This window comes from Copadichromis virginalis, linkage group LG22 (assembly GCF_057382275.1).
Source record: "Copadichromis virginalis isolate Kocher_CV1m ecotype Utaka linkage group LG22, C_Virginalis_male_GT1.1, whole genome shotgun sequence".
Lineage (NCBI taxonomy): Eukaryota > Metazoa > Chordata > Actinopteri > Cichliformes > Cichlidae > Copadichromis > Copadichromis virginalis.
In genome coordinates this window covers 14,775,072-15,063,429 of record NC_140638.1, presented here as the reverse complement: position 1 = coordinate 15,063,429, position 288,358 = coordinate 14,775,072, and the positions used below count along the sequence as shown (strand labels likewise).

The 288,358-nt window shown below is 39.8% G+C and overlaps 6 protein-coding genes, 3 long non-coding RNA genes and 28 other non-coding genes across 46 annotated transcripts; 33 read left to right on the top strand and 4 right to left on the bottom strand.

Annotated features, from left to right (window-relative positions):
* The first annotated feature begins 35,941 nt into the window (after positions 1-35,941).
* trnah-gug (transfer RNA histidin (anticodon GUG)) lies at positions 35,942-36,013 on the top strand. Its single transcript has one exon. It is a non-coding gene; the product is annotated as a tRNA-His (tRNA).
* An 827-nt stretch (positions 36,014-36,840) lies between these two features.
* On the top strand, positions 36,841-36,912 carry trnah-gug (transfer RNA histidin (anticodon GUG)). The gene has a single exon. It is a non-coding gene; the product is annotated as a tRNA-His (tRNA).
* Positions 36,913-39,343: 2,431 nt separating this feature from the next.
* clptm1l (CLPTM1 like) lies at positions 39,344-50,183 on the top strand. Its single transcript, XM_085446253.1, has 18 exons — positions 39,344-39,610; positions 40,572-40,792; positions 40,887-40,981; positions 41,193-41,382; positions 41,544-41,734; positions 42,153-42,231; positions 42,471-42,588; positions 42,837-42,931; positions 43,124-43,208; positions 43,783-43,886; positions 44,024-44,089; positions 45,661-45,711; positions 45,797-45,879; positions 45,978-46,012; positions 46,104-46,159; positions 46,341-46,385; positions 47,276-47,391; positions 47,478-50,183. The coding sequence occupies exons 2-18, from the start codon at positions 40,628-40,630 to the stop codon at positions 47,554-47,556; spliced, it is 1,653 nt and encodes a 550-aa protein (XP_085302379.1). The 5' UTR covers positions 39,344-39,610; positions 40,572-40,627; the 3' UTR covers positions 47,557-50,183.
* A 6,121-nt stretch (positions 50,184-56,304) lies between these two features.
* Positions 56,305-58,403, top strand: rplp1 (ribosomal protein lateral stalk subunit P1). Its single transcript, XM_085446593.1, has 4 exons — positions 56,305-56,524; positions 57,349-57,423; positions 57,945-58,059; positions 58,266-58,403. The coding sequence occupies exons 1-4, from the start codon at positions 56,453-56,455 to the stop codon at positions 58,346-58,348; spliced, it is 345 nt and encodes a 114-aa protein (XP_085302719.1). The 5' UTR covers positions 56,305-56,452; the 3' UTR covers positions 58,349-58,403.
* A 1,083-nt stretch (positions 58,404-59,486) lies between these two features.
* On the top strand, positions 59,487-59,559 carry trnav-cac (transfer RNA valine (anticodon CAC)). The gene has a single exon. It is a non-coding gene; the product is annotated as a tRNA-Val (tRNA).
* Positions 59,560-60,445: 886 nt separating this feature from the next.
* ptk2aa (protein tyrosine kinase 2aa) lies at positions 60,446-114,057 on the bottom strand. Of its 8 annotated transcripts, none has more exons than XM_085446813.1 (36): positions 113,810-114,057; positions 105,741-105,767; positions 98,325-98,569; positions 97,283-97,452; positions 95,671-95,758; positions 95,349-95,428; positions 94,947-95,009; positions 92,120-92,174; positions 87,916-88,056; positions 87,513-87,590; positions 87,273-87,380; positions 86,660-86,777; positions 86,358-86,388; positions 84,879-84,943; positions 84,452-84,538; positions 77,653-77,709; positions 76,691-76,711; positions 75,083-75,180; positions 74,857-74,941; positions 74,664-74,764; positions 74,392-74,507; positions 73,787-73,887; positions 73,363-73,452; positions 73,064-73,268; positions 72,587-72,689; positions 72,380-72,442; positions 70,779-70,889; positions 69,507-69,611; positions 65,873-65,935; positions 65,204-65,243; positions 64,792-64,895; positions 64,291-64,299; positions 63,087-63,242; positions 62,850-62,930; positions 62,204-62,289; positions 60,446-62,117 (listed from the first exon to the last, which is right to left on the bottom strand). In XM_085446813.1, the coding sequence occupies exons 1-36, from the start codon at positions 113,826-113,828 to the stop codon at positions 61,991-61,993; spliced, it is 3,297 nt and encodes a 1,098-aa protein (XP_085302939.1). In that variant the 5' UTR covers positions 113,829-114,057; the 3' UTR covers positions 60,446-61,990. The 8 variants fall into 8 exon arrangements, with proteins under 8 accessions (XP_085302939.1, XP_085302943.1, XP_085302937.1 ...); XM_085446817.1 differs by lacking the exon at positions 84,452-84,538 and adding an exon at positions 80,704-80,721; XM_085446811.1 differs by lacking the exons at positions 84,452-84,538; positions 105,741-105,767; positions 113,810-114,057 and adding exons at positions 80,704-80,721; positions 100,826-101,569.
* Positions 114,058-128,267: 14,210 nt separating this feature from the next.
* Positions 128,268-128,339, bottom strand: trnah-gug (transfer RNA histidin (anticodon GUG)). Its single transcript has one exon. It is a non-coding gene; the product is annotated as a tRNA-His (tRNA).
* A 7,245-nt stretch (positions 128,340-135,584) lies between these two features.
* trnah-gug (transfer RNA histidin (anticodon GUG)) lies at positions 135,585-135,656 on the top strand. Its single transcript has one exon. It is a non-coding gene; the product is annotated as a tRNA-His (tRNA).
* Positions 135,657-136,398: 742 nt separating this feature from the next.
* LOC146683051 (uncharacterized) lies at positions 136,399-143,859 on the top strand. The gene is made up of 2 exons (XR_014917422.1): positions 136,399-137,015; positions 143,281-143,859. It is a non-coding gene; the product is annotated as an uncharacterized LOC146683051 (long non-coding RNA).
* Positions 143,860-144,339: 480 nt separating this feature from the next.
* Positions 144,340-144,411, top strand: trnah-gug (transfer RNA histidin (anticodon GUG)). The gene has a single exon. It is a non-coding gene; the product is annotated as a tRNA-His (tRNA).
* A 782-nt stretch (positions 144,412-145,193) lies between these two features.
* Positions 145,194-145,265, top strand: trnah-gug (transfer RNA histidin (anticodon GUG)). Its single transcript has one exon. It is a non-coding gene; the product is annotated as a tRNA-His (tRNA).
* A 584-nt stretch (positions 145,266-145,849) lies between these two features.
* trnah-gug (transfer RNA histidin (anticodon GUG)) lies at positions 145,850-145,921 on the top strand. The gene has a single exon. It is a non-coding gene; the product is annotated as a tRNA-His (tRNA).
* A 2,934-nt stretch (positions 145,922-148,855) lies between these two features.
* Positions 148,856-148,927, top strand: trnah-gug (transfer RNA histidin (anticodon GUG)). The gene has a single exon. It is a non-coding gene; the product is annotated as a tRNA-His (tRNA).
* A 981-nt stretch (positions 148,928-149,908) lies between these two features.
* On the top strand, positions 149,909-149,980 carry trnah-gug (transfer RNA histidin (anticodon GUG)). Its single transcript has one exon. It is a non-coding gene; the product is annotated as a tRNA-His (tRNA).
* A 1,949-nt stretch (positions 149,981-151,929) lies between these two features.
* Positions 151,930-152,001, top strand: trnah-gug (transfer RNA histidin (anticodon GUG)). The gene has a single exon. It is a non-coding gene; the product is annotated as a tRNA-His (tRNA).
* A 2,940-nt stretch (positions 152,002-154,941) lies between these two features.
* On the top strand, positions 154,942-155,013 carry trnah-gug (transfer RNA histidin (anticodon GUG)). The gene has a single exon. It is a non-coding gene; the product is annotated as a tRNA-His (tRNA).
* Positions 155,014-155,994: 981 nt separating this feature from the next.
* trnah-gug (transfer RNA histidin (anticodon GUG)) lies at positions 155,995-156,066 on the top strand. Its single transcript has one exon. It is a non-coding gene; the product is annotated as a tRNA-His (tRNA).
* Positions 156,067-158,015: 1,949 nt separating this feature from the next.
* trnah-gug (transfer RNA histidin (anticodon GUG)) lies at positions 158,016-158,087 on the top strand. The gene has a single exon. It is a non-coding gene; the product is annotated as a tRNA-His (tRNA).
* A 2,734-nt stretch (positions 158,088-160,821) lies between these two features.
* On the top strand, positions 160,822-161,543 carry LOC146683041 (uncharacterized). Its single transcript, XR_014917561.1, has 2 exons — positions 160,822-161,027; positions 161,108-161,543. It is a non-coding gene; the product is annotated as an uncharacterized LOC146683041 (long non-coding RNA).
* A 2,145-nt stretch (positions 161,544-163,688) lies between these two features.
* Positions 163,689-163,760, top strand: trnah-gug (transfer RNA histidin (anticodon GUG)). The gene has a single exon. It is a non-coding gene; the product is annotated as a tRNA-His (tRNA).
* Positions 163,761-164,563: 803 nt separating this feature from the next.
* Positions 164,564-164,635, top strand: trnah-gug (transfer RNA histidin (anticodon GUG)). The gene has a single exon. It is a non-coding gene; the product is annotated as a tRNA-His (tRNA).
* Positions 164,636-165,696: 1,061 nt separating this feature from the next.
* Positions 165,697-165,768, top strand: trnah-gug (transfer RNA histidin (anticodon GUG)). Its single transcript has one exon. It is a non-coding gene; the product is annotated as a tRNA-His (tRNA).
* A 1,808-nt stretch (positions 165,769-167,576) lies between these two features.
* trnah-gug (transfer RNA histidin (anticodon GUG)) lies at positions 167,577-167,648 on the top strand. The gene has a single exon. It is a non-coding gene; the product is annotated as a tRNA-His (tRNA).
* Positions 167,649-168,430: 782 nt separating this feature from the next.
* On the top strand, positions 168,431-168,502 carry trnah-gug (transfer RNA histidin (anticodon GUG)). Its single transcript has one exon. It is a non-coding gene; the product is annotated as a tRNA-His (tRNA).
* A 584-nt stretch (positions 168,503-169,086) lies between these two features.
* Positions 169,087-169,158, top strand: trnah-gug (transfer RNA histidin (anticodon GUG)). The gene has a single exon. It is a non-coding gene; the product is annotated as a tRNA-His (tRNA).
* A 2,934-nt stretch (positions 169,159-172,092) lies between these two features.
* On the top strand, positions 172,093-172,164 carry trnah-gug (transfer RNA histidin (anticodon GUG)). The gene has a single exon. It is a non-coding gene; the product is annotated as a tRNA-His (tRNA).
* Positions 172,165-173,145: 981 nt separating this feature from the next.
* Positions 173,146-173,217, top strand: trnah-gug (transfer RNA histidin (anticodon GUG)). Its single transcript has one exon. It is a non-coding gene; the product is annotated as a tRNA-His (tRNA).
* Positions 173,218-174,003: 786 nt separating this feature from the next.
* On the top strand, positions 174,004-174,075 carry trnah-gug (transfer RNA histidin (anticodon GUG)). Its single transcript has one exon. It is a non-coding gene; the product is annotated as a tRNA-His (tRNA).
* Positions 174,076-174,977: 902 nt separating this feature from the next.
* Positions 174,978-175,049, top strand: trnah-gug (transfer RNA histidin (anticodon GUG)). Its single transcript has one exon. It is a non-coding gene; the product is annotated as a tRNA-His (tRNA).
* Positions 175,050-175,881: 832 nt separating this feature from the next.
* On the top strand, positions 175,882-175,953 carry trnah-gug (transfer RNA histidin (anticodon GUG)). Its single transcript has one exon. It is a non-coding gene; the product is annotated as a tRNA-His (tRNA).
* A 564-nt stretch (positions 175,954-176,517) lies between these two features.
* Positions 176,518-176,589, top strand: trnah-gug (transfer RNA histidin (anticodon GUG)). The gene has a single exon. It is a non-coding gene; the product is annotated as a tRNA-His (tRNA).
* A 1,591-nt stretch (positions 176,590-178,180) lies between these two features.
* trnah-gug (transfer RNA histidin (anticodon GUG)) lies at positions 178,181-178,252 on the top strand. The gene has a single exon. It is a non-coding gene; the product is annotated as a tRNA-His (tRNA).
* Positions 178,253-179,189: 937 nt separating this feature from the next.
* On the top strand, positions 179,190-179,261 carry trnah-gug (transfer RNA histidin (anticodon GUG)). The gene has a single exon. It is a non-coding gene; the product is annotated as a tRNA-His (tRNA).
* A 4,534-nt stretch (positions 179,262-183,795) lies between these two features.
* Positions 183,796-187,331, bottom strand: LOC146683026 (uncharacterized). Its single transcript, XR_014917644.1, has 4 exons — positions 187,096-187,331; positions 185,954-186,204; positions 185,619-185,786; positions 183,796-185,504 (listed from the first exon to the last, which is right to left on the bottom strand). It is a non-coding gene; the product is annotated as an uncharacterized LOC146683026 (long non-coding RNA).
* Positions 187,332-189,054: 1,723 nt separating this feature from the next.
* On the top strand, positions 189,055-217,571 carry dennd3a (DENN/MADD domain containing 3a). Of its 2 annotated transcripts, XM_085445746.1 has the most exons (31): positions 189,055-189,287; positions 194,310-194,408; positions 194,918-195,073; positions 196,697-196,832; positions 197,330-197,445; positions 197,539-197,669; positions 197,778-197,889; positions 197,992-198,111; positions 198,197-198,295; positions 198,380-198,499; positions 198,970-199,085; positions 200,063-200,218; positions 200,344-200,440; positions 200,534-200,637; positions 202,083-202,282; positions 202,361-202,520; positions 202,720-202,876; positions 203,389-203,611; positions 205,274-205,353; positions 205,735-205,914; positions 206,033-206,203; positions 207,226-207,355; positions 207,520-207,627; positions 210,124-210,221; positions 211,927-212,081; positions 212,703-212,769; positions 212,847-212,919; positions 213,026-213,144; positions 213,243-213,380; positions 215,394-215,579; positions 215,678-217,571. In XM_085445746.1, exons 2-31 carry the CDS (start codon positions 194,328-194,330, stop codon positions 215,774-215,776), a joined length of 3,888 nt encoding a protein of 1,295 aa, XP_085301872.1. In that variant the 5' UTR covers positions 189,055-189,287; positions 194,310-194,327; the 3' UTR covers positions 215,777-217,571. The 2 variants fall into 2 exon arrangements, with proteins under 2 accessions (XP_085301872.1, XP_085301873.1); XM_085445747.1 differs by having other exon boundaries at positions 215,394-215,742.
* A 7,385-nt stretch (positions 217,572-224,956) lies between these two features.
* slc45a4a (solute carrier family 45 member 4a) lies at positions 224,957-276,084 on the top strand. 2 transcript variants are annotated; one of them, XM_085445273.1, is made up of 16 exons: positions 224,957-225,108; positions 226,281-226,362; positions 244,262-245,595; positions 268,239-268,427; positions 269,630-269,809; positions 269,912-270,102; positions 270,189-270,369; positions 270,765-271,226; positions 271,480-271,751; positions 271,845-272,006; positions 272,296-272,395; positions 272,503-272,583; positions 272,680-272,810; positions 272,974-273,042; positions 273,128-273,282; positions 274,068-276,084. In XM_085445273.1, the coding sequence occupies exons 3-16, from the start codon at positions 245,277-245,279 to the stop codon at positions 274,246-274,248; spliced, it is 2,673 nt and encodes an 890-aa protein (XP_085301399.1). In that variant the 5' UTR covers positions 224,957-225,108; positions 226,281-226,362; positions 244,262-245,276; the 3' UTR covers positions 274,249-276,084. The 2 variants fall into 2 exon arrangements, with proteins under 2 accessions (XP_085301399.1, XP_085301400.1); XM_085445274.1 differs by lacking the exons at positions 224,957-225,108; positions 226,281-226,362 and adding an exon at positions 239,607-239,733.
* A 4,803-nt stretch (positions 276,085-280,887) lies between these two features.
* Positions 280,888-283,812, bottom strand: LOC146683023 (G protein-coupled receptor 20). The gene is made up of 3 exons (XM_085446028.1): positions 283,562-283,812; positions 283,017-283,149; positions 280,888-282,642 (listed from the first exon to the last, which is right to left on the bottom strand). The coding sequence occupies exons 1-3, from the start codon at positions 283,801-283,803 to the stop codon at positions 281,992-281,994; spliced, it is 1,026 nt and encodes a 341-aa protein (XP_085302154.1). The 5' UTR covers positions 283,804-283,812; the 3' UTR covers positions 280,888-281,991.
* Between the last annotated feature and the right edge of the window lie 4,546 nt (positions 283,813-288,358).

Genomic DNA, 288,358 nt, shown 5'->3' with positions numbered 1-288,358 from the left:
CAAGTAGGGTAAAGTGTCTTTGCCCAAGGACACAACGACCAGGACAGAGAGCCCAGGGATCGAACCGGTGACCTTCCGGTTACAGATGCGCTTCCCAACCCCCTGAGCCATGGTCGCCCCAAAGAGTACAGAGTACAGCAAGCTTGTCATGTTTGAGATGATTTGAGCGTTGTGATTGGAGGATGATACGGAGATGAGTACACGTAAAAGTATGGGCAGTCAGCAACAACACTCAGGCATTTAAATGATGCTCAGTTGGTATTAAGGGGGCCACAGTGTGCCAGAAAAATATCTCCCACACCATTACACCACCAGCAGTAGCTTGAATTGTTAATATAAGGCAGGATGGATCCATGCTTTCACGTTATTAATGCCAAATTCTCATCCTACCATCCAAATGTTGCAGCAGATTCGTCAGATCACATTTTTCAATTCTTCTTTTGTCCAGTTTTGGTCTGTGTGAACTATAGCCTCGGTTTCCTACTGCTGACAGTAGCAGCATCCAGTGTAGCATTCTGCTGCTGTAGCGCATCTGCTTCGAGGGTCGATGTGTTGTGCTTTCAGAGACACTCTTCTGCAGTCCTTGGTTGGAAGGAGCGGTTATTAGAGTTACTGTTGTCTCTCTATCACTTCAAAGCACTCTGGACATCCTCAAAGAGGTATTTTCACCTAGAGACCTGCTATTCAATGGATAACTTCTCTTTTTCAGACCATTCTCTCTAAACTCTAGATAAAGTTGTGTGGGGAAATCCCAGTACATCAGCAGTTTCTGAAATACTCGGTCCAGCGTTTCTGGCACCTATAACAATGCCACTTTCAAAGTCACTTAAATCAGCTTTCTTCCCCAATTCTTATGCTCAGTTTGAACTTCAGCAGGTTGTCTTGACCATGTCTACATGCCAAAATGCAGTTGAGCAGCCTTATCAAATGATGTGAACAGTGTGAATATTGTAGTACACAGAAAGCACTTGATGTTTTTGTAACCACAGTTCATTTTCTAACAGACACACCTGCCCATAGATTCCCTTTTTATGCTTAAATTTTGTAAAGACAGTCATCTGGAGCAAGAAACAAAATCCCACCTAAGAGCCTTTGCTGATGATGTCATCCTCGCTCACCCTTTCCATCTCTCTCTCTTTGACTGCTCCTACGTTATTCTGTCAGCATTTTTGGCAGGGCCTTCTTGATATTACATTTAGAGTACCATCAATCAAGGGGAAAAAAGAAGTCAAACTTCATAATTTAGAAGATGAAACCAGTGATTTACTGGCAGACTTTTTTCTTGTATGTGTTATTATGTAAGCCTAATTGTTGTTACATCACATGAATGATGTACTGTGTTTGTGGCAAGCCCCCCCCCCCCCAAACAATATCACACATTCAGTTGGTCATCACTGACTTCCAAAACACGATTGCTTCTAGATGCTGACATCCACCCACCAACCATATAGGTTTTGACACCACAACAACATATTTGCCTCTCAGAAGGGGGGTGAAGTCATTTGTGGTACCACCACAAGAGGCCATTTGACAGTGAAGTGTAAACACAGCTCATTTAAAGCATGTGAACAAACAGCCAGTGCTGTCATTTTTCTGGCGAGGGCAGATTTTAGCTGGTGCAGTATTTGTATATTCCCTTTGTGTGAGACCGATTTGGTAACCAAGTACAGAGATGATCATTATTTCTTGGTGTTAACTAAGTTTGAGTCATGGTTCAAGCTCTCATCACTCTTATCTCCCTCTCTGACACACACTTCACTGAGCCTGGGTGAAGTGCATTCTGTGACACAGTGAGGGCGACAGCAAATTCACACAAACTGTGCATATCTGATTGGGCGTCCTTCGACAGCAGCCTCTTCAAAGGCGGAGAAGTGATTTGGTCACCAGACAGGCAACACTTTAAATCCCCACAGGCAGAATACACTGTGTGAGTAGCGACGGAGAGGTAATTCACTTTCCTGAAGTGCTCTTCAGCAAAGCACTTCATAAAAAAAAATTAATAAATAAATAATAATAATCCAGAGAAGCTGACAGTAGACTGCAGTTGCATGCATGTTATCTGAAAGTGTGAGCAAGTGTACCTGATACATGGATGACTCTGAAGCAGGGCTTTGAAGGATGCCAGATGACGTGATGACACGCTACACCATGTCACAATTTCATGGACTGCACAAGAGTGCAGGCCTACTGTAGGCTACAGTAACAGTGGCTTTATGTCTTATGGGGTATCTGTTTTTGTAATAACGGCACATTACACTGGATGAATAGACAGAGGTAATGAGTGTGTGAAAGAAGGAGGGAGAAAACAGCCAAAGGAAAAAGAAAATGTATGTATGTGTGTCAAACAGAGAGAGAGAGAGAGCAGCAGAAAACGTCTTTCCTTCTCTTGAGCCTTCGGTTGCATTATGTTTGCCAATCTCTGTCTATTTGTGCGTGTGTCCCTGTGTGTGTTTTTGTGTGTAAAGTAAGATATGGCAACAGTGCCATCTAGTGCGTGCGCCGATGTTGCTTATTAATGCAAAGTAGCATGCGCTGTGTTCAGTGGTGGAGAAACACAGACAGAATCGCATGTGATAAACATCACGAGCTGCATTCAGACCCCGTGTGGGTGTTATTCTTTCAGACGTTGTGCCTGTAACTAAGAAAAGAAAGCATTCATTTCAATGCGCTATGCAGATCAATCTGCAAATACTTGAAACCTGCTTAAGACGGGTGATCCATCACAACGACATTTAATCAGCCCCATTTTTTCCTTTCCTTTTTTTAACCAAAGTTACATTGTCGTTGCATGGTACTGCAGCAGTGAGCAGAGCCTAGACTGTATAAAAAAGTCGACATCACCCACATGTTTGGTGAACTCATGTTTTAAATCCTCGAGCTGCGACTTTTTGAAACTTGTCAGTTACAACGTAGCCACATCCTGAAAGAAGCCTTGCTTTATCTTCAATTTTAATCCGATGGGACAATAATTTACAACATTAACATTATGGTGCATTCAATAAGACCTCTAAAGAAGTGACTGAGATCATATACTGAGCATAGACTGTTTATGTTGTCTTTATTTGTGCATTCAACACTTTTTATTTGCAGTTAAATATCCTTTTTGTGTGATTTTCCTACATCACAGATTTGCTAAATACATTAGTCAGCTGCCCATGGTGAATCACTGATTTTGCCTACGGATCATTCATCCATCTGTTTTCCTTCTTATCCAATTCTGGGACAATCCAAACCTAGGGCAAGAGGTGGGGACAGGACACCAGTCTGTCGAAGGGCAAACAAATAGACACAGCCAACCCTTTCCTCTAGAGATCATGAAGGGCAAATGCTTTTTTACCTTTTACCTTTGGCCTCATTGGACATCCATTAGATTGAAATATTTCCTGTGCAGCTGTGTGCCCAGATTTGAGAGCGGTCATTTAGAGTGAGATTGAGTTGTTTGTCAATATAGTAAGTAAAGAGGTGGCTACGCCAGTGGAAAAACATAAGGTCAAAAAATAAATAGCATAAATACATTAGAGAGATATGAAAGGCAGATGGGTTGTCAAAATCAGTAGTTGAGTTCATTCCAAGAAAGCATCCGTGTGCTGGCAAATGCGCTGGCTCCTGTGGCTGAGCGGAAAATCGTTTGCATGGTGAAGAAAAGCCGTTTAAGTCAGGAACGTTCTCCGGGATGTAAGCGTACATATTTCCAGACTTCACAGCCGTAACTTCAGAGGATCACCACAACACCCAAAAAGACTGAAAAACACAAACCAGTTTGCAGTCCGCAAAAACACCCAAAACAAACCAGCAGAGTTTTGGAAGAAAGTTCAGTGGACTTGTAAATAAAAGTCAGCCTTGAGGAATAAAGAGAAAAAAAACAGAAAATGTTCATGACCCAAAATACAACCTCATCTGTCAAGTGCGGTGGTGTTGTTATGACTCGAGCGTTTATGGTCACCAATGGTGAAAATATGGGCTCAGATTCAGGAAAAAAGGCATCAAACTCAGCGGACTTGGGGGAAGAGGTGGAATATTCAAAACTTGCATATTGCGCTCCATTTGTTAACAACAGACTAAAGGGAGAAGGAGGTGTGTGGAGTGAAGGCCTAGGAGAGCATCACCAGGGACTAAAAAAGCACTCGAAGCACTGACTCCATGATATGCACTTCATAATAAATAGTTATGGTAATTTTGATAGCTGTGAAAATTTCTCATTAAAATGCCCATGATCTGCGCTTGTTTTATCTCACTAGCAGTCCCGATATTCCCTTTGCCATTAGGCATTCATATGATGATCAGTCTTGATGCCTCAGCTTAGGCTATGTCGTGATACTAAGTATTAATGTGATACTCCTCTTCTATCATTCCTAAGCTTCATATCAGTGATTTATTGTTTTTATAACACGAGGTCTTTGGAGTGACACTAAAAAAGACAAAAATGGTCAATGAAACACTGGATTTCATAATTACACTGATGAGGAAACAGTATATCATGTAGACCATACTCAGATCCATTTTGACTCCAGTGGAGCAGAGCATATCTATTTATTATTATTAAAAACCACAAACACAAAATCCTGCCTTTTGAGAAGCTGGAGCCAGAGGAAAACATCACTTTTAGGTTTCAAATTACCTGAATCACTGACCACTTGTTGGTGATTCATTTTTCTTTGACAATAAAAAAGCTGTGTAAAGAATGAAGAGGTAAGATGAATGAGTAAGAAAATAATGTTTTAAAATAACCAAAGATAGGCGAACAGGCTTTGCAAGGCAGAATGCTGAGATTTTTAACAACAATAATATAGCAGCAAGTACCTACTTCCTATATAAAAGCCAAGTGGACATCAGTGTCTTTAAGAAAGCATGTTAGTCCCTATGATTAAAACACAGGCATTTAGCCAAGGTAGACAAAAATAAGAATATCCTTTTTAAAAACATAACGCTTTTAAAATTATTTTATTTACTTATCTTAATGGTGTTCAAGTATCTTGGGATCTTGATCATGGAGATGGGCAGGTGCGGCAACATCAGCACTAAATGTGCTTTAGCTGATCATTTTGGTGAGGAAGCTGGAGGCTTTCAATTTACCAGTCAATACACTCTACCTGAGGAAATCAGTTTCCTCAGGTAGAGCGTATTCCTCAGGTTTGCTCGGCTCAGCCTGAAAGATCGGAGTTCTGAAATCCAGAGGGAGCTTGGAGCAGAACTGCATTTAGTGCCTCCTAGATAACTTCCTTTGGACATTTTCCGGGCGTGTAGCACTAGAAGGAGATCTGAGGCTAGACCCAGAACTCACTGGAGGGAATGTACTTTGTACCTCAGACAGCTTGGGAACTTAAATTCCCATAAGACGAAATGGAAAGCATCGCTGGGGAGAATAACGTGCAGAATACAACCGCAACGGAGTCCATGCATGGATGGACGGATGCATGAACGGATGGATGGATTATGTACTCTTGTTGTACTTCATAATTTACTCCCCGTTTCTTTCCTGTTCTTTGTTTCTGGAGGGGGGGAAACAAGCATGATGAAACAGAGAACAGAGGAGAGACGCAAAAGACCTGCCTGCAGTTCAGCGAACGCATTTTAAAATGCAAGCGCAACCTAATGTTTGTGGGTGGTGATTTATTTATCTATTTAATTATATTGCATTATTTTTATTCTTATTTTTTATTTTTTGCGTAGCATTCAGGTTTAAAGCATTCAACACTCCCCCTTGTTTTAAAAAAAAACCTGCCTGCTCATTGCTGATGCATTTTAGTGTTTAAAATTTCATCTTCTGATTATTCCTCCCAGTGTCCGGTGCTGCTTAGAGACAGTGTTTAATTAGGCTGCTTAAAGCATACATTCCCTAAAAAAAAAAACAACTGCTGACCCCAAGCCTCGTTTTTCCCAGTGATTGAGCATTTTCGAAGGTTTACTGTGACTTTGGGAACTGCCCAGTCTAGTCATGCTCTTTTAGCCGCTGAGCAACTGGAGCGCTTGAAGGTCGAGTGCTTGGCCCAGAGGCACTTTAGCAGCAGCTGTGAGGGCAAAGAGTGTTGCTCGCTTACTTTCTCCGCACATTTTACAAACAAGTCCAAATGTTTAAACCACTGTGGATTTCACTTTCCTGCTCATCAGGCTTCCACAAGCCTAACAAACAAATATTAGACACCTGAAGGTCTTAAATCTGCATTTAATTACTACTATGGGCAATAACTCTGTCTTTCCCTCATGTAAATTAAGAGAATTTAAATATCTAATGTAGTGAAATCGTCTTGAAAATAAACTTAAAAAGTGGAAACAATATACTGACATGATTTTTAAAGCAGACATAAGATAAGAAGTGCTTGTAAAGCAAGATGGTTTCTTAATTTCACTGCATCGTGCTGACATTATTCTGTTATTTGCTCATACTTATTGGGTCAGTACAGCTTAAATAAGTGAGTGTGAAAATGAACACGTTTCACAAATGATGTAGGATGCACATGATGTGTTGGAAGGCCTGTCATCATCAGTCTTTTCCAGATTATTAAACTTCAGATTGTCTGGTTTATTTATCATTATCTCAGCATTTATCTGCCTATTGTTTTCAGTGATTGTTTCGGGACATTTGGCATCATTTTTCAACTATGACACCAGGAAATGTCACAAGCTTCGGTCTGCATTTTCAATAAATCCAAATGCCCACTTTAGAATTTCTAATAGGATCCCTATTCTAGAAGTTAATACCAGAAATTTTATTAACTTCAAATGCCAGGGTAATACTTTATTTAACAGTCAAATTAACAATTTGAGTTCATTTTACAGTAAAGTAAGTTTGCACTAAGGAAATATTCCACTGATACCTTATTTTAATAGCTGCTTGCACAGTCCTGTGACAACACACTAAATATCAACAACAATATGATTTTACTTCTTAGCTTTTAAGATTTTGTAACACGTTTCAAGAACACTCGAACACATATTCACACCGTTTTGTGCAGCAGCCATGAACTTTTTTAAATATTACATGATGGAGGTGCATTTGAGAATGCAAATGTGCTCCAGGGTCAAACACTCCACGATCTTTAGGGCATTGGCTCTTTAGAGTCAGCTCCCTATTAAAAGAGTCTGTGTGATGTCCAACAGCACACATGTGAGAATAAAGATAAGTTCATTAACAGTGAGTGAGTGTGCGTCTTTTGTGCTGCCTCCTGCACATTCTGGACAGGCAGTTTTCTCTCCTGAGCTCCCAGTCACATAGTCAAATAGCAACGCAACATTATTCAACACTGGTTGTTGTTTACTTTATAATAGTTCTGACAACTTGAGGTTTATTGTTTACCAAAATGGAATACTCTTCTGAGGTTAAAAGTGAAAATTCAACAGCATTTATTTAAACAAAAAGTAAACAAAAAGCTTTTATCTTTACAACTATCAGCCTCTCTCGTATTTCCCACCACAGACCGATCGGCATATTTTTGTTTGGCACAGTTTTTTACAACAGATGCAACTCTCCGATTTGTCCGAGAGTCGTTGCAGACAAGTCTGTGTCTTTCATGCAAACTATGGACCTCCCACAATCTGCTCTTGACCAAAGTAATTACTAGAATTTGGTGAAGCCCCACATACTTCTTTTTAACTAACTTCATCTAGAAACTGCAAGCAACTGCCCAGCAAACAGTCAGGAAATACTCACCAGGAGGTTGCTGACTGAGGATTAACCAAACTGTCATGTCTGAAGCAAACTCAGTTTTTGAGGGCTGCATGTGAGAAAGCGCAGTCCTGACCTCATTACGGACATTTTGAAAACATCTCTACTTCATTGTTTTTTTAAAACCTGTAAACTCGTAGTACCAATGTTGTATTCTCACATCTAGTACTTCTAACTGAGTCTTAGCAGAATCTTGACATCTTAGGGTAGTTTGATTTCTACTGTCAAAAGCCTAAGAAAATGAAAATGTATTCTCATCAGCTTATTTCTAAGCTATGTGTTTACTTGCTAACACAGAATACATGAAATCTGATGCTGCCAAAGTGGTTATAAAGCACCAGACCGTGCCATGGACTATAGCATTATCGATTGCATCAATTATCTTCCTTCAAATATTAGTGAAAGGCCAAAATGTATCTTAGCACATTCATCATGTTGTTGTTAAAAATATCTTCTCAAGACAGTGTAAGAAAATAAAATATACATCTAAAAAGATGTGCTAACAGTAGACGCAGGATTATGGCTGCCAGTCTCATTGGAGTGTTTGCTTAGCGGGATTGTGGGGGGGTTTTCAGTTTAGAGAATCCAAATTACAAAAAGATATCCTGGTTATTTTGCACTTTCTTCTTAGTACAGACTCCAGCTCAGACTCTTTCAATGAGATCTATTTCAATGCCTTCACTTACAAAAAATGGTGTTTTGGATGCTGCAGTTATTGGTGTTTTTGAAATATCAACTTATAAATATGCTGATAGCTTTTCTCTTCAAAATGGATTTAAATCTTCTGCTGTGCGTGTGTGTGTGTGTGTGTGTGTGTGTGTGTGTGTGTGTGTGTGTGTGTGTGTGTGTGTGTGTGTGCGCTTTATGAGATGAGAAAGGGGTCATCAGCAGTGCTTATGTTTGCCATCCACCTCCCCACTGGCACACAAACACACACATGCTGAGTCTCACATGCACAAACCCATTTTGTCTGCATGGCCTTTTCCCTTCACAACACTGGTTCCCACCAGCAACGTGCCCTAGGCTGATAAACTTTATCAACCGACACACACCTGAGCTTGTAGACAAACACACATCCACACAGATCCACACAGGCATGTTTCTTGCTTTGCTCTCTTGACAAGGCAGACACCTGCTACAACTGTGTGTGGGCATATGCTCAAGTGTGTGTGTGTGTGTGTGTGTGTGTGTGTGTGTGTGTGTGTGTGTGTGTGTGTGTGTGTGTGTGTCAGCGTGAAAACCGTATAAATGATATTAGTGGGCCCGAGGTGACAACAATACACTCCTGGCTTGAGTACACGACACACATCATTGCACATTCACAAACACAAAATCGCAAACACTTAAGAAACACACAAAAGCATGAACACACAAATATGGGGAGCACACCTAAAAATAAGAACCCACATGGAGCGAACTCGAATAACATTTACACGCCTCTTTAGAGCTTGTCATTATCACTGCTTTTCCAGAGTGCAAATATGAATTTGTGCAAATGAAAAACTGCATAAAATAAATCATGTAATTAAGGTACTTGCACAAAAATCCCTGGGCCAAGTTATACATATGAGGCAAAACCAACATAAAAACCAACTAGCAAGTCAAGCTGAACAGCTAATGCTCCATCTTCCACTACTTTGCATGAATGACTGCTCTGCTAACACACGGGAACTTACGTGGCAGATATTTCCAAATGAAGCAGGAAAAAACTCCTCACACTCTCATCAGACAGTACATTAACTCATAATCTCAATAAATTCATTATCTACATAGTTTGACTGGACAATCACCATTTTACAAAGTATAATACCTACTTTAAAAAACATGCAGCGGTGGTGCTCACCTTGCAAAGTAATCACAGTAAACACTAAGCCAGAGCTTCCCAAAGTGTGGGGCCCGCCGGTGGTGTGAAAAGGGAAAGAAAAAAAAAACGCTTTGACACTGCTAGCACGGGGCGCCCACACAAACACAAAACATGAGATGAAGCATCGCTGAATATTTTTCCATACCGACTTCATTCTAAGCCAAAGACTAGAAAATATGGTGAAGCATATCTTCCCTTTGGTTTCACCTACACAAGTGCCAAGGTAGGTCTCCCCTGCAGAATTGGTTTTCCCTGCATCAGGAGCAGCGCTGGGCTGTTTAAATCACGGACAAACAGTATCCCGTATTCTTGATTTTTAGTTCACAAAAACTTCTCGTAAAGACTAACTAGTCCTGACATGTTGGAGATGTTAGCTCTTTATACAGTAAAGTTACACCGGGATACAAATAATATCAGGCTGATCCTGCCACGATTTGTTCCCGTGGTTCAAATCACGGACAAACAGTATCCCACAGCTGTTTATGTTTTTAAACCCATTTTGCACAGAGGCATTTTTGAAAAATGTATTGACAGCAATGTTGAATATTATTACACAGGAAAAAAACAACTACATGTAAAATAATCACACCGGGACGCCTCTGCCTTTCTAAATGGAGGGACAGTAACTGCGTGTGTGTATGTAAGTGTGTAAAAACTGAAGATAGTCAGATTAACAGTATTTTGTCTCTATCTGCCGTTCTGCAATTCATCTCATGTAAACAATAATGTGGCGCACAGCGTGACGTGAAAAAAGGCGTGACGAACTCTGTATTCCTCGTCCACACATAAACGCAAAAAAAGGAGTTTTTAAAAAATCTCAGTTTCGGTGATTCGAAACGCCGTTCACGTGTGAACGAAACAGCTGCGTTTTCAACGTAGCATAAAAGATTTAGTAGTTTACTTTCTTACTACCTGTAATTTATTGCAGATCACTTGTATTTGGTTAGTTGTTTACTAAATGTTTGAGGTGTGAAATAAACTGCAATGGAGCAAAATATGGGTGTGTGTGGTTGGAGGATGTTTGTGCGTGCGCCCAGGGGGGGGCGCGAACATTTTTCTTGTAAATCAAAGGGGGGGCCTAGCAAGAAAAGTTTGGGAATCGCTGCACTAAGCCAAGATGGCGCCCGCGCAAACAAGAAACTGCTCCTTTTTGCCATGAATATATTAACAATGAAAGACTGAAACATCCAATTTGCGTACCTATTCAGACCCCTCACTAACCTTTGGCAGAAATGAGAGCCTTGTGTTTTCTTGGGAATGATCCTACAAGCTTGGCACACCTTTCTTTTGGAAGTTTCCCCGTTCTTTTTGGCAGAATCATTCAAGCTCGACCTGGTTGTGTGTGGATTATTGGCGCAGAGCCTTTTTTGGGTATTTCCAGAGATATTGTTTGGGGTTCAGTTCGGACTGGGCTCCTCCAGAACCTTTCCTAAAGCCACTGTGTTTTCTCAACTCTTTGCTTCATACAGCGCACGGTGACCTTTGGCTTGCATAAATCCCCTCTACCATAAAGGCCTCATTGGTGGAGTGCTCCACTAATAATTGTCCTTCTGTTATGGTCTCCCCCTGTCCTCCAGCTGCAGACCTGCCATCTTTTTTTCCTGCCCATCGTACTCTATCTTTCTCTACCTGTCGTGAATGTTTGTGTGCATGGGTGTGCATGGATGTTAACTCTGCTTTCCTTCTCCCAGATTAGGTGTGGCTTCCTCAGGCTCCAGCCATAGTCAGCGCAGTAAATTTGCTCAGGAAACTTTGAAACCACTTACTTTTAAACTTCTTCTCAACCTTTACTTACCTTGCCTGTCCTCCTCTGTCATAAGAATCTCACCTTTCTTTGAAAATCCTTGCCCACATTCTGCAGAAAAAAAGACAAACTAGCCTGTATCAGCAACAGAGGGGTTCTGGGAAACTTTCCTGCCTGCGGGCCTGTGAAAAACCTGAATAAACTTAAGATATTAACGTAATTCTTTGGAAGTCTTGTCCTGTTGTACTCACCTGAAGTTGCTGAAGTTCAGTGCATCCTGCCAATGAGTCACTTTGGCATTACCATCTCTAATCTCCACAAAGAAACTCATCTCATACACAATAACCATTGGGTTCTTGACCAATGCCCTCAGCACCCAATTTGGCCTGGCAACCAGATCCATCATGGATGGATGATGGATGGATACCTGCGCACTTTCCATGATGTATCCTTCCCCAGATCTGTCCCTTGAGACAATAACGTCTCAAAGTTCAACAATCATTTTCCTCAACCTCCAGGCTTGGTTTCCTGGTGCTTTTGTGATCTTAAATAGGCAGATGGGTTCATTTCTTAATAATATCAGATGAAATGGATTAGTCACTGTAATGAAATTGCTGGAGCACCTCAAGAATCACTGACAAATGAGTTGTGAGAGTCATAAAAAAAAATCGGAATACTTTTTAGGGAGAAATTGGATATCTCAGTCCAGTTTGAATCAATGATGACTTTAACCTATTTTTGTCAGTGTTGAGTTTCGTGTGCAGATTGACGGGGAACAAAATGAACTAATTCACACTTTAACATGAGCCTAAACGTGTGGAAAACTTAAAGGGGTCTTAAAACTCTACTGATGTACCGTACATACAATGTGCTATCTGCATCTCCATGACTCAAAGGCGCCCGACTCTGCCGGATGATCCATCTGTCAACCTACCACTGTGTGCGAACGCAGGAGGAAGTCTGAACGTGCGGGTTTGAAAAAAGCTCAAAGTTTGAACAGAAATATTTTTAGGACTATATTCTATTAATATTTTGTATTCAAAAGAAGGAGTTGTTGTTTTTTGCTACAACATAATAAAGCGGTGCATTTATATCTTTTAATGTTCTAAAAGTTTGTTTTAGTTTAGCAGTAACAGAGGAGGCGATGAGGAGACAAGGTGAAGTGTTTTGTGCTTTCTGACTCACTCATGAAGATTGTTGATTTCAAATATGTCAAGGGACATTCTTTCCTATAGTGCGACTAAGAAAAATGACAAATAGTTTTTTCCGTAATTGTAAGTGGAACAAATTATGTTTAAAAGAAAATTATCCACTGATTCCTACCACCTCTTTTGTCACTCAGAAACGTTGCCAGTCACTCGGCGTTTGTCACTCTGTCAACCCCTCTGTCAGTCACTCTGTCAATGTCAACTAGCCAGCTAGCTCTGCATGAAGGGAAAACCGACATCAATCAGGCTCTGTCAGCAGTGGGACCCATTACTTTAGAGGGATTATGATATGGGAGATCGTGGGTCTGTGGGCTAACAGAGCAAGTGACAAATAAATGTTGAACTTCTGAAAAGTGCCTCCATTAACAGCTCATGCAGCTCATCTAACTGTGCAAATATTTGCAGTCATAAAGCCTGTTGTTTCTGAATCTAAAGTACTCGCACGCAACGAGAATATTAGGGACCTTGAAGGGGGTTTTTTTCTCTCCACACACATACACAATCATGCACAGAGACAGGGCTGTGGCCTTCAGGAAGGCATTAAAGCAGTGTAAGTGTGCATCATGGATTCATAGGTAAAAGAATTTTAAAATCAGGAAGGGCTTACCAACAGAACGCCACTTATTCAGCGTGGATGGGTTATTTAAAATCATGTCAGGGGCCAACATAATACAAGTTATGCAGCATAGCACAGGCACACTGGTACACATGTACGCACAAATACACATACATATGCATGCAATAACCTTGCTTCACACACAAATACATGAACACATATACCTCTACCTCTTCTTGCTCTTCACGGTGCCACAGTGACCCTGACTGGTGGAAAAGTAGAACTGCAGCGGCATCACTGGCATAAACTCTGTGTGTGTGTGTGTGTGTGTGTGTGTGTGTGTGTGTGTGTGTGTGTGTGTGTGTGTGTGTGTGTGTGTGTACTGTAATTACTAGAGAAGATAAATCTTGTTAATGAAACAGACGGAAAGAAGAGCACTCTGGAGAGGAGAGAGCAAGAAGAGGAGAGATGAGGAGAGTAAGAGGAAACGGTGGGGGGGACACGCAACATGAAAGTAAAAAGGAAAGAAAGAGAAAAAAGAGGATGAAAGAGGAAGATATACGAAATGAAGGAAGGAAGGGAGACAGGTCTGAGGGGGAATAAAGTTGGAGGAAAAAGTTGACGCTCACGTTTTGTTTCATTGCATCATACATCAGTATTGAAGGAGTGACGCAGAGGAACGGAGTAGGAAGACAAGAATGGCAGGTAGGGAGAAAGATTGAGAGAGAATGAGCGCAGACACAGAGATGAGGAGGAGGAGGAGACAGATGAAGGAAGAAAAATACAACCCGGAGAAGTTGCATTTTCTTTTCTTTTCTTTCTTTTTTTTTTTCAAAATGCGTGAGTGTGTGCCTGCCAAGTTTAAAGTGCTGAAGTGTAACTGGTCATGCATATTAACAGAAAGTGTTAGGCATCTATGGAGAGGACACTGAGCGAGTGTACAAAGCCTTTCCAGATGTATGAGGTATAACAACCTGTGAGGAGCAGACACGTGGATGTGCAAGTCTTTCGGGGTTTGGAGGATAAAGGGATGTGAGGAGGCAAAAAATGTAAGATATAAAAGTCTAAAATAAGAAAAAAAAATTGACTTCTTGATGTGAAAAACTTGAGGGAAACTAACAGGTCAGGCCAGGACAGTCTAAGACATAAAAGCAGCTTTGGAGTTTGAGAAAGAGGACCTTAATTCCACTGGCTTGCACATCCTTGCATCTTAGTGGTTGCAGTGGGTGCAATGCAATGTAAAGCATCACAGTTTTAAATTCAGCGATCACATTAGTAATAATACTAATAATCATGTCGTTACATGTGTTTTGTGACGTGTCAGGTTCATGGTTTCTCTGTGCTCGTCTTTTCTCTCTTGTCATTCCCTTCATGGCTAACTTTCATGGCACTTGGCTTCCCTTGCCTGAACCTGGTTCTGTTGGAGGGGCTTTTCCTGTTATAAGGGAGTTTTTCCTTCCCACTGTCACCATGTGCTCCTCAGAGAGTTTGTCTGACTGTTGGTGTTTTCTTCCCAGTGTTTACCTTACGATATAAATCACCTGAATTTGTGAATTAAAATGAAATGACCTGAAGTTTGTAGCATAGCATTAATATGCACGATTTCCAGGAAAAAATATCCTTTTTCTTGTGCACTTCTACTATATTCAGCTGATTTCAGTTGGTGTTGAGTGAGGAGAAAAACAACAGAGCATTCGGCAAGTTTTGAGGGCTAGAGACAGGAACAGTGCTTGCAGTTAAGTGCACAAAAGCACAAGAATGTGATGGCAAAGCATGAACTGCACTCCAAAAACAACCACTGCTACTGTAACATGTCATCAACTACTGCAAACTTCTGCAAAGACAACAAAAAGTCAGCAGAGTGATGGTAAAGTGGAGTGTATGCTATCCCCAGTCAAGCAGCCAAAGTTTGACTTTCACCAGGTGACAAAATCAGTGACAAGCAGTTGGGGCTGTAGCATTGGAGCCTCCATTTTTACCTACACCTGTTTCTCCAGCAGAATCCCCGTGGCCACAACAGTTTTCTGTGAAGTGCTCTTCGGTCACCTTCCAGCTTTGGTGTCAGTTTTGTGCTCACAGTTAAGCACTAACAGAAAGACTGTGCATGTGTCAGTGTGTTTATATTGGTAACTAGCAATTATGTGGCACTGCAAGTAAAGCAGCAAGTAATTAACTGTATACGTTCCTGAGTGAGTAAATAAGTTCTACATTTATGTTATAATGTAAACACTTTTCTACATTTCATTTTGTTTTTTTAAGAGTAACGAGTAATGTGCAGCTTTTTTTGAGTAACAAGCCGAACACTGCTAAGTTTCAGCAATACTTTAATTTTGCCCCACTACCTGTAAGTTGGCTCAGTGGTATAGTCCTTAGCACTGTCACCTCACAGTGAGAGGTTCCTGGGTTTAAATAAATTAGCTTGCTGGAGTTTCCATGTTTTTCCTCTCCCTGTTTGGATTCTGTTGCTCCCATAATCCAGAGACATGGATGTTGACTAACTAGTGATTCTATTCCTATGAGTGTACATTACCTCATCCTTTGACAGCAGGGATAGGCTCTGGCGGTTAAGACACTGGAAGAGATGGATGGCACATATGCATGTAATTCACATTAAACATGCAAAAAACATTCATAAAACACAATCCTACCCAAAACTGTAACAACTGATGTGTACACAAGAGAGTGAGGAGAGGGACCTCTTACTACCTATTAGTGGGATGAATCTGTAGAGAATCCAGGGCAGACAGATCCACTAAGAAACAAAAAAGGAGCATGTCGTCTGCATCTACGAGCCTGATCAGCAGCCAACTGTGACATTAATTCCTGTTGGTACTGCCTCACAAGCTAAGTTCACCTTTTAAGATTGAAAGCACTCTGTAACTCACACACACATACAGGTGACAGCATGACCATGTACTTCCATACGCAAGAATACTGATGAGATAGAAGTAAATATACTTACAGTATATTTTATTAACTGTTCAGATGCGTTGGCACTTTTATTTTCTTTTTCTTTTTTTTATCTGTGGTCTTAAGTGTAGCATTATGCAAGAAAAAATTGAAATCGGCCCATTTCTGCACCTTCAGATAAGGTGATAAAATACAGAACATGACTAAGTGCAAATGCATCTCCTATCTACCATCGCAAGATAAAAACATTTTGCCTTTTACTGCTAATCTTCTCTATTACTGGGTTTACAATACAGACCAGTAGTGAACAAAGAACACAAAACACTCAATAACTAATTAAGATTCACATCAAATCAGTGCATGTATTCCCTTATTTTGGGGACACAGCAGAGTGAGCAGGGAGAGGAAAAAAAGAGCTACAGCACTAGACCTGGGCACGCAACAAATCCCTGCTGGTCTGCTGCATGTGGCTAAGCGTGTGCAGGCGCAGCATGGCGTGCAGAAAAGCATCCAGATAAAAATGTCCATTACATTTTGCCATCAAGTAAATTTAGCCATGGAGACAGCAGAGGTAGAAAAGGGGGTGTTTGGACTTTGGTAACATTATTTGAAAATGTGGATGTGCTAGTCTTCCTGGAAAAGTGTTCTACAGTCACGTTAAGTGATTTCCCACTGGACTCATTCTTCCAGTTCAGAGGACTCCACTGATATTTCAAATTGTCATTTCAATTTTCTTATGTCCATGTAATTGTATCAGAACTGAGACCTAGTTTCAGTGTGCTTACAGCCCTCCAAAGTGTTGACTTTCATTTAAAGAAGAACTAGGTGAAGTAAAAATCAAGCCTAGAAATCCACCATAGCTGATATTTATAATTGCTGTAATGTCATAATATTTCTTCTAAATCTAGAAGACTTGGTACTGAAGAGATTCGCAAAAGTCACACACATTTTGTTTATACAACCTGTCAAATGTATTTATAGTTATATCCTAGGGATACTGGACATACGTGGTTTGGAGGACATAAGACAATACAAGGTTTCACCAATGTTGCATTGTTTTTCATGATTTTTCAGTTTTCCATTGTAAACTTTTGTGTGTATTATCAATTTAAAAGCTGCTTTAACTCCTCAGTGATTTATGTAACTGCCATAAATGTGGCTCAGGCAAACAGAGTTAACCATAAATAAGGTTAAGTCTAGGTTTTATGCAAATTTGTGGATGAATCTTGGCTCACTCTTTACAACATTGCTTCAGTCCATTGAGGTTTGTAGGCATATTCTTATGCACAGCTCTTTTGAGGTCCCACCACAGCATTTCAGTCAGGTTGAGATCTGGACTCTGATTGGGCCATTGCAACACCTTCATTTTCTTCTTTTTCAGGCATGCTGTTGTACATTTGCTGTCATGCATGGGTCTAGAAATAATTATCCCCCCTCTACCATTATGCTTGAGAGTTGCTACGAGGAGTTTGTGATGATGTGCTTTCCATCAAAATATGATGCTATGCATTATGCGTATTCAAAGGACATTTTTCAAGAAGTTTTGTAATTTATTCAGATGCATTTTCAGCTGTACTTTTCAGAGAGAAGAAGCTGGCAGCCTCAAACAAGCTGCACTTCAGTCTTTTTCTAATTTTACTTTCACTGTACTGTTAACTGAGGTTTGCAGAGCCCGAGATGTAACTCTTTGGGCGGGGGGGGGGGGGGGGGGGGTTTGCAGTTATTCTGAGCTTGGGGTGAATTTGCTGAGACATCCATTCCTGAGAAGATTATGGTATTGTGTTAAGATACCTGTTCGCTGTAGACCAGCAAACTGCCGAAACTTGCGCTCCAACAGAGATAATCGTACTTGCTGATGATCAGTTAATCACATCTATTTGATTATGAGCATCTGGCTGCTAATTATACTGCTTATGGGAGCTGTAAGGATATATGTATTTTTACAGAGGACATCATAGATCCCATAGTGAAAACATCCGGTTTCAGCTAATTCATAATCAGTAATGTCTCACAAAAGGCTTCAGAATTGAAACTTAGCAGACAGCTGGCCCATGCTAAGATGTTTCTCACAACCATAATAGCATCATCATGGGGCTGGTTACAATGCCAAGTGAAAACATTTAAATTCTGTGAGGCTTTTATGCTCTGTCCCATGCTTTTAGACACAAACACACACTTTTCAATTGCTCTGCAGGTGATGATGGCCACATTCATTGTCCCAGTCAGTATTGACAGTCCGCCAGCAGGCACAAAAGGAAGACCTTCCCTAAGTGTGATGCAACCATCATGAATACACTTGTGTTTTCCCTCTTCGCAAACTTTATTTATACATCACCTTTCATGCAGGTTAGTGCTAGTGCTTTACAGATGGCGAAAAAAATGCTAAACAGACAGAATTCATGTAAAAATTTAAAAACAAATAAAAACAAATCTAAAATAAATGTAAAAACATCATATGAAAAATCAAGAAGACAGTAATACAAAACAAAATTAAAATGTAAAAAAGGATAATGAAACATTGTAAGCATACTCAATAAAAACCCAGGCTGAAAAGGTATCAGCAAGTCAAACAGTTTCTATTTATTGCTGTCTAATGACTTTGTAAGTGGTGCCACCCTGGCTTCACAAAGGATGATCTAACTAGGATCAGATTTTTCACCAGCCTGACACTGACAGCAACAAATATTATATGACACTAAATTGTATATAACAAAGAAGTCGGTGTCCATTAGCTGACTTTGTCAGCAAGGTTTTCATTTACTTTGGGGCTTAAAGGTAAATGGATTAGCTTGCTGATAAGCAGTAATTGCTAAAAGGCACAGAATGAAGTGTTATTCTGGTTTAATGCAACTTGTTTGATGCACCTTGAAGTGGATTACATGATTCAAGACAACCAATTAGGCTATAAAAGTTATGAAACTGGTTGTCATTAAACACTGCTTCACCAGCTATGCTGTTTCTACATTTTCTTGGCTGTCTGGGTTTTGCTGATTACCTGAGATTTGCTCCAGGTGAAGAGTTTTTGACTCTAAGAATGCATTCATTGGTCAAAGTGTCAAGTCCATGCAAGCTACAGTAGCTTCTGAAAAAAGAGGATTAAAGCACCAACTTCATGGTCATTTTATAAAGTTTTTACCGACATTTTGACTATGCAATTTTTTTGAGGTAACAAAAGGTCAGAGTCAAAGTCTGCCTTTTATAGGAACAATCATAAGGAAAGGATTTGTAACTTGACTTATCCAACTTGTTCAAGCAGAAGCATAAAAAATTGGCAAGTCTGTCATTTAGGCATGCATAGGTTGGCTAACCGCATGTGCACCCTAAGAAAAGCGCTTCCAGGTGTGTGTGTGTGTGTGTGTGTGTGTGTGTGTGTGTGTGTGTGTGTGTGTGTGTGTGTGTGTGTGTGCGAGCGCGCACACATACCCTGGTAAAATCGAACTGTCATGGCCAGAATGGGCACTTTGATCATTTTATGTTCACAAAAGAGGAGAGCAGAAGAATGTAGACAAGGTGAGTTGGAAAGAAAAGGAAAGGAGATAAGAGAGGAGAGGAAATAGGAAATGAAGGGCAGAGACAGATAAATAAAAGAAAAAAGCAAAGATGAGACAAGATGAGACAAAATGACAAGACTTTTCAGGAAAAGAAAAAATTCAAAAGAGGGAAAAATGCGATCACTCAATGATAGATAACCAAAAGGGAAAGGAAAGGAAACAAGAGGCAGAAGAGCAATGAACTTTAAGGTAAGCAAAGAGAAGGACTAAGGGAAATGAAGAAAGGAAGATCAGAGCAAACCAAAAAAAGCAAAAGGAGCCAAAATGGACAGAAACAAATCAAATAAGTATTCAAATAAGAGAAAATGGGGGGGGGGGGGGGGGAAGAGGAAAGAAAAGAAAAGAAAAGAAAAAACACCAAAAGAAAAAAGAGCCAACTGAAGATGTGGGAGGGAAGAATTAAATGGGGACGAGCACGAGGAGGGTCGACAGAAAAAGGGGATACTGATAGAGAGAACTGATAAGGGATGAAAGCCTTCTCTCACTGGGTGATGAGGATGTACTCACATCACACGCTAGTTACCCAGGATTCATAGCGTGAGATGAGTTCCCAGCATCCCTTTCATCTCTTCAACACCCAGTAGTGGTCTATCAGAAAGGAGCCTGGGGAAACAGCCACAGACAGCTACATGCGGACACACCAAAAACACCAACGTGTGCACACTCACACACTAACAGAAGATGGAATAAAGACACACTTGAGCACATGTCCTTTGCTCCTTCTTTCTACGCGCACACAAGGAAACACTTTAGTCACACACACTTAAACATTTTCCCCAGATTCCTCCTGCTAAATGAAACTGTGGACTATGATCATACTGACACATACATAAAGTACATGCAAGCGGGCACTACAAAGTGGTCAGCTGTCTAACCGTATCCGTGGTGATCACAGAAGCCACTCATTGGCATGGTGTTTGATCTCTCGGTTGGCATGGAAGTCTGAAAAGTCTGTCAGAGTTAGACGAGAGTGGGACAGAAAAGCTCATTTTTAAAAGTTCGAGAACTTGCAATTCCCCAAGTGACCACTTGAGGCTGGTTCCAAAAAGTCAGTCAGTCTCCAATGACTCTCATATTAAAATGTCCAACATCTACTGTATATTCACTAATACATGCCGATGATACTGTATTGCTTGGTCTTTACTCCATCATTATGCAACATGATGATGTCATAATATATCATGCATAATGAAAGTCTGGAAATAAATAACATCTTACTGTCATGAAATAAAAATGATACAGTGTTTTTATATCATGTTGTAGTTGCATAAATATTATTTTAGCCTGTTTATAGGTGGTTGCCAAGCATTTGAGATTAGGTGAGGGCATTTTAGGGGACTGTTAGAACAACCTGATAACAATGTATCAGAGCATCACTCCAAGATGTGTTTCTCATTTCAGAGATATTGTGCAGATGAAGGAGAGCAGTCCCGCAGATATATTTTTTTAAACTAAAGGAAGTATCCTAATCAAAAATGACTCAGTTCCATCTGTCCTGGCCAAGTTAAAACATCCAAAGTAAGTATCTGTCACGGTTCTGGGTCCGTTGGACCCAGTATTTTGAGTTTATTATGTTTTGGTTTATTTCTGCTTCATGGATTGTTTTCTTCTCGTAGTGATGATGATGATTATTATTAGTTTCTTGTTTCTGTTTATCCGTGCTTAAGGATTTGTTCTCAGTTATATCTCACGTTTAGTTTAGTTCAGATTCCATGTGTCATTCTGTCTGTCTCTCAGTGTAAAGTCTGCATGCTTGTTTAGTAATTCATGTTTCCTGTTTTATTGTGAAAGTCTTTGTCTTATGTTAGTGTGTGCAGCTTAGCTCCCCCGTCTCGTTAGCCCTGATCTCTCCCAGCTGCGTCTCCCTCCTGTTGCCGATTCCCCCGTTACTACCCTGTGTATATAAGCCCTGTGTTTTCCCATGCTCAGTGTCGCGTCGTACCATCAGATTATGCCTGTGTGTCCTTGGTCTCAGTGGTCCATCATCACTTCATGTTTGTTTTCCTGCCAGCAATAAAGCTGAGGTTTTTGAGTTTCAATTCTGTGTTCGAGTCCTGCATTTGGATCCTCATCTCTGCCTGCCCGCACACAGAGCCCTGACAGTATCTGGTTATACACCATATCTCTAAGATTTGAAGGCCAAATAAAGACAAAACCTCTGTTCTGTCTATATTTAGAAGAAGAGACTTACAGGACATCCAGATCTTCATGTCCTTAAGACATGTCTACAATATAACTAATTGATGTGTGCCATCTAGGTTCACAGATAGATACAGCTGGGTGTCATCTGCATAATGAAAATGTATGCCATGTTTTCTAACAATATTGCCTAAGGGAAGCATGTATTTCTGATAATACTGCCTAAGAGAAGCATCTATTTCTAATAACACTGCCTAAGGGAAGCACACTGCTGGGATCTTGTGCCTAACTTTTGATCGTGAAAAAGATTCCACATTTAAATTGGAATCTATCAGAAAGATATGATTAAACTCTCCACGCTGTCCTAAAATGTTGTGACTATCAGTAACAAATGCTGCACCGAGGTCAAACAGAGATGAGCCCACTGCCACAGCACATATGAAGGTCATTTATAATCTTCACTGTTTCTGTGGTGAATTCTGAATCCTGACTGAAACTCTTCAAATAGAGCATTCTTCGCCAAATGACCAATTCGATTTTTACAACAACTATTTCAAGGACTTTTGAAAAAGGAAGAAACAGTGTCTTCCAGTCTTTGTTCTAAGCAAAGCTGCTGAACACTAGAAAGCAAATAGGAACACTTCCCAAACTGTGGGGATATTACTGTAAAAATTAAAGTTTCTCCGCTTGTTTCTCATTCTTTCATGTCTTGTTTATTCTCTATCTTAACCACCATCCCTTCATCTTTCTTTGTAGCTAACTATATTGCACATATCATTTATATAACATTTGTCATGGGATGACACACTGTCACATTTGCACGGAAAGCAGAAACCAATTTCCTGTTGTGTTAATTTTCTCTGTCTGAGAGGGTACAGATTTCCCCTGTGTTCATGTCCCAAGTGTGTGTGTGTGTGTGTGTGTGTGTTTTTACAGACTGTAACGACACTCATGGCTGCCCCAGCGAGAGAACATCAGATGTCGCTCCATCTCTTCTCTTCTGTCTCTCTCTCAGTGCATCTGTCCCTTCAGCTCGCCATCGTGCCTCCTCTCCGTCATCCACCCTTGGTGGTATTGCCATGGCGACCAGTGCCATCGCCTCTAAAGTGCCACACTTGTTGAGATTAACAGTAGACGGAGAAGTAGGGTGAGGTGAGACGAAGACAAACAAGGTGATGAGAATAAGAGTAAAAATACGAAAGAAGGAGCTAGAGGATGAAAGAGGTGGAAATGAAGGTGGAAAAGAGGACAAGAAAAATAATCAAACAGCAGGCCAGCGTTCTGTGGTGTCACATCTGAGTGATTGGTTAGTTGAGCTGAGCCTCTGAATCACTTAGAGCAGCATCACTGAAAAACCAAAAAAGAGACAGAGAGCTCAACAGAAAGAAAAAGAAGGAATCTGTTAGTTTATATCCACCTGTTTGTTGCCAGTGCACTTTTGCACCGTGCCATACACATGTATATTTTAAAACAGCTGCTTTTTGATGTAAAAGTGAACAGAAAGGATGACGTGTGTGATGGAAAGCTTTTCTGTGGAACCTGCCTGTGTTTCTTTTTCTTTTATTTCTGACAGGTGCACCATTGATGCTTCGCTGCCATATACTGTTTCATGCCCTCGCTCTACATTAAAGGAGACCTTTTATGCTTATTATAGAGATGAGCCAAGGTGCTCATCGTATCAGCTCCATTAAGAACTAGAAAGAACTCGCACATCTTAAAGGAAACATATTATGCTCACTTCCAAAACCATACTTATGTATTCTTGGACTCCACAAGGTTAGCTTTGCATGAGTCACATTTCAAAATAATTCCTAATTTCTTTATACCCCTCTCTACATCCACTGCACAAAGCAACAAAAAAAAATTGTTTCTCTTCCACTGAAAGCATGCTCTCTTTTCTGATTGGGTGACTCTCACAAACAGAGGGTTTGATGAGAAGGTGAGTGGGGCTGCTGTGCTTGATTTTTAACTTGCAGTTAAAATAATACTTTTTTGTAACCATGTTTTTAGCATAAACAGCCATGATATTTCTGCGTTTATGTAGACAACACTACTTAAATCTACATATTAGGTATGTCTAATAATGAGATTTAAATATTCAAAAGCTTAAACATAATCAACATGGTTTAGGAAACATATTGCAGTAACAATGATGGATGTTCAAATTTCATCTGAAGATGCACAATAGAAAAATGAGCATGCAATTTACTGTTTTCTGTAATAATAGAGATACCAAATACAATCATAGTTTCTCTGATGACACTGCAGTAGTCAGCCAAATCACTGATGGGAACGACAAGGAGTACAGAGAACTAACCCGAGACTTTGTGGACTAGTGCCAGCAGAACTACCTCCAGATCAACACTAGTAAAACCAAGGAGCTAGTGGTAGACTTCCGCAGGCACAGACATCCTCCACTGCAACCACTAAACATCCAAGGCATGGACATTTAGGTAGATAGCTACAGGTACCTTGGTGTTCATCTGAACAATAAACTGCACTGGACTCACAATTCAAATGCTCTCTACAGAAGAGGGCAGAGCAGGCTGTACCTGCTGCAGAGGCTCAGGTCTTTGGGACTGAAGGGCCCACTCCTGAAAACCTTCTATGACTCTGTGGTGGCCTCAGCCATCTTTTACGGCAGCGGTCCCCAACCCTCGGGCCTCGGACCGGTACCGGTCCGTGAGTCGTTTGGTACCGGGCCGCGAGAGTAGAGGCTCAGGTGTGAAATGTATGGTTTTCAGGGTTTTTATCGGTTTTCAGCGTTATTTTGTTATAGTTTTGATCGTTAACTCGGTTTTCCTGGGTCTTTTCACATGTGTTATGAATAAATCTTTTTTTCGGTACCGGTACTAGTTTTATTTTGTTGTATTTATCCGCGACACCTTAAAGGCCGGTCCGTGAAAATATTGTCGGGCATAAACCGCTCCGTGGTGCAAAAAAGGTTGGGGACTGCTGTTTTACGGTGTGGTCTGCTGGGACAGCCAGCATCTCTCCTGAGGAAAGGAAGAGACTGAACAGGCTGATCCGGAGGGCCAGTGCTGTTCTAGGATGCCCTGTGGACCCAGTGGAGGTGGTGAGTGACAGGAGAATGGTGGCTAAGCTGTCATCCCTGTTGGACAACATTTCCCACCCCATGCAGGAGACTGAGCAGCTCCTTCAGTGGCATGCTGTGGCGCCCACGTCGTGGGACAGAGAGATTTCGGAGGTCTTTCCTTCCAACTGCTGTCAGACTCCGCAACAAAGACTTTGCAGATGACCACACACGTGCGAAAAGACACACACGCGCACAACTAATACACCATGGTAGCCTTCGCCTAGTCTCCGTGATGTGCAATATTACCAAGTGCAATTCTGATGTAACATAGTATTTTATTCTATTGTGTAAAGTATGTTATTCTGTTTTATCTTATTCTATTCTATTGTTTTTTCTTAATTTTAGCTGCTTTTAACTTTGTACTGTCCACTTTCTGCCGTGGCCAAACAAATTTCCCACGTATGGGACTAATAAAGGTTTATCTTATCTCTCTCTTATCTTACTTGGTCTACATTCTTGTGTATACAGTCATGTAAAAAGTACATCCTTATTACACAATTACATTTGGGGAAAACCACACAGCATATGCACACAAACCCCTCACACCAACTGCCAACCACAGTGGTGGAGGTAGGAGGTGATGGTTTGGGCTTGTTTTGCAGTCACGGGACCTGAGCACCTTGCAATCATTGAATTGACCATTTACTCCTCTAGAGTCAAATGTAAGGCCATTTGTCTGACAGATAAAGCTTGGCACAATTTAGGTCATGCAACAGGACAATGATCCCAAACACAGCAACAGATCTACTGCAGAATGGCTGAAAAAGAAAAGAATCAAGGTGCTGCACTAGCCTTAATTGCAAAGAAGGGTGAACCAAAATTGTGATGCAACAGTGAAGCAACAATGCTTGATAATGATTACTTCAAGTTACTGCTGCTAAAGGTGATTCTACAAGCTACTGAGTCATGACATGTAAATGGTCCCATGAAAACAGTTTCAGTCATCACCACTAGGTTTTGACTGCATATACATGTTTAAGACAGAAACCAAAAGTACTGGATCAAGGCTTGCATATATTAATCTCATGTCAAGTGAATTGATTAGTTTAAAATATATTTATAAAACTTAACAGCCATATCTCTCTCTGCACTTCCAGAGAATATAAAACACTCTTCTTAACCTGGGACAACTTGTTGACAAAATAGAAGAAGAGTGTTAGAAAGACAGTTGACTGAGGCTCTGAAGAGCTCCTGCTGTTGCGCCTGAAGGTGACTTTGCTCCGTGTGTGTGTGTGTGTGTGTGTGTGTGTGTGTGTGTGTGTGTGTGTGTGTGTGTGTGTGTGTGTGTGTGTGTGTGTGTGTGTGTGTGTAGTTTATCTGCTTGGATCACTACTGGGATAGAAAGCTGACAAGTCAAATGAGGCTATGTCCATCTCTTCACTGGTCCTCTCTCTCTCTCTCTCTCTCTTTCACCCTCTCTCTCTCTCGCTCGCTCGCTTGTTCTCTCAGCTGTGTGACAGTTAATTGACATATTATCAGCCAATGACCTTGTGTCGCATGCGAATCCCCACCAATTAAAAACTAGGCCATTTCCTTGTCAACTCTGCGTAATGGAAATTCATACGGTCTACAATCTAATTGAGCAGGCACACACACACACACACCCTTGTGTACATACACACACACACACACACACACACCACAAACTCATGCAAACATGCAAACACAGACCAGCACTCCCGCACACAAAAGGCAATTGTGTGAAAGTAGATGTTCACCATATATTAAGCCGAGCATGGCAAGCATGTATACATCATTTCATTGCCTCAAAGAGCCAAAGAAATCATATAGAGGTCAGTGCGTGTGTGTGTGTGTGTGTGTGTGTGTGTGTGTGTGTGTGTGTGTGTGTGTGTGTGTGTGTGTGTGTGATTAACCTTGGAGGACAGTAGAAGGGCATCCAACTAACTTTTCAAGTCACTCAATCACAAAGAGGTGGCTGCAGACCGACAAAAAGAATGAGAAGAATGGAGCGGGAGAGACTGGGAGTGACAGAGATAAAGGGTGATACAGAGAGACAGATTGAAAGAGGTTAAAGATTCAGATAGACGGCGAGGGAGCGGGGCAAAGAGGCAGAGATGGCAGAAATTAAAGAGAAAAAGTATGGGGGACTGTGGGTGAGTGGCAGGGTTAGAGAACAAAAGAGAAATTTTCGAAGAGCATCTGTGTGTTGCTTGGTTACTGGGACACAATACAGTAGCAAAAGAGAGAAGCAATGGAAACTGAGGAAACTGGTCCAGAAAGAGAAGGATGGGATAAAAAGAAATGACTGAAATCAGGAGAAAATCAAACAAAAAAGAAGGTAGTATTTAAAGAGCGGAATTATCTGTCTTTGTTGTTTGTGTGTGTGTGTGGGGGGGGGGGGGGGGGGGGGTTCTAAAGTATCCATTTCTATCACTTTTTAAGGTCAAGTTGCAGTGGTGAGGTAGCTCTGATATCTCTGTCCACAGCAAGGTTTTCTTGCTCTTCCTGGGGGATCGGGAAGCAATCAAAGGCCAGATGAGATACATAATCTCTCCCACGTGTTCCGGGTCAAGCTTGAGGTCTCCTGCCGGTTGCATGGGCCAAAAAAAAACACCTCAAATGCACAGTGCCCAGGAGACATCCCGATCAGATGACTGAGCCACCTCAACTGACAGTCTTATTTTTTCAGTCACTGCCCAAAGTACACGGGCATAGCTGAGGGCTGGAACGGAGATCGAGTGGTAAATTGAAAGCTTTCCCTTCCAGCTCAGCTCCTGCTTCGCCGTCACGGTTTGGTACAACGTCCGCATCACTGCTTACACGGTGCCAATCTGCCTGTCCATCTCGTGCTTCGTTTTACCATCACCTATGAACAAGACCCCAAGATACTAAAACTTGTTTACCTGGGGCAGCAGCTCACTCTTAAACTGCAGGGAGCAATCTACCATTTCAGACACACTAGGAGAGGTTCCTCAAGCTTAAAGGTGCTGACTCTCATCCCAGATGCCTTAAGACCTGACCACAAAACACCCCCGGGTATTCTCAAAGTTCAGGTCTGCAAAGAGTAAAAAAGGCAATCCAGAAATCTTCCATTTGTACATGAAGATGAGCTTACAAATCAAATTTGTGACAAGGGAGACTGGCACCAGCTAAAAATGACTTTTGTGCAAAGAATAAAGGTATTCACTCCATTTTTATAGGGACTGGATGGTGTGAATATAAATAGACAGTTTCTATGAATGAGTAAGAGGAGTGCTTTATTCGTCTGGGCATTTGAACAGGTCACTGTGCAGCTAAGTGGATCAATGTTCTCCCAAAAGCAGTTGCGGGCTTAATTTACTTTTTTTTTTTTCAAACTGCTACAACCTGTGGTTTTAAGGCACCAATTGAAATCACAGCCAATGTAAATCTGGGCTTTTGCCAAAAAGTGCTGCTGAGGGTGTTAATGTATCACCATCCACCAGCAATACCATGTACAGAGTGGCAAACTTAGAAGAACGGAGCTGATTTATACTTTACAGACGCAGCTGCTGGTGTGTAGAGAGAGGTGGAGCAGTGAACGATTAAGCCTACTGTAATTGGTAAACATCTGAGGATGGATAACAGCTGAATAAGTGAGGACAAAGTCATAGGATTTCCCTGTGTTTATGTTTTTCTTTTTTCTAAGCAAAAAAATAATATATATTTTTTATGTTTATGGCCATGGAGGTAAATTTAGGCCTGGCAGAAACCCTGAAAGTATCATACAGAGGAGGCACAAACTTCAATTTCATGTTGGATGTTGGGGGGTCATAGAGGGTCAAATGTATATAGCAGTGATGTCCTGAGGCAACAAACCACATTTTCATGCCTTACACTGGCCCTTTAAAAAAAGAAACTTTTTTTTTTCAAATAATGCTACCAGGCACATCTCTTTCCAATAAAATGATGAGTTGAAGGTGGTGTGACTTTCATTTGGGGGGGGGGGGGCAGGACCCGTTTCTGCAAGCTGCACTACATGAGAGACATCTCCATTAGGAGGCAAGATAAAGATCACTATTTTACATGTTTATAGTGAAATAACTGTATATTAAAAAAATACTTTTATGTGCATGAATATGTTAAGAAGCATATTTGATTGTTTGTTCTACTTTTTTTAATTTATTTATACAGTAAAACTGTTAATCTTCATTCGTTGCCTCAAGGCAACACTGCGCAGTTAGCCCAATTTTTTTCAGGCAATATAATGCATTTGCATATGTGTGTAGAGATGTGTTTGTGTGCATTTATATGATCATAGTCAATGTTTTTTACTTTACAATCTACTCATAATTACAGGACATGGATGTAAAAACCTTTTATGCAAGGAAACCAAGGGAATGTGCACTTTCTGTCCTCAGAAAGTGAGGACAGTGAGCTTTCAGGGAGTGACATTGAAGTAGAGGAGTGGATCCCTGAATGAGGTTTGAGGGACACTTAGGAGCTCAGGGGTCAGTTGGTAAAGTAACTGTGTCTTTGTGTGTGTTAGTGCCCACATAGCAAGCAGGTCTGGCCAGGATCTGGTATCAAGTCGGCACTTTGAGTAATCTGGGAGAGTAGAAAAGCGCTATATAAAAATCAGTCCATTCACTGTCTGAACAGAGTTTCGGGCATGTTACTTTTGCACTGTTTTGCATGTTCCGGAACATGTTGTTATTGCATGGCTTGATTAAGGTACACATTATGCTGACATCTGGGGCCAGAGCTGAAACTGTTCTGGGCCAGCAGAGTGTCTACAACTGGCCCAGAACTGGCACACCACCTACAGATGGCCCACATACCGCAATGAATAACAGCCCTTTGGTGGCCCAGATCAGGTTTGCCAGAGGTAATCCACACATGGGCCAGCACAGGACGACCAGGGTGTCTGAAACTGGCCTTGTGCTGGCCCATGTGTGGGCCACCACTGGCAAACCAGGTCTGGCCCACCAAAGGGCCGTCATTCATTGCGGTATGTGGGCCGTGTGTAAGCACATTGTGTGGGCGCAATACACACACAACTGCTGGTGTGTAGAGAGAGGTGGAGCAGTGAACAATTAAGCCTACTGTAATTGGTAAACATCTGAGGATGGATAACAGCTGAATAAGTGAGGACAAATAGTGTTAAGTCATAGGATTTCCCTGTGTTTATGTTTTTCTTTTTTCATAGATGCTTTTCTAAGCAAAAAAATATTTTTTTTTTTTTATGTTTATGGCCATGGAGGTAAATTTCGACCTGGCAGAAACCCTGAAAGTATTATACACAGGAGGCACACAACTTCAATTTCATGTTGGATGTTGGGGGGTCATAGAGGGTCAAATGTATATAGCAGTGATGTCAACTCATTTTACATCGCAGGTCACATACAGCCCATCTTGATCTTATATGTACAGACCAGTAAAACTGAAGTTTAACTACATTTTTACTATATGAGATATCTTAATATAAGCCAACAAAGCACAATTTCAACAGTTTGTCTAGGTTTTTCTGCACAATAAAGAAATACAGCTGTAGTAAATGAATGAAATTTGTCAACATGAGTCCTTAGGCTTAAATTGTAAGAAGAAAACATGTAAAATTACAGAAATCTATCATTTAATTCTTTGGTGCATTGTGAATGACCATGAGGGGGATCTTTATTAGCAGGAAAAGCTATAAATCTCAAGAAAATATAGTTAAAAGTCCAAAATTTATATCCTCCTTCACATTTTCCAAAGCCATCCAGTGAGACAGATTGGAGTTTTCACCAGGACGATTCTGGGCCCTGGGGCCTTATGTTTGACACATCTGGTTTATAGGATGTGAGCACCAAACACAGGCTGTCAAACCCCTCACATGGCCAGACACAATCTGAAGTATACTCAAAGTTTTCCGCTTCCCAGAGTTTATGTTAAAGCATGTATGATTTGTTACAGTGCTGCCCACCAGCAGTAGCGAGGGGGAGGGGTGGGTCACTATTTCAAGAAGACTGTCACCACTGGCAGAGAGAATGTGATTGAGAACAGAAGCATCGTTAATGATTTTCAGTCACTGCAGCAGTGCGGATCACTGGTTCATGTGTATTTATGCAGCGCTGCTGAGCCACAAAAGATGCATGAAGAAATAAAAGATTTTAATGGGGGGAACGCGGTTGGAAAACTGTCTTTGTGTCTGATCTATGAGCACTCGCACAATATTTCCCATATTCTGCCAACCTGTAGCCGTTGTGCAGAATCTTCAGCTGAAGACAAATTAGCATTTAAATGAGGCAAGTTATTTTCCTTTTACGCCCGCTCTAAATTACTAACGCAATAGCTTTGATTGAGACGAGAGAAGGGAGACTGGTGGCTTTTTTAGTGTTATTGACCCAGAAAAGGTTGAGTGAGCATACTCGCTCATTTTCAGCAACACCACTGCATCAAAAAAAAAAACCTCACATGGCCACGCTCGCTCACAGCCGAGAGCTGCAGCTCAACGGCCTACAACCACAGCCACCAGTGTTTGGCACTGAACAGCTTGACTGATGCTCGCTGTCTTGCCTAAAGGAGCACTCCAATGATTTTCAACCTTATCTCTTACAATGTACGTGTCACAGGGAGATACGTTAATGCACCTGCGCACTCGGCAGGACCCACTGTGTCTTGTAGGAAGTGCTCTGTTCACCTCCCCAAATCGTGCACAGGATGATGCAGTTCTGGGCTAATAAGCAGCAAGAATACATCAATCTTCTCAAAGTTCAACTTTCAACAATGTGGACATGTTGAGAAGAGTGCATTTTTCAAGAAATACTCTATAATTAACTTCTCCTTTCAAAGCTGTTTATTGGGGATTTCTTTGAGGCTATTATTTGAGGTTTCAACACGAACAGAGGTTGTTGTTATTATGTGTCAATAATGCAGGCTGTATGAGAAGATTCTGCAGCTATGACACGGCACATACTTGAGAGTCCTATCATGTCTGAATGAAGCCATAGCAAACAAATATACACCATAAGTCATGGACACCTATGTCAGAATGGCATAAAATCATCACAATAAGAGAGAAGAGTCCAGAAATCCAATACATTCAATTTCTTAGATCACAGATTAAATAAAAATGCATCAGTTTCTGAGCTTTCCTCTTAGCGGTACTCTGAATCCTTTAGAACAGGACATGCATTCAAATGCAGCTACACTTCCTAACATGCTTTGCACAATACAACAAGGCTATCTCTGTCATCATGTTAGACAGCAGTGATATTATCAATGCATACCTTCTTTTGCTTGTGCAGTGTTGCGCTGCATATAAAGTCTTTGTTGCGCCGTGACACATACAGGTATGCTTAAAGCAGAGCGATGCTGAATCCCACTTGTCTCTGAAGCACCTAGATTGCTGCTCTCAGAGTCGGTACACACCTGCCTCTTCATGTATTTGGAGACAACGCGAAGTAGCTCTTTTGTGTTGAAATGACCAAATGTTTTGCAAATGCTTGGCTCAAGAAAAGAAAGGAAATTTGCTCTCTTTCTGGAGTTTTGCATTTGTTAAAAGTCAGTTTACTCAAATACCAGGGAGTCGGTCTGGGCAGGGGTGGGGGTGGGAGAGAAGCTCTCCTGACTGGAGAGCAAAAGGGATCTCGTTAATATCCCCCATGCCTGGCAATTGAAAACGTGTGGACAGGGACACATTCTTTCTATCTGGGAGGTCACTTGGAAATAGACTGCTGAGTAACCTTCTCTCTGCCCCTGACTGGAAGGCTGTCTTTTTCTCTCTTTAGATTTCTACTGCTCTGAGCCCCGACTGCGAAACTCCATAAAGAATGATGGATGCTGATGGAGACACATGGAGTGGTGATTATGGATCATAGCAGAGTATCGAGGAAGGACAGAGAGACAGACATACGTACGGAAAGAAACCGAGAAAGAGGGGGGATTCAGAATGGTTAATGACAGAACTGAATCCTTCTATTTTTTATTTATTTATTTATTTTTGTATGTGATGCAGTTGCGCCACTGAGTGGTGGAATATGAAACTACTGCCACTGAGGTCGTTACAAACATGTATGACAATGTTCAAAGTAAATCTGAAAATCGTACAAAAATTAGGTTCTTACCTTAAAAATAATGTTACAGTGCATTTTTTAAATAAATTGTCCACCCATTTGTCCATTTGTCAGATACTCAGAATGTGGAGTTTTGATACTATTTAAATGGTCTGACTTTAAACGCTTTTGCCTGTTGCTATAATGGAATAAACAATATAAAGTAATGAACAAAGTGCACAATCGCTGTATTCAGGAAAACGAATTACACACAAGTGCTGAGGCAACGTGTGGAATTAACACAAGGCTTTATATTCATGAACGAAACTTAGAGGAAAAGTGATTTAAAAGCCTTGAAGCCTGTGGGTTTAAAACTTCCAGATGGAGTACTTCACAGTTTGGAGGCCCTGAGAGCAAAAAGTCTGTGTGACCGTTAGTCTCAAAGTGAGGCGCAGGAACAGTAAGAAGAACCTGCCACTGCCTGCTCTCTGACTTACAGCGGACAAGAAATTTAGCAATTTAGATAATGTAACTCAGACTTCCTGAGGGAAGAGAACAAGTAGATCACTGGTAGGGGATAGGCTGAAGCCTTTTAATCACATCTGACAAGTAAATGGGTGTGGAATGCATCAGGGGAAAAGTTCTGCCCTCGCGGTCATATATTTTAAATGGCGCCTGACATACTGTTCCACCCAGAGGCTCAGAAACACACACTAAGTATTTCATTACTCTGGGAAACTTGTTGTAAAACAGATCGCTTCTGTTCAAGCACGCTTTTTTACAGAGCACCAGTCAGAAAATAAAATAGTGAGTCCCCAAAATAAAACTAAATGATGAAACACCAAATATTAGATTCCATCACAGGTGTAAGCATTTAGATACTTTATTTTATATTTTCTCTAAGACTGCAATAATACTCTGTCAAGTAGAAGACTTGTATTAAAGAGAAAAATTAAATAAAAGTGAAATATTATTTTGAGTGCCTCGCAATGAGGTGGCAACCTGTCTTTATGATGGGTATATGCTCCAGGAATGCCGTGATGCAGATAGGGAGTTAAGAAAAGTAGATTAAAGTATTATCAGTTAGATTATTAATAAAGGTGCACTGATGCAACATTTTACTGTTGTATCAGACTGAGGTAGAGTTTTGACCTCAGTCTCAGTTCAATTCTGGGACAATCCATTGCAACAAGCTTTGAGATTAAATGCTTAAATAAATACTTAATTTGCAGAAGGACTAAATTGTGGGCATTGATTTTTTAGACTGTTCATGTCACAGTGAATGTCAAATCTTGTGGAGAAGCATTACACGTTTTTATTGGGTCTAACAGCCCGTCCAAACAACATGAAAGTAACAGATCTTTGGGGTCTAATTCCTGGCCACTAAACTCAAACTTAGCAATTCACCAAGTGCACAGATCATTAAGGGGAGAGCTTCTAGTAAAGGGTTGAACTAGTAACAATACCTGCTACTAATTCAACCAAAGTCTTGTGCAACGGAGTCTGTGATCTAACACGTCATCTTTTATAACTTCAAATGTAACCCAAGTGGCAGGCCGCAAGCAAGAGGCGCAGTCATTGGTGTACAGAGAGTTCAGCTGAGGAGAGATGCACCGCAGATGAGGTGAGGGTCACACTGGATACAGGAAGTCTAATTATATCCAGCTGAAGATTTATGAAGTGATGTTCAGCTGGGAAATTTGCCCACAGAGCACTTCCAGAATTCATATATTCCACATACAATATCCTGATGAGGTTAGAGGGCCTCTCAGACAAATTGTAATCCTCTATTTACACAGCAGATACTTCAGGCTAACTGCAAAGGGCCAAGGACTGAGACTGTAGTGCATGCGATGAAGGAAATTTCCAAGAGGGCCAAGGACTTCATAAGACCCCGATTTTATGAAGTTACATTCAGGAGAGCTTGATCATAAGGGAGCCTGACCCCATTTATTATTACAGTGTAGGGATCATGAACTCATTTAGAGACAAACAGGGTAGATGTCACAGCGGCCTTTGTAGAATTGGTCAAAGAAAAGGCAAAAAACAAATGGCTACATCAGAGCACTAAGACTATTTCCGAGGTACACCGAAGGCATGAAGGAAAAAATAAAATCACTTATCGCTTTTGTATTTTGCCTGCCTGAGGTTATGTAAGATAAATTGGTGCTAGCTTTCGAATTGTCACCCTCAGGCAACCCTCCATGAGCCTGCACTGACAAGGGTACCATTCTCGCTCTGACTGTTTAGCACACAACCTCTGTGAAATTCTCACATGTGGAAAATGTAATTAAAGTAAATGGTGCATGAACTCTGTTTTAATGAACAGAAATCCAGGAAAAGATTTCCTAGCGTTTAGGGAGTTAATCAGTTAGTTCTGCATGATAATGAGAAGACAGTCTTAGAATAAACAGGCCCTAGCTCAGTTTTATATCTGTTTTAATTGGGCCAGTTGGGTCAGGGATGCTTGGGATCCAGGTGGGCAACAACTGTGAGGAAAAATGTATGGTGCGTGTCCCTACATTGTTTGCCGAGATGAGGCAAAGTAGTGGCAGGGATATTTGACTAAAGCTAAATAAATTCTTTGTGTCCTAGCTCTGTTGTTTAAATCAGTCCCTTCATTGTCAGAAATATTACCACGCTCCGCATGCATAGATGTCAGTTTCACCAACACAAGCTGTAAAATAAATTATATTGCTTTTACACAAAGATGCGAAATTGCCCACAGTTGTTCTTTTGAGGTCTTGAAACCAAAAGAAGCCTGCTCAGAGTGCAAAGGCAACACAGCTGAGTTGAAGTTCAATTTCCAAACGGATGAAAACAATCCGAGTGGCACAGGAGGAAGAGTGCTGGTAAGATGCAGTGGATGAGGAGGAGGACAAGAAGTAATTTCATATGCAATTCAAGCAACTTTGATAAACCCGATCTTTTTTTGTAGAATGGTAACAATGGAAGCGGGAGAATGAGTACAGCCCAGTCACTGCAGACTCTCTATGGAAAAGGAAATTCATATCTTCTCTTAACAGCAAGAGGCTCACACAAAACAATGCCAGCAACTGAGAGATGCTGAAGATTGTGTCAATTTGAAGCCATTTCCCCACTGGACACGTCCTCTGACAGGGTGGACATGAAGCATCAGGTCAAAGACTGCACACAAAAAGTAATACAGGTGCAGAATTAATTTGTGTTTTTTAAAGTCTTATTTGGAGGACAAATATGTCATGCCGTGTTTTTTCTCCGTGACAGCCAAATAAGCCGTGATCGTATAGTGGTTAGTACTCTGCGTTGTGGCCGCAGCAACCCCGGTTCGAATCCGGGTCACGGCAGTTTTTCTCTCATTTCCCAAGAAAAGATAAAGAGTGCGCACTGCTGAAAGCAGGGGATGTTTGTATACTTTCTACTACTGCAGAGCACAATAAAAAATGTCATCCAAATGTTCGAAATGCACCCGTGAGCAGTGCAAAAGGGCGATCTTTGCTGACAGTAGCATTTCTTAATTGTGAATGCTTTTTTTATACCCGCTCGGTTCTGCTTGGGTTCGAGAGATGTAAATTTCATCAGCAGGCAGGCAGTGAGGGCAAGAATCTCACTAGAATCTGATGTAAGAGATTTTATACCGAAATGCACCAACTACGCATGCGCCCCAGGCAGTGGAAAGGACTTTAAAGAAGTAAAACAGGAATGACCTCTCTGCAGTGCCTATATAGACTATATAAAGGCTTGCGCAGTATCAAAAAAATCTAGATTGGCCTTTTCTCTAGATTAAAAAAAATAGTGCGAGATTTAGACTTTAACTTACATTTTCTCGCTTATTCTTGTAGATGTAGAAACACTATATGGACACTCAAATAGTTGATAGTGTTTAGCGCTATATAAGGAGCTAAACGAGAGAAAGAGGTTTTATGAAAGCAAGTTTTGGTTCAGTTGATTTTATTATTATGGAAATGTTACGTTCATTGGAAAGGACGAGCAGACTGATGCAGACACAACGGCATCATTTTTTTCTTGTAACTTTAATTATTGATGCACGTTAACATCCGTGAGCATTAATGAAAGATTGAAAGATTCTTATTAGTTTATGTGTTGAAACCCATGTATTGATTGCATTGTGAGTGGATGATAAGGTTCCCGAAAGTACCTCGGACAGTGGCAAGCCGTGATCGTATAGTGGTTAGTACTCTGCGTTGTGGCCGCAGCAACCCCGGTTCGAATCCGGGTCACGGCAATTCCTAAAGTCTCCAATGTCTGTTTTAGTTGCGTCCGCTATTACTCCTGCTTTATTGTCTGTGCGAAAGTTTTTTAGTTGTGTTATAACTTTAATGGGCGTTAACGTTAGTACATCAATAATACATGTGAAATATTAATACTAGAAGATTTGGGGGAAAAAATACACCAACTTGGTGTTAAGAGACCTTTAAAACACATTACTAGACAACTTAAAAGAATAAAAGGTCGACACTGAGACAGTGATACCCTTGAGCCAATTTCACAAAAAAGTACACAGCTAGGGATAAATATTTAACTAATTTCAGTGGACTATGTACTCTACATGAACACTACTTGTGTTAAAATGCACATCAGTTAGTGTAACTGTGGCCCTCGAAGCAGATGCTTTTAAAACACATTCTACAGTAATAGTTTGCAGAGAATGATTCAACATAGTCAAGAACTGAGTGAAAAACTTAAATTATCACCAGTTACTTGTGCCACTGTATCATAGAAATGTTGTTCAGTAAATGATAATTTCACACCACTGTTCTCTAACATCCTTAACATCATCAGCAGGAGTATTTTGTCAATGCCACATTTCTTTGCATCTTGGTTATGAAAAAAAGAAATGAGATGGATGTTCATCAATAAGGAATTCCGACTAGGTGGTAAATTCTGCAATGTAAAACAAAGACATCCAAACTTGTGAATGTCTTTTTTTTTTTTTTTTACCCTAGTAGATTTGATGTTTGGAAGTCATTATAATAATCTTGAATTTGAAGTGCACTTTTAGATTTTGAGAATAATGGCTAACATTTGTAATATCTGCCTTCAGGAAAAAGCTTTATACACATTTCCGAGAGTAGCTGGTTTATTCATGGGATGTGAAACTTCTGCATCTTAAAGGAAAACTTTTCATTTTCAAATTAACTTTCATAAATGAAAGTGGGTGGGTATAACTCATGAAAAAAAATTAAGATGTTGGATTAATGCACAAGGTATATTGTGCAAGGATCTACAAATGTAACATCTGTACGAGTATGTCTGTGAAGGTTCTCAGTCATCCAGGTCATCGTAGTCAAAGGAGCTTTGATTGATTGATTGAATCTTTATTTTGAACATGTTGAAAAAGTATAAAAAAAAATAGAATTAAAAGAGACAAATGAACAAAGCAAACAAAAGGAAAACGAGCAACCACAACTCCAAATAACGTCCATGTTCAAAAAGGAGCAGGAAGAAGCATAAGCTTATTTAATCCCACCCCTTTTCCACTATCTAGTATCAATAGACTACAGAAATACCTCCTTGCAATTACATTATATGTTATGTGTAAAAAAATTTTTTAAATATATACACATATATGTTTCTATCTATCCATACATACGTATATACACACATACGCACATATACACATTTTCAATAACCCCATTAACACCTCAAGGATACACAACCTACAATTATATATATATAGCAAAGAAAAGCGTCTGGACTTCTTTAAGTTACTTGAAGACGTTTCACTTCTCATCCGAGAAGCTTCTTCAGTTCTGAGGTCAAATGGTGGAGAGTCCCAGAAAGTCGCCTGACAGGGTTTGTAAAGTGGATGGACGGATGGGCAGTCAGTGAGCCAGGGCTCCAAGTGAGTACGTGTCTTTCAGCTTGCTTTTAAGAATGCAGCTCTTTACCATTGGACTCCCTGTTGTGGAACCAAAATTGCTGAGTGCAAGGATTTTTTAGCCATAAATAACTCATAACTGAAGACAAAACTACATAAGGTGCACCATGCAATGACCTCAAAGAACAGTAACACTGCATATTAACTTGGCAATAAGCTGCTGTTCATGGACTTTGCTCTTAGCTCTTTCTATAGCTTTGGGGCCACCAAAACTTAAAACAAAAACACATTGTTCTAACATTTAAACAAAAACAGTGATAACAGAAGTCAAAAAATAAAGGTACTAGTCAGAAATTCCTCTTTTTGGGCTCCAAGTGAGTACAAGAAAGTGGGGTCGGAGATTCATCAGATACCCGGATGTTCAAGGTTACTCTCTCAGGCATTTAATAAAGACTTTAAGAATTTTAACTCTCATGAGTAAAACATATCAGTGCATGGAGCCAAAAATATTTTTCTTCCTTCAAAATATTTCTCAGACACCTGCAGTTTCCTATTTGACCATGGAGTAGTGAACTGTGGTTAGGGTTTTGTAACTAGAAAAGCACAATAAATAAATATCTGTAATAAAATGACAACTTTCCATGAAAGATCAAGATTCACTGAATACAAATTATGGAATTACATCAAATAAAATGATGATTTCTTGATTTTTTTTTCCCCCTTTAAATAAGTAGATAAATAATTTCAAACGAGATATTGATATTTATTCCCGCTCCAAGTGCGCCAGTGACGTCAAATCTCGCGGCATCACTTCCCCAAATCTCGCTGGAGAAACTAACAAGGAAGCGAATGGCGGAAATGTAGAGCCACCTCACGCTTTCAGTTAGTCATTTCTGGATATAGCTCTTTCTTTTCTTCTTAAAAGCAGAACCGAGCCCAGAGTCCAGCAGATGTCTTCAGGCGAAAGCACTACGCGGTTCTGAAGAAGCGATGCGGTCGCTTTGAGTCGCCTGACAGGGTTTGTAAAGTGGATGGACGGATGGGCAGTCAGTGAGCCAGCTGAGAGCGTCCTGTCACCGACAGCCTGCCAGTTTAAACACCGGTAATGTGTAACGTTAATATGGGGGGTTTACTTATTTTATGTGACTTAAAAGCCAAGTGAAACAGAATTCGTTCAGGATTAGCGTCACTAAAGCTGTGGGTTCAAGGTAGCACATCATCCCCACACAGAAAAAGCAAATGCAGATCCGACCATATGGGAAAAACTGACAGCAGGTGTACCATAGTTTGAGTTGGTTAAAGAGCTTCAGAGTGCCTGCAGCCTGAGCAGCAGACAGTTTGATGCTTTTACCATCAGTAAAAAAAAAACAGGTGTGCGGGTGTTTACTGCAACTTGACGCAGAAGTAAACCAAACAATCTGTGGGAGACCTGAGTCTCCAGTGTGCTAACAATGATTCTGTTATTTAGATGTGTAGTACTATATATTTTTCCAGACAGTATCAGATCAGTTCACTACATCACCTGCCATTTAATCTCTCTAAATATGAGGGCCTCCTTTCATCCTGCTAATGACTTGTTTGTAGGGTTGCCAACTCCCTGAAAAATAAATAAGGGACACCTCACGGCCGGGGCTGGGCGACCCGATTGTCTTCACCCTTCCCAGTGTGAGGAATTTTTTTTAGCTCTTTTTTTTGGTGTGTGAAATTATTTTTTTAACCTTTTGACAAAGTGCGTCCCTTTTCAGCTCAATACTTTTGTTTCTAAATACGGAACGATTCTGTTTTTCAAGGGACGGTTGGCAACCCTACTTGTTTGTGTGGTACAACCGGGATAAAACTGGAAGAGCAAGTTTTGGCAACTGTTCCTGACCAGCTGTATCCCATATTCATTAAAACGATTGGCAAATAAACTCTTTATCTTAATTTATTTTTTCTTTCTAAGACTAATCTGAGACAAGTGACAAGTCAGGTGATTGAGACAATTGTCTGATCCCTAATTGGCGTTTAAAATTAGTTGAGTTTTGAGCTTCATACTTAAATCGAATGCAATGCCTCATTTGCAGACATATGGCCCTGCCGCTCAGTTAGCCGAGGGAGACGAGGAAACGACGCGAGCATCATGTTTCTGAAAACATCGTTCACCACCCTGATCGTGGGGGTGTTTGTGGTCTATGTGCTCCACACCTGCTGGGTGATGTACGGGATCGTGTACACCAAACCCTGCAACAACCCCAAAGGTGCCAACTGCATCACACCCTTCCTGGCTGGGAACCCCAAACTGCAGGTCAGTTGTGAGCAAGGATGGTCGCGCCGGTCATGCATGAGTCTGGTTTCTCTCTTTGATGCGGATGCCTGACATGTTCGTCTTTGTTCTTTAGCTGAGCATCTACACCACACTGCGGTCGAACGCAGAAGGAGGCCATACTCTGATCCACAAAGAGGAGAACTTTGATGTCAACAGCAAGTTTGAAAGGTTGGTTGTTTGGGGAGGGGTTAAGAGATTCACATTTATTATCTTAACGGAAGTAAAACCTATGAGATAAAAACAGACACTGAATTGAATGCACAGCCCCTTGTGGTATGACACGGTGTTACACGGAGATTTGATTGAAGCATTCTGAAAAACGGATTTCTTTTTTAAGTTCTGTTTTAAATTTCGTTTTTCTTTTCCATGTTTCCCACAGGACAATCAATGTCTCCCTACCTAAGAAAACCCGTAATAATGGAACTCTATACGCACTAATATTTGTCCATCAAGCTGCCCACGATCCGTGGCACGATCCACGACAAGTTCACTTGGTTGCTCAGCTCACCACGTACATGGTCCCTAAACCGCCTGAAATCTCTCTGATATCTGGGGAAGATAAAACAAAGGTACCATACTGTCTCTGCTACTGCTGAAAGTCAACACACAGAAAGTTAACAGCTATGTAGTTTTTCTTTAAAAAGATCCTCAGATATGCAGAAGAATTGTGCTGTTTTATCAAGCTTTAATCAGATCACTAAACTCCTATCCTGCCTTTGCACTCGCGCAGGGTCAGAAAGAAGGCCAGCAGAAGAAGCTGCATGATGCAGCGGCAGGGGGCGGAGCCAGAGCTGGAGCCACCTCTGTGTCAGACCATCCAGTTTCACACTGGCGCTCCCGCCTCACTGTCAACATTGTCGGCGACCACTTCCTCTTTGACAGAGAATACCTCCCAAATGATGTCCACAGATACCTCAGAGTGTAAGATGGCGGCTACACAAACGCAAACGGCACTATGAGAGGAAATAGATATCCAAGTTGTTGTTTTTTGTTGTTGTTGTTGTTTTTAAAGAAGAGGTTTAAAAGAGGTCCACAGTTTGGGAGCTCTAACCTAAGGCCCAGCCACTTTAATTTATTAGCCAAGACCTAGAAATAGCCAAAAGGGGTGTGGCATGTAAAGGGTTAAAAAGTGCCTATTCTAATCCAGGCAGTTGTTTTCTGATTCAGCCGCAACCGGTGAAGTGGGCCATGACCGATGCCGACATAAAGAGCATTTCAATAGTGGAGGCGAGAAAAAGAAAGGATGCTTTGAGCTGTACTAGCTGTACTTTTAATGGATTACAGGCTTGTCGTGACGATCAAAGAGTTTCATAAAATGTTTTATCTGTATGTGTTCCAGGTTTCAGAATGGGAAGAAGGTGGTGTATCTACCTCTGCTGTTTGTTGATGAGCTCAGCAACCGGGTCAAGGACCTCGTGGTAAGTTTTCGATTTTAAATAAATATTATGCAACAGACTGCAACTCCCTGTCAGGTAGTCCCAGTGGCAGATTTTCAAATGCAATGCTTTTTTTCTATTCATTGTATTTGCTCACGGAACCTGGTTAGAGGACAATGAGTTTATGAGGCCACAATAATGATGTGTTAGTGAATGCATGGCTGAGAAGCACGTTATAGGAAACGTTGAACATATTTTTTTTCCCATGTTTTTGTGTGTAGGAGATCAACAGTACCACTACAGAACTTCCTCTGATCATCTCCTACGACTCAATCTCTCTGGGCAGACTTCGATTCTGGATCCACATGCAAGACGCCGTTTACTCTCTGCAGCAGTTCGGTATGCTAATCTTCCTGCTTGCTTTACTTCACACGTTCACTGCAGCCCTGAACTTTTCTAGACATTACCTGATCGAGCATCCTGTGCGAACGCAAAGTTTGAAGTTCGCCTCCTACTATAAGTGATGTATGATTGCACAGTGCGGTGCATTTAGTCTATCTGCATCCTTCAGATCGAGCTTCAGCCAGGTTTCCTCATCATGTCTACACACCTAAATGCAGTGCGGTTTTCTGTATCTGTTTTTGCAGGGTTCACAGAGAAGGATGCTGATGAGATTAAAGGGATCTTCGTGGATACCAACCTGTATTTCCTGGCCCTGACTTTCTTTGTAGCTGCTTTCCACGTGAGTGTGGCTGCAGACTTTTAGAGTGTACTTTGAATCCTTAAGTGAGCTGTTCATTTTAGTTCACAGTAGGAAACGTTTTTATCATTACAAAATATCACATATAAGTAAAGCTTGGGGTAATAAGTCACCTAACTGGGTCATTTTAAGGTCAAATAAAGATGCCAGTCTTAACTCTGAATGCTCTTTCAGCTCCTCTTTGACTTCCTGGCCTTCAAAAATGACATCAGCTTCTGGAAGCAGAAGAAAAGTATGGTGGGAATGTCCAGCAAAGCAGGTTTGTTAGCTTCACGGCACTGTTTCACCTTCTCACCAAACCCCTTCAAAATCCAGTTTATACAGTTTATATGGGCATAAAGAATCACCATGAATACATTTGTGGTTAGTGGCTAAATAAACTGCTCCTAGTAGAGTGTGAATGTCACCCTGTAATAAGGCTTTGACAAATGTGCAGAACAGGTGAATCTACAATATTTTTTTCATATTCTGAATCTGCTGGTTGGCCAGCAATATTTCACCCACAAGGATTATAAGAGAGAGCGCTTGTACCTTAATAGTTTTTGAATCATTTTGGCTTTGCAGTGACAGATCCACAGAACCGGCACTGTGGGACCTCTGATTTATGGGTTTTTAGAGAAGTGGCAGCTGAGAAAAAAACAACAAAAAACACAGTGTAACTATATAACCCTACAAATGTTTCCCAGTGTTGTAAGATTACACAAAAGGCTTTTAAAACATGTGGGATAAAGTGTTATCAAGAGACTCGAGCTGAACCAAATGATCGGTCATCAGTGTCAGTTTGGGAGAGCCATTTACTATCTCACATTTTCTGTTGTTTGCTTCTATTTCAGTGCTGTGGCGCTGTTTCAGTACCATAGTGATTTTCCTCTATTTGCTTGACGAGCAGACCAGTCTGCTTGTCCTCATACCTGCAGGGATCGGCTCTATGATTGAAGTAAACACACGCGCGCAATTAAAAATGAATTTAAACACACACAAAATGACCATTTATTCCCACTTCAGATTTGATTAAAAGGTGATTACGTGATCTGTAATATGTAATAATGTTTCTTTTCTTTTTTTTTTTTTAAGGTTTGGAAAGTGAAGAAAGCCTTTAAGATTCAAGTTTTCTGGAAAGGAGGCAAACCCACATTCCTGGTATGTGTGCATGTGTCTTTATCTGTAATCTTTTTTTTCTGTTATCAGCCACGTATCTACGTCTTTGTTGGTATAGACTGGGCCTTTGGGAGGTGGCTACACAATTATACACACGAAATTGAGCATGCCTGCTTTAAAATGCTGTGCAGTACACAGTGTTGTATAAAAGTCTTTAGCAACTCTTTAGCTGCACTTGGATTTTTTTTTTTTTTTTTTTTTTTAAGGCTTGAGGAACAGTTCTCCAGGCTTTTTGGAGCTCTTTGAAAGTTTGGACTTTGGCTACTTTTCCACTAATTTTCAGTCCAGCCCAAACCTGAACCTGAACATTTCAGAAGGGGGGAAAAAACATTTTCAGATGAATCTTAATTTGTTTTTAACACTGAGCTCAACGATCATTCAAGCATGCAAAAGACACCTCAGAGGATGAACCAGTTTTGTGGACGCATAACAGACAACTTGGCAAAGAAGCAATTTAAATTTTTATCTTTAGGCGCTTTCTTACTAGCAGCGTGTTGCAAAAACATGTCATTTGTTGTCATGTCTTTAGCCGAATATACAAAACACCACAAGCACAGTTTAACATAATCTCAACTAAATTTGTATTTTTGCACCAACAAGGTGATTCCCAAAGTGCTATAAGCCAGAAGCTTGGCATATCTCAGCATGGTGTGCAGTGTCTTTAAAGAACTTGAGGAAACTGACCAAATGAAAGGCAAAAGAAGGTGGAGCAGACCTAAAAATTATGTACCTACAGTTGCTGTCAAGAAGCCAGTTTTAAGGGAACTTGGGAGAAAAGGTCTTGAGGTGTGATGAATCCAAATCGCAAATTTCTGGTTATTTGCTGAGGATGTCAGGAGATGGGCACAACATTGAGTGTCAGTTAAGAGCTTTAAATGTCTTTCCAGAAGCCTGGATCTGAAAACTACTTAAAGAAATTATGAGAAATCTTGCCTAAGAGTTCAGGCTATGTTAAAGAATAAAGGTGGTCATACCTGTACATTCTGTTTTTTGCCTTATACACTGTAATTCCATATGTTTAAATAGATATTTAAATAAAAGTACAACATATACGCATCCAGTTATTTCCTATGCCAGGAAGGCTCTGGGTTAAGGAGTAGAGACCAGTCTTACACAGCCTGTGCTAGAACATCCGACTCGCTCTTAGATTATCTGACATGTTGACTCAAAGTACCATTTTTCTCTAACTGCTGCTTTTTTATCTGCTGGTTTTATTCTCTTATGGTGCTTTCTGCTGTAATAATATTTGTATTCAATTAAATTACTGTCCTTTGACAAAGCACAGAGCAGATAATGGAACTTTAGCCATGTTAATAAATAAAAAAGATAAATGTTCATGCAGCATTGTAGGCAGGATAATACATGCTTAATAGAAAACACGACAATCCTTTCTTATAAATGTAAAACGCTACATCGAGGCGCTTGAGTTTATAATTGTCCTTGTCGGCATTTTTCCTTAATTTCTGCAGCACTGACCGCAACTGTCGAGATTTTTAAAATGTGAGTGAAAACACGTGTCGAGTGTGCTAATGAGTGTTTTTGTTCTGTTACAGTTTGGAAAGTTAGATGAATCTGAGAGGAGAACAGAAGAATATGATACCCTGGTAGGGCACAAGACAATTAATTATCAGTTGTTTCTTTGAGATATGAGCACTTACGCTGATTGCCTCTTTCTTTATTTTTCTGTAGGCCATGAAGTATCTCTCATACCTCCTTTACCCACTGTGTATCGGAGGGGCAGTGTATGCACTAATATTTTTACGATATAAGAGGTAGGACTCTGCGTATGTGTAAGTAACAATAACGGGATACTGATTGACTCAGTCTGACAGGTCATCACTCATTTTGATTGTGTATCTTTCTGTTGTAGTTGGTACTCGTGGCTGATTAACAGCTTGGTGAACGGTAAGGTGCTCTATACTCTTAGCACACACACAAAATACTTCTGTCCATAACAGTCATAATAAATTCTCGTGTGTTTTTCTTCACTTTATAGGTGTTTATGCATTCGGGTTCCTCTTCATGCTTCCTCAGCTATTTGTCAACTATAAGGTTAGTTTTACTTTGAAGTTACTGATTCACAAAAATCAGTAACCCACGCAATCTGTGTAATAAATGCACACATTACAACCTAACAATAAAATGCCACAGTGTGCAAACTGCAGTTTATTTACCATAACAAAACAGCACAGTAGTCATGACTGATTATTCAGCTCTGTTCTTTATTTAACAGCTGAAGTCTGTTGCCCACTTGCCCTGGAAAGCCTTCACGTATAAGGTAAAAAATAAATTTCCTGTTGTTTTCTGAGTGGTTTAGCAAATGGATGGTAAGGCCTCAGTAACACAGGCTGAGAGACTGATTGGTAACCTAAGGAAAAATGCGTGTTCTGCGAGTGGTTGCTGGCAGTCACTAGATAAAATCGGCCACAAAGAGGGTGCTGCAAAAATCCCGTTTTAATGGTTTTGATCTCAAGGCGGATGGCACGGTCGCCTGTAGTTTGCACGGAAGACGTCCACTTGTCTGCACGCACTTGCCAACTTCTCTCCGAAGGGTAGCGAAACTGTGACGTAAATAGAAACCGAGGCAATTTGCCTAAAAGAAATAAGTGAACTTTTGGAATGCTGTTGTTTGCAGCACTTTTATTTTGAAGGAGAATATTCTGCATTTCCAGTTTGCATCATGTTTTTTACTATCGTGCTCACTGAGTAGATTGCAATCAAGCAGTGTTTACAGACGAGTCGGCTTTCTCAATTCAAACTGGATGATCGTAGTATTATACCGGCAATCACAAGGAGATTTTTTTTCTTTTTCTTTTTTGGTGCAGCACCCTCTTTCACTTGTCAACCAGTCCAAGAATGCACATATTTCCCTAGCAACCAGAGATTGCCGGGGAGTGACTGACTGGTCTCTAAGCCGGTGTGACTGAGGCCTACATCTTTCATACTGTTTTTACAGCTTTTAACTTTCCATATAATAATGTTGGTCAGTGATTTTAATTACTAAAGCACTCTCACTTCTAAATTTGAAAGAAAGTGTATCTATTATTTTTTTTAATGTTCAAGAGCCGATGTAATTTGTCAGAATAACTGATCACCCCTACAAACAATGACTACTTTATTTTTTATCTATCTTTTGAGAATGTTCATGGACTTCTTTCATGTTAACAGGCATTCAATACCTTCATCGATGACGTGTTTGCCTTCATCATCACCATGCCAACGTCTCACAGACTGGCCTGTTTCAGAGATGATGTGGTGTTTCTCATCTACCTTTACCAGAGATGGTACATGCACACTACATTACACGTAGCACATTTGTTAAAAACGTGCACATTTTTTGAGAGTTAAAACTCTCCGTTTCTTTCACCAGGCTCTACCCTGTGGACAAAACAAGAGTAAACGAATATGGAGTGTCGTACGATGAAAAACCCAAAGGGAAGAGTCACTAGACTCGGAGGAATTTGCTTTTATGATCTGGAATCTGTGGGTATTGTCTTGTTTCCACTGGTGTCCACTCATCTTTATCAACCGGAATGAGTTTAATGGTCAGGGGGACATTTTTTGTTGTATATGTTCCAGGCACATAAATGTGCTTATGGTTCGGACTTTTTCCACCCTGTTAAAAATTGTTAAAAGGGCAATATCATCTTCTGCTTCGTCTGACAGTCTGACGAGGCCTTCTTGTTTTGTTTTGGGGTTTTTTTTGGTGGGGCGGGGGTTAGTTACAGTGTGTGTGATGGGACACAGTGACAGTGTGTTTTTATTTTTCCAGAGTTTTAAATGCACAAAGGAATCTTTATAATTCTTAACAATGCTACGCTCGTGTTTTGAACAAGTTGGATTCAGCCTGCTCCGACAGCTGGCAGATGTAGTATATCTACGAGCTGCAGAGAAAGTGCTGCTTTGCTCATCTGAGAGCTTTATTCAGTAAGAAGACATAATCCAGTGGCTTGTTGTATACCTACCAGATAAGACAGCCTTCAAGTAAAATCATGATAGCTGTGTGATGGCAGGGATAGAAAGACTGTGCTGTGACAAAAAAGGAGGGAGTGTGGCAAAGGTGAAGCATTCTGACTGATGTTTCAGGCAGCTCAATAATATTGTTCCAGACAGTCTCAGAAAAATCAGGCTGTAGTCATAATTGCAGCTTTTGTGCTTAAGTGGCCACTATTTCTAAATTCGTAGCTGGTGTTGATGGTAATTGGAATAAAAATATGAAAGCTGCAATAAGCAAAGGTAAGCCATACAGAAACTAAAAATGATATATTGTTAGCTCTGTTGAATATGTAAATTATCAGAAAATATGTTCATTATTTTTAAGCATTTCTCAATAACTTGGCAATCTGGCTCTTTAAAAAAAAAAACTGTACAAAATTATATCCAAAATGATCATGTGCATACAGTTGGCATTTGTTAGTTCTGTGACAAAGAACGGTCATGTTTAATGCTACAGTCACACTAGGGAAAACAGTAGTTGGAGGCCACAGCATGACCAAACCATTCTGCCGGTGTTCTGTAAACTTGTAAGTCAAAGTGACTTTAGTGCAAGACGGCGACGAAATGGCAGTAAGGCCAATAAGACAGTCTGCTATCAGTTTGCAACTGAATAGGATCCAGTTGGCAATTACATGCAATCTGCTTATGAAGAGATCTGTTGATATCTGTTACAAATTCACATTAAACCCTAGCATTCAGAGTCCGGCAAGTGTAAAATGGGAATTCCTCCATGAATAGTGATGTAGTTGATGTAAAGTATTCACATTTTTGTTGTCTTTTTTTTTTTTTTTTTTTTTTTCTCCTAGTTACAAGAAAGTCGCTGTCCTGCTTTTACTCTAGTGTGACTGAGCTGTAAAGAGGACCTGTTATGCTCGTTTTCTATTACACACACTGTTATGATGTAAATGTTCATAGTAAGAGATAATTAGATACACACATTTGAACGTAATCTCCGAATGGGAGAAATGAAACACCAAAAGCATAACAAAACGGTTTACGGGACTTTTTTTCTACTTCCTTATTAATATGATGATATCAGCTTATCAAGAAGATATGCAGACCTGTATACATAAATTGACGGTGATTAAGTTTGCTTCCAGTAGCTTACTTTTGCTTCCGCAAAGCAAACAAAGTTGCCAAAATAATAAAATAATAAAATACAACGGTATGCATGACAGAGAGGGCAGCCTTAAAGAGGGAGCAGCTTAAATAGCTTATTTCACACAATGTAAAATTTCAAATCGACATAAGTATGCTTTTAAAATGAGAATAAACTGTAACATTTGAGGGCAAAATCAAAGAAAATGGGATTTAAAACGTAAACGTTTAGAAATCCAAATTGGAAAAGTGATGCATTTGAATGCATCACTTTTCAGTTCTGCTGAAGAAGCGCGGATTGTTACACAATTCCGTTTATTTGCCAGTAGATGGCAGGAGAATTTCACTAGAGGCAGAGGAGAAAGTTGTGATCTGTTGCCATGGAGAGAAGATTAATTGCCCAAGACATTCCAGACACTTAAGCTTGAAAGTTCCACAATCTGTGAAGTTGAGTTCTGTATGTTTTGTGTCTCTGTAAATGGTACTGACTGCTTCATGACATTGTACCACTGACAGTCCTACTGTCTTTTCCATCCATCCATCCATCTTCTTTTTTTTTTTTTTTTTTTTTTTTACTTTTTTTTTTTTTTACATAACTGGGCCAAGAAAATCTGCTAGTGCCAAATGTGAGAATGAATAATGTTACCATTGTACGTTCACAATGGATGGTACATCGGATCTTTTGAATAAACACTGACATTGTGAGAGAGATGATGACGGAAATCTTTAAACAAAGTATTATTACACTGAGTTTATGCAATCAAAATTTGATTTTTTCTTTTTTTTTTTAAGACTTTAATTGAAATAATGTACTTAACATTCAGATATCATGATATATTAGGTCTGTATATAAAGGTTCTGCACAGGATTTATGTTTCTTAAAAATAGAGTTGGCAGAGATTTGCCTTTAAATTGTTTTACTTATTGTAATGTTTGTGTTTTTTGATTGAGATGAAATTAAAAAATAACTGACAAAATGTTACGTGTAGTTGGTATGTTACTATTGCTGGGGTAAACTGTTCAGTGGAAATGTTGCTCAGAGATAACCTGAGTAATGCAGAGATAATTTCATTTGTTAAGGGAAAAATCTAGCAAAACCTATCTGGCGTGATGTAAAAAAGTAATCTCTCTCTCACTCACTCACTCACTCACTCACTCACACTAAATCGTGCAATGACTTTGGTTAGATAATCGAGGCCTAATTACTACAAGATCTGTTGGATCAAGAAATTACTCTAACAGAATCTGTCTGACAGTGAAGTATACATCAAATCATGTCACGATCTAAAGAAACTCAAGAGCAGCAGAGAACAAAAGTTGGGCATCTATCAGTCTTACTAAGCCATTTCTAAAGCTTTGGGACTCCAGTGTACCACACTGAGAGCCTTTATCCACAAATGGAGAAATCTTGAAACAGTGGTGAACCCTCCCAGGAGTGGTCGCCCTACCAAAATGACTTAAAGATCACATCAAGAGAGGAAGAAGGACTAATGAACTGCCAGCCTCACTTGCACAATTAAGGTCAGAGTTCATAATTTAACAGTAACAAAAGAGACTTGGCAAAAATGGCATCCATGAGGAAGTTCCAAGGTAAAAACCACTGTTGACCAAAAAGAACAGAGTATCAGTCACATTTGGCAAAAAAGAAAACAACTTGATGATTCTAAGACCTTAGGGAAAATATTCTGTAGACTGATGAGGTTTTTTGGAAGCTTTCAGAACCACTACACCTGTCATAAAACTAACACAGCTTTTCTGAAAAATGGCATACCAGTAGTAAAACATGGTGGTGGTAGTATGATGTTCTGGAGCTGCTTTGTTGCTTCAGGACCAGGACAACTTGCTGTAATTGATGGATGTCCAGCCATCGATTCATGGCCTAAAGCTCAATCACACAACCACCACAATCAAAAAGAGTGCACAAACCTTGCAGGAGAGGAAAAGGCAGTACAGCTCTCTGCAATGTGGTACACTGCTGCTGTAAGGTCTCTGAGTGTAGTTAAGTGTTTCTATAAATACAGTACTCCTGCATTCCTCCGCAATTTACACATACACCAAGGTGGTCTTTTTTTTTTCCAATATATTTTTATTGATTTTATAATTGAGCAGTATACAACAATCACCTTCAAAAGAACACAATAGAAGGTGGACGGTAAGTCAACAAGGTGGTAATACAGCATACATAAATGTTAAGACAGAGTATATTTCACTTAAGTTTATCCATCAGGCTAATGACTGGTTGCCAAATCTTATAAAACACACTCTCTCGGTTAGACAAGGTAAACCTGATTTTCTCCAGATGGAGTACATTTCCAAATTCTCTCAACCACATTTCAAAGGTAGGAGGTTTATCAGACTTCCAGCAGAGAAGTATCAGCTTTCTAGCCACAAGTGTGGTCATTGACACAACCTGTGTCTCTGTCTTGTCCCTTGCCCATCCCGGTTCAGACACCCCAAACAATGCTGCAAAGGGGGTACACGGGACCTCCCTGCCAATGGCCTTGGTCAGAAAATCAAACAAATGATTCCAAAAGAGCTGTAGTTTTTGGCATTGAAAGAAAAGGTGAGATAAAGTTCCTCGACCACTTGAACACTTAACACAGAGGGCTGAAACGTTCTTATATATTTTTTCCACTTTAGTGGGAGAAAAATGCAACCTACACACAACCTTAAATTGGATCAGACAATGTCTAGCATTTATAGAACTACAATATATATTCTTAATGCACTCTTGCCAGAGATCATCAGTAACATCCACCCCCAGTTCTTCCTGCCACTGCTCCCTAAAAGTATCAGATGAAGGACTGTATATATCTAGTAAGGCCCCGTAAAAGCGAGACACAGCACCTCTAGTATAGGGCTCAACTGACATGAAGCTGTCAAGCACTGAGTTTCGAGGAATCAAATTGTATTGTGGAATAGATGCTTTGATGAAATGTCTTAACTGTAAAAATCTGAAAAAATGTGAATTTGGAAGATTAAATTTCACCCTCAATTGCTGAAAAGATGGAAAATGTCCATCAATGTAAATATCTTTGAGAGAACAAATCCCTCTTCCCTGCCATGTCACAAACGTGATGTCCTCCAGCCCAGGCCTGAAGGCATGATTGTTACATATTGGAGCATCCAAATACATTTTAGGAGCCTTTACTGTGCCCAATAGTTGGTTCCTGACCTTAATTGAATTTTGAATCACAGGATTTCTGCCATATAGTGTATTCTTCACTTTTATCGGGCTATTAAGCAGGGCTGGAAGACAAGTTTGTCTACAAGACAGGTGTTCCATCATCAACCATGAAGGTTGTCCTTCCAAATCAGCACCTGGAGTACACCTTCGCCAAAATGAAAAAAATATTTAAGTGTGCAGCCATATAATATAATCTAAAATTTGGGAGTCCAAGGCCACCACAAGTCTTATGTTTAACAAGATGTTTTTTGGAAATTCTAGGAACCTTACCCGACCAAACAAAGGAGGATACAACAGATTCCAGCTTTTTAAAATATGACTGGGGAATGCACACTGGGATTGACTGAAAGATGTACAAAAATCTGGGCAAAACTACCATTTTGATGGCTTTAATCCGCCCCACCATGGAAATTGGCAATGTGATCCAAAACTCAATATTCTTCTCCAATTGATTAACTTTTCTATCCCAATTTTTCTTTAAAAGTTGTGACACCTTACATGTGACTGTGATACCGAGACATTCAAACTTATCTAGCGCTATTCTAAATGGAGTATTATGCAGATAAGCCATGTCCACCCCATCCGACAGAGGCATAAGTTCACTTTTCGTCCAATTTATCTTATACCCTGAGAGAGAACCAAATTCGTTAATAAGCTGCAATAGTGGACTGATCGAGGTCTTAGGTTTTGATACGAATAAGACTACGTCATCAGCATAAGCGGAGAATTTATGAGGAATACCCTGATGTATAATCGGTAGTATATCAGAACTTAGCCGTATACGAGCTGCTAAAGGTTCTAGGGCCAGGGCAAAAATAAAAGGAGAAATGGGATCTCCCTGTCGCGTGCCCCTGTGCAATCGAAAAGGGTCTGATACATCATTATTAGTCCTTACCGAGGCCATAGGTCCTTTGTACAAAATTCTAATCCAATTGATAAAAGAATCACCAAATCCAAATTTGGATAATACAGTAAACATATACGGCCACTCGACCTGATCAAAAGCTTTTTCAGCATCCAAAGCTATTACCACAGAATCATCTGAACACCTAGTAGGACTATATATGAGATTAAATAATCTACGCAAATTAAAATAAATGTAGCGGTTAGGGATAAACCCTGTTTGATCTGGATGTATAAGTTTAGCAATATGATCTTTAAGGCGGTTTGATAAAACTTTTGTTAATATCTTGGTCTCAACAGAAATGAGAGATATAGGCCGATAGGACGAGACAGACATAGGATCACGACCTTTTTTAAGAATCAATGAAATTACACCATGATATAATGAACTTGGCAAAGAGCCAGACAATTTTGAATAGTTAAACATACGCAAAATCAGAGGGGCTAGCAATGAGGAGTAAGCTTTATAAAACTCTGCTCCAAAACCATCTGGCCCAGGGGCCTTATTATTTGACATCTGTTGAATAGCTGTCTTAATCTCATCTAATGTGAAGTCCGCCTCCAAATCTGCAACTGCCACATCATCTAATTTTGGGAGATTACACTTTTCCAGAAAGTCCTCAATTAATGACTGACTCGCAGAACTCTTAGAGCTATAAAGATCACGATAAAAATCTTCAAAACACTTGTTTATTTCCTGGGGGTTTCTAGTGGTCTGCCCATGTTTGTTATTGATTGATAGTATTGTTTGTGATGCTTGTGTTTTTCTAAGTAATCTTGCAAGTAACCTATGAGGCTTATCACCCAATTCAAAAAATGTTTGCTTACACTTAGTGATTTGAAGGCAAACTTGTTTGCTGAGCAGAGAATTATACTCACACTTCAATTTAGTAATTTTGCCCAGTAATTCTATTTTGGGAGAGGACTGATAAGTTTGTTCTAGCTGTTGTATATTTGACTCAAGATCCTTCAAAGCCATTTCCTGGGATTTACGTTTAGCTGCAGAGAACGAAATAATGTGGCCTCGAATTACCGCCTTCATACTCTCCCAGAGAATTGCATCGTCAACATCACCTTTATCATTATCATTAATAAAATCCAAAATGTGCTTCTCTAATTTCTTATGAAACGTCTCATCTTTAAGCAGAGTTGGATCAAAGCACCAGTTTCTTCTCTGTAAGTTAGCTAAATCTGCAAAATCCAGATCAATGGACAAGGGCTATGGTCAGAAATTAAAATAGGATGGTAGGTAACATCCCTCATAATTGGAATAAGTTTAGAGTCCAGAAAGATATAATCAATACGGGAGTACGACCCATGAACGGAAGAGAAAAAGGAGTAAGCCCTGCCTGTGGGGTAAAGTAGCCTCCAAGTATCCACCATGTTCATGTTTTTCAACGCACTCTTCACAACATGACTGGATTTAGACTGTTGGGTATGAGCTGATGCACTTTTATCCAAACGGGTTCACCAAGATGGTTTTGATGCACTGAAGGAACAATGGGCTGGGAGGTCAGTTCCTTAATCTTAATTATGCAAATTCTCATGACCATTGATCAACAACCACTGACCAAAACCCACTGATCAAAGACCACTGATCAATGGCCATGAGTACCATTCACAGAAAGTTGGTGAATGGCTGCAATCACAGCATTGTAAGATGGCGAAAGATGTACTCTTAGGCCCCCTCCTCGATTTAGAGATGGTCTTTCCCTTTTCACGTAAATGGCCTCCTTGACTCCGCGCTCAAACCAGCATTCCCCCCTGTCCAGGATGTGTACATCCTCATCCTTGAAAGAGTGTCCACTGGCCTGTAGGTATGAACAGACTGCAGACTCTTAATTTTTCATGTTTTATTGGGGTCCAGGGTGTAATTTGCCACAGGGCAAGGGTAAAAATTCTATTGAAACTAAAATGAGAGAATAATCAGGTGTCGCAATAAGATGCCCCACAAATTATTTGTGCCAGTGTAAAAGATAGTTTTTTCCAGCCACAACACAAGACACTACAGGGATAGACCCTGCAGGCCTGACAGCTGGAGATGTATCACTCATCCTGTTTTTCACCTGGATAGAGTGTTTACACTGCAGTCTGCCTTTGGTGGCTTTTTGGCAGCTACTGTGATATTCACTAGTACCCTCACTGACACACAAAACAAAACAACGACTACACTCCACACTAACTACACTCCAAACACACTGAACGTCACAAATTCACTATTGATATCGCTCTCTCTGTGTCTTTCTCTCTCTGCCATCACTCCCAAAAACGTTCCTCTCTTCCACTTGATGCCATATAATAATTTTATTAGTAAATGTGGTACATTTCTTTCCTTTTTTGGATGCTGTCCTTAAAAAAATGCCCTTTTCTACTGTTTTTTCCACACTAAACATGATGGTAGTATTCAGGAAAGAGCATGTTAAAAAAACAACTCTGGTTTTAGCGGCCTATCAATCAAATAAAAAAACTGGTGTATAGTTTGAAGTCTGAACTTTCAACACAAGGTAAAGCAGAGACTCAGCGTGGCTGCAGCTTGTATCTATGTCATCTTAAGTCAGACATGATTTGGAGGTGCGGCGACCCCAGAGGCTGAACCATTGGCACATGTCACCCCATGCCTCCCCCCCTCTGTCACCTTCATTCGGTGTTGATTCAAAATGTGCTCTGGCACAACCATAGGGTGGCGCTAGAGGTAGGGAGGTGACAGGAGATCATTTTAGGGTGGCACATGCCACCCCATGCCACCCATGATCTGAAATATGTACGTGTGACAAATATTCAAAAAACTAAGTAACTCACACACTGATGTTTCATTATATGTAGACTGGTAGGAATATAATACCGGGACTAGATACAAGATATTTTTGAACTATTTTATGTATAATATTTACCAGCGACGTATTACTATTCTAAAAATAAAATAAAGTCTTCTGAACATAAAGCTATCGTACGTCGTTTTGTGCGTCGTGACGTCAGAACCACGCTCCCTGACGCACAGTACATCTACTGAGCTCCCCCCTTCGGCCCTCCCTTTTCTGCTGTAGGAATTCAACGTGCGTGAGGTGCTCGGTTCTTCACCAGAAGCTAAGGCCCGCAATCCGGCGACTAGCACCGTCAATTTCAGGCATCTGACCCTACGAACATTAAATCTAACATCTACGATGGCCTCCGTATCCGAGCTCGCCTGCATTTACTCCGCTCTGATCCTCCACGACGATGAAGTTACCGTCACTGTAAGTGTCCTAGGTTACCCGGGATATTTCAGCCAATATGTCTGAATTGGTCGTTCTTGAACATTTTTTTCTGGGGATAAATATCCCGAAATACAAAAAATGAGACATTAAAGTTTACAGATAAACCAGTATATTAATATATCGGACAAACGCCAGTTATGTCCGCGAACTGGCTAAAATGGCGTCATGCTAGTTGCTATTCATAGGCCGCGTTTTTCTAGCTGGACAGCTCAGTCTTGTGTTCTTACTCTGAATGCTGATGTTTAACCGTCAGTTTAGCCTTAAACATCTCGGCTGACAGGTCTGGATGTGGTGTTCACTCACAGGCTGAGTGGTCAGACTCATCAAGAGTACAACATTTATTTTTATAGTGTTGGCATCACTGTTCAAAGTTGTTATTGTTAGAGCTTGTTGCATGAGCGGGTCACCTACTCCCCGGAAGGTCTGTGGTTCGATCCCAGGCTACATGCCAAATATCCTTGGGCAAGATACTAACCCCATGTGTGCCTACTGGTGGTGGTCGTCAGAGGGCCCGGTGGCAGCCTGGCTTCTGAAGGCTGTGTCTACAATGTGGCTTGCCACCACCAGTGTGTGATTTCACGCACATTACGTTTACCTGTGAAAGTGGAATGAGGACATGTTTCAGTTATGTTTTCTTAAATTATATTTGTAATCACTGAAAGTGTTAGCTTCAACACATTATAGAACACCAGTTTATATGTCATCGCTCATATTTTAGCAAAAGGGGTTCCCAAAAGTGGTTCAACATGTGAAGTAGAGTTTAATAATGATGGTTGTTATGTTATTTATTTGTCTGTCCACAGGAGGACAAGCTGAATGCCCTGATCAAGGCTGCTGGAGTCACTGTGGAGCCTTTCTGGCCAAGTCTGTTCTCCAAGGTGAGAGAACACACTTCTGAAATCATATCACTGAATAGATCTGAAGATCTGCCAGTTTTTATGTATCCCAATAACTCTTATAACCAATACAAATTTAAGTGGCTGTAAAGGAGACTTACTGATTGCATGTGCCGTAGTGAAACAGACCTGTTCATTGCTTTCTGTGTGTTTTAATGGTCTGTATTTACATTTAAATTTCTTTTTTTTTAAAGTTATGTCAGGCTGAAAGGATTAATATTGTTCCTGTTGTTGCCAGTATGAGTAAACACATGAATATGGAATAAATGTCTTGATGCAACAGTGCTGCCACTTAAAGAAAGTTCAATGAATGAGTAGGATACAAATTATGAACATATTAAAATAAAATAAAAAATGAAAACATACTACACTTGCTGTAAAGAGTCTTTAGGCATGGTAGGTAGGAGTTATGCTTGATGCCCTGCCTTTTAAATACACTGATCTCTATAACAAGCGCTGGACATGTGAATAAAGTGACGTAACCTGTGAATTTTCTTTGGCAGGCTCTGTCCAGCATCGACATCGGCAGTCTGATCTGCAATGTTGGAGCTGGCGGCGGAGCCCCAGCTGGAGTCGCTGCTGCTGCAGGTGGTACTGCCACTGCTGGTGACGCCCCAGGTAACTAAACAAAGCATTTCCCAGCGCTACATTTGCAGTTACATAACAATAATGTGAATGCAGTCTTGGGCTTGTACCACTTTTGAGTTTCTCCTTCAAGTTCAGATTTCATGTACCTCAGAAATCAAATTGACTTTTTTCTTTTCTTCTGAATTTAGTTTGTGTAGTCATCTTTGACTTAACTAAATCTTGTTTTCCCTCTACAGCCAAGGAGGAGGAGAAGAAGGAGGAGAAGAAGGAAGAGTCCGAGGAGTCAGACGACGACATGGGCTTTGGTCTCTTTGACTAAAACAAATGTTTTTTTTATACAAAAACACAATAAAAGTATAAAAAATCACTCCTTGTCTCTTGTTTTGTTTGTTTTTTATGTACAGAAATTCTGCACATACAATTTAAATCTGCAGCATTTGTCAGCACATTAACCTAAAGTGACATTTAAGGCTGTAGATTTGTAGTGACTTCCCTGGACATGAGAGAAATTATATTTCAGCACATTCAATTCAGGCACTGAACCTAATGCCATGGCAAGCTGTGTGCTGATAATTCACAAAACTGCAACTACTGAACTCTTGGTCAGAGTTTTGTAAAAGCTGAGTACAGTGATCATCCAAATTATACTCAAGATTTTACTTTTCATTCTCAGTTACTTTCAATTCTCATTAGTTTGACCAGCCAATTGATAAAATATGTTTCTGCATAGTGCAAAACTGGTAGAAGACTTCATGATCTGGAGTAAACTTTTAGGAGATCGGCAACAGCTTGTCTTGAAAATACAGTTTGATAAGTTAGGTAAATGTGGATTTATTACTAATCAATGGTCATCTTAAGTTAGACTGTGGAGATGGCTTTTAATACAATTTAGAAGATGATGTCAGTACCCTGACTAAATAATGACCTCTAAGCTTTCAGATCATTGGCTTTCAGTTCGGCATATACATTTAATTCAAAAGATTTTACTTCAAGTCAAAAGTAGTGATGGCATGAAGCCCAGTGAATGTGTCATCTCTAAATGCTAATATTTTTCGCCTTTTTGGTGGCTCCATAATCTGCTTACAATCTTGCAAGCTGGTGATACCTCAAAATCACCTCAGATCCAACGCACGCAACAAAAAAAAAAACATAATTTCACAGTTTTATGAACTGCTCGAGTCACATAACCAGGCAGTCCACGGCTCTGCTGGCCTGGACAAAGGCTTTATAAGCTTTACTTGACACTCGGGGTTTCAGCGTCAGACGTAACATCAGTAGTCAAAATTATTCTCTGTGCCTGTCCTGCTAACAGAGTCACACAACCGGGAGTTAACCAGGTGGTGGGGAAATCCACAAATGTATCGAACTAAACTTGTATATCGAAATAAAACATCGTATTCCTGATTGCATATATTGCAATATTTGTATACAAGGTGGCGCACGCATTACTAACAGCAGTTTCCGTAGTGTAGTGGTTATCACGTTCGCCTCACACGCGAAAGGTCCCCGGTTCGAAACCGGGCGGAAACAAGTTTTATACATTTTTGGTTTCCACTCACAGCGACAACCAAACTAAGAACAACTGAACGTCACAAAACACAGAGACCAGTTTTTTTTAATCATGTACTGTCTGGCAGGTTTTGCAATAAGACTTATGATCCAAGAGCACTGACAACTTTTCTAAGATCATCAAAACCATGCCATCAGCATGAACTTTAGCATTGTCTTCACATTAACTCATTTAATCCCCAAATAACCTCATGCATTTTACTCCTTAGACTTCCCCTACACACAATATGTTTAATTTTGTCAATGTAAGGGGGTTAAAACGGAACCCATTGTTGCTGGTGGGTTAACTATTAACCTGCCAAAGGTTAAGCTCACTTACAGTTATGTTCATTTATGATCCATGCTGAGCTCATTTACTTATTTTACTTACTAAAGTCTTATTTTATTACTAAAGTAAGACTTAATAACTCAAAATTTCAAGTTATATTCTCAAATCTGAGTATGAGTTAGTAAATTGAAATTATGAGATAACTTAAAATTCAACTTTTCCTTTTTGATAAAAATAATACTTATGGTTGGATTAGGGGACCCTGAACTATACCTCAGTTATGCTGCAATACCCTTAAACAACTCAGGGTTTCCCATGATGTACTGCTGTTATGACTGAAGTGGACTGAAATTTTGCCTTATGGAAGGTAAAAAAAAAAATAAAAAAAAATCCTAAATAGCCTTAATTCAGGAGCTCTACTTGAATTATTGACTCTTTCGATGCTTTACAAGCCAAAAAGCCCAACATGAGTTTCCCATATAGATCTACAGTATGTAATTAAGCATGCATAAAATATGTATTGCTATCTTACAGACAGTGAAACAAATAACAGACGAAACAACAAGACAACAACCTGAATTGCTTCAATAATAACAGTGTTTTATTTGCTCGGTTTAGCAACTGTACAACTGTCTCCTTCCTGAGAATATTGCTCACCTCAGGGGAGAGGGAACAGCGAGAGGATGAGAGGGAGGAGAGAAGGAACACAAAGGTGAGGGGAAGAATAGATAGACCAGAAGTAGAGAAGGATTAAAAAGGTATAAATAACTGCAGTGGAGGGAGGTAGAAAGGTGGGGGAGGAAAACAGGATAACAATTTCATATTTTAAAATCATGACCAAACCCTTGCGAATGAGGTCGACACCCTTAATTTAAAACAACTCTTAGTGCGTTACAGATACAACTAGAGTGCAACAAAGACTGTAAATATTCTACTAATCACCTGAAAGTTTGACAAAGAGGAAACAACCCGACTGATGGCATGGTACAGAGAGCTTTAATATACAAACCAATCACAATTTTAGAGGATAAGCAGAGAAACAGTTAAGCTGTTGCTAAACTTGTTCTTGTATTCCACAGTTAAGCAATGTTTTGAGTGAAATGTTCATTTGGCACAGGGCAAGCAGCTGTATAGTATTATTAGCACCTCCACTGTAACTTAAAAACTACCCTCCCTCCATTTGTCCCTTCCACTCCTCCCTCCTGTTCTCCCCTCTCCAATATTTATTATTTACTAACAATTCATGCCTCAGAAATGTGTTAAAAATAGAGCTTCTTTGTATATTTACTTATGCAAGTTAACTTTAAAAGTTGCATGTAGCAGTTTTTATATTTAAAAAGACCTATAGCTGTTGCATTTTTTTAATACTCAAATGTTTATGCTGTATCTTGATGCCTGAGATAAAGAAGTCTAGAGTGGGGTGAAAAGAAGAGAAAAGAGATGAAATTATGAGCAACCGTGGTGTAAATCGATCACTTTTGTTCATACAAAGTTTAAGAAAACAGAGGCATACTGCAGGGATGAACATAGCAACAACAACCACAATAATAATAATAATATAAAAGCATGTTTAAAGAACTTTATGAAATCATCTTCATCATCCTCCTCATGCAGGCTCTTCAGTTCCAGTTGCTTCCTCCTGCGTTTGTGGAGTGTCAGTCATGTGTTCTCGTGGCAAAGATTGGTGGGTCCATTCACCAAAAATACCTGTCCAGTCCTTCAAGTGAGCTTCCCAGACATTTTATTTGAATCTTCAAAGATTTAAATGAGTAATGAGTCATTCTGGAAAAAAAGGGTTTCTTTTTGAGGATATGTGATGAGACAGAAGAGGGTTTCTCTGGATACAAAAAGGCAATAATACAACTGAAGTACAAAACAACACAACATTGGCCAAAACATGACTTTTTTCCAGAGAGAACGAGGGGGGGAGGGGCTGATTGTTTCAGTTTGTCGTGTCTGCTGTTCATCGGTTTTCCACGTCAGACCTTCATCACTCTGTCCACCTGCCGATTCTTCTCAGTCTCTTATTAAATTCCCGAGAACTACCAAACTCCCGGGCCCTCTTTTCCTGTCCTGCATTTGGATTCACTTCATCAAAAACCGCCAAGTTGGTTAGATCCCGGGCTAATGTGGGCGGGTCTGGTTGATCATCTTGAGCCGTGATTGGTCGATGACGTCCAGCAGGTTCTTGGCGTCAACTGCGAGGGCGTGAGCTGCCATTAGCATCTGTTTCTTGTAGTCCTTTTGTAAACTGTCGAAACAGACACAGCTTTTACTACATGAGCCCCGACGTAAAAATAAATCAAGAAAACGCGCCGTTAACGTGTTAATCCTCACCTTGTCATGACATACTGCTGCGCCAGCTTCATCTTCGCTATCAACTCGGCCAGATCTGAATTCAGCAGCTTCTGGGCCATTTCAATCTATGAAAAGACAAAGAAAATATCAGGATCAGATGATAAATGATAACTTCCAAAGGAAGAAGATCAAAGAAATGTATTTACTTCAATACCAAAAGTGGCTTTAAAATGACAACACAGGTGCCTGTTAGGGTACATTTCTCACATCTATGTGGACCTCAGTTGCATCGGCTTCAGCGGGACAGGAGACACATTTTTACGGGTTATTTTTTAAGCACTCTGTCTCTATGGACACCTTAGCGACAACGTTACCTTTTACACTACGGTGTCGTTAGCAAATATGCCTTGTAGTAGTACTACATAAGGAAACCCTTACTCAAGCTGTCGTAGCAGACAAAGAACAGACATTCCTTTTGTTGGTTTTTTAAGAAGGAAGATTCAGTGTACAAGACTGGATAAACAATGTTTCGCCAATGAGTAGTTGCTGTGACAAGAAATTAAGAAACTCTCATGAAAAAGATCAAAAATAACTCCAAAAACAAACGAAAGACAGTTTATCTAGTTTTCAACCTATCACTGAACCCTTTTAGTGGTTTTCTCTTATGACAGGAGTTTCTTTGTACCTCTCTGTGTGTGCTGGCTGGCAGCACAGGAATCGTCTCATCCACTGTGGCCAGCAGAGTCCTCAGAGCCAAACCCACTTCCTATGACAATAAACACATACAATCATAAGTTTGTAGTATTAAACTGGCTCTTCCACACCCTAATATTTTCTCAATTTTCACACTCTGCCAGTGTAACACAAAGTGTAAATAACAGTGAAGGTTGTCTGAAGATCTTAACCGTGACGTTCACCCTACCTTGACCATGGGGACGTACTCCTCCGGGGCAGCGGGCTGGATCCTGTTCGACATCTCGATCACAGCTTTAACCAGTCCCGTCACATTCTCATACACTTTGTCGTTGGAACGATCCAAGTTGGCGGTGGGAGGTGGGCTGATCTCTTGAGGCTGCAACTGTACCAGCAGACCGGAGACTTACTTATAAAGATTTAAGTTTCCAATTCATTGCTATTTTTTCTTAGTTTATTTCTTTTAAATATACATATTTAAACAACGACTAACATCACTCAAACTGCCCACAGCTCTTTCTTCTGCCATGGTCAGGCAAGTGATGGTAGTTTCACACATTTAGCTGTAGGTGGCAGTATATGCAAAGATAAACTGGAGACAATCTATTTCTAGCCACAAGCATTTCTAGCTAATGATGAGAAACTGACTTTTCTACAGTGAGCAGCAGGCATGTTAGTACAGAATGGTTGTTAAGTGACAAACTCAAAGCTCAACTCTTTGTTAAGTGACTTTAATACAGATGTTAACACTAAGCAGACACTGCACATCTGCTGCGTGTAAGGCGGGCATTTATACAAAAAAGCCCTTTTAATTCGAACCATTTGAAAACATTTTATGGTGTTTTCCAATTAAAACTCTGTACCTTGTTTTACAGATTGAAGGTACCAACGTAACTGTGTTTAAGCTACGAGACATTTTTAAATGTCGTGGTGAAGAAGCAATTACTATGGAGACGTTAAAGCAAGGCTTAAGCAATTTGATAGCCACAGTTTTCATTAATAAAATAAGGCAAAACCAAAACAATAAAAATAATAAAAGTTTTTCCAAATGATGGTGGACAATAACTCAGATTTGGAGGTAGATGTTTTTGATGCATCAAACCTTTGAGAAGTTCATCATTTTAACTTCGATCATTAGACACAGTGTTAGACTTTTGCTACAAATCTACTGACATGTGCTATAATATCTACATCAATTTTTTCTTCACCAGAAGTATTGCTTGCACATTTTTAAAAAAAGGTTTTATATATGCAATCTATCTCTAACCAGCAGTTCATAACCACGGTTCCATTAATAACAACTGTTTTCTATTTTTTCCCCGTTTTTTTCTCTGGTGAAGAAAATGACTGAATGATTCTGAGAACATGAAAGTTACTGTAACTAGCAGCTGGCTAACTCTATAATGAGGACAGACACACAAAGATTAGCTTACCCTCCACGGCTTGGGGGAGGAAGAGGGCAGGGGAAGGAGTGGTGGTGGTCGGGTGGATGCGGTTTGAAAGGGGAGTGGTTGAAGGGGAACGGAGTACGCAGGTTGTGAAAACAAGGGAATGTGTCGGAGAGATGGATTGGTGGGTGTGTGGATGCGGTGCCGCGGGTCAGAAAATAAGGAATAAGAACAGAATGGAAGCAGGTTAAAGGAGTAGTGGATGGAAGTTAGTAACAGGGGGGAGAGAAGGAGTAAAAAGGGGGGGAGAGAAGAGGGACAGCACATTAGGCCAAAGCCAACCACAGGCAAGGCATGACATGGACCGGCATGCAACCCATCAGCACAATACCAAAGAACCAAATCAAAAGCTATGTGTAGGCAAGAGCGTGCAAATTACCACAGTAAAACACAGACTTCTATGAAACAGAGAAATGAAAGCCCGTTCCTAATCTTAATCATCTTTAAACCTCACGTTCTTGCTGGAATTTGTGTGTTCATATGTACCTTGACCCCGTCATTGTAGCTTTCTACGGGGCAGAGACTGGGCAGGTTGGTTAAGTTAGCTGGAGCTCCTGGGCGGGGTGGCTTTTTGGGAGGTGCCACAGGTTCTGGGGGAAAAAACAAAATTGTGGGTTAGCATCTTTGCCATGAAGCAACATAGCATGTACATTTTTATACAGATAACTAGACTATAATATGAGTTACATTTAAGAAACAGAATACAAAGTAGTTTAAAGTAGTTTACCACTGATATGCTATAGCGACCGACATGTTCATGCGTCAACAATGCCAACTAATAATGTACCAGTTCTAATATTTTTCTTCCACCACAAATGTTGGGATGAAAATACTTATTATTTTCAATACTTGTCACCGTCTGTTTCTACTAAACATGTCAGTGTGTTTGCTCTCTCACCTGGTTTCCCAACAGGCTGGTAGATATGTTGACTTCCACCCTGTGCAGACAGACAGACACACTTAAATTTGTCCAGTAATCTCAGACTTTTATAAGTCTAGTATCAATAAATTCTCATCCACATTGACCAACCTTTTATTTAGGGGAATAAATCTCACAGAAACAATAAATGTAACATTCACAAACATAAACAAGCTAAATATAAGACAGAAAGTTGGAAGCTGCCATCGCATACCGAGAAGAATCACCAGCAATGTCCTCATTTTTGCCTAAGCTACAGGCCATTATAACCCTTGGGTACAGTTAACGTCCAGTTCTTCTGCCTTTAAAGTTCCCATGTGTCCTCTGTGGTCAAGTGGTCGGTATGTAGGCAGTGCCCTTCATGGCTTACAGACTGAAATACTTTCTCTTCTCCCGCCGTCTGCATTTCCTCTCCGTTTGTCTGAACGCGTTCCCCTCTGCCTCACTCTGGTACTCTTTCTTTGAGCTTTTCTCTGCTTTTCCCCCTTTTTTTATAATCATCTCTCTGCTACCTCTCTATTACGTTTTTCTTAGCACCACAAGCATTTGTCCAACCATGCTCCACAGCTCAACGAAACCACAAGTGAATCCAATTTTAAAATGTCAAAGCACACACACACACACATACACACACACACATAGACTGACCGGTGCTTGTAGTGTGCCGTCCTCCCTGTCGACGCTCCCTCTGCTGTTTCTGGACTCCGCCTTCTGCAGGGAGACACAGACATACAATGGATTAGAAAGGATTAAATATAAAAGCCATAAATATATATATTTTATACAGAAATATATGCACATTGTACCAGGCATTGCAGCAAAAGAATAAAATATGTAACATTTTATTTGTAATTCATAAAAACTGCTGCAAAATCATTTCATTTCCTAACCAAGCATCACAATTTAAAAGCAAAACTGATTTTGCAAAATTAAAATATTAGCAGCGACAATCAAAAAAAACCAGCCCTGCTCACAAAGAGATCACTACACGACTGAATAGTTCCAGCATCCCCTCGCTTTCTGTTCCAGTACCGTTTTGGTGAAGCACGCCTTGAAGAGATGCATCCTGGGAGAATATAGGTTGATGAAGTCAGGCGGAGGAATGCAGAGAGTGGAGGCCATCGAAAGAAGGGCGGGTGTAAGGATCGAAAGTTTAATAGAAGGGGCGATAAAAGATGGAGCAGCTCAAGTCATAGAGAAACTGACGGTAGACAGCACAAAGAAATGCAGAAGTTTGCAAAAGACAGAGAGAAAACCTGAGTCAGAGGCGACTGGATGAGAAGGAAAAGGCAGGAGAAAAAGTTTTTCCAGAGGAAGAAAAGCTCCGCTGGGCACAGAGACTAAATCCTAAAGAGAAAAAGATCCAACTGCCTCACTGTCCTCTCTTTTTCTCCCTCCCACTCTTTCCATCTCTCTGGATCTCCTCCTGTTTCTCTCGCTCCTTCTTTCTGACGGGCGACTCCTCGTTCATTCCTCCCTCTCCCTCGCTCTTGCCAATCCCACTTCCTTTCTCCCTCCCTCTGTCCTCCTCTCTTTGCTTTTCTCTTTCCCTTCTTCCACTCTCCTGATGAGCCTGAACTCACACATCAAATTTACTTGCCTGTTTTGCCTTAAGCTCTTTTATTACTTCTGTAATTTTCCAGCACATATTCTACATTAAGTTAGCCTGCATATCCCGAATCCAGCGCTCGTTTCCCCTCACAGCAAAAATTCCACTTGCTTCTTTCAAACGTACGACAGCAGCTTTCACTTGACTTCTCCAGCTGAACATGGTTCAAGAATGATTTTAGGCAGGAGTAACGGCCACAACAGCTGCCACTGGAGATTAAGGTTCACTCAGACTTCAGACCAGAAGTCAACACATCACTGATCACATGCACTCTGTGCAGGAATGCGTTGCTAATTAGAGGCAAGCATTTAAACTACACCTGCAAAAGACTAGGTTTAAAAATGGATTTCAATCTGCACCAGCAAATATTATGAAGGTCAGCTCCCAAGAAAGAAAAACAGATAGCACGAGGCACTTCTAAAGAGCTCAAACACACATTTGGTTTTAATGTGAAATTTATAACAGTTTCACTACTATTAATCTGCTGAGAATATCATGTGAACGTTTTTTATCGCATTCCTGGCAGGGTCACAGCGGCATACACGTCAGAATATTAATTTAACTAGACTTCAAACAGGCTTTGTAATACTACCTGCTCACTGACTGACCCTGCAGCTGACACAAATCCTGTGGACAGTGGGTTTTAATCTACAGCACTATTGATTTTAAAGCACATTACCTTGCGATTAAATCTATGTCTATTGTTACATTTTCAGCTGCTGGAACCAAGATACTATCAGATTAGCTTCAGCTCAGCAGAGAATCTGTAGGGAGCAATTTTGGTTTTTACATCCATGCTCTGGGTAGTGAGTGCCAGTCAGTCCCTCTTTATGAGATTTCGAAAACGTGGCTGTTAAAGCTTTTATTGAAAAAATGCTTGAGGTGGCTGTGATTCAGGTGGTACATCCAAACCTGTCCACTAATTACATGAGTGAGAAACAAGTCATAAAATGAAAGGTTAAAAGGTGCCCCTCAGGTCCGCCCCCTTTGCCATTAATCTGGGTGTTAATTTCCCCAGGGGTCCAAGGTCCTCAAGGTTTGTGCAGCGAGGTATATAAAGTATCCAGAAAAAAAACAAAAAACAAAACAAAAAAAACCCACCCCTGGTGTCAGCTAACAAACAAGATATCAGTCATTCAGCCCGTCATATCTGCCCTTTCCTGGTCTATGAAGCAGTAGAACAGGAAATCATGTTAAACATGACAGGCCGACCCAGCAACTCCCCAGCGCTCATTACTCATGCTTGATTTTTTTCACTGCCTTTCAGCTCTCCAACATTTGTCTTAAAATTGAAAAACAGGCCATCGAGACAAGCAGAGAAACAATCTGACCTGAGCAGAGGAGAAAAACAGACTTGTTTTGCAAAAGCAGTATTTTGGCTCCTTTTTGGGGATTTCTCAGTGTCTGATGAGATAAATCAAGCATGCACAACTGAGCCAGTTCAAAGATCTGAAAAAGACATTCTGCAGCTCGTCTGGCAACAACAGTGGACACGAAGAGGGTTTACCAAGTGGGAAAAAATCTCTCACTAATTTTATATTTACATCTTCATAAAGTATTTATTTGGATTTTTGTTCCATTTCGCAATCAAAATGATTTGCTGTTGTAAAATATGCCTTTATTTTATCTGCAGCAAGAGTACTGACAGTGACAAGGAAGAGAGCAGATATCTCCTATGCTGGCATCTCTTCATTGGCTCCCTGTTAAATCAGAATTAAATTTAAAATCCTGCTCCTCACATGCTCTTCACAAGGTCTTGAATAATCAGGTGAATACTCAGGTCCCATCTTATCTTAATGACCTTATAGTACCGTATCAGCCCATTAGAGCTCTCCACTCTCTGACTGCAGGCTTACTTGTGATTCCTAGAGGATTTAAAAGTAGAATGGGAGGCAGAGTCTTCAGCTGTCAGGCCCCTCTTCTGTGGAACCAGCTTCCAGTTTGGATTCGGGAGACAGATACTGTTGCTACTTTTAAGATAAGGCTTAAAACTTTCCTTTTTGATAAACCATATAGTCAGGGTTGAATCAGGTGACCTTGATTTCTTCCTTAGTTTAGAGATTCCCATGATGCATTGAGTGTTTCTTCTTCAGTTACCTTTTTCACTCTGTGTTTATACACCGCTCTGCATTTAATTATTAGTTATTATTCATCTCTGGCTCTATTCCACAGCATGTTTTTGTCCTCTCTTCAGTCGCTCACCCCCAACTGGTCATGGGAGCTGGCTGCCCCTCCTTGTCCCTGATGCTGCTGCAGGTTTTTCCTTCCCACTGTCACCAAAGCACTTGCTAATAGCGGCTTGTTGGGGATTTCTCTGTTTTCTTTGTATTATTGTAGTCTTACCTTACAATATAAAGTGCCCTGAGGCAACTCTTGTTGTGATTAGGTGCTATATAAATAAAATGGAATTGAATTTATTTGTGTCTTTTGTTTGCTTTTTAAAGTATAAATAAGCCACATATGTTAATACTGAAAAGAGACAAATAATGCTGGTTTGGTTAGCTGACTTAAGGGGCAACTGAAGCCCTGCTTACGCCAGTTTATTTTGCTTTGGATTCATAATCTTCACTATGGATGTGACAAAGAAAAAAAAAACACTAGTGGCAATGTAGAAAGCTAAAATAGGAGGGAATATTTAAATGCAGCCACTATGAGTCTGTATAATTTAATTACCATGAAGCTCTCCTCCTGCTCCAACCACCGCTGGTCATCCTCCATCTGTTGCTGCTGCATCATCAGCCTTTCCTCCATCAGAGCCTGACCTACACACCCAATGTCCTGTAGAAAGAGAGAGAGAGAGAGGAAAAAAAGGTCCTTAGGTGCGCCTTGTTATCAAGACGTAGCAGTGAAGGAATAAATCTTGCTTATCGTGATTTAATGATTATAATTAGTCAGTCCTGTGGAAAAACTAAGCACACCCCATTATTCAGTAGCTTGTAGAACCTGCTTTAGCTGCAATAACTTTTAATAAGCATTTTCTGTACGACTTTCCTCAGTTCATTGGGCTTTACGGGAATTTGTTTATTCACAGCTCTCTTAAGGTCCCACCACATCATTTCAAATTTCAAAGTCTGGACATTGACTTGGGCATTGGAACTTTTGTTTTTCGTCCTTTCTTACAAAGATTTGCTGTTGTGCTTGGGATTATTGTCCGGTTTAATGATGGACAGGTAGCCTCACAGAATACTTTGTTTTACAGAGGAGTTCGGCAAGTTGCCCAGATCCTGTAACTGCTAAAAAAAAAAAAAAAGAAAAAAAGAAAAAGAAAGAAATGTTCGATGAATTATGGCCCAAACATAACTTTGAAACATAACATCCACTTTAGGCTGTCTAAAGGACATTGTTCCATAAGTATGGACTGTTCAGATGCAAGTCATACTGCTATCTTCTTTTTAAAGAGAATAGGCTTTTTCCTGGAAATCCTTCCAAATAATCCTTTTTTTCTAATTGTACTGTCATGAACTTTAACATTTTACATCAAGAGTCCTGTCAAAACCTCTTATTTCCCCCATACATGACTGTTCATAGTTTGATAAAAATGCTTGAAAGACAGTAGTTCAACATTTCTTAAATGCCGTTACACGATTCCTTAGCACGAAGCACTTTGTTTGGTCTGCTTGGAAAAGAAACTGCAGAAAAATTCAAGTGCATGTCCCGCACTACTGTGCTGTAACCAGCTCAGGTTGCCTAAAACGAAAAGTAAATTACACACACACAAACACACAGATACAAATCTTGAGATTTAATTTTAGCTTCGCCTGGCAACCAAACAGAACACATATGCAGGTCATAACTGCTTTAACCACTATGTGTTTTCTGTGTTTGATATGAGGCAAAAATTCAACAAACAGTTACGACAGTGGGTTCAGTGAGTGGCTGAGATGTTACACAAATTCATGTTTGACTGGTGAAAGTTCTGTGTCAAATGCATTTGTGGGTGCACACCTCCATATTCGGGCTCCATGGTGCAGTATGTTCAGGTCTGTGCGGATTCCAGGAATCAGTAGGAGGATAGCTGCCTCCAACTCCTCCACCTACACCACCATGGGCTGATTGCTGGAGGAGGACAGATTGAAAGTGGAAAAGAAAATCAGACAAAGAAAACAATCAAAAATATTTATGAACAAACAAGCAGTGTAAAGTTCTTCCTCTTTTGCAACATCTGGCTCTATGTTACTAGAAGATTTAAGAGTTTTATCTCTAAAACAGTGTTGGTAGGAAAGAGAATGACGTCAATAGAAAGAAATAATGAGAAAATGGGGACTCAAAGACATAAAAGACGAAGGATTCACAGATAATAAAATAGCAGAAGAGAAAACTTTGATTATCATTCAACTTTCCACGTCTACGTTTTCACAAAAAGTCTGCTTTTAAAGACGCTCTAAACCAGTCAGATGATGGCAAAACAATCAGAAATCTACCGACATAAGAATAACACTAGGAAATCAATGAATACTTATGAAAAACCACTACCAAAGCCAGTAACTATTTCACTGACGGGCATGCAAATGGATTCAGAAAGTGTTAAAATCTCTTCAAATGCACTTTAAACCTCAGTCTAGTGTGCAATGCATGCAGAAATATACAGATGCTAATCTAAAGTCCGATGTTATCAAGTTAGGCTTAAATGGCAGTTTGAATTACGCACTCCTTATAAGGACCAAAGAAAAGCTTGCTGCCAGGAGCTGAAGAGTGGCTTTGATTTGTTAGTGTGTGTTTGTGTGCGCGCACCCGTGTGTGTTTGTCCACGAGTAAGCGGCTTTTAGCACTACAGGAAATGCCTGCTGTCTGCCTGGTTTATGAGGAGAAGAATAACTGCACTCAAACTCTTTCTGTCCTTGCATGTCTCTCTTTGACTCAGACACATGCAGCAGTGTGTGCCTGACAGTCAGAGCTACTCCAGACTTAACACAGACTTTATTGGGTTGGCCTTATTGTGATGACAGCATTCACGCTTAGAGCTGATTTGTACAACCTTACAGATTTTTTTGTTTTGTTTTAGTGTTACAGAATATCATTTACAGGTTTGTTTTTGAAACTGGTGACTGAATTGTTTTCCTTTCGCATTTTTTGCTCAGTCGTGACCAAAGATTTGTCTTGGCAGCAACTTTTCTTTTTTGTTTTGCTTTTTGTAAATATCTAACACAAATTGGGGAGGACAGTTTTGAAACAACAGAATTGTGTAACTGCTTACGGCATGTACAGCTGTGTGCAGATGCTTGGAAAAAAGCCATTTTTTCAACCATCTTTTCACAGATGATGTAAAATGTCATGTGGGTCAAAGTGACCTTCGTCAGGTGCAATGAAACTATGCTCACCACAGTTTAAGATAATGGCAGAGTATATCAGACTGCATAGATGTCAGTCATTAACAAGGAGTGGTTTATATATTAATGGACTGTCATTGTCCACATTAAGTCTTACAGCATCTAGCTCACTATCTATCTCTGTAGTGCTTCCCAGGACAGCTGAATCTGAATAAGGCAGAACAGGAACGCACAGGTTCCTCACTGATGAAGATCTGTGTGCTTCTGTGTGCTGTTTACCGGGAAGTGGTTGTGCGGGGAGTTGCTGACGAAGCCTTCACTGGGGTAACCTGGTCTGCTAGGCTACAAACACGGAGAAAACCATTTGTGTTAATCAGCCACAACAAAGACTTGCACAGACATACAAGAAATAACAAGGGTATGGGAGGATGGGAAACAAATGATTTCAAAAAGGCAGATCGAGCACAAACAGTCATTGATTCTTACTTTAGGTGGTGCTTCATCTGGGTCCCATGAAACGGTGACTTGTCTCCTCATTTCCATTCGGAGTCTCTCTTCTTGCTGGAGCTTCTCTTCCTCCAGTATCGTGCTTCAGAAATTAAAACATTGGCAGAGAGAAAATTGAATCGAGCGGTCATGCACTCTTTTGGTTTAGTGCACTATTTCATCTTGACCAATGTACTGAAAGTCAAAGATTTTTAGAGAAATTAAAACAAACAATGTCATGTTTTTAGTACTAATTAAACTTAATGAAAAGGAAGAAGAAGAAAAACTCAAGGCAAAATTATTCCATGGGGTCAGATTGAGACAGAGGCCATCTCTATTATGGCAACAACATCAAAGTTTTACACCTAAAGCAAATTATTAAAAACTACCTTTAAACTACCTCATTAATTAAATAACCATGTAAACATTTTTTTAATTATTAATATTTTTAATACTTTTTTTATGTTTATTTTTTACCTGAGTTGTGTTTTGAGTTCAGTGAATCGCGGACGCTTGCTGGGGTCATATGACCAACATTTGGTCATCAAACTGTAGAGGGTGGGCGGACACTGGGGAGGCATCGCCAGGCGCTCCCCGTTTTCTATCCTGCCAATCACGTCATTGTTTTTCACCCCCTGGAAGGGCTTGATGCCGTACATCAAGATCTCCCACATGCATACGCCTATGGGGGAGACGCAGACACGCAAAAGTCACCTACAGTGATGAATCACATCATCACACAGTGGCGCTGGATTAGAAAAAAAAAAAAAACTCACCGAACATCCAGACGTCACTTGCAGACGTGAATCTCCTAAAATTGATAGATTCAGGAGCCATCCACTTAATGGGAAGTTTACCTTTAGAAGCTGAGACACAAACACAGACACAGAGATAAGCACTAAGGTAGAGAATAGAAAAATTTATCACCAGTTAGTGTTTCAACAAAAAGGCTGCAATGAGTTGGTAACGCAGAGAACAGCTGATATAACGTGATGTCACCAGTAGATGGTGGTAACGCACTGGCAGCTAAATGTTATTTAAACTAAGACTACTGGCTGGTTTCAGGTCAGCATTGCACTTTCTTTGTTTCCCCATTTTATAGAATTCACAGGAGCCTTTTTACACACCTGTTAATGTGGAAATTACACAGAAACTCTAAGGATACTTAAAATCCGACTGAATGTTTTGTTGTTTCATTACCTTTGTAGTAAGAGCTGTCCTCCATGTATCGTGATAGACCAAAGTCTCCAAGCATCACACAGTCCACCGCAGAGACCAACACGTTGCGAGCTGCTATATCCCTATTTTTTTTTTTTTTTTTTTTTAAAAAGCAGGAAAAAAGAAAACCTAAAACCTACTGCTGTGATCCGTGTGTAACTGTAACATTATATTTATGAAACATAATATATTATCCTTACACACGCACACTCACAGACTCACAATGTAATGCTTCATTTGTGACATATGTGCATCCGATTGTGTAACACCCCAACTGTCATTTGTGATGCAAAATGATGATTCATGAGTCGGAAATCTCACTGTTGAGTAAACTGGTAAAATTGTAACAAGGCAGGGTGAATGTGGGAAGATCTTCAGAGAATGTTGTCATTAAAGGAAATATAATTTTGCACTTTTATATGTTTTGAGATTATATAAGAAACTGAAAGTCCTGCAGGTGTTCGTGTAGTTGAAAATGCCTTTTTAATTCAATTTCAGTATAATCTGTGGTGTTGGCACTAATAGTCTGAGCCCTCCACTCCCCCCCACCTCAATCAGGCTACAGAAGCATATGTGTGTGTGTTTACCTGTGTACAAAGCGTTTGCTCTCCAGGTAGGCCAGAGCTGTGCTGAGCTGGTAGGCATACAGGATGAGCGTGGCCAGGTCAAGACTGTACTTCCTCACCTGAAGGAACGAGCGCAACTGTTGACAGAGAGAGAAAACAAAGGGAGGAAATGACAGAGGCACTGTTAAAAGATGAACCACGCTGACATACCAAGACTGAGCTTTTTATGGCTCTTGCCATCTCAAGAGAACTCGAATACCAAGATTATCCCACACACACAGTATGAGGGTTACCTCTCCAAGAGTACACAGCTCCATGATGATCCACACTGGGTTCTCTGTAATCACGCCGATCAGCTTAACAATGTGAGGATGGTCAAACTGACGCATTGTCACTGCAAGGAAAAAAGACTGTAATAGCATCATCATGCATTTAATGCTAATGTGATGTGAGACACACTGACAAACACACAAAATTGCATCTTACGTGCTTCTTGCAGGAACTTTTCTCTGACGCTGTCAGAGGTACAGTTCTTACAGGTCTTAATGGCGACAGCTAGAGATGCTTTGTCCTGCAAACAAACAGCACACGAGACAGGAGTTAACAGATGATACACTGTAAAGCTCGCCGAAATAACACAGCAAGACTGTACAAGCCTTTTGGCCCACACGCATTAACAGAGAGGTGCGCATGTTGGTGTGTTTTCACATACTGGACAGTTGTAGACTCCTTGGTGTACATCTCCAAACTGACCCTCTCCAATGCAGCGGCCCAACTCTATCCTGTCCCTCTGGATCTCATAGTCCCGCGCTGAGAGGCAGAGTAAGAAGAGGAAAGGAAAAAGAATAGGGAAGGAAGTAAGGGCATTTTCAGTGGATGAAAAAAAAGCAAGAACCTGTCACATGTGGCATTTATTTCAACACCATGGATGAGGTTTAAGCAAGATAAATATATATATTTAGATAGTTTATTGTGGAAAAGTTTCCACAATATGCTTCTAAGTTAGCTTTAAATTATTTCTATCATTCTGGCAGTCTTACGCTGCCCTTTTAGGCAAACCCCATCCATTGGCACTAGTTTCACTTTACAACAAACCTAAAACAGTAGGACCTGGATCAAGCCTCTTCCCCTCTAACTAGATCAATGGTAAAACATGCACGCTGCAACACAGATCTGCAAACACACCAACAACATACAACATGAACATGCACACGAGTGTCCCAGTATAATGCACTTGTTCCTCTAATGACGTCTGTAGTGATGTTGCAGAGAAACTGCGGGGAAAAATACGATCAAGTAGTTGTGAAAAAGAATTTCAATTTGGGAAAAAGTCTGGAGATCTCTGAGCACCTCTCATACGGACTGAAACTAAACACTGCTTGATGAAGTCAGTGCCTGCATCTAACCCTAACTTTCACAGAGTGTATCCAGAAGGATTGGAGAGAAACTGCTTGTTTTTTTGACATTAAAGCGTTATTAATATTTCCGCCTTGCTGAAAAAGCCCGGAAGCATTTCTGCGGCGGTGTAGTAATGTCAGTTGCCAACTAACCGCAGGAAGCTCAAGTTGAAAAGGTTTATTGGGGTCGTTCACCATCGGGAACTTATTCTTTACAAGTTTAATTGTCCGTCAGGCTAAACAGAGCTCTGTTGTTTGGATTCAACCAACCCAAACAAAACCAGTTCAGCAGTAACCAAACACACATTCCATTATGAAAGATTTACTGTAATTAAAACCACACTGATATTCACTTTCAGGAAATTAATAATTTCTTCAAACATAAAAGAAGTTGTGAAAGAACCATAACCACAAAACACAATTTAAAAAGAAACAAATTTTAAAAAGTAGTAAAGACACGATAACAGCAGGATGGTGCAAGGAGAGCCAAGCCAAAACACAACAAATGCTGTTAGGTTGTTCCAGAGGTCTGCCTTTACTTCATGTTCCCAAGTTCTGATTGACTTATTAGTGTACTTCAGTACAAAGTGTTATATGTACTGAAGCATAATGATTTGTTTATGGATTGGCTCTCGCTCAGTTCCGACGCCCGAGTTCACCTTTACGAGCTGCGATCTACAAGATAAAAAATACCACTGAGTAAGAAAAGAAAAGAAAAAGCCAAAACAAAACTCAACAACAATTTAAGTCTTTTTTTTCTTTTCCAGGTGTTAAAGATCAAATAAACAGCTAATGCTTATTCATTACTGGCTTTTCAATGCGCTTACTGGAGGTCATGGTCAAAAACACTACGATGTAAAACACTACGATTCCTGGAAAAGAAAAATAACGAGAGAGAATGAAAGAGAGAGAGGGAGTTTTACCTTCAACTACTCCATAGCTCACTGTGTTGGCGATGGGGGGGAAAGAGGAAGAGAGAAAGAGATGGAGATGAAGAGACGGGGGGAGAGCCAGGCAGCAGCTTTAAGATTGAAACTAGCTCAGAAAACAAACACACAAACGTGCGCAGACAACAATAACTGGCCAACTTTGCTCATTATCTGATAATTGTCGATACCGCCACAGAATAATTCAAAGATCTAAGCTTGCTCTCCAGCTGTTACCGTTTTACAGATTTATTTTATACATTCAGCAGCCGGTAGGACATGGACACACATACAAAGTCAGACACAGGATAGGAAAATATGTCTGCAGTGAGTCTGATTAGAGGAAGTCTCCTAAAGGAGACCAAAAAAAGCAAAGCAAAGCAAAAAAAAGGACAAAGAAAGAAAGAAAGAGCCAAGACAGATACAGATAGAAAAAGACTGTGGGGGGAAAGAGAACAGTCCATTTTCAAAGTTGGCCGCACAATCAAACACATAAGTACTCTGAACTGGCCAAAACAGCCACATTAAAAATAATGGAGCTAAAGCCACGACTACTTACAGAACTACAGCCAAACAAACCAGCACATTCAGGCTTTTGACAAACGCATGAATGAATCCGACAGATGTGATGCGTCTCCATGACCACACGTACATGGCACAAGCTGCGGCCTTTAGCGTCTCTGCTGTTTAGAAAGGATGAAGGAAAACCGGCCAGAATTTGATAGCTGCTGCCTAACCAAACGCGGTTTAATGCAACTCCTCGGGTTCGTTGTGCGAGTGTGTTTCTTGGAAGCGATTCACACCACAACCTCGCTTATTAGGGAGCAGAATGAAATTAACGTTTGTTTGAGTACGAGAAATTTATAGCTGCCGTGTGCCAGTGCAACAGAAGCTGAGTTCTTAAGAGTCCTTAAGTACAAATGAGTTTAGAAAGAGAGCAAACTGAATAAGTGACTTACTTGAGGGCATGGTGTAGGTGTCCTCTTCATCAACTATCTCTGCATAGTCATCGGTTTCTGAAACATGACACACACACACGCACAATAGCAAGACATTAAAACACACTTGGTACAAATGATGACACAAAAACTGGTTTACCGTTAAGAAGGGTCCATGACACAAACACCCGAGAAGAAACCCACCCTAAACTTAAAGCATGAAGCTAACTCAGAGTTTGAACAACTCCCGAGCAGAGAAACACCCACGTAGCTTCTTGCTCTGCCTTTCTCTCGCCTTCTTTCACACACAGACACACACACACCCACACACACACCCACACACACACACAAAAACACTTGGCGGATAGCGTCAGCTGAGCATGTGTTGTGAATATCTGTCTGTGTGAGAGCAGCTGGTTTGCAGGGAGGGACTTACTGTGGTGGCGGTAGAGGAGAAGGAGGAGGAGGAGGTAAAGAAAAGTAAAAGAGATGAGATGAAGACACAAAGCAGGGACAAACAGAAAATGAAAGGCAAAACAGTAAGGAGACTAGTTGAAAACTCAGTGAAGAGGAAGAAGCATTGAGGGAGAAATGCACAGAAGAGGAAGGAGCAATGTTGGGTCTAGCTGTCAAGGGAGCAGATGGTAGTATTTAGGGTGAAATCTGTGCAGAATCAGACAGATAGCCAGAGAGAGAAGAGAGCCAGGAGGAAGAAGAAGAAGAAGAAAAAAGACGGGGAAACATGGACCGAGTCAATCCTAACCAGATGGCGGCGTTTAAAATAAAATCAGTGTGCAGACTCAGCTGTTGGAAACAAGAGTCAAACATCTGCTGTCCTGCTCCCCTCGCAGCTCTGCTCGGGATTTATCAGGGACTGTGGGAAATGTGTTCCTAAATTTAATCAAAAATCCTTTTCTAAAGCCTGTGGCTGCTTTTCTCAGGAAAAGTCTCTGAAGCCAGACTTGTAGAGGAACTACGGGCTAGCTGCATAGTCATTTTAAATAAGGCGGGCCAAACAATACACCGGATGGTTGACAACATAAACTGCACTTATTTTGTTCTATTAGTGAGCAAAGTTATATTTGAATATTGTGGAACGTGTATATTTGCTCAGAGTCGCATAATGTGATTGATAAAAACTCTGATATTTGTGTGGTTAGCTGTTAGCTTTACATAAAACACAGAATCTAGGGGGGGGGGGGAAACACCTATCCTGACTCTGTCCAAGAACTTAAAACGTCCACGACAGATTGGAGAAGGTTTCCAAATGATTGCTGTCTAATTTATAAACACAGATTGCTAGCATACTGCAATCAATCAGAGTCAGTATGTGTGCAATATGTGGAATATGTCCCTTGTCTTTGCAACAGGGGCCTCCACTGGCTCTAGTTATAATCCTATATAAAAACAAGCTTGCTGAGCGCTCGTGTTACTTTACAGTTAAATTGCTCTCCTGCAACAACTAGAACACTCTTTGTGGAGAAATTTCTGTTTCAATCTTGAATCTTGCGGTTCTTGCTGTGCTGTGAATGTAAGTAGCACATTCACAGTCTACATTAATACTGTGGAATGTAAGTGTGAATTAATAACAGTTAAATATGAATAAATTTCTCTGTGTGTGTGTGTGTGTCAACACCAACAGATTTTTAACTTTTACCAGTTTATCACCACATTGTTACTAATAACCTACCAGCTTCACCACATTCAATCTCAAACTGGCAGCAAATGCGCCAAAATCTCTTGGAAAGCAGCAGCCGACTACAAGTGGCTGCAGACTTGATCCGCATCTCTGAAGCACCCATTTCAAAGGCAATGAGATTGCTTGCTCATTGGACACAATTGCAATAATTTTGGGCATGCCGCGGTTTTCAACCACTGTTTTCCCTTGTGTGACTGTAGTACAAATGTCATTGTTACTGCTATTATAGAACACATTTCCCTATTTTTGCAAGATGCTAAGAAAAACCTTTTAATTAAACAGGCATCCATTTATTTAACCATTGCTACGCATGACTTATATTTCGCAAGAGGGGAACGAAACAACATTTAGAGGCTTATTAAAATCATCTTGATTTGATCATTAGATAAACTGTTGGGCAAAAGCTGATTCTGAGTCGTTGATTTAAAAAAAATGTACTAACAGAATACCTGTTCATTTTTGCATTTTACTTTTTTTCTTCACGTTTTTACATGTACAAAAATCCAATAAAATCCAGTTGGGGATAGAAGCTACACTCTAGTTTTTTGAGTATTTTGTGTAGCTTGCATAAATTGTCTGAGTCTATGAAAGAAATGGTTTTAGTTTTTACTAAGAGGTCACTCTGTATCACTCTGCATATTAAACCCCAGTGTGGTTTGGGATGTGTTCTACAGAAACAACCCTTTCTAAGCTTGAGAGGCCTAACTCTGCATTTCAGCTTTCGGTAGAGAGGGAATTTGTGTGTATGTGTGCGATCTAGCTGGCCCATTATAGCCAGGAATGCACCCGCTCTCGAATCCAGCAAGCCTCTCCCAACTCCTCTCCGTGAGTGTGCAAGTGTGTGCATGAACGCACAAGAGTACACGTGTGCACGATTTTGCATATGTGTAGCCAATTGTGTGTGTGTGTGTGTGTGTGTGTGTGTGTGTGTGTGTGTGTGTGTGTGTGTGTGTGTGTGTGTGTGTGGAGAACGACAGAGAGAAGCAGCTGCAGACGTTCCCGTAAAGAGAAAACACCACTGAATACACAAATTCTGTTTTTGGTGTCCCTTCCGGATGAAAGCAGACATTCGGCTTTGAAGACAATAATAGGAGATAATCACACAAACACTCAACTTAAACATGCAATAATAAAATCGCATGCTACTCTTGCTTACAGGTTATTTATCCATGTATCCAATCATTTTGTATTAAAATTACATTACACAATATTCACACAACAAAGCACATATACCGCACTCACACACACACTTTCTCTCTCACACCACCACAACGTGCACTCCCCTTTCCCAGGAGAGTGCAGTGTTTTGGTGGAGGAGGACTAGGAAGAAGGAACATAAGAACAAAAGATTATAAACAACAGTATAACTTTACCATCCCCACTAAGATCTTCTGCAGGGTCCAGGAGAGCATGCAGGAAACGGGACAGCAGAGAAGGAGGACGACAAACAGCAGCGAGAGAGAGAGAGAAGCAGGAGGCAGAGCAGAGAGGAGAGAGAGAGAGAGAAGAGAGGTTAGAGCATGACATGCCATGAAACAACACGGTGATGTTGCAGGATCTGCAAAGCCAAACAATCAGCGGGCAGTTAGTTAAAATCCAAAATCTAATGAAGGGGGAAAAAATGCAACGTTAACATCTCCTTCAATTAATGCTGTGCAGGCTCATGTACAGTTAAAATACACATGTGTAGAAAACAGTGACAATAAGTCCAATGTGGTGTCAATAAAGTATGTTCTGTGTGTCAAGCTGTAAGCATGTGAGCTGGGGAGTTAATTACAGTGAGCAGACAGGGGATGCAGCTGTGTTTAATATGCGAGTTTCATTGGAAGAACGGATACAGTGAGCAGGCAGTTACAACTGATCAAGGTTTCTCACATACCTCATTTTCTCACTCAATTCTTAGAACAAGAGAACGCCTCCAGTGACAACTTTTCGCTTTATTATTTTTGGCTTTTTTCATATTTTTTCCATCTTAACTGGGAAATGTGGAAAAGTTTTGAATGCATATAAGAGAGTAAAAGTTTACAAGCTGTTTTTGCGAGTTTTACTAAAACACGCTGAGCTTGAAATTCCAAGCGTTGCATTTATCAGGTCTGTTTATCACATTTGGAAAAGTTTGGATGATTTTTAAAGGTTTCGGCTATGAAGCAGCTGCTGTCCAGACTCTCACACTCGTTTCTCCGAGCCGTCTTTTTAGTTACTGATGACAGCTGCCAACGCGACACTTGGAGACATGAGGTCAGCATTATGACCCATCCAGGATATCACGCAACTGACACGTACACAGAATAGAGCGATGGGATTCTGGTAGATGTGTAACATCCAATAAAATCCATGAGTCCTTCTAGTATAGCAGCTTCCCCATGTTGCTAAAAGCATTAGCATTAAAGGAAAATGAGGGATGAGTGTTTAGTAACTTTCTAGCATTGAACAAACAGTTAGCAGCTTGACTTGTTGACACTGCTCTGCTATACGCTACTCTGCTACAGACAGTGCTAAGAGTACTGGAAACAACCATGTGGGAGGGTGCTGTGCTGGTTTAAAGATGAGATGACAGTGTTTCTAAATGGTTCCAAGAACCAGGCAACATCTCTCATGTACACTCACTAACCACTTTATTTAGGTACAGCTGTTAAACTTCTCGTTAATGATCATTTTGTGATCAGCCAATCACATGTGCGCATCTCAGTGCATTTATACATGCATATATGATCGAGACGATGTGCAGATGTTCAAACTGAGCATCAGAATGTGGTAGAAAAGTGATTTAAGAGATGCTGATTGTGTCACGGTTGTTGTATTTTGCTAACTGCTGATCTACTGGGATTTCCCTAAACAACTAACTCTGGGCTTTACAGAGAATGATCTGAACATGAGAAATAATCCTGTGAGTGACAGTTCACTGACTGAGAATCCCTGGTGGATGCCAGAGATCAGAGGAGAATGGTTAGTCTACTTCAAGCTGATAAGAAGGCAACAGTGACTCAAATAATCACTGGTTACAACCAAGGTATGCAGAAGAGCATCTCTGAATGCACAACATGTCAAACCTTGAAGCAGCATGAGAACTCACCAGTTGCCACTCCTGTCAGCTAAGAACAGGAAACTGACACTACAGTTCACACAACTTCACCAGCATTGGCCAACATAAGACAGGAAACTCACCTTTTCTGCTGAGTCTCAATTTCTGCTGACATTAAGACAGTTGGGTCAAAATTTGGTGTAAACAACATAAAAGCATGGATTCATTTTGTCTTGTATAGCACTGTATGGCACAGTGTGGTCCTTTTAGTACCAAACCCCACAGCTTAACTAAATATTGTCGCTGACCATGTCTGTTCCCTTATGACCACAGTATAACCATTCTCTGATGGCTGCTTCCAGCGGGATAAACCATCATGTCACAGAGCTCAAATCATCTCAAACTTGTTTCTTGAACATAACAGCAATTTCATTGTACAGCGGTCCCTCACTATAACGAGGTTCACCTTTTTTTTGTGCAATTTTTCCTTCTTTTTTTTTAACAGCGCATTGTCTTCTGCATCCTGATTGGCTGTAGACCATTGTCAATCAATCTCGTGCCGTGTCTCCTGTACAGTACAAAATGCGTTCAGCTTGTCAAATTTACATAAATCTTCGATCACTAGCAGTGTGACTCTGAAGTGCTGTACTGCATGTTTGTAAGTTTTCTCCCCAACAAACACAACAATGTCGACGAAACGTTTTGCACCGTCAAAGGCAACCACATGTGCCTTTGGTTCCATTCTATAATACTGGATTCATTTTTCTACGAAGGTTTGAACTTTTAGAGTGTTTAAACAAGAGATAAAAGTGAGAGAATGTTCGTGCCTATCTGAGAAAAAGGTATAAAGTGTGTAGTGAGGGGTTTTACAGCTTTAAAACACCTATAATAATTGTAAAGAATAAAGTTGGCTACTTTGCGGTTTTCACCTATCGCGGGTTATTTTTAGAATGTAACTAATGCGATAAACGAGGGACGACTGTACACAAATATCCTCCACAGTCACAAAAGCAAGCAAACAGAGCACCTTTGTGCTTTGGAGTGTGGCAGAATGGGAGATTCTCCTCATGGATGCGCAGCTCACAAATCTGCAGCAAGTGTTTGACATGATCACATTAATATGAACTCAGAGGAATGTGTCTAGCACCTTGCTGAATCTATCCCGTGAAGAATTAAAGCAGCTCTTAAGAGGCCCAGTCTGGAACCAACCTGCTGTACCTAACAAAGTGGTCAGTGAGTGTACATTTGGGATTTGTCAGATGATAAATCTTTTGGGCCGCAACATTCATGAAAAACAACACAGTTGTGACCTCACCAGCAAGATGTGCTTACTGGAGTCCTGAAATAACAATTCACTCTGTGTGTCATCACATGCTACTGCTACTCACAACAATACAATAGGGGAAAAAAACATGTTGGAAAGTAACAGAATAGATCCATCTTCATTAGACTTGTAAGGGGTAAAGACTGGTTACTAATGGCTACGAAATAAATTCCTAATGCATCAAAAACATACACAAACCTCAGGCAGAGATATTTGTCCAATCGTTTTTTAAATTTGTATTACAGTCTTTTATTTTTAGTGAGCATTGGTGTGGTTACGAAGCATCACATAACCTGTTATTGTGGTTAGTGTGTGTGTGTGTGTGTGTGTGTGTGTGTGTGTGTGTGTGTGTGTGTGTGTGTGTGTGTGTAAGACTGGATGAGTCAAAGCAACAAGGCAACGAAGTCAAAGACAGTTTAGCAGAAGGGGACAGATTGTGATGGAGCAGAAAGTGTTTTAGCCATAAAATCACTTTTTACTTTAGATCTAAAATGTAGAAAAACTCTCCCCACAAAAAACAAACCAAGAGCGAGTCAAATATTTGGACCCATCCTGCACTAAATGAGTACCATAAATCACTTAAACAACCCACATATTATTACTGTAACATTTTAATTAACATTCCTCAGTACTGTGGGTTTTGTAAAGACTGTCTGTGTGTCCTTATGTGAAGTTATTCAGTAAGCGCGGTCATCAAATCAGGAATTTCACTCTGCCACATCACAATTTTGTGGATATGCTCCTCTGCTAACTGTCCAATGAGAGCCGAGGATACCGTTGGGCGGCGAATCTGAACAGAAGACAAAGGGGAGGAGGAAACGCCGCGCCTTGGTTGGCTTAGGAGGCATCGATGTCACAAGATCTTCAGCCAATAGGGCGGGGGAGAGGATGAGAGTGTGAGAGAGAAAACAAGAGTGAATGGATGTGAGAGAGTGAAGAAAGATGAGGAGAGAAGATGTAAACAAAAGAAAGCAGGAACAAAGTGGATGACGGAGAGGGAGAGGCTGTCCCAACAGAGGAGAAAACAATGAGATTATGATGGGGAAAATGAGTAAGAGGGGAAAAAAACAAAAAGCTGAATTATGAAACAACGGGAAGACAGCTGGAGCCGAGGAAGCTTCGAGGAAGATGAGCAGACTCTTGCTCATCTTCCTCCTAAACCTGCCTCTTTGTGAGTGAGTGTGCTTGATTTTGTATCTTACCTGAGACAGAGATCGCTCTTACTCCACTCCGGACTGCTTCTAACTTTTTTTCACTGTTAGAAAGTCTAGAGAAAAGGAGCCAAGAGCAAATCAGACAACAGTTGCACAGACACACACACAAAAATACACTAACTACATTTATGCCTCCATAACATCAATATCAGCGATTTTTAAAGTTAACGGTAAAAAAAAGGAAAAGGAGAAACGATGGAAGCTGTTCTCCACATGCATTGCACACATGCAACTCTTCAAAGGTAAACTAATCCTTACTGTCTCTCTCCTTTTGCCGTGGTTTCTTTTTCCTATATCAGCTGAGCTCTACTACTATCTTTTTACATCACAGACAGCAACAGACAGAAGGGAAAAGAGAGGGTGGGTGAGCAAAGGGAGTGAGCGAATGAAAGCAAGAGGAGGAGACTTCAAGAGTGTTTAAAAACCCTAAGTGGAAAATATTTGGCTCCTAAACTTATATCCTTATTTGACCAGAGCCACAGAGTGGGAGAAAGATAAAAGAGAGAGCGGGACAGATTTGAGCTGAAATGACCAAAACAAAGATAAACTGCTGGAGGCTGAATTTAAACAGCTGATAGATAAACATAATCATGCTAATCTACCCGGCTGCAACAGCTACAGATAAACAAATAAAACGCTGTGGGCATTAGGAAAGTTGTGCATCAAAAAACCCAAACGGCTCATTTATTGGGGGGAAAAAAATACATTTGAGGGTTTTTGTTCAGTTTTTTTCTGTTCACAAACTTTTTAAAGGTCCCCATATTCCCTCTAATTCTCCACAACTTGCCATTAGTTATATAATTTTAGATTAAATGGAGGAAAGGAAGTGCATTAGAAAAAAAAAGCAACAACAAAGCCCAAGAAAACAATGGTTCACTGTTGTCATTTCAAAGCGTACGAAAGCTTTCACGCATTTAATTAGAATTAATTCAAAATCTCTATTTGCAGTGAAAATGTAAATTACAGGGTTCTTTCCCGGAAGCTTTTCGGAAAATAAAGCTGCAAAACAAAAAATGCAGCCCAAACCAAAACCGGGCATAAAAGTAAAAGAATGAATTCGCTGCAGCTTCTGTATTCCTCCTCTGAACTTTACTATCAGCAGTCACTTTCTTCTGAATTTTAACTGAGCAGAACTTTGACAAAGCATTGCTGAAAGACTTTACAATAGAAATGCTCTTGTCTGTGTTTACTTACATAATACTCAATTCTCAAAACCACAATTCCCTGGAAATTAATTTGATGTAAATATAGTATTGTGGTTTATTCTGATATCAAGTTACAAGTCTCTACATGCACATTATTTAGTGCTATGGGCCTTTTATTTTCAGTAAAACTCTGTCATCAGGGCTCCAAACCACACATGGTCAGTTTGACAGAAAAAAAGAAAAATACAGTTACTGATCTTGGAACATGGCAACTCTTTCCTTTTATATATATAACTATACCAAGGATGAGGTCTGTACTTACTTTGGGATGGAAGGCAGCGCTCTCTCTCCCTCTAGAGGACAGAAATATGAATTTCCAATGAATAATGTGTCCTCACTCACACAACACATGGCTGTATGCACAGCACAAAGAAAACCAAATGTCATGAGAACAGAAATTGTTGAAATACATCCAGCAGTGTAAGGACAAGTATTTTCTATTTTTACCATTCTATCCCTACAAACCCTAGAAAATACATTTTTGCACAGAAGAAAAGTTTCATACCATCAATTTAAAAACAAACAAAAAAAACTAACTGACATATAGGAGCGATCAAACTTTACCTTTCTGAACTCTGATAATGAAGGAGTGAGTTTCCATGGATACGAGTCGACAGTAACCATCAATCAAGTCAGCCAAGTTCTCCGCCGTGGTGAGAGATGCTGTCGTAACTGTGAGAGGCTACACAAACACAGCATAGTAGGCCTGTTACAGATAGCTATTATTTCAAACACATACATAAACACAAACAAAGCAAATCACTAGAAATTTTCAGCCCTTATGTTCAAGAAAAACTCATCATACATGCATGTCTTACATGTGAGTACATCAAATCATATAGGTAACAGTAAACCAAACCACTCTTGTAGACAAACTAAGCAACACAGTGAGAATAGCTTTTGATCTTTAGAGGTCAGAATGACGCTGCCAAGTGAAACAATAGTAAAATATCACCTACAAAGAAAAAAAGGTACCTTAAAACCTTCTACTTACCTCACAAGACTCAAGCAAACATTTTTCTTCATAAAAAGCTCATAAAGAGTTGATGGATGATTATTATATAACAAAATGTGATCTTTTTTAACTACATGTATGTAAAATAAGATGGAAAAATTGTTATTTGCCAACAGTCAAGTTTTCCATAGTTTATCACAGTAACAGAGAGGGTAGTGATACCTCAGCAGCTCCGGCTACGTTCAGTTGTAGCATGCCTTTCCTGTCCTTTTCCTCCATAGCTGAGTACTGGATGGACTGGACTTGATTAAAATTTGCTAGATGGGTGGGCTGAGGACAGAGCAACACACGCAAGAAATTAAAGTAAAACATGTGAACTACACTCGTTAGTTTTCTTTGATCATGAACTAGAGTGCAATAAACCTGGATGAGTTTTACTTTATGTTCTTTGTAGAAACTCACCGTGGACCCCTTGTCAGTGAGGTAGCTGATTCCTTCCTCTGGCCCAATGGCTAATTCTACCTGGATCACCCAGCTGGACTGTTAAAGAGAGGATGAGATGCAAGTTAAAAGAGACAGACCGGGAGGAGGGAGAAGGGCAGGCCAGGAGAAAATTACAGAAAATAAAACATGAGCAAGGAAAGGGAGTAGGGACAGCATCAAAGCCCTTCTAGAAGGGAGTCTCAATACTTGTCATCCCTCCAGATGCTTGACTTGTGTAAGAACCATGTTTCTGCCTTGCAGGTATTGTTCGCTGGATACATGCAAAGCCTGACGCCACCAAAAGGGGTCGACCTAACACGGAAAAGCAGCGCTCCCTGAGGGCAGCGTGGCAGAGTGAAACTGAGCAGCAGACTCAACCTACCCCAAGGGCACATTTGAAGAACTCCTTGTCATAGCGGTAAATTGGTGCAAGTATCTCCAAGAACTTCAGGATGCACTGCTCATCATTAAGGTTGGCTACTTGCTTAAATGTCTGCTGAATCAATTTTCGAAGCGTTTTAGCCTGCACAAAAAATGGAAAAAATATACTCAGTTAAACAGCAAACAGTCTGCCCATTCATCTACAGTGTACATTGTACAGTGTACAGATTTACAGAGTGGATTTTGCTGAAGGACGTGTGGGTCTGCTGGCATTACAATCACAGCCTCACATGTGAATTTTTTGATCTCTTATGTCACCAACACAAAGCAGACAGATGGTAGAGAGAAATACATCAAGGAGGATCATTCTGCTATTTAATCCTCTATTCTTTGACACTCTTGGCACAAAAATGGACAACATATTGTCCTGCGCGCACACACTGAATGCATAATTAGGAAAATAAATAAATTAACACACATTCAGTATGCAGACAATCCTATGAACTGCTTTTTATATATAGATGGAAAAAAGATGAGTATTTAGCAGGCTTGCAAGAGGAACATGCATAGGTTTAAAACAGAATAGCAATTAGGGGCATTCTGCACATTATAAGTTTAATGACTAAGAATTTATTAGATTAACCGACTGCAAACTTGACTTGGACAAAAACACCCAACGGACTGATCTCAGGCAGCCTGAATGACTTGGTATTACACATTTGTCTGCACTAAACATTTACTATAAAACAGAAATAAATATTCAGGACAGAAATATTCATATAACAATTTAATATTTAACTCATTTTAGTGCTACTTTAATATTATTGATTTGTCAATAAAAACTGTATTATATAAACTTCACTGCAGCAACACAGAGCCCTGATGCCAGGTGTTTACTGTTTTAATTCCTAGAATTCCACCACACAAATGCGCATAAACACACAGATATCGTCCGTCCAAAGTGTCCACCCTTCCTGAGAGGAAGTACCACGAGTGGCTATCAGCTCCTTCATCAACACACTGACTGTCTCTATAGCAACTGGCTGACCAATTAGGACACTAGTACCTGCATCTAAACACCCCACTTACACACGCACAAAACAATCAATTCGCTGACACTAGTTCACTTCATTAGCAGTCACTGGGAGCAGTTTAGTGTTATTTTAGTCTATTTGGTTTTTCCACAGCAAAGCATCACAACAGTCTGGCCATACGCACGATTTGTGATACAAAGTTCTTCTTTTTGTCCCTGCGAAGCACGACTGATTCACCAACAAAAAAATTGCTTTATTGCTCCTAAAATAACAGTTATCATGCGTGAGCAACTGATGGCAGCTTCCAGCGGGATAACATGCCATGTCACAAACCTCAAATCATCTCAAACCTGTGTTTTTAAAATGACTGTACAGAGGTGGCCTCCACAGTACCCACATCTCAATGCAATACAGCACCTTGGGGATATACGGCCAACAAATCTGCAGCAACTGTGTGATATCATCATCTCAATAAGGAACAAAACCTCTGAGGACTTTCCAGCACCTTGTTGAATCTATGTAATGAGCAATTGAGGTAGTTCACAGGGCATAAGGGGGGTCCAACCCAGTACTAACAAGGAGTAACCAACACAGCTGTGGGAGTACATATTTTGTTGGAACTTTAAATCTTAATATTAAGTCACATTTTTACCATACACCATATACTCATGACTACATTGTCATGTATTATAGTATACAGATCAGTGAATTAAAAGTAATAACGTGTTTTTAGGGACACGCTAAGAAGTCAAAGAATTTTCCAACTAAAGTTCTTTATTTCTTCTACTAAACATATTGCAACTATGACCATAGGTTTTGTTATATTATCCTGAAACCTTATCATACCAATCCTTAATAAAGTGTGCGGCACTGTTTCAATCGTTCAGCCCGGGTCAACTTTGATCTTCAAATCTCCCAGAGGTCAGCTTTGCTAAACCTGCTGCCCGGCCAGTCAATGTGAATGAACAGAATCTGCTCTTTATAACATCAGTCACTGTTTACTATCACGGCCATCTGCTCTGGGTTTAGTGTGTCTGTCTGTGTGTGTGTGTGTGTGTGAGTGAGTGAGTAGAGTCCATTCAGGGAGAATAATCTCATTAAATGACTACAGTTCTCTTTCACCAGAGTGAACAACACAAACCTAAATGGCAGCTGTGCTCGCTCCCTCTGTGTTTCACACAAACACTAACACAAATGTGCAGCATGTGAGCATGCCACAGCTCCTCTTGCATTTAACTGGCAGTACATATTATATAAATGATTAAACACAGAACTGCAAGTCAAAAATGTGATTAATCTGCAAGAAACAAAATGGTATTTAAAAGACCAATTGTGGCAGCCACTTACCAAGCTTACATATATTTTATATTTTTTTGTGTGTTTTGATGTTTTTTTGTATTTTTTAAGCTCTCCCCAGTTTCCCCCCTCTACTAAGTGACTGATTTATTCAACAGAAAGTAGTTCCCCCCCAAGATTTATTGAAACATTCTTACAGTGAGGATAAGACTGAAAACATTTACCAGGTATTAAATTAGCCAGAGATTCATTTTCTGTTGATTAGTTTGTTTTTGTTCAGCTCTCTCCGTCTCTCTGAAGTAAACAGTCCTTTCTTTCAGCTATGCATCAATTCAGATCAGGTGGTCACACAAATTATAAACACTGCAATAAAATATTCTGTGGAGACGTTTATAATCGAGTCAATTTACTGATGTTTCACTGCACATGTGTGTCACTGTGCGCCTCTTCGCGGCTTATAAAACAGACCTCTTGGGAGTGAGTGTTGTGACGTCTGCCAAAGGAGCAGAAAAAGAGACGAGAGGAGTCAACAAGGCTTGACAGACCTCTTTTCTTTTTTTTGGGTGGGGTGGGGGGGGTGAAGGAGATGTATATTGACACCTCCCCCTCCCTTTTCATTGTTGGAGAGAGAAAGTGGGTTTAAACATGACCCGAGGGTCACGCATACCCATCACAGAGATACACCAGAATGAACACACGGTCTCTCTCTCTCCTGCAGAGCATCTGTCTTCCCCGCCTGCTGACATCAAGACCTTTTCGGGTCACCGGGCCTTTCACACTCTCTCTCACACACACACACCAAGACCATTCTCATAAACACGTGCCGTAAATTTATCACTGACGCAGACGCTGCTCAATATGCAAGAAGCACCACCACCACATACGACCAGCCAACCAAAAGGTCTTCTCAAAGAAACAGGAATCCGTAACTATAATACACAATATGTCATACTTTCCTGTTACTTCGGTAAGTTGACCTCATTGAATCATTGAGTAGCACATCAGTACGCAGTAGTAGTTTCAATAACTGCTGACTACTTGGTTAACTGTATACTGGGATATATACGATACTCGAGCAAGTGTAAACCTAGCAGAAATTATTCTTTGTGGTTAAAAACAACGTTCATCACATTACTTCATAATTTATGAAGGTTTTTCTAATGTTTCTCTATTTTCTTAGATTGCTTCACATTTAATCTGCTGGACCTCACAATGTCTGATAACATCAAATAACTCATTAGAAAAATCTAAGATGAAGCTACTAGAAATCTGCTAATAAAACTACACACCGATACTCCAATACCAGCGGAAATACACAATATTTCACATCCAGACTTGCAGTGTAACGAATATCCACACCAAACACACTGGGTTTGTGCAGAAAATTTGTCCTCAAAAAAAAAAAAAAATACGTGTCAAAAATGGGAATGACATTAAGGTCCTGATGTTTCTAAACAAGAAAATTTTGGGTTCATCCAATTCTCACGAGAAGGAACCTGCAGGGAGATTTAGATCCAGGAGTTGAAGCTGTATCGCGACCATTTCATACATATTTGGGACCACGTGTGAGGAGGCAGAGAAATATAATTTCAGAGACCTAACTGCCCTGGAGCAGTGTATAGCTGGGTGTCTGACGTATATCAGTGTATATTCAGTACCATTGCACGTTTTGAGCCACTTTTTGCCAGATGCAGCGGTCTGATTGGTCAGATCTGTTTATTTGGATCTGAAAAATCGAGTTTGGTTCGGAAAAATAATTCTGAAAAATATTTGCACAAATTTGTGACCTTCGGTGTGTAAAGCCCCCAAGTTTGCAAGATCAATAGTTTGACCTTGTTTTTGAACTCAAGCTCTCCACACGGACATGAAACCCACCTTAACTGAATCCAGCAGGTCTTTTGGGAAAAACCGCCTCAAACCAACGTCTTTCCTGAAAAAAGAAAGACAGGAGGAAAACATCAGAATGTTTATGGTGGTGTAATTACAAAGAAGAATGTTAATTGGCAAGCACTTCTGTCTTTATCTGATCTCAGATGCGTGTTTCATCCTCTCCTGGGGTATTGCCAAAAGCAGACACAGACAGATACAGTTAAATGGGCAGGCAAGAGAAGACAAGAAACCGAAAGCGATGACTAAGTGCTGACAACAGCACACTACTCATCTTTTCCTTTAAAGATGGGGTTGGAGAAAACCGATGAAGGCAGAAAGGGAGAGAGAGTTGCAGGAAGAAGTGCACAGAGGGTGACCACAGAGACAAAGAAAGATGAGCAGAGCTTTAACAGGAAGTTGGCTAATGACTCATACCCCTCAGGAGAAAAGACAAGTGAAGAGAGTGGGAGAAAGGCTGGAAGCTTGCATCCCCCTTTTCCTATTCCTGTTTCCCCAATAAAGGTCAAATGTCAAACTAGAATTAAAATAAAAAAGTCTGAAACAGGAATTAAAAATATAAAAATGTAGTTTTCAGAAATTCTCCCAGATTGTTAAACTTTCTTTTAGAAAATGACCATGAAAGAAACTCCTCTCTAAAACGGTTCTCTCAAAATCAAAGGCATGTCATCACAGGAGCAACGAGAAATACACACAGACAGAAATTATATAATCAAGCTGACCTCAGAGAACGAGCCCTGACAAAGGCCCACTGATTAAACAGCACTGCTCGGGCTCCACAAAGATGACAGCCAACTGCAACCAGCTGACCGTTTACATGAACATTACTGTATGTTCTGTGGCTCCAATGAGAGAAAACGCTTACAGTGCAGACCTACTCGATTTTTCACATTTGTGTAATGTGTTAGAGCAATCTCAAAAGTAATATCGAGTTAAAGCACCTCTGGCTACAATGACTGCATGAGGCTTTGATGGATAATGACTTCCAACTTTTCTTCCCTCCCCAGAGAGCCAAACTGACTTAGATTAAATAAGCAGAAGGCCACATATTTGATGACTAAAAATAAAACCAACATAAAAGAAAACTCCATGTAAAAACGACACCAGCCCACCTAGATTAGCCTACATCTTGTGTCGCAGTTGTCTCATATGGCCACACACAGAGGCCACCGATCAAATACACTAATTTGAAATTGAATCAAACCGCACTGAAGGCCCACATCTGTCATTTCCCCTAAATTTCCTGAGCATAAGGCAGCCTCTTGTTTATTTTGGGGGATTATTTTGCTTCCCTAGCAGACCATGCTAAGAGGGTTTGGGTGCCATTTCAGTCCCTGGGGCCGGATTCTGCCATTGTGTGATCTAGGACGGCCCTCGGTGGTCCAAACATCTTTCATTTGGGAATGATGACGACTTTCATGCTCTTGGGCATTCTTATGTTTTTCACCAGATCTTCACCAATTTTATCTCCACATCCTTCCTTGGTTTTCTGACATCTGACACCAACTGTTAGAACCTAAAGACAGATGTGTGCCTTTTCCAACTACATCCAATGCATTCAAATTACACATGTGGATTTGAATCAAGATGTAGAAGAATTTCAAAGACCACTGATAGATGTAAGATCTCTCAGATCTCAACTGTATATGTAAGAAAAAAAAATCAATATAGAGACCTTTTACAGGTCAAGCCATAGAATACTCGGCACCATTTATAGGGAAAATGTGTACAAAAGAAAACACATAAAGGGTAAAGTTTCCAAAAATATGTGAATTTCTGATTGGGCATAAATGGTGTCAAATAAGAAATCTCTTCAAAGAAACCTGATAATTATACTTGTTATAATGTTTCTAATGGAAGATGAAAAAGAAGCAGCAGAGGTGAAAAACTCTAATTAAAAGATGAACAGAAGTCTCTGCCTTTTCTGCCAGCAATCCAAAACGGTGGCCAACATGGATCAACTACAGCCAACAGCGCCATACATTACCCAAAGCGCATTATACATTTTTGGCGCTTAATGCTCATAAAGGGCCCAGCAGGCTCTGATGGCCAACTGTCAGCTTCCTGTATCAAAGCCCTAGTAGCTCTTTCCATCTCGCTCTCTTGTTGGTTTAAAATATGCATGAGACAACATCTTTTTCCAATCAACTGAGAGAGGCAGCGAGGGAACGATGGAGACAAAACAAAGAGAGGAAGAGCACAGAAGGAAAACCAGATAAAAATAGGGGAAGTGAACATGGTGCAGAGAGACAGAGAATGAGAAGAAGAGACAAAGAAAAGACAGAAAACATTCCTCTGGATTAATTGGAGAGCTCGTTAGGCTGACGGGCAGAAAGAAAGAAAGACATGAGTGAAAGAGGACAGCTCATTAGAGTCACACCAAGTTAGAGGCAAGCCTCATTTAGAGTTCACTTTGTAAATTCTTCAACCATCTTTCAGAGAATCCACAGTGGGACAACGCATTGAGATAACATGAGTGAAAAACATAGAACGGTTTCCTCTTTAATACCCGTAAATGTAACAACAAGGACTGCAAATATACTCAGCTTCAATTTGCAGTTGCTCACATCCCCGCTTCCTAAAATCTATTCAATTTCTTTTGCACTAATCCAGGTTTCTAGTCAAGTCAAGAGAAACTTCCTCTGCCAAAAAGTGATACACTGTGCTACTTTTTCTGATCTGTAGCTCTGAAAGCGGTGTTTCAAAACACGTTTCCAGGAAGAGAAATGATGAGATTAGGATGGACTGATGCACCAGAGAGGTTGGGAGCCGAACTGTGCTCCTGGAACTCTTTGCTTATGAAGATAATACTTACTCCAGTAGTTCATAGTTAGATTTCTTGTCCAGGGCATTTCCTCTCATCTCTTTAAAAAACCTCCTAGAAATGAATCCAGTGGGAGAGAGAAAGAGTGAGGTCTTTTTTTTTCATTTTCTTTTTCAATAAAATGCAAAAACTGCTGTTGCTTTGCACAATGAATAATAAACTGACTAATGTTGGCAAGAATTATCAGTGTAGCTGACGGGCAGACAGACTGTGCATTCTGCAATGGTGAAGAAAACAACTCAAACTGTACTTTAAATTGTTCGTCCAGCAACAACAAAGGAAACAGAGCGCTTAATACTTGGACTGAACCTTTTATTCTTTGATATTGAAAGAAAAAACAGCAATCTGCATGCGAAGAAATGGAAACAAAAGCAGTGGAGTACATTGTGTTACCTAATTTCGAGACAGCCCAGTTTGAGAGCTACATCTTGTTCCACTTGATCTCCGTTTTCTGTCATGTAGTCGTTCTTCACCTGAAACATGCAAATACGCAAAGGTGTTTATTAAGACATTTACTTCTCAACAAATGGAGGGTCATCTCGCTCACACACACATACAGGCAATCCTGCTGACCTAGATTATCCAAAGAAAAACACACTTGCAGGGTGTCTTCTAGTAGTTCCATATGCGTTAGTGCTAGCTGCTGGCAGGGAATGAAATATGTTTGTGTGTCTGGGTGTCTCTTGTGTGCTTGTGCATCTGTTTGTGTTTGTACCTGGTGGTAGAAGTAGTTGAGAGTAGGTTTGTCTTCTGTAAACTGCTGCACAAAGCCCTTTGGTAGATATCGGATTCTTAACTCATACCTACGGAGGAGAGAAAGAAGACAGAGACGTCACTACGTTACACTAATGTAAGGATTATTTGTGATGTGAATATAAAGATGTGCGGGTGAACAGAAGGAGGAGAATCAGCAAGGGACGGAGGGAGATTACAAAAGCGCAAGATGCAAGAATGCAAATGAGAGGAGTGCTTGTAAAAATCAGTGTAGCAGAAACAGACAGAGAGATAGTTGTTGACTTAGTCACACAAAGCAGGCATCTGTTTCTGTCTCCCTCTTTATGTCCACCGAGCAAAAGGTCTCCACCTCACAATAGAATCAGCACTAAGACTGCCACAATAAAGGTAATGTATACCAGAGCATTAACATCCAAACTACTCAGCCTTTACAGCCACACAGCACCGTGCGCACAAGGGCTCTCATCACAATTCGACAGACGGGTCACGCAATTTTTCATGATGCCGGTTGCAATAAATCACTTCTGCTTCGAAATACAATACGGCAGACTGCTGAAGCTAGCCGTTTTTGAAACTACTGACTTTACAAGGCCAAATAACTCATGTCTAACCCAAGCAGGAAACTGTTTATAAAACGTAACCTACAAGTTCAACATCCTCCAGGAAGGGGCTTGTTTAAGAGACGCAAGCATCTAAAACTCATCTACCTCATGAGGTCCTGGTTATAAACTTTATAAACTTTAAATTAGATTACCTTATGTTTAGTTTAAGTTTTGTTGCACATAAACAGGGACAATTGACACAACAAGTCAAACACATGATGGCAAACAATATGTCAAAACACGTTAGAAGCCTGTTTAGACATAACTTTGTATTAACATATTTATTCATAAACTATCGAAAATATTTTCACCGTCCTGAAGACAGTCCCACAAATCCTTCATCCATTTCTGCTGTGTAGCCATGTCAAGGAGAAATAGTCTACCCAGAGATACCCAGTCCTCCCTGGTCCCAGCTTCCTGCTCTACATCTTTCCAGAGGCAAGTGTTCCCAAGCCAGCCAACAGAACATCCAGTATCCAGTGCATCCTGGTTCTAATCCAGGCTTTCCTCTGAGTAGGACATTAACAAAACACCTCATATAGATGGCAGCCTTCTCTACCAACTCTACTCTGAGTCCAGTGCTGACTGAGCACCTCACCCATTCTTCAAGGGAGAGGCCAGATAGATATTTGTGCTGCTTGTGTCTTCATTTTATTGTCTTACTCACTACCCAGACCTCATGGTCATAGGTTAGGGTAGGAATATAGACTGACTGGTGAGGTGAAAATGACACTTTCACACTGAGCATCTGCATCACTTTCAAAGATGCAATAATCTGTCTCAGGCTCCTGCTCTACTTTCCCCTCACTTGTGAGTAAGACCCTGGGATGCTAAAAGTCCTCCACCTGAGTTTATCCCCCAGTAATTAAAAAAAATGTGACCCATCCAAAATAGGAGGATCCTGTCTGGTCCCTTATAACAGCAGTCTAGCTTGCAATTTGATGTAGTGGCTCTTATCACAACATTACAAATACAGGCTTCATCTTGCACCTCCACTCTTCATTTGGCCGTGCTTGTTCATATTTCTCTCTGACGTGGGATACGCCCAAATCTGGGTGGAGCCAGTGCACTTGGTCTTTGGATTGACCGTTACTGAGCCGCAGGCCAAAACATGAAGTCCAGCGCACTTTGTTGATGTCTAAAATCTTCTGGATGATCCCCTGCAGACAAAGAGGAAAAAAGAGAAATAAAATGACTGATGACTGTGCAAATAATACTTCATATCTATGAAGGTAAAATATGCATAATTACTTTCTAATGTATCTGTGCTGTCCCTGGGTGCCGAAAACACCTGTATAAGTTTGATATGTTTTAAATAAAACAAAACTTTTTGTTGTGTCTTTTTGGTAAAAAAAAAAAAAAAAAAAAAAAAAGCTTTACTTTATTAACTCAGCCAATGTTTCCCTGACATTTTGGATGAGACCATCGATTTTTTAGTTTATGTCTGCGTGAGTTTGTGTCGGAGACTTCAAGAGATTTAACGTGACGTTCCCACCCAAACAACTTGACAGACATCAAACACACGCGCACAATAATGCTCACAGAGCCATGTGTGCTCCCATGTAAAACGCTGGGGGGTCTGACCTAGATACTGAAGTAGAGAGGGATGAAAGGAGAGCAGAGTAGATCGGCAGTGACGTATGACCACTAAAATCTGAGCAGAGCTAGGTAGTTTCTACGTCACAGCGGTGGATCTAAAAGCATCCTGCTAAGTAAACCTACACTAGCACGCGCACACATAAATGGTGCCCTGAGGTGACATGCATTAGCAAGCAAAATATTGTCAGTGCGTTTGGGCCCGTTTTAACAGTGCTGACAGCTAGGACGTTGAGATGAGGACAAATGGCACAAAAAAAAAAAGTAATTTAAAAGTACTCCTGAGTGACAACTGTCACATTTTGACCTGAGAGAGTTATGAGCACTGAGTATTATTACTGTGAAGGCTACTTCTTACTCTAAATAAATATTGTGTGTCTCAGTTAATGGTAAAGTGTCCCTAATATTGTGACACTATACAAAAAAAGCATCTTACCCTGACATCGGTTGCATCACCGTATCGTATATTGGAAGACCAGCAGCTATTTTCTGTGTTGCTCTCAAAGTGATGGCAGACTTTCAGAACCCTGTCCACGGAGCCGGCCATGGTTCGGTCCGATCCCCCCGCACTCAGTCGAGACTTGGCCCCTTCGAGGAGGGTGTGATTCAGGTTGGGGTCCAGGTAGGCTGACGCCATGGTTTTCCCTGCAGACACTGCCGCTGCTAGGTGTCTGTCATATTCTGAGAGACAGAGGAGAGAAAAACGGACTTTAATTAAATAAGGAGTAATCTAATTATTAAACTTAACAAATCCTGTGATAGTTGAATATTTTAAAATATCTTTACAATCAATTCCCATTAAAAAAAACAAAAACAAAGTTTTTTTTCTGTAACAGAATAATGATAATTCTCTGGGTCTAACATTTAGTCTAGTTTCATACGTCCAACCAAGGGCACTTGCATGACAGTAGATTTGTGTGGAGTAATTAGCCTAATATGTACAAGAACACAAATGTGTGTGAGCCTGATTTTAAGTAGACTAATCAAACCACTTTGTTAAGCACAGCGGTTCAACTGCTTATTAATTCAAATTTCTAATCAGCCAGTCACTTGCAGCAACCCCATGAACTTAGGCATGTAGACATGGTCAAAGCAAGCCGCTGAAGTTCAAAATGAGCCTCAGAATGAGGAAGAAAGATTATTTAAGTGACTTTGAACCTGACAAGGTTGCTGGTCCTGGACAGGCTGCTTCAAATATCTCTGAAACTCCTGATTTGCTGACTTTCCCACACAAGAAACAGAGAAAAAGAGACAATATCCAGTGAGCAGCAGTTCTCTAGGCTCCTTCAAAAATGCCTTGTTGATTTCAGAGGTCAGAAGAGAATGGTCAGACTCCTACAAGGTGGATGAACCACATGTTGAAGCCTGAAGCAGATGAGCTACAGCGACACACCTGGTGCCACCCTGCTGTATAAGAACAGGAAACTGAGGATCTAATTCACACAGTATCACCAAAATTGTACGAGAAGATTTTTTTTAAAGCATTTCCTGTTCTGATGAGTCCTGATTTCAACTGCTGAGTCAGAATTTGCCTTAAACACGAAAGCATGGATCCATACTGCCTTGTATCAATGTTTGGGTCTGGTGATGGTGTCATGGTGTGAGGGATTGTTTCAAAGTACCGGTTAGACAACACATGTCCATCCCTTTATGACCACAGTGCCCCCACCTTCTGATGGCTACTTCCAGCAGGTTAAAACACCACCCCACAAAGCTCAAATAAGCTCAAACAGTGAGTTCACTGCACTCAAACGGCCTCCACAGTCACCAGATCTAAATCCAAAAGAGCACCTTTGGGATGTGGTGGAACAAGAGCCAATAAATGTGAAGCAACTGTGAAGCAACAATTTTAAAACACATTTGAATTTGTGCCACGAAGAATTTAAGCTGTTTTGAAGGGGGTCAAACCAAGTAACCCAGTAATAGTAAGGTTTACCTGTACTCACTCCAGTCAGTTCAAGATAACAATACTAACTTCAGAACTAGTCAAGACACATAGACTTTAACTTTTAATTTAATCCACTTTGAGTGAAAGCAGAACTACAAATAACTATTTTATCAATAAAATGTAACAGTGTCAAAAATTTGCACACATAACCAAGTGACAGTGATGTGTAATTTTTAATTTGTATAGTCAATGGAGTCACTACTGCTACATTAGTTGCATGTTTGTTCTCACACACCCCTTAGACCGTTGCGTTGTTCCAAACTGTGTGCTGCAAGTATCTATTCTTCATGTGTTGTTTTTCACTGAGATACAATACAATGAACAATAAGATACCAGAGAGAGAAATAAAGAGAGAGGTGCAGTCAAGGTCAAGGCTCATTATGTAAGCACCCGTGCCTATAACACAGAGAAGACAATGGATCGCAGGACACCATTTTTCCTGAATAAAAAGTTCGGACATAGACGCACTTCCTGGAATTTCATTGCAACTCCATCTGGAAATGCCTGAGAAGAACTAATTTCTCTACATAAGAGCGTGTGTGTGCGCACGCTGTTGTCAACATGGAAGCGAGAAAAGACAGCAAGATCTCTTTCATGCTCCATTTTTCTACTTCCCTTTCTTCCTGTGTGTCTCCTCTCCCCATCCATTAAAAGGGAAAATGGATATGTGCTAGCAGGTAATTACACCTGAGAGAGCGTGCACACACAGGCACGCGCGCACACTCGCACTGAGATAGCTCAAAACAGAGAGACTGGAAAGAGTTGAGTGATAGATTACAGTAAGAAAATGTGATCCCAACTTAATCTGCCAGTCCCAAATGATGATGACTTCCACATCAACAAATTAAAACTCTCTTAAGATCTCTCTCTTTCTCACACACTCACACACACACACACACCTTTGGCTGTACACTAGTGCAGTTCCCATGGAGTCAGATGTCACACCGTGAGCGTGAGGAGTCTATGCAGAAAGAAGATTTCATTCATACCTCTCTCCCAACACATGGGGAAGGGGCTACAGCCACTTGTCGCCATGGAAACGCATGTCTCTCCCTCCCTGTGCCTGTCCGCGTCGAGGACAGACAGGCAACCTGCAGCTTCACAACCACGCATCACATGCAGTGAAGTTCTCGTCCGCAGGAGTTAAACAAACACACTAAGCTCCTGACACAGCTGCAAGAAAACCCTCTCATAATCCAAACACTAATTTACACAAGCACGGCGTCTCCGACGAAGAAAAAACAAAACGTCTCTCATTACAAAGTTTGCTTCTCCTTGGCAAAAGCTGCAGTAATAGAGAGGTAAAAGAAGCAATCCTGAAAAATGAATACTTTGTAGTTTGCTGACAATTTGTCTGCAGTTTGAAAATCCAAGAGAAAAACAAAATCAGGGAAAGTTTCTTCTTGTTTATGCGTCTTCTCTTAATCTTTTCCTGTTATCCAAAAGCTCCACAACACAAAAAAAACCTCTCCAGAGACAGAAAGTTACTTTCATCCACAAACTTCACTCCTCCTTTTTTTTCCTGTCCACTCCTCAGCGGCCCCTCTCTGATGACAACACACTGTTTGCTTTTTGCCCGATTTCTGCCCCATGCCTGCACTCCATAGTTACACAGTTGCCTTGGAAGTGTCAGGAGGCTTTCGAATTTGGCTTATTTCATTCAGCGAAGTTCCCCGAGTTGTTGAGAGGGAGCAAAAAGTTTAAAGCCAAAAATCCAACTGAATAGTGCGCATCCAGAGGACCTTCAGTTAGCTAGTGGTCAGACACCAAGAGGCAATTACTGTGCTCAGTCAGAAAAAAAAAAAGATCTTCTCTTGGAAACAAAAGTAAGAGAAAAAAGTTGACCAAGAAAAAACAAAGCCAAGAGAGAGAGAAAGAGAGAGAAATGCAGCAACTGTTTTAAGGTGAATGAGAAGTAAAAGAGGACAGAGCAACGCAACAGAAAGAAAGTTGAGTGGGGAATGAGAGCGCTCCAGAGAGGGCTGCTGGAGGGGTAGGAGGAGCCAGAAACTATTAATATGCTAATCCTGTCCCCTCTATGCAATAAACCCTCCCACTTTAGCTCAAGCTGACCTCAGAACAGTTCTCATCTTGAACTAATATTAACACTGCTCAAAAGAGCAGTCCCTTAGAACAACTCTGAAAGTCCTCCTTGCAAGCATAATGCATGTGTTACTGAAGAGAGGAGATAAATATTACTTAAATTCAATAAAAAAGAAAACTATATCTTTATTAACAGAATTTAAAGTCCTTTTCATACTGTCGTTTCATAATGGCATACATGACCTCACTCATGCAGGGTCTTGCAAGCTCAATCAACCACAACACCACCCTGAACTCTATTTCTTATAAACCACCGTTACAGCCAAACAACAAAAAACACAAATATGTTATTTATTTTATAAAGAGAAAAAAAAAACCTTCTTCCACCACCGACACTGTTCCCAGTTTGTAAACTAGCAGCTGCACCCAATATGGCAAAGCAACCCACTTCAATCACAAGGTTTTCAGAAGATCACACTCCACACTGCACAAAAAGCCCCTCAGCCAGAAAACACACAGAGCTCCCCTGCCAACTATCCCTAATAAAGTGTCCCCATACCCAGCTCTATCAGGCTGCTTGTTAAGTACTGCTTTGAATTTCTATGTTCAGCCAAGCGGCAACCTTGGCTGAAAAACTAAGTCAGCGTCGAGGTGCCAAAAACAGTCACTTGAGGCTGGCTCTAAAAGCGATTCGGACCCCGCAGATCTCCCTCTGTAAAGCCAAACTACATGAGAACAAAAAATGTTTATAACCAGGTATAAAACACCATTTTGGTCTGGTCTTCACCTTAAGTAATTCAAGTCGCTGAACTGGACCTCTCAACTGGTTTTGGAGCATTTGTAATTAAATGATCCACTAAATACAATGGCCTGATGTGAGTTACAGCACATTCAAAAAGTTTTGGTGAGTGAAATTCAAGCATTTCATTAGTCTCTAGGTAAATAGCACTAATTACCAGGTATCCATGTTTGTACTGCATCTCTATACCTTAGGGATACAGCTGGTTAACAAAGGCTGTGCTCAACTAAACGTGGTCACTTATGTGGCACTAAGCCAGTGCCCAAAATATTACTTTGGCTTTGAAAATATTTGTATTAAATGAGCAATGAATTAAAAGGAGCAATCTCACAGATTATGCTGCATGAATATTGTGTTACAGAACAGCCAGCAAGTTGGAAAACATACCCAGCTGGCAAAGTCTGGGTGAATGTACTAACACTGGAGAAAATGTTTAGCTGCACGAAAACATTATGGGCTTTTTTAAAATGTTTAATTATGTGTGAACACATCTCACCTGAAGAACAAAAACAGGCCTGAATACTAAAAACACACAAGTGTTCACAAAATCTTAAATTAGCTTAAAACTTAAGATTTCGCCACCAAGTCCTAAAGCTGCTTAACTGAGCAGCCATTTGGGTGTGCATGTGTGTGTGCACGTGTGAGTTTCCTATAATTTGCGGCCCATCTCAGGCATAGGCCATTGTTATGAAAATGGGAAAGGGGGTTAGAGTGTGGATGTGGGTGTGTGGACTATTGAAAGCCTTTTGTCAGGGGGCCGGATGTTGCCATGAATGGGAAGAGCTTTTTGGGCCTGAGCCAAAGTCTCTGTTCATATTGTGCTGTGCGCTTATGAACATGTTTTTTAAGCACAGGAGGGAAGCACAGCACCCACTACCTACTTAATGTAAATAACATTTGAAAGCAGCAGGTAAACCTCAGATCTGCACTATCCACTTTGATGTGGTGATGTTTTATTAGCGAACAATCAGCGTGTTTGTGTCGATGCCTTGAAGGTGAAGAGCTTTGAATTTCAAACATGTTAGATTTTTACCTCATGAATTAAACACAAATTATTTTCTGCTTGCAATTTCCACACAATCTTTTACTTGGTCACAGCTCATTAACTCGTTTAAGCTCCCCCTGTTCATCTGTAGAGCAGTTATTAGGCAGTACTACAGACGTCTGTCTGTCAAACACAAAATAAAGTGACTTAATGATTAGACTAATTAGATGATTGCACCGAAATTAGAGCATGAATAAAATGTCCAAAAATTATACTTTGGAAATATGTTAAAATAAAACACAAGACACTGGTGTCATTCTAAAAACATGCGGTCCAACCAACTCTTCTTCCTTTTCATTTTTCTTACTTCCTCACACCTGGCCATGAGCATTGTTAAGCTATGCTCCAGAGGGAAGCTCTGAACATGTTACAAAAACGTTGGTGCTTTGAGAAATAAAAAGTAACATCATCTGATAAATTAATTTGTCTAGATGATAAGTGGAGGGGATTAAAGCCAGACAAAGAGCTAATTGTGTAGCTTGTGGACACGCAGCACTAATCTGCAGTAAGTCCTAAGGTAGGCCCGAACAATTAATTGGATTTTTAATCTTGTTTGTGATTTTGGCCTCCCAGAATTATACGAACATAATCGACAAAAGCAAACCAAGGAAAAGCAAATAAAGCGCTCCCTAAATCTTTGCCTGACGACATGCCTGCATCTGCCAATCGCAGCTGTTCCCTGCACAGCGCAGCTTTTATTTTTCTGGAATAACAAATAGCAGACTGTCGAAATTAAACAAATATCTAGCACTGCAGAAGGTGAAGAGTTTGTCCGTGGAAGCGGATTATTGCCTTTAGATTTAGCACAAGTCATGTTAACTAGGATCAAATCACGTGCAAAGAGCGCCGTAGAGCCTACACCATAAAGCATGACACCTTAACTTGTTCAACAAAATCAAAACACAGCACTAGCTCCAGTACACCAAATGGATGAAGGCCAAGAAAAACATGAAGTGGGTACCAACATGAATCTTCCAATGTCAACTCAGATATTCATAAAAATCTGTACAGCGCAGCAGTGCATCCATCCAGCTCACAAAGACGCACCGAAATCATGAACACAGTTGCATCTGCACAAAGATGTCTCTAACAAACACGCTGAGCAATTGAGACTTCAGGAAAACGTAAACATAGGAGATGTACTTAGATCCAGTAAATAAATACTTTATTAGAAACTTGTAAGACGTTTCGATTATCAAAAATATAAAAACAGGAGCAGAGCGTTGTTGATTTCATTTTGTTTTTTAAATTATTTATCTTTTTCTTTCTACACGATACATTACATTTAGGTGAATAAGGAGGACTAATTTTATGTTGACAGTGGAATGAAAATGTTTTAGTCGCTATAAATCAACAAAAACTCATAAACTCATAAATAATTGGGGTACTAATACTGAGCAAAATGATCTTGATAATCATTTTGGCCACAGTCGTGCAGCCCGACCCTCGGGTTGTTGTTTCAAGTTTTCTGTCTGCAGTGTGAATATTCTAATTAGACACACAGCCTCTCACTCTCTTTCTCACTCCTGCTCACTAACGAGGCCAACATGTCGACACAAACGCACAGATAAATAGTCCCCCTCTGTTTTCTGTCTGCTTTAATTGTCTTACACAATCACAAACATGACTCAAATAAGCACTTGCTACTAGTTCAGCTGTTCATTAGCAGAAGCACAGAGTCTGACGATGTATATTTGTGCACTTCCTTCAAGGATGCCTATAATAGGATGCCATGTTTCTGTTTTCTGAATAAATAACTGTGTAGACCACAAATAGGATAATACAAATAATATATGATGATATAATATATATCTTATGGTCATGTCATACAATAATACATTGCTACATTCCCACTGCCATTACCTTTTGGGAATAAAATAATACAGATAACACATGTGAAATGTTATCTTTGAGTAAATAATAATAAAAACCGAGAGGCAACTTAAAAGCAATATTTTAGGTTAAATTGATGTTATCCAATTGCTATTTCTATGGCAACTGTGGGTCAGCTACTTACCTGTGTAGTAGGCAATCCTGGAAATATCTGAAAGACAAATGGAGAAATAACAGAGTTAGCCAGTTTGTTAAATTATATGAGATTTGGACAAAGAAAAGATCAAGTCTGTTCAAAACTTAAACAGAACTTTATTGAGTTAATTCCCACAGCAGGTGTCCGCAACTCGATTACTTACAGGCTGTGAATTGCAGAGCGGACGTATTGCTCCACAATGTGTCAAGTTAAGTAGATTAGAAATCAATCAGTCCCCTGTTTTGTAGCACACACACACACTTACTTTTCACTGAGACATTGACAGATTGTTTTTACCAATCGATACCCCCTTTGTGACAAGATTTACCCTCGCTCCTTATAGGCTGAAGCTTCATTGTTTAAGCATGTGAAAGACCTAAAGTGGGGAAACGCCACAGAGCGGGGTTATTGTTCACCGAGATCGGGCAGCTGTGAAACCAGGATGTTACAGGGCGTGATTGAACCTTTTTTGCTTTTGATTGGAGGCTCCAATAAAACATACAATGGTGCTGAAGGCTGCAGAGTTTAGCTGCTTCTATTTAGCTTCTTCTCTGAAACTGCCAGTTTCCCATAACCCCTCTCACATAGACATTTATGTGTACATTCAGAAAACCATAATACTAGCTTCTAAGAGCTAAAGCTCAGACTAATGTTTTGTTTTGTTTTAATTGTGCAGGAGGAAATTTAAGTCCTGGCTGGATTCAGACTGTGGTTAGGAGGAGACACAGTTGGTCAGACTAATCAAGCAAAACAAAGCTTCTCAGGTAAATGTTTTTTTGGAGGGTTTTTTTTAAAAAAACTTGGCAAGCATAATAAAGCCACCTTATTTTTCATGCATTACAACAAACAAGGTATGTGACTTGACAACACATTTAGCAATGGTCAATGGTAAATCCTGCCGAGCAGGCTAAAAGCAAAAGTATCGGTGCCACTCTTATTACTGTACTCTATAGGTCCCCACACACCCACAGGAAGTCTAGGAGAAGCCTTTTGGGAACATGACACCGAGTCACAGCAATGATAGGGCTGCATGTAGTGGAGGGCAAAAGGATAAGTGCCTAAGTGCTTTGGAAACCCTGATCTACAGAAAAATACTGGGTAAACACGCACCCACAGACCGACTGCAGGGGCTGTCAACATAGATGATGTAAGTAACGGCTGAAAGAAAATCTACACAAAGAAAGAAATGGCATCAAGGTGATTCGTGGTGGGTGTGCTATTGAAATGCTGTGTAACATGAAACCCTCACAGTACTGTTTATGAATGCGTGCATCTATAGTGGTGATGGTAATAAACAGATTCACATACCTCACCGGTGACCAACTGCAATATGACTCGAATTGCAAAATTGTCAGCGTATACCTTCACCAGAGGCAACATTAATCATCAGTTTTCCATTATTAATATTTGCAATAAACTGAGGTCTGTATGTGATTCTATAGCACTGCACAACAAAACAAACATGACGTTATCATGGGAAGATCCAGACATATCAAATTGCACCATGACATATTAGATAACATCGTGGCAGTGCTTTCACTGATAATGTAATTCTAGGAAACCTCATTCCTCTCCAATTTAATTAAGTTTCATTTATATAGCGCCAAATCAGAACAGCAGTTGCCTCAAGGCGCTTTATATTGTAAGGTGAAGACCCTACAATACTATGTCCTCTTGACCCAATCAGCGGGGAAGCCAGAACAGAGCCCACTTTAAGCTGCAGGCACGTATATTTCTTCTAATCACCTCATCTGCAAAGTATCACCCTTTGAAAATCAAAGACAACCATTATTATATCACACCATGATAAATGGGTTAACTTAATCCTGGGTATCTAATACAGACCAGAGTAAACTGATATAGACCAGTTTATGACAGTAGACTCTGTTTTATAGTCCCTATAATGACCTCTAGATAGACCTGAAACCTATAAGCACCATCTGTCCCCTGGATGCTATCAGCGCTCCACGCCGTCTCCATTTGCTTCTCAATGTCTCTCTGTTAAGAGCGCAGGGAAGGTTAAGTGCTATGTAGTCTGAGAGCCACAACAATGCTGGCATTGCTGCAGTCTGCATTTGACTCCATAGGAGACAGTGGTCTTTTCAGGGCTTAGAAACAAGATGAGACAGCACCTGAAATGCTGGAACAAAAAATTGTAATCGTGAGACTCCCTTTTCATCTGTCGTGCTTTTTTGGCTTAGAAAGAGGAGGCTTTTTTGTAATCCATGGCATACAATTTAATACAGTTTAAAGAATTTAAATCACACCCAAATAACAACACAACTGTCTTCTCCCGCACATTGCCGCACATTGGCAGACTGATGTGCATGCTCCTTGCCAGTTGGTATTACACTAGAAGCCCAAAAACCCAAACATGAAATGTGCAGTCAAAAACTACCAGCTCACACCTTTACAGACGGGCATTTCCAAGCACAGACACACAAGCACCATCTCCATGTCTTCAAACAGCGGATAATTGCATGTTAATCACAGGTTTTTAAGGAGCTGCAATTAGACTGAACAATCATGAGAGAGTCTGCTGTGCAATGTCTGTCTGACTACTGGTCTCAGATCAGTGGTTAAAGTTAAAATTCATAGTTTAAGAGGTCAGAGAGTGAGAGAGGAGGGTTTTGCTTTTGTTTCTTTGCTTAAGCATTAGACAAACTGCTTAAAAAAAGGAAACTGTAACCAGCTTCTGGTCAAAAGCCATTTACTGTCATGTTTATGAAATAGCATTTAGCATAAAATATTGAGATTTACCATTACTGTTAAAGCTACAGCAGGTCTGCTGTGTTTCGTTGTGTGGGTGTGTGGTGCTGCCCTCTCTCCCTCCTGTTTCAGGTACCACCTCTATTTCTGTGGAGGCAGCGTTTTGTGCACAGCTGACTCCACTCAGCAATGAGCCTCAAGAGTAAATGTGAGGGACGAAGAGGAGGAGGCCACAATGTCTTTCTTGAAGCAGTGTTTGGGCTGTGTGATTATTGATGTTTACCACTCTGGTTGAAGGAGTGTGTGCTTTGTGTTCCTTTTTTTTATTTTATTGTTTTTTTTATTTGGATTGACTAGTTAACTTACCCTCTCTCTCAGATCTCAAGCTTTTTTTGTTCCTTTTATTGGTAACAGCAGCTTAGCAGCTTCTCTAAGCTAAGCTATTAATAAAAACCTACAGTCTTCCTGTATTTTATTTCCTGTTTTTATTTGAGGCCATTCAATTTAAAAGTTTGACCAAATCAAGGTATCACTCATCCAGCTGGACTCACACTGTGCTATCTTGTAGTATAACGCAATCCAACATGGAAGTGCTAACCAGAAATATCTGGGCTTTTACTTTGAAGGGTTTAGCATTTCTCCCTCAGCGGGCGCTCTTAAGCACTGTAGAAAACTAACAGCACCAGTGTCTTGGAGTGTCTTGGAGTTAAACTCCATCCATAGAGGAAGAAATTCGCTTACTGCACATCACTGTCACTGATGGCTAGTTGCCTTGGTAATCCTCTAGTCTACTTATTAGCCTTTCATAGGTCAATCACTGTTATCCTGCACTGTAACTGGAAGTCGCCTCAATCAATCACATTGAAGTTAAAAAAATATCATCTCACTTCACATCATCAGCAGTTCTTTTCACCTAATGATGACATTTTGACCTCTCAGGTATATTTAACATTAAAATTTGTATTGTTACATATGCCTATTGAGCTTATAGTGAGATGATGTTTGAATATGTACAATAAAATCTGACATATATCATTACTGAGCTAATGAATGGATTCAAGGAAAGTTACACCAAATTTCATTGTGATTTATGTGAATTTAAGAATGTGTTTACGCTCTTATGCTAAAACTTTATTAGATTATTCAAATTCACGTTTATTTCTTGAATACAACTGTGTTAAGAACTGTTCTGCATTGTTTTTACACAAAAGCAGGATGAATAAAAAGCAGCTAGGCCTTTTGCTTATCACCACTGAACTGGACAGTCACCACAATATCTTCCGTTTGTCACATCTTGACCTGACAGCTGTTGTCTTATTTGCTTAAGCCATAGATTTTCCCCTAGAGCACTTTTATTTTCCTAACATCCCCTGAACTTTTGGGAGAATGTAACAATCATAACTATAATTTTCTTTCTTAATTCTTGTGCTGACAAGCTCTCAGTGTACGTGCAAATTTGTGTGAAAACATGCGTCTGTAGGTCTAGAAAGCACAGCGGAATAAGGAAAGTCTCCTTAAACTCCAAAGAGTGGGGGCAGTACCCATATGGAAAAGAAATAGTAAAAACTTATATGTGATTACTCATGAAAGTGGCCACTTTCTCATTACTTTCATACATTGTTTTAGTAAGTATCCAAAACATACAAGTTTCATTATATAATTTTTCAAGGGATCTTATATCTGTTTTCACTCTTATATGCTTTTCATACAAGTTTCACACAAGAAAGATACAAACTTTATAAGATTTATATATATCTTTTCCATATGGGTAGGGAGGTGCAGTTTAAACACCGTCACCTAACAACGAGGAGGTTTTTGATTCAGACCTGCTGGTTGGTTTGACCCTTTATGTGTGGAGGTGGCATGTGCTCCCTGTGCCTACGTGAGTATTCTTGTGTGCTCCGATTTCCTCCCACAGTCCACAGTCATGCATGTTAAGTTAATTAGTGACTCTAAATTGGCTCGCTCAATGTTAGCTGGAATAGGCTCCAGACCCCAGTGACCCTAGATGGAAAAGCAGATAAAATAAAACATGCAGAGATGGATAAAAAGGTTGAAGAGACAATCCTGCAGGACTCACAGAAGAGCAAAAAAAAAAACACTCCTGCAGAAATTAAGTGTACTAAACCTGAGGAGAACAGCCAGCTGTTCTGCCTCATTGCTTGGTGCCTAATGGTTAACCTTCAAGCTGTGCTGGCAGGTGTCTCAGACGCAGTGTGTGTATATATATGTTGTGTGTGTGAGTGTGTATGCTTGAAACTCTCCGGACAATGGGGTGTTACTGGAGCATGCAGTCTTACGATGCAACAACAACGCCTGAGGCACCAATCACACCTGCCACTCAGACACACATATACAAATGCACAGCAACACATAAACACACACTTTTTTTTTTTTTTTTTTAAAAACACCGCTTTTGGCCTTTAAAATGCCTCGTGGTAGGATCTAAGCACAGTTTTGGCTCTGATGAAGAGCTACGGTGTGTTTTACATAATGGAGACATCTTTATATGCGCTAGACACCCAGTCGATGTCTTTCATGACTCAATTTAGTTACAGGTCTAGTTGAAATACATGAATAAATATATAGACATGAAGAATATCAGTAAAAGGTTTCTGTGTTCTATCAGAAACACACATATTTTCTTATTATCATTATTCACATTTAGATAAACATCAGACAATTATTCAAAGTCAAATCCATTGCACACACACACACACACACGCGCGCTCAGATGAGGCAAACTCAAGATAAGCCCCACACGCATGAAACATAATAAGGCCACGTTAACGCATCACTGCTTGCACTCATTTATCTGCAAAAGCGCACACATTCACTCGAGTGTGTATCGTTCAGGTGCACTGATAAAGCTAACTGGCTTACTGGAGCGGCATGTTAAATGTATCACGCTCAGAGCAGATACGCTATGCGTAATTCAAATCAACAGATTTAGGGCGTGTGAACTGGTGAGATAGCGCTTCAAAATAATCTTTAAATGACGCCAGGGTTGTATGTGTTATTTAATAAACATCCAAACAAATGTGACAAAAATACCCAGTTTATAGTGCAGTCCCAGCTGTGGGTGAAACATATCTACACTTGCTTACCCAGAGACAAACATGTTTCTGAATAAGGCGAAAATCACACTTTCCATTAAATATTGAATGTGCCTTTTATCTTGTCTGGGAGGAAGGCTGAAAATGAATTCTCATTTCTGATTGGCCACTGAGTTCAAGCGCTTTAGTGGCTCTACTTAATGATCGTTAGATGGTACAATTTGTACCAGACCGCGCACCAGCGTCCTAACATGTATAATTAACTACATATCCATTATTAACACAGTTTTCAATCCAACATTTCACCTTTTTGATTGAAGTTTTTCGTTATCCAAAGGATGCCAGATTAGACGACATGGGTCAAACCAGGGGTGCTCAATACGTCGATCGCAAAGGTAGTATTGGTAGATCGCATGGCATTAAAAAAATAGATGCCAGCCTATCATCCATCCCGTCACTTGATTGATACAGGGAAGCCAGTCAGATGACATCAGATTTTTTCTGACGCTTAGGTCGCTGCGCATGCACAAACAGCGGCGCGAAGTGTAGTAAAACTGACAAGCTAGTCAGCGAGTTAACTCCAATTTTTAGCTCTCGGTTTTTTCTCTTAAACCTGGCCGTCAGCAGCTACTGTCCGGACTATGCATCCCTGGCTGATTCAATTCAGTGCAAGTCATCAGAGTAAACTCAGGTAATGACAAAAAATTTACATAGTTAATTGTGTTGTGAAATATTGGATATTGCGGTTATGCATGTATATACATTGTAGATATAAAGAATCCTCAATATATTTATAAATAAGTATATGTTTTGGATTTTTGTAGTGGGTAGATCATTTTGACTTGGTCATTTTATAAGTAGCTCACATGCGGAAAAAGTGTGAGCACCCCTGGGTCAAACTGTTGTTTCTGGATGTACTCTACAAATTAAACACAACTAATTTGTGACTCTACCGGAAATCAGAGGTAATTGATCGCCAGCTCAGCTTCTTTAATGTTAACGCAGATAAAGGAGCAGCACCTTGCTTGCATGCATTTTTCATGAACGTGTGAAGGAGGAAAGTTGTTAAGAGATACCTCTTTAGAAGAATTTCCATCCACTATAAGCACAGATCGACATGTTTAATACACACTAAAATATAGATGATCTAACCCAGAAACAAAACGCTGCAGGGGACTTGTTAGTTCATGCCAACATGTGCACACAGAATACACAAACAGGGAGAGAACACTTACACAAATACACACCAACACCTACACGAAGCCACGTGGCCTGCAGTGGGAACTATGTTGGGATGCACACGTGTATTCAAACACAAACACGTACTGCCTTCCTCCCACACACACACACACACACACACACACACACACACACACACACACACACACACACACACACACACTTGAAGTTGAAGCCTCCTACATACAAAAAACCACACACTTAGGTGGATAAGAGAGAAGATTATTTAATGAATAGGGTTTCAAATAGGACTGCACAAAGATAGCAATTATCATCAATCTTCCATTTAGTGCTCAAAAATAATGCCTTGAAATATTTTGTTTTGTTCAAATCTGTGTGTGTGTGTGTGTGTGTGTGTCTGAAACCCAACAAATGCTCATGATTTTTGTTGAACAATTTGAGCAATTAATCTGATTAATTGAACTAATTGCCTCAGCTCGACTGTAAATAAGTAAGCATGTGTATTCACAGGTGTTCTGCCCTCTTCCTCCTGCTCATCGTCATTTAGTAGTGCACTAGTACTTATATAACACTTTTCAAACCAGTTTCCATGCCACATTCACACAGCACTTTATTCTGAACACTGTGTATATCTATTACAAACACACCAGCGTATGCACTGGGGAGCATGTCTACATGCAGACCAGGGGACCAGGGATTGAACCACTAACCTTCACATTAGTAGAACCTGCTCCAGACCTAAAACCAAAACCAATATGAACCACTAAAGCGTTCTTTACAGCCCCTCCTCTGCTCGTCTTTATCATCATATTTATTATAACCAGCAGAAAACCGCACTTACCAACAATAATTTTTAGTTTATAATAGTTATTCAAAGTAATGACAGCAAGAAGCCAAAAGAACTAAACCACTCTGACACTGTGTGTTTGAATGCGATAGTGACCACACACATACACAAATCCACAACTACTTCAACTTTTTAGGCAGTCAATGCCTAAAAAGTTCTTAGATATGGATAAACATGCATGCATATAATGGTTTAACGCAGAAAGAAAAAAGAATTTGCATACAACAGCATGTTAAAAGCCTTACCATGGTATAGTCCTTCCATTTAATATCGAGAAGAGAAGAGAAGAGAAGAGAAGAGAAGAGAAGAGAAGAGAAGAGAAGAGAAGAGAAGAGAAGAGATCCAATCTTCCTCTAAAGGACAGCTAAATTGGGAAAAGCCCCAGCTTCTGTGGTCTTTGGGCTAGCGCTGTGCTAGCCAGCTGACTCTGTAATGATGGATAATGCCGACTTAAGCTCACAGCCTCCGCCTCCCCCCTCTACTACAAACCTCTACTACACTGACACACACAGATACACAGCAAGCAGCATGAGGAGTGGGACTCGAGTGGAGGGAAGAACCAAAGGAGGGAGGGAAAGCGGAGCAGTAGGCAGCCTATGGATGTGAAAGGGGGGAGGGAGAAGGAAGAGAGAAAAGAAGGAAGGAGGAGGAGACGTGGGTGTCTTTGTCCCCAGGAGAGTGAAGGAGGGGGAGAGAGGGAACCAGATGTACAGGAGATAGAGGCAAAACAAGTGAGGTGGGAAAGACATAAGAAATGATGTAATAACTGCAAGACGACATGAACAAAAAAAGGGAGTAAAATGAGAGAAAACCGTGCAGAAATATCAATAAGAACAAACTGAAAAAAGATAATTGCTAAAAGACACAGCTGAGAATGACATAAGAGAAATGAAAATGAATGTGTGTGCATTGCTTTCCCTTTGGCTATTCTGCCTGTCACACACATGCCCCCCCCTGTGGTGTTACTCAATTAGTCATAATGTAGTGTTTTCAACTCGACACCGTCCCGCAGAAATCATCCATCTTTGGAGCAGAAAAAAAAAGAGACACGTGGACTTGCAGTCAGTTGTTCCACCGACTTTACACACTTAATCCAATTATACTGTAATAAACTTCCACGCAGAGACATAGAGGAGTATGAAGCCACCTCCTCATCCAAATGGGCTTAAACCAACTGATTACTTCATAAATCAAACTGGCATAATAGCAAAGGAGAACAAACACTAATATGTTAAATGGGATATTAAAGTTTTGCGATTATAAGTTGAAAAGATGCGCTTATTTTTTTTGGTAGTTCTTTGAGATTTTCTATCAGGTTATTTGTATCCTGACATCACTGATCCTACGTTGCCCTTACGCCCAAAAACATGGACAAGAGACATGCGGGATTGTGTTTAAACTTTGATATAGTACGCGTCTGCAAAAACCTGCGCTCACATATTTGTTGGCACTCGCAAACCCTCACAGATCTTGGCAAACGATAAAATTTTAATCATGTGGAGCAGAAAGTGTAATTGAGGCTTTAGGCTTTACAACTAATAATCATGGAAATCTGCCTTAATTTTAAGATTTTACGCATTTGCACTTGATTTCCTGCCAGATACGCAGCGTGATGAAGCACCCCAAAACATCTGAATCAATAATAAGAATGTCAAGTGCTATAATCAAACAGTCACGCTTGCAATAGTCTGCTGTCTCAGGTCATGCCATTTATTTCCAGACTCAAAGACAGATTGCTTGAAGTTAAACTACTCAGGGCTATAAAGGATGTCAAGCTTAGTAAGTTTGTGCAAGCATGAACATCAGAAGTGAAGCAGAAATCTGGTCCCTGGAACTTCTCTATATATGGCTGTTTTCCAAGTGCCATGAAATCAAAAGAGATTATCACTGATCCTTAATATTAAATCCACTATGTCACAGTATATTGTCACACTGGACACTCAGCAAAGTCTATGAACCGTGGCAGAGTCAAGCTCTCACACACGCACGCACACAAAATCAAGCAAACAGGCGGGCAGACAACACGAGAGTTGCTCAGGAGTAAAGCAGATTAATGGGCCACTGGATTAGTGGGCCAAGATGTCACACAAAGACACACACACACACACACACAGCCCTGCTCTGACTCTCATTTAGAAGGTGGCTCTAAGCTCGGTCCTTACATCTTTCTGGCTTGCTCAGTGCAGGCATCCTTTCTTTGAGAGGAGGTGTGCTAACATCACCCTCTAGTGGCAATGCATTTTCAAATAACCTGTAATACAAACAGATACACGCCTCGACATTAAAACCACCTGACCGTGATAGGTGTCAAAGTAACAACCATAAAAATGTCAGGACCTGATATTTCCACCCAATATATTGGCCAAGGGATCGTCTTTTCTTTGCCGTGCTCTCTCTCACCAAGGCATCCAACATTTCCGCAGCCATCCACGCAAAAATAAAACACGGGTTCTAACAGGGTTCCACTGCCACTGTGGTTCCACTTTTCCAAAATAACAAACAACAACAAAGGAAGCTCAATCTTCAATAGAAAGATAAGCAACAGACAACAAAACGGCCTCTCACGGTTTGGATAAATGTTAGTGTGACTGATGTGTTACAGATTTTATCGTGCAGGCGTAACACATAACTGCAAGATACTAGAGTTTTAAAAAGCCCAGCGCGTTATCTTTCCAGTTATATAGTTTCAAACTATATGGAGGCTACTTGTTGTAGGCTGTTTTTACTCTAGTTCGGCTCATAACTAGCTAGCCTTTATGGTGTGGTCTACCTAAACTGCTGACACAACGCATTAATTTGTCCTGTGTGTAAAAGTTCAGGCAATTAAAATGTTTTCATTAAATCGCAAGTTGTTATTTGATGAAGTGAGTAGACTGTAGATGTTATCCAATACATAATGCTATTCAGCTAACTGTGGCAGTACTCACATGTTGGCATTTCAGGCTTCAACTTTCTCACCTCTCATGTATTTTATATTATGAATTATTTCGTTTACTGAATTTATGGGTTTGCATCATGTGTTTGGAACTATATTTTAGATTTGTTGCTTTGCTTGTAGTCCATGTGCTGAAATGTTGCGAGAACTTTTTAAGATCCAATGCAACTGTCAGCCACTCGAAACATGTTTAATGCTTAAAATTATATATTCACACCAATTTAAATTTTTTAAAATGTAAAAAAATTTCAGTAGAATTATTTCTTTTGAAATCTATTAATTATAAATGACCAGTCATAGCCCACCTGCAGTACCTTCATGTCCCACTAGGGGCATGAAGCTCACAATTTGAGAACCACTACTCGTGTTTTTTCCCTGCTTATTTTACCCTCTGGGTTTATAAGTGATGAAATGACCCCCTATTTAATGTCAACAGTCAAAACCCGTCAAATACATGTCTCACCTCCAAATTTTTCCATATGATGACATAAAAGGAGCAGCTTTAGTGGTCTAATAAAGCGTGTTTTGTAGCCATTAAATGTCTATGATGCTGGATTTTATTCAGCAAAATGATCCCATCTGCTACAAGAAGAAAAAAAGGCTTTCCAAGTATTTTGTGCAATGCTACTGCTGATATAATGACAAAAACATTTTTCCAGACAAAGAAAGAGGGAGAGGCAGACAGCCTCCAAACAAGTCTTCAATGAACCTTTGTTACCGGAGTGCGCCTGCTGGTGACTAATCTCACAGACAGACACATATACATTGACCCACAAGCAGACATTGTGGGATCACACCCACATCTGACCTCAGCCACACTAATTTATGGTAGCATACCAGCCTCTGAGTGTGATGTCATACCTATGGCTTTCATCCAGGTGTTTCTTTGCTCATCATTGTGTGTTTCCCCTTATAATCCACCACATGACTGTGTTTTTTTTTTATGTTTGTGTGTGGCTGTGCACGGATCTAGTGAACAAATGAGATCATATGATTGGCCAAACAGACACTGAAGACTGCTTTGGTCCTGTTCTCAGTGCATGTGTGGCTTTCACTGTAAAGGAAACTGAAGTTCTTGAGCTTACTTGAGCTTTAGGGATGTTGTTATGCATGTGTCAATATGAAGAGGAAAGCAAAGGGAGAATCATTTAAAAATAATAACCACACTACAGCAAACATGTCTTGTAACACACACGATGAAGACATTATTTAATTGTTTAGCCATCTCATGCACATGCATTCTCTTAGCCAAAAATCAGACATAAAAAAGTTTAAAAATATTCATTACATCTGGATCTGTTAGTATTTAGGGCTTTTCCTGGATAGAAAACAAATGTTTTAGCCTGGGACCCAAAGAGAACCTCCAGCACTGTGATACAGATACAGCACTGTGCAAAAGTCTAGAGCCACCCCTAGAGCTGGGCGATAGAACGATAACGATATGTATCGCGATATAACTTTTACTCGATAGAGAAATTAAGCTATCGCGATAGACCTCGCCGCTCTTGTCCTCAAAGAAAAAAAAAAAAAGGTCAGCCAATCCAAATTAAGTAGCGCAGAGCCGAACCAATCACAGCCGCAGCGTCACGTCGCGTGGCTTGTTACGTACAGCACAAGTGCCAAGCCGCACGTGTGTTTGTTTGGGAAGCAGCCAGCAGGTAATGGAGGAAATGAGTGTGCCGACTAGAAAAATCAACCGAGCGTGACCGAAGAGAAAACAGATGATGGTTCCAATGCCGGAGAGATTGTCAAACGGAAGAGCCATAGAAGTTCCGTAGTGTGAAGGTTTTTCGGCTATTTCAAGTCTGACAAAAAACAGAGTAGCGTGCACTGTAAATTGTGCCGAAAGCAAGTCTGGAAATACAATAAACTGGAGCATGCGTCACACTGTGCGCCACGTTATTGTTTCGGTGAAATGAATTTCTACAATACTGTTACTGTTAATTCTACTCTCTGCAGTGTTTAAATGCTTACATATACACACAGTTACTGTCCCTCCACACATACGACTCGGTTCTGCTTCTATGCCCCAGCTTTGTTTACTTTTTCCCACCGAGGCTTCTAGACTTCTGATTGGCCAACATTTCGGCACGGTTAGGAATCTAGCGCCACCTGCTGCTTTGGCATGTTCATAGCAGCGTTTTCCTTCATTTCTGCCTTTATGTGTGGACGGGATTATTTTTTTTAAAACGAAAACGGAAAATCTCAGTTTTCAAAAACACCCGTGTACGTGTGGACGTAGCCTCAGTCTCTGACTGGAAGCACTAATTCATCATTCGGCTTTTGTCAGACTAAAGTAACTGTTAAAACTGTTTGAAAAGCTCAGCTATACAACAAGGAGAGATTGAGAATTTCCTTTTAGTTCTCAGTTTATTTGATATTGACAAAAGTTAGTCAGTTTTGTCTGTTCTTCTGTAAAACAAACTAAGATTTATTTTTAGAATTAATATTTTGTTTCTAAGTGGAATTGACAATTTAGTCTGTTTCGTTTGTTCTATTTTGAAACTTAAACGCTTTAGCGGCTGCCTTTTGTGTAGTTTGCAATATTTGCCTTTATTTATCTGAAAAAGTCTCATGTTCCTTAAGTACATCTACTCTGTTGAACTTATTATGGGAAATAAATATTTAAATAAAAACAAGCTGCTGATTATTTCACATTTTACTTGTGAGCAACGGCACATTTAAATCTTACAAATATAGTTATTTGGCTTATATCGTGATAGATATCGTTATCGCCTGAAATGAAAAAAACATATCGTGATATGAAAAAATCTCATATCGCCCAGCTCTAGCCACCCCTCATTTCTTTATATTTTTACGTCTAAGCAGACATCTAGTAGGCTTTCTTAGAGGTTTTTTTTTTGTTGTTGTTGTTTTTTAAGGTGGATTTGAAGAATAGCTCTCCGGGATTTCTGAAATTATTTCAATTTTTTCCCTTTGGACATTGGATGCTGATTTTTTAGTCCAGTCCGTGTACCTGATCATTTTCAGAGGAATGCTTTTTTGTTTGTTTTTTTGTTATGCCACCAACAATTCAAGATTAACAAAGGTTACTGGCTCAAAGGATAAACTATTTTTGGGCACTTTGTTACTAACACCCCCAAAACACATCATTTGTTCCCATTTCTTTAGTTGATTCTATGAAAAATGCCAATTATTCCACAGTTTGTCAGACATGAAAATTGTATTTTTGCACAAATGAAGGGCTAAAAATTGCCTAAGAGAGTTGAAGAATAAAGGTGGCCATCTGAAGATTACCATTTACAGTGAGTGCACTGCTCATCAGGAAACAACACACTTGTTTGGGACCTTCACGTTCGCTTTCTAGAGAATTTTGAGACACTCTGCATGCCAGTATACTTAAAGACGGTTTCTGATGTTTAAACCAAACAGGTTTTTGTTTCCTTCCTGTAGACATAGCCACATTAGCTGTTCTCCCTGTTTCCAGTCAATCTGGTAATCCAAACCGCTTGCCAGAAACCCCATTTGTATTTAAAACGGCAGAGATGAGTATTATTAGTATTGATTTTCTCATGTAACTATCGACAACATTTGCTTGAACGAAGAGGAAGTGGCGTCTGAAACATATCCCGAGATACCAGAGCAACGAACAACTGGACAAATAAACCCACACAGCAGGAGGTAAGAGGAACCCACCAAGGTGAAGATAAACATCCTGCATATGAAGGTAAAAGAAGATATTTTGGTTGATGTTTAGTAGAAAAAAGGTCACGTTTTCTGCATTTATGCACAAACACAGAAAATGTTCTGTCTTCTCCACCCAGCTTTCTCCTCCTCCCACATCTTTTCTCTCCATCTATATGACAAAGCCCAACAATTACTTCTTTCTCTCTCCCCCCTCTGACTCACTGCAGTGTAATTACACTGTTCGCTCAAACACCACACATACGCACACCAAGTGGGAGAGGGGCAACTGATTCACAATATCTGTGGTTTTAATTGTTATTTTCAACACTTCAGTTACAGCTCAGAGGAAAATTAACGGAATGTGAGAACAGTTATTAGTTTTTCTCGAGTCGTTTTGGTTCAACTGTGCACACACAGGCACACAAATACACACACATACACTCGCATCTCTACGCCAGAGGGAATCACTGCATTTCAGTTCCATTCATCACTAGCTGACATGCTGCACCAGTGACCTGCATGACCGAAGGTACCTCACTCCAAGTGTGTATGTATGTGTGTGTGTGAGACTGTCCTTGTGTGTGCATGCCCCAAGGAGGGGCAAGTCATTAACTATGATGTCATTTCCTGCCATTGTAGTAAGTTTCAGCTGCAGCAAGCAAACTACACTTGGAGTGCAGTGCAAACGTAGACATTGAGATTCAGCTCTGTCAATAAACCGGTTCACTTGTACTGTGTAACATACACAATGTTTTTTTATAATGGAGCATCCACACAAGAAATGACTAGTAGCAAACAGACAACATTTGATGTCAATGACATTCAGTTATGTGTAGTAGCCAGCAGCAAAGCAAAGGGGAAGGATCCCGCATTAAACTTCTCTAAACTTTTAGAAGAGCCATTATAAGCAATTACAAATGGCAGTGACGCTGACAGACACAGGAGCAGTCGTTAGCTACATTAGGATATCCACTAGTCACCAACTACTAGCTATAAAGTGACGCACAGCGAGAACATTTTTTAGATGTGGACAGTGCTAAACATTTCTAAAACTCAGTCCAGATGACAATAAAACTGTCCACGGTCTTATGTTGTGGCTCCCTGTTTAAGTGTTGCCATGTCACGATCTGTTCACAGGATGCTTTGCTGAAGAATATGTGACAGCAGTCGTTTTCACACATGACTCCTGGAAAATGTCAAGGCAGGACACTGTTTGAAGCGCTCCTCTCTCACATGTAAGACACAGCAGAAGACAGTTCTCACTACTGAAAATATGCATGTTCTTATTGGGGGCAAAGCTGATTCGATAGAGCACGCAGATAGCAGGGCACTGGACGCCCAATCAGTACCTTGAATGACTATTATGCTTAATTTATGCCACTGCGGTTGTGTACATTGTGTACAAAGATTTAAAAAAAAATAAAAATACAGAACGCCAAGCACAGACTGTGGCTACAGTTGACACTTCATTGTTTTTAACACTCGCCATCATGTGACAATAAACACTCTCTGTAGGTAGACAGGGAGTTCGAGGCTGCCCATGGATGCTTCCACCGCTGCACCCTAATTTCCCCCGATTACCTGCACTACCAAAGAAAACAGCCACATTCAGACACCAGAGAGATGCTATGTTTGGGAGAAGATAGGTTAAATACTATTTAATGATACCTTTGGCTGTTTCGGACATTGGCATTCTCATATCAACCTCTGTCAGAGAATTTGTAGAAAGGTTCAGGGCCACAGTATCTGTTAGCTGTTGGGGCTGATTTTCATAAGAAAATACCCACAGTCTTAAACAGATGGAATAATCCATCAAGGGGGGGGCAGGGATAGCTCAGTATGTAAAGTGGTCGCCCCATGATCGGAAGGTCGGCGGTTCGAATCCACTTAACGGCTACCCTGAGGTACCCCTGAGCAAGGTACCGTCCCTACACACTGCTCCCCGGGCGCCTGCTTAGTGGGCTGCCCACTGCTTCACTGAGTGAATGGGTCAAATGCAGAGAAAAACAAGTAATTTCCCCATGGGGATCAATAAAGTATCCATCATTATTATTATTATTATTATTAATCAAGGCACTATTCCAACATCTGCTTCCTTAAGATCAGTATTCACAAATTTATTTTAAAAAAAAATTCCTCAACTTCATAGTATTGTGTTTTAATAACTAAAGAAACCCAGAACAATAGGGGAAATAATTAATCTTATAAGCAGACTGATGAGGAAAACATGACCAGAAATCAGTCACATCATAGCCACTAGCCAATAGTTGTTAACAGTGATTATATGAGTGTGTAAATCTGCGCAGGCAGAGGTTTACACGCTCACACTCTGCTAAGACAATACACAAACCCATCCACATGCCTTCACATGTAGGTGGAAGAAGGTGTCATCTAAGCTTAGCAAACATACATACATTTTTAACCATGAGAATGTCCACACACTTTTCTCAAACCCAACTTTTTAAGGGACTACAGAGACATTTCTAACTGACAAACCCAAGACAATTATCTGCATTTTCTTGAGCAATCTCAATCACGATCAAAGCAAAAAGCAACCCACAAACAAGGACGCACAACGACACACACATCAACACCAGCTGGAGTCTGAGTGGTTCTCCTGCTTCTGAGAGGAAGAGGGCGTTTTCCTTTGAGCTCCTGAGGGACACAGCATGCTTTAGGATGTACAGTAAGTGCTCTTAGTGTGTGTGTGTGGAGGGGTGTGGGGTCTGCTTCCTGAATGCAGCCAATCCACAAGTAAAGGGAATGACTGTTCTTTTCGTCTCCTGTGCAAACACTCCACACACACACACACACACACACTTATTTTCCTTCACAGCTAAAACCACATGCAGGATGCAAGGGAATAAGTTCAGCGAGAAGACAGAAGCTGAATTTACAGATTTGGGACACTTAAACACACACTTTTTCTTCTTTTTTTTTTTCTCTTTCCTGAGGTGAGCTTGCAAATAGGAATCGTTGATTTGCGCAGGTTGTGTGGAAAAGGAGTTTAGACCTGCCACAGCTGCATATATTTACACAGCAGGTACAATGCAGCCAATCATTGGGAGGAAAACAAGAAAAAAAGAGGGCCACCCTGTCTGCTAGGAAAACAGTACAACTTATTCAAAAAGGACCAAACCAAGCAATGAAACAAGCACAGTTGCCAACGCCCCCGTTCTGCTCAGATTACTTCATTAAGTCTTACTGATTCCTCGTGACACAAGCACACTCTCATTCAGGAACTCTGCATACCTCAACATGCACAATGTGTGTCTGCAATGACTGCTATCGCTTATGAGTCGCACCACGTACTGCAATTTAAAAGACGCGAGACCGACAGCTTTGTTACCGTCTTGTCTGCCTGTTTTTGCAGTCGGCCTAGACTAAAACAGATTTTAGTGCAACACAAAGACGGTATGAAGAACCTTTTCAAAACTCAGTACACACCCCACCACAACTAAAAAGAGTGCACAAACCTTGCAGGAGAGGAAAAGACAGTACAGCTCTCTGCAATGTGGTACACTGCTGCTGTAAGGTCTCTGAGTGTAGTCAAGTGTTTCTATAAATACAGGCCTCCTGCACTGCGCCGCAATTTACACACACAGAAACACACACACACCACTGCCACGCCTGTATTAGCCTGCTGTAGACCAGGCTGTAGAAGGTTCAGACCAGAAAAGGTGCAGCCATTTATTGGACTCTGTAAAAGTAAATTCATTCATTTCAATAAAAACAAGAAAAAAACTGAAAGCAGTAACTTTTTAACAGCAGTCAAAGGTATAAATGCTGAGAGCCAACCTAAAGTGCCATATCAAGGAATTTCCCAGAGCCAGAGGAGGTTCAACATGTCAGATATTTTGAGAAAAACAACGTTGTTTTCCACTCGTTTCACATACTGAGTGTAATGACATGTTTCTACTTGAGATAATGGATTTGGTCTTATGATGCCAAATTAGTAGACAGCAGCTAGACTCTATCGCCGCATGGCTCAAGCAAGCATGACTGGAAAGAATTTTAATGTAATCAAATCGGACCGATTTCACATCTGACCCACTCGCGTGTTATCTGCCTCCCAAATATCCACAAAAACTGATTGTGGTAGATATCGATTTCCAGCTTAAGACCACTATTCAAGTGGTTAAGCACTTAGGTCATGGTGAGGGAGCTGAATGAATGCAGCTGGAGTCTAAGTGAATACAAGCCCACTGGGTGGATAAGCTGCTTGGCAAAGAGGTCTCATTCACAATCAAACCTGATGAAAATTTATTTAACAGCCAATTGCAGATGATATTATGAACTAAATGTGCATCTGACAAGCTTTAAAACTATGCTGTTGCGGTGTAGGAGGTAGTGCCTGAAGGATGTCGTCCCGGCAACGACTTTTATCTCATCAGAAGAGCCATTATTCAAATACCAGGAATGCACAATGTGAATAAGTAAATCAGTTTGTCAGTAAAAGAGGACAGAAATGAATTTAAAGAATCAAAATATTCAATAATTAAGAAATAAAACAAAAGTATTTGTAATGTAACTGCAATTTAGAGCCCTGGATCTTATTAGTACACAATTCAGAGCTTCAGATTGAAAAATATTCATATGCAGGACTGCACGCTTATTAGTATACTGTTGGTTTAAAGCTTGAGTGGCCTCAGGATACTTTAATTCATTAGCATTTTCTTGCATGTGAAATATGAAGGATTGGCAAGCTCAGCACTGCAGCTCTTTCACACTTGGGAACATAAAGAACGGAGTATGCTGCTTTTGAGGGGATTCACTTGCATTTGACAGTTTGTCCAACTTTACACTGACTGCTTATGCCCCTATTATATATACACATAGCGTCCATATATAATGACTGTTCATAACATAGGGACAAAATTAATCTTCGTGAATTTTCCATGGATTTAACTGGTTATTTCTTCATGAACTCTCTGAGAAGTCCCCAGAAGCCCAAAAAAGGTTACAAGTCAATACAATGCTCTCAAATATCTTATTTTCTCTGATTAACAACCATCAAAACTATCACTTTTCCATTTAAAGCTACATAAAGTTAAAAGAAAACGAGCAAATCCCATATGTAAGATAAAAATAAGACAACTTGGCACTTAGATTGAGGGGAAAGCCTGAAACTGTTTATCAAAAGTAATCAATGAATGGCTGTATATTCCTGCATAGCTCTTGGCCTTCTGCCCCTGTTATGCTGCATTAGCTTATTGGTTAAAAGGGGAAAAACGAATTGCAGTCGTGTCACATCAGATCTTAAATCTTATAAAATAAGACTCGTGTGGCCAATAAACACTGAGAAAAACTTACTATTATTAATTTCTCCACTATTACAGGAGGAAACGAAACATAAGTGTTCTTTTAAGGTGGAAAGTATGTGAGTTCAGTTAAGTTCGGTCAATCAAGGTAAAGCAGCAGCTGAATCCGGGAGAATGAGGACAAACAAATGCGTAAAGTACTTCTGGAGATAAATGTAGGTTAATCCGGTTCAACTATTTACCGTAACTTACACTCTACATTCACTCCATGTGACCGAGGCGACGAGTTTGGTGGCAGTAGGTCACATTTATTTTCCAACTTAGCGAAAGGTAAACTATGTCCTAGTTACGGTGCCCTAAAGCTAAGCTACCTTATCCGGTACTTCCCAAATAATAAGTGAGTAAATTAGTCCAAATACTTGGGGCAGGGAAACAGCTAGCGCCAGCCAGAACTGAACAGTAACCCAACTGCATCTCCCGTAATATCTTTTAGCTGTTGAAATAATCCCCCCAAAACACAACATCACTCACGCTGACTTGTTCCAGGTGACGTCCGAGAGGTTTGAGTTGATTTTACCGGCGACAGAAGCTGTGCAGGGTCGGTAAATATTCCGTTATTTTCACTTGTAGAGCTGGAAGGACTTTCAGATAGCGTTTTTTTTTTCGCTCCTGACCGTTTCCCCCTTCTCGCTCTCCCTCTCGTCGCCTGTTCCTGCTTCCCCTCTCCACATCCAGCATTCCAATATGGCTGCTTCTGGGAGAGAAAAAGAGAAAGAGGGGGGAGAGTGAGAGGAGGAAAAGCCTGCCCGCAGGCACACAAAACACAAACCAGCAACTCATGAATGAATGAATGTGTAGATACTTAAAATCTTACAAATGTAGCCGCTTTGTTGTATCCAGGTTTAGAACATTTAGCGCGTCCCTTAACTTAATTGCGTAGTAACTCGTAGTAACAATGTAACAAATTCCACTTTGGATGTCCTACACTTAAAAAACTGTACTAATGACAAAAACATCAGAATGTAAATGTAAATGTTAATAAGCCCCTATGAAAGCAGAAGTTTTGGCAGTTTGTTGGTCTGTGTGTATAAACTATCAGCATTGATATTATAGAAGCGACTATTGGCGCTCATCAGTCTGGGAAGGGTTATAATGCCATTTGAAGTCAACAACTTTCCGTCACAGACAGATGATGACCTGATCCAAGATCAGTATAAGATAACATCAATATAAACATCAAAGTAAATAACATCAATATTGAGTTGTGAGTTTAGCGCAGGTACTCTTCTAAAGTCCATGAAAATAATGCAGTTGAAAATTAGTACAGCACATCCCCTTTAAGGTAGCAAATGTCATTATCATTATAAAGAATGGGCCCTTCCACATGTACATGCATTTGTGCTAATGTAGATAGCCAGTAGATAAGGTTCCCTAAACAGCACCCACTTTACATAATAATGCAGTATTTCCACAGACACCTCAAAACCAACAACTAACTCCTGTGAAAGAATGCCAAGCAGGGTATTTGAGACCATTTGTTTGAGAAAGACAAACAACAACAACAACAAAAAACCCTTGGTGCAGGAATACAAGAACAATATAAACCAGACTAGTCAGCCCCCCTTTAAACTCCGAGACTAGAGACTTTTGTAAACTGTGACTTACAGTGAAATCTACAGCTGATGTGGAGGAATCTGGAGCCTTTTTTTCCTCGGAGATCTGGGCTATAATCCCGGTGCCCACCTTGCCTCTGCAATAGGTGTTGGCTGTTGACTGTATACGCATGTGTCTGTTTGGCAAATAATACAGTGTCAGGGCCTGCTGATTCATTAATCAAACCTAACAAGGTTTGGCCCATTAGTCTTTCTTATACCAGTACTTCACTAATGAATTTACAGTGTGCGTCTTGCTTTTATACACAGGGTCACACACGACATCTGCTGGTCAGTGATTGTTATTACACTTTATTTTGGATTTTATATAGGTTTTAAATTTCAGTACAGTATATTTAGCTTTAATTGATATTTCATGTCTGGATATCAAATGCATTATTATTATATGTTTTATGTTCTCTCGCTTGTGGTTTACAGTGACTTCTGGATCTGATAGGGGAAACAGTTGTTGTTTCTATGGCCATAAAAGGGAATCTATGATTGAAAGGTGGTCCAATACGGACGATTCACGTAAAATAAACCACGGAGCTCTAAAGTGGAATGAATAGAGGTTCTGGTAATTCCATATAATAGTAAGCGCTCTTTATGTATGCAAGTAATTCAGAAAGCTTCTTGTTATGTGAAATGAACGACCGACGAGGTGGCACATTGAGAAAAAATACGCAAGGTATTTACACACCTGAGCCTTGTTTCATTTTTGCTTTGCTAAATGTAGAATTTGTACTTTGCTCATATGAAAGCCGTCTCTCCGCCGTTACTGATTTACAGTGTGTGATAATATTTGCTTCAAAAGCGTGTGCCGTGACCCGGATTCGAACCGGGGTTGCTGCGGCCACAACGCAGAGTACTAACTACTATACGATCACGGCTGGCCACCCAAGACGGCTGATTGTAGGAATGGTGTGACATATAGTGAGGCATCGTCACCCCGACATTAAAAAGAAGTTTAGGAGTCGTTTTACACCCTTCAAACTGAAGTGTGCGGTTTAGGGTCCAGATGAACAGAATCAACTTTTGAAGAGTTTCGGGTGGAAGTTCATTAGTGTGTAACTTGCTTTCATGGTCCAATGGATTGTAAACGTGTTTTGGTTTGTGATTTATCTTTTCTTTCTTTATTTCTATTATGAATTTAACAAAGATGTTCCTTAAATTTCCTCAAGAAAACGCCTATTGATTATGGATAAAATGCCGTGACCCGGATTCGAACCGGGGTTGCTGCGGCCACAACGCAGAGTACTAACCACTATACGATCACGGCGCGCCACCTCTGAAGGTAACGAGTAACTGTCACCGCAGTGTTCAGAACCTGAAACTTTATTTCTGGAACGCATCTTGACGTATCTCACTGCTTTGTCATCTCGAATCTCTACAAGTTTGGCTCAAAACTTTGTTGCCATGTGTCATTGCTACAGAAAGTTCTGTAGCTGTAAAGATAAATTCACGTTTGCAAGTTCAGTGGTAAAACAAACAAACAAACAAACAAACAAACAAAACCCAACAATAAATATTTTTTTGACAAGCAGGTGATTGCATGGCATACAACGATGCAGGTCTGTTGCTCTGTCTCGAGTTTGGGGTGTGTTAGCATACGTGCGTCATGGATAACAACCACAAGACTGTTTCCAATAATTACCTTTATCTCTCCGGTGGGCTCACCGGTCAGACTCACAGGCCCTTTCGCCGTTTTAAGTTCTGCTTTCATTTTCAGTTTCTGTTTTTTACAGATAAATAGCGACTCTTTGACACGAAGGAAAAGCATCGTCAATGAGCAAGTGAGAAAGTTGGGACTTCACTGTCAAGGTTTACATTCACATATATCTAACACAATTGCCTAAATGCTTAGATAAATGGTGGATTTAATTTTTAAAATAGCATTCAAAATGCCACGTGGCCTCACAATTGGAGTCAAGTACTGGTCTAAGATACGTGATGAAGAGGCCTCTTCTACATGAAAATGGGGAGGAGATCAGTGCAGCCCAGTTCCTCTGTTAGATGGTCATGTCTATACTTGGGTCATAATGAATGCACTTGCCTGGAAAGCACTTTGTGTGGACTTCTGTGGTTTTAAATGTGCTTAAAAAAATTGGACCTTTCAGCACTACCTACTTATGCCACCAGAGTGCTCCAGACACGCATTATGGAAATCACTATTCCTACACTGTAAGAAAAATCCATAAAAGTACAGTAATCTACTGTATAAATGTGAAGGAATTTTCCGTATTAGTCATTTACAGGTGTTTTTCTGTATTTCTCAACTATTCCAATGCACTGTGGGAAAAAGAACCCCAAAAGGAGGGAAAATTAAGAGCAAGAGCAGCAATTAGACTTGTTTCAGGCTTCATCTAGATTTTGGACTCTGGAGTTGGAGAAACTGCCTTCAAATTTCTGTGGTAAGTATTAAAACTCATGTTTTCTTTTATTAAAATAATGTTTTTCAAAATACTCTGCGTTTTTATTTAGAAAGAATTTTTAATTTATTTGTTAGCTGGTTTCTGCTGTCTCCAGACAAGTCAAGAATAATTGGCTGACTCATTTTTAAAAAAAATATTATTTAGGTTTAACATGACTCAAGCTTTCCATTTTAGTTAATGTTAAAATAATTTTTACTGTGACACCACCTTTTTTGCCCTTCAGTGGCTGGACCAGTTTTCATAAATATTATAGTTAGCTGTCTGCGTCTCTCTGGGTATCCGATTGTTAAGTGATGACGTGACGAATCCTACTTCCGGGCCTAAAGTAGTCTGGTTTAATATGGCTTTTGTGTTGTTAACATGTTTAATGTTTTGTATTTTCTTCTATTTAATCTCAAAAAGCTTCTAAAACAGTCAGGGATCACTGTTGACCTCCCTTGGCTTTTATTACTGCTAATCATTTATTTAAGCTCAGTTTTTAAAACCTTAGGATGTAACTACAGCCCAGCCCATGCAGCAGTATATGAATGACTAACCTCGTATTGTGGATGGATTATCTCAGTTGTTCTCCTGGCTGAAGTTTGGTCCTTTTACAGCATCCTGCCATGCATTACATTTGTTCCTGACCAACGAGAACACTCACGTTAACTTTTATCAGTGGGAAAAAAGTTAGCTTGTTTATATTATGCTAACATAGCTGTGTCGCTAGCGGTCACGTAGCACATCATTATATACCAGCTAGCCCAACTTCAGTAACCCTACAAACGTCACTGCTGTTTAGTTTCCTGTCTTCATTTATGCTGGAAGTGATAACAGAGCTGTACGTTTTAATTTGTTTCCAAAACCCCGCAGTCAGGACATGCTATATTGTATTTAGATAGAAGCTAGCGAGCTAACTTCCTGCTAACTTCTAACTCCGTTAAATGTCATAAATTCCGTTTTTATGGATGCCTGGATGTTAAACTCAATTGTTACACCTGGTAGAGCAGAACGCTGATCATTTTATTAAAGATGAAAGACTTTAGACAGTTTTTCAACTCTCAGTAATGCCATAGTGATCGTTTGATATATGGACCTGCAGCGGAGTTTAGGCCCAGACATGGCTAGTGACGTCAGACTGAACAACCGGATTGCACAGCTGTGACTGCTAACTAGCTAATTAGCAAAAGTCATTGATGTTGATAACTGGGAAAAGTGAGAACTTCATGGTTCTACTAATGTATAGAGGGGAAGAAATTATTTTAGGAATTTAATAAGTAATATATCAATACCTATGTGTCACGGTTCTGGGTCGGTTCGACCCAGCATTTTGAGTTTATTATGTTTTAGTTTATCTCTTGAATGATCGTCGTGTTACCTTTGTGATTTGTTGGTTACAATTTAAGTTCCATCTTTCTGTTTACTCGTGGTTAAGGATTTTTGCCCTTATGTTTTGTGTGAGTTTAGTTCTGTGTCCTGTCTGCTATGGAACGCCAGGACTGCCATAATGAATTAATTAAATACACCATTAAATAATTAATTAAATGTGGCAATAATTAATTAAAATTGGAATTAATTAATTAAATAAATAGTTATGACACATGTAATTAATTAATTATTGACACATTTAATTAATTATTTATGTATTTCACATTTTAATTAATTATTGACACATGTAATTAATTAATTATTGACACATTTAATTAATTATTTATGTATTTCACATTTTAATTAATTATTGACACATTTAATTAATTATTGACACATTTAATTAATTATTTAATGATATATTTTATTTATTTCATTTTGGCAGTCCTGGCGCCTGGCTCTCGTCATGAAATAATTTTATCTGTCAGCCTCACCCATCAAACTCAGGGGGCGGGGTTAACGCTGCCCATGCAGCTTCTCTAACATTTGATTGGTTGCCGTGCAAAGTAAGTCAAAACAGGTCGATCCTAGAAAATCGATTGCTTGTGTAGACTTGGGGCAGCCAGTTATCCCAGAATGCAGATCAAATCACAGGCAGCAATGGTGGTGGTGTAGTTTTAAAATACCCCGTTTTTCTGTCACCAGCTACACTTTTAACAGTGTTTTAGCCGCGAATGTCGCGACGTATGTCTGGTCAGGTTGTCAACATAGAACATGTTTGCAAAAGTGCTCAGATGTTTTCAGAGATTTCACTAGCTCTGCTAACAGTTAGCATGCAGAGTGCACCGAGGGGGTTACATTAACCGGTTTGTTTACATATTCCACTCTCCGTGTTCCACATGTTGCATTCGCAGATTCTCATTTTCACCGAACGATCGTCTCTTTCCGCCTGGTCTTGTGTCTCTGTGCTTCTGTAACATAAAGAACGAGCTGACATTTTTCTCACGAAACCAGCGATCAGCTCAACAGACCCTCAGTTTACCTGCATGCATCCTCCTCCTCATCTGTCAGCTGTTTAACACCTGCTGCTAATTCAAGAAACACGCCTAGTTACCTGGTGATAGTCACAGTTTAACTGGGCAGCCGGTGCTCGATATAACGCAATGTCAGCGCATTTTTCTGCACAAGATAAGTAAATATAGTGTTTTCCCCGAGCGCAGAGCTGCTGGAGCTCGTTTCCTTACAGAGCACTTTATAGGCGAACAGCTTTATCAGCGGCTGATGTCCAATCACCGGCACACAGCTTTGAAACCTCAGCTGAGTTTTAGCTCTCAGTGGTTAAACGCTGGACTTCATTCACTCAGGTTCTGTCTGTCGGGTCACGTTTACTTCGCTGTTTTATTTACAACTGAGCAAATCGGTTTGGCTGAGGTTAAAGTTACGTTTCATAACTGCATAGTTTCACAGACGTTTAATGGTTCACTGGCACATGTGTTAGACTGAACTATCATCTAAATATCATCTGTTTTTTAATAGTTATTCAACTGTATTCTAAGCACCAGCTGTCTGTTAGAATGTGATTTTTTTCTCTCTCTCTGTTGGCAGACGTATAAAAATGCGCAGGAAAATCTGACGTGCATGGCAAACTTCACCGACGATATTTAGGGAGGAATAAACACACATCAAACATAAATGAACCATTTGTCTGTCTCCATAATTGAGAGCATTTTCTCTTCTTATGTCAACACTCTCTCTCTTTTTTTTTTTTTTTTTTTTGCTTTTTCGGTCATGTTATGTTTACCTGTCAAAGGCTTGTTACAAACTATGAAACACATCGTGCAGACTTCTGGATGTTAGAAGAAAACTAATACTGCTCATGAAGGAGACTAAAGGCAGGAAGGTGTCCTTTAAGACTAAACATGTTAATAGGACCTCCCTGTTTATATCATAGTTTATGATATAGCACGTGTATTTCAGTAATAGCCTGCTGAGGCCACTATACGTGCTGGCCTCATATCAAATGTGAAGGCAGACTGAGTCTATGTTTGACGTTTTTTATATCTAATCTTCCTTTTCAAACATTTAAACAGCAGCGAGTCTGCAGCTGAGGGAATACAAATTCAAATTGTCGGAACAGGTTTGCTCGTTTCTTGGATTCATTTGGTGATTTATTAAATGTATAACTGTTATTCTAATCTGCTGCTGAGTCTCTTACACTTTTCTTTATGCTGTATATTTTCACGTCTCTGGAATAGTTGGCAGTTAGATAGTCAGCTGGGAAACTTTGTGTTAACTCATGGAGCTGAGGATATCGTGGATATGCTGACCTCGCTGCGTGGTGTACAGAGCGAGGTCAGCATGATTAATATTCACAATAAAAATATTAGCCGAACATCATGAAGTCTGTATGTGTTTCATAGTGTCGAACAACCTTTGTACAGTTAAAGCCAGCAGTTACTACATGACGGAAACACCAACGTTATCTCTTTTATGTGTTTATACACAGGTCACGCTGATTACTGAACAAAAACCCAAAGATCAGATGTTAAAAAGATTTATTTGCTCTCTCTCCTCCTTAAACATGTTTTTAATGTTAGTTATAATTCAGAATTGGCGACTGAAACACGTAGGACACATAAGAACATCAGGAAATAAAACACCGATAAATATAACCTCAGTAAAAGAAGTCAGCGGGGGTTACTACAGCTGTGTACCGGGGCCTGCGCTTTGTCGGTGGGATTGCTTGCGAGGCGAGCGGGTCTATCCCACGCTTTGCCGTGAGACTGGGCAGACATCTCCGAAATCATCGAAACACTTTTGCAAAGAGGCTGTATCTTGACAAACCGACCAGACACATGAAGATTAAACCACTACATTCTCGGCTAAAAAAATATTAAAACGGTATTTGGTAACACACAAACAGGGTTTTTCAAAGCTCAGTTCTGTTAGCTTCCACATGCCGGTTGTTGTGTGCTAGAAACAATGGCCACCAGGCCAAAGCAATGGTTTTGACTCGATCAGCGTTAACCCCGCCCCCTGAGTTTGATGGGTGAGGCTGACAGATAAAATTATTTCATGATGAGAGCCAGGCGTCAGGACTGCCAAAATGAAATAAATAAATATATCATTAAATAATTAATTAAATGTGTCAATAATTAATGAAATGTGTCAATAATTAATTAAAATGTGAAATACATAAATAATTAATTAAATGTGTCAATAATTAATTAATTAAATGTGTCAATAATTAATTAAAATGTGAAATACATAAATAATTAATTAAATGTGTCAATAATTAATTAATTACATGTGTCATAACTATTTATTTAATTAATTAATTCCAATTTTAATTAATTATTGCCACATTTAATAAATTATTTAATGGTGTATTTAATTAATTCATTATGGCAGTCCTGGCGTTCCATAGTCTGCGTCCTCGTGTAGTGATCTCTTGTTTCCTGTTTTATTGTGGTCTGTCTCATGTGAATGTGTTCAGCTGTGTATCCACCGTGCTCCTTCTGTGTGTTCTCCCTGCTGTCTGTCGTCATTCTCCGCTGCTCATCCTCCTTCATGTTCATGTCCTGGTTTGTGTTCACTAGCTTAGTTGTTCTCAGTTTAGATAGCCTTCTGTTCCGTTTGCTGTTTGTCTATTCTTATTTTGTGTTCAATAAACCACCTCACCTTCACGAGTGCCTGCGACTGGATCCTCCTTTAATATTTCCACACGGCACACTCTACTCGCCGTGACACTATGTTTTACAGTTGGCTCCATTGTACACTTTAAAGGGTTTCAGGCAAAGTTACACTAACCCTAGTTTAAGTCTCAGACCTTCCTTGCTGATGCTAACAAATGCTAATGTTAGCCTCGGTTGATTACAGCTGCTAGTAAAGACTTTTAGCTAGCTGACCAACATAGATTTGGTGGTTAACAGACTATAGTGGTAATATTATTAAAAGTTTAGTTTCACCTCAGCACATTTATCATTATGTCCATTTTGTAGCACATAGAAATGTTTAGTTAATATTTGCAGACACACATTTTCCCAGTAACTGTTTTTACTCAAAAATTTGTTGAAAATGTAATTTATGAAATGCTGAGCAGCATTTCTAGTATGTGGAATATTTCTATCACCCCGTTGTGCTAATGTGATTAAATACTAATAATTATAACTAAAAAAATAAATAATAAATCAGTAATAACTATATTTTGATTGAAGTATAATGTAAGCGCAGTGCTGGTGGGCAGGGGTTTTATATGCCTTGTGGGGGATACTGACATAATATAAACTGTTATGTCTATATCAAGCTTTTAGCCAAATATAAGCAGAGATATTTGTATCTTTCTTGAAAATTTTGATCCTTAGAGATTATTTGACAAATGGATCAACAGCTATCACTACTTGAAGCACTCTAAATCCTGCAGTGGAAAAATATCACTTATTTTACCTGTGATCATACAGTTTGGTTTTCCAGTGCAGAGCAATGGCCAAGAAAAGGAAATACTTCACAGAGTACTTTTTTACTTCCGTAAAAAACAGAAAATGTACTGGCAGAAAATTACCAGGACATTTTCCGTTTTCTATGGATTTTTTTTTTACAATGTATTTTTACAGTGACAGTGGTCTGACGGTAAATAATGTCTGCTGTTCTTTTGCGCATCGTAAAGGTCACTGTTCAAGTATTTAAGGTGGAGTGAGACAACTGCAAGATACAGACTGCAACTGACAGCATAATGTAGGGCGCCAGCCGTGATCGTATAGTGGTTAGTACTCTGCGTTGTGGCCGCAGCAACCCCGGTTTGATTCCGGGTCACGGCAGCGTGATTGCAGAGCAAGTAATTGTAGTAACACAACCTGCAAGTTAGCTTGAATGATTAGAGTCATGTTATTTCATTATTGTCACTGGATTGCCCAATCAAATTTCTTAACGTAACCAGCTTTTCCTTACCTTACCTGTGAGCTCATCAACCAGTTTTTTTCATTTTTACAACAGAGTTTAAACTTCCATTGTTTTTTTTCAAATTCTGTTCTGTTCATTCAAATGCCGTTGATTTCATTCTAATTCTGTTGTTTGTTTTAAACTTCCATTGTTTTCATTCAAATTCCATTGTTTTCATTCAAATTCTGTTCTGTTCATTCTAATTCCGTTGTTTTCATTCAAATTCTATTCTTTTTATTCCAATTCCATTGTTTGTTCTCAAATTCTATGGTTTTCATTCAAATTCTGTTGTTTGTTTTAAACTTCCATTGTTTTCATTCAAATTCTGTTGTTTTCATTCAAATTCCATTGTTTTGATTCAAATTCTGTTCTGTTCATTCTAATTCCGTTGTTTTCATTCAAATGCTTTTGTTTTCATTCTAATTCTACTCTTTTTATTCCAATTCCATTGTTTGTTCTCAACTTCTGTTGTTTTCATTCAAATTCCATTGTTTTCATTCAAATTCTGTTGTTTTCATTCAAATTCCGTTGTTTTCATTCAATTTCCATTGTTTTCATTCAAATTCTGTTCTTTTCATTCTATTTCCATTGTTTTCATTCAAATTCTGTTCTGTCATTGAAGAAAATATAATCTGATCAAACATTATTCAGCTTTAAATATTGTTCAGCTTTAAAGTTACTGTGCAACTGTGTAATAAAAATGTGTGCTCACGACTTTGGCCTTGAGAGCGATAAGAAGCGATCGCCTCATCCTGCAGGTGGAAGATATCTGCAAGCGAAGAGGCTAGAACACCCAAGGCCGCTTTCCTTTTATGGAGTTGTTTTTCTGCTAATGCAGCACTTTCCTCACAACCCCCTCCTGTAAGTTTTAGAGAATATATACCCATCCTTACAGCAAATATTAGGAATCTCCTGATGTGAGCTGTGTTGAGAGATTGTCTCTGTCTCAATAAAAGTTCACTGATTCCCCATCTGCTGCAGGTGTCCGGTTGTCTTCATTCTCCGCCAGCCTGGTTAAGTCAATTCCTCCTTAACATCTAAAAGAACCTATTTAATGAAGGAAGACGGGTTCACTTTGTGTTTAATATTATTCTATTGCTGTTGTTGTTTTTTTTATATCCTTCAATTGGCGTCACGAACAGGATCCGCTCCAGGCCAAACTGGAACGGATGGGAGGACATCGGCAGTGGTCTGAGTGAACGGAGTTTGGACAAAAGCTGTGTGCACACAAAAACAAGGTAAGCAGACCTTTTATTTCTGCTATATTGAACATTATAAAAATACTTAGTGTCCAAACTCCTAGTAATTCATAACCAAAATTGTCTGGCTTACTTAAGGCTTGTTGAGAATCAGACAAGTGAATAAGAGATAAGTGAATAAGAAATAAGTGAATAAGTGAATAAAGATAAGAGTGAACTGAGGTCTGACCACGGTTGCAGCCGACGGGTTGCTCTCCGGTGTCGGATAAATACCTCAGTGCAGGTCTGGGACCTTGAAAGGGTTTATTAGTAACGCCTTTCTAAACAGATTAAAAGGTTAAAGGCCTTGAGAATATTTTTTAGTAATATTCTCTAAACTACAGAAGGGTTAGGAAGGCCCAGAGGACTTTATTAGAAAAGATCCTCTAAAACTTAAAAAGGAGAAGTACTGGTTGGAGTCCAAAGGAGGGGTCCCTTTGATCAATAGGAGAAAACGGATCTCTTCTTAAAACCCCGATGATTTTAGTGTTTTAAATGTTTTGATGTTCTGTTTGATATTGGACACACATAAATACACGCTGAATGCTTGCTGTGGAACACTGGGCAGGACAGTTTGGTTCTCCGTTGTTCACAGATTACACAATTAAAGGAACTAGGTTCCTCTTTTGGTTAAAATAATACACCACACATAGAATTTTTTTTTTTACACATTTATTACATACATAAGGAGGGTAATGAGTGACTGCAGGTAATGTATGAAGTGTGAATGAGACGTGTGAACAAGGTGACAACCAACTAGCACCCCTATCAGGAAGCTCTAGGCAAGGTTACCCGCCAGACTCCGGTTTGGTAGAAGCTTGGTAACACCTGAAGGGATATTTCAGTGCTGACTCACCTTTAAAGCAGCGCCCCAGCTGTTAGTGCCTAACAGAGGCAGAAACCCAGCTGGCCCAAATTCTCCTTTAAAATCAATAAATAGAACATAAATTACCGGTGTGTGTAAATAAGTTGTATAAATCTGTTAGATCTGAAACTCCTGCTAAAAAACTTCCTCTCTACAACTCTTTTCTCTTCTCTCCCTCTTTCTCTCAGTTGGGATTCTGTGTGTGTATGTGTGCTGGAGAAATAAAAAAAAGGAAAAGGGTCTCTCTCTCTGTCTCTGTGAGAGGAAAAAGGTGGGGGCCGAGTGAGCCCGCGGGGCCGAGCGGGTCCGCGGGAGCGAGCGTGTATGCTGTATGAGGAAGAAGGGAGTGAGAGGGAGCGAGTGAAAAGAGTAATCGAGTATTTGGTGATTTTTTATTATTTCAGAGGCACTGGGTAAGAGTTTTGACTTTAGCTGTGAGAGTTGTGAAAAGAGCAGGTTTTTCTTTTGTTGTAGACTGTGAGTAATCGGTGTTTTTCTGCCTATTGTGCTGCGTGGAAGACACAGAAGTGTAGAAATGTTTGTGGTTTATCTTTGTTTGACGTTTTATATAGAGTTGGTTGATTCAGGGTGATTTCTCCCGTTTAAGGGAGGAGTTGCATTGTGGTTATGTTAAAGCTTTGCTGTAGGGGATGTGTGTGATTTTGTGCTGGCTTCGCATGTTTAAATGGATGCATAGAAGTTTGTCAGTGAGAAATTGTTATGGTGGGGTTTTAAAGTTAGTAAAGAGTCAAACAACGCCCACTGTTTTAAAAAGGCCCAAAACATCATAAAAGACACCTCACATCCTGGCCACTCCCTGTTCGAACTGTTGCCCTAAGGCAGACGGTACAGGGCAATCAGAGCAAGGACTAATAGACTCAAACACAGCTGTTATCCAACTGCAATAACACATCTGAATACTACAAAAATGTCCACCATGCCACTCTTGTGTTAATCTATGCACGGTCTGAAGCATGACGGTGGGAATACTTAGTATTTTAAGTATTCTATCTATTTTATTGATTGAATTTTATTGTTTTTTTATATTTGATATTACTAGGGATGATGCAATGATCGGGGACCATTCTTAATGTCGTCGGTCTCATGACAATGACAATAAAGTTTTTGATTTTGATTCTGATTCTGAAATACACCCTCCTCAAGAGTTCAATGATTTAGGCAGTTATGTTTATACAAATACTAAATGTATGTTTAGTGTCTTCATACAGGTGTTTTTTCTTAACCTGGAAGCCTGAGTACGGCAGCAGAAGACAGGCCAAGCTTTGGCTAAAATTCACGGCTGGACACCAGAGTTGTCCTCACCCCTCCCGGTAAAACAAAAAAGAGAGAATGTAGTTTGAGGCGGGTTTTTCTCGCTGAACTGCTCTGGGTGCTGTGTCCCTGAATCTCACCAGTGTTAACCTCTGGCGGAAGACATGGAGAAAAGGAAAAGATGTTCCTGGTAAATCACTGAAACAAATAAAACCACACACAACCAGAGAAAGATATGAGAAGGGTGAGGAACAGACACATGTGCGTGTTAGAGAAATGCCTCGTTTGAGAAAAAGTTAAAGTAACCCATATACAGACGCACCCATACATGCAATGAAGAAACAGCTTACATACATGTGCACGTACATGCAAGGTTAAAGTAGCGACACTTAACATACACCTGTTTTTAAATGATATAGTTTATACATTACTGACAATTAAACGCTTTGGGTTGCAGGACAACAACGTAACGTCAAAAGACAAAGACACTGGTCTGAGGATTAAGTGAGGACACGACAAATTTAGTGGTTAAAAGGGTCGACTTGGGACATGTTTTTGTTGATTGTTTAAGACAAATGACTACTGAATGATAGGAAATTCCTTTTTAGGTTTCTAAACAAGATCTTAAGAATTTTAACACGTACCTGTGTTGTCCTGTCAACTTGAGGGGTTATGAGTTGATTATATGGTGAAAAAAAAAAAACAAAAACAAAAAAGGGGGGAGACGAGATCTCGTTGTTTCTCCCCTCTCGGGATAACACAGCCAACACAGCACAGCCAACACAACATCATTTTCCTGTTCGCCTGTTTTGTTTTGTTTTTGTTTTTTCTGAGAGCCGAAGCTGACCTGGACTCCTACCCTCCCCTCTACCATCGTTGCCCTCTCCGCGACCATCTTTGACCCTTTGACCCCTGAAGGCCACAGCAGCTGGACTCACAACAACAACTTGAGGATGTCAACAGTGCTGCAAAAGAGTGATCTCATGCAGCAGAGACGGAGAGCACTAAACCTAAAGCCCGTTTCACTACACGGGGGAAATTCCCAGGCTGCGTCAGCTGACAGAGCTGTGACGAGACGCGCATTAAGCCCGGAGGAAAAGGGACGGTGAGCAGAAGGATGCTGACCTCTGAGAAGAGCCGAACAGCAGAGCTGCAGAAGGCCGTGGAGCAAAGTAAGCAAAAGGGTCAAGGTACAAGGAGAAGATGCAGGCAGCTGCAACAACGGATGAAAACAGACCCAAAGAGGAGGGGAGGACCCTAGGCCATGCGTCAGGCCGCTGGTTTACCTAAACTACAGAACAGGAAGGTGATGAACACAAACATATACCAACACACGAACACACACTTCTGCATGCGCCTACTTAGAATGAAGGGAAACACACACATGAACACTTATGCACTTGTTGAGGGAGTAAAAACTGATACATACCCATGCACTAAAATCAAAATGTTGATTTAATTTACTAAGAAGTGACACACAATGCTCCAGCTGCTGCAATGAAGAATGCTTTACTGACAAAGGCTCAATGCTGCACACAACAAAGTCAAATACAGAATTTGCTATAATAATAAGCCCAGAGGGCATTTGTGTGGTCTGGGGAGCAGAGTCCGGAGCGGTTTGGTTATGAAAATGATGCCCGTGCGAGATATCTGGGGCTTAAGGCCTCGACTTAATTGTTTACTCTACACTAAAAAGAAAAGAAAACACTCTGAGCAGTGGTGCAGAGTGAAAACGAGGAATTAACAGTGTGAGTTTTATTTCAGAGCGCCACGTCATTGTGATGGAGATTTAATAAAGGAGGAACACACGGACAAAGAAGAAGAGAAGGGGGGGCAGCCCTTGAACGCGATTCCCTGAGGCATTAAAGTTCTGTACTAAATTCTGGTTTCCAGTGTGAGAAAAGTCACGCAGTGCCAGTAGTAGAGCTAGGTTGAGTGATGATTCTAAATTACTGTAAGCAAATCATCGTACACCGTTCAAGTTTCATGATAACGGGGATCTAGACTTTGTTGAACCCTAGGCAATTTGAACAGGTAAAAGTCGAGTGACCAAGTAGCAGTTGAATAAAAGTCATTGAATAAGTGTTGAAATAAACTGGCAGAATTAAGAGAATTAAAACATTTCAAGAGCTCAACTTACTTAATGGTTCAATTTTGTTTCACGAACACAAAACATATAGGTTTATGAATATGAAAAGGTTGAGGTGGTGTTGATTTGACTCTGTGTAGGTTTAGGTTGGTATTTTTATTGATGGGAAGAATATTCAGTGACAAGTCCTAAGACCCGGGCGTCTGCATTTTGTTTTTGTTATTTTTCATTTTATTTTGTTTTATATTTACTGATTTTTGTTTGTGAATCTTTTCTTTAAGCAGATCTGCACATCGGAAATTACAAGCATTACACGTCGGCGAGAAAATTGTTGTAAGTGAGTTTCTCCGCATTGAAATGGGTTCTGGAGGAAACACTTGTGGGGACAATTAGAAACGAGAGTCCCTGTTTAAAAAAGGATTCAGCGAGGTAATCCAAACTCAAGTTCTTGTTTCTTTTTGAGATGACGTCATTTTGCTGAGTGTGGAAACTAGATGCGACGACAGGTTTCACTATCAGCAAAGAACGGATGAATGGATGAAAGACTGGGAATAAAAACAAACGGACTGACTGGTAAAAGATGACAAGACTTGACCATGACTCAAGGTTAACCACCTCCACCTAGATAGGATAAAAGGGTGGATGAATTTATGTGGGTTTCTTTTACAGGAGTAGAAGGATGACAAAATATTCGAGGATGAGTGAACCTGTAAATGCCATTTTTCTGTCTTGTGTTGCTTACAGAGGTAACTGCGCAGCGTTACCATTTACATTTTCTTCCCTACAGGGTTACAGTTTTAATGTTTTTCTATTACAGGATTTCTGGGCGGATGTGTGAAGAAACGGTGTTTATGGGTTAGGAGTTGGGGATGCTATTACACTGTATTCTGGTGAGAGTGTTGGGGGAGACACACCCTGTCTTGAAAACTGTGATTCTTTTACAGGAAATGTTTTATAGCACCTATGGAATGAGGATGCCTGACTACGGTCAATGTGCTGCTAATGTTTGCTTTGCTTTGGTGAGAGGGGTGCAGTAGAAAACAGACAAGTGACATGAAAACAAGTAATAATAACAAATAACAAATTTGGGGACAGTTTGACCTAGAGCCCACTAACTGGCCATTAGGGGCTCTCTCTCTCTCTCTCTCTCTCTCTCTCTCTCTCTCTCTCTCTCTCTTGGAATAACATTGCCCAAAGGGTGAATAAAGCAAATTGTGGCAATAATAGTGATTTAATGATTGGAGAAACCTGAACATGATACTTGTCTGTTGAGCTGAATCGTTTATTACTCTTATGATTTTCCGGTGGGACTATGAAGATTTTTTGGTACAGATTGCAGGTTGTTGCTCTTTAACTCCTAGAACACGCCCTTGGCGAGGTGGGGGGAACTGGACCACGTTTCTCTGCCCCATCATCCTCTATTAGAAGACATCCAAGCTAAGTAAACATGTCTTGGCCCTTTCCCCCTGAAATGACAGGCAGGCAAAGATGTTGCGTCTTTGTTTGCTTCCTGGCCCTGGGTCTCATTCCCATTGGCATAATCCTGATCGTGAGGGTGACGAACATTATCGTCTTTCTCTTGTTTAAATGCTTCTAGAATGGTTGTTTCTCTGTGGTGTTTTGTATTAGGCTTGTTATTGATTGTTTCCCTCACCCACTTCCTCTTGAAGGATATATCTGGTTGAACTGTGTCTGGTCGGGTTGTGAGGGTTAAGCGATGTTCTCAGGGTCTCCGGACTTAAGCCTGAGCGAATGTGTACTCCCACCACTGGATATAAATTGTTTTTTTCCACACCCCTTCCTCACGTTTTACCATATTCACTTTTGAATGTCCTTAGCAGTTACCGTTCTGGGTTTATTTTACGGTTGATTTATTCTTTCACATTTTCACGTTTATATCTCCCATTATTATAGTATACTCTGTACTCTCCACATTTTTATCATTACTTATGCTTTTTGGTTGCTGGGTTACAGGAACTGTACTGTTAATTTTGTGTCACTACCCTGGTTGCACTGACTCGTTGTATCCTTTTGTGCAGGACAGCTGTTACTGCTTTCGTCGGGAACCGAGACTGATTGCAGCCGACCCCTGGGCAGGGTGGTGCCTGGACTCTTTTCTCCTCATCTGCAATGACAGATAAAGACAAATGATGAGACCCGAGGAGTTTTTCGAGCCAGGCTTCGACACGTCTCTGTGTTCCTTTGAATGTTACTTATTTTTGTGTGTTGACCCATTTAAGATGGGTCAAAAGGGGGATTTGAAGAAAATATAATCTGATCAAACATTATTCAGCTTTAAATATTGTTCAGCTTTAAAGTTACTGTGCAACTGTGTAATAAAAATGTGTGCTCACGACTTTGGCCTTGAGAGCGATAAGAAGCGATCGCCTCATCCTGCAGGTGGAAGATATCTGCAAGCGAAGAGGCTAGAACACCCAAGGCCGCTTTCCTTTTATGGAGTTGTTTTTCTGCTAATGCAGCACTTTCCTCACAACCCCCTCCTGTAAGTTTTAGAGAATATATACCCATCCTTACAGCAAATATTAGGAATCTCCTGATGTGAGCTGTGTTGAGAGATTGTCTCTGTCTCAATAAAAGTTCACTGATTCCCCATCTGCTGCAGGTGTCCGGTTGTCTTCATTCTCCGCCAGCCTGGTTAAGTCAATTCCTCCTTAACATCTAAAAGAACCTATTTAATGAAGGAAGACGGGTTCACTTTGTGTTTAATATTATTCTATTGCTGTTGTTGTTTTTTTTATATCCTTCATCATTCTATTTCCATTGTTTTCATTCAAATTCCATTGTTTTGATTCAAATTCTGTTCTGTTATTCTAATTCCGTTGTTTTCCGTTGTTTTCATTCAAACTCTGTTCTGTACATTCTAATTCCGTTGTTTTCATTCAATTTCCATTGTTTTCACGTTTATGCGCGTGGCACAGTAAAAGCATCTGCATTAACACAGAGACATCTGGCGTTCTGACGGTAAATAATGTCTGCTGTTCTTTTGCGCATCGTACAGGTCACTGTTCAAGTATATATAGTGGAGTGAGACAACTGCAAGATACAGACTGCAACTGACAGCATGACCTAGCGTGCCAGCCGTGATCGTATAGTGGTTAGTACTCTGCGTTGTGGCCGCAGCAACCCCGGTTTGAATCCGGGTCACGGCAGTGTGGTTGTGATTGCAGAGCAAGTAATTGGAGACTCAAAGGCTGCACGGCAGCTTGAATGGTTACAGACATGTTATCTCATTATTGGCACTGGATTGTCCAATCAAGTTTCTTAACGTAACCGGCTTTTCCTTACCTTACCTGTTCGCTCATCAACCAGTTTTTTTTTTCATTTTTACAACAGAGTTTAAACTTCCATTGTTTTCATTCAAATTCTGTTTTGTTCATTCAAATTCTGTTTTGTTCATTCTAATTCCGTTGTTTTCATTCAAATTCCATTGTTTTCATTCAAATTCTGTTGTTTTCATTCAAATTCCGTTGTTTTCATTCAAATTCCGTTGTTTTCATTCAAATTCCATTGTTTTCATTCAAATTCCATTGTTTTCATTCAAATTCTGTTGTTTTCATTCAATTTCCATTGTTTTCATTCAAATTCCGTTGTTTTCATTCAATTTCCATTGTTTTGATTCAAATTCTGTTGTTTGTTTTAATGTGGAAAAAGTGGTTGGGACAGATGTTCAAACAGAAGCGACACGCGGCTGCAGTTACAGTCTGTATTATGCGTTTGTTCTTCATATGAATCTGATGTGTGAACGATGCGCACGTTTATGCGCGTGGCACAGTAAAAGCATCTGCATTAACACAGAGACATCTGGCGTTCTGACGGTAAATAATGTCTGCTGTTCTTTTGCGCATCGTACAGGTCACTGTTCAAGTATATATAGTGGAGTGAGACAACTGCAAGATACAGACTGCAACTGACAGCATAATCCAGCGTGCCAGCCGTGATCGTATAGTGGTTAGTACTCTGCGTTGTGGCCGCAGCAACCCCGGTTCGAATCCGGGTCACGGCAGTGTGGTTGTGATTGCAGAGCAAGTAATTGTAGCAGGTCAGCGTGAATGATTACAGGTATGTTTTTTCATTGTTGGTACTGGATTGCCCAATCAAATTTCTTAACATAACCAGCTTTTCCTTACCTTACCTGTGAACTCATCAACCAGTTTTTTTTTTCATTTTTACAACAGAGTTTAAACTTCCGTTGTTTTCATTCAAATTCTGTTTTGTTCATTCTAATTCCGTTGTTTTCATTCAAATTCCGTTGTTTTCATTCAAATTCCATTGTTTTCATTCAAATTCTGTTGTTTGTTTTAATGTGGAAAAAGTGGTTGTGACAGATGTTCAAACAGAAGCGACACGCGGCTGCAGTTACAGTCTGTATTATGCGTTTGTTCTTCATATGAATCTGATGTGTGAACGATGCGCACGTTTATGCGCGTGGCACAGTAAAAGCATCTGCAATTACACAGAGACATCTGGTGTTCTGACGGTAAATAATATCTGCTGTTCGCATCGTACAGGTTACTGTTCAAGTATATATAGTGGAGTAAGACAACTGCAAGATACAGACTGCAACTGACAGCATGACCTAGCGTGCCAGCTGTGATCGTATAGTGGTTAGTACTCTGCGTTGTGGCCGCAGCAACCCTGGTTCGAATCCGGGTCACGGCAGTGTGATTGCAGAGCAAGTAATTGTAGCAGGTCAGCGTGAATGATTACAGGCATGATTTTTTTCATTGTTGGTACTGGATTGCCCAATCAAATTTCTTAACATAACCAGCTTTTCCTTACCTTACCTGTGAACTCATCAACCAGTTTTTTTTTTCATTTTTACAACAGAGTTTAAACTTCCGTTGTTTTCATTCAAATTCTGTTTTGTTCATTCTAATTCCGTTGTTTTCATTCAAATTCCGTTGTTTTCATTCAAATTCCATTGTTTTCATTCAAATTCTGTTGTTTTCATTCAAATCCCATTGTTTTCATTCAATTTCCATTGTTTTCATTCAAATTCTGTTCTTTTCATTCTATTTCCATTGTTTTCATTCAAATTCCATTGTTTTCATTCAAATTCTGTTTTGTTCATTCTAATTCCGTTGTTTTCATTCAAATTCCGTTGTTTTCATTCAAATGCTTTTGTTTTCATTCTAATTCTACTCTTTTTATTCCAATTCCATTGTTTGTTCTCAAATTCTGTTGTTTTCATTCAAATTCCATTGTTTTCATTCAAATTCTGTTGTTTTCATTCAAATCCCATTGTTTTCATTCAAATTCCGTTGTTTTCATTCAATTTCCATTGTTTTCATTCAAATTCTGTTCTTTTCATTCTATTTCCATTGTTTTCATTCAAATTCCATTGTTTTCATTCAAATTCTGTTTTGTTCATTCTAATTCCGTTGTTTTCATTCAAATTCCATTGTTTTCATTCAAATTCTGTTGTTTTCATTCAAATTCCGTTGTTTTCATTCAAATTCTGTTGTTTTCATTCAAATTCCATTGTTTTCATTCAAATTCTGTTGTTTTCATTCAAATTCCGTTGTTTTCATTCAAATTCTGTTCTTTTCATTCAAATTCCGTTGTTTTCATTCAAATTCCATTGTTTTGATTCAAATTCTGTTGTTTGTTTTAATGTGGAAAAAGTGGTTGGGACAGATGTTCAAACAGAAGCGACACGCGGCTGCAGTTACAGTCTGTATTATGCGTTTGTTCTTCATATGAATCTGATGTGTGAACGATGCGCACGTTTATGCGCGTGGCACAGTAAAAGCATCTGCATTACAGTTTTTTCTGAATGCCTAAACACTAACTGTGATTCCTGTAGCACAATCTCTAAAACTATTCAGACTTATAGCAAAACCACTCACTGAGTTTGCAAAACTAAAAGCACAAAAACTGCTTTGCACTCAGTTTGCAATTTTGTAACACACACTTTGCAAAACTGTAGGCACAATTCACTGCACAACACTCAATTACCAAATTTCCAACACACTCCTAGCAAAAGTATACACATGTATGGCTATCATTAACACTAATTTGCCAACTGTCTGGCACACTTTCACATGTGAAAACTTTTTTAGATAATTAGTTCGCTTTGCAATCAGCCTAAGCACTATAATACAGGTAAGCTGTGTGTGCGGAGTACAATGGAGGGATCAGAAAGAGTGAGAAGTAGAGGAGGCCGAGGAAGAGGACGTGGAGGTGAAGAAGTAGGATGAAGAGGACGACAAGGACAAGGAGGAGCAAGAGGAAGACGAGGAGGGGGGAGAGGAAGATGAGGAGGGGGGAGAGGAAGGGTAGGAAGAGTAAGAAATAGAATTGCTGATGACATCAGAGCTACAATAGTGGACCATGTCATTAACCGTGGAATGACCCTGAGGGTAGCTGGCCAACGGGTCCAGCCTAACTCGAGCCGCTACACTGTAGCAAGTACCATAAGGACATCTTGAAATGAGAATCGGTTAGTACAGTCACTTCGCACAAAGATTTGTAGCACTGCCATATGCCAATGAGAAACACACCAATACCATTGATGTAAAAATACTGAAATTGTTACTTTACAGAATTGCTAGATGACCAGATGCTGGGGGCAGAGGAAGCATGTTCACTGCAGACCAAGTAACCCATATAGTCATTATGGCGATTGCAAATAATCCTATACTTGGAAATAAACACTTGTGTTTGTTTTGATGTGTTTGAATAAACACCAGTACTTGAAGTTTGGATCCCTCTATGCTTATGGATCTATGACAGAAGTATGAGCTCAAACTGACATAGCCTACCTTGTGCACAGAGAAAGCAAAAGCCAGATGTGTTTTGTATTCATACCATCAGTGTGCAGTTGGCGCATTGTGTGCTTAGTAGATGATGGCTTGTGTGTACTGTTTGATACGGAAACACCATTTTTACGAAGGTGTGAAGAGTTAATCTAGCTGTGTTTGCTTTTGCAAGAGAACTACAATGTTTTGATTATTGGGTGACAGGTTTTCTTATTTGTGTGAAGAGTTTTGCAAAATTAGCCAATAGTTACAAAAAATGTGCTTAAGCAATCAGAAAAAACTGTAACACAGAGACATCTGGCGTTCTGACGGTAAATAATGTCTGCTGTTTCATTTTTACAACAGAGTTTAAACTTCCATTGTTTTCATTCAAATTCCATTGTTTTCATTCAGATTCTGTTCTGTTATTCTAATTCCGTTGTTTTCCGTTGTTTTGATTCAAACTCTGTTCTGTACATTCAAATTCCGTTGTTTTCATTCAAATTCCGTTGTTTTCATTCAATTTCCATTGTTTTGATTCAAATTCTGTTGTTTGTTTTAATGTGGAAAAAGTGGTTGGGACAGATGTTCAAACAGAAGCGACACGCGGCTGCAGTTACAGTCTGTATTATGCGTTTGTTCTTCATATGAATCTGATGTGTGAACGATGCGCACGATTATGCGCGTGGCACAGTAAAAGCATCTGCATTAACACAGAGACATCTGGCGTTCTGACGGTAAATAATGTCTGCTGTTCTTTTGCGCATCGTACAGGTCACTGTTCAAGTATATATAGTGGAGTGAGACAACTGCAAGATACAGACTGCAACTGACAGCATGACCTAGCGTGCCAGCCGTGATCGTATAGTGGTTAGTACTCTGCGTTGTGGCCGCAGCAACCCCGGTTCGAATCCGGGTCACGGCAGTGTGGTTGTGATTGCAGGGCAAGTAATTGTAGCAGGTCAGCGTGAATGATTACAGGCATGATTTTTTTCATTGTTGGTACTGGATTGCCCAATCAAATTTCTTAACATAACCAGCTTTTCCTTACCTTACCTGTGAACTCATCAACCAGTTTTTTTTTTCATTTTTACAACAGAGTTTAAACTTCCATTGTTTTCATTCAAATTCTGTTTTGTTCATTCTAATTCTGTTTTGTTCATTCTAATTCTGTTTTGTTCATTCTAATTCTGTTTTGTTCATTCTAATTCCGTTGTTTTCATTCAAATTCCGTTGTTTTCATTCAAATGCTTTTGTTTTCATTCTAATTCTACTCTTTTTATTCCAATTCCATTGTTTGTTCTCAAATTCTGTTGTTTTCATTCAAATTCTGTTGTTTTCATTCAAATCCCATTGTTTTCATTCAAATTCCGTTGTTTTCATTCAATTTCCATTGTTTTCATTCAAATTCTGTTCTTTTCATTCTATTTCCATTGTTTTCATTCAAATTCCATTGTTTTCATTCAAATTCTGTTCTGTTATTCTAATTCCGTTGTTTTCCGTTGTTTTGATTCAAACTCTGTTCTGTACATTCTAATTCTGTTGTTTTCATTCAAATTCCGTTGTTTTCATTCAATTTCCATTGTTTTCATTCAAATTCTGTTGTTTGTTTTAATGTGGAAAAAGTGGTTGGGACAGATGTTCAAACAGAAGCGACACGCGGCTGCAGTTACAGTCTGTATTATGCGTTTGTTCTTCATATGAATCTGAGGTGTGAACGATGCGCACGATTATGCGCGTGGCACAGTAAAAGCATCTGCATTAGCACAGAGACATCTGGCGTTCTGACGGTAAATAATGTCTGCTGTTCTTTTGCGCATCGTACAGGTCACTGTTCAAGTATATATAGTGGAGTGAGACAACTGCAAGATACAGACTGCAACTGACAGCATGACCTAGCGTGCCAGCCGTGATCGTATAGTGGTTAGTACTCTGCGTTGTGGCCGCAGCAACCCCGGTTCGAATCCGGGTCACGGCAGTGTGGTTGTGATTGCAGAGCAAGTAATTGTAACAGGTCAGCGTGAATGATTACAGGCATGTTTTTTTCATTGTTGGTACTGGATTGCCCAATCAAATTTCTTAACATAACCAGCTTTTCCTTACCTTACCTGTGAACTCATCAACCAGTTTTTTTTTTCATTTTTACAACAGAGTTTAAACTTCCATTGTTTTCATTCAAATTCTGTTTTGTTCATTCTAATTCCATTGTTTTCATTGAAATTCAGTTGTTTTCATTCAAATGCTTTTGTTTTCATTCTAATTCTACTCTTTTTATTCCAATTCCATTGTTTGTTCTCAAATTCTGTTGTTTTCATTCAAATTCCATTGTTTTCATTCAAATTCTGTTGTTTTCATTCAAATCCCATTGTTTTCATTCAAATTCCGTTGTTTTCATTCAATTTCCATTGTTTTCATTCAAATTCTGTTCTTTTCATTCTATTTCCATTGTTTTCATTCAAATTCCATTGTTTTCATTCAAATTCTGTTCTTTTCATTCTATTTCCATTGTTTTCATTCAAATTCCATTGTTTTCATTCAAATTCTGTTCTATTATTCTAATTCCGTTGTTTTCCGTTGTTTTGATTCAAACTCTGTTCTGTACATTCAAATTCCGTTGTTTTCATTCCAATTCCGTTGTTTTCATTCAAATTCTGTTGTTTTCATTCAAATTCCATTGTTTTCATTCAAATTCTGTCGTTTTCATTCAAATTCCGTTGTTTTCATTCAAATTCTGTTCTTTTCATTCAAATTCCATTGTTTTCATTCAAATTCTGTTTTGTTCATTCTAATTCCGTTGTTTTCATTCAAATTCCGTTGTTTTCATTCAAATGCTTTTGTTTTCATTCTAATTCTACTCTTTTTATTCCAATTCCATTGTTTGTTCTCAAATTCTGTTGTTTTCATTCAAATTCCATTGTTTTCATTCAAATTCTGTTGTTTTCATTCAAATCCCATTGTTTTCATTCAAATTCCGTTGTTTTCATTCAATTTCCATTGTTTTCATTCAAATTCTGTTCTTTTCATTCTATTTCCATTGTTTTCATTCAAATTCCATTGTTTTCATTCAAATTCTGTTCTATTATTCTAATTCCGTTGTTTTCCGTTGTTTTGATTCAAACTCTGTTCTGTACATTCAAATTCCGTTGTTTTCATTCCAATTCCGTTGTTTTCATTCAAATTCTGTTGTTTTCATTCAAATTCCATTGTTTTCATTCAAATTCTGTTGTTTTCATTCAAATTCCGTTGTTTTCATTCAAATTCTGTTCTTTTCATTCAAATTCCATTGTTTTCATTCAAATTCTGTTTTGTTCATTCTAATTCCGTTGTTTTCATTCAAATTCCGTTGTTTTCATTCAAATGCTTTTGTTTTCATTCTAATTCTACTCTTTTTATTCCAATTCCATTGTTTGTTCTCAAATTCTGTTGTTTTCATTCAAATTCCATTGTTTTCATTCTAATTCTGTTGTTTTCATTCAAATCCCATTGTTTTCATTCAAATTCCGTTGTTTTCATTCAATTTCCATTGTTTTCATTCAAATTCTGTTCTTTTCATTCTATTTCCATTGTTTTCATTCAAATTCCATTGTTTTCATTCAATTTCCATTGTTTTGATTCAAATTCTGTTGTTTGTTTTAATGTGGAAAAAGTGGTTGGGACAGATGTTCAAACAGAAGTGACACGCGGCTGCAGTTACAGTCTGTATTATGCGTTTGTTCTTCATATGAATCTGATGTGTGAACGATGCGCACGATTATGCACGTGGAACAGTAAAAGCATCTGCATTAACACAGAGACATCTGGCGTTCTGACGGTAAATAATGTCTGCTGTTCTTTTGCGCATCGTACAGGTCACTGTTCAAGTATATATAGTGGAGTGAGACAACTGAAAGATACAGACTGCAACTGACAGCATGACCTAGCGTGCCAGCCGTGATCGTATAGTGGTTAGTACTCTGCGTTGTGGCCGCAGCAACCCCGGTTCGAATCCGGGTCACGGCAGTGTGGTTGTGATTGCAGAGCAAGTAATTGTAACAGGTCAGCGTGAATGATTACAGGCATGATTTTTTTCATTGTTGGTACTGGATTGCCCAATCAAATTTCTTAACATAACCAGCTTTTCCTTACCTTACCTGTGAACTCATCAACCAGTTTTTTTTTTCATTTTTACAACAGAGTTTAAACTTCCGTTGTTTTCATTCAAATTCTGTTTTGTTCATTCTAATTCCGTTGTTTTCATTCAAATTCCGTTGTTTTCATTCAAATTCCATTGTTTTCATTCAAATTCTGTTGTTTTCATTCAAATCCCATTGTTTTCATTCAATTTCCATTGTTTTCATTCAAATTCTGTTCTTTTCATTCTATTTCCATTGTTTTCATTCAAATTCCATTGTTTTCATTCAAATTCTGTTTTGTTCATTCTAATTCCGTTGTTTTCATTCAAATTCCGTTGTTTTCATTCAAATGCTTTTGTTTTCATTCTAATTCTACTCTTTTTATTCCAATTCCATTGTTTGTTCTCAAATTCTGTTGTTTTCATTCAAATTCCATTGTTTTCATTCAAATTCTGTTGTTTTCATTCAAATCCCATTGTTTTCATTCAAATTCCGTTGTTTTCATTCAATTTCCATTGTTTTCATTCAAATTCTGTTCTTTTCATTCTATTTCCATTGTTTTCATTCAAATTCCATTGTTTTCATTCAAATTCTGTTTTGTTCATTCTAATTCCGTTGTTTTCATTCAAATTCCATTGTTTTCATTCAAATTCTGTTGTTTTCATTCAAATTCCGTTGTTTTCATTCAAATTCTGTTGTTTTCATTCAAATTCCATTGTTTTCATTCAAATTCTGTTGTTTTCATTCAAATTCCGTTGTTTTCATTCAAATTCTGTTCTTTTCATTCAAATTCCGTTGTTTTCATTCAAATTCCATTGTTTTGATTCAAATTCTGTTGTTTGTTTTAATGTGGAAAAAGTGGTTGGGACAGATGTTCAAACAGAAGCGACACGCGGCTGCAGTTACAGTCTGTATTATGCGTTTGTTCTTCATATGAATCTGATGTGTGAACGATGCGCACGTTTATGCGCGTGGCACAGTAAAAGCATCTGCATTACAGTTTTTTCTGAATGCCTAAACACTAACTGTGATTCCTGTAGCACAATCTCTAAAACTATTCAGACTTATAGCAAAACCACTCACTGAGTTTGCAAAACTAAAAGCACAAAAACTGCTTTGCACTCAGTTTGCAATTTTGTAACACACACTTTGCAAAACTGTAGGCACAATTCACTGCACAACACTCAATTACCAAATTTCCAACACACTCCTAGCAAAAGTATACACATGTATGGCTATCATTAACACTAATTTGCCAACTGTCTGGCACACTTTCACATGTGAAAACTTTTTTAGATAATTAGTTCGCTTTGCAATCAGCCTAAGCACTATAATACAGGTAAGCTGTGTGTGCGGAGTACAATGGAGGGATCAGAAAGAGTGAGAAGTAGAGGAGGCCGAGGAAGAGGACGTGGAGGTGAAGAAGTAGGATGAAGAGGACGACAAGGACAAGGAGGAGCAAGAGGAAGACGAGGAGGGGGGAGAGGAAGATGAGGAGGGGGGAGAGGAAGGGTAGGAAGAGTAAGAAATAGAATTGCTGATGACATCAGAGCTACAATAGTGGACCATGTCATTAACCGTGGAATGACCCTGAGGGTAGCTGGCCAACGGGTCCAGCCTAACTCGAGCCGCTACACTGTAGCAAGTACCATAAGGACATCTTGAAATGAGAATCGGTTAGTACAGTCACTTCGCACAAAGATTTGTAGCACTGCCATATGCCAATGAGAAACACACCAATACCATTGATGTAAAAATACTGAAATTGTTACTTTACAGAATTGCTAGATGACCAGATGCTGGGGGCAGAGGAAGCATGTTCACTGCAGACCAAGTAACCCATATAGTCATTATGGCGATTGCAAATAATCCTATACTTGGAAATAAACACTTGTGTTTGTTTTGATGTGTTTGAATAAACACCAGTACTTGAAGTTTGGATCCCTCTATGCTTATGGATCTATGACAGAAGTATGAGCTCAAACTGACATAGCCTACCTTGTGCACAGAGAAAGCAAAAGCCAGATGTGTTTTGTATTCATACCATCAGTGTGCAGTTGGCGCATTGTGTGCTTAGTAGATGATGGCTTGTGTGTACTGTTTGATACGGAAACACCATTTTTACGAAGGTGTGAAGAGTTAATCTAGCTGTGTTTGCTTTTGCAAGAGAACTACAATGTTTTGATTATTGGGTGACAGGTTTTCTTATTTGTGTGAAGAGTTTTGCAAAATTAGCCAATAGTTACAAAAAATGTGCTTAAGCAATCAGAAAAAACTGTAACACAGAGACATCTGGCGTTCTGACGGTAAATAATGTCTGCTGTTTCATTTTTACAACAGAGTTTAAACTTCCATTGTTTTCATTCAAATTCCATTGTTTTCATTCAGATTCTGTTCTGTTATTCTAATTCCGTTGTTTTCCGTTGTTTTGATTCAAACTCTGTTCTGTACATTCAAATTCCGTTGTTTTCATTCAAATTCCGTTGTTTTCATTCAATTTCCATTGTTTTGATTCAAATTCTGTTGTTTGTTTTAATGTGGAAAAAGTGGTTGGGACAGATGTTCAAACAGAAGCGACACGCGGCTGCAGTTACAGTCTGTATTATGCGTTTGTTCTTCATATGAATCTGATGTGTGAACGATGCGCACGATTATGCGCGTGGCACAGTAAAAGCATCTGCATTAACACAGAGACATCTGGCGTTCTGACGGTAAATAATGTCTGCTGTTCTTTTGCGCATCGTACAGGTCACTGTTCAAGTATATATAGTGGAGTGAGACAACTGCAAGATACAGACTGCAACTGACAGCATGACCTAGCGTGCCAGCCGTGATCGTATAGTGGTTAGTACTCTGCGTTGTGGCCGCAGCAACCCCGGTTCGAATCCGGGTCACGGCAGTGTGGTTGTGATTGCAGGGCAAGTAATTGTAGCAGGTCAGCGTGAATGATTACAGGCATGATTTTTTTCATTGTTGGTACTGGATTGCCCAATCAAATTTCTTAACATAACCAGCTTTTCCTTACCTTACCTGTGAACTCATCAACCAGTTTTTTTTTTCATTTTTACAACAGAGTTTAAACTTCCATTGTTTTCATTCAAATTCTGTTTTGTTCATTCTAATTCTGTTTTGTTCATTCTAATTCTGTTTTGTTCATTCTAATTCTGTTTTGTTCATTCTAATTCCGTTGTTTTCATTCAAATTCCGTTGTTTTCATTCAAATGCTTTTGTTTTCATTCTAATTCTACTCTTTTTATTCCAATTCCATTGTTTGTTCTCAAATTCTGTTGTTTTCATTCAAATTCTGTTGTTTTCATTCAAATCCCATTGTTTTCATTCAAATTCCGTTGTTTTCATTCAATTTCCATTGTTTTCATTCAAATTCTGTTCTTTTCATTCTATTTCCATTGTTTTCATTCAAATTCCATTGTTTTCATTCAAATTCTGTTCTGTTATTCTAATTCCGTTGTTTTCCGTTGTTTTGATTCAAACTCTGTTCTGTACATTCTAATTCTGTTGTTTTCATTCAAATTCCGTTGTTTTCATTCAATTTCCATTGTTTTCATTCAAATTCTGTTGTTTGTTTTAATGTGGAAAAAGTGGTTGGGACAGATGTTCAAACAGAAGCGACACGCGGCTGCAGTTACAGTCTGTATTATGCGTTTGTTCTTCATATGAATCTGAGGTGTGAACGATGCGCACGATTATGCGCGTGGCACAGTAAAAGCATCTGCATTAGCACAGAGACATCTGGCGTTCTGACGGTAAATAATGTCTGCTGTTCTTTTGCGCATCGTACAGGTCACTGTTCAAGTATATATAGTGGAGTGAGACAACTGCAAGATACAGACTGCAACTGACAGCATGACCTAGCGTGCCAGCCGTGATCGTATAGTGGTTAGTACTCTGCGTTGTGGCCGCAGCAACCCCGGTTCGAATCCGGGTCACGGCAGTGTGGTTGTGATTGCAGAGCAAGTAATTGTAACAGGTCAGCGTGAATGATTACAGGCATGTTTTTTTCATTGTTGGTACTGGATTGCCCAATCAAATTTCTTAACATAACCAGCTTTTCCTTACCTTACCTGTGAACTCATCAACCAGTTTTTTTTTTCATTTTTACAACAGAGTTTAAACTTCCATTGTTTTCATTCAAATTCTGTTTTGTTCATTCTAATTCCATTGTTTTCATTGAAATTCAGTTGTTTTCATTCAAATGCTTTTGTTTTCATTCTAATTCTACTCTTTTTATTCCAATTCCATTGTTTGTTCTCAAATTCTGTTGTTTTCATTCAAATTCCATTGTTTTCATTCAAATTCTGTTGTTTTCATTCAAATCCCATTGTTTTCATTCAAATTCCGTTGTTTTCATTCAATTTCCATTGTTTTCATTCAAATTCTGTTCTTTTCATTCTATTTCCATTGTTTTCATTCAAATTCCATTGTTTTCATTCAAATTCTGTTCTTTTCATTCTATTTCCATTGTTTTCATTCAAATTCCATTGTTTTCATTCAAATTCTGTTCTATTATTCTAATTCCGTTGTTTTCCGTTGTTTTGATTCAAACTCTGTTCTGTACATTCAAATTCCGTTGTTTTCATTCCAATTCCGTTGTTTTCATTCAAATTCTGTTGTTTTCATTCAAATTCCATTGTTTTCATTCAAATTCTGTCGTTTTCATTCAAATTCCGTTGTTTTCATTCAAATTCTGTTCTTTTCATTCAAATTCCATTGTTTTCATTCAAATTCTGTTTTGTTCATTCTAATTCCGTTGTTTTCATTCAAATTCCGTTGTTTTCATTCAAATGCTTTTGTTTTCATTCTAATTCTACTCTTTTTATTCCAATTCCATTGTTTGTTCTCAAATTCTGTTGTTTTCATTCAAATTCCATTGTTTTCATTCAAATTCTGTTGTTTTCATTCAAATCCCATTGTTTTCATTCAAATTCCGTTGTTTTCATTCAATTTCCATTGTTTTCATTCAAATTCTGTTCTTTTCATTCTATTTCCATTGTTTTCATTCAAATTCCATTGTTTTCATTCAAATTCTGTTCTATTATTCTAATTCCGTTGTTTTCCGTTGTTTTGATTCAAACTCTGTTCTGTACATTCAAATTCCGTTGTTTTCATTCCAATTCCGTTGTTTTCATTCAAATTCTGTTGTTTTCATTCAAATTCCATTGTTTTCATTCAAATTCTGTTGTTTTCATTCAAATTCCGTTGTTTTCATTCAAATTCTGTTCTTTTCATTCAAATTCCATTGTTTTCATTCAAATTCTGTTTTGTTCATTCTAATTCCGTTGTTTTCATTCAAATTCCGTTGTTTTCATTCAAATGCTTTTGTTTTCATTCTAATTCTACTCTTTTTATTCCAATTCCATTGTTTGTTCTCAAATTCTGTTGTTTTCATTCAAATTCCATTGTTTTCATTCTAATTCTGTTGTTTTCATTCAAATCCCATTGTTTTCATTCAAATTCCGTTGTTTTCATTCAATTTCCATTGTTTTCATTCAAATTCTGTTCTTTTCATTCTATTTCCATTGTTTTCATTCAAATTCCATTGTTTTCATTCAATTTCCATTGTTTTGATTCAAATTCTGTTGTTTGTTTTAATGTGGAAAAAGTGGTTGGGACAGATGTTCAAACAGAAGTGACACGCGGCTGCAGTTACAGTCTGTATTATGCGTTTGTTCTTCATATGAATCTGATGTGTGAACGATGCGCACGATTATGCACGTGGAACAGTAAAAGCATCTGCATTAACACAGAGACATCTGGCGTTCTGACGGTAAATAATGTCTGCTGTTCTTTTGCGCATCGTACAGGTCACTGTTCAAGTATATATAGTGGAGTGAGACAACTGAAAGATACAGACTGCAACTGACAGCATGACCTAGCGTGCCAGCCGTGATCGTATAGTGGTTAGTACTCTGCGTTGTGGCCGCAGCAACCCCGGTTCGAATCCGGGTCACGGCAGTGTGGTTGTGATTGCAGAGCAAGTAATTGTAACAGGTCAGCGTGAATGATTACAGGCATGATTTTTTTCATTGTTGGTACTGGATTGCCCAATCAAATTTCTTAACATAACCAGCTTTTCCTTACCTTACCTGTGAACTCATCAACCAGTTTTTTTTTCATTTTTACAACAGAGTTTAAACTTCCATTGTTTTCATTCAAATTCTGTTTTGTTCATTCTAATTCCGTTGTTTTCATTGAAATTCCGTTGTTTTCATTCAAATGCTTTTGTTTTCATTCTAATTCTACTCTTTTTATTCCAATTCCATTGTTTGTTCTCAAATTCTGTTGTTTTCATTCAAATTCCATTGTTTTCATTCAAATTCTGTTGTTTTCATTCTATTTCCATTGTTTTCATTCAAATTCCATTGTTTTCATTCAAATTCCATTGTTTTGATTCAAATTCTGTTGTTTTCATTCAAATCCCATTGTTTTCATTCAAATTCCGTTGTTTTCATTCAATTTCCATTGTTTTCATTCAAATTCTGTTGTTTTCATTCAATTTCCATTGTTTTCATTCAAATTCTGTTCTTTTCATTCTATTTCCATTGTTTTCATTCAAATTCCATTGTTTTCATTCAAATTCCATTGTTTTGATTCAAATTCTGTTGTTTTCATTCAAATCCCATTGTTTTCATTCAAATTCCGTTGTTTTCATTCAATTTCCATTGTTTTCATTCAAATTCTGTTCTTTTCATTCTATTTCCATTGTTTTCATTCAAATTCCATTGTTTTCATTCAAATTCTGTTCTATTATTCTAATTCCGTTGTTTTCCGTTGTTTTGATTCAAACTCTGTTCTGTACATTCAAATTCCGTTGTTTTCATTCCAATTCCGTTGTTTTCATTCAAATTCTGTTGTTTTCATTCAAATTCCATTGTTTTCATTCAAATTCTGTTGTTTTCATTCAAATTCCGTTGTTTTCATTCAAATTCTGTTTTTTTCATTCAAATTCCATTGTTTTCATTCAAATTCTGTTTTGTTCATTCTAATTCCGTTGTTTTCATTGAAATTCCGTTGTTTTCATTCAAATGCTTTTGTTTTCATTCTAATTCTACTCTTTTTATTCCAATTCCATTGTTTGTTCTCAAATTCTGTTGTTTTCATTCAAATTCCATTGTTTTCATTCAAATTCTGTTGTTTTCATTCAAATCCCATTGTTTTCATTCAAATTCCGTTGTTTTCATTCAATTTCCATTGTTTTCATTCAAATTCTGTTCTTTTCATTCTATTTCCATTGTTTTCATTCAAATTCCATTGTTTTCATTCAAATTCTGTTCTATTATTCTAATTCCGTTGTTTTCCGTTGTTTTGATTCAAACTCTGTTCTGTACATTCAAATTCCGTTGTTTTCATTCCAATTCCGTTGTTTTCATTCAAATTCTGTTGTTTTCATTCAAATTCCATTGTTTTCATTCAAATTCTGTTGTTTTCATTCAAATTCCGTTGTTTTCATTCAAATTCTGTTCTTTTCATTCAAATTCCATTGTTTTCATTCAAATTCTGTTTTGTTCATTCTAATTCCGTTGTTTTCATTCAAATTCCGTTGTTTTCATTCAAATGCTTTTGTTTTCATTCTAATTCTACTCTTTTTATTCCAATTCCATTGTTTGTTCTCAAATTCTGTTGTTTTCATTCAAATTCCATTCTTTTCATTCAAATTCTGTTGTTTTCATTCAAATCCCATTGTTTTCATTCAAATTCCGTTGTTTTCATTCAATTTCCATTGTTTTCATTCAAATTCTGTTCTTTTCATTCTATTTCCATTGTTTTCATTCAAATTCCATTGTTTTCATTCAAATTCTGTTCTATTATTCTAATTCCGTTGTTTTCCGTTGTTTTGATTCAAACTCTGTTCTGGGCCCTGTTTCAGGAAGCCGGTTTAGTGGAAAAACTGAGTAAGTATACCCTGAGTTAACGAAAACTCTGGGTTTTCGGTTTCACAAAGCGAGTTCAGCTGCAGCCTGAGTGAGTCACTATGACGACACACTCCGTGAAGCTAACCTGCCCCCCAGCAGGTTTACTACAACTAACCCTGACTGTCTCCGCCCCTTTGTCGGAAACCTGACAGTAGGAAGTGTCGGACATGGCGTGCCACTTCCTTGAAGAGCCAGTAGATCGTGAAGCCCAAATTCTCCGCAGAGCTCTCCGCCGGGAGAGAGTGATCAGAGCGCGTTTGGACATTTTATCATTTCCTGATGATTTTCTGTGCGAACGTTACCGTGTCTCAGCACAATCTATAATTTATTTGGATAACATCCTCAGGCCATATATTACGCATGTGACACATCGCGGACATTCTCTCAGTTCTGTACATATTATTTGTATTGCACTTCGGTTTCTTGCAAACGGGAGCTTTCTGTATAATATTGGTGACGCTGAGCACGTTTCCAAGGCTACCGTCTGTCGGGCAGTCAGGAATGTTACAGTTGCACTGAAACGTCTCCTGTACTCGTCTGTGGTGTTCCCCGGTCACAGACCCACAAGATTTATCAAAGAGGGATGCCACAAAATTGCAGGTATCAGGATGACCAAAACTTAATGTATGATGTGGTGATACTTGGACTACTACTTAAATTGCACATTTATTTTCAGGGTTCCCAGGCGTGATTGGCTGTACAGATGGTACTCACATTCCAATCATTGCTCCGTAAATGAAGGAGACTATGTGAACAGGAAGTCTTTCCACAGCATTAATGTACAGGTACATAGTTCCCTGTAGCATGTCAAACTAACAAATTATTTCATTATAGTAATGGATGCTAATTTGTGTTCTCTGCACTGTGAAGATCATATGTGATGCTGCCAACATTATCACAAATGTGGAAGCCAAGTGGCCAGGCTCTGTCCATGACTCACAAATATTCCGTGAATGTACACTGAGCACAAAATTTGGACATGGTGAGTTGAGAATACTTTAAAATATATAAAGACCAATTGCTTCAGGGACATTTGAACTGAAGTGTACCCTTCTGTCTTAGGAGAGTTCACTGGCTACTTGCTTGGTGATAGGGGGTATCCATGTTTACCCTATTTGCTTACCCCTTACCCTGACCCTGAACCGGGCCCACAGCAGTGATATAATCTGGCTAATTGCAGGACAAGAGCCAGAATTGAAATGACTATCGGAATGCTTAAGGCCCGGTTCCAGTGCCTGCAAAGACTCAGGGTCACCCCAGAAAGGGCATGTGACATTATTGTGGCATGTGTGATTCTTCACAACATTGCCACAATTAGAGGAGAACACTGTCCTTCTGAACCAGACATCAGCAGTGATCCAAACCATGAACATCCTGACCCTCCCACGGACATACAAGATGGAAGAGCAGTCAGAGACACCATATGTCACAATCATTTCTTTTGACCCATCACCTCAACATGTTGAAAGAAGAATAAACAGATTTTTTGTTCAACTGGCTTTATTGGTCGCCTGTATTTCCTGTACACAAAGTATTAAAAGATGTAAACCTCATAAAGTGTCTCTGTTGCTTCCTCCTCTGTAACAGCTGTCAATGTTTCTTCATTATTTTCCTGTAGTAAAGAAATAAACAACATTGCTGTTCTACTGTAAACTCATATAATCTGTGGAGTATTAAGAGTACTCACAACTGCATGTTGGTCTGGCTCAACAGGAGGCTGCACCAGATGCAGTACACCATCAACTGATAGAATATGAGGTTTATACAGGTCACTTATAACTTACAAGGGACCAAATGGCAATTAACAAACATACCAAGCACCTTACACTTCATTGTCATTATGCTCTCAAAGACAACCAAGGCTGAGGGAAGGCAAAATCAGTAGGAAAATAACTTCACTACAAAATAATTCATTATGGTAAAGAGTTTATCAAATGAATGTGTCGCACTGCAAAGGTGACTGTGAAGAAAGGATGTATGCACATCATGTATTATTTTGAATTTACCTCTTATGTAGGCACTTGTGTCTTGCGGGGTTATTGACTCAGAGGATGTCCCCGCAGAGATGCCTTCGGCCACAGGGCGCCCACTGTTTTGGCTGAGGGCCAACTGCTCAGCCTCTGTGAGTGGTGGTGGTGGAGGACCCCCACCTGTTTTTCGGGCCTCCGCTTTTTTTCTGTTGGCTATAACGGGCCACATTTGAGCATACAGAGTAAGCAAATATGTACTTGTAATGTGCTCAGATAATTTCAATAAGTGCTTACAGAAAGAAAATTAATGTAGCCTCTAACTGCAATTGATTTACATGGGACAAACAGACCAAGCACTATGGCTCATAATACAATTACACCTTACCTGTTTGGACTATATTTTTATATTTCATTTTTACTTGCTGCCAGGCACGTTTGGGGCCTGTTGGGTTGCACCTGCGCTCACATCACATCACAAAATAAAATGTATAAAATAACAAATAAAATAACATATGATAAAATAACGTGTTAAATGGGTGGAAATCCCTCGATCAATGTTTAAATTAACACTCACGCATTGACTCTGTCGGCTATGTTTTGCCATGCATGCTTTTGCAGCTGTGGCTGTGTTACTTTTTTCCGCGGAATTTGCATGTTATCGGCATATGCTGCCATCAGAATTTCGGCCTCAAGCGCTGTAAAATACATTGACCGCGCCTTCTTTCCCTCCGTCTCCATGGTGACTCGCTTAATCTGTGCTCCGCTTATCAGGGCTTTATGTATCCTCGTCCGCGCGCTTCACTTGGGGTTAAAGCAACTCCGCGTTGACTGAACTAATTGTTATCAGCCTTTCTGAAACGGAATATTCCGAGTTGGACAGTTCGGGGTTACTCAACCGTGAGTGTCGTTTTTCACTCTGAGTTTTCCAAACCGGCTTCCTGAAACAGGGCCCTGTACATTCAAATTCCGTTGTTTTCATTCCAATTCCGTTGTTTTCATTCAAATTCTGTTGTTTTCATTCAAATTCCATTGTTTTCATTCAAATTCTGTTGTTTTCATTCAAATTCCGTTGTTTTCATTCAAATTCTGTTCTTTTCATTCAAATTCCATTGTTTTCATTCAAATTCTGTTTTGTTCATTCTAATTCCGTTGTTTTCATTCAAATTCCGTTGTTTTCATTCAAATGCTTTTGTTTTCATTCTAATTCTACTCTTTTTATTCCAATTCCATTGTTTGTTCTCAAATTCTGTTGTTTTCATTCAAATTCCATTGTTTTCATTCTAATTCTGTTGTTTTCATTCAAATCCCATTGTTTTCATTCAAATTCCGTTGTTTTCATTCAATTTCCATTGTTTTCATTCAAATTCTGTTGTTTGTTTTAATGTGGAAAAAGTGGTTGGGACAGCTGTTCAAACAGAAGTGACACGCGGCTGCAGTTACAGTCTGTATTATGCGTTTGTTCTTCATATGAATCTGATGTGTGAACGATGCGCACGATTATGCGCGTGGCACAGTAAAAGCATCTGCATTAACACAGAGACATCTGGCGTTCTGACGGTAAATAATGTCTGCTGTTCTTTTGCGCATCGTACAGGTCACTGTTCAAGTATATATAGTGGAGTGAGACAACTGCAAGATACAGACTGCAACTGACAGCATGACCTAGCGTGCCAGCCGTGATCGTATAGTGGTTAGTACTCTGCGTTGTGGCCGCAGCAACCCCGGTTCGAATCCGGGTCACGGCAGTGTGGTTGTGATTGCAGAGCAAGTAATTGGAGACTCAAAGGCTGCACGGCAGCTTGAATGGTTACAGTCATGTTATCTCATTATTGGCACTGGATTGTCCAATCAAGTTTCTTAACATAACCAGCTTTTCCTTACCTTACCTGTGAACTCATCAACCAGTTTTTTTTCATTTTTACAACAGAGTTTAAACTTCCGTTGTTTTCATTCAAATTCTGTTTTGTTCATTCTAATTCTGTTTTGTTCATTCTAATTCCGTTGTTTTCATTCAAATTCTGTTGTTTTCATTTAAATTCGGTTGTTTTCATTCAAATTCTGTTCTTTTCATTCTATTTCCATTGTTTTCATTCAAATTCCATTGTTTTGATTCAAATTCTGTTCTGTTATTCTAATTCCGTTGTTTTCCGTTGTTTTGATTCAAACTCTGTTCTGTACATTCAAATTCCGTTGTTTTCATTCAAATTCCGTTGTTTTCATTCAATTTCCATTGTTTTGATTCAAATTCTGTTGTTTGTTTTAATGTGGAAAAAGTGGTTGGGACAGATGTTCAAACAGAAGCGACACGCGGCTGCAGTTACAGTCTGTATTATGCGTTTGTTCTTCATATGAATCTGATGTGTGAACGATGCGCACATTTATGCACGTGGCACAGTAAAAGCATCTGCAATTACACAGAGACATCTGGTGTTCTGACGGTAAATAATATCTGCTGTTCGCATCGTACAGGTCACTGTTCAAGTATATATAGTGGAGTGAGACAACTGCAAGATACAGACTGCAACTGACAGCATGACCTAGCGTGCCAGCCGTGATCGTATAGTGGTTAGTACTCTGCGTTGTGGCCGCAGCAACCCCGGTTCGAATCCGGGTCACGGCAGTGTGGTTTCGATTGCAGAGCAAGTAATTGTAGCAGGTCAGCATGAATGATTACAGGCATGATTTTTTTCATTGTTGGTACTGGATTGCCCAATCAAATTTCTTAACATAACCAGCTTTTCCTTACCTTACCTGTGAACTCATCAACCAGTTTTTTTTTTCATTTTTACAACAGAGTTTAAACTTCCATTGTTTTCATTCAAATTCCATTGTTTTCATTCAAATTCTGTTGTTTTCATTCTATTTCCATTGTTTTCATTCAAATTCCATTGTTTTGATTCAAATTCTGTTGTTTTCATTCAAATCCCATTGTTTTCATTCAAATTCCGTTGTTTTCATTCAATTTCCATTGTTTTCATTCAAATTCCGTTGTTTTCATTCAATTTCCATTGTTTTCATTCAAATTCTGTTCTTTTCATTCTATTTCCATTGTTTTCATTCAAATTCCATTGTTTTCATTCAAATTCCATTGTTTTGATTCAAATTCTGTTGTTTTCATTCAAATCCCATTGTTTTCATTCAAATTCCGTTGTTTTCATTCAATTTCCATTGTTTTCATTCAAATTCTGTTCTTTTCATTCTATTTCCATTGTTTTCATTCAAATTCTGTTGTTTTCATTCAAATTCTGTTCTGTTATTCTAATTCCGTTGTTTTCCGTTGTTTTGATTCAAACTCTGTTCTGTACATTCTAATTCTGTTGTTTTCATTCAAATTCCGTTGTTTTCATTCAATTTCCATTGTTTTGATTCAAATTCTGTTGTTTGTTTTAATGTGGAAAAAGTGGTTGGGACAGATGTTCAAACAGAAGCGACACGCGGCTGCAGTTACAGTCTGTATTATGCGTTTGTTCTTCATATGAATCTGAGGTGTGAACGATGCGCACGATTATGCGCGTGGCACAGTAAAAGCATCTGCATTAGCACAGAGACATCTGGCGTTCTGACGGTAAATAATGTCTGCTGTTCTTTTGCGCATCGTACAGGTCACTGTTCAAGTATATATAGTGGAGTGAGACAACTGCAAGATACAGACTGCAACTGACAGCATGACCTAGCGTGCCAGCCGTGATCGTATAGTGGTTAGTACTCTGCGTTGTGGCCGCAGCAACCCCGGTTCGAATCCGGGTCACGGCAGTGTGGTTGTGATTGCAGAGCAAGTAATTGTAACAGGTCAGCGTGAATGATTACAGGCATGTTTTTTTCATTGTTGGTACTGGATTGCCCAATCAAATTTCTTAACATAACCAGCTTTTCCTTACCTTACCTGTGAACTCATCAACCAGTTTTTTTTTCATTTTTACAACAGAGTTTAAACTTCCATTGTTTTCATTCAAATTCTGTTTTGTTCATTCTAATTCCGTTGTTTTCATTGAAATTCCGTTGTTTTCATTCAAATGCTTTTGTTTTCATTCTAATTCTACTCTTTTTATTCCAATTCCATTGTTTGTTCTCAAATTCTGTTGTTTTCATTCAAATTCCATTGTTTTCATTCAAATTCTGTTGTTTTCATTCAAATCCCATTGTTTTCATTCAAATTCCGTTGTTTTCATTCAATTTCCATTGTTTTCATTCAAATTCTGTTCTTTTCATTCTATTTCCATTGTTTTCATTCAAATTCCATTGTTTTCATTCAAATTCTGTTCTATTATTCTAATTCCGTTGTTTTCCGTTGTTTTGATTCAAACTCTGTTCTGTACATTCAAATTCCGTTGTTTTCATTCCAATTCCGTTGTTTTCATTCAAATTCTGTTGTTTTCATTCAAATTCCATTGTTTTCATTCAAATTCTGTTGTTTTCATTCAAATTCCGTTGTTTTCATTCAAATTCTGTTCTTTTCATTCAAATTCCATTGTTTTCATTCAAATTCTGTTTTGTTCATTCTAATTCCGTTGTTTTCATTCAAATTCCGTTGTTTTCATTCAAATGCTTTTGTTTTCATTCTAATTCTACTCTTTTTATTCCAATTCCATTGTTTGTTCTCAAATTCTGTTGTTTTCATTCAAATTCCATTGTTTTCATTCAAATTCTGTTGTTTTCATTCAAATCCCATTGTTTTCATTCAAATTCCGTTGTTTTCATTCAATTTCCATTGTTTTCATTCAAATTCTGTTCTTTTCATTCTATTTCCATTGTTTTCATTCAAATTCCATTGTTTTCATTCAAATTCTGTTCTATTATTCTAATTCCGTTGTTTTCCGTTGTTTTGATTCAAACTCTGTTCTGTACATTCAAATTCCGTTGTTTTCATTCCAATTCCGTTGTTTTCATTCAAATTCTGTTGTTTTCATTCAAATTCCATTGTTTTCATTCAAATTCTGTTGTTTTCATTCAAATTCCGTTGTTTTCATTCAAATTCTGTTCTTTTCATTCAAATTCCATTGTTTTCATTCAAATTCTGTTTTGTTCATTCTAATTCCGTTGTTTTCATTCAAATTCCGTTGTTTTCATTCAAATGCTTTTGTTTTCATTCTAATTCTACTCTTTTTATTCCAATTCCATTGTTTGTTCTCAAATTCTGTTGTTTTCATTCAAATTCCATTGTTTTCATTCTAATTCTGTTGTTTTCATTCAAATCCCATTGTTTTCATTCAAATTCCGTTGTTTTCATTCAATTTCCATTGTTTTCATTCAAATTCTGTTGTTTGTTTTAATGTGGAAAAAGTGGTTGGGACAGATGTTCAAACAGAAGTGACACGCGGCTGCAGTTACAGTCTGTATTATGCGTTTGTTCTTCATATGAATCTGATGTGTGAACGATGCGCACGATTATGCGCGTGGCACAGTAAAAGCATCTGCATTAACACAGAGACATCTGGCGTTCTGACGGTAAATAATGTCTGCTGTTCTTTTGCGCATCGTACAGGTCACTGTTCAAGTATATATAGTGGAGTGAGACAACTGCAAGATACAGACTGCAACTGACAGCATGACCTAGCGTGCCAGCCGTGATCGTATAGTGGTTAGTACTCTGCGTTGTGGCCGCAGCAACCCCGGTTCGAATCCGGGTCACGGCAGTGTGGTTGTGATTGCAGAGCAAGTAATTGGAGACTCAAAGGCTGCACGGCAGCTTGAATGGTTACAGACATGTTATCTCATTATTGGCACTGGATTGTCCAATCAAGTTTCTTAACGTAACCGGCTTTTCCTTACCTTACCTGTTCGCTCATCAACCAGTTTTTTTTTTCATTTTTACAACAGAGTTTAAACTTCCATTGTTTTCATTCAAATTCTGTTTTGTTCATTCAAATTCTGTTTTGTTCATTCTAATTCCGTTGTTTTCATTCAAATTCCATTGTTTTCATTCAAATTCTGTTGTTTTCATTCAAATTCCGTTGTTTTCATTCAAATTCCGTTGTTTTCATTCAAATTCCATTGTTTTCATTCAAATTCCATTGTTTTCATTCAAATTCTGTTGTTTTCATTCAATTTCCATTGTTTTCATTCAAATTCCGTTGTTTTCATTCAATTTCCATTGTTTTGATTCAAATTCTGTTGTTTGTTTTAATGTGGAAAAAGTGGTTGGGACAGATGTTCAAACAGAAGCGACACGCGGCTGCAGTTACAGTCTGTATTATGCGTTTGTTCTTCATATGAATCTGATGTGTGAACGATGCGCACGTTTATGCGCGTGGCACAGTAAAAGCATCTGCATTAACACAGAGACATCTGGCGTTCTGACGGTAAATAATGTCTGCTGTTCTTTTGCGCATCGTACAGGTCACTGTTCAAGTATATATAGTGGAGTGAGACAACTGCAAGATACAGACTGCAACTGACAGCATAATCCAGCGTGCCAGCCGTGATCGTATAGTGGTTAGTACTCTGCGTTGTGGCCGCAGCAACCCCGGTTCGAATCCGGGTCACGGCAGTGTGGTTGTGATTGCAGAGCAAGTAATTGTAGCAGGTCAGCGTGAATGATTACAGGTATGTTTTTTCATTGTTGGTACTGGATTGCCCAATCAAATTTCTTAACATAACCAGCTTTTCCTTACCTTACCTGTGAACTCATCAACCAGTTTTTTTTTTCATTTTTACAACAGAGTTTAAACTTCCGTTGTTTTCATTCAAATTCTGTTTTGTTCATTCTAATTCCGTTGTTTTCATTCAAATTCCGTTGTTTTCATTCAAATTCCATTGTTTTCATTCAAATTCTGTTGTTTGTTTTAATGTGGAAAAAGTGGTTGTGACAGATGTTCAAACAGAAGCGACACGCGGCTGCAGTTACAGTCTGTATTATGCGTTTGTTCTTCATATGAATCTGATGTGTGAACGATGCGCACGTTTATGCGCGTGGCACAGTAAAAGCATCTGCAATTACACAGAGACATCTGGTGTTCTGACGGTAAATAATATCTGCTGTTCGCATCGTACAGGTTACTGTTCAAGTATATATAGTGGAGTAAGACAACTGCAAGATACAGACTGCAACTGACAGCATGACCTAGCGTGCCAGCTGTGATCGTATAGTGGTTAGTACTCTGCGTTGTGGCCGCAGCAACCCTGGTTCGAATCCGGGTCACGGCAGTGTGATTGCAGAGCAAGTAATTGTAGCAGGTCAGCGTGAATGATTACAGGCATGATTTTTTTCATTGTTGGTACTGGATTGCCCAATCAAATTTCTTAACATAACCAGCTTTTCCTTACCTTACCTGTGAACTCATCAACCAGTTTTTTTTTTCATTTTTACAACAGAGTTTAAACTTCCGTTGTTTTCATTCAAATTCTGTTTTGTTCATTCTAATTCCGTTGTTTTCATTCAAATTCCGTTGTTTTCATTCAAATTCCATTGTTTTCATTCAAATTCTGTTGTTTTCATTCAAATCCCATTGTTTTCATTCAATTTCCATTGTTTTCATTCAAATTCTGTTCTTTTCATTCTATTTCCATTGTTTTCATTCAAATTCCATTGTTTTCATTCAAATTCTGTTTTGTTCATTCTAATTCCGTTGTTTTCATTCAAATTCCGTTGTTTTCATTCAAATGCTTTTGTTTTCATTCTAATTCTACTCTTTTTATTCCAATTCCATTGTTTGTTCTCAAATTCTGTTGTTTTCATTCAAATTCCATTGTTTTCATTCAAATTCTGTTGTTTTCATTCAAATCCCATTGTTTTCATTCAAATTCCGTTGTTTTCATTCAATTTCCATTGTTTTCATTCAAATTCTGTTCTTTTCATTCTATTTCCATTGTTTTCATTCAACTTCCATTGTTTTCATTCAAATTCTGTTTTGTTCATTCTAATTCCGTTGTTTTCATTCAAATTCCATTGTTTTCATTCAAATTCTGTTGTTTTCATTCAAATTCCGTTGTTTTCATTCAAATTCTGTTGTTTTCATTCAAATTCCATTGTTTTCATTCAAATTCTGTTGTTTTCATTCAAATTCCGTTGTTTTCATTCAAATTCTGTTCTTTTCATTCAAATTCCGTTGTTTTCATTCAAATTCCATTGTTTTGATTCAAATTCTGTTGTTTGTTTTAATGTGGAAAAAGTGGTTGTGACAGATGTTCAAACAGAAGCGACACGCGGCTGCAGTTACAGTCTGTATTATGCGTTTGTTCTTCATATGAATCTGATGTGTGAACGATGCGCACGTTTATGCGCGTGGCACAGTAAAAGCATCTGCATTACAGTTTTTTCTGAATGCCTAAACACTAACTGTGATTCCTGTAGCACAATCTCTAAAACTATTCAGACTTATAGCAAAACCACTCACTGAGTTTGCAAAACTAAAAGCACAAAAACTGCTTTGCACTCAGTTTGCAATTTTGTAACACACACTTTGCAAAACTGTAGGCACAATTCACTGCACAACACTCAATTACCAAATTTCCAACACACTCCTAGCAAAAGTATACACATGTATGGCTATCATTAACACTAATTTGCCAACTGTCTGGCACACTTTCACATGTGAAAACTTTTTTAGATAATTAGTTCGCTTTGCAATCAGCCTAAGCACTATAATACAGGTAAGCTGTGTGTGCGGAGTACAATGGAGGGATCAGAAAGAGTGAGAAGTAGAGGAGGCCGAGGAAGAGGACGTGGAGGTGAAGAAGTAGGATGAAGAGGACGACAAGGACAAGGAGGAGCAAGAGGAAGACGAGGAGGGGGGAGAGGAAGATGAGGAGGGGGGAGAGGAAGGGTAGGAAGAGTAAGAAATAGAATTGCTGATGACATCAGAGCTACAATAGTGGACCATGTCATTAACCGTGGAATGACCCTGAGGGTAGCTGGCCAACGGGTCCAGCCTAACTCGAGCCGCTACACTGTAGCAAGTACCATAAGGACATCTTGAAATGAGAATCGGTTAGTACAGTCACTTCGCACAAAGATTTGTAGCACTGCCATATGCCAATGAGAAACACACCAATACCATTGATGTAAAAATACTGAAATTGTTACTTTACAGAATTGCTAGATGACCAGATGCTGGGGGCAGAGGAAGCATGTTCACTGCAGACCAAGTAACCCATATAGTCATTATGGCGATTGCAAATAATCCTATACTTGGAAATAAACACTTGTGTTTGTTTTGATGTGTTTGAATAAACACCAGTACTTGAAGTTTGGATCCCTCTATGCTTATGGATCTATGACAGAAGTATGAGCTCAAACTGACATAGCCTACCTTGTGCACAGAGAAAGCAAAAGCCAGATGTGTTTTGTATTCATACCATCAGTGTGCAGTTGGCGCATTGTGTGCTTAGTAGATGATGGCTTGTGTGTACTGTTTGATACGGAAACACCATTTTTACGAAGGTGTGAAGAGTTAATCTAGCTGTGTTTGCTTTTGCAAGAGAACTACAATGTTTTGATTATTGGGTGACAGGTTTTCTTATTTGTGTGAAGAGTTTTGCAAAATTAGCCAATAGTTACAAAAAATGTGCTTAAGCAATCAGAAAAAACTGTAACACAGAGACATCTGGCGTTCTGACGGTAAATAATGTCTGCTGTTTCATTTTTACAACAGAGTTTAAACTTCCATTGTTTTCATTCAAATTCCATTGTTTTCATTCAGATTCTGTTCTGTTATTCTAATTCCGTTGTTTTCCGTTGTTTTGATTCAAACTCTGTTCTGTACATTCAAATTCCGTTGTTTTCATTCAAATTCCGTTGTTTTCATTCAATTTCCATTGTTTTGATTCAAATTCTGTTGTTTGTTTTAATGTGGAAAAAGTGGTTGGGACAGATGTTCAAACAGAAGCGACACGCGGCTGCAGTTACAGTCTGTATTATGCGTTTGTTCTTCATATGAATCTGATGTGTGAACGATGCGCACGATTATGCGCGTGGCACAGTAAAAGCATCTGCATTAACACAGAGACATCTGGCGTTCTGACGGTAAATAATGTCTGCTGTTCTTTTGCGCATCGTACAGGTCACTGTTCAAGTATATATAGTGGAGTGAGACAACTGCAAGATACAGACTGCAACTGACAGCATGACCTAGCGTGCCAGCCGTGATCGTATAGTGGTTAGTACTCTGCGTTGTGGCCGCAGCAACCCCGGTTCGAATCCGGGTCACGGCAGTGTGGTTGTGATTGCAGGGCAAGTAATTGTAGCAGGTCAGCGTGAATGATTACAGGCATGATTTTTTTCATTGTTGGTACTGGATTGCCCAATCAAATTTCTTAACATAACCAGCTTTTCCTTACCTTACCTGTGAACTCATCAACCAGTTTTTTTTTTCATTTTTACAACAGAGTTTAAACTTCCATTGTTTTCATTCAAATTCTGTTTTGTTCATTCTAATTCTGTTTTGTTCATTCTAATTCTGTTTTGTTCATTCTAATTCTGTTTTGTTCATTCTAATTCCGTTGTTTTCATTCAAATTCCGTTGTTTTCATTCAAATGCTTTTGTTTTCATTCTAATTCTACTCTTTTTATTCCAATTCCATTGTTTGTTCTCAAATTCTGTTGTTTTCATTCAAATTCTGTTGTTTTCATTCAAATCCCATTGTTTTCATTCAAATTCCGTTGTTTTCATTCAATTTCCATTGTTTTCATTCAAATTCTGTTCTTTTCATTCTATTTCCATTGTTTTCATTCAAATTCCATTGTTTTCATTCAAATTCTGTTCTGTTATTCTAATTCCGTTGTTTTCCGTTGTTTTGATTCAAACTCTGTTCTGTACATTCTAATTCCGTTGTTTTCATTCAAATTCCGTTGTTTTCATTCAATTTCCATTGTTTTGATTCAAATTCTGTTGTTTGTTTTAATGTGGAAAAAGTGGTTGGGACAGATGTTCAAACAGAAGCGACACGCGGCTGCAGTTACAGTCTGTATTATGCGTTTGTTCTTCATATGAATCTGATGTGTGAACGATGCGCACGATTATGCACGTGGAACAGTAAAAGCATCTGCATTAACACAGAGACATCTGGCGTTCTGACGGTAAATAATGTCTGCTGTTCTTTTGCGCATCGTACAGGTCACTGTTCAAGTATATATAGTGGAGTGAGACAACTGCAAGATACAGACTGCAACTGACAGCATGACCTAGCGTGCCAGCCGTGATCGTATAGTGGTTAGTACTCTGCGTTGTGGCCGCAGCAACCCCGGTTCGAATCCGGGTCACGGCAGTGTGGTTGTGATTGCAGAGCAAGTAATTGGAGACTCAAAGGCTGCACGGCAGCTTGAATGGTTACAGTCATGTTATCTCATTATTGGCACTGGATTGTCCAATCAAGTTTCTTAACGTAACCGGCTTTTCCTTACCTTACCTGTTCGCTCATCAACCAGTTTTTTTTTCATTTTTACAACAGAGTTTAAACTTCCATTGTTTTCATTCAAATTCTGTTTTGTTCATTCAAATTCTGTTTTGTTCATTCTAATTCCGTTGTTTTCATTCAAATTCCATTGTTTTCATTCAAATTCTGTTGTTTTCATTCAAATTCCGTTGTTTTCATTCAAATTCTGTTGTTTTCATTCAAATTCCATTGTTTTCATTCAAATTTTGTTGTTTTCATTCAAATTCCGTTGTTTTCATTCAAATTCTGTTCTTTTCATTCAAATTCCATTGTTTTCATTCAAATTCCGTTGTTTTCATTCAATTTCCATTGTTTTGATTCAAATTCTGTTGTTTGTTTTAATGTGGAAAAACTGGTTGGGACAGATGTTCAAACAGAAGCGACACGCGGCTGCAGTTACAGTCTGTATTACGCGTTTGTTCTTCATATGAATCTGATGTGTTTATGCGCGTGGCACAGTAAAAGCATCTGCATTAACACAGAGACATCTGGCGTTCTGACGGTAAATAATGTCTGCTGTTCTTTTGCGCATCGTACAGGTCACTGTTCAAGTATATATAGTGGAGTGAGACAACTGCAAGATACAGACTGCAACTGACAGCATGACCTAGCGTGCCAGCCGTGATCGTATAGTGGTTAGTACTCTGCGTTGTGGCCGCAGCAACCCCGGTTCGAATCCGGGTCACGGCAGTGTGGTTGTGATTGCAGAGCAAGTAATTGTAGACTCAAACGCTGAACGGCAGCTTGAATGGTTACAGACATGGTATTTAATTATTGGCACTGGATTGTCCAATCAAGTTTCTTAACGTAACCGGCTTTTCCTTACCTTACCTGTTCGCTCATCAACCAGTTTTTTTTTTCATTTTTACAACAGAGTTTAAACTTCCATTGTTTTCATTCAAATTCTGTTTTGTTCATTCTAATTCTGTTTTGTTCATTCTAATTCCGTTGTTTTCATTGAAATTCCGTTGTTTTCATTCAAATGCTTTTGTTTTCATTCTAATTCTACTCTTTTTATTCCAATTCCATTGTTTGTTCTCAAATTCTGTTGTTTTCATTCAAATTCCATTGTTTTCATTCAAATTCTGTTGTTTTCATTCAAATCCCATTGTTTTCATTCAAATTCCGTTGTTTTCATTCAAATTCTGTTGTTTTCATTCAAATTCCATTGTTTTCATTCAAATTCCATTGTTTTCATTCAAATTCTGTTGTTTTCATTCAATTTCCATTGTTTTCATTCAAATTCCGTTGTTTTCATTCAATTTCCATTGTTTTGATTCAAATTCTGTTGTTTGTTTTAATGTGGAAAAAGTGGTTGGGACAGATGTTCAAACAGAAGCGACACGCGGCTGCAGTTACAGTCTGTATTATGCGTTTGTTCTTCATATGAATCTGATGTGTGAACGATGCGCACGTTTATGCGCGTGGCACAGTAAAAGCATCTGCATTAACACAGAGACATCTGGCGTTCTGACGGTAAATAATGTCTGCTGTTCTTTTGCGCATCGTACAGGTCACTGTTCAAGTATATATAGTGGAGTGAGACAACTGCAAGATACAGACTGCAACTGACAGCATAATCCAGCGTGCCAGCCGTGATCGTATAGTGGTTAGTACTCTGCGTTGTGGCCGCAGCAACCCCGGTTCGAATCCGGGTCACGGCAGTGTGGTTGTGATTGCAGAGCAAGTAATTGTAGCAGGTCAGCGTGAATGATTACAGGCATGTTTTTTCATTGTTGGTACTGGATTGCCCAATCAAATTTCTTAACATAACCAGCTTTTCCTTACCTTACCTGTGAACTCATCAACCAGTTTTTTTTTCATTTTTACAACAGAGTTTAAACTTCCGTTGTTTTCATTCAAATTCTGTTTTGTTCATTCTAATTCTGTTTTGTTCATTCTAATTCCGTTGTTTTCATTCAAATTCTGTTGTTTTCATTCAAATTCCATTGTTTTCATTCAAATTCTGTTGTTTTCATTTAAATTCGGTTGTTTTCATTCAAATTCTGTTCTTTTCATTCTATTTCCATTGTTTTCATTCAAATTCCATTGTTTTGATTCAAATTCTGTTCTGTTATTCTAATTCCGTTGTTTTCCGTTGTTTTGATTCAAACTCTGTTCTGTACATTCAAATTCCGTTGTTTTCATTCAAATTCCGTTGTTTTCATTCAAATTCCATTGTTTTGATTCAAATTCTGTTGTTTGTTTTAATGTGGAAAAAGTGGTTGGGACAGATGTTCAAACAGAAGCGACACACGGCTGCAGTTACAGTCTGTATTATGCGTTTGTTCTTCATATGAATCTGATGTGTGAATGATGCGCACGTTTATGCGCGTGGCACAGTAAAAGCATCTGCAATTACACAGAGACATCTGGTGTTCTGACGGTAAATAATATCTGCTGTTCGCATCGTACAGGTCACTGTTCAAGTATATATAGTGGAGTAAAACAACTGCAAGATACAGACTGCAACTGACAGCATGACCTAGCGTGCCAGCCGTGATCGTATAGTGGTTAGTACTCTGCGTTGTGGCCGCAGCAACCCCGGTTCGAATCCGGGTCACGGCAGTGTGGTTGTGATTGCAGAGCAAGTAATTGTAGCAGGTCAGCGTGAATGATTACAGGTATGTTTTTTCATTGTTGGTACTGGATTGCCCAATCAAATTTCTTAACATAACCAGCTTTTCCTTACCTTACCTGTGAACTCATCAACCAGTTTTTTTTTTCATTTTTACAACAGAGTTTAAACTTCCGTTGTTTTCATTCAAATTCTGTTTTGTTCATTCTAATTCCGTTGTTTTCATTCAAATTCCATTGTTTTCATTCAAATTCTGTTGTTTGTTTTAATGTGGAAAAAGTGGTTGTGACAGATGTTCAAACAGAAGCGACACGCGGCTGCAGTTACAGTCTGTATTATGCGTTTGTTCTTCATATGAATCTGATGTGTGAACGATGCGCACGTTTATGCGCGTGGCACAGTAAAAGCATCTGCAATTACACAGAGACATCTGGTGTTCTGACGGTAAATAATATCTGCTGTTCGCATCGTACAGGTTACTGTTCAAGTATATATAGTGGAGTAAGACAACTGCAAGATACAGACTGCAACTGACAGCATGACCTAGCGTGCCAGCTGTGATCGTATAGTGGTTAGTACTCTGCGTTGTGGCCGCAGCAACCCTGGTTCGAATCCGGGTCACGGCAGTGTGATTGCAGAGCAAGTAATTGTAGCAGGTCAGCGTGAATGATTACAGGCATGATTTTTTTCATTGTTGGTACTGGATTGCCCAATCAAATTTCTTAACATAACCAGCTTTTCCTTACCTTACCTGTGAACTCATCAACCAGTTTTTTTTTTCATTTTTACAACAGAGTTTAAACTTCCGTTGTTTTCATTCAAATTCTGTTTTGTTCATTCTAATTCCGTTGTTTTCATTCAAATTCCGTTGTTTTCATTCAAATTCCATTGTTTTCATTCAAATTCTGTTGTTTTCATTCAAATCCCATTGTTTTCATTCAATTTCCATTGTTTTCATTCAAATTCTGTTCTTTTCATTCTATTTCCATTGTTTTCATTCAAATTCCATTGTTTTCATTCAAATTCTGTTTTGTTCATTCTAATTCCGTTGTTTTCATTCAAATTCCGTTGTTTTCATTCAAATGCTTTTGTTTTCATTCTAATTCTACTCTTTTTATTCCAATTCCATTGTTTGTTCTCAAATTCTGTTGTTTTCATTCAAATTCCATTGTTTTCATTCAAATTCTGTTGTTTTCATTCAAATCCCATTGTTTTCATTCAAATTCCGTTGTTTTCATTCAATTTCCATTGTTTTCATTCAAATTCTGTTCTTTTCATTCTATTTCCATTGTTTTCATTCAAATTCCATTGTTTTCATTCAAATTCTGTTTTGTTCATTCTAATTCCGTTGTTTTCATTCAAATTCCATTGTTTTCATTCAAATTCTGTTGTTTTCATTCAAATTCCATTGTTTTCATTCAAATTCTGTTGTTTTCATTCAAATTCCGTTGTTTTCATTCAAATTCTGTTCTTTTCATTCAAATTCCGTTGTTTTCATTCAAATTCTGTTGTTTGTTTTAATGTGGAAAAAGTGGTTGGGACAGATGTTCAAACAGAAGCGACACGCGGCTGCAGTTACAGTCTGTATTATGCGTTTGTTCTTCATATGAATCTGATGTGTGAACGATGCGCACGTTTATGCGCGTGGCACAGTAAAAGCATCTGCATTAACACAGAGACATCTGGCGTTCTGACGGTAAATAATGTCTGCTGTTTCATTTTTACAACAGAGTTTAAACTTCCATTGTTTTCATTCAAATTCCATTGTTTTCATTCAGATTCTGTTCTGTTATTCTAATTCCGTTGTTTTCCGTTGTTTTGATTCAAACTCTGTTCTGTACATTCAAATTCCGTTGTTTTCATTCAAATTCCGTTGTTTTCATTCTATTTCCATTGTTTTGATTCAAATTCTGTTGTTTGTTTTAATGTGGAAAAAGTGGTTGGGACAGATGTTCAAACAGAAGCGACACGCGGCTGCAGTTACAGTCTGTATTATGCGTTTGTTCTTCATATGAATCTGATGTGTGAACGATGCGCACGATTATGCGCGTGGCACAGTAAAAGCATCTGCATTAACACAGAGACATCTGGCGTTCTGACGGTAAATAATGTCTGCTGTTCTTTTGCGCATCGTACAGGTCACTGTTCAAGTATATATAGTGGAGTGAGACAACTGCAAGATACAGACTGCAACTGACAGCATGACCTAGCGTGCCAGCCGTGATCGTATAGTGGTTAGTACTCTGCGTTGTGGCCGCAGCAACCCCGGTTCGAATCCGGGTCACGGCAGTGTGGTTGTGATTGCAGGGCAAGTAATTGTAGCAGGTCAGCGTGAATGATTACAGGCATGATTTTTTTCATTGTTGGTACTGGATTGCCCAATCAAATTTCTTAACATAACCAGCTTTTCCTTACCTTACCTGTGAACTCATCAACCAGTTTTTTTTTTTCATTTTTACAACAGAGTTTAAACTTCCATTGTTTTCATTCAAATTCTGTTTTGTTCATTCTAATTCTGTTTTGTTCATTCTAATTCTGTTTTGTTCATTCTAATTCCGTTGTTTTCATTGAAATTCCGTTGTTTTCATTCAAATGCTTTTGTTTTCATTCTAATTCTACTCTTTTTATTTCCAATTCCATTGTTTGTTCTCAAATTCTGTTGTTTTCATTCAAATTCCATTGTTTTCATTCAAATTCTGTTGTTTTCATTCAAATCCCATTGTTTTCATTCAAATTCCGTTGTTTTCATTCAATTTCCATTGTTTTCATTCAAATTCTGTTCTTTTCATTCTATTTCCATTGTTTTCATTCAAATTCCATTGTTTTCATTCAAATTCTGTTCTGTTATTCTAATTCCGTTGTTTTCCGTTGTTTTGATTCAAACTCTGTTCTGTACATTCTAATTCCGTTGTTTTCATTCAAATTCCGTTGTTTTCATTCAATTTCCATTGTTTTGATTCAAATTCTGTTGTTTGTTTTAATGTGGAAAAAGTGGTTGGGACAGATGTTCAAACAGAAGCGACACGCGGCTGCAGTTACAGTCTGTATTATGCGTTTGTTCTTCATATGAATCTGATGTGTGAACGATGCGCACATCTGGCGTTCTGACGGTAAATAATGTCTGCTGTTCTTTTGCGCATCGTACAGGTCACTGTTCAAGTATATATAGTGGAGTGAGACAACTGCAAGATACAGACTGCAACTGACAGCATGACCTAGCGTGCCAGCCGTGATCGTATAGTGGTTAGTACTCTGCGTTGTGGCCGCAGCAACCCCGGTTCGAATCCGGGTCACGGCAGTGTGGTTGTGATTACAGAGCAAGTAATTGGAGACTCAAAGGCTGCACGGCAGCTTGAATGGTTACAGTCATGTTATTTCATTATTGGCACTGGATTGTCCAATCAAATTTCTTAACGTAACCGGCTTTTCCTTACCTTACCTCTGAACTCATCAACCAGTTTTTTCATTTCTACAACAGAGTTTAGTGTGAAAAAAGTGGTTGGGACAGATGTTCAAATAAAAGCGACACGGGACTGCAGTTACAGTCTGTATTATGAGTTTGTTCTTCATATGAATCTGATGTGGGAACGATGCACACATTTATGCACGTGGCACAGTAAAAGCAGTACTCTGCGTTGTGGCCGCAGCAACCCTGGTTCGAATCCGGGTCATGGCAGCGTGGTTGTGATTGCAAATATATATTTCTACGGGGTGGAGCATTATCCCTCAAGTGGACTTTGTGTTGTACCAGTTTTGTAAAACCAGGTTTTTCCTGGAACAAATTTGGATCCAGAAGAGCCGTTAAATCTCCCTGCTGGGAGGGCTTAAGATGGGTCAGTGACACTAAACTTGGCCCTGATTTGCCTGTGGGAAAAAAACTGTTCTCCCTCCTCTTTGTCCTTGACTACCCGAACAAGACAATGCTGTTTTACCTGCTGCGTGGACTGCATTGGCAGTTGCTGCTGCTGCGTGATGGGTTCCTGCTGCGTGAATTTTTTTAACAGGTTAATATGGAAGACCTGATGTTTCTTCCTGTCAGGCATCTACAGCTCATAGTTAACATTGCCAAGACGTTTTGTAATTTTGTAGGGGCCTTGCCACCTGGCTAGCAGTTTGCTGTCTGTCGTAGGAAGCAACAGCAACACATGCTGTCCTGGTTGGAATGTCCTTTCCCTGGCCTTCTTATCATACCAGGTTTTCTGCTTGTTTTGAGCCACTTTCATGTTTTGCTGTGCCAGTATTGTCATTTGTTCTAGTCGCTCTCTCATTTTCAGCACATAAGCTATTACATTATCTCCATCAGGCTCAGGATTCTCCCATTGTTCTTTCAGCAGGTCGAGTGGACCTCTCACTTGACGGCCATAAAGCAGTTCAAATGGTGAAAATCCTGTAGAGGCCTGTGGCACTTCGCGATAGGCAAACAACAAGTAAGGCAGCCACTGATCCCAGTCTGAGCCAGTCTCTGTTACAAATTTGCGCAGCATGTTCTTTAGTGTCTGGTTAAAACGCTCTACTAGTCCATCTGACTGGGGGTGGTAAGGGGTGGTTTTAATACCTTTTATGCCAAGTAATCTATATACCTGCTGTAGGAATTTAAACTGGAAATTTGTGCCACAGTCTGTCAGGACCTCTTTAGCTATACCTACTCTAGAAAACAACTGCAGGAGACAATTGGCAACCTGTCTCGCTTTCACTGATCTTAGGGGGAAAGCCTCAGGATAACGAGTGGCATAATCACAAATGACCAAGATGTAACGATTACCTGATGAGCTTCTTTCAAGGGGCCCCACTACATCCATTCCTATTCTTTCGAAAGGTGTATCTATGACAGGCAATGGCTGAAGATGGGCATGGGCCACTCCTTTATTTAGGGTGAGCTGACATATCTGACACGACTTACAAAACTGCTGTAGTTGAGTGTACATGCCAGGCCAGACAAAACGGCTTGCAATCCTATGTAGAGATTTCTGAAAACCAAGATGGCCTGCCCAAGGTACAGAATGACCAAGTTCCATGACTTTGTTTCTTAGTGCCTGTGGTAATGCTATGGCTTCAGTCTTGCCTTTACACTCATAAAGGACACCATTTCTCAACACATAGGTTGCATCTGCCAACACATCTACTGTCCCTCGCACCTGTCCATCAACTTCCGACACCTTATCAAACCAGGATTTTAATGATGGATCTGCCCGTTGAAGTGAAGAGATATCTGGTGGGATATCAAGTTCCAGAGGGAGGTTGGGGCTCTGGTCTACACCCTCTAACCTGGATGAACCCCTAAATTTTTCTCTTCGTCTTTGCGCTCGAGATTTAGCTGGTTTTGCTGGGCTTACTTCTAATTCTTCATCATAGAAAGGTAGCTCTTTCAACGGGTCATTTGCACTCTGAGCTCTTGTGGTGATCAAACTGGGGATTGCACTTTCTGGCTGTGCCTGCAGAATAATGTCTTGCTTCTGTACGTTGTGGTCCTGATCTACATGAACTGTATGCAAATGTCCCGGAACTTCATTAGACACCAAATCTAGCAGTGTAGGTATATCTAAGCCCAATATCACTGCATATGGCAGTCTGGGTGCTAAAGCCACTGGCAGGAGAAATGTCTGGCCACCTACAGTCAAATACACCTCAGCCATGGGATAATCTTTCTCATCATCATGTACACAGCTTATTTTAGTCCTTGTGTCACTCCATAGCTCTCTTGGTACTAAACTAGCCAAAACCACTGACTGAAAGCTCCCTGTATCTAAGAGTGCTTCTTCACGCTGACCATTAACAAGTACAGGTGCTGTTCTTACTGCTTCATGATCAGGACCTGGCAATGTGGGTCTGGGGGCTGAGCACAAAAGGGATGGCCTACTTTGTGTTGTTGTTGGGCAGGTATACTGAGTGTGGCCTATCTGGTTACAGTGATAACATCTAACATCTGATTTTGAACCTGAATGTGACTTTTTAGTGTTGTTACTTTTACCAGAAACAAAATGTCTGCTTCCAGGATAACTTCTACTTTGGCCTATACCACCACTCCTTACACCCCCATCAGACTTACTTTGTCCAGTCATGAAGCTGTCCCGGCCAAAGGTGGTTCCTCTCGATCCTGTTCTGGCAGAGATGAAGATTTCCGCTAGCTGTGAAGCCTCCTCTGCAGATTTGGGGGCACGTTCCCTGATCCACACCTCCAGGTCTGGGTGGACCATCCTCAGAAACTGCTCCAAGATCATTAGTTCAGAAATGTCTTTCACTGTAGATTTTTCAGGTTTCGCCCATTTGTAAAACATATATTTTAATTGCACATAAAGTTCTCTTGGAGTTTCACCTGGGTGCATATCCAGGGCTCGAAACCTTCTTCTGTATGTGTCAGCAGTTATTTCGTATTTAGCAAGAATGGCATCTTTTACTTTATCATAGACTTCTGAATCAGCAATGTCCATATGCACATAAGCACTACGTGCTTTCCCAGTGAGCAGAGGTACGAGTCGAACAGCCTATTCTTCTCTCGGCCAACGGCAAACTTGAGCCAGTCTCTCAAAAGTAGTGAGAAAATGCTCAATATCATCATCTGGAGTGAGTGGCAACAACTTGGGATCTCTCTGGTGAAATGGTTCCTGTCTTGGCAGAGACCACATCTGCTGACCAGTCAGACTAGGCCCCTCATCAGGTTCACCTCCCTCCTCGATTTGGTTGTCCTCTTGTTCCTGCTGCTGTTCTGTCATTTCTTTTACGTGAACTTGCATTTGCTGAAACTGATGTTGCATACTTTTCCATCTTTGTTCTTGTCGGGCTGATTCTCTGTCTATTCTCTGGTCTCTTGTTGCTTGAGACTGCATCAATGATTTCACCAGAGCTGTCAGTTCATCCAGTCTATCGCCAGGTTTAGCTCCTGCTTTAGCCACTGGATCAGCTGTAGCACCTTCACCATCCTCTGCCACTTCATTACTGTCATTCTTCTTTCCACTTCTCGTCATCATATTTACCTCATTCATTAGAGGCAGCACTCCTGACACCACTTGTCAGTTTTGGCCGGCGGTCATAGGTTCTGTCCAATAATATGACGCCGCGAGACTGGAGTAAAATACATCCATGGATTGGCACTTTATTAAAGAAGGAGCATGATAACAGCACAAAACACTAACCGCAACTAAACAAAATGGCTTCCTTTTATACTCTACCTTTTCAGGTGAGTATCCGGAATAGCCCAAGTATGGGGGTTAACTAATCAACATGAAACATAACCCTCCACACAAACAAACATACAATAACATTAAAGCACATCACAAACATATACATATTTCCAACACATACTATAAACAAACCAATAACATAAGCTTCACTCATTTCTATCTAAATTAAAACCCTCTTTAACCATACTCCCTAACCCGGCACACTGGTCTGCTCCAAGAGCTCTTAAACAGGTGATTGAGCCGCTTTCACTCTTTCGCTCCACATCCTGCAAGAAGCAACCAGGACAGGTGAGTACCTTTACAAGTTCTCATTTCACATATGTTTAGGTTATTGATAAATGATTAACTGCAAACAGCTCTAACTTTGGCTCTTCTCCGACACAGGTAGGATGGCCAGTCCCACTGTCTCTTTTCTGTTACAAGCTGTCAATTTAATCGTATGTCAAATAACCTAATAAAAGACTCCATAAGAACTGTGTTTTCTTTATTACCCTATTTTAAATTCCCAATCCAACAATTTATTATTAACAATACCAACCAGGTAATGGAACCCCTGGTCTCCATTACACTTGTAATATCCAAATCTGTGTTTTGAATTTGATATAAAAAAAAGTGCCCAAAATAATTACACTTGTAAAAACATAAGACAGAAAATATAAATTCAAGTTACAAATTTATTGAGTTACTTTAACACATAGCATTTCTAACAAAAAGTCCAACGACATAAATCCACCACATTTTATAGGGAATAATGTCAGAAATGTCCAGTTTTGGCACAAGGTTACAATATTAGAAATAAAGAATTTCACAACATGTTTTAAGAGTATTCAGATTTGATTAACACACGAGTATGACCTTTTTATTAAAAAACAAACAAACAAAAGGAAAAGAAAATCCTGCATTATTATGTGGGAAAACCAAATGAAAGTAATAGTATAGTATAGTGCAGTATAATACACTGAAATATAATTGGTAACCTTTTTAATATGCCAGTACTCTGGTTATGCAAAATGCACATTTGTAGAGTGCAATCACAGTCTCAACAACAAAGCAATAAAACATTAAATAGAAAAATACTTCTTTAGAGACATAAAACAGTGTTATAAACCTCCTTAGCGCCTTATGTCAGTTATGAGCAGTTCAGGAGGAACGTTCCTTAAGTGACATTCAAGATCCCACCTAGAAGCCAGAAATGTAGTGAGATTGTCCTTCATTTTCTCTATGGATTTACAGTTATCTGACTAAAAACACAATCAAAATCAACTAAAACAAGTGATGATGGGGGAAAAAAATAAAAAATAAATAAAATAAAATCACCCCTTTTACTTTGGATGTGGATTTAAGATGATGAAGTATGAAACAGAGTGTGCAAAGATTTCTTTATTCTATTCTCTTTAAAAAAACAAAACAAAACAAAAAAACTTATCCAGACTTTGAAACATGATAAGCTGAATTACTTGCTTTAACAGGCACTTGAGGACTGTGTAGGAATCCTGGACATTATTCTGCTGCCAAAAGATCATTTTTAAGACTCAGCACTTTGGGCTTCAACTTCCCACCCTTCAGACCCATCAAAACTTTCTGAATAAAGTCAAAAATGTTGGCCAAACATTTTGGGTAGCTTAGGTGCAGGGCGTAGGTCAGTCCAAATATTACTAGAAATCCATCAGCTAGGGTGGTGAAAACAATGATCATGTTACCCTCGACCAAAACTGCAGTCTTCTCAGGGCAGAAGAATGTTGCATTGCTGGAATTGGCTCTGATCAGGAGGAGTCCAAGTGGCACTTCACTAATATCTGGTCTATCAGAATGCATCATCTACAGAAAACAAAATTACTACATGTTAGTACATTCCTATTTCTCTTAGTTTCATCTATACAAGTCACATTTCTGGATTATTACTAGCTCAGAAATCAATTGTTTGAACAACAAAAAAGCCACAACACACCAAAGATTTGAGAAAACAAACTGACAAAAATAGTACTTTTTAGTAAAGCAAAGTCATACCTCTTCGTAGCAATAACAGAAAGTCAATAAGAGTTTTTTTTTTTTTTCATTTGTACAGTGATGTATGGTTGGGCTAGGAACATTATAGAAGGTCTACACATATTAAAAACATGTAGTGTTTCCATTATGTGACATGGACACTGTTGTAGACAGATCCAAGCATGGAGATGCTTCTCAAACTGTCAAAGTGTCATAATGTTTTGAGAAATCTAAACAAGGATGCTACTAAGATATTGTTCACAACTTTGTCCAAAACTTAGATCCCACGTTATGATGAAGCTAGAGGTGTCGTCGTACAAATAGGCAGAGAGGGCATGAAGCACACCAGCACGTTGGGCATGGATATCAGCTTGTTCCTACATCACAAGAAAATTATTTTAAATTGGCTAACCTAGTCAAGAATGGTAGTTAAAATTGAAAAATTGATCAAATTAAATAAAGCTCAAAAAACAAGACAAAAACCCACTAACCTGGAGATTTTAGCTTCTGAAGAGCTGAGACAGGACATCAGACACGTTCCCTGTGCAAACAGCTTTCTATCTGAATAAGCTCTGGAGCCGGGGAGAATGTTGGTCCAACACAGCATAAAAGTGGTTCTTCAGGTGGAGGTTTGTAATCCTGTGCAATTCTGCACAGATCTGAACACACAGGATACATTTATGTTTACAAGTTTCGATTAGTCTATAAATCTTTGCAAAATACATCAAATTCCTTACACTCCAAAGGCATAATTTGTTCAGACAGGCCAGATAACAGGAGTTGATATAAAATACATCTTGTTAGATACATCTATATACATTCTTACCTGGGACTGGGATTTCAGAGTAGGCCAGCAATCCAGGATCTGACCTACTGGTAGGTCATCACTGATGATCTCTTTGCATCGCAAGGCCAAAGTTGTGTGCATCAGCTTTGTAATCAGGATTCTTTTCACTTTTCTCGACTTCATCTACAATCTGTAGTCTTAGCTGGTCAAGGTAAACAGCATCTTCACCCCTGAAAATTTACTTCTGCCCTGGCATGGACATAACAGTAAAACACAGAAGACAAGACAGACTACACAGAGAACAGAAAAGACACATAACCAAGGAGACACAGATGAAACATAACTAGCCCAGAACTCAACTAAACCTTAACTAATAATAACAACAATACAAGAACTTCACCTCATTTCAATATAACATAAGAAAGCAAAAATACAAAATAAACTCAAAATGCTGCGTCACAGACCCAGCCCCTGACAGATAAAAAACTAAGTCTTTCACTAATGAACACTGGGCATCAGAATAAAATAAAACGAAAAAAATAACTGTTTGGTAAATATATTATTGATGGATTCACCCTTAAGCTAACCTAAAATAGACCAGGCACAACAATTTTACAGTTCAGAAGCTTCTACATTTCAACTTAGTATACATAACTATTTGCAATGTAAACCATGTTCTACCGCCTAATTATGTAATGATTAATCACTGCTTTTGTAAGTATGTCCTGTGCCTACAATTTTGCTGCCCCAGTTTTAATATGTACAACTCCAGAGAACTAAACGTAAGTTTCAAGTTCCAAAAGTTAGCAAATGGGTTAGCCAAAGTCAATATCCATGTATGCGCTAAGTGTGAAGCAGCGCAGCAGTGCATATTGATTCAACAATTTAACCACAAGGCAGTTTATAATCTGCAAATCCAGAAACGCCTTCTAAAGACTTCTTTTAAAATAGTAAGAGATTAGAAAAGTTATTAACACATTATTAGTCCCAGGGACTAATAATGTGTTATACTAAATATGAGCTTATTAGCATAATTCATGCAAAACACTTTGGGGCCAAGGCGACATGGATAAAACGACGCATGCATGTAATTCTTAAATGCCTGCTAGAGTTGTACATTTATGACGATAAAAACCCATATTACAACGGAGAACTATAGTTTCAGAAAAAATAAAACTTACCACAAAAGCGCTCCTGAAGATGCTGCAAAGGCGGTAAATGCAGCTAGCCAAGTGCAGAGCGTTAGCTGTTCCAGTTCAAAAGTCCGTAACATACCATACCACGTCCTCCTTTATCCAGCGTCAAAGGCAATGCCGCAAAAAAACCCTTCACAAATGTTTTTATTTCTGTTTGGATATTAACGTTCCACAAGTTTCTTTCGAAGTAATGAGCGGGCATTCGCACTCGAAGCGAGGAATCCAAGATGGTTGCCAGCACTTAATAAAGAAACAGGTGGCGCACGTACGTACGTACGTAGGCATGTAAGTGACGTCAGTGTTAAAACTCAAATTATTTAAGGGCAATGTCAGAAACTAATCAATATATTCAAGTACTGATAACTTGAAAAAACAAACTTGTTCAAACTACTCAAAAAAATAAAGGTGTATGAACTTATTACAGGTTTTAGTTGGAACTCATTTCATTTATCAAACTATTACTATTTGGTCTTACAGTGTGGAAAACCAACATAAAAGGAAGAAAAAAACCCTTTCATTTAACACATCTTATTAGGGACGATAATCTCCTAACTTGCAGCTCTCCAGAAGAGTAGACACGAAGCCCATTCATTAGCCTGCTCTCTGTATTTGGTTTAAAAAGCACAGCCAGGCTGCTGTAACCTGGATTCAAACCGGGGTTGCTGTGGCCACAACGCAGAGTGCCAACCACTATACGACCACGGCTGGTTTGCGCTGCCAGTTGCAGTCTGCATCTTGCATTTTTCTTACTCCAGTATATAAACTCCGCTTAGAGGACGGTTTGCGCCTCTGACACGAACTCATTTGTTGTTGTTCCGGTATTAGACCAATGAACAATTAGGCTACTTGGATATCTTAACCAAATACACCGCCTGGTCTGTCCATGGCAATTTGAGACACTGTAAACGAAAAAATGTTACTTTGGCCCCTTCAATTCAATATTGCAAACCATGCCAACATTTAATATATAACACTTTGCAGACATGGATGAATATTAAATAGATTTTTTCATTTTGTGCACGATTGATTAAATATGCACATCCCATTTTTTTCAACTGTTTTTCATGATAATTTCATCACATGATAAAGCCACAGGTAGTGTGTAAAATATATCCAGAGTTATACAAACGTCTCTTTAAAAAAAGAGCTTTGTTGCTATGCTTTTCGCTCCGATCACGATGTTGCTCTTGCTGGTTTCCATGACATAGCCAGTTTCAAACCAATAATCCTAAAAGCGTTCTCTATTGTTTTGATGTCATACGTCTGGTCTGTCCATGTAGTTTAGAAGTGTACAAAATTCCCATCACCCATGCTCACCATGTCCGCTCCTGGCCTGAGGGATTCTTCTTTAAGTCAAAGTTTCTCCACTATACAAAAGTATGGATGCCAAAATTAGATCCCTCTTTCGAGTGGACCTAATCTCTATTCCTCCCAGCGTCTCTTACTTGAGTAACTTTATTAGAGATGTCAACTGGAAAGGAATTTGTTCTTTGCCATAAAAAATGTTCTTAAAGTGAAGGAAGTTCCATTTAAATTTATTTATTCATATAGTAAATTATTAATTTACTTCGGGGCGTTGAAAGATAGAATAAAATTTACCCTCTTTGAATGTCAGTCAGGTTTATTAGGTTTGTTAGGTTTCTAAGAAAGGATACAATAAAATAAAATAAAAAGGGGGGGGGGGCACTACATTAACTTTTTCATAAGAGGAAGAAGAAGAAGAAGCTGTACATTGTGCGGACTTGTTTGAAGAAGTGATCTTTAAATCGAATATTAAATTGTATAATAATAATTCTTCTAATTGTATTGTATCTAAAGTTCTCGCAATATGGATAGTGCACTGCGGTGAATATCCAGTAGACGGAGCCTTTGCGAAGCAAAATGCCCCCTCTTCGAACTGCCAAACTAAAAAAGCTCTTATTTTGAAATTTGGTTCACAGGAAGTTCAGTTAACGCGTCGCCGCTCTGAGTTTGACAGACCAGCGGCAAACTTCGGACTGTGTGTGAGTGAGAAAGTAAGCTGTGAATCAGAGCACACAGTAAAAGTTGGTCTCAGTGCTGAAGTCCCTGCTGCAGCTGTCTCACGGCTTTCTAACCGCAAGCTGGAGCCGTTGTTAGCTGGAGGCTAACCCCCTGTTTAAAGTGTATCCAGTGGAAATGATCGAGAAATATTTAAGGTCAGTCTCTAATTTTAACCCTTGCTATGTGAGGAATCCTGCTCGGTTGGTCTCACAGCTCAGTTTCACGTGTTTTACATTTTCATCTGCTGGTATTAAAGTTTTTAACCTTGTTGTAATGTGTGACAGCATGTTTACATGACTGTTTTAGGCGTATTGTTGTTGCTAATGCGCTGTTTTGATTTGTTCGGGCTGTATACACGATGAACTCGGGGCAAGAGTCTTGGCACATTAAGCCACATGTTGCTCATATTTTGTGCTTTTCCACCCGCCCGCCAAACGAAAGAGAGATCATAGGGCGTGTCAACAGCAGTCCTGCAAACCGAGTGAAGAAAGAGCTGTAAAATGTTTACTTTACTCCCTACTGCTTGCCTTCATTTATTTATTTTACTGTTTAAAGTCATCAGAGGGTTTTTAGGGGTCTTTCGTGCACATTAAAGGGGCATGCCACCCTTTTTAACAGGTTACTCACTTCTTGTGTCCTATCTAAACTATCTAAGAAGTTTAACCAGTCTTCCCATGATTTTGGATTTTCCTGGGATCTAAAACCTACTTTTATTTTCCACTGGTGGGTGTTAATAGCTATGAGAAAAATTGAGAGCCGCCTTCCAGCACAGTCACTACTAAAAGGAGGCTTTGTTTATCTAAATGGCAAGTTATATTTCAGAAGTTTGTCTTTTAGGAAAGGAACTATCATATGGTGGAGAAATGAGACAGGAATTCCTAAAACTGCTTTCATTACTCTGTAAGAGCAACATTTGTTTTAACCACTTCCATTTTCCAAACCGTCTTCTTCCATATTTCTTTTCAGTTCCATAAAATACATTTAAAGCACGGCTGAAATTGCCACTGGCTGCATCAAAGCGGCTTCCTCTCAGACAGATATGACGACAAACTTGTTTGTTACAGATGGTGGACAGCCTCTGGATGGCTGCCTCTCACAGCATGGCGTTACCTCCTTAAGCTGCACACCCTAGTCAAGTTTAAATACTGTTACTTGTGGGTACACTAATGGTTAAGCTGTCCCAGTTTGTTTAAATGGTGGTTTCACTGCATCTGAATTTTATTAAGTCTTTGATGGTGCATGTATGTGTAACATAGTTCAAAAACTGTTTAATAGTATACAAATAAACACAACCCCCCAACATGAGGTTGGCTAAATTAGGGGTTTTCAGGGGAATAAGTGAGTTAACTATGTGCTTTTTTTCCTTGACACAGCAGGGTGGTTAGTCAGAGGCTGGAATGGCCTGAGAAAGGATTGCACGCAAGTGTGTCGAAGTTTAAGAAAGAATAGAAGATGACGAGACAAAAGGACAGAAATAAAAATAAAGGAAAGAGAAAAGCTAGGAGGGTGCTAGAGGTATGTTGGAGTACATAATGTAGGCAGGAGGTTGAGGAAAAAGAGGAAAATGTAATAGGGTATAGGTCATTGGGTTCAGCCTGGAGCTGCAACTAATGGAAGTCAGATGTTTATTCTGACACTGGTACATAGGCAGTCTGATGGTAGCTTGGTAAGTTTACTCAAAAGGACTTTAATTGGCATTGTATTTTGATGATACCTGAACAAAGGTGTTGTTTCATCTCAAATCATCAAACTTTAAACACTTTTGCTCAGTAGTGTTTTTTCTCTTGGAGCTCTGCCATGCAGGCCATTTCTGCCCAGTCTCTTTCATATGTTGGAGTCATGAACACTGACCTTATCTAAGACGAGTGAGGCCTGCAGTTCTTTGGATGTTGTTTTGGGGTCTTTTGTGACCTCTTAGATGAGTTATCGCTGTGCTCTTGGGGTCATTTTAGCGATTTTTGCCACTCCTGGGAAGGTTCATCACTCTTCCATGTTTTTGCCATTTGTGGATAATGGCTCTCACTGTGGTTCACTGGAGTTCCACAGCTTTCAAAATGGCTTTTTAACCTTTTCCAGACTGAGAGATCTCAGTTATTTTGTTTCTCATTTGTTCCTGAATTTCCTTGGATTGCGACATGATGTCTGGGTTTTGATGATCTCTTGGTCTACTCCACTTTGTCAGGCAGGTCCGATTTAAGTGATTTCCTTATTGAGACATGTGTGGCAGTAATCAGGCCTGGGTGTGGCTAGAGAAATTGAACTCAGCTTTCCAAAAATTTGATACACCACAGTTAATTTGTGTTATAACATCACTTTTCACACGGGCTCATGTAGATTAGATTTTTTCCCCCTTTACTAAAAAAATCCCTTCATTTAGAAACTGCATTTTGTGTTTGCTTGTGTTATTTTTTTTGACTAAAATTTAAATTTGTTTGATGATCTATAACATTTAAGTGTGACAAACATACCCCCCCCCCCCCCCCCCCCAAAAAAAAAAAAAATTGAAAAGCAGGAAAGGGTCAAACACTTTTTTACACCACTGTAATATATTCTGTGAAATTGTAGCTTCATATATCAAGTGCTTTTTAGATATTTATGTATGTTTTTTTTAATAAAAGGCCTGGCCTCCTGCTTTTAGACTTTTCTTTCATACATTGAAATCCGCCACAATAATTTTAATGTTAATGTTTAAACTCAAAAACCTTTAAGGATAAAGGCTCGATACTCTAACTCCTCTTTCTCACCATAAAATCTAATCAGAATTTGTAGGATGTGCTAGTTGAAACGCATTTAATACATAAAAAACAGTCCTGTAGTGTTGCGTATTTAAGCACACACTAACAAACAAAATATCACATCAAAAGACAACTAGTGACAATTTGTGAATGACATATATTGGTGTTTTACAGTAAAGGAAAGTAAAACGTGTGCAATACTTTTTTTAACATGACATTTTTAGTCATAAAAATGAATATATGCTGCTTTAATTCAACTTTAATGCAGGGCTTAGCAAATATGATAAGTTGTACCACAAAAATATCAGTAGATGATACTATAATTATTGCTACTACTGCCCGTCACACCTCCCAGGGTATGGACCACCAAAAGTAGATCTCCAGAGGTTTCAGTAGAAAGCTTAATCCCAATAGAACGAAATTGTAATTGAGAATTTTTTTTTTTTTTTTTTTTTTTTTTTTTGAAAGTCATTTTCAAGTCCAAGACGAATGCGTAAAGTAATGATAACAGCAGGAATGTCCAGAAGCATCATTCTGAAAAACTGAAAGAATAAAAACCTCTAAAAGTAACCACAAATAATGTAAATAATATAAATGTCCAGCTTCAGTTCAGCGTTTAATATCATGAATTTACCAAAGAAATTCTAGGATCAGCATGTTTTGTGAAAAAAGAACTGTAAGAGCATCTTTTTTTTTAATGTATCCACAATTGCTGAGAATCATCAAGTTTAAAAACTAATGCTGTGACTTTTCTTTAGCCACTACAGATGGAATCAAATGTGGCGATATGTCAGGCAAAAAAGTTTTTTAAAAAAAGGTTTGCTTACAGGAATTTTTGATGTTAATGACAAAACTGGTTTACTGCATCAGTGATCAAACTCTAACATCTGCTGTTTGTGCGATTTCGATTTTTTAAATATCCTTTTTGCATCACATAGTCCAGATGAATGCAATGCTGTGTGCATGTGTGACAGCATGCATCCTGAGGAAGTTGTGGTGAAGGATTTTGTCTATGCTCTGACAAATCTTGTGGTTTTTATTTAGCTGATGCTTAATTTTACAAATTTGATTAATCAAAACCTAGTTTCTTTACGCAAAGTGGAACTCAAACTCCGATATAAACAGCATTTGGTTTGAGAATTTTATTAGTCATGGTTAAAATTGTTGAACCGTCACCACAGCTGCTTCACCTCTTCACTGTAGTCAGATTTACAGTTGGGGTCAGAAGTTTACATTTACTCATCATCTGCATGAATGTTGCAGGAATTTTGGACTTTGATTGCTTTGAACTGTTGTTTTTCTAGGTTTGAATGATTGTAGAGGATTAAAAAAACAAGAATTGGGTATGCAATCCACAAACACCAGGTCAAAATTTTACATACAGGCTCAAATAAACACATACACTCCCACCTCCTTTATTATTCCAACAACTTTGTGTAGCGTAATAGTATTACTGTCAACAAAACAGCCCCACCGCATGATACTACTACCACCATGCTAGACAGCTGGTACGGTGTTCTTAGGTTTTAAAGCCTCACTTTTACGCCTCAGATCAAACCTCTTATCACTGAATCCAAATCAATCTTTGTCTCATCTGACTATTAAACCTTTCTCCAGAAAGCATTTGGTGGTGTTCCAGGCAGTTTCCAGGTCATGGCAGGCTTGAGCCTAGGTGGTTTTTGGGTTGGTCATGAACATTCTAACCAGTTTGGGTCTTCTTCTGGAGTTTGGCAAAGTGTTCACACATCCAAATAACTTGCATACAGCTGTTTGGACTGATGACATTGAAATCTGCAGGTTTTTTTTTTTTTTAGAAATGGCTCCAAGACACCTTCCCAGCTTGTGTAAACTTACAATTCTCCTTCTCAGATCATCACTGAGTTTCTTGGACTTTCCCATTGTTCTGAGTATTGGTCAGTCCAATGAGTGCTGTCAAACAAATCCCTTTAGTAGTTGCTGAATTGGAGAAAATCCAAAATTAATTAAAACATGTGCACCTAACTCTTTTTTTTTTAAGCCATGAAAGATGTACACTGTACAATCATTCCAACCTGAAAAAAAGGTTTAAAGAAAGCCCAAAATTACCATTACATATACTCATCATGGGCATGAATGCAAACTTCTAAACAACTGCACCTGCTAGTTCTCTGTCACTACAGTAAGGGCTACTGATGCATTTACCCTCAATAAAATCATGTTTCGTTGTGTGACATCATAACACGGTAACTCATCTGCAGATTCAGTCCAGAAACAGTGATACCTACTGTGAGTGGAATACCTAAATAAGCATTGTTTTAAAATATATGTTTCACTGACTTGACACGTTGCCTGATGTGTTAATACTACTACAAAAATTGCAGGGAAAGCTATCTCAGTATAAATTTTAGTTGTAGAAAAAAGCTCTTATCTCATCTAAATACACACTGTGTGTCTTTTTGGCAGTTTGAGTGCTTGGATGTGATGGCGGAGCTCCCATCTGGACTGCTTGAGGCATGTGTAGTGGTTGGAGCCCACAGTGATAAGCTTCGAGATATACACCAGGTATGTATGCAGACAGATAGTCTGTCAATCAAAGTCAGTCAAAAGACGGATAAAAAGTGTGACCATGCTGTTGAAGCAAAAACAGGCACACAAAGAATAAAAACAAAAAATCGGACATATTTCTGGGCTATCTGAATCCTTCCTGCAAACAAAAGCTCTTTTCGATACTTGTGGATTGTAACTCTAGAAGGAGCAGATTTTTGCTTTTATGTAGGTCAGCCTTTAAATCACAATAGCTGTGAACACTTATGTCCACAACATGAAGAGCATGATTCATTTCAAGTAGAATTGGGTGCGTTATGAACTGTTTGGCTAATCAAAAGTCTGATGTATAGAAATAATATCATGTATGCCGTAATGCTTCTTAATCAGTCATACTTATTAATTTCAAAGAGTTTACAACCGTAGGTTATAGTACGTGTAAGGGCAAAATAAATCCTCTGTATTGTTTTATATGTATGGTCTCTAAAACATGACTGAAAATATAAACATGACAAACTTCATTGCAGCTCCAACAACAGGGTAAGTTAAATGGACTCCCACTGTTGGAAGCTGAGGTACTGCAGGTCCATGCCCCGCCTTTTGTTTCCAAAGAGACCAATTCAAGCCAGGTGATTGCTCCAGCTTTCAGCCGTGTCCAGAGGAGGAGGAGCTTCATTAAGAAAGTATGCATCATTATTATTATTATTATTATTATTATTATTATTATTATTATTATATTACACAGGATCACAGAAAAACAAATTGTCTGCTGCTTGCGGTATTTCATGTGTCTTAAACTAAAGACACTTATACTACTTATACTAAAGCATACTACTGTGCTGAGTCCAAATCTGTAGTTGGATTTAGCCTAGGATGTCAGGTTCTGAAGTTATACACGATATCATTAGCTATTCATACAGACACAAGAAACTGATTTTATATTTGTTATACAGTCACTGTACATAACTACATTTTTCTTCAAAACTGTGAGAGATTACAAAAACTTGTTCACATTAACAAACGTGTAAATAATAAGTTCACTTGAGTCTTTATGCAATGCACATGCACTGTTCAAAAGTGCTTTAGGCACTTGCTTTTGCGGTTGTGAGAGTCTCCACTTGACCACTGCAGAAACCAGCAGTAATTGCCCATCATGTTGGGGTTGAAGCTGCCTTGATATCTTGTCTCCATGGTGTCAATATCCTTGTTGGATTGTTCTCCATGTTCATCACTTACATCACCCATATTTGGACTGAAAAAATCCAGATGAGAATGCAAAAAATGCATTTTGAGTGACATTTGGCAGTCGAGTTGCTGATACGCTGCTAACATGTTGCTTACAAGTTCAACATAGTTTTCAACCCGATGGTTGCCAAGAAAGTTTTACACAACTAGCAGAAATGCATCCCAAGCAGAAAGTTCAAGCATGTTCAGTTTGGAGCTGAACGCATCATTTTGCAGATGTCAAAAATTCCAACAGCTCAGGAATTTTTTCCAAACCTATCCTTCAGATACTGGAGGCCATTTCCATTACCATCAATTGGCATGTCAAAGTATTAGGCCCAGTTTAATGTGAAGTGGTGGAAGTTACACTTTTAGTGGATCAACCAGTGATGCATGTAGCACATTGTATTGGCAAACAGTGTGCTCTTCCATTGACTCATGTGTCTCTTTCATTCCCACAGCATGAGCATTAGGAACAGAAAGCTTTTCGTTACTCTGATTGCATGGGGGGTATTTAGCACAAATATAGCAAAGATTGTCTGGATGGTTAACGCAGCTCCACCTACTCATCTTTAGGATAAAACACACTAATAGACTTGCTAGATAAGAAAACAGTTCTGTAAACTATAAGCTTGCTCTTGGCCAATCTTGCATTATATAGAGGCTTAGCAACTGCTGACCCTGCAGGAACACGCTGCTGCATAATGTGTTACAAACGCGTGCTTATTTACCATGTAGTGGCCAAACTGTACTTGACCTTTAACTTAAGATTTAGACGTCCTAGGTGAATTTTGACTTCAGATTTGGAATCAGCGCACTGCATTTCATGTAAATACCATGTTTTATTCCCAGTAGCAAAATCTTTCTTGTCCTGTGTTATTATTAGTATTATAGAGTAAACGAAAAAACAGACTATCTGCAGAACAGTGGCTCAATTCCTTCACAGCAAGAAGTCCTGGGTTCAGCCCTGGGCAGGGCCCTTCTTTGCAATGCTTGAATGTTCTTCCAGGTTAATGCTGCATGTCTGGGCCCAGGGCACTCTTGCAAAAGAGTTTCTTGCTCATGCATTTTCCTTTTTGCAGAAGAGGAGAGATCGTGCTGCAGAGACTCTGTCTAATGGAGAAGCAGCCAATCGCGCTGAAGTGTCATCAGCAACAGAAGACATCAGTGTTCCAAAAGATTTGGATCTTATTGCTTTACCAGAGCTATGCTTCCCAGGTATTCTGTGTAAATTTCCATTGTGACAAACCAAACATTACTGAGGATTAAGCTGAATAGCACTGCTGCACACACTCATAATAAATACAGAATTACATAATAATCCAGTCTGTTGCTTGAGTAATCTATTCTTAGGCAATGACTGTATCTAGACTGATATGGTTTTACTAATGCCAGGTATTCTTCTTTCTTTCTCTAGTTAAGTCTTACTTAACTAGAGACCATCATGCTTAGATGCATTTTTCCAGTCTAAGATCAAGAATCTGAAAATTTATTATCATGCGTTGCACAGTCGAGCATTAGAAGTCCCATTTTCCTGCTCTTTAATCTAGGTTTAGAGGCATTATGAAATTGCATTTGCATATAGCCACTTCCACTGGCAGCCAGGACGTTTCCACTCTTATTGCTTTGTCTCTTGGAGACATGGATTAAATTAACGAGCATCTGTGCATTTTGTTGTATGGCATAATCTTAAAATATCTTTTTTTTTCATCTAGGTGGTCTTGAGCTAGCCAGTGAGCAGAAAAAAGACAGTTATCACTTCCTGGTTTTTACTGACATGTTTGGGAACCGAACCCATGGAGTCGTTGTGCAGTACTACAGAGCTGTGCTGGTACAAATGCATACTCTCAATTTAATAGAAGGACATGCTAGGACTAATCAGTGCAGACAATCAGTATTACTCATTGGCTTCCTTTTGTGTCAGTCCTGTCAGGAAGGCGTCTTCCAGAACGGTCACAGGGGAAGCTCAACTAAAGCACGTTTCTACGCACCCTTTGCTGTGTGTATCATCTCCAAGTTCCCCTACTACAATGCCCTGAAAGACTGCCTGTCATGGTAACTTCTTTTGAACATACAGTTGATAAATAACCTTGACCTTGGTTGTGTTTTACTTTGTGCATTTAAATTAATCTTTCATTTGGCCTCCTGCCTGCACATGCTCAGTCTCCTGGTCCAGCTGCATACTGCAAGACAAGCCGATTTTGAGGAGACAGTGAAGGAGTTTTCAGCCAAGCTGTCCCTCGTGCCGTTACCCCCTCCTGGACAGCTGCATGTGGTCAGGAAAAACTTTTCGTTCTCCATCAGATAACTCCACCTTATTGTCTTTGTGTCAGACAGCTCTGATAGATCCTTATAGTAAAATTCTTCTCTTTGTTAGTCTTTCAGTCTTCGTCCTCTTCAAATATATCTTCCATCAAGAGAGGATCAGGACAGTCCTGTTGTTGACATCGACCTGCATCTGCCTTTCCTCTGTTTTACTCACACCGTATTGCTCCAGGTACTGCATATGGCAGCGTGGTATTGCATTTAGCCTTTAAATATAGCAGAAAATATGAGATCCTAAGTATTTTTTCACTCTTCAGGTGTTGTCCTACCTTCTCCAAGAGCAGCGACTGGTCTTGTTCTCCTGTGACTGGGCCAGACTCACTCTTGTTGCAGAGTGTCTGCTGTTGTACCTCCAGGTTAGTGTAAAGAACATCGTGTTAAAGTGCCCATATTGACTTATTTTTCATTCCTAAATATTTTAGCCGTGTTTTCTCTTTCAGCCTCTGTCCTGGCAGCAGCCTTATGTTCCCGTCTTGGCGAGAGGAATGTTGGACTTCATAATGGCTCCCACTGCCTTTCTCATGGGCTGTCACATCAGTCATTTTGAAGAGGTTGCTGCAGTAAGTACAATGCTGTCGTTATCAGCGTTTAAACATTAGGCTTTTTGTGTCTACGTGTGCTTTTTTTTTTTTTTTAAACCATAATGAGGGAGTACACTCTTGGTTTCCTTCCTTGCTGACAACAGATAGATCGTGGAAACCTTTCTTATCTAAGGAAGTGGTGTTTTAAATATTTGGGGATTTTAGCTTAAGCTTATAATAACCTTTACAGTAATTACTAGATGTGCATTGAAGAAAATAAATAATAAATTACAATTTTCTTTGTAAATTGTCTCAGTTGAGCTCACATACAGCATCCAACAATAGCTGTTTGTTCTCATCTGTATTCGTCTTTATTCAAGCTGAGTCCACATATTCTACAGAGGCAGTCTGTTTGTCAGACTGAGATCTTCTGTTAGGCTGGATTGTACTCTACTGTACCTATTGTACCTACAATATATGCGTCTGTTTGTGCTCATTTGTGGGAATAGGAGACAGAAGACCTCATTCTGGTGAACATCGATGATGGCAGCATTCAGACATCGTGGTGCGAAACAGTCGACCTGCCTGCTATCCCTCTGGTTGCAGCTGAGAGCTTTACATTAAGGTAACAAACATGTGCCTCAATGTAAAAGTAGACTGCTTAATAGATACTGTGACAATAAAAGGAACTATTATGCTTTTACTTATTTTGTGTACTCTTATAGTGTTGGTGCTCTTATTAGATTTCAGTAAGTTAGATCCGCAAATGTCAACACAATCCCTGTGAGCCAAGATTTTGTTTCTGACAGTTGTGTCAAGCTGACATCAGGTTGGCACTGAACAGGAAGCGTTGGCCAGGGGGCAGCCAATCAGAAGAAAGTAGAGAAAGAGGCCTTTAAGGAACGGCAGTTGAAACCATTTATTTCAGGCAGATGGACAGTATAAGATGAAAAAGGGCCTGTTGAGAATGTTAAGCTGCTCTAAAATAAGAATATGGAGTTGGAAATGGAGTGACCAGATCCCAACAAACTATATATGCAGAAATTTGTGTGGGACAAAGTGGAACACATCAATAATGCTAAGAGGTATATTTAACTTAAAATACAATACAATAAATTCTACATGTTGGTGGCTTGTCATTTAGTAAGAACAGGATAAATATATTTTATTTCAAAGTCTCTTGCTAAGTAGATACAAGCTTTTTATCCTAATGAGTATGCATTAGGCTTGTTAACATTTTTCTGATTATAACAAAAAGCCTTCCCTTTACAAAAGTGCTTGTTCTGCAGAATCAGTCAAAATGTGGGACGGACACGAAATAAAAATTCTGTGCAGTCCAACATAAACAGCAACATCTGGTCACCCTAGCTAAAAATGAGCATAACACGTCTGTTTATAGAGAGAAGCATATATGTTCAAACTGAGGTTTGGCATGCAACTCTTTCAGCTCGAATCACACCAGCTTTTGAACTAAATGTTACAACTGCTGCCCTAAAAACTGCCTAAATCAAATTACAAAGGCAGTGAATTTTTAAATGAAGTCCTTTTTTTTTTTTTTTAAATACATATTTGGGATGTGTGTATGTCTGCGTCTGTTTGCAGGGCAGAGAGTCTGCAGCTTCATTTTGACCTGGAGCTGTGCCATCTTGCAGCTGGAACCGATGCTAATGCTCTGCGATCTCAACGCAGAGACTGGCAGAGACGGCTCAACACACAGATACAAAATATCGCCCTAGAATTGGTGGTCAACATCTTCAGGTACAGCTTTGCAAATGTCATAGAAATAAATGATTACTATTACAAACTGAGTATATTTAAAATCATTTTATCACTCTCCCTCTCTTTCTTTGCTTCAATTCCATGTATATGGATGGTTTTGTCAGTGGGGTGCAGGACTTCCTAAGCCATGAACACAGGGTTTTTAACAGCGAGGAATTTCTGAGAACGAGGGAGCCAGCAGACCAGTTGTTTTACAAGAAGGTACACTCCCACCTCTACAAACTAAAAAAGCGCCCACTGGTAAACACAAAAACGCTAACTGCTCTTACGCGGTTCTCTTTGTTGCTATCTCAGGTATTAGAAACTCACATCTTCCACTCATTCCTGCGTGACCGGCTAAACAGGAAATGGGACACCTTCAGCCGGATGGAGCAGAACACACGTAATCTCATGCACAAGTATGATAAGAGCATGATGTCATCACTGGTTTCAGTGTGAATGTTAATCAGTTCCAACATTACACGTTTCGTCAAACAATCTCAGGTGGTAGCTCTCAAACAGGTACAGCAGGTGTCCACTGTCTTAGTGTAATTTACTTGTGAGTCATTACTCAGCATTTTCCTGTCTGTACTCCTTGCAACATACAGAGGCTGAAACTGAATCCAAGATTATCTCAGAGCTGCTCTACCTGTTAAACGAGCAGCAGCTGTTTTGGCAGTACATTATTAATATCATTAATTGTGGTTTTGGGGGGGAGTGACTCTGGGTGAGTTTGTAAAATGTAGATTTTTGCATTTTTTAACTGCTAAAGTGACCCACATGCTGTAAAATTTTGTGCAGATACCAGTGTATGAATAGCCTGTGTATGTAGTGCTTTTTAGTAATTTATTTAGCTTTTTGTGCCAGAGGGGGGAAAATAAATCACTATAAGTAAAGACTGTTTTAAAGTATTTCAGCACTTCACCACTCTCTTTGAATGAGGATCAGTCAAATCATACAAATTTTTGAAACCGGTCAAAAGGACCACAAAATTGATATAAAACAATAGTGAGTGTCATCTTACATGGTAATACTGATCATTTATTTCAGTAAATTACATTTCACTGACTTCTTGTCTTGGTCAGACAATGTAAGTCTTATATAAATCTGCTTGGGGTTTTGACTATAAGGTGTGCATTTGGGGTTATAATATATAATAAATTAAAAAAGAGATTAAATGGTTCTTACTTGCTGCCCTAAAAATATAATCATTTAACAAAACAAGCGCACAAAGGTTAGGAACGAGAAGTTAGAGCTAAGGTGCTCATGACTCATGAAACTCATAATGAATAACCAGATTGAATGACTTTTGTTGCGGTCATGCATTTGTTCCAGTGCTGGTTGCAATTGACATTAAATCAGGATTTTCATTAGAATACTTTGCTTTGGAGATGTTTTTACTGTCATCGCATAACATGTCAGCTAGTTTGCTGACTTGGCCTCTGGGGATAACAAGCTTCCAGTGCAGGCAACAGATTTGTTGGCCAAAAATTCCTCTTCTGTCCTTGGTCATAATTTGCAAATTCATATAAATAGAAAATAAAACACCATAAAAGACAAATACATAGAATATGATTGACAGCTATGTCAGAATAGATTTTTAGCAAATGCAGTCCTTTTTTGCTGTTTTGCACATAGTATGCAACCAAAGCCAGCTGAAGCATGATTGGTCAGTAAAACTCAGACTTTTTTTGCATTCAGGTATTTGTTTATAGAGATTTTACAGTCATAAATGACATGTTAAAAATGCACGTTATCCTCTGTAAATAAATAGATTTGTCTGATTCAATTACTTTCACCTGCTTGCTGTCATCACTAACCATAAAGAAAACACAATCTGTGCCTCAATCATTTTTCTATTCAGGAATCGTGGAATGACGGAGTCTCCCCGGCGTCCTCCCATGTCTGAGCTATCCAGGTCTGGCTACAGAACATACGGCAGCCCTGACAACAAGCTGAGCAAAAGGCTGGGAGCCAGCCTGCCAAATCTGGTGCAGTCTGTCAGTGAAACTTTACCCGTCATCAGTCCCAGAACAGTCTGCAGGAAGATGACACCTGATATTGGTCAGTCCCAGTTAAGGAAAAGTGAAAGTGATTTAGCCAAGTAGCAATCAGTTTCTAATTTTGTTTGTCTCCCTTCAGGTTTAAAGTCCCCCAAGAAAGCAGTGAAAGTTTTCCGTCTTCCAGAATTCCCTCCTCCGCTGGCCTACCACTATGTCCAAAACTATTATTCTGACATGATTGCTTCACTGGGGAAAGCTATTAATGCTACACCACCGGAAGAGTCTGCTCTACTGGCCAGGTACGAGAACGAAGAAACCTGAAATCTCATATAAAGTAGAAATTTATAAAAATGTACAAGGAAATAGGTTCACGTTTCTTCAATAAATTGTATTAATTTTTGGATGGATGGATGGATGTCTCTATTTAAGTCATTTTAACAATATCTGAACCTTATATAGTGTCAGATCCCTAACCATCTCATCTATTTCTCTGTTCAGGTACCATTATCTGCGTGGTTTGGTCAACACTGTGTCCAACAGGCGTCTTGATGCATTAGAGGACTTTCAGAGTCTGTACAAGACAGACTCTGATATTTTTCCCTCTCAGATGGTTAAGTCTTTAGTGGACTCCCTGCCAGAGTCTGAACGTTTACAGGTCAGTTCAGGTTGTCATGACTGTGTGTTTTACTCTCCCTGCAGATATAAACCCTGTTGCCTAGAACCATCTTAGTTAATTACATCTTTAGCCACTTAAACACAATATACTTGTGTTTCAGTCATCAGTCCCAGAACAGTCTGCAGGAAGATGACACCTGATATTGGTCAGTCCCAGTTAAGGAAAAGTGAAAGTGATTTACTTAAACACAATATACTTGTGTTTAAGTAACCATAGTTTTCTTCTTTCTTTACAAACTACCCTCAGTAAGATTGTGAGGTGTTAACAGCATCAAATATCATGTCAGCAACTCAGTTTCTCATCACAGGATAAGTAGGTGATTGCAGATTATTTTAACAATAATGACTTTCGGTGCAAAAAAGGGCAAGTCCACTGCTTCCGCCTCACCTTCTAGTCTAAATGAAGTCCATCTTAGTTGTTTGTGTGTAATCTTACTGACAGTTAAATAAACAAACAAAGGCCTCTGCCATAATGTTGAAATCTCCCGACAGGCGGATAGAAAGGCAGAACTCAAACGGCTTATCAGTCGGGTCAAAAGGGACCAGGAGCGGGAATGTGCGGGCCGTGGAAACGGGCACGAGGAAGGCGCCATAAAGAGATTCCAGCTGCCGACAAAATACATGCAGCTTGAGGAGTTTGTGAAATGTGTCCAGGAGTCTGGCATTGTTAAAGACCAAGGAACTATTCAGAGACTCTTTGATGCTCTAACTGTAGGTAGGTACTTATTTATTTGACCAATTACCCTAAAAGCTGTGAGAAGTCTCAGGTTTTTTTATTTGAATTACACATAATTTTCGGGGGGGCGGAGCCTGCTTTGTACTCTCTCACTAAAGCATGTCAGAATTGGTAAATCACACATGCACACACTCACAGGATATTTCCTGTGTCCTTGTCCTTCTTCCTCTCTTTTTCCAAGCAAATATTTATTCTTCGGGTTAAACATTACCTCACTCTTTCTTGAAGGATTTGCTGTGCAGCTTTCAAGGCATAACCAGAGCTTCACTGGGCAGTCGTTGCCCTATGACCTCTTTTTATTTGCTGTTTACTTTTTGCACATACTCGAGGTGTTCTCAGTCGGAACAGAGGTGACTTTTTCAGTAAAAGAAGCATCAGTTCACAAGGTGCAAGTAGTTCCACAGTCCCTGATCTGACAACTTTCATGTTGGCTAAGATTTTTCTTGTGTTGGTTTTAGATATTAAAGCTTTGGCGTGTGTAGTAAAGATTTTCAGTTCCAGTAGTAATAATAATTTGGGAAAGAGTGTCACTAAAACATATGTGATTGGAAAAGAAGGAAGGAAGCTTACAGTGAGAACTTATCTTTGCCTGCACACTGGGATTTTGGAAAATGCCTTCTTTCTTTCTTTCTTTCTTTCTTCTTTTTTTTTTTTTTTCTGTCATAACATCCTGTTGGAGGTTGTGACAGGCTAATGTCAGGTTTTCCTTTCTACTTTCACTGCGGAGGATAAGATTCAGAGTCACATCAACAGGATTTGGATCTCCTTTTGCATTGTAAATGTATTATAATTACTGTTTCCTATTATAAGTTCCTGTTGTATAGTCACTTAAAAAAGTGGTGTTTATATAAAAATGACTACAACATAACACATGGTTATGTAGTAATTTTAGAACATGTTACGAAAGCGTTGATGTTAAATGAAAAAGGCAGTCAGGCGGTGACTGTGTGTGATTCAGTGGGTGAGAACATAGTTTCGTATCTCTCTGGGTGGTTGGTTGGGTGTGGGGGTGCACAGAGGTGATGCACTGTATGTGGCCATTGTTGGAGAACAGTAGGGATTGCAACTTGCAGTCGCTCACTCTGCAGGCATGCTTGGAAAGAGAAACAGAGCTGACTCAGAGAGTAAGCAGATGCCTGTTTATAATAATAATAATAATAATGGATTGGATTTATATAGCGCTTTTCAAGGCACCCAAAGCGCTTTATAATACCACTATTCATTCACACACTGGTGGAGGCAGCTACAGTTGTAGCCACAGCTGCCCTGGGGCAGACTGACAGAAGCGAGGCTGCCATATCGCGCCATCGGCCCCTCTGGCCAACACCAGTAGGCGGTAGGGTAAAGTGTCTTGCCCAAGGACACAACGACCAGGACAGAGAGCCCAGGGATCGAACCGGCGACCTTCCGGTTACAGATGCGATTCCCAACCCCCTGAGCCACGTTCGCCCCGACAGTTATGACAGTTTGTGACACAATTCTGGGTTTATGACAACTTAAAGACTTATTATTTTTATTAAATGATGTTTAAAATGAGGTTTTAAACTGTTTCAGACCAAGTAGGTCTGATACTTATATATCAGACCTACTATCCACAAACTCTCTTCAGTTGTTTTGAAAGTGTGTGTTTGTTTGATGCAGGTCATCAGAAGCAGGTCAGTCCAGATTTGTTCAAGGTTTTTTACACCATCTGGAAGGAGACTGAGGCTGAGGCACAAGAGGTCTGTACTGTACTTTACACTACTTTAAACAAATTACGATGGGAGAATTAACAGTGATTTGCGGTTCTGTGTAGATTATAATTTAAATTATAAACCTACTATTAAGTTTTGTTTCTGCAAATGGGGAAAAAGTGCCATTCTTTAAGTTAAAATTTCAGTTTATTTCCTTGAAATTCAAATAATTACAATTATTTTTAATTATTTTCTCAGATCTATGAGGTGGTAACTCAAAATTCTGAGATTAAAAACCTGAAATTTTGGACTTATGGATGACAAAAGATTCTTTCGTTTTTTCAGTGGCAGAAACCAGTTTCAATAGTTTACACTGTAGTTGAACAAATTGGCACTTTATGCAGGTTTTTGTGTTCGTTTGATCTGAAGGTTTGTCTGCCAACATCTGTTTTGGAGCACATTGAGGCCAACGAGTGCGTCTTCAAGGTGTCGTCTTCAGTAAAGACGAGCCGCGGAGTGGGGAAAATCGCCATGACTCAGCGACGGCTCTTCCTGCTCACGGATGGACGGCCAGGATACGTGGAGGTGGCACAGTACCGAGATTTAGATGTGAGATTAAAAGAAGAGAAATCCCGAGATACAAATACAGCTGTGCCCAGTAAGATAAGACTTGAAACGGCAATCTATAGTAGATGTTGTCTTTGTGTACTTTTGTTTTTTGTTTTAGGAAGTAAAGGTCTCCTCAGCTCCCTTCATGCTCCTGCGAATCCCAGGCCTGAAGCTTCGTGTCCGGGGAAGGAAGGAAACTTTTGAAGCTAATTTGAAAACGGAAACTGAGCTTTGGAACCTGATGGTCAAGGAAATGTGGGCCGGGCGCTTCACAGCTGACCAGCACAAGGTAAATCTGTGATGAAGAGGCTGTGTGGGTGTTGCTGTGAGGGAGCATAGAGGAAAATGATAAGCTTCATCAGGAAAATTTATTGAATTACCTTGCTCGTTTATTATTCATACCTCGTGTTTATTCAGGCATCAGTTTGAGTGTGTGTCAGTTTCTGTGAGGGAGTGGTTGAAATTCCCTCAGTTATGCATGAACACAAATAGGCACACTTGAACAAACACAGGGGGTTTCCTTTGTGAAACCAAAAGATGTAACTGTAAAATATCTGTCTGTCACATTTACCCCCCTCACTGTTGTTCTCTTCTCTTTATTTAAAATATTATCATTTCTCACTTCCTTTGATTGTCAGTTTCTATAGTCAGGCAGCCTGTGATGACTGTCCAACTTGTCTGACAGGATAAACATCTACAGCACTGCTTAGTCACATGTAAATCTTGTTTGATCGTTGATTATTTCAGTTGTAATTGCCTATATTTACAGCTTGTCCTGTTTGTATATCATGTCAATATAAGTATTTTTGGGTGTGATAAGTTTATTGAGACCATAAATCTTTAGTAAACTAAGATATAGTCATTCTGAAAAAGAGTGACCATATATCTTTAATTTGACTTGATTTGATTGGTCAATGCATTATGAAGACTGAAATATATGTATGACCTCTGAGATGGATTGCCATTGCTGTATACGCCTTTTAAGTCTGAGAGTATGACTCATGATGACTATTTATCCTGGTATATTTTTTTTCTCCTTTGTGACATCAGCATTTATTTTTTTTTCATTCATTTTTATTATAAAAAAAATCACTTAACCGCTGTTGTATGTATGTCTGGTCTGGTGATGGCATCTGGCTTATTGAGGTTGACCTTGAACATCAGTCAAAAGTACATTAGTGAGTGTTTACACCAGCTGAAATTGTATTCTACAAACTTTGTAAAAGTATAAGGATCGTAGCCATAAGCATTGCCTTCTAATGCTTTTTTTTTTTTTTTAAACAAAAAATTCTGTCTCTCTCTTTCTCTCAGGACCCCCAGTACATGCAGCAAGCTCTGACCAATGCCTTATTAATGGACGCAGTAGTGGGAAGTCTTCAGAGCAGCAAGGCTATCTATGCTGCTTCTAAGCTGGCTTACTTTGACCGCATCAAGATGGAAGGTAGAGAAAGATGTGCTTTGTTATGGTTATGGACATATTTGCGTAATAAAACTGTGCCCGTTTGGAAACTTTATGACTCATCGAGACTACAGTAATCTTTCACTTTGAGTTTGTGCTTTCATCACCTGGTTAAGGTTAGTTGCTTCTCTTTGCTTTGTCTCCAGTCCCAATGATGGTTCCCAAGACAACTGCAGAGATACTAAAGCACAAAATTAACCCTTCGCTGGAACTTGCTTCACCTCAGGCTGTGGATGTTCTTCTCTACACATCAGGTACACACACACACACACACACACACACACACACACACAGCTTTTAAATGTGTCCCGTAAACGAGCAGTTTCTCCATCATTTCTCATCAACACTGTTACAACAAGTTTCAGCCTCTTCCCCTTTTTTATTGGTCATTGTGGGAGTCGATGATGTGATTGGCTCTTTGGAGCAGCAGAGCAATTTCCCAATCTAACTGTGACACTAACGCGCATGCACTGACATATATGTTGACTAATGCACAAAAAAAACCAACCTGGTGTTTATCTGTCATCACTGTGGCACACACTGACATAAAAAACATGCAGATGCAATAAAGTTCCTCAACCACACTTCCTCCCCAGTCTCATATTACAGTAAACAGCAAAAGGAGTTGCAAGATATTTAAAAACATGCTGGGAAGGAAACCTCTCCTCAATCTCTTAAATAAATGGTCATAAATATGTGGACTCTCTTCTTTTTATTGTGAGCTGTGAAATCATAGGAAAGCACAGGATAAGTGCTTTACATAGTGATTACAAAACTGCAGCGGGAATGGCTGTATGGGCTGTCTGGGTCCTGGGGAGGCCATGACTGAGGGTGTGCAAATGTTTTTTGTTTTTGTTTTATCAAGGTTTGCTTGAATTGCGTCGGCAGTGGGTCTGGGATCATTGTCATGCTGAAAAAGTAAGCTGTTAATATTTCAGGGTGTAAAAGTCTCATGGTACTTCTTTTCTCTCATAATTCTGTCAATTTAAAAAAAAAAAAGATTGCAGACTCTACTTCTTTCTAAAAGGAAGTATAAAGAACAGACACTGACACAAGTTATGAAGAAATGTAAGGACTGCAGAAGTAGGGCTGTTCGATATAACGATATATATTGGATAACGATATAAAAACGTCTATCGTCTATCGCCGAAAACGGCGGCCTTTACAACTTATGTCTAAAAATGTATAGTTTCATGCATCTGTTATACAGTCATTGGTTAAAACACTCGACTCCAGCTACATGACGCGCAGCTGGAAACACTTCCCGCAAGACGAGCTGCCCGAGATTCACATAATTTATAGAAAATGTTACATTTCTGTGATTTATATCGTTATCGGGACGATAGAATTCTTACATCGGGATATGAGATTTTGGCCATATCGCACAGCCCTATGCAGAAGGTTGTTTTTTTTTTAAGTAATTACTTTAGGGGTTTTTTTCTGTCCTAATTAGTTGTTGACTGTAAACAAGGGGAAGAGAGTTTGTGTAATAAAAGTCTCTGTCTGGACGTGACCTGTGGACTGTTGTTGGCTGGCGGCTTGATCCTGACAGGCCAAAGGGATGAGTGATTTGATGAGAATGCAGATCATTTTATGGCCTTCACAGTCACCTGATTTAAACACCTAAGAAGACACAGTAAACTGTGTGTTCCACCACACCGGAAAAACATTAAATAACATAGAATATCTTTTTTTTTTAATGATATTCATCCTTATATTAGTGTAAAGCAATAGAAGAGTAACTGCCAAGGAAGTGAAACTATCTTCTTGTAGTTTGTGGTTTATTTATTTCTTTTCTTCCTTTAATATGTCACCTATGAATTGTGGTTATTATTTGTGGCCTTTGTTGTTTAGTGCATCCTTGATTTTTATCCTGGGGCACCGACAGCCTGGCACATTATATGGCAGGAAGATCGTGAGTGAAAAGCTTTAAAAAAAGATCCACAGAGCCATTCAGTGGCCTTCAGCAGGCAGCCATCTGGGTCCACTTAAATACATGCTGGTGGCAGACTAACCCCTGCCACTAGCACAGTCACACTCAGTGATCCACACATTAACAAACACATTTCAGTTCTTCTGTAGCAGTCTGCTGCTCTTTGGGATTTCTGCTGGTGAAAAAGAACAAATCTGGCCATTCAGGTCCTCCCTCCCCGGCCCTCTCGGACTCTTTCTCCCTCTCCAGTTTGAATATAGGTCACTGAATTGAGTTCCTGGCACAGATCCGGTTCACACCCCCTCTCCTCTCCCCTCTGTTCTCACCACACTTTTTTCTTTTTCTAACTTTTTCACTTCATAAGTCCTCTTACCTTCTGTTCCACTGCCCTTTTCTGCTCCTTGAAGTAAAAACACAGGATGTTACTTTTTTTTTCTTCTCCATGAGCTGGGGCATTTTTTAAAAGTGCTGAATCCGTTGGGAGAAATCTGACCGTTGGTTTGGTTGGGTGGAGTCGAGCTGCAAAATAATATTGACATGAAGTGCTTCCCTTCACACTGCTGGAAGAAAACTCCTAAGTAGCCTCTGGAGTAGAAGACAGAAATCTGTATAAGTAATATTCACTGCAGGCCAAGTGTAATGATAGGGTGTTGAGAAATAACTGATTAAGTGTGTGTGTGTGTGTGTGTGTGTGTGTGTGTGTGTGTGTGTGTGTGTGTGTGTGTGTGTGTGTGTGTGTGTGTGTGTGTGTGTGTGTGTGTGTGTGTGTGTGTGTGTGTGTGTGTGTGTGTGTGTGTGTGTGTGTGTTCTATTTCAGGTCAACTATGGGTATCGGTAAATAAGGGGAAGGTGATGGTGTTTGATGCCTCCAGCTGGTCCCTCACACACACCTGCCATGTTGGGAATGCTAGACTGGTGAGAGGAACACATGAAACGAATAATCAGGCTCAGACTGCTCTAAATGATTGTTTCCAGACATTTTTACTTAACGTCTGGTGCATGACTCCGGTTATCAGTGCAAAAACTCCACCCATCTGCCGTTCAAAACTTTATTTCGAAGGGGCAACCAATCAGAAGAAAGCTAAAACATCTTGTTTAAGACAACGAATGAAATAGATTTTTTTTAAACTGTAAACTTTAGAACTACAACAGTTAAGCTCTAATGTAAATGTCAATACAATATGGAGCTGGAAATGAACATTGCAGGTCCACTCTTAACACAGTTACAATTTTATTTTTATTCATGAAAATATTTGTATTCAGTTATATGGGTTGGCTGATGCCTGTCCCAGATGTGACAAGGCAAAAAGGAGGGGTACGCTATGGACACGTTGCTTGACTAAGGGCTAAAACACACAGGCAGTCAGGCATTCCTGACCAGATTCATACATGGAGTCACCAGTTAGCCTAACCTGCATGTCTTTGGATTGTGGGAGGAGGCTGGAGTATTGGAGGGAGAGGGAAAACTTTCCAACTCCACACAGTTCAAATCCACTGACCAGTTGTGTCAGTGGATTTGAACCTGGGACTGTCTTGCTGTGATATAACAGTGCCATAGACTGCACTACTGTGCTATGCATGAAAATCAAAAGAAAAGACCCAAAAAAGCAGTAGTAAATATTCAAATTTGATCCTTTCACACAGTTAAGCCTCTACATGTTAAACTGGCTTCTCTAAACCTCTGCTAGTAGTCTTTTTTCCACCACTAAATAAAAACACCTGGCCAGATGTTTGCTCATCGCTGAACTAAATCAGCAGATAAGCACACCACAGACATCAGGTACATATTAAGTATATATATTAAGTGGTTTTTGTTTCTCCTTCTCTGGCTTCACTTCAAACATTATCTTTCAACATGAAATCTCATGTTTGTAGGGAATCCATGGTGTGTTTTGAATAGTTTACATTCCCTCAAAGAACAAAGCATTTTCCAGTGATAGCTGGCTGGAGGGTTGAAAGCACCAGCCAGTGGTCGAGCTTCATAAACATTTTCTCCAGGAGAAAGGATTTGTGAGGTTTTAAGACACTTCTTAAGTCTAACCCTTACTTCAACTGTGCAGTTCAGTTACATGAAATATGTTGGAAGTGTGAGACCGAGATGGGCGGAGTATGTGTTTTCACTTATAAAACACTGGCATGACGATTTCTAACTTTCACCAGCAGCGTGAAAACAGCTGTTGAGAAAATATCATGAAATTATTGTAGACAAAGTAATTTAAACATTTTTTCTATTGATAATTTTTAGCTGTAACTTCCAAGTCTATTTGCACATTCTGTAACACAGAGGTACTTGATATTAGAAGTAATGTTTGTCAGGTAGTGTTTCAGTAGTTTATTAGAACAATTTTGCCGCCTAGTGGACATGCTGAGTATTGCGTCCTGCATGAAGCTCTTAGCAGCTCAGCTGGAAGAGCTTCTGACATTTAAAAATATGCAAAGACACCTGCTGTGGCGACCCCATTGTGAATGTGGGAGCAGCTGAAAGGAGCTTTAGAATTAATTGACTGAGTTGTTGGTTTTTTTGTTACCCAGGTAGAAGATTTTGAAGATCCAGGTTAAAAATTTGTGTAAAGCTGTAATACCTGCGGACTCGTGCTCAGAAACATGTTTCTGGTTTCAGAACTGCATGTTGGAGGTTGACAAAGATCAGGTGTGGATGGGCTCTGAGGACTCAGTGATCTACATCATCAGCATAGTGGCCATGGTGTGTAACAGACAGCTGACTGAGCACAGGGCAGAGGTCACAGGACTGGCGGTCGACAAAGACAAATACAGGTAACGCAGAACAACAGCCACAACAAAAATACACAATCACCCCCCCCCCCAACTCGGGCCGCACTGCCTCACTGCCCTCACATCACATACCGAACACACCTTCCCAGATTTTCTGCTAAAGCTGCAAATTGTCTCCTCTCTCATTCTAATGGGCTGTTCTTGCTGTCACTCTGCTGTTTCGACCCTTAAACCTCCAGTATTCTCATGGAGGCTTTATAAAGAAGTTTATTCATCACTGCCAATATGATATGTATGAGTACCAACTTCTGATCGAGGGAACACCCAGTTTCTGTTTGTGTATTCTAATCAAACAGTTAATAATTTCAGTTATAAATTCGCAGTTTAAAGAAATGAACTTTGAAACAGAAAGTTAAGAAAAACAGCAAATAAGCCATCAGCAATATAAAAGCATTCAATTTGTTTGATGAATTTCTTGAACTTGTATACTATTCTTATTCAGATGAATAACAATATCATAAGTCGACTGGTTGTTTCAGCAGTATTATCATTATTGTTAGGTAATTAAAGTTGTATTCAAGGAATGGAAATGTTTGTGTCTAATCCACTCTGTTCTTGAAATGTACATTAAAAATAATCTTACCAGCCTGCTTTGTTCTTCAGCCAAAAGGTGGCATACTCCTGCAGTGCAGAGGGGACAGTCATGGCGTGGGATGTCTCCACATTGCAGGTTGGTTTAATATCAACCATTGTTCACACCTGTTTGCATTTCTCTTTCAGCTTGTTTGACTTTTCCTTTTCCTTCAGGTGAAGAAGCACTTCCGCCTCTCCTGCAGCCGTCTGCAGTCCATTTACAGCTGCAGCGGCACGCTTTGGTGTTGTAAGTTTCCTTCACACTGGACAGTTGGAAAAATGGAAAATCTGAGACTTTGATGATGTAAAGTGAATACCCTCTCTTTCCGTCTTTCCCTCTGGTCTGGTTTAAGGCTCCAGAGACAGGATAATGGAGGTGTGGAGGAATGGTTCATTAAAACGTTGCATGAATTTACCAGAACAACAAAAAGGCTCCACAACTACTTTCAGCTGTGCTCTGATCTTACCAGAGGTACAAACACACATTTTGCTCTTAATATTGTTTTTCTTTAATAAATGTATTTTCATTTTGTAAGAGTGACCCCGTTTCACCTGATGTGTTTGTGTCAGCGGGAGGAAATGTGGAGTGTGTGTGCAGATTCTGGAGAGGTGTCTATTTGGCACATTAAAGACTGCAGCAAACCGTTCCACCGCATCACCCTACAGGACTGCACCGGATGCTACTGCATAATTAAAGTTAAAAACCAGGTTAATACACACACGCACGCACACGTACAGAGCAATATGGAAAATATTCTTATTTTTATGGTTGATGTTAATATGATAATCAGTGAGTCTCAGAAGTGCTAATTTTTCACATTTGAACATTCAAAATACAATGTTTTTGTTTTATTTTTATTTGTTTTAGTCCTTCTTTAATTTGTTAAATTCTAAGAGAAGTTAACTAGTTGCAATAGGAGCTTAGGGGAGAGTGGGGCAATGTAAGAAATCTTTCAGTGAAGTTAGCCTTTCAATCATGAATACAACACAAGAATAAAATGGGTATAATGCGGCTTCAGGATCTTAGTTGTTATTCAAACCATAGCAGCAGAAGCAGATCATTAAAAACAATATAAGGCACAAATAAAGGGGTCCTTCAGTCTACTTGCCCTTATGAGGAGCAAAGCTCCATCCACACAAAGCCCCCATCCATTCACCATAAAAAGTTAATGACATTCAGCGACTTCAAGTTTATTTTTAGAAAGAGGGGCAATACATATTAATGAACATTTTAACAAATGTAAATATGCCAGATTATGGCCTTGGGCTAATTTCCATCTGCAGACCCTCTGGCAGGTTGGTGTTAAACACAAGTTAGTAAAAACATACAGAGACACTATTTACAGGTCATGTGACAAGGACAAAAACAGTGATCACATTATACTAGAACAAACAATGACAAGGAGAGTGGACACAGAGGACAGTATAGATAACAATAACGGAAACACATCAATTATATTGCACAAACCCAGTATTGTATATGCCCTGACCGTCGTGATATTGCGTTCACCCATTGCACTAACAGTTGTTTCCCTTTTTGTAATACACTAACTCTTTTTCCCGTCCAATATAAAACATGATTATTAAACATGATTACATGTTTGTGTGTCCCTCAGCCGCCCTTTTAAGTGACTCTTAAAGATGGGTAGACTTGTACTTTCCCTCACTGACAGTGGAAGACTATTCCAGAAGCTCACTCCCTGATATGACAGAGCATTCTGTGAAAAGGTGGTCCGCCTGAATGCCAGTTCACAATCACCTCTAACAGTGGCTCGAGTCAGTCGAGACCCGGCAACACTGCTAGACTTTTGTTTAATAAAATCACTCATTGGTGGAGGCGCCAGACCATATATAACTTTGTATATTAGACAGGCAGATATAATTTGAAATTAGTAAAATTTAAAAACTTGTATTTTTCTAAAATTTGACAATGGTGATATGAAAAAGGTTTTTTTATCTAATATTTTCAATGCTCTTTTGTAGCACACTTCAATTGGCCCAGTAGCAGCAGAGCTCGTATAGGACCAACTTGTAATACAATATTCAATATGAGCCAGTATCATTGAGTGCAGGAATGTAATCGCTGCTGTGTCTGTTAATGATGTGCGGATATGTCTAAAGTTCTGTATATTAACATTTACAGTTTTCACTACTTTTTTTTAATGTGTTTTTTAAAGGATAATTTAGAGTCTAGTAGCACTCCCAAGTACTTAAATTCCTCAACATTAATTAATGTTAATTAATTCTTGTGCACCTTTGATCATTGTATTGGTGCACGACAGTTTCAGCTAAGCTTTAGCTGTCAGACTGTCGGCCTCACATTTGACTCTGGAATACTTTGGCATACACAGAATTTTGTGGTCAGCTGCAAAGACTGCAAGGTACCCAAGTCCTGGCGATGCAAAACAAGCCCAAATCACCATGTTTCACAGTTGGTATGAGGTGTCTGTGCTCACATGCTGTGTTTAGTTTTCACCTGTGCATTATAGCTAAGCGCCTCCACTTTGGTCTCAGCTGTGACACGTGATGTCACATGTTATCTAAGACTGCTCCTTTGCTAGCAAAAACGGAAAAATTAGTGTATAATTCTTTAGGATGAATTTGGCCCCACCTGCTCATCTTACCCCACTTTCCCCCGGTTGTTAACGAATGTTAATCTGAACTGATGCTTGAGAAACTATTTGACATTTAACCAAATTAACTAACCTCTTTGCTGTGTAGGTGTGGGTTGGCGGCATGGGTCGCAGTTCAACCAAAGGGAAGGTTTACATCCTGGACACAGAGCGGTACCAGGTCCTGAAGGAGCTTCACGGCCATACCGACAAAGTGACAGGGCTGTGCTCAGCTGAGGACCGCTACGTCCTCAGTGGAGCTGGAAAACATGATGGGAAGATCGCCATCTGGAAGGTGGAGTAAAGAGGCAGAAGGACTGAAATTATGTTTTATAGTCAGAGTGCAAGTTCTCACTGAATTCCCTCTGTTCAAACAAATCCTGGATAATGAAGGGAAGATCCATATTTGGAAAGCACAGCAAGGAGAAAAGCAATCTGCATCACCGGGATATGAAGGAATGCAAAGAAGCTCAAAGTCTACATGAAGTATGACCAACCCGGGCAGCTTCTCCTGTCTTCTATGAAGTTAAGATTAGAAATACTAACAGAACTTATTTTATCATTTAATGAAGGAAAACTCAAGACTGAAAGAGGGAAAGTGAGCTCATGTTCTGCTGGATAATTTTTCAATCCAAAATGCATCAAAGTTCACTTTAATGAAGGTTTTGAACACATTTAGTGTTTATGTAAGTGCGAACACACATGTGGTAACAGCGTGTGACTGAGCCATACCTCCAACCGTGTTTTTGACGTTAGTGTCTGCAGCTCAGAGGAGTCAGAATACCCCGAAAACAAAACTGCGGTTGAAGATTTCACCATCACAGTGGGAAAGCCCCGATAGAAGATTATTTTGATGAAGGGGATGCTTTAATGGACAGGAAATATGATGATACGCAATGGTGGGAACTGGGCTTAAACTTGATCGACACTCAGGTGTGGGTCAGAGGATCTGCAGCAGCTGGAATATGTTTGAACAGGTAATAAAATAGGGGCTAACTGTACAGTATGTCAACAGTAAGAGATATTTTTCCATTGTTGGACAAAGTTTTTCCTTTAATTTTTTTTTTTAAATCTTTGTGAAGGAAGTTATGTATTTGTAGTTTTTCCCTCTATCAGGAGGATTATGTAGAAACCAACTGGCCAATTTCCCGTAAAATTGCCAAGCAGGTGGAGTATGGGTAAATGAAGGAACCATTTTATTGTTTTCTGGGTTTTTAACACTATGTAGCCACTTGAAAGTCAGAGTTGCACATGTTTGTGACAAATTACAAAGGAGTTAGCATTGGGTTTCTTTGGATCAAGCTGAAAAAATCTATCACATTAGATTTTCCCCGTAAACTTTATCCAGAATTCACACAAGTGGACTGCAAACCAAGCTTTACCAAAGTTATTGTATAGATTTTTTTTCTTTTCCAAAGATTTTCAGTCTATTATAGCCAATCAAAACCAACGACAAATAGGAAGTTGTGTCACGATGCTGCATCGTTTTGATCTACAGGTTGAACTTGACATACAAACTTGGACTTCAGCATTAGACCTCGAGCATGCTCAGTGTACAGAGGCATCTAGTCTGTTTATTTTCAGAGCAGTTTAACAGTTTTCTCTTTGGCAGGCTGCTGTTCAAGAAGATTAACCAACCGAAAGGTCAAAATTCCTGTTCACGCGGTGCCTTACAGATATTAAACATTCAGATATTTATTAGGTTAAATCAGGCTATAAAATGTTTCACGCATGTTATAATATATTTATATTTTGTGATTTTAAGATGGCTTTCAACTCGGTGTTGTTTTAATAGTAGCATTATTTATATTAACTTAGTGGAACTGGAGAAAGTGTCTCACACATAGAGAACATTAAGAGTTTTAAGCGTTTATTAAGTGTATTATAAAACTAAAGCCAACTTCATCATCAGTGGTTCTGGTTCACAGAACTATTTTTATATTTTGTCATCTGAGGTTCAAACTGAAGGTTAAACTTGTCCTTTACTCTTGTATTTATACTCTGTATATAACTGCGACACATGACGATGTTGTAAATTAAACGAATGACAACTCAGCCATTGTATTTATACCTTTGCAACCTTTGCTTTTGCACAAGCATGAAAATGTACATATTCTCTTTTTTTCTTTTTCTTTTTTTTTAAACTGACAGTCAGTACACTTATTAAAGGAAACCTCAAGTCTGTTTTTATTCTCAGCAAACCGAAGCTTCAGTGTACTTTCTGCTCAGTTAGAAGGATGGTTCACAGGATGGACAACAATAAATACTTAATGAAAAAACAATTTAAGACTCCTCTGACTTTGCGTCTTTCTTTTGAACTAAATCCAAATAATAAAAAATGCTGTTTGCTGATAAATCCTGAGTGGTTTCTCGGACTCACAAACTATTGCTCTATTAGTTCAGTTGGCTTTGTCGTCTAACCAGTGTAATGATTTGTTACTGCGCAAATCTCGACCTGCATACTGTTTGCAAAACTGTTTATTTTGCACTTTCTAGAGTTCGTCAGAAGAGGGCGCAATTTGATACCAAGTTCATATTGGGTAAAGCCTGAGGCTTGATGAAGTGGAGGTTCATAGTTTAGAGTTAGCGACATTAACACAGTTCAGACACACATAACCTGCTTGTTTCCCCTGTGAACTAATAATTGCTTGTAAAACGTTTGAAATCAGTATAAATGACATTTTAATTTTCAATCACCAATTTAAGTTGTTTTACTTGGAGTAGAATTTATTTTTATTTCAATAAATATAAACTCATCACACTGACAAACATGCAACTAGCAACTATTACCCCAAGATTAAAAGAATAAAAACCGGTTGATAATTTCAGGTCTGCAGTGTAAAACTGTTCAGAAAACAAAGAGGCTATTTGACTCCTGGCTCAATCCCTGCTTAGGCTGCAGGGTGGGAGACCTGCAGTAACAAAGGTACAGCAGACTGGGTCCACCCTGCTCAAGTGTCCTTGAGCAAAACACTGAATCCCTGCAGGGCTGCTGTTATGTGAATGACCTCCCTGTGGAGTTTGCCAAGGTGTTTTTACAACGAGGCTTCTCTGAAAATCCTTTCTAATACTCAGAACACTGTGTTATATGCACTTGCGTGCAGTTGTATTTGTGTGTGTGTTTGACATTGTTTTGTAACATAAAGCCATAAGCAGCTGTTAATCTCTCACCATGCAGGTCCACTAATGCCTCAGCACAGTACATGATAAGTTGTTTTCTGTGCCTCCTGCAGCTTTTAATCAGTTTCCTTTAATCCATAAACTTTTACTTCAGGAAAAGGAAAACACAACTGTTTGTGCTGCACTTTAACATACAAAGGCACAGTAGTCTGTGCTATAATGCTATAGAGAAGTTCCTGATGCCTTTATTAAGAATTTATCAGCTAATGCTGACATGCATGTTTTATTCATCTTCTTTTAACTCTCTGTTATATATAAAATAGGCAATACCTCTGTAGTTGTTGTCCAAACAGCACCCTTCAACATAATGAGTCATGCCCTTAATGTTCCATTCTTTTTTTTAAATTGCCTTCTTTTCAGTTTAATTTATACAGCATCAAAACACACGATTAACGTCAAGATACCTTATACCTTTTTTATATTAAAAAGTCTACACAACATTTGGCAACAGTGTGGGGAAAAAACCCCTTTAAAGAGGACGAAAGCCCCGGCAGATCTAGGCTCAGGGTGGAGCAGCTGCCTGCATCGGCTGACTGGAGTGGGGAGAAAGAGAAACGGTAAACTGCAACCGCAGCAGGAAGAAGAGAAAATGTAGACATGCATGTGAATGTGGCATACACAACAAATGCACCACATGTGATAAAGAGGGAGTATCCCAGCAGCCTGAGCCCATAGAAGTGTTACAGCAGCAAGGGTTAAGCCCGGGTTAAAGAAATTTTGAAGGCTAATTTTAAAAGGAGACAATGCGTCTGTCTCCTGAATCCACCTTGGGAGCTGGGTCTACTGGAGAGGGGCTCTTCAAAGCTTGTTGAAACACAAGCCAGCATGCAGTCTTAGAGCAAAGTGCTCTATAATAACATGATAATATAACAAATATGATAGTGTAAGGTCTTTGATAGCTTAATTTGAATTCAATTCTGGATTTGATAGTGAGCCAATGAAGAGATGCTAATATAGTGGCAATATGATCTCTCTTTGGCCTGTTTCCCCATCGATGCGGTGCTGATGCAGAGCCATTTATGCCTTTTGAAAACCAGCCTGCATTTCACAGGAAATGAAAACTGAATGCTACGCAGCGTTAGGATAACTTGGGCACATTTCTGTGGAAAGAACATAACTGCCTCGTCAGCAATTCATAGCTGGGCCCAACACGTTTGTGCTAACTGTAGTTTTGTCAGTGGGAATGTGTGGAACTGGTTCTAGATTTGGCTTGGGCACCTTGTACATGGAAAAGGGGCATTTTCAGTACCCTTGCTTATTGAAAGCATTAACAGCATAAACATATTAAATGACTGTTTGTAAAGAATATAACCTGTTCCTTGAGTTCCTTGTCTTGTGTTTAGTCTTCACGCTGTGGGTTTCAGGGGGAAGGACATGTTCTGTATATATGGGACAGCTGAAAAAAAATGTTGACGTTGTCTGTGGTTTGAACAGACAACAGTTCAATGCTCAGCAGAATTTTTTGCCAGCTGACCATTGTCCACTTTAAAACAGTAAGAAGACACTGCTTTGAGGGTGGGACAATATTTTTTCATGTCAGACAACTTACATTGCTTTAACATGTAAACAGCGTTTATGCAGAGCCACATAAGTCACAGTAAGATTAGCAAGACTGCATTTTTGAGTCTATAAACGGGGTCTTGAGATACAGCAGGTCATAGAGTTCAAGCGAGACGTGATTTTATGTTTTCTGTAACAACTAGTCGGTTTAGTTTTTGCAAACTTCACTCAAACAGAAGTAAATAGCTCCTCTGTTGGGACCTATTTATACACATTTATTAATAATGACTACAACGAATACAATATTTAAAACACATATTCACAGAAAAAAACATTTACAGTACTGACTCATTGGTTTACATTATTTCTAAAAGCATCATGTTTGCATGTCTTCAGTTAAGTATGGTTACAGTTACGGTTAGGGGTCAGCTTTTGGGCCGTCGTTGATGACGGCCTTGACCTCAGAGGGTTAAACTTTGGAGGACGGGAGCTCTGCTCATGGAGTCGCCTGTAAAATAATACAGTGTGTTTGTTTTAGTAACTCTGGTTTCTTAAGTTTAAACAGAATTTAAGCTGCTTTTTTAAAGCTACAATTGCACCATGATACTTTTAGAGCTGTTTTTGTTTTAATCAATCATATACATGTTGCATTTCATAAGGTGTTAATGATGTAAACAAGCCATAGATTAGCTGACTAATTGATTCAACTGGCAGCAATTTTCATAACTGATGAGATGTCAAGGATTCAAGCAGCCTGCTTAATTGTATATAAATTGTTAGCAGCCCCAGTCAGCTGACTGCAAATGACTAATTTAACTAACTTCAAATCTGCTTGGTCTGCAGCACTTAAGCACAACTGAAAGTGAAATGATGGATTTACAGCTTTGCAATATGATAGTGACACTTCTTTTTGGAAAACAATCTCCATCAACAGAAAATAAATAAAATATAGCTAATGGCTCTGTGTGAGTTACAGCTCTGCACCACAGTGTCTGTCTTTTCTTTTTGAAACAATGAATGTGAAAAGCACAAATGAGGGAAACTCAGGAGGGAAAATGTTACTGTATATTAGAATGGGTGGTTTTTTGGATTGGGGGGGGGGGGGGTTGCATTCAACAATAAAATGCATGTCTTAGTAGTTCATCATTTATTACAGTGTAATATCAGAGCCTTTTTAAAGGAAATTTGTCCCCTGAAAATCCTGCGATACAGTTAGCAACGCATAACCATGGATATTGCTTTGTCAGCTTCATGAGTTTTACTGATTTTATGAGAAATTTCCTTTTGATTAGATTTTTCATGTTTAAAAGTCCCAGACAGAAAACGAGGCATCAATCATTTCGTATCTAAATTATGTTAATATATAAACACTTTTGTTAACCTTCCCTCCCAAATCAACAGGCCTATTTACCTTTCCAAAGGTGTGAATATGGAGCTTATTTAATTTGACCTTTCAGCAAGAAAGTGAAGCCAAAGTTAACATTGCTAGAATTTAGACGATGGTCTTAGAATAATCAATGAAATGACATAAAAACAATCTGTTATAACTGAGGTCCTGATTTCAAGGGGATGCTGTGGTGTGTGAGTTTTCCCCTAATGTTGTAGCCATGAAGAGAGAGCAAATTTAACATTTCTGTTTACTCCTTTATAACCATCACTTTTGCCTTTATGATGTTGCTGTTGTCACTATATTTGTCCTCACCTTCATTTGTATTTGAAATTTTATATGAAAGAAAGAAAGAAAAAAAAGCAATAATACTGAAACAATAAATTTAAAACTTACAAACTGCAGGGATCCAGCTTTCTCATACTTATTGCCCAAAACAAATTAGATATTTTGAGGCCAACTGCTCCTTATTAGGCTGCACAATAAATAGGGGAAACTGGTTTCCAGCAGTTCGTTTTATTTTCTTCTTTTTTCTTCTTTATAAAACTGGATTTTAATACAAGGATGTTATACATTATGCATTGACCCAAACCTGGAGGTCTGTGGGCTTGTTTGAAAGGATTGCAAGGAGAAAGCCTCTTTTACTTTCTGAAATGAACATGGAAGCTTCTGGAAGACTTCTGGAACAAGGTCCTTTGGACAGATGAGACCAAAGTGCAGATGTCTGGCCAAAGTGCACAGCAGCAATTTTGGTGAAAACCACCCACAGCACATTGGCAAAAACCAATTGTTAAGCACGGTGGTGGAGGGATGGTGATCTGTGTACAGGAACTGGACACCTTGCAGTCGCTGAGTTGATCACGAACTCCTCTGCTATACCAAAGTATTCTACAGGGAGTGCAGAAATATTAGGCAAATGAGTATTTTGTCCACATCATCCTCTTCATGCATGTTGTCTTACTCCAAGCTGTATAGGCTTGAAAGCCTACTACCAATTAAGCATATTAGGTGATGTGCATCTCTGTAATGAGAAGGGGTGTGGTCTAATGACATCAACACCCTATATCAGGTGTGCAGAATTATTAGGCAACGTCCTTTCCTTTGGCAAAATGGGTCAAAAGAAGGACTTGACAGGCTCAGAAAAGTCAAAAATACTGAGATATCTTGCAGAGGGATGCAGCAGTCTCAAAATTGCAAAGCTTCTGAAGCGTGATCATCGAACAATCAAGCGTTTCATTCAAAATAGTCAACAGGGTCGCAAGAAGCGTGTGGAAAAACCAAGGCGCAAAATAACTGCCCATGAACTGAGAAAAGTCAAGCGTGCAGCTGCCAAGATGCCACTTGCCACCAGTTTGGCCATATTTCAGAGCTGCAACATCACTGGAGTGCCCAAAAGCACAAGGTGTGCAATACTCAGAGACATGGCCAAGGTAAGAAAGGCTGAAAGACGACCACCACTGAACAAGACACACAAGCTGAAACGTCAAGACTGGGCCAAGAAATATCTCAAGACTGATTTTTCTAAGGTTTTATGGACTGATGACATGAGAGTGAGTCTTGATGGGCCAGATGGATGGGCCCGTGGCTGGATTGGTAAAGGGCAGAGAGCTCCAGTCCGACTCAGACGCCAGCAAGGTGGAGGTGGAGTACTGGTTTGGGCTGGTATCATCAAAGATGAGCTTGTGGGGCCTTTTCGGGTTGAGGATGGAGTCAAGCTCAACTCCCAGTCCTACTGCCAGTTTCTGGAAGACCCCTTCTTCAAGCAGTGGTACAGGAAGAAGTCTGCATCCTTCAAGAAAAACATGATTTTCATGCAGGACAATGCTCCATCACACGCGTCCAAGTACTCCACAGCGTGGCTGGCAAGAAAGGGTATAAAAGAAGAAAAACTAATGACATGGCCACCTTGTTCACCTGATCTGAACCCCATTGAGAACCTGTGGTCCATCATCAAATGTGAGATTTACAAGGAGGGAAAACAGTACACCTCTCTGAACAGTGTCTGGGAGGCTGTGGTTGCTGCTGCACGCAATGTTGATGGTGAACAGATCAAAACACTGACAGAATCCATGGATGGCAGGCTTTTGAGTGTCCTTGCAAAGAAAGGTGGCTATATTGGTCGTTGATTTGTTTTTGTTTTGTTTTTGAATGTCAGAAACGTATATTTGTGAATGTGGAGATCTTATATTGGTGTCACTGGTAAAAATAAATAATTGAAATGGGTATATATTTGTTTTTTGTTAAGTTGCCTAATAATTATGCACAGTAATAGTCACCTGCACACACAGATATCCCCCTAAAATAGCTCAAACTAAAAACAAACTAAAAACTACTTCCAAAAACATTCAGCTTTGATATTAATGAGTTTTTTGGGTTCATTGAGAACATGGTTGTTGTTCAATAATAAAATTATTCCTCAAAAATACAACTTGCCTAATAATTCTGCACTCCGTGTAGAGTCAAATGTAAATGGTAAATGGCCTGTATTTATATAGCGCTTTACTAGTCCCTAAGGACCCCAAAGCGCTTTACATATCCAGTCATCCACCCATTCACACACACATTCACACACTGAATGTGAGGCCGTTTGTCTAATAACTAAAGCTTGACTGAAACTGGGGCATGCAACAGCACAATGATCGAAGCTGTTCCAATGCACCCCTCTAAGCCAGACCTCAGCCTGACTGAAAAGCTGTGGAGGACTTTATAAGAACTGTTTATAAACTAATCCCTGGATCTCTCAATGAACTCCAAGTAATGCTCTAAAGAAGAGTGGGGCAAATTTCCACCGCAATGATGCGAGAGACTGGAAAAGTCATACAGTCATACAGAAAACGAGTACGTTTTGTGCCGATCGTGGCTCAAGAGTTGGCGGTTCGTCTTGTAATTGGAAGGTTGCCGGTTTGATCCCCGGTTCTGACAGTCTTGGTCGTTATGTCCTTGGGCAAGACAGTTCACCTGTTGCCTACTGGTGGTGGTCAGAGGGCCCGGTGGCGCCAGTGTCTGGCAGCCTCGCCTCTGTCAGTGAGCCCCAGGGCAGCTGTGGCTACAATGTAGCTTGCCATCACCAGTGTGTGTGAATGAGTGGATGACTGAATGTAGTGTAAAGCGCTTTAGGGTCCATACAGACTAAGTAAAGCGCTATACAAATACATGCCATTTACGTCAAGTTATTGCTGCAGAAGGCAGTATTACGATCTACTGAATTATGGCGTGCACTCAATTTCATGCAAACTGCTTCTACATTTTCGCTTAGCTTTTCATTAAATAAATAATGAACGTGCAAAATACCATGTGTTGTTGTTCTTTTGAGGTTGTATATGGTACCTTGGTGTATAAAACATTAGAAATAATAGACGGTGTAACGAGAAACTTAAACTAGTTATGAAAAGACAGGAAAAGCTAACTAAAACTGTACATGTAAAAAATAAAGCAAAATAAAGCATTGATACCTCTGTTTTTAGCGAGAACTGCACTATTTTTAACGGCATTTCCCTTTAAGAGTTCAGTTTCTCTGCTTCTTTGTATACCAACACCAAGACTCCGCCTCTTTATGCAAATGAGCCGTGACGTCGGCGGAAGCTAGCGCTACGTCTCCTCTTCCGACAGATACTGCTTTAAAAGCGTATTTAAAGCCCTGGCTGTAGTTGCGGGAGCAGTAGACAACCTATGCAACAAAAGCTGCTGCAGAGCCGAGAACTGTCCGACCACATAGCGGACGAAAACACGGAGCCAACGGCTGACACGACACGGCGAGGTGAGCGCGATGCCCGGGGGAAGCAGCAGAGACGAGTCGGGACGGATTTTTAACATTTTATAGCCGCTGCTGGTCGGCTCCGCCAGGCGGAATGCAAAGCATCTCAGGTTGCTGCTGCAGAGACAGGAGCAGGAGGAGGAGGAGGAGGAGGAGGAGGCATTTACTGTAGTTTTCTGCAGGCCTGTTTCAAAAACAGGAGAGAGGCTAGAGGGGGGTTGCAATCTGCAGGGTACAGGTCAGGATAAAAATTAGGCTTCTCTTATTATAAAGTGTAAAACAAAATGGTGCAAGTGGGTGGTGTTTAAATTTAAAGTAGATGAAGCAGAAGAGGCTCAGCGGTGGTTGTTTACAGTTTACATGTTGAGAATACTGGCATTAGAATAATTTTCATTTCCTCCATCACTGCTGTGTGTGTGTGTGTGTGTGTGTGTGTGTGTGTGTGTGTGTGTGTGTGTGTGTGTGTGTGTGAGAGAGTGTGAGTGTGTGAGTGTAAAATTTACCAGGAAGGAGTAGTTTATTGTAGTGTATAACACACTGGTGACTGAAACCAAGCATCTACCGGTATATTTGGTTTACAGAGAGAGAAATCTGCGAGGTAGTGGTCGTGGGTTCGAGTCCAACGGCCGGCCTTAGTGTGGATGATCACCCCAGAGGCATTAATCTTAGTTAAGTTAATTGGCGATTCTAAATTGGCCGTGAATGTGAATCTGCTATAGATCGGTGACCTGTCCGGGGTGTAACCCCCACCCCCCGTGACAGCTGGGATGGAATTCAGCCCATCCGTGACCCTGAGCTGTTGTGTTTCGCTCTTGCCGGGGAAAAATTAGTGTAATGGATGAGAAGTGTCCTGCACTGTAACCACTGATTCATCGTCACTGGTTGTAGGTGTGTTTGTTGAACACATCAGCTGTGGTTTCCTACCTGACTGCATAGGGTTCAAGTGTTAAAGTATCTCTTTCTCATTTTTGTGTTTACTGGCAGTTTATGTGGATGTGTCTTGGTCTTAGATTCTTAGAGAGCACAACAAATGGATTAATGCAGAAATAATGGCCTTGATAAAAGCATTACTTGTAATGTTAGTTATACCGTAATAATCCATGAATTAAGTGTCATTGACCTGAGATGACTGTAATCTGTATTAATTTGTTTCTTTTTCAATGTTGCATGCTTAGGTACGACTGCAGGGCTTAAGATTGCAGCTTGGACCAAACTACAACGTCTCAACGACATTTATGAAGCTTTCAAGGCCTTTTGGTGAGTTTTGCGTACACATGCACACGAAAAGCATTTTAAAGATCATCTCGTGTGTTTCACTTTGGTGTTTGGTCCACGCAAAAATATAAAAGACTTGAAGAAAGAGTCGTAAATGGCCAACAGATGTTGTTTTAAGTTTAATATGTTTCTGTTGTGCCGAATCGGAGGTTCACTCCGAGTGACGCGATCTTGGTTTTGGTTTGGCTTGACCTGACAGTGCACACACAGACGCACGCTCATGTGATGTTTGTTACTTCCTCAAAAAAACTATGTCAGGCTCCTGGTTTCGATGTGGTTTAGGTTTCAGTTTGTGTGCTAAAGACTAGATTGTTTAGCTGAAGTGAAAGCTACCGACTTCCTCTTGAAGAAATGTTTGCTGACTATCAACTGCTGCTGTGTCAGGTTATTACCCCTCACAAATGTAGCCAGACCCAAGTGGTCATGTGCAGATAGTCACATGAACACACTCCCCAAATGCACATAAAGATACATTTTCTCAGATCTTAAGCAAACACTGTCAACACCTCCCTCTGTACCTTCACATAGGAAGATATAGTAACTACCTTCATGCAGATGTTTGATATTTGCATGTAGAGTTGGTGGGTATTTCCATAAACAAAACATCCATGATAGTTCTGTCTTCCTGGGACTGCTGTTTATGTGGACCTCTAGTAATTTCTGATAACTGCAGAGATTGTCCTTGACCAGACCTGCTCAGACCTTCCCCTGCTGAGGTACCACCTCCTCTGGCCCTGGGGGAGGATGGTAAGGCATGCTTGAACCATGTCAGTCGATTCCTTTGTGACGAGGCGGAACCCCTACCAAATGACTAAGCTCTGTCTGGGTGAGGCCCCAGACAACTCTTATATTTTTATTGTTGACTACAGGTGAGGACAGGAATGTAGATCGACCAGTAGGCTTTCCCGTTCAGCTACTTCTTCCGCATTACTGTAGATGTTGCACCGATCTGCTTGGCCCACCGCTCGTGAACAGAACACTGTCTGCACATGCTAATAGGACTATAGTTTTAGTATGCTACTATTAGTTAACACTAGTGTCTGCAATAAATAGATGGCATTCATGTTTGGAATGGTTTATTTCGGTGTTTTAAGCTGGCTCAGATACTACCCTTTCCAAAAAAAACCCCAAAAAAAGCCCCGACATACCTGTGTGTGTTGTTTTTCAAACCGATGTCCCGAGGCTGATGTCGAAAGGTTAAACGCACCCTCACTGTGACTCCAGATCTGTTGTTTTACTAGTTTTCATAGCACGAGTTCTGATGTGAGCAGAAAACAAGAAGCTCTCCTCCTTCAGAGAGATCGCAGCTCAACCTGAACTCTCAGTTTCCCATAAAACCAACATATCAAAACAAAATCTTTAAGGCAAACAAACAGAGCTACAACGGAATTAAGGGCTGAAAAAATTTGGAAGGGTTAAATCTGCATAGCATTAAATAGAAATAGGATGACATTTAGGTAAGTATGTTTTTTATGAGGTTGAACTTCAGAATGGATACCCGTGTTTTCTGTATGTGCGAAATATCTTGCTGCACAGATGGAAACAGATTGAATGGCTCAGGGAGAAGACAAGGAACAGCCTACAACCCTTCTTTAAAAGCAAAGGAGTGTGTTCCAAAGGTGTTTGATTACTGAGTACAGACAGGGGTTTACGGTGCTGTCATGCATCATTTTAAAGCAATGAAATTATTTCTGCAACAGTCGTGTCAGTGACCTAGTGGTTTAAAAATAAGTATAAATGAACTGCAGCTCTTCTTTTTGCTCCAAAACCACCAGATGATTTAGCTTGAAGTAATACTGGCTGCCTGAATCTCACTCATCCTCCTTGCATTTCACTCACACTCACACACAAACAGCAGATCTGGCTCACTATCCCGAGTCCTGATCCTGTGTGTAGATAACCCATTTCCTACTGGTGAGAGGTTTTCATACACAAACATGAGAGGGGAGCGGGGGAAAGAAAGGAGTGAGCTAATATGTTTTTCCACTTACGATCACAGGGCAAATGCGTGTGTTTATGTGTATTTGTTCATCATCTCGCTTGCATCCGAGCCATCAACAGCCTCGCTCCCCTCTCGTCTATAACAAGTCTTTCTAAGATGCTGTGCATGTATAAATGCCACTGCATTGTTTAGAGTCACTTTATCCTCAGTGAACTATGTTTTCTTCAGAGTTCAGGTGGGCCCCTGTAATGAAGAAGATATAATGGTTTGATTTGCTGGTGACCTCACAGATGTGTGTTGAGGGGAATCTGCAGCCCGGCACGTTTTTGTGTGTGGAGAGTATCTGTAATGCATGGCTGGTTGATTTTCTAAACTTGGAGGACTGTTATCAAAGTCAATACTGTATTTAGCCCCGGTTTTGAGTTGGAGGACACACCCCTAACCCATAGGTAACCCATAGAGTTACCTATGGGTAACTCTATAGGTAACTCCTTTGACTACGATGACCTGGATGACTGAGAACCTTCACAGACACATAGGGTTAGGGTTAGGTTTAGGTACACTCTGTACCTGTGTGTGTGGGAAGATATTGCCAGTAGTACAAAACGTCTTCTAAGGACTTGGTGTCCTCTGCACTTCCACTTTGCTTGCTCCTCCTCTACTCTGTCTTGTATGCATTTTTTTCTTTTTTCAGACTCGTTTCTTTTCTCTTCACTCTGTCATTTGCGTCTTCAGTCTTTGTTTGTATTTATTTTGACACGTCTTAAACTCGAGCAGACGTTCCAGTTATACAACCTGCTTGTGGCGCTTTGAACTCATTAAGTAGAGTCATGGGAAAGTTAGGTGTGAGGTGATGCTTTACAAGTTTCCTTGTTGTTCATACAAAAGCAGACGAGGTTAAAGCCTCGGCAAGTTTAAGGTCAAGGTGTTTTGGCCGTCATCGTGGTCATCAAAAAAAGCATCCGGGATTAGAGTTGAAATGTCTTCATAAACTTAAAGAAGTCCTTTCGGCTTCTTTTTCAGGAACTCAAGAGCACCACGATCTGGATGACTGTGAACCTACGCATACGTCTAACTACAACTCTCATTCATGCAATCACACGAGCACCTTTTTCTGTCCCTAAGAGCTTTACCTAACATTCACACACACTGCATGAGTGCAAACTAGGGGAGGCAGGGAGTAGACCTCTGACCTTCTGATCAACTTGCTACCTCCGGAGTCACAACCACTTATAAGGTGGTCCATACAAGATGTTCATATGATCATGTGACCACAAAGCAGGAGAGGCCAGTCGAAAACCTGGCAGACACCAAATGTGGTTTAAAAGCATCCAGATCTGCAAAACCAGCACCACATGAACCAAATCCTGGAGATTTGGATTATCTTGGCTGGATTCTTATTCAGATTATTTTAAGCCTTTAAGTGATGAAGCTGGTGAAATTTAGTAGCCAATTTTTAGGTTTAACTGCAGAAAGTACAGAAAGTTATGGGAAAGATCAGATTTTCGTTTTCCTCTGGGGCAGGCCAAAGTCTGAACATACTTGGCTTCAGCACATTGAGAGCTTTTCGGGCTCAGCTGCCCAGGGTTAACTTTAACACCGCGTCAGTGCGCTCTGCTCTTCAATGAAAAATCTGCACTCAAGGCGTATTTAAAGTTTCCCTGTCCAAAGTCTTTCTAAAGTCATTTGTCTCTTATCTTTGTGTCGTTTTTTTCTAATCTCCGTCCTCATCTTTACTGACTCATCCTGAGTAGAAAATGTCTGAGAGCTAAAAGAGGCTCAACTTTCCAATTAAATTAGCAAAAAGCTGAGTGGATGCCAGGAATGACTGGCAGCACATCGGACTTCTTTTGGGTTGTAAATCTTGGCTGCCTTTAGAGCTTCGTGGATGAAGCACACACCTCATCCTCACTAGCATTTGCAGTTAACTCTTGGAGTATGTTTTATCAAACAGGATAATTGCCATCTGGGACTAAGAGAAGGCAGCACAACAGTTACACTCTCAATCCCTTAGCTTTTTTTTTTTTTTTTTTTTTAACTTTTCCTCTTGAAGGAAACAGCCTCAGGTTCAGTCAGTAACATCTGCTAAACTCTAAAGACCAAAAAGAATAAAATGAGCCATTCCTGAAGACGTACAACTGCAACTCTACCAAATTTATTGCAACAGAATTGAAACGCACAAACTCTACATCTGCATTTGAGTCACAGTAGCAGCAGGTGTCCTCTTCTTCTCTTCTCCCTCCCCTCTTTTGTAGCTTATAAAAACTCTTAGATGTGTCACTTGATGTAAGACGAATACAATAAAATAAAATAAAATCCTAATTACAGAGAAAATAACCAGGTAGGAATAAGTGATATATCTGCCACTGTATCTCAGATTCTTTAATATCTTGTTCAAAATTCAAAATCTACAGATGTTCATATTTAAGAAGGACCCAGTGAATAGCTTTCGCTTTTCAAAGGTGCTCATAGGGTCACTGAATATTCATACAGACCGGTCGGGTATCCTGGGTCGGTGAGGAGAGAGGATAACTGGCTGCGTGCCAGTAATGTCATTAACGCTGTTAGTAATACTGCACTCAAACTAATGGTTGCACGCAAACACTTGGGCACTTTTGAGCTAATTTTCCTGCAACACAAGAAGAAGTGTTCAATCTGGGGTCCTTTTAAACCTTTTTATACCTGAGAGATTACACAAAGTGTCACGGGTTTAACTAAAGGTGCGGTGCTCTGATCACACATCATCCCTCGTAGTTTTTTAGCACACGTGGATGAAACGGTCCAGATGGTTGAATCAAGTCTGCGTGCTTGCACTTCGTCATTTGATATCCGTGTCTGTAAAGATGTTTGTGAAAATGTTCTAATTTGAAAGTTATTTGCCTTTTTTTGACTGTGAGTCACTAAGTTTGATCAGAGCATTATGTTGTCAGTGCTGCAGATGAAAAGAATAATAATACTGGAACTAAGTAAGGAGTTAATATAGCAGATCTTTGCATCCTTTCTCATTTGCTGCTAATGATCTCAGGTTTGGATGCTGTTGCTGTTAGACGCATTAGATCCCAAATCATTTGTAATTCACCACAGATTGGTTGCAGCATGATGTAGTTTGTTGTTGTCATGAGCGCGAGGCTGTCAGTGTAGGATGGCAGGTGGTTAGTCCTTTTGAATACAGTTTGCATAATGAAACAATTTAAATCTGCCATTTGAAACACACTCACTCAATCACTTCTTTATTTACTTGTTTTTTACATCAGTGTGCCTAAATAAAAAAGGAGGCAAAAAGTTAGACGATCCATTGCACATCCAGACTCATTTTAAAACAGAAAATTGTCAGTACTTGTATGTCTTATGTACTCTACAGTAAATTAGAATTGGGTTGGGTTCACTTTTATGGTTTGACTGACTAGCAAAAACCTGCCCTGCCGGTGGTTTTTGCCAGGCCTGAGGCCTTTTTTACTTTGCTCATGTATTAATACACAGACATGTCTGTTCATTTGTCTTGTTATTCTGCTTATCTTCATTATATCACCGTATATATAGTCGGTTGTCAAAAATGTCTGTTCATAAACAACGACGTTGCTGTTTGTTTTGAGCTCAGCTGCTACACAGAAGCTATATAGATGCTGATAATCCTGGTACCCTAGCTTTTGGTTTGCTGCCACATCGCAGGAGTCTCGCTCTCTTTCTTAAAGTTTCACACGGATCACATGAAAGCATGACCGTAATATAATTGTTAAATTGTGAATCATCTCCACGGCAGTCCTATAAAAACATTTGAAGGTACTTGCATGCTTGGGATTAGTTTACAAATATTGACTGCGTCACGGCGATAAAAGTCGTACAGAATCTTTTATTCTTGTCGTTTCCCTTTCATTCGTTATTTGTACTGCACCTCTCTTTGTTTGATGGCGTAAACTCCCAGCACTGGTAACTATTGTATGCTTTCTAAAGTAAACACAACATAGTTTTTTGCTGGTGTCACATTTCATTGCCGAATGTTAAGGCTAGCAGGTTTAGTGAGACGAAACAACAACAACAACAAATGAGCAGAGAAGCAAAGCAAGAAAACAAAACCTACCTTGACTTACTTCCATTGACCTATATTTGCTTTGTTTATTTGTTTTTCCCCCCAGAAATAAGACAGCAGTACCACACTGGATAAATCCTCACTAACAAGTTTTTACAACGTTACTGCTCTAGTAGCATGTTTCATTAGGTTTAATTACATTTATACTTTTGCATAATCGCAATCAACTTGTCTGTTAACAACTACTGTAAAGTTGTGTGTTGCAGCAGTTGAGCGTTGTTCATATTCATTTGCCTTTATCAGCTTTAAGCATGTGTGTGTGTTTGTGTGTGTGTGTGTGTGTGATATTCCATCAGAAGTGTAGGCGGCGTCAGAACTTGTCGTCTGGAGGTTTAGTGCAGTCCTGAACTGGTCAGGGCAGGCACTTGTCATTCTTATGACTTGCTGTCATACGTGCTGATGTGAAACAATAATGTTGGTTACAAGACAAAAACAAACACACCAGTGTTTAACTGCTTTCAGCAGCCTCATGTGGTGAGCTTAGGGGTGGTGTGTGCGTTCTTACCGAGGTTTGCACTCACTCAGAGGCAGCTTTAGGGTTATGTTTTTATTCAAATGTCAGTGAGAGGCAAAAGTGTACTGAGACAGGCAGTGCTTGGCCACACTGGAGGCTGGAAAGAAGAAATGCACTAACGAGAGATAGAGAAAGTAGATTGATATCACCTCCTCTGTTTTTTGTTTTTTTTTGGTGGGGAGTTTTTCTGCCTTGTCTAGCTTGCAGCTCCCTTGTGGTTAGAAACCTCAGTGGGGGTGTTTGTGGGAAGATGCACACTCCAAAACACATACATGCACACGGTCTCTTTAAAAGTGGGCAGCCCCTTTGGGCAGCCCCTTTGGGCCATGCATGTGGGGGTTACAGTAATACAATGTTGGATAGTGGGGGGGTACTGTAGTGTGCAGGGCTTGAGGTGGTTGAGCTACAGTGGTGTGTGTGTGTGTGTGGGTATGTATCGGGTCTGGGTGACACACGAGTACTCTGACTCTGGGGCAGAAGTAGGTCAGATCTGCTGTCAGCAGCTTGTCAAAACCTCACCGTAACCAGCTTCACCTATTCAGATGTGCAGGGCCGCTTTAACATCAGAGGCCTTTGATGGTCATTTGTTGGCCTGTTAATTTCTGGGTCAGCAGATTATCCTAATAATGATTAGAAATTAACCACACTGTAGACACAACGCTGACATCCAGTGTCTAGACAGGCTCAGATCACCAGGCCTTGCAGATTAAAACAACAGTGTGCAGGCACGTTACTTTAGCCTCAAACCTGGAAAACTTAAGGCCAGCGATGTCGTTTATTTTGATTTTTGAAGTGTAAGGTAAGCTTGCTAGCTGTGTTGTGTTTGAATTGGCTGCAGTTCGTATGGTGGGCCAGACAGAGTGCTAACTAGCCAGCCTGTTAGCTAAGAGGGCTAAAAATAAACATTAAGATGACCAGGCTATTACAGGCTGCTAAGCAAGCTGACACAACATACAGTCAAGGTCTCATCTCTCCTTTCCTCTCCTGTTTTATTTGCTAACGCTAACATTGCCTGTATTTCTTCTTTAATTCTAAAGAGATGATCACGATCCTTTCTCCAAAGTTCAATCTAAAATAAGTGTGAGCTTAAATAATGAACCGTATGTGAAATATTCCAGTCCTGTGACACAATCCTAGCTTTGACACAGACCCTAATTAGAAATGAATACAAATCAATGTGTAATTTCTTATATAAATATGCACTTGTTTGTCGCTCAGATATTTGCTCAGAGATACTGGCAGCTCAGCGACACAGGCACGACGTCCTTGTCGTCACCAGATGACGCACCAGTCGTGCTAATTCATACAGATGCCACACTCAACATGTATGGATGCTTCTTCAGGATCCAATAAATTTACTACTACTCATAATATTTAGCATGCAGTGTTGATGCTGTGACTGGGTGTAAAAACAGGGCCACTGTTGAGTCAAGGCAGCACCACCAGAGGAGACCTTGCATGTGTCGTGACGTGAGCAGACTGGTTTGCTCGTCAAACGGACAAGAACACAACAGCCACTGATGAAAGAACTTGTTGATGTCTGTTCAGCTAAGCCATCGTTATCAGTGTACCTCTCTGTACGTCTGTTTTCTCTGTTTGTTGTGGCTAATCTGTTGGAATAATGGGAATAATGAGATTACTGCTAAATTGTTAGCTGTGTTGTAGCCACAACATGCAGTAGTGTGCAAAAGCCTTGAAGTACTCACAAATGAGCCTTGAGCTCATTCCTATGTATTTTGATAGGAAAATTAGAAATGGTGCAGCAGTTTATTGAAACCATGAACTCTACGTCTAACCCAAGGACCTAGCTGAAAATGGATGGAAGAGCAGTCAGTGTCCTAGCAAAAACATCAAAAGAGCCTCAGAGAGCCTGAACAGCTATTGACTACTATTGACTAAGACAACTTGAAAGACTTTAAAGACTAAATGGCGAGACAGTCTGGCTCCTTGGAAACAAAATATAAAGAAATGATTGAAAATTTTCAACCCATAAAACCAGATATAACCAGTGTAACTCTTTTATAATTAATTGAATTGGGCAAATTTAATTTTTATTTAGATGTCACTGCGAGCTGTGTGGTTGTTGTGCCGCAGGTTTGTTGACACGTCTGTAGTTCTACTCTCTGACTGAAAACAAGGAGGCTCAGATTAATCATCTCTCAGACTCAGCTGCTCCTAATTATGCTCTCAAGTGAATTTGGGTTAATGTTAGTATATTAGTTTTGCCAGAGTTATGTAAATAGATCTAATATATCATTTCCCACACCAAATGAACACACCTCCTGCCTTATGCAAGTGGGTGGAATAATTTTATTCTAGTTGTTTGAGCTACTCAGATGCATAATATGCGCAGACATCATATAATAACACACAAAAGGAAATGATGTTTTAGGCAAGAATGCAATGTGTGGTGTCTCGTTTTCAAATTCCCTGATTTAGTCCATTTTGTTTTGTGGTGGGGAGACTTTTCTGACGTCACTAGTCAGCCTGTCAGTGACTAGAAGGTTAACCTTGGCTGAACTCGCAGTAAAACAATTTTTGTGGTGTCTCGTCATTTCATGGCGATGGTTAAAGCAAGCAGAGACATTTGGCGTCTATTTTGAGAGAAGGCAGCTGGGAGTTTCAGGTGAGGCTGGGACTGGGGATTAATTTAGAGCTGCTTGGACACCACAGGGATAAAACCAAGTCGGTGGGAGGCTCTTCTAAGTGTTTTAATATGCGTGTGTGTTAGAGTGCATGTAAGTGAAAAGCACTTATATTATGTCATATTCATGCCACCCGGTATAGTGATCTAAGCGCTGTGTAATGAGTAGGAGATTTGTCATTGAGGCTACAGCACGTTGATACACATGTGCCCCCCTGTACTCCCTGCACTGCAGCACTGCTGCACCATAACACTAACAGCCAGCTTCCGTCTACCTCCCAACCACGCTCTGTTTCTCTTGCTCTCTTACCCCTGCCATCTGCTCCCCAAAAACTGGCCAGTGGTTGTTTTTCATGGGAAAATCATCTACAGAAAAAGGCTGTTCAAGTCTTTTTGCACATGCAAAGGTTTGCGCAGCATCCTGCGTGTTTACATGCCGCTTTTAGGGTGTAGATAACTGAAATGTAGACAACAACAGAAGATAACTCTTCTGAAACAGAACACTAAACATCTGCCAGCGACATATTTATATTTCATTTTATCACTCTCCCACACAAGTGCACGCAAACGCAGACGCGCACACATTTTTAAAGCCACATACTGTGCCAACCAACAAAGGTTTTTTTCTTCTGAGACTTTCTTCAGTGTTGGAAACATTTGACTTGAGCCAACTCTCTTACCCAGTTAAAGGCCCTGAGAATTTCCTAGTTTACATAGCAGTCATAATAAGCATAGCATAATAAGTATGTGCGGTATTAGGAATATCGAAGATATTTAGTACAGAAAAAAATTAAAAGGCTAATGTATAAATATACTAAAATATCCATGACTCCTGCTGCTGATACACATGTCTCGGCTTTGGATATCAGCCAATAACTGAGTACACAACCAGTATCAGTATTTAATAAGCGATAAACTGTCATCCTCAGTGTGAGTAAGAGACTGTGAATCAGTTTGTTTTTTTTAAACTCAGTCACAGTAGAGTACAAATAGGAAAACGACCTCCCTGCAATTTGTGAAAAATCTGTCATTTACTGACCGCTTTCATGTATCTGCGGTGACAAACTGGTATCCCAGAGATTGAGAGTGCAACACCCTCAACCTCTGTGTGACTGTTTCCTATCACAAGGCAAGTGCACAGGTCACCTGGTTGGAGGAAACCTGTCTCCAAACAGTTGCAGTCCAGTCACTCTTTGTCATTTTGGCGAAGGTTTGCAAATAATTGCGGTCACATTTATAAATATAGACAGCTTGATTGCATTTTGTTGGCAATCTGAGTCAGTCTGTGAGCTCAACCTTCTCTTTATAATAGAGACCGCAAGTCAACTGGTTTCCCAATAGGTTATATTCCTATATAAAAGGAAGGTTGCTGAGTATCTCTGTCATTTTGCAGTCGAATCTTTGTCCTGCATAAACTGTATAACATTTGTGGAGGAATTTCTTTCAAATTATGTGGAATCCCAAACAGGTTTGCAGTTTTATGCAGATTTATTACAGTTAATTGCAGTATAATACAAAAAATTGCAAGTTCGCCGGATTCAGTTGCAGACTGATAGCAGTATGACTGCAAGTGGTTGACGACATGGTCCCCGCCTTCAAAAGCAAGAAGATTAAAGGGTCATGGCACATGATTGCAACAATAATTTTGATTCTCTTGCGTGACTTTAGCGTTAAGCAGTATTTAAAATTAGCTTAAAATTGACCCAGTTGACTACATCTTGCTAGATTGCTCTAAGAAGAAGTGCAATAAAAGCTTCCAAGTGTTAACTGTAACAAAACAAAACAAAGAAAGAGTGAAGTTGCCAGCCGTCCACTCGTCCACAGTGTGTTTGCTATAAATCACGGCTAGCTGACTAGCTACAGTTAAAATTTCTGGACTCAAAAGCACTCACACCACATGGTCACAAGTTGACCGTGACTCAGAGGGAGACTTTATTCCGAATGTAGTCAAGGTGTAAGGGCTGTAGATGTAATGGGTTTTTTTTTTTGGAGATTAAACAGGCAGGCTGTGATGAAGAGAGGTGAAGCGTGGCTGGCACAGTGTGCAGGCAGACTGATGGCAGAGACCGGGTGAGCTGGCTTGGCAGACAGCTAGAGTGGGCAGGCAGGGAGAAAGGAGCTGCTGCCGGTGAGCTTGAGGAGCTGAAGCTTGAGAGCAGGCGGAGAGGTGGGGGTGAAATCTAAGCACAATGAAATGAAATGAGTTTAACTCACTCACAAACACAATAAACGTGATAATGGTGTCTCTCCTGTGATGTCTGTCAGATAGCGACTGGAGAGTCGAGTAGATGTATGGCTGGTGATGAGCTGATGAGCCACCGGTTTTAGATGCTGATCGAATTGACTGCAGGAAATGTGAATGGTGCTACAACTACAAGTGACACACAGAGAGGCAATAGGACAGGAAAACAAGAGACACAGAAGAAAGGAGACAGGAAGGAGTACAACAAGGGTCATGACACTGACAGCAGTCTGTGAAATTAGATTACACAATTCCCTGCCCTTTTTATCTTTCTTTGGATCACAAATCCTTAATCATAATAATGCACAATATTAGGCTACTGATCTTGGAGTAATAAAATGCCTGCCTCTTTATTTTTATTTACTCAATGCACAAAAGCATCTGCAGCCCCTGCAGAATGTGAATTTGATCCTGGCGTCCTTGTAATCTATATGTAGCTCTATATAGGTCAGCGTGGCATTGTTTACAGAGTGCACACGTGCTTCACTGCTCTGCAGCAACACAACTTATGTTTACATATGTGAAACAGTGATGATTTGAGAAAAGAACACACATAATTAATAATAATTAATTCAATTGGTCTGTCAGAAAAATGATGAAAAATATATATCATAACATCCCGAAATCCAACGCCTATCCCTCACATAATGCGTCTGATTAACAGTAAAACCTTTCTAATATTTAAAGTTTTATATAAAAAAGGATAACTTTTCATATAAAACAGGTTATCAATTATTTTGACTGTCCAAGAATACCTTGAAAATGTTTCCTGATCTCACACCTGTGGTTACGTCTTGGTTACGAGTCAAGATTGTTGTTTGCACTCAACTTTCAAAGGCGTTGGTGGATGTGAGGGACAAACAGACTGAGCGGCAGGTGCAATATGTTGCACTGTAATCAAACAAATCAAACACTGTTCTCATTTTACTACAGCAGTCTGAAATTAAAGTAAATGAAGCGTGGATTATATGTTTCATGCTTTATCATATCTTATTCTGTCAGCATCCATGGTGGTAACCAACACTGTCGTAGACAAACAGTGAGATTGTAAAGAGGTTCGTTGTGCTAACACACATATGTGATGATGTGGACTGTGGATCATAGCAGGACCGCTGCCTTTGAGCAGAGTAGCCTCCACCATTAACTAAAGGTTAGCTTGCTGTTGAGGCTACGCCTGGCTCGTGTCCCAGCTTCTGTAAAGTTAAATATCTACTGTACATTATACAGCTTCAGGTAGCCCACCATCACCAGAGTACAATCATCCTTAAATTTGTGATTTGGAAATACAATAAGACCGACTAGATTAAAATAAATATTTGTTGCTGTCTCAAAAGTTGAACATATTTTACAGTATTTGGAATCTAGTTGTTTTCAGTTCTTGCAGAGTGCTAAGTAGTTGTTTTTTACTGTGCCAGCTCCTCATTAAAAAAATTTCTAGGCTGGTTTCGCTTTCCATGAGAACAATGTTTAAAACTGGTTCTAAACCTAACACTGAGCTGTGGAAGAAATTAAGTACTGCGCCTTTGAAACAAAATGAAGCCAACAATCACATATACGTAAGCTCAATTTTCTCTTTACAGCAGTTAAAACAACGAAAAAAAGAAACATGAAATATTTTCGGTGAGTTAGTCACGTTAAGTTCAAATCGGGATTTGTTTGTTTGGGGTTGTGTGCTATGGGAAGCCGCTGGCTCCAACTGTTGTTGTTGCCGCTTGCTTTCCAGCTCCACCCCTGCGCCCAAATTAGATGTTCTCGGCTTTGCATAACTGATAAGACTTGCATGGTTTTCATGTCTGCAAAGTCAACTTGCTTTGCAGAAGCGAGTCATGAGTCAGCACTGAAAAAGAAAGAGGATCAGGGGAACGGAGAAGGTGGATGAAGTGAGAAAGACAGCGCTCGCTCTGATTTCACGTTTGTGTCACAGGTAATCTGGTCTATGGAGCAAGAATAAACACTCACTAAAATAGACTCGGGTTATGCGTGTTTAGTGTGTGCACTGAAGAGTCAGAAATCCTGTGTGTGTGTGTGTGTGTTGCTCTGTGAGACATGGGACATGGCAGACTCTTAATTTGTCTGACCTTGAACTTCACAGGCATCTCCTTTGCTTCCCTCCTGCTCTTATTTTCCTCTCATCTTCTTCAGTAGGATTTTTAAAGGTTCATTGCAAGCATTTGTCTTAGTTGTGTTTCAGTCTGTGAGTGAGTCTTTCCTTGCATTTCACTCGGTTGCTCCCTGGAAAGCTGAGTTTCAGTTCTATATAAGCTGGTGCCGCATGTGTGTGGACTGATGATTAGAAACCATGCATTGCTGTCTGTGTGTGTGTGTTTGAGGACTACAAATGCAGGATGAATAGTGCTGCCTGAGCAGGAGATTGCAAGCTACTGTCCTTAAAGGCACCCATCCTCATATTTACAACCTACACAAAATTAATTTAGGCCTAAAAAGGATCTGAAGAAGAGACTTGGACCATGGTGTTGGTGATGGTTTGCTATTAAGACTCGGGATTTCACTGTCAGAAGAGATGGATTAAAAGCTTCTTGTGTTTACCAAATTATTCAAATTGATTCAGCTCCTGTTTCATGGCAGTTTTCACCCTGACAACTCACGCTGTTTAGCATTTCTTTGGTTAATGCGGCCGTTTGTGCTCAGCAGGTGTCCTCTCCCAGTCACTTGAGTTATTTTTGAGTATCACAAAAATGAAGCACGTCCAACCTTCAGTTAGTTTTATGCATTTCTTTATAGGTTTACTTCCAGGCAGAGAAATGTCATTATATAAATGTCATTATAATACTGAAATCAAATTGCAGAGTTGTAAAGCTTGAAATTGGCAGCGAGCATTAGGTACTATTTATTCAATCATTGTGTGGTAGTGTATGACTGTATGCATCAGCGCTGCCGTCATTTTTCACTAAAGCTATTCACTAAAATCTTGACTGTTACAGAAACTCCAGCTGTATACTTTCGGACAAAACATTTGCTAATCGAAGCTGCGTGACCTTAAATTTAAGGCTGTGCTATATAATACCAGTGCAATTTTTTTAACTTGACTTAGAGGTGTCACATGCCCATACCAGTCATATAGTCTCCACGCCTAGAGTGCACAACGAGACAAGCCCAGACATGTCTGAGGGCAAGAGCTGCACATCAGAGAGCTGCTTCAATGACCCTTCAACAAAGCTTAATACATTGTTCCAGCAAAAGGTGGGAACAACAAACGTCACCACCCAAGCTAAAAACACAAAGCTCTTGCAGCGGGTCATTTAGACAAAAGTAAACTAACGACTCAACCGACCATTGCTAGAGAACTTGCTAGTTGCACTCACTTACTGTGCAAGTTTAGTTACTTTAGTTATTAATAAACTGAAGCAGTTATGTCACATTTTTGCCTAAAAATCACTGGAAACTACAATCTAGGCTACTTTTGTACTTACATTTGACTTATTGTGTGTCACTGCTATAATCCTGCTGCTGATACCTTTAGTGTCAGTACTGTCAGTGACTGTAGCTCATTTGAAAAGAATACCCTTCATTTTCTTCACTCGTAAAGGCTGCTGCAATCACCAAGAAAACATTATTAATTGAAATATAGTTTTTAACCACTACTTTCCACCCCTTTTAAATTATTTCTTTTATTTTGAGACCCTGATGGTGTCAAAACTGATTATTAATATATTAAACGATTAGCAGAAAAATTGCTTTAGGAAATTCTCAATAGTTTATTATTAAGCAGTAAATTAAGAGCTGAATTTAGTGGTTGGCTGTAGCCCCTGAAGGCCTGTCATAGATGAAGAAACCAATTGACATCCTCACGATAAGTATTTAATCGTGTTGGTACTGTATCGGTTGTGTTTTTCTTCTTCATGTAGTTTTAAACTTCACATTGATGTGCGTACCATTTGGGGGGGAAAAAAACTCATTGCTTCCCATGACCAGAATTGCAGCGTCTCCACCCTGTTGGGAACCATAAATTATGTCCACCATCACACATGAAGTATTTGGAGATATGTGGCCAACCAGATTGGAACATTTTGTTGGTGTTGTTGTTGTTGGCATGTTTCAACATGGAGACTTTCAGCACATCGCGTTCCCTCTGTCTTGACCGTGGAGATTCTGATGTTCTTTCTGTTGTTGTGCTCAAATCCAAACATAATTCACAAGAACATTTGGGGCATATTTGTATTTTAAATGTACGCCCGGAAAGAAGAGGGGCCGTTATGTAATCTGCTGCAGTGTGTGAGGTCAGGTGATGAGGGTCCTGTCTGTTTGTGCGCGATAAAATATTCAGGACCATCTCGGGGACATCATGAATCTTAATGAGGACATGTGAGTACACTAGGAGTGGAGGAAAGAAAGAAACTCTGTTGATCTGTCTCTTCTCCCCTCCATCGCTGGTTCCTCCCACCATCCACCTGTCAAAAACCCTCCTTCCTTCCACCCTTCCTCCCGTCACCGCTCTCCTTCCCTCACTCTAATTTTATTTACTTTCTCAATCTCTCGCTAAGAGGCTCGATAAGAGTCTTAGCACTGTTATTTTGCATGTGTGCTGTTCACGTGGCAAGCATTAGTGTGTGTTGGGTGTGATGAATCGTGCGGTCTCCATGGGTTTTAATCCAGTGGGCCACTGCGCACAAAAAAACACACTTTGGAATTCGGCTCTGTGGGAAATTGTATTGAACTTCCATGCAGACTGTGTTTCTCTGTCTCTCCGTGAAGCGCGCTATTAGCTGAAGGCCTTCCCTTCTTGTACTCCTCTTTCTCCTTCTCCTTTTTAAAGATAGTTTTTTTTTCATCTGCATGTCTGTCGTTTCTTCTCGCCACACACACAAGCCCTCTGTTTGAGACAATAGCTCAACTTGAAAACATTTTAGCTCATAAAACACATGGCATTCTTTCATCCTTCCCGTCCAGTTTCAAAGACTGTCCGAGTGTCTGCGCGGATGAATCATGTGCTGAAACCAATTACACCGTTTAAAAATGAACTCTTTTCATACGAGAGAACACATACGTATGTGTCTGCCTGAATTGTGGTAGAAGCATGCTGATACTTAAAAAAACCCAAAAAACTCACACTTATAAATTCAAACACGTGTGACTTGGTTAGCCAAGTTACAGAAACAGACCTTTTCTCTATGCTGTGACCTTGTATATAACTTTGGTTTTATGTGTCCAGATTTGAATTATTGGTGAGTTATTGGAAGATTATTTTGTTGGTATTTTCACAACTTTTAATTGTAAAAAGCAGCAGAAACACTGGTTTATTTTGAGATGCTTATCCACAGGCTTTATAATGAAGACTTTTGAATAGGAACTTGTTTTCGAAAAGATTTTGATTTCCCATTTTTCTTTTGTTTTTAAAATCTTTCGTCATTACTTTTTTTTTTTTGTGCCAGTATTTCGCTACGTATACTCACTGGCCAGATTGTTATTTACACCTTGGTAGTATCTTCAGAGCTACTTTAATTCTTTGTGGCACAGAATCAACAAGTTGGTGGAAACATTCCTCAGAGATTTTGGTCCATATTGACTTGATAGCATCACACAGTTGCTGCAGATTTATCGGCTGCACATCCATGATGTGAATCTTCTGTTCTGCCACATCCCAGAAGGTGCTTTATTGACCTTCTGGTCACTCCAGAGGTTATTTGAGTATTTTGGTGACAGGAGTTGTTCTTAGCTGACAGGAGTTGCACCTTGTTTGATCTTCTACTCTTCTTCATACCTTGTGCAAGTGTTTTTGGGTTTTTTTAGTTATTGCCTTCCTGTCAGCTCAAAGCAATCTGACTTCTGGCTTCAACAAAGCATTTTCACCCAAACAACTGCTGCTCACTGGATATTTCCTCTCTTTCTCTGTAAACCCTAGAGGTAGTTGTGTGGGAAACTCCCATCAGATCAGCAGTTTGTGAAAAACTCAGACCAGCCTGTCTGGCACCAACAACCATGCCCCTTTTTAAGAGTCACTTAAATCACCTTTCTTCCCCATTCTGATGCTCATTTTGAACTTTAGCACACCATTTTGATCATGTTTATATGCCTAAATGCACCTCGTTGCTGCCCTGGGATTGGCTGATTAGATATTTGCATTAACAAGCAGTTGAACAGGTGTATCTAATGAAATGGACCATAAGTGTAGATTGCATATGCATCGGTGCCAAATTTTATGAGAAGCCTGTTTGCACTGTGTTTTATAGTTGCTGATAAATCACGTAAGAGAAAAAAGAAACGGCTGTAGTTTCTTTTATACAAGCTCAGTTGTTGTTTTTGCAGCTGATCGTTATCACCTTCAAGAATAAAACCACTCCCTCATCTAATCTCAGCTGATGCATGAAAAATCACATCACTCGCACCTTCCCACACCTACCGAGCTCATTAGGAGATAACAGTAGGACATGTTTAAGATTTAAGCAGCTGTAGCTCACTGCTGTTTTTCTCTCCTCTTGCCATTTTTCTTCCAGATTGATCAGCCATTCGATGGGGATTTTCAGAGGAGCTCCGCCTACCGTCGCCGCATTCCCTCCTCCTCCTCCGACCCCCTCCCCCCGCGACCTTTTGATCGCCCCCACCCACTCCGTCATCCAGCCCTCCATCCAGCCCTCCATACAGAAAATGACTCTGGAACTCACTGAATGGTCTTCTATATGGATTTTTACTGCTTGTAATAGACAGTAAGAAAAAAGAGGCGCAAACCTCGATGACAAAAAAGCCATAAACACCCACAACACACACATACACACACACACCCACACCCACACACACACACACACACACTCACACACACAACAAACACAGCTACACACACAAACACTTTCATACCAAATAAAGCTGTTTTGCAAGCAGTTTCTCTCACACCTTGACGTGCACACACAAAAGAAGCAAGTGCACAAAGCCACTCTTGGAATGTACCGCTTACTCTTCCCATGAAATTCAACTGCTTCCTTTATTTTTCTGAGATTCTCTACAGGCCTTGAGAAAGCTGATTTTATTAGATTTTTTCCCTTCTTCCCAATTTAAACAAGGATTAAAAAGGTTGGGAATTTCAATTTGCAGTGTTTTTGGAGGACAACTTTAGAGGACAGCTGATTGCTAATTTTTTTCCTTCTTTTTCTGGATCTGTGATACATCTGGGGATAGCAGATTAGTTTATCTGCAAATATTTAGTGTCTTTAACCTTTATAGTTTTAGTAGGACCCAGTTTAACATACATTTTATTACCTCGCAGGCTGGGAAGCATCTATTACAGTTATTCAGCACTTCTTGAACACTTAAGAAATAGATGTAACAAGTGTATAACTAGCAAGTTACAACCACTGATTGCATTTTGTAGCTTGTAAAGATTGTAATGAAGTTACTTCTAGAAAGTCACTACTCATTTTAAAGTACAAGTAACTTGAATTGAGGAGTATTAGGAGTAGTATTGTTTTTGTACTGTAGTATTGTTAGAAGGGGTGCGCTTGTTTTCCTGTTGCTTGCATGCCCTCCAACATGCCTCCCCAGAACACAGAGGCTGACACCATGCAGGTCGGATCTCTGGTGGGTGGGGTTAGCAGCAAAAACTCCACCACATCAGGCTTGGATAAGGAGAAAGGAGGAGCAGGAGGCGAGACGGATGGATTGGGAGGCGGAGGCGGAGCGGCAGAAGGAGGCCGAGGAGGAGAGGAATCTGCTAGCGAAGGATCGATCGAAGGGATTCCTTTAAAGCGATGGGTGATGCACGGAGCCGTGATGTTCGGTCGGGAGTTCTGCTACGCCATGGAGACAGCGCTGGTGACGCCTGTGCTGCTGCAAATAGGTGAGCAGAGTCCAGATGATTTACATATGAAACATAGAAAGCCAACATCTGCAAAGTACTTCAGCTGCAAAATTGTTGTTTTTTAAAAATATCTGTTTCATGTGTTTTTTAAACTGTAGTTCAGGATCTACATCAAACTACAACGACCAAAATTATTAATTCACAAAAAAGGGAGGAAAAGAGCAGCAAGGTCTCACAATAAAGAGCAGCCACTCACAAAAAATGTTGATTCTGTCTTTCTGGACGTGGCGTTGACAGTGGGAGAAAGAATTTATCACTGGCTAGCTCACTGCTATCAGTGAGGTATAAAGTAGAGCAAAGAGTGTGTTGAAGACATTTCATGGTGTTGTGGAAAACATTTACTTCTAAGGATCGATGTTGGGATAAGCTCTGCAACATGTGCTTGACCAAGGTACCAGGGTTGTGACCAGCACTAGGCTGTCGTGTGGCCCGCCCATGGCTGGGTTCATGGGCATTAAGTTAATTGGTAATTCTAAACCGGTTGTAGGTGTGACTATGAGTGTGAATGGTTGCCTGTCTCTCTGTGACAGCCCTGACCCAAACTGACAACCTGTCCGAGTTCTACCCTGCCTCTTGCCCTATGACAGCTGGGATACGCTCCAGATGCTCCAACCCCTCAGATGGATGGATGGATGAAATGCTGTTGTCTCTTTAAATTGTAATGCCATTTAAGGGGACACCTTAGAAGCTAAAATGTCAGAGCACATATCTCATCTCCCCTTCACCTTGTTCGGATCTGCTTGGAGATTACCCGGCTTACACCCTGCCTCACAGCATGCACACACAGAGAACCAGACCTCCGGTCACAGTGGGCATGCTATCATTTAGAATAGAATAGAATAGAATTCAACTTTATTGTCATTGCACATGCACAGGTACAGGGCAACGAAATGCAGTTTGCATCCATCCAGAAGTGCTTTAGTTATATAGATATATTACAATATATATTAGCAATAATATAGATATGTAGGTATATTACAGAATGGGTCTATTATGGTATGTTATAATGTACACGGTATGAAGTATGTTGTGAATATTCTATAACTATAAGTACAGGCTGTAGTGAGTACAAGCTATGTACAGGCTATGAACAGGATATAAATATGAAAAACTATACAGAATATGAAATAAATAACTTTACAGAATCTGAGATATACAGCTATACAGAAATGGGAACTATGCAAGTTGTAAACAGTTGTAGGGTTAAAAATTATCGTATGTACAGAATGATTATTTACAGAGCTATACAGTAGTGCAGTTAAGATAAGTGAGATATGTGGATAATTTCTACAGAGGCTGTATAAAGTGCTAGTGGTTGTGAGTGGTGGTTCAGTCCATGTTATTATTGTGTGTTTGAGGGTACAGTTGTCCATTGTGGGTGTGTGTATGTTCAGTCCATGTGTTAACGTGGGTCAGGAGGCGGAGTTCAGGAGTCTGACAGCTGTGGGGAAGAAGCTGTTCCGGTACCTGGTGGTCTTAGTCCGGAGGCTCCTGTAGCGCCTCCCAGAGGGCAGGAGGGTGAAGAGTCCATGTGATGGGTGGCTGGGGTCTCTGATGATTTCCCCAGCCCTTTTCAGACACCGCTTCCTGTAGATGTCTTTTATGGCAGGAAGTGGTGCTCCGGCGATGCGCTGGGCAGTTTTCACGACCCTCTGCAACGCCTTCCGGTCCGAGGCAGAGCAGTTCCCGTACCAGACTGTTATACAGTTGGTCAGGATGCTCTCGATGGTGCAACGATAGAAGTTCACCAGGATGTCTGAGGACAGGTGGTTCTTCCTCAGAGTCCTCAAGAAGAAGAGGTGCTGGTGAGCCTTCTTGACCAGTTTGGAGCAGTTGGTCGTCCAGGTGAGAGCCTCGGAGATGTGGACTCCCGAGGATTTGCACCCAGTGTCATCTTTGCCTTTTGAAAATATGCCAAGTCCAGTTCTGTCTGGAGGGTACTGGAGTCTGTAGAGGAGATGGAGAGGGTGTGAAGAGAAAAATGTGAGAAACAGCCATAGCATTATTTGTACTATTTGTAGTTTCCATGTAAACCCCCCTCTTGCTTCTTTTTTTTCCTCTTCAAATTTCTCCTTCCCCTTCACTGACATTAGCGCGATGTCCTAGCTTACATAACCAAGGGGACATGAATAGGAAGTCGCTCTGTGGACACCGTGACTCCTGGCCGGCTCACCCGGGATGAGCCGCCACAGGGAACCGGGATCCCAAACATGCACTTCAAGTGTTTGTTGCGTCGAAGGCCAGCACTGAGATCAGCCAAATGTTGGAAATTTAAAGGCTTTCAGCTGAATTCAAAAGACTGGTGTGCTCTTGATGCGTAATATTAAAGCAGGAAAAGGCATCACAAGTAACAAAAAAATATAGTGTGTCTCCTGTGGACACATTACACGGGGGAGCCGCTGCATGTTTTGGTTCTAATTTTAGCCCCGATTTAGCTGCCCTAGCCTAATTTTTTTTTAGATCAGAATATGTCTGAGCTCCTCTTAGTAGATTTTGAAACTGCCGGGAGGTACAAGCCCCACAGATTAGTCTGCTAAAACTAAAGCAGACAGAACAGTGACTTTATTTGTCACTGAGAGGAAAGATAATCCATTTGTGTTTTTCATTCATTTTGACCTTTTACTCGTCGTAATTAATGAGAAGGTTGCCTTTCATCCGAATAAAGGAGATTCCAGTCAGTACAATACAGATAAACCGTGCTTGTTGTTATTATTACTACCAAATGCTCCGTGCAAAGCATTTTTATTAATAAGTTACAAATAAAAACGTGTACATTTGCGTCACACGTCGCTGACAAAGTGACACGCCTGCAGCTTCGACAGACTTGCTTTATTTTAGGCCTGGAAAAGACTACAAATGATGTTAAGATCTCGTGAAGCTGACGTGCCTATCATGTTAGCAGCTGCTGAAAATTAGGTCGATGAGAGTGAACCAAGACTGTACAGTCAAGATCTGTAAAGTCATAAAACAAGCTGAGCGAGGGACTGCAGGGATTGGAGTGGTCTGAGAGCTCATTAGTATGAGAGATTTGGGGAATAATGTAATAATTTCAACAAACTGTTTGGAAAAAATGGCAGGTTGGAATTTACTTTGCTTGTGGTAATCTTGTACTCTGTCTGACATTTTGGCAAGATTTTACTTCCCGTCCTGTTTTGTCTGCCATACATCATGTTTTGGATAGTTTAGCAGGTCTAAAAATGGAAATGAACTCCATGTATGCTTTGGTTAACCATGGAGAGTTTTCCTCATTTCCTGTGCATGCTGATTAGCCTCATGGATGTATTAATAGATCTTAATATGGCATGTCAGCACATCTTTCTTCCAGTAGCAAAGTAGAGCTAAAAAAAATCCCCTCTGGACCAGAGTGATTTTGCCTCATAAAAACACCATTGTAAAGTGTTGACAGGACCATTATAACAGAGCTGGAAAACTGCTGGCAGAACAAACAAGGTGGAAGCAAACCTGGAAGAGGAAGTTTTATTATGGCTTTTGGGTGAGCCACTTTGTTTTGAAATAGAAAAGGACTTTTCAGTTCTTATTTTACAACATCCAGAACCATCTTGAGCGTTTGGTTTTTATATCAGTTTAGAAGTTATATGTCTGTGTACGACTACGTTTCCCCCGACCCTTCACAGCCACAAAGGTTGCTTGTGTTTGCATTCATTCATGTTTTTAGCCTGCTAGAGGAAAAACAAACAGATGTAGTACCTGAAAACAACCCCCTCCTCTAACTGTGGGCAGAGCTCCAAGTTTTGGGATAACAATATCCCGCCCTCCCACCCCCGCTCCTCTATGTAGTTAGTGCTCTATGCACTGACTGTAGCTACTAGAATTAGCTAGATCGTCAGTAAGCTGGCTGGTTGGCTCTGCCTGAGTGAAACCATTGTATGTGTAACCCCACAACATTGAGGTCACAGAAGGGGAGAGGGTGTGTGTCTGAGTGTGTGTGCAGCTGATACAATTTGGTCAAGGAGCCCATATTTACACAACGCGGAGAAAAGCTAAGAAACTTCTGCCTTACAAGGGCTTGTGCGGGGAGCATGCCGAGCTCTCGTCTGTTCTTATACAAGGAGGCAGGCCTTTCCCCTAAAGGCAAGGGCACATATTGGGGCTGTTGAGACAGTTATATTTATAATTTAGGCATCAAATCGGACCAAATTGGGCTTGAGTCTTGTACAGTCTGGGCTGCTAGTTGGAAACAGTCGATATAAGTGAGATAAGATGATCACTGTGCAGCTTTTGTCCTTGTTTCTTGCGTTCAATTAAGTAAATTCATTTAAGGTCAATTTTATTCATATAGCACATGTTCGCAACAATGATCATCTCAAGCTGCCATATATTGTAAGGTTAAAGATTCACCAATATTAGAGAAAACCCCACAGTGGGAATGACAAACTTCCTTTGTTTACAGTAACAAGTGGGCTCAAAGAGGGCAGCCATCTTCTGTGACGAGTTAGTGGGCGATGGGGAAAGGAGGAGACAAAAGAGGTGCGCAGAGAGACAAGGATTCAATAAGGAAAGTTTTAAACCTAATCTTAGCAGCAGAGCAGGTGTGTGTTTACTGAACCCAGAGTGGGAGCTTGTTCCACAGAAAGGGGTCTGATAGCTGAAGGCTCTGCCTCTGTGTACCCTGCATCTTACCCTGTAACAGCTGGGATATGCATTGATATCTTACATACCCTGAAATGTTCTTGTTTATTTCTCTGTAAACTCTGTGTTTGTGGCTATTTTTTAGGTCATTTAAGCTGCCACACAGAGAGGCGAAGAGTCTTTTGAAAAGACGTTTTGCATTCAGTGCACTGCCTTTGATTTGTTCTGCTTGACCTGCAGGGACATTTTCCTGTTGTCTTTGTTGAAAATCACCCTCAGCAGGAACACCACCTAATGCTCACACAGAGATAAGAGTGAAAGGGAGTCAGCTCTACAAATGGGATTAAGAAAAGTGATAAGGTAAAAGAAAAAGGGCAGCGTGGGGGGTGGGGGCGATGAGTCCAGACCGTGTGCTGTGTCGATCTTTTCGGTTATGAGCGTGTCACATTACATAATCAGCTTTCTCAGAACTGACATCATAGGCAACTCAAGACAACTAGTAAAGCATCAAAATACTCGTTATTTGTCTTTATCAAATATATATGTATATATGTGCAGCTCCATACTAACAGCAGGCTGTTGGACTAACATCAGATTAGGGACGTTATCAGAAGCATTGTGGTGTGAGAATTAAGTACCTACAGATACAAGGCAGTGCGTAAGAATCATGACAAAGAGTACATTTAATGTGAATACAGCAGAAGCTCGTGTTGGTTCATACAGAGTCACTTATAGCTCACATAGCCATTATTGTTTCACTTAATTTTGAGAACTGGATGTAATTTTATGAACCCCGTCGAGTACGTCGCTCGTTAAGTTACACCCACTGACCTCAAAAGTCGCTGTGTTTTGAATTCGATTAATAGAATAGAATAGAATCAAATAGAAAGCCTTTATTGTCATTGTATTCAGAATACAAACACAATGAGATAAGAAGGTCTCGCTTGGCAGAACTGTAAAAAAAAAAGAAAAAAACAGCCAGGAGCACACAGACACCCCCCCCCCCCCCCCCCCCCCCCACACACACACACACACACACACACACACACACACTGACCTGGAGAGCAAAGACTCCCAGCACTCACCTACTAAAAATTGTTATATTTTCTTGAAATTTCAACTTTCCTTTGATGCAGATGAGCTCGTTTCAGTTATTTTCAGCAGTTTGTGTTATTTTGCCCACGTTCCTACAAAAAAGTAGATTTCTTTTTCAATTATTTCACGGAACTGGCTGATCCTCTAATGAAGAAAGGGTTCAGTAAATCAACTTAATACAATAAAAAAATTGATAAATAAAAACGAGCATGAGGCTAAACAATCTCAGGAGTAGCACAGTCTGATTCAAAGGTCTCTTTCTGACCCGTAATTATTTATAATCTGTTTATTTGCATGGTTGACTGCCCACCTTTGCAGGAATGCCACCATTGTGTTACCCAAAAGAGTGCAGGCTGGCTACTCGACAACTTTGTTGTCCTTCTTTGGTGGCCTTCTTAAGGAGATTATTTCAATCCAAAATGAAATGACCTTGTCTGCGGCCCAAAGGTGGAGCTCTCTGGATTAGTGTCTTCACCTTTTACTACATCTGATTTCCTCGAATTCTGAAAAGCCATGTGCCTCTTAATATTTGCATACCAAACTAAATGACCCACAAAGTGGCAGTTAAAGTTAATGAAATAATGAAACCATTTGAGTGCTTGTTTACTTTACTAATCCATCGTGGCACGGCGCCGCGACAGCTTACTGGAGGCCAGATTTGCCAAGTTTGCTACAAGCAAACTGTTATTTTCAATTCATGTCTCAAATTTTACCACATGCCAGTCTGCGCGTTAACTTTTCTTTTGCGCCGATTTCATGGGAGCTAGATAGTAGCTGGTACCCTGTTGTCATGTCACAATAGGAAATCTGCCCCCGCTGTTTAATTTGCAACAAATCAGCTTGATCTTACGCTGTTTATACTTGCATGCCAGGTAACCTAATCCACTGAGTGATCCTATCATGTTCATTGGTCTAATCTAGCAGATGACCTTGCAGACACTGTAATACAGGGTTACATAAATGACTGGCTTGATGTCACACTCACTAATCACTATAATCTGACCAAGTCATTCAAAGGATAGAAAAGATGGAGGACAGAGTGACAAACGCCTGCATTGGTGAAATGAGGGTTTATCAACACATAGCTAGAATATGGAGGTAGGAGAGAAACATCTGGATTGAAAAAAATGTGAGAAATAGGAGCCACTGTGTGTAAATCACAATCAGTCCTCATTAATCGTTTTACGCTTCTGCCTGTCACCACAGGGAAAGAGAGAGACACAGAGAGAGAGAGAGAGAGAGACAAACACACCAGTCTGTTCAGTTATTTGAAGTCTTCTTATTTATAGCATTTGGACTCATCACAGCAGTAACTTTGTTCATGTTAATAACTTATCACTAACACAGACACTAAAAGTGTTTTTATGAAAGAGTTATTTGCACGTCAGTAGCTTTGCACAGTAGTGAACCACGGATGCCAGCGGTTCCCAGACTGTGGCGTGTGGACCGTTAGGGGTCGTTGAGAGAGTTAAACTGTAGTCAGAGCAGCAGCACAGGTTACTTTCACGGATCTGTTTTTTGCATTCGTGACATAGTGTAGATGCAGAGTCAACAAATACTTTAGTCAAAGACATATTATAGGTGTGCTATTTTTCCACCCAGCAGGCGATTAGCCAGGTATGTGAGTGCTATCGGTATACGATATGCGAGGAATGCAGAACTGAATGTGTGTGTGTGTGTCAGCACATTGTTCCCGCCCCTCTCTCGCTACAGACAAGCAAACAGCAAAGCTCTCAGGTGATGATGAGGGACAAAGAAACTTTGGGGGAAGCTGTTTTTAAAAATTCTTTTCATTTTATTAAGATGATTATAGTTGTAATCAGTGGCCTACGGAATTTGTTTACAGAGAGTACCCTGAAACGTGGGGAAAAAACCCTCACAAACAGTTAATATGAATAAAAATACAAAATAAGAAAAAAAGACAGTTAAAGTTCAAATATGCGGAAGGTTGTTGGTTTGAAATTAGGAGGAGGAGGAAACATAAACCCAGCCCCAGGAGGGTAACAAGCCGACATCTGGCATAAAAATCTCTGCCAGGTTGATCCATACACTGCGGTGACCTCTTGGGAAACAAGAGAGCAGCTGTAAGTACCGTATTTCCCGGACTACAGAGCGCACCTGAATATTAGCCGCACAAGCTAAAATCAGGGGAAAATCCTGTTTTGTACATACATTAGCCGCACCTGACTAAAAGCCGCAGGTGTTTCAATGTTGACTTATCATATGTAAAAGAAGATGCACAAAGGGAATTGTCAGGAAAGAGACGGCTGTTTGGAGACACACCCCTTTTATTAATATTTTGAAAAACAAGTTATGGGTACATATTTGCATAACTTTTTAGGGTATATGTACAAGTAGCGGTAATTACAAGTACAAAACATGTACTGTGCTTCATAAATAAGTAACAAATGTAGTACATAATAACCTACAGCACACCAGAAAAATAGATTCGGACTACCTTTTAGGCTCAGGTGCAGTGACACGGCTTTAACAAGAAGAAAAGTCAGTCATTCACCATCTTTCTCTTCTTCCTGCGCACTAAAACCACCAAAGTCCTCTTCTCCAGTGTCAGAAACGAACAGGCTCAGGGTGGCTTCGTCATCCACTCTCCGCTTCTCTCCTTCGTTGTCACTTTCAAAACCAAACAAAGAAATCCTCGTTGTCAGTGTCAGAGTTGAACACCCTCAGAAGGGCCGTGGCGGTGTCCTCCTCTCCATCATGCAGCAGTCCAGCCCTTCGAAATCCGTTGGTGATCGTGGATGTTTTCACACTTTTCCACGCTGTCAGAATCCACCGGTGGAGTTGAGTATAACTTGCTTTTCGCAAGTTTATCGCCGCTCATCATCCACGCCTCCAGCTGAACGCGTAGCGCTACTTTGAAGTTTGTTTTTCGCGCTACTTCGTACGGCACTACGTTGCCTGGCGGATGGACATGTGACCAAAATACCACTCTTGACCCCCGATCCTTCCGCCAGGCAACGTAGTGCCGTACAACAGCGGAACAAACAAAACAAATCCGCTCATGGACAATCCATAGAAAAGCCGCACCTGACTAAAAGCCGCAGGGTTCAAAGCTTGTGCAAAAAGTAGCGGCTTATAGCCCGAAAATTACGGTACTTCAAAATGTAAAATGTTTATGCCCTGTTCAGGATTCTCAGTGTGACGCTGGCCCCTGGCCCCCTTCTTGCTCTGTTTGGCGTCAGTGGGAATAAGGAGCTTCTACGGCCTCTAAAAGACAGGCGTTATCATTCTGTTGGCCAGGAGGGCAATCCTACTGAGGTGGCGGGACGCTGCCCCTCCCACTCACAAACAGTGGTTAAATGACCTCATGTCGTGTCTAAAACTGGAAAATTTCTGCATTTCAAAATCTATATGAATTTTTCAGCAAACTCTTATGTCAGGTGTGGAAACACAGTGTACAGGTCTAGAGCAGTGACCTGGATAGGAATGAATAGGATTATTTTGCAGGGATTATGTTATTTGGGGAAATATTATACACGTTTATATTTCTCTCTTTTTTTTTTTCTTTATTTCCCTTTCTGTTTTTTCTTTATATCACAGCCTTAAAGCTAATTACCCCGAATGTACAGATCATCTGTAATCCTGTTCTTCTCTTTTTGTTTATATGTATAAAAGAAAAACTCTTAATAAAAAGACATTGTTTAAGACCTATAACCTGCTAAAAGGTATGCTAAATGCAGAGATTTGACCAGCAGTTGTTATCTTTGAAAATAAATAGAGAACATTAGCATAAATTTATGTTTTAACACAATAAATCGTTTACTCTTGTAAGTAACTTCATTGTAAGAATTTATTTTTAAAAAATCACAAAGCTGTGCTTCATTTTAGGGGACATCTGGAGAGATGATGCTGAAAAAAATCAAAAACGTATTTGTTATTAAATTTCTGTGAAATGCCTGTAAATTATTTTAGCACAGCAAAGAGGCTGGCGGAGTTGCCACATGTTGTTGGATGTGCAAATGGTGCTTGCTTGTTTGGGTTTTGAGCTCACAGCAGTTTTGCTTAATAAGATTCGTGTGATATGGAAATGAACCAGATGTAAATGCAAACCTCATCATGCATTAAGAGCTGACCTGCAGCTTGCTCAGCGCATCATTTATCCTAACCTCAGAGCACCGCAGTGGTATAAACACGAGGCTAATGTGACAAGAAGCTGCTCAAATTTTTTTTCTGTAACTCAAATTAATCACAACACACATGAAAACAGAAAAAAACCCAACCACACCTTAAAAATCTCTAAAGGAGGAAGGAGATTTACATCAAATAAAAAAAATAATACAAATACTATACAAATATTTGTTTCACAATAATAATAAAAAAAGGTTTTATGGACTTTATCCAGAAGCCTTAACACTGAACTCACTGTTTCCATTCCTTTTTTTTTTTTACAGCTTTACTTTTTTATATTTCACACTATACAAAACAAGTTGGACTGCAGTCAGTAATAGTGACCAGAAATCCATAAAACCAAGAGTGAAACACACAAACACACACAGGCCCAACAACAGCCACAAAACACATCAGTAATGGTTGGCCTGAGGGCAGTTGGGTGTGTGTGTGTGTGTGTGTGTGTGTGTGTGTGTGTGTGTGTGTGTGATTGGATGCGTATTTTAAAAGAGCAGAAAAACATCTGCTCTCTCACTGACTCTCGCTGACTTTGACCGTATATTAATGAGAGGAAGATGGATGAATACTGACAGACTGGTCCTGTGGAGTTGTTTACTCAGATAACTCCACACAGGACTTTCACTCAAGGAACTGGTGCTCAAATCCCACAAAAGAAGAGTATTTTTAGTCTTTTGGTAGTTAGGTTGTTGGTTAGGTTTAGAAATGGATGATGGTTTGGGTTAAGGCTGCTCTTTTTTTTTTTTTTTTAACAATTTAACCCAAATCTCAGAAAGCTGAATGTCCTACTTTTTTTGGAAGATGCACTTCAACGGCAAATAATTCATGTCCATGTACAGATAAATATAAGAGATTATATTTACAGGCTATTTTCATTATATAAATCCAGGCTGAAATATAGATTTCCACCTTAAAAAAACTGTTTATGATGTTTTTTGCCAGAAGGATCAGTTTAATTTCCTTTAAACTTTATTTTTATGGAAAACTGTTAATATTCACATGCCACATGTTTAAAGATGTTATTCATTAGTTTGTGTTTTTTTTTTATTATTATTTTGACCTCCAGGTATTGCATCTCTGTGTGATACCACAGAGATCTGTGTCTGGATCAGTCATGAGGTCAGTACATATATGACATGTATTACTGTGCAATTTTAAACTTTTATGAACTTGTAAGGGTCACCTCTTACCACAGAAAGTTTTAGGTATTGCAAAATGCTTTGCAGCATAGTCACAAGGAAGAAGCCGTCTGACTTGTGACCATTACAAATTGTGACTTGGAAAAAAACTCATTAGGTTTCACATGGCATGACAATGAAATATACCTATATTTATTGCAGAGGCCATTTTTTGTAATGCAGGCCAAAAAACTTCCAGATATAAAATGAGAAAATCAGAGGGGACATATTAGTTTTTGCAACAGGTTCTGGCTCTACTTTCTTTGAAGCTGCTTGTCGTTTGTCTTCGCTTTGAAACTGTTGGAGCGTTTTGATTTGTGTGTCAATACTGAGTTGTGTGTCCCATGCGATTAGTGGTGGCTGGCCAATACACAAAGTAGATCAATAAAATAATTTCTGATTGTTGCATCATCACAGAAAACTGAAATTCCCCTTTGTGTGTCGAAGGGAACAATTGTATTTCAGGCTTTAATGTGTCACGTTTTGAATTAAGAAAATGCAGAATGCTACCTCGTTACATGGCTGACCTACTGTACTCGTCATTACGTAACATTACCGACTGATCACTGCCGATCGGCCTCATCGATCGCTTCTTTGGTAGTGAAAGGACAGCAAATGTTGCCAGCTGGAGCATCCTGTGTGTTATAGGTCAGTCCCAGCCAGAGACCTGACTCCCTGCTGTCAATCACACGAGGCCATATATCGGTGCCAATGACAGATAGCTTGAAAGAGTAAATTCACTCATTCAGTCTGATTTCACTCATCAAACTTCGCGCTCGGTGTAAATGTCTCCATCTGTCTGGCTCTCCTTCCTCTCTCCGTCTCAGTGGGAGGCTCCTAGTTTACTGCAGTGCTGTTACATAACTCTGCTGACTAGAAGCAGCTGCGTGTGTGTGCATGTACATGCAAGCTTCATGCATCTTTAATGCCACCTTTTACGTAGTGAGCACAGTTGGTGGTGGATTTTGCCCCTGTGTTTTAGCACTCTCGCTCACGCAGAGGATAATATCTGCTCTTTTTTGTGTTAAATGAGCTGAATAAACCTCTCTTAAAGCAGTTTCCAGTCAATATAAAACAGATTTGTGTGTGCGTGCGTGTGTGCATGTGTGTGTGGAGTGTAAAAACCCACCTTTCTCTCAAGAATAGGGTTATAAAGCTGTGATACACACACTCATCTGTATCAGGTAGAAATTTCTTTGAGATTTCTTGCTTTCATTGATTGAGTTAGCAGTTTGCTGTATTTCTCCCTAATAGGCACTTTGTTAATTACATCCTTGGTGGTGGAGCTTGCCCACTTGGATCTGCATTTTCTTCAGTGTGTGTGTGCACGCGCCTTGGTACTAGCATCCATGTGTGTCTGTTGTGTGATTGATGCTCTCACCATCTCTTGCTGCTGGGAAGCACTGTGACTCATTCCTGTCTCTCCTGATGTCTCCCTCTGTCTGTCTCAGGCATTTCTTTCTATTCACTCCCCAGTCACTGTGAACATAAATGTTGGCCAAGTTTGCTTTTAGCAGATGCCACAATACAATAATAATAATGCAATGAATCAGCATTCCCAGTAGGGGTGGGCGATTTAAACGATATACGATAGAAACAATATAAATTTGGCCAACGATAGAGATTTTGTATCGCGATAGCGCATGTTGATGATGTCATCAAGCTGCACCTGTTTTGGTCGAAAGCATCACAGTGGCTACAACCATTATCATCTGCAAATTATGCCGACAGTCATAGCACAGAGATGAACATGATGTTGAATTCTCTTGCAGCTGCTCTATTCCCATGTTGTTGCAGTATATTAATAACTAACCTTGTATTGTGGATGAATAATCTCAGTTGTTCTCCTGACTGAAATTTGCCCCGTGTATACCATCCTGCTATGCGATTGCATTTGTCCCTGACCACCAGAATCCCTCACGTTAACTTCTATCGAGTGGAAAAAAAGTTGGCGTTCATCCTCCAGCTTCACTGTGCTAATGTTATGCTAACATAGCTGTGTCGCTAGCAATCACGTAGCACAACATTATATACCAGGTAGTCCAACTTCAGTAACCCTACAAACGCCACTGCTGTTTAGTTTTCTGTCTTCATTTATATCGGAAGTGGTCGCAGAGCTGTACGCTTTAATTAGTTTCAAAAATCACTCAGAACATGGTATGTCATGTTTAGGTGGAAACTAGCGAGCTAACTACCTGCTAACTTCTAACTCCAATAAATTTAATAACTTCTGTTTTCATGGATGCCTGGATGTTAAACTTAATTGTTACACCTGGTAAAGCGGCAACGCTGATGATTTTATTAAAGATTAAAGAATTTAGACCGTAATGCTCTGACAATCCATTAAGCAGTGTGGCTTACCAAAGTTGTACTAAAACATTTTTTAACAGATTTCTGCACGCCAAAATCGGTTCGAGGTCAGTAAGCACAACCAGAATTCATACATAAGGCACACTCTCGATTTTTGAGAAAATTAAAGGATTTTAAGTGTGCTTTATAGTGTGGAAAATACGTTATACAGAAGAAAAGAATATATCGCGATATATATCGTTACCGCACATGCTTCAAATTATATCGTGATATGAATTTTAGGCCATATCGCCCAGCCCTAATTCCCAGCTCTTCCAGTTAGGGCAAATGGCAGGTTAAAAGGAAAAGCATGAACACCAACAGCAAATTAGAGCGTAAAATGTCCTTTGAAGCTCAGTTTGTACTTCAGCAATCACTCGGTTTAATCTTCCTTCAAACCACTTTCTTCCAGAATAAATTAAAAAGGTAAAAAACAACATGAGGATTTGTTTTCCTCACAGATATACACTGAAATTTTGCTTTAACACCAGCAGATATCTGTCCCAGACTTCAAAGATATTAATTCTACATATTTGCAGATTTTAAATGAGCTGCAAGAAGAACTCTTCTTCCCTCCTGCTGAAATCGAACCCACTGCCAAACACTTATCAATAATGAAATATTGACCAGTCTAAATTTTAATTCTGCCCTCATGGGCCCATCTGTTACAAACCACATTTCTTCCCTTTCTTTCTTCCTTCCTCTTTGAGTGCTACACCTGACTCAGTTTGCATGTTTTGTTTATTTAAGACCACCTGCTTCCTCCTTTCCTCTTCTCGCGCTCTCTGTCTCTCGTTCTCTCGCGCTCGCCCTCCTTCCTTCCTGCCCACTTTCTCCCATCATGACCTCTACCCTACTCTCACTTTTCACACCGTTTCTCTCCCTCTTTTCTGGACCCTTGTCATTTTTCTTGTGGTTTTCTCACGCCAGCGCAGGATATGAAAGGATTGTTTTTGGGGGGTTTATGGGAGAATGGGAACGGGAGGAATGGGAACGGAAAGAGAGAGAGAGAGAGAGAGTAGAAGTGAAGGGCTGGAATAGGAGAGAATAAGATTGTTTGTTTTGTAAGAAAGGGACTGATTGTTTGATTTTACGTTTGGAGTTGAGTTTTGTTGTTTTCCAGTGGAGCTAGATCATTTACAGTTAATGGTGCAAGACCAGGTACCAGTATGTTGGCTCAACAGGCTATACATATATATATATATATATATATATATATATATATATATATATATATATATATATATATATATATATATATATATATATATATATATATATATATATATATATATATATATATATATATATATGAATGGAATTTTGCAGAAATGCCCTTTAAAACTGACATAAAAACGTATAGTTTGCACAATACGTGCATCATCTTCAAATGATTTGTTTGTTATTTGTTGTGAAGAAATAAACCCCTTTAGTTTGAGCGGACAGAATAGTCACAGCTAGAGTGGATAAATTAGCCGACAGAGTGTGCGAAGCAAAACATTTCTTCTGAAGTTTTTCTCTGTAACCTGCTGCTGAGTCCACAGTTTTCACTCTACAGGCGTCATTTTATCAGCAAATTTAGGGAAAATTCGTCGTATTCCAACTGTGTCCTTTTCAAAAGTGGCACACTTGCATTCTTTGATCTGGAGGCATTTGGGTCAGAGCAGTGGTGTTTGATTGCCCAACAGAGATCAATTAGAACTGATTAAGAACTTTTCGAGGAAAAGCAGAAACGAACTCTCGCTGTCTCACTTATGTGACCACATTTTTAAGCAAGGAGCAAAAAAGAAGTGCAGATGTGTAGAGCAACTTCTTTGGCTGCTTATGTTTTTGGTTTTTCTTTAAATAAGGTGAATATGAGTTACACTTTGGAGGATTAGACTACTATTAGACAGTTAGATGACTTAGACCAGCAGGAGCAACCATCCGTGTCTAGCCTCTCCTCCATGTGCAAGCATTTCAATCTAGAAGAAATTTAAGAAGTGATATTATCAGATAAACTTTACTGTTTGATGTCCGGGGGCCAGAATGGGCCCACTGCACACATTTACTTCTTACAGTTTACGTTTGAGTTTAAGCCCAAAGAAGCATTAATTTATCATGTAGAAAAACTGCAATGTATTGTTGAAATTTAACTTCTTATTATACATTAAAATATCTCTGGGATTAAATGCGTAGTTAAACTTCTTTACACTAACAGAAAGAGGAGTTTTTGCTGGTCCGGCCCACTGGAGTCAAAGTGGGGTGGACGTGCCCCACGTTGTAAAATTACTTTGACATGCCTGATCTAATAGAAAATGACTGAAAACGGACGCGATTTATTCGGACACTTAATTATCAGTCACATACAGACAACATGCAGCTGTCAGTGGTATGAACTGAGCATCACATGTTTAAGTTATGATTATTCCAGCTGCCGGCTAATATGTCAAACTGCCTTTGATGTAAACTTCTTGTTACACTTTAGCATTAACTTGATTTAAGTTGGTCATTTTGTTTAGACAGCTCTGCAGATAATTAAAGAGAGGTGCCACTCACTGTTGTCGTATTTATATTTGCTAAATGAGTCTTGCTTTGAAACCCCGTTATAGCAACAGAAAGCATCTGATAGGTTTTACAACTTTTGGAGAAGTTTTTCGCTCAACATGTAGCTAAAGGGAACAAATTCAAATGAACTGTACAAGAGTAAACAAGGAGGGGACTGTTGTGAAAATGTGAGAGAAGCATGAAGGCTGTAAGTGATCTGAGGACTTTCTTTGCAGAACATAAAAGCACAGTGGGAGTAATTTATTCCAAGTAGTTTGAAAGTAGTTTGCTTAAATGAAGATCTCAGTGTGAACTTCAGGTCAACCTCAGATTCATTGTCCTTTTGATTGACACTAGAATACAGCATATCTTGATATAGTGTTTCAAAGCTGCTTTATTCACAATAAAAGTGGTTTGAAAACAATTGAAGCTACAAAGTTTTACTGTGTATTTTATAGTGCAGTGACGACAAGACACACATGAAATCTGGGATGAATGGGAGATTTGTGTTTCCAACAGTCACACATTAAGCTCAGTTTTTAGTCCGTGCACACGTGTGTGCGCGTATATTCAGGAAATGTGCGTAGCTTAAAAAAAAAACAAACAACAAAAAACCCTCTTTGATGATAGATGGAGGAGATTGAACATTTTTCTTTCCCACAATCAATTGGCGTTGCTTAACAGCCATGTGACAGCCCGAATATGAACTTTTTCTGTCCCTCTATCTTCATTCTTCCGTCTTTCCTCCCTTTTCTCCTCCTCTCACCTTATCCTAACTCTGTTTTCAAATGCTTTGATCTTAATCCTTTCTCACACTCCCTCTTTCTCTCCGTTTCCTCCCTTCCTTGTCTGTTACTGCACTTGTTTCTTGTTCTCTCTTTTCTAAAATGCTTCCTGCTTCTTGATTCTCTCAGTATTGTTCCCTGTGTGAGTGTGCATTTGGCCTTACTGTACTCAAACTGTGTGGGAACTCAGCTGTGTGAGCTCCTTTTTATTAATATTATTATTTCCATAGGTGAGACTGTAAGTCTGTGGCTATGTGTGGGAACTGAGACATGTGTGTATTTCCTGCATGTTGACTGTGTTTCTGGTGTTTTGTGTGGGAACTGTTTACTAGAAACAGTTTTCCTGTTTTGATGTTGACAAACCTACCGACAGACCGATTCCTATCTGCTGCTTTGTCTCCCGCTTTATTGCCGTGCCACTGTTTGACTTTTTAACAGGTCTTGCGTTTGTGGCTTTTGCATGTTATGTGTTATTTTCGTGGGTATTCGTGCGTTCTTGGGTGTGTTAGTGTATGTGTTTATGAGAGAGAGAAACAAAAGATTGAAAAGGGTATTAAAAAATTGAGAAAAAAACTTAAAGAAACAAATTGTTCCTCAGTCTGAACTCACCAAACAACAGGAAGCACTGTGTGAATGACACAGCCATATTAGGAGCCAGGAAGCAAAGGTGATGGAGTCTCCGTGGCGACAGAGTTCCCAAGACCTGGTCGCCACGGTGACAAGGGTCAAGCCTAGTTTACGGCCTGTTCATGAGAAAGAGAGAGGTGAACATTTGTACGGGACAACAGGATGATGAGCTGTAAAGTCAAAGTGAGGTCAAAGGCTCAATGTTCCTGCACTTAAAAGTGCTTATAGCTATAGCCTCTGGAAAAACATACAAATCCAAGGTGGCAGGCACAAGGACACACATTATATTCACGTGTACATGCCTCACAGACCAAGAGACTTGACCACAGTGCTCCTCAAGACTCAATGAGCTCTCTGTTTGGATGAGTGGGGCAGAAATGTACTTGTTGATAAATCTGTTTGTTGATACGCTGAAAATGAATAGCCTACCATTTAAAAAATGTGAAGATTTACAACTTTTCATCATCTCTCATGAGATAAGGCTGATTATCTCTAGAGTTTAGGTTGTTAGCCAGACAGAGCTGTAGTCCATAAAAGATGTATGTCACTGGTTTGTGGACACAGATTGAAGTTGCAGTTTCCACACCGTCGGAGACAACGTGACGGACTAGCTTATCGGGTAACGCTAGCAAGCCTAGGGTATATCACACAAACACAAATACCTGTTGATTAGTAAGGTATTTAAAGAATACTAGAATGTCATTCACTAAAGCATAAACGCAGACTTCTTTGGCATCTGCAAACCAGATTATTTATCAGTTAAAAAGCATTTAAGAAGAGGCTTCTGCGAGGTCTTTGTTGGCTGTTTTTTTTCTCTCCCTTTGATTACTCATATCCTTCATTAGTTGTAACAGTTAATAAGTCATTTTTTGAGGCTATAGCTATGGCTATAGGTAATTATATTTGCATAGTCCAGCCTGTTGTTTTTCTTTGGTAGCATGCTGAGATAACCTGAGCAGCAGTATGTAATGCACTCTGCTTCAAGTGAGTCACATCAGCAGCTGTTACAGTAAAGAAATGTGTCACAGTGATATCAGTTTCGGTGTGATCGAAGCTAAGCGGCCTTCATCCAGAGTCCATGACGACACCTCCGCTGTGAGTGAGTGCCGATGTTGCTGATCAATGTGTTTAAGCGCTATAGCGGATGAAGTCTCGACACCTGGAGTTCACGTGATCTGCTAATGAAAAGTTTCCAAATGTAAATGTAGGCCGACTTGTTATTCTTGTTCAGCCTTCAGTTGCCTCTGCCTCCTGCTTCTTCGCAGTGAAAAGCAATGGAAAAGATTTGCTCCGTGTGAATTGCAGTCTCTGTTTTGTCCTTTGCAGCAATCTAGCAAAAGCAAAGGGATGTGAGACTGTCTCACTTTTCTCACTGCTGCTTGTCCAGCTCTCAGTGTTCCTATGAGAAAACGCAGTTTAACCTTGAAGTTGCTGTTTCTGCTTCAGGGTTTGTTTCACGGATCTGCACGGCTATCGTCAGACCACAATTCCTGCCAAACAGAAACATGTGATTCATCAACAGCAGTGAAAACATAAAAATTACCATGATTGCAGCAGACAGTTTTTCACATGATGGCAGGGTTTTGCAAGCAAACAACTCCATTCCCACAAATTTCCAAGGAATTTCTACACATCAACATCGGACATCAACACTGGTTATTTAAAAGAAATGAGTCAGATTAGATTTGTCGCCTGGACTTCTATGGACTGATGAGGATTGTGTGAAAGGATCTTGACCCTGCACCTGACATGGCGACCTCGATGTTTACCGTCTGTTCGTGGACTTCTGGGGAGGTTTTAGATCAGCTCTTGCTAATTAGATATGGTGGCACTCAGTTATTGACGTCTATCTATTAAAAGAGGACTCCTTGAGAAAATCGAAAGTCCATTTAAAAATTAAGATAAGTCTTAATCTTCTCTCAATTAGATTTGATGCCATCAACTCACTTGCTCTCTCCAAGTTTCTTCCATCTGTTGGCCCACTGAGGAATTAACTATCATTCGCATCTTGCTTGTATTGATCAGCAGTTCTGCATTTCTGCTGTCTTTCTTCTTATTAAAGTGAATTATTGCAGAATTAACTAAAATAAATAAAAAAAAAAAAACTTTGGCCACTTCTTCACACTACACACAGGTAGGTATTTATTGCACTGTATTAAGCATTATAATTTTAATGAAGTAATGCATTAGTTTAGTTACGTATCTCCTGTGAGTGATTTCTTACATTCATTGCAGTGTAATCTTTACATGTACCCACACATACATATGCATATAAAGCATACACAAAATCGTTCTTTTTCTACTCTTTAATAAAGCGTACCTCAAAGCCAGACAGTAGAAAGAAAGAACGAAAATGTGAAACGGCAAACACAAGGTCCAACTGCAGTACTGGCTGTAGGCCATAGTGACTTAAAATAAAAGTGTTAACTGTAATGTGACTACTAAATTTGGGACCAGGAGTTTTATTGCTGTAACCATTTAGTTACAGCAATGTGCTACTCTTTATTGTTTATATCCACAACGCTGCTGGTGGCTTCTGCCCAAATTGGCCTTTTAGATTGGTGTGGTTCAGTAAATAGTGGTCAACCCTCTCGTTTTGACATTAAAGAGGCGTGGTGCTTTTTGAATACTTTGAAAGTTAATTTTCCAGTTTTTAAGCAGGGTTCAGAGAATGACCTCATACCTTTTCAGTGTTTCAGCGTCTCTCCTTGTCTCTGTGCGGCAGCCAAATGGCATTCATTTTTCAGTGAGTCACATCAAGCGATAGTTTGCCAGTGAGGCAACGATAAAGTTGTGATTTAATTATTTGCAATTCAGCTGACTTCACTTAGCTTAAAGGGCTGCCTGCCTCCACCTCCTCCGCTTCCCATCTCACTAATGCATTGATAACTAAATGGGCGTGATGACTCAAAGAAACTTGATTTTACTTTCTGTTTATCAGTGAAACAAATTAGGAAAATTAAATTATCTGACTGAATACACAGACTTAGAAGCAAATAAAAGTAATGCCAGTTTTCTGGTTTACAGCTATCCTTTTATCCTATCACTCCACTCAGATAACTTTATTTTTTTCCATCTGATCCCAGTCTAGTGCCACTGTTTAGCAAAACAGTGAGTCTGACTGGTTTCACTAAATGCCGTGGATTGAGAACACGTTTCAAAAAGTCAAACGCAAGGCTTTCCGAGTATCTTGACAAATCCTACTTGATACCTGCCCTCAAGGAGGAAGTGCTGAATCGGCAGAGGCAGCATGTGGGGGGAAGTCAGATGGTTTGTAGAAGCAAAGACTAAGCAAACAGCTTGTCTTAGAAGTGAGAAGTTGTTGCCTCTGGGTTTGACTCACAGCTTTGCTAAAGTCCCGATGATTTTCTTCTTGCTTGCAACAGTTTGTATAAGATACAGGTGTAAACAGCTGGCTTGGACACAGCCAACACTGGATCCCAATGGCTGACTGATGGCTGATCATCCTTAAATATCTTCCTGGGGCAGATTCAACAAAGTGCCTCTCCTGCTCCACTAGATGCCAAAGTGCTCTATTGCATTAGTAGTTAACCATCTATCATGTTCAAGAAAACAGTTCCAGGTGATTTCGTGTGCCATCTTGCTGGAAGCAGGTCACCTTTCTAATGTCTGAACACTTAAATGCACTGAGATGCTGACACGTGATTGGCTAATTAGATATTTGTGTTAAGGAGCTAGAAGTGGTTCATTTCTGAACTGTGTCATGTCAGGTGGCTTTTAAATGGACCAGAAATCTGTTTTACTTTGCAGTAACCTTATCTCTGCTAATCTCATAATGTGTTTCAATGTATTTTTAATCTTTGATGATGATAATCAACAGTGAATTTATGGTAGGTTTATAAAATATTAAGTACATACTTCAGGTTAAGAGGGGTTAAGAGGTATTTTTGCTGGCGACAGGTGTGTTTGATGGGTTTACACAGTGTTGAGTGGTATTATTGAGAGATATCAAAAGCATGTGTGCATTTCCATTAGTTTGCTGCATCCTAAGTGTCTCTTTAGTTATTTCCACTGGCCCATCCTAATTTGGGGCCCCATCATTCATCGGATGTGTTTGAAATCCTCACCTGGTTTCCGACGCTGGAAAGTCGGCGCATAAAGATAATTAAATGTGCGCTCAGTAACAAGGTCACGTTCACATAACAGTCTGGGTTATGCTGAGCTCAATCCATTTAATTCAGGAAATGAATGTTGAATAGAAAAATAAAAGTTTTCCTGTCTTTCTTTGCTCCTATTTAGTCAGAAGTAATACTTTCCGTTTACTGCTTTCAGGTTTATGAGTTTATTTAAGCAGTAGTAGAAATGCATAAGTGCTCTTGTGCTTTCAGAAGAAGCAACAAAAAGGAGATTTCCTTCCTTCGTTTGAGAGCTCATAATTGAATTGTTTAACACAGGCGAGTCACTGTCGGGCAGTTTCTTTTGTGTCGATTACTGACAAAAGCCTGACTAACCTGATCACTGAGCCTCCACACTCAATTTTCGCTCATTTTCTCTGCATTAAAAAGAGCACAGGAGTCTCTGTCGAATTCCTTTGTGCGATAATCCAGGGGGAACGTTAACACACAGAAGCTCAGCAGACCTGAGATAAATCCTGCCGTCGGGCCCGGTTGCTGTGGCTTTCTCCTCTTTATCTTCGTGTAGGCTTTAACAGAAGGTGTTGAAAAAGTCAGCCTCAGGTCAGCTCTTAGGTAGCAGCAGTAACAGCACAAACAACCAATTTATGTGGCAGTGCACTTCACCTGTGACTGCGACCTGCTGTCACATAGTGAGTCACTGAAAATCCTATTACCCGATTGCAATATTACATGTGTTAATTAATATCAGATAAGCAGGATATTATTATGTTAATCATGATGACAGTGAGCAGCATTAACCAGCAGGCTGGCTGATTGCTGCTTTTGTTGAAAGAATCGTTTCTGCTGTTGGATGGATGAAATTATATTTCTAAATAATTGTAAGCCAAGGATGTCTGTATGCAATGATGCTGAACAGTCTTTTTATGGGTATCTAATCATATAAATAAAGTTATGTTTAATATTAGTGTCACAGTTTATGCCACCTGTGGCTAATTTAAATTTTGAAATTGCCTAATTTCTATATTAAAAAAATTAAATATTTATTTAATATTTAATTTAAAATATTTAATATTTATACTAATCAGAAATTCTCTCACCCTGAACAGTTTGAATGCAGCTTGCGCCCCCTGGTGGAAGCACAGTCACATCTGTGTTGCGCACCTGCTGTTAGCTCTCACTGTCTCTATCTCTGCTCACACCTCATCTGTCTCTGTGTCTGTGCTGTGCAGGTCTTCCAGAGCAGTACTACAGTCTGACGTGGTTCCTCAGTCCAGTTCTTGGCCTCTTGTTCACTCCTCTGATCGGCTCGGCCAGTGACCGCTGCACTCTGCGATGGGGCAGGAGGAGACCGTTCATCCTGGCTCTCTGTATAGGAACACTGATTGGAGTGGCTCTGTTTCTGAATGGATCACTGATAGGTACGTTTTTGGGGTTTTTTTTTCTTAATGAGACATTTTCTGTGTGCATTAGCTGAGAAGAGAACAACAGAGCATTTATAGCAAACTTCACTATAGGGGTCAAGAGTTCAGGATTTTCCTTTGGCCATAATATAATAGTGTGACCCATAATCAAATGTGTGCCTAATGCAGAACAATAGTGTACGGGGCCTGTACACATCTCTAAATATAACCAAATGAAATGTCAAAGGAGTTATAAATAAGAGCAAGAGGTGTGTGAACAGTTTTCTGTCAGCAAATTCTATTCAGTTTTACTCACATCTATTCTGTTCTGCCTCTATTCTTCTGCAGTGGCACCCGGGTCAATTAAGGGCACCAGGGAGGTGTGTGTGTGTGTGTGTTTTTGCTGGGAGGGTTAACGTGGGAAACAAACAGTGACCTGTCTGAGAGAAATGAGTGAATAAATAAGAGAACGTGTGCGTTTCCATGTAAGTATAGGCGAATGTGTGTGAATGAGCCAGGACGACATGGGAAAGCTGTAGTAACCTGTGAATGAATGTGTGTGTGTGTGTGTGTAGCTGTAAGTGAGTGTGTGTGTTGACATGGGAACACAAGAGCAGGCATTTCACAGGGAAATGCTTCCTGTTTGCTTCCCCCTTTCTACCAATCACAGTTCACTTCCTGTCTGGGTGCCTTGCTAGTGCGTACTGTGGCTCCATTGTCCCCCCACCCCCTATGCACACGCATACACACAAATACACAAAACACCCGCATGTACACAAGCGCACATACTGACACGCCGCTGTTCTTTCTACGAATGTTTCTATTTCCCTGACGTTAATGGATTTGAGTTTGTCATGCTTAGTCAAAGTACACACCCCACTGCACACTGTGTTGTTTACATACATTTATACAGCTTCAGGCCCTCGGGGTGCTGGGGGGGGTGCAGACCAGGTCACAAATGTCATGTGGTACACAAGGTCACACACGACATGCAACGCAGTATGGGAAATGTGCAGTGACCTGTTTGTGTCTATAGCTGCTATTGTCATTCAGTAATGTGCTGTTAGCTCTTACCATGCTTGGTTACATCAGCATAAATTTATTTATTTTTTTCGTTGTGCTACACATTTCTTCTTGATAATTATTGGCCTTTTTATTTTTGTATTTCTAAACCTAAAGTAAGATAAGCACTGAAAATCATCTCTGTGTTTCTCTGACAGGTCTGTCACTCGGTGATGAGCAGGGGAGACAGCCAATAGGGATTGTTCTTACTGTGCTGGGTGTGGTGGTGCTGGACTTTTGTGCGGATGCCACAGAGGGACCAATCAGAGCATACCTGTTAGACGTGGCAGACACAGAGGAGCAAGACATGGCACTGAATATCCACGCCGCCTCTGCAGGTACAGCTGATGATAAACACAGCGATAAAATATTTTCCGCCATTACTGCGAAAGAGCAGAATTCACCTCTCGCGTGTTTGTTGTGTGTGTTCTTGCCCGCAGGTCTAGGCGGCGCAGTCGGCTACGCGCTTGGAGGTTTGGACTGGACGCACACGTTCCTCGGAGCAGTCTTCAAGTCGCAGGAGCAGATCCTCTTCTTCTTTGCAGCCATCCTCTTCTCTGTCTCCGTCGTGCTGCATCTCTTAAGTATCGAGGAGCAGCAGTACTCTCCGCAACACGACAGGCTCGAGCAGGTACTGAACCGTGAAGTTCAGTTTTAGCAGAAATAGACTTTTTCAGTGACTTCACAGAAAACATCCTTTCACTGCTCTCTCGACAGGAAAGTCTGGATCCTGCCCACCTTCAAACATCGGCCAATGGCAGGGCTGGACTTCTCGGCGCCAAATTAGAAATGATCGGTGAGGATGATACGGTAGAGAGCTACGACCTCTATGACCCATACGAAGATGACCAGTCAGAGCATGGAGACATGGACTTCCTAGAGGCGGAGCTTGTGAGAAGTAAGTTCAGAAACTTCTGGGGTTTTTTTTAAATTAGCAAAATCAATTTTAAATGGTTTTCAATTCAAATGATCAAAAAAAGATGGTCACTGTGCCAAGGGAATCCAAATAAACCCGAAGTTAGCAACATATGTATACTTTTTTGGTGTTTGGTTTTTATGTTTCCTAGGCAAAAAGAGAGCAAAAGGAAGTTCAGGATCCGTGTGACCATATGTCACAAAGACTTTTATTTCCACTTATAAGAATGCTTAATTGCTCTTTCTCTCATTTTTTTTTTCCAGTCATGACAGGGCAGCTGTAACTTCATCCCTTTTTCTCTGCCCTGTTTCTTTCGCTTTTCTCTAAATTTCTGACACCTAAACTGATCGCATCACCTCCCTCTCTTCTTTCTCCAGGTAAAAGCGACAGCGTCCTCGCCATGGCAGACGCAACCCTCGATCACCTCGACCACGATGCGATGTTCTTGTGCCACATAGAGCCTTCCATCTTCGCCGATCACCTCTCGCCCTATCACGGCTCACCCTCCACGACCGCTTCCTTCTTCAACCCCAATCGCAGCACCCCACCCCCCCGATTCGCCAGCATCAGACGCAGCAGCAGCACGGGAAGTCAAGACTTCCTCCGCCCCCAAAACAGCAGTAATCAAACGAATGTTACCACCCCCAGGATTTCCCGCCTCTCAGCTTTCCTGCAAGAAATGGAAAATGACGATGGGCAGGAGGCGCTGCTGAACAACCAGCTCAACGAGCAGCGGACGCTGAACGGGCGGCTGTTAGCCAGCGTTACTAATACTGACAGACTTGGCACTAACAGGCTGAGCTCCAAAGGACAGGCACACCGTGCTGGAATGGTCAAAGGTCAGCATCTTTACGTTATTATAGCCATGTTGTTGATATATGTTAACCCAGTCATATTTAGTTATACTGGGAAAGTCAGATTTGGTCATGTGAAATTGTTCTGATATAAACAACTTTAGTTTAGAAAAATAGCACAATAATGCTAAATCAGTTTCTTTAAATTTTAGCATGAAAGACCTGGATAATTTCCCTACAGTGTTATTATAGTAGTTATTAAAAGATGAACCCATTAACAAACTCTCTCTTCATCCAGCTGCCAGTACTGGAGCTCCTATGAGACAGTCACGCCACCGCCACACCTTCTACCGCCAGCCGTCCTGCACTTTTTCTTACTACGGCCGCGTGGGTAATCATCGTTACCGCTACCGCCGAGCCAATGCAGCTTTTCTCATCAAGCCGTCCCGCAGCATGAATGACCTGTACGAAGTGGAGGCCAGGCACAGGAGGAGGAACAGGCAGAGGAACAGACACCGCAGCGGGAACACCAACTCCTCCAGCGGGGACACGGAGAGTGAAGAGGGCGAGGTGTGTGGATGGAGGGGTGTGATGCTTAACGAGTCTGTATTGTTTGTCCTCGCTGGTAACTGTAATGTGTGATGAATTATCTTCTCCCCTCAGGTTGAGACCACCGTGCGCCTGCTGTGGCTCTCCATGCTAAAGATGCCCCAGGAGCTGCTGCGGCTTTGTGCCTGTCACCTGCTCACCTGGTTCTCCATCATTGCAGAGGCGGTCTTCTTCACCGACTTCATGGGACAAGTCATCTACCACGGAGATCCTAAAGTATGAGAAACAGTCAAAAATGCACAGATATACATACATTCACTTCATCTCACTTTACTTTACCAACATATACCGTGTTTTTTTTTTTTTTTTAATTATTTACCCTAAAAACATTTATCAATCTTCTTTCAGTTTTTCTTTTCTTTTTTTTTTAAATGCTTTGCACAGGCTTCTTTTCATTTCTCTGATTTTTGTCATTTATTTTGCTGCAGGAGGATAAAAAAAGAGCAAAACAGTCTCCATCTTACGTAAAAAGTGATGTAACTAAGCCCAGTTTTCTGTCTCACAGGCTCCTTCTAACTCAACCTTATTGGATAACTATCACAAAGGAGTTCAGATGGGATGCTGGGGCCTGGGTATATATGCCATGACTGCAGCTACATGTTCAGGTAGTCATGCGCAAGAGCACATGCTCACATCATTCAGTTTTCCTGGTTAGAAAGTGGATTTTCTTTTAATCATTTGAGTAAACAATCCACAAATCTCTCTTTTCTAGCTATTCTTCAAAAATATCTCGACAACTTTGACTTGAGCATTAAGGTTATCTACATCCTGGGTACACTTGGATTCTCCATAGGTATGAACTGCATTAATAGACCACAGTAGAGTAGAAAAGCACACTGGATAGTCAGTAGTGCCCTAATCTCCCTCTTTTTTGTGTTTTCCTTCATAGGAACTGCAGTCATGGCAATTTTCCCTAATGTGTACGTGGCCATGGTGATGATCAGCAGCATGGGCATCATCTCCATGAGTATCTCCTACTGTCCTTATGCTCTACTGGGACAATATCACGAAATGAAAGCGGTACAGATATATTCAATTAAAAAGGCTGAATGATCTAATATAGATATGAATCTACAAAGATATGAATTAATGCATAGTTAAAGAATAGCTAGTAATCTACTTTTTTTGTTAGAAGATAATTATCATGTCTTTTGGGACTAATAACTTTCTTTGCATTTTTCAGTATATCCAGCACAGTCCTGGCAACTCTCGCAGAGGCTTTGGCATCGACTGTGCCATCCTGTCCTGTCAGGTGAGCGTCGAATAAAGTTATTTAGTTCTGCCACTTACATTCATGTCATATATTGTATTGAGAAAACTGTGTTGTGATTCTTCAGGTGTACATCAGCCAGATATTGGTGGCCTCAGCTCTGGGTTCTGTAGTGGAAGCTGTTGGCAGCGTTCGTGTCATTCCCATGGTGGCCTCTGGGGGCTCCCTCCTTGGATTCTTTACTGCCTGCTTCCTGGTTATTTATCCAACTCCAAACAACGGGTGAGAAAACTACACGTTCTTAGCCATAAAGCAATACACACACAAACTAAGAAATAGGCCTCTACTGAGGTTTTGCAGTCAGATGATCACTAACGTGACATTAACTTGTTTGCCATTTTGGAAGTGGGACAATGTAGGTTAAACCACATAAGGAACCAGTCACCTAGACTTAGGGACCTGTCCTCAACCATCTGGCTATCAAAGGTTGCTAGGAAAAAACTGCTCAGGGTTGATGACAGTTGCTGTGAAACATAGCCCCAGTCACGCAGGCCTACTCCAACTAGATTCCAACTACTCCATGAAAATGTGATGACTGCAGTGCTAATGCACAACTTTTACTTTGAAAGTGAACCTTTTCAAGTTTACTACCATATGGTGAGTTGTTAGTGAGTATTTGCAGATGGATTGCTGTGCTCCATGGAAAATACTATTAACTGTTGCAGCCTGCCAGCAGTTAAAGCCATTACAAGGAAGTTTTCGATGTAGCACCTACTTTGGGACCAGTTTCAACTAGCAGCAGCCAGCAACCTACAGCAACCACTTGCTCATCAGTTGAGGAAAACACATTTCTTCCTAGCAACCTCACATCTAGTGTGGCAGCAAATTCTCAGGCAATTTGTGCATGACATCATACAAGAAACTTCTATAGATAAAGGCCTAAATATGGTACTCATGCCTGCGCTTTAAGTTAGCTTAACGTTGAGACTGTTTCATTTGACCTACTTAATCTGTAGCTGTTTTTAAGCCCATTGTGAAGTCCTAACAAATTTTATTTCAATTGTCAGGGACGGGGAATCAGCCAAAGCTTCAGAGAAACGGACTTTGCCATCGCTGGAAAATCCCAATAGCGGCGAAGGGGCTGTTACCGTAGTGATTGAGAAACCCAGCTTCCTGAAACTCAACAAGGAGGGGAAGGCCTCCAGCACTACTGCTTCCTGTCAGGTGGAAAATGAGTCTGCTCTGTGATTGGCTGACTGCGCCGACAGACACTTTGCTGCAGAAACAACTTGATTTGTCATTGCTGATGGAAAAGACTCGAAGGTGTGCCTTGATGTGAATTTGCTTTGGTCCACTCTTGGCGTTTGTTCTGGCTTTAACAGGGTTTTTATTTTTTATTTTTAATGTCACACTGAAGAAAACATCACAGTCTACCGTGGGACCAGCGTCACATTAGACCAACTTACCCAACAAAAGTCATTCTGGTCCCAGTGCCGCTTCAGCTGTTGACGAAGTTCCTTCCACTTATCCCTTACGGACTTTTGATCAATCCGTCAGGGTCGTCCAGGATTGAGTAATTAATTGGCCGTCGTTTTAAGGAGAGGTTGTCTCCTGTCTCTCAGGGCCTCTAGGAGGTGCTACTGAGCAGCCACCTGGACAGGAAACTTCAGGGGACTCACATACTCATTCAAACCCTCACACGCTCACATTTCCTCATCTAAGTTCAACACAATCGAATGAACACCCTAATAATGAACTCTATCGATGAACATTAGTCCTTGAAGCTGCAATCATTACAAAATGCTGAAAATCGTTCTTCCGCACTGTGGAGTCAGGTTGATTGAGTTTTTGCTTCGTGATGTGGACGCTGATTTACGAGAATGTGTGTGTCTGCTGACTTAAAACACCAAAACAACCCCAACAACACAGTCGGCTTTGCGGGACATTGCAGCGACACTAGCTTTAAGACTCTAAAGACTTTTGGAAGTGGCATTTTTTGAAATCGCAAGCCCGAAGCCTGGTTCCTGGGGAATTGATTGACCATAAAATTGATGCTGTTGCCCTCTTTCATATGGCAGGACTGACAAAATCTTTAATTCAGCCTTCAACGCGGGGGAAAGAGGACAATAATCCAGAGGATCTGCTCAGAAATATTGAGCATGAGAATAAAGTCGCATGTATATCGAACGATAAAACGACAGTCAAAACATACGCATGTTTACCGGGTGAAATTCGACAAGCGTGAAAGTAAGAGCCTAGATGCAGTGTGTGCAGTATATGGGGCATTACAATCAAATATTGTTTTCAAGATTTAGTGAGGAACCACAGTGATGTTTCTGTTTGTTTTGACTAATCAAACTAACCTATGCTGCATGTTAGACTAGCTGAGGAGCGACAAACCAAACACCAGAGAGGAAGAGAAAAAGGAAACAGAGTTGTTCTCCTTTTCTTTACTTTTTCGCTTATTTTTTTGTTTGTTTGTTTTAAAAAAGATACTGTCAGCATAAAGTTTGCCACTCACTGCACATTGTTGGAAAAGAAATGTCACAAGGTTCAGCTAGAACAGCGTTACCTTTTGGATTTGGGGTTCTAATATTTTTTATGGATGCTGAATTTTATGGAAATGTTTAAAAAAAGGCAAACAAATCTCCATTGTGTTGACAGGAGTCATTTATGACAACAGTTTAAGGCTTGTTGCGTAAGCTTCAAGAGAAGGTCATGGCCCTGTTGTGGGTCTTTCCACATCACCAAAAGAAGAACAGAGTAGATTCTATATTTTTCAAAGCAGACCCGGACCCGGTTTTAAGCTCTGTAACTTTCACAGAACAAAAGATAGCACCAAGAATTTAGAGTTTCACTAATTTTGATTGAAGTGTTGTGACATTTATTTTACAATACAGTCAAAAGGCTTTGGGAAAAATGGTTAAATCTGCTACGGTAGCCACAGCAAAGGAAGCAAAACTGCCGAGTTTAGCAATCCTTAAAGCCGGGATAGATACGAAGACCTTGATGACTGAGTGTGCGATGACGTTAAACGATCTTAATCTTCTGAATGTTTCTTTAGCTGATTATGCTGGACATGTAAAAAGTGTTGTGTTGTTTGTGCCCCGATAAATCAGGCCTTTAGTTGCAATAAGGACCCTTGTTGATCAGAGTACTGTGCAGAGCTTGTGCAGGCTGAGCAGGGTTGTTGGTGGTGGTGCATATTTTTGGGTCAGTTTTCCTTTCGTTTCAATCAGCTGAAGCAAGCAGCTTGAAGGGAAACAAAATGTAAATTGCAGTGGGGGTGGTGACTAAATAGAAAGAACTGTTTGTATGTATGAACGTATGTAAAGCATTTAGTGGAAAAGGTGTTTTTATTTTGGGTTTTTTTTTTCAACTTGAGCGACTTTAGAAGAGAATTCAGAGGATGTTTTTTTTGGAGGGGGGGATGTGTTTGTGATTTTTCACTCTTGTGCAAAGTTTAACATTTTCTTCTAATACTAATTCGATTCCTTCCATACTTTCAGGTACATTGAATCAGAGAGTAAGATAAAACGTTGCTAAGATTGGATGTTTTAAAAAACGGCCCCCTGCAGCCATTAGCGCAATAAAATATTCTGAATAAACATAAAAAAATAATTTAAAAAATCAACTTTGGGGTTATGGAGCTTTGCATGCGACGACAACGATATGCATGTTCAGAACACCAAAGTATGACTGTACAAATCACTCGAGCTCTTTTCTTTAATCGTAATAGGTCAGGGATGTATTTTCTAATGCACGGCTGGATGTTTGTGTCTTTTTGTTTTCGTTTGAACTTTAACGTGTTAAAAAAAAAAGAATTAAACGCAACATGTACTCTTTAAGCTGAAGCATTGTGCTTGGTCTGGGTCAGTACACTCCTAACAGGTGAGCGAGTTTTAAACATCCACTTTATCACTTTTCAAGCTGGAAAGTGAAGAAATGTGTTACAGGATGAGACGTCGTTCATTACAAGTGTAGGTTAGAGACTCCTGGCCGTGAATACTTGAAGTGCAACTAGAGTGTTTCTGTTCCAATGCAGTGAGGAAGTAGTTGATTTTATGGGGAAGTGGGGGGGTTGTTGTTCCAATGATGTCCCAAGCCTTTTATCACAGACTCTGGGATGTTCCGGCGACTCGGTTCAGCTCAGCCGCTTCGCTTGGCCTGCTGGGAGATTGAGTTCTTAACCTCTGATTCCATCTGGTGACTTAAAATGTTAATGTTTTTTTTTTTTGTTTGTTTGTTTGTTTTAAAGTCAACGAATGTGAGTTTTGTTTTTGGTTTTGATGTTTGACGATCCAGGGTGGGAGTCCTGACATTGCACAGAACTTGCACATAAGTAAAAAAAATAAATAAATAAACAAGTAGAACTTTATTGCAAAAGGAGGAAAAAAAACAAGTAACTGTGGATATTTATTTTTTGAGCTTTCTTGTCTATAAAGGACATTTAGTTTGCAAATGAGTAAATTAAAGCTATTCTATTTGCTGTTACAGGTGAACTGGACTTTGTGTGTGTGCGTGTGTGTGAGAGAGTGTGTGTGTGTGTGTGAGAGAGAGAGAGCATAGGTCCTCTCACAGCTGGCAAAGCAAAAAGACAGCAGTGTGTTAAAACTGTCATCTCAGTGTTCACTTTTTGGTCCTGGTTCTCTGTTCTGCAATCACCTGGTTTACACTTAGCTCTGGAATCGATGGTGATGATGCCTGAAGTCTTTTTTTTGTCTCTGTTCTGTTGTTTTAATTCAACTAGAAACTTTTTTTGTGTGTGTTGTGTTTTATTTGAATCCTAGGCAGAGCCACACACGTCAAATTTTGGCCTTTGTACATTTTCAGTGTTTGCTCTCCACCGTCCGCATCACTGAATGAATGTGGAGACGCGGTGATGCTGTTTCATATTTCCTGGCAGCAGCGTGACGGCCATGCAGTCAGTCCAGCCTCTGTGCATGCGTGTTTGTGTGTTTGTGGCTCTGCCTTTAGTAAACTGTGTGTTAATGACGGAGGAGAGCGATGCCTATATACTTTGATTTTCATAGAGATTAAATCAAGATGAATACTTAAAGAATGGGAAAGTAAATATACGCAGTGTACTATATATAATATGCCTTGTTATTTGGAAAAAAAAGATGTAAATATACATATTTCTCTTTTAGTTTCTTCTTTTTTGCTGCTATAAAAAAGATGATTATTTTTGTTAGTAGTGTTGTTTTCTATATAAAGTCTGTATATATATCTCTATGTTATGTAAATATGCTTGAGCCTTCATATGTAGGACTCTGGATGAACACTGTATGGAACGCACCTTAAACTCTGTTCAGAAGCAAACAACCAATGACGTTTTTCATCATTTGGCATTTTCACTCAGAATTCAAAATGTGACAAGAATCAATAATAAAGAAGGGTCTCACCATACAGGCAAAAAAAAAGAGAAAAAAATCTGCTCTGGATGAAAATAAAAGTTCATTTGATCAAAAAAGATTTCTGCAACTGGGAGTGTCTCACTTCATAAAGACATAAATATACAGTGATACCCACAAAATACATGTTTTTATATGCAATAATAATCAGAGAAACAAATTCATTTTCAAAATAGAACGTTTTTAATACTTAGAGGAAAATGCTTTGCAGTGCATTTAACATGAGTTGAGAAAGATGCTCAGAAAGGTCTTGATCTTGAGTGTAGCTGTTAGTTTACTCTTATTAGTATTACATTGCAAAACTTTTTACCACACATGTAAATAATGAAATATTAAGGGATAACAGTGTCTAAAAAACATGTTAATAAAATGCACTAATGTCCTTCTGTATATTGTTACCTCACTTATTATCTTTAGGGAGTCTTAAGCTTTAAGCAGACTGGTTTTATCAGGCTTGATGCACATTTTCTTGCAAGTATACGAGCATCTTATTCCTTGGAAAGTAAGATTTCTGTAAAATATTAATTACATGTTAATTAGAGAATTTTCATTCTTTATTATAAAGATTTGGCAAGCATTTCCAAATCGTACTTTTTTTTTGTAAAGGAGGTATTTAGAGTATTTTTATCTGAAGAAATGATAAAACTCAATTGCACTTCAACAGAAACAGAAATCTGCACAACAACTAAGGGTGTAATTCCCCTGTAATCAAATGTAATTAATTAATTAATTTTTAAAAATTACAACTTTAAAAAATGTATTTGTATTTACATACAAATACAAATTTGAGTTGTGGATAAGTCATTTCGAATTGCGCCTAAATTCTGGGTATTTTACAGGAAAGGAGACACAAAGTACTTGAATTACTCACAGAATAATTTGTGTCTACTTAAAAGTTAGGCGCAAATCAAAATTACTGATACACTGTGTAAGATTACTTAGAAACCACTTAAATTTAATTACAGTAATTAATTGTTGCAAATAAAAATTCAAAAATAGAATGTGTTAAAATTCCCCTTAATTACATAGAAATTACACCCTTAGTTGTGAGCTGTAATATAAAGTGTTATTTAGTTTTTATACTAAAAAAATAAATAAATTGTGATCCATTGAAGCTAACGACCAGGTTTACTCCAAAGAAGCAAATATAAAAATAATTCTGTCTTTGTGACCTCGCTCATGTTTTTGTTTGCTTGTTTTTTGTTGGAATGCATGTGACTGTTGGTGATGCAACCTGCTGGTCTGCAGTTTCAAGACATTTTTTCATGTGCAAAAAAAAATCTTTACTCAGCATCTTCAAAGCAGCTAATTTGGTTTCCCATGATGCATTGCGGTTAGACCGCTGAGAAGGAAGAGGAAAACTGGGAAAAACATTTTGTTGTGCAGAATCAGATTTCTAGCGCACACAAACGCACACGCACATGCACATGCACACACTCGGTCAAAGCTTTGGCTGTTTCCATGAAGAGAAGCCAGAGAAGGAACCTGAAACTGGTGTGTGTGTTTAACCCAGACTCATCATGTGGCAGCAGGGCCAGCTGATGGTAAGTATTTATGTGTGTGTGTGTGTGTGTGTGTGTGTGTGTGTGTGTGTGTGTGTGTGTGTGTGTGTGCGCGCGCATTGGTATAAAGTTGCAAGCTAAGGTCATCGCAGTTACGTAACGTGAACTGTGATGACCTGCTGCTTCTCTGGAAGGATGATGGAGGGAAATGCCGCTCAATTTAATGTCTCACATTCCTGCTATGACTGACACCTCATAGCTCGACTCTAATATCGTCAATGAAAACTAAACAAAGAGTTTTATGCACTTAATACACAAATCCACTGAAATCTTGTGTAGGAGAGTAGTCATAAATCGTTTTTTAATTTATAAATTAAATTCATAATTCACAATTTTTTTCACCCTGCTTTAGAACACACAGATATTTCAGTGGATAACAGCAGCAGCTATGAAATAACATAATCTGTTATTGGGTAATGTTATTTTTCATGAACAGCTCCACTGTTAATCAGTGCCAGTGTGATTGTTCTGGATGACATTCTTCCACCGCAGGGAGATGCTGTCCTCTGGTGGAGTACACCTAGTACCAGGTTGGACCCCATTTCTGCCTTAATCCTTTGTAGCACAGATTCATCAAGTGCTGCAAACATTCCAGAGATTTTGGTGCATATTGACACGACAGCATCAAAGTTACTGCAGATTTGTTTGGCTGCAATCCATGATGTGAATCTCCTGTTCCACCGCATCCCTTTACCAGTGCTTTACCTGATTGAGACCTGATGAATGTGGAGGCCATCTGAGCACAGCAATCAGGTGATGGAGACACTGTGGTCATAAAGCAATAGAGATGATCATCAACAATACTCAGGTAGGCTCAAGTGTTTAACCAGGAGTTAAAAGAATGTACCTAATAAAGTTGCAGGTGACTATTTCTTTTGTTAACAACAGCTACAGCCAAAGAAACAGCACTTTAATTGCAAAAAGCACCACCATCTCTGCATTTTCTTTATATAAATCATTTATTATACTAAACAAGATAAACAAGTCAGTAAAAATAGCACACACTGACTCAAAAACAAGCAATGCTGAGACAAACAAACAAGGAGAAGAAGAAGAAAATGAATTTATGATAAAGTGACTTTATGTTAGTACATAGTTTGATTGATGCATCCATTTCTTAAACATTTAACTTGCATCTACCAAGTCCTGAATTATGAGGAAGATGTGTGATCACAGCCTCTAAAGTGTAGCCTAAATTTAAATCCAGCAAATAACCTGATGTACTAGAAACAAAGCAGTGCTTTTGTTTTTCATCATTTCCTGTCATTGTGATGCTGACATAAGTCCATTTAATCATTTTTAAATTATTAACAAGTCATTAAAAGAACATCACACTGTGTACCCCTAAATGTTTATACACACACATTTATCCTATTTATGTGTCTCGAGACTTCAACCCTCTGAAAGTCTCTTTTCTTTGCTCATAACTCTTTCTGTTATTCTTCATTTTAATGTTGCAAATGTCATTTTTGAAGGCTTTCAACATTCAGTGTGACTCAATACAGACATCTTGATGAATCAGAGTCAAATGCATCCTAAAAAATCAAAGCAGTCAAATAAATGGTCTACAAAAGTACACAAAAGGAGTATTTCCATTCTAAAGCGTATGACTTAGTCACGGTAGTTTACCTACTATACAACTGTTACTATACAACTTTTTGTTTTTATTTCTAATGGAAAAATTTTAGTTTAAAAAAAGAGCGAGAAAGGGAATAAAGGGACAGGTAAAGCCTTGTTTAACTCACATGTGCAGGAATTTACAAAGAGTGTTAAAGAAGTATCCAGACAGAACGATGACTAAATAAAAAGCTTGTTTGTGAATAAAATGGGTTTTTTTTCCTCCCTAGTCAATCTGAATTTTTACATCACAAACTTTGATGAGGTGCCTCTGGAACACAAGCCAAACATCAACTCCCCACATACATAGTTTTTTTTTCTGTGTGTAATCCAGCAGCTTTTGAAACTTGAAGCAGTGTAAGTTCATTGGTTTCACAGCAAAACAAAGTCGACATGTGTCACTGTCTCCAGCTGTCTCTCTGAACTGTGCCATCACTGGTTTCCGAAACATGGCCGCCTGTCCAATCAGAGTGGTGTGCGCTGGTTGTAGAGAGGGGTGCACTTGTGAGCGTTAGTGTGGCTATGCTCTGAGCTATCGCCAGTGCCGTACCCGAGCATTTATTCAGCGAATTCCTCTCCCCTTCGATGCCACTTGTAAACCCCACCTCCCCGTCCTCCTCTCTGCCTCCCCTTCTCCTGGTCCTCCACATTCTCTTGAAGCTGTCCGTCACAAAGCAGTAAACCACTGGATCCAGGCAGCTGTTCAGGCTGCTCAAGGTCACGGTGATGTGATAGGCAAGCACATCCCTCGCCCCTTGCCCGGGAGCCTCCCCCGTCACTCTGAACTGGAAGTAAACCAGCACCTGGCGGACGTGGAAGGGTGTGAAACACACAGTGAAGACCACCAGGACGGTGGCCAAAAGCCTGATGGCACGAGTCCTCCTCACCCTGCTCTGGTGGGGCATCCCGCTGTGGCTGGAGGAGAGAAAACAGGTGACGCGTAGAGTGAAGACCACCACAGCGAGCAGGGGGAGGAGAAACTCCAGGATGGTGAGATAGAAAAGGGCAGGGAGGACCATGCAGGAGGAACTGAACTCCAAAGCTGTGGTCTAGAGAGAGAAGGAGAAAGAATTCTATCATGATTTAGCCTTTTAGCATTTTTAGCTTGTCTCAGCTTGACAGCCTTGTCAGCTCTTCTTTAGATCCTGACTGTTCTGTAAACCAAGACTCCTCCTACTTTTCTTGCAACCTCATGAAAATCATTATTGGATTAATTGACGGTCATCACTGATAAGTTTTAATACTCAGGATAATTTAAAATTGCCCCCCCCCCCAAACTAAATCTGTGTCATTAACCAATTCATAGACTACATTATGAACTCAATTATTGCAATTAATTTATTTCTCTTTTTAGGTTTATTTTGTGGATTTATACACTGAGAGCTCATCTTGTGTGCGCTGTGTTTTTAGTGTGTCTCTTCACCTGAAAAGAGTAGGTGACCACGACTGCAATGAACCACACGGTGGCACTGACACACCTTGCCGCTCCTATGGTCCTCCATCGATGAAGGGTACTGGATGCGTGGACGACAGCGAGGTACCGATCGATACAGATGCTGAATAGAAAGCCATCAGTGAATATTGATAGAGGGGACATATTATTCCAATTTATTTTTTGATAAATTTGAATACTAGGCTTCTTTAAGGCTTCACTCCTTAAAACCCTGACTTTCTTCTGATTGGCTGCCCCTTGCCTGGCTTCCACAAACCAAAGCTTCTTTCATCTCAGTCCAAGCCTGAGAGGACGGTATAAGGAAATCCATGCCAAAATGATATCACCTTGACACAAGAACTTCTGGAAATCAAGAAATTAGACCAGCCAGAAGCCAAACTCTTGGTCCACAGGGTTATCTGTGTGTGTTACCACATTGAATATGAGCATCCAACTAAAAGAATGCACATAACTAAAAATAATGAAAAGCACAACAGCTCCTCGTTATGTGACAAATGAGGTTATGACTCACCCACCTGGTCAGAAACAGGATACTACAGTACATATTGACAAAGTAGCTGAAGGTGTGGACGTATGAGCAGGCCACACAGCTCCCTCCACTGTGGTACAGAGCGATGCGAGCTGGCAGCGACAGAGCCACCAGCAGGTCAGCCACCGCCAGGTTTATGGTGTAAACCACGGAGGCTGAAGAGTGTGCAGAGGCACCGCAGAAAACGTAGAGAGCCAGGCTGTTGAGGACCACCCCAACCACCAGCATCAGACAGTTAAACACCTGCAGCAGGGAGGGATGGATCCTTAGTTTATTGGTCATGCAGATTAAATAGATTAAATTTCTTGGTAAATTTAATCTATTCAATTTATTTAGGCGGGGTCCTTGCTTTTATCTGCTTACCCTAAACAAGTGTAAAAACAACTTAAGGAACTGCACAGAAACAGCAAATGCTGGAGTGTAACATAAGATTTATTCAGCATTTGATCTTACCATCAGAAAAACCCAGACGGTGTAGAAATCTTGATACAGCTGCATGTCCAGGTGGGCTAACCTGTGCAGGTTTGTGGTCCCCCATTCCTGGTCCCAGGTGTTGCAGTTAGTTTGGTGTGAGTTGAAAAGTGACAGGAGAGGCTCAGCAGTGGAGCTGGAGCTGATGTTGGCGAGAAGGCTCTCCATTGGTTGGAAAAAATGAACGACAGGTAGGCTGGTGAGAATCAGGAAGTGAAGATGTAAAAAAAAAAGAAAAAAAGATTTACAATGTTTTACTTAAATCAATAAATACAAATAAAAGCAAATTACAATGTCTATATTATGTTATGTCAACTTTAGGGGAATAATTCCTTTACTATAGTAGTAATCTCAACTGGAAGTCCAGTCTAACATCTGCTTTCACACTTTCAAGGTATTATTCCATGACAACAATGCAAAATCCTTTAGAAAGCTAGTTATTGGAACTGGGATTGTGTTACCACACTGTTCATGTATGAATAAAACAACTGCTTGTTGTTATTTTCAGGTTAAAACCCCACAATAATAATGAAGCAAGTGGACTAAATAAAGAGAAATACAGTCACCTGGACATTTCATTAGGCACACCTGTTCAGCCGCTCATTAACATTAATATATCTAATCAGCTAATCATGTGGCAGCAACTCTCTGCATTTGAACAGCCTGTTCAGGTCAAGCTGAGCATCAGAATAGGGAAGAAAAGTGATTTGAGTGACTGGACGTGGTATGACTGTTGGTGCCAGATGAAGTAGTCTGAGTATTCCAGAAACTGCTGATCTACTGGGATTTTCCCATGCAACCATTTCAGAATGATCCAAAAGACGAGAAAATATCCAGTGAGTGGCAGTTCTAAATAAGAAAATGTCTTGCTGATGTCAGAGGCCAGGGGAAACTGACCAGACTACTTTGGGCTGATAGGAAGACAGTATCTCAAAAATACTCAAAAAGAACAAGTCAAGAGCTTTTTTTGGATGCATAACATGCTGAAGCTTGAAACAGATTGACTACAGCAACAGAAGTCCATACTGATTGCTACTCCTGTCACCAAAATTGTACAATGCTGTCTGGTCTGATTAGTCTCAGTTTCTGCTGGTAAGGTCAGGTTTGGTGTAAACAACATGAAAGCATGGATCCATCCTTTCTGCCTTGTACCAAAGGTGGTAGTGGTGATGATGTAATGGCGTGGAACGAATTTTCCTGGCACACTTTTGGCCCCTTAGTACTGAAAGATGATAGTTTATTGTTTCTGACCATGTCCATTTATGACCACAGAGTACACATTGTCTGATGGCTACTTCTAGCAGGATAACAAACCAGGCAACAAAGGTCAAAACATTTCAAACTGGTTTCTTGAACATGACAGTGAGTTCACTGTACTCAGGTGTCTTCCACTATCACCGGATCTCAATCCAATAGAGCGCCTTTGAGATGTGGTGGAACAGGATGTTCACAATGATGTGCAGCTGACAAATCTGCAGCAACCGTGTGATGCTATCATGTCAATGTGGACCAAAATCTGCGAATAATGTTTTTAGTACTTTGCTAAATCCATGCCACAAAGAATTAAAACAGTTACTATTTCTTGATGCGCACCTCAAAAAATACTGTAGCACTCAAGGCATTTTTAATTTATTACTTTGTTAACGTAGTGAGGAAAATAAATCTTTCAGATTCTTGTCTTTTCTAAATGGTAAAAGCTTTTTAGGATTATGTCCAGACTCATTCTATCTACTTTTTTTTAACCTTCCCCCCCCCTCAGATTGTTCAGTAATATCAGGACTTCTTCATTACAGCCTCCCGGCAGTAATTTAAAGACGGATGCCTTAACCTTTTATCTTGGACTCAGCCTTGGATACTGTATTGTAAATAGTTCCAAACAGCTTTGTTCTCCAAACTCACACACACACACAAAGACACCCACATACGCACACTAAAAACTAAAGGAGATAGCTGTGACTTCTAGGGATGAAAACATGGCCAACATCTGCAGAACTGAATCCAGGCAGAGAGACTTTGGAAATCCCGATCCTATAAACAATGTGCTCTTGTATCGTAGAGGCAACTGCATCCATCTTCATCTCCTCCCTAAAAGGATGTGACACTCTCAACAAAGTTAAGTACACGACCGTGTGTGTTACTTCAAAGATGGAGCACAGCATTAAGATGAACCCTGCCAGCGCACGCGGCTATTTAACACACCACTGACATGTGTTGTGTTGAACATGATGTAGACTGTTGTCTTAACACAATAAACGTGATCAGTGCGACACGTCCTGTTTAAAAAAACGGCTGGACTGTGTTCACTTTCAAGGGGCTTAAAGAAGTAAAAAGACTGGCCAAAAATAGTGTTGATATTTCAAAGCCAGACGGGAACAGATAAAACAGTGTGATAAATAAGGCGTTACGACATTAGTGAATTTGTTATGTTCTGCTTAAGAACAACTGGCCAAACAAGCTATTCATTAGTTGGCCAAAACTGTTTCACCCTTAACTTGAATGTACTAACTTTTCCCAGAGCTTTGAAACTTATCACACTCATTTTCTATGGAAATAAACTTGTTGTCGTACAATCTCTGTAGTTGTTCTGAGTTCATCCAGAGCCCTTACAGGACCTTTAGCCAAGTTGGCTCAAAAGTTAGTTTCAGCTTGTTTCATCTGATGAATCACGGGGGATAAAATGATTTATTTTTCGCTCAGCAAATCTGTGGAGCTCCCCTGGCAGAGCTTGCACATCACATACAAGCAACTCAAGTCCTTTAAGAAGCAGCCTGGATTTGAGTCTGCCCATCATTCATCTTCTCCATCACACTTTCTTTTCTACTCTGAACTGTTCCTGTTAATGCGTTTCTAAAAGCCCCAAATTAAATCTCACAAAAAGTGTTTATTTAGTCTTGACTGTTCGACATCAGAAAAAACATACATTAAAAATATCATCCTTTACTTTAATGAAAGTAATTTTATAAAAGTCTTAAATAATGTCATATTTTACTCAGCAGATCCTCTCATTTTGGCCAAAAGTGTCTTTCCTTATAAAAACCAGAGACGGATGAGCTCCCACTGGATAACATGTGCCGCTGAGAGAGGTCTTTCCACTCTTCATCATCATAAGACAGTTAGATAAAACATGACTGTCAGCCTGGATTTTAAAAAAGAAAAAAAACCTCTCCAAACAGCTATCTTCTTTGAAACTTCATAGTTATGGTAAAATATGTGACAAAATTATTATATAAAAGATAAACCAGTGAATGACTCTGAAGCCTGCAAATGTTTTTTAACATTGTGTTAATCATTGCTGCCCAGCACCTGCAGACTTTACAGATGCAGATGTGCATTTGCTTCTTAGATTCACTTTTAAATGAAATGATTAGAACATACTAATCATATCTAAATCTATAGGGGCTGCCTTTGAGCTAAACCCTCACAAGTTAAATTCAGGCATTTTAAACTTTACATTATGCACTCTTAAAAGAATGAAAGCTCCTTTTTGTGTACAATTTCCAAAGGAAAAAAACAAACAGTAATATGCATGTACCAGAGGGAAAGTACTGTACTGTGATCTCCAGGAGGACAAATGTACACAAGGAACCTTAAAACTGCTGCTCAGAAAATGAGGCAAAGTAATGCAGACTATTGTCCTTCTGATCGTTAGGTACAAAAACCATAACCAGAAAAAAACAAATAAGGTCAAATAATGATGACTGAATGGATTAAACGTACCTGAAGAAGAGAAAAAGTGGTGAAAACAAATCCTCATGCAGTAGACTTGTGCAAAAGTCCTTGTTGTCCGATTATATAAATTAAGAGCTCCTCAGTTGCTTTTCATTTCATACTTTTATCTTCTCTTCATTTCGTCCATCCTTTGTTCTTTCAGTAATTTGCTAAAAAGGTAAGGAAAGAATAGGCCCAGAGAGTCAGATGTGGAGCTCTGGGGCGGAGAGCGTCCTCCAATGGAAAGTAAAGTTCAACAGGCGGACCTCCTCTTTCCATCATCTCTTTCATATCACGTATTACAGAAAATGTAATGAAGATGTGTCAAAAATGTTAACTTCTTTCATTTTCTTTCTTGTCATTCCCCATCTTCCTCCACCTTTCTGTTTTGTCTCATAATATCTCCCATTTTCCACCTCTTTAGTTTGAGCTCTCGTCAAATAGGACATCTTCTAATATATTTCATCTGAAACAGGGATTTGGAAAGGCAATGCAAAGACAAGGCTTGAGCGTCCGAGGTGTCGAAAAGCAGAAGAGGAACACATACTTGGATGGATAACAGTTGGATTGGGAATAACAAGAATAGAGTAAGTGGCTGGCAGGC

What these genes read in the sequence shown, in the direction of transcription:
- LOC146683023 (XM_085446028.1), bottom strand. Translation starts at nt 283,803, where the DNA reads ATGCTGGTGGTTGGGGTGGTCCTCAACAGCCTGGCTCTCTACGTTTTC. An exon ending in AGTATCCTGTTTCTGACCAG is followed by an intron (nt 283,150 to 283,561) that starts GTGGGTGAGTCA and finishes CTTTCTATTCAG; the next exon opens with CATCTGTATCGATCGGTACC. An exon ending in TGGTCACCTACTCTTTTCAG is followed by an intron (nt 282,643 to 283,016) that starts GTGAAGAGACAC and finishes TTCTCTCTCTAG; the next exon opens with ACCACAGCTTTGGAGTTCAG.
- dennd3a (XM_085445746.1), top strand. Translation starts at nt 194,328, where the DNA reads ATGGCGGAGCTCCCATCTGGACTGCTTGAGGCATGTGTAGTGGTTGGA. An exon ending in GTCTGCTGTTGTACCTCCAG is followed by an intron (nt 198,296 to 198,379) that starts GTTAGTGTAAAG and finishes TTTCTCTTTCAG; the next exon opens with CCTCTGTCCTGGCAGCAGCC. An exon ending in CACAGTACCGAGATTTAGAT is followed by an intron (nt 205,915 to 206,032) that starts GTGAGATTAAAA and finishes TTTTTGTTTTAG; the next exon opens with GAAGTAAAGGTCTCCTCAGC.
- ptk2aa (XM_085446811.1), bottom strand. Translation starts at nt 100,949, where the DNA reads ATGCGTGGTTGTGAAGCTGCAGGTTGCCTGTCTGTCCTCGACGCGGAC. An exon ending in AAGGAGTCTACAACTGTCCA is followed by an intron (nt 74,942 to 75,082) that starts GTATGTGAAAAC and finishes GTTTGTTTGCAG; the next exon opens with GACAAAGCATCTCTAGCTGT. An exon ending in AAGTGACGTCTGGATGTTCG is followed by an intron (nt 73,269 to 73,362) that starts GTGAGTTTTTTT and finishes TCTCCCCCATAG; the next exon opens with GCGTATGCATGTGGGAGATC.
- clptm1l (XM_085446253.1), top strand. Translation starts at nt 40,628, where the DNA reads ATGTTTCTGAAAACATCGTTCACCACCCTGATCGTGGGGGTGTTTGTG. An exon ending in GTCCACAGATACCTCAGAGT is followed by an intron (nt 41,735 to 42,152) that starts GTAAGATGGCGG and finishes TATGTGTTCCAG; the next exon opens with GTTTCAGAATGGGAAGAAGG. An exon ending in ATCTACCTTTACCAGAGATG is followed by an intron (nt 47,392 to 47,477) that starts GTACATGCACAC and finishes TTCTTTCACCAG; the next exon opens with GCTCTACCCTGTGGACAAAA.
- rplp1 (XM_085446593.1), top strand. Translation starts at nt 56,453, where the DNA reads ATGGCCTCCGTATCCGAGCTCGCCTGCATTTACTCCGCTCTGATCCTC. An exon ending in ACGATGAAGTTACCGTCACT is followed by an intron (nt 56,525 to 57,348) that starts GTAAGTGTCCTA and finishes GTCTGTCCACAG; the next exon opens with GAGGACAAGCTGAATGCCCT. An exon ending in GGCCAAGTCTGTTCTCCAAG is followed by an intron (nt 57,424 to 57,944) that starts GTGAGAGAACAC and finishes TTTCTTTGGCAG; the next exon opens with GCTCTGTCCAGCATCGACAT.
- slc45a4a (XM_085445273.1), top strand. Translation starts at nt 245,277, where the DNA reads ATGCCCTCCAACATGCCTCCCCAGAACACAGAGGCTGACACCATGCAG. An exon ending in TCTACCACGGAGATCCTAAA is followed by an intron (nt 272,007 to 272,295) that starts GTATGAGAAACA and finishes TCTGTCTCACAG; the next exon opens with GCTCCTTCTAACTCAACCTT. An exon ending in AATATCACGAAATGAAAGCG is followed by an intron (nt 272,811 to 272,973) that starts GTACAGATATAT and finishes TGCATTTTTCAG; the next exon opens with TATATCCAGCACAGTCCTGG.